The sequence below is a fragment of the Capra hircus genome, chromosome 19 (genome assembly GCF_001704415.2).
Source record: "Capra hircus breed San Clemente chromosome 19, ASM170441v1, whole genome shotgun sequence".
NCBI lineage: Eukaryota > Metazoa > Chordata > Mammalia > Artiodactyla > Bovidae > Capra > Capra hircus.
Window position 1 is genome coordinate 14,191,353 of NC_030826.1, and position 230,236 is coordinate 14,421,588.

The 230,236-nt window shown below is 44.1% G+C and overlaps 7 protein-coding genes and 1 long non-coding RNA gene across 11 annotated transcripts; 3 read left to right on the forward strand and 5 right to left on the reverse strand.

Moving 5' to 3' along the window:
- Positions 235-29,620, reverse strand: TAF15 (TATA-box binding protein associated factor 15). Its single transcript, XM_018064217.1, has 16 exons — positions 29,477-29,620; positions 22,531-22,570; positions 20,937-20,988; positions 20,770-20,854; positions 20,585-20,687; positions 18,645-18,838; positions 17,285-17,405; positions 8,717-8,751; positions 8,078-8,110; positions 6,665-6,774; positions 5,466-5,595; positions 3,476-3,568; positions 2,816-2,897; positions 2,611-2,699; positions 1,873-2,509; positions 235-565 (listed from the first exon to the last, which is right to left on the reverse strand). The coding sequence occupies exons 1-16, from the start codon at positions 29,481-29,483 to the stop codon at positions 526-528; spliced, it is 1,851 nt and encodes a 616-aa protein (XP_017919706.1). The 5' UTR covers positions 29,484-29,620; the 3' UTR covers positions 235-525.
- On the forward strand, positions 42,822-68,147 carry MMP28 (matrix metallopeptidase 28). Its single transcript, XM_018064218.1, has 8 exons — positions 42,822-43,166; positions 53,256-53,335; positions 53,558-53,745; positions 60,711-60,935; positions 63,591-63,836; positions 65,215-65,364; positions 65,694-65,861; positions 67,046-68,147. Exons 1-8 carry the CDS (start codon positions 43,065-43,067, stop codon positions 67,438-67,440), a joined length of 1,554 nt encoding a protein of 517 aa, XP_017919707.1. The 5' UTR covers positions 42,822-43,064; the 3' UTR covers positions 67,441-68,147.
- Positions 62,263-71,891, reverse strand: C19H17orf50 (chromosome 19 C17orf50 homolog). Its single transcript, XM_018064219.1, has 4 exons — positions 71,879-71,891; positions 69,623-69,953; positions 69,360-69,528; positions 62,263-63,571 (listed from the first exon to the last, which is right to left on the reverse strand). The coding sequence occupies exons 1-4, from the start codon at positions 71,889-71,891 to the stop codon at positions 63,494-63,496; spliced, it is 591 nt and encodes a 196-aa protein (XP_017919708.1). The 3' UTR covers positions 62,263-63,493.
- On the forward strand, positions 76,432-83,806 carry GAS2L2 (growth arrest specific 2 like 2). Its single transcript, XM_018064043.1, has 6 exons — positions 76,432-76,832; positions 78,179-78,420; positions 79,255-79,362; positions 80,377-80,473; positions 81,154-81,406; positions 81,962-83,806. The coding sequence occupies exons 1-6, from the start codon at positions 76,448-76,450 to the stop codon at positions 83,502-83,504; spliced, it is 2,628 nt and encodes an 875-aa protein (XP_017919532.1). The 5' UTR covers positions 76,432-76,447; the 3' UTR covers positions 83,505-83,806.
- RASL10B (RAS like family 10 member B) lies at positions 84,645-96,235 on the reverse strand. The gene is made up of 4 exons (XM_018064220.1): positions 96,188-96,235; positions 92,750-93,113; positions 87,678-87,802; positions 84,645-87,125 (listed from the first exon to the last, which is right to left on the reverse strand). Exons 2-4 carry the CDS (start codon positions 92,963-92,965, stop codon positions 86,855-86,857), a joined length of 612 nt encoding a protein of 203 aa, XP_017919709.1. The 5' UTR covers positions 92,966-93,113; positions 96,188-96,235; the 3' UTR covers positions 84,645-86,854.
- AP2B1 (adaptor related protein complex 2 beta 1 subunit) lies at positions 103,524-216,675 on the reverse strand. Of its 4 annotated transcripts, none has more exons than XM_018064221.1 (22): positions 216,657-216,675; positions 205,632-205,691; positions 201,120-201,225; positions 196,492-196,627; positions 194,555-194,800; positions 182,711-182,901; positions 180,475-180,696; positions 179,820-179,940; positions 179,599-179,694; positions 172,742-172,857; positions 171,426-171,591; positions 170,047-170,145; positions 163,225-163,484; positions 158,449-158,641; positions 145,884-145,925; positions 144,998-145,144; positions 144,199-144,344; positions 139,669-139,798; positions 118,544-118,628; positions 117,540-117,626; positions 109,459-109,613; positions 103,524-104,622 (listed from the first exon to the last, which is right to left on the reverse strand). In XM_018064221.1, exons 2-22 carry the CDS (start codon positions 205,666-205,668, stop codon positions 104,548-104,550), a joined length of 2,856 nt encoding a protein of 951 aa, XP_017919710.1. In that variant the 5' UTR covers positions 205,669-205,691; positions 216,657-216,675; the 3' UTR covers positions 103,524-104,547. The 4 variants fall into 4 exon arrangements, with proteins under 4 accessions (XP_017919710.1, XP_013827361.2, XP_017919711.1 ...); XM_013971907.2 differs by lacking the exon at positions 216,657-216,675 and adding an exon at positions 211,396-211,724; XM_018064222.1 differs by lacking the exon at positions 216,657-216,675 and adding an exon at positions 211,275-211,376.
- On the forward strand, positions 216,764-220,870 carry PEX12 (peroxisomal biogenesis factor 12). The gene is made up of 3 exons (XM_005693204.3): positions 216,764-217,514; positions 217,816-218,369; positions 219,416-220,870. Exons 1-3 carry the CDS (start codon positions 217,389-217,391, stop codon positions 219,813-219,815), a joined length of 1,080 nt encoding a protein of 359 aa, XP_005693261.2. The 5' UTR covers positions 216,764-217,388; the 3' UTR covers positions 219,816-220,870.
- LOC108638248 lies at positions 221,551-224,142 on the reverse strand. Its single transcript, XR_001919672.1, has 2 exons — positions 223,675-224,142; positions 221,551-221,695 (listed from the first exon to the last, which is right to left on the reverse strand). It is a non-coding gene; the product is annotated as an uncharacterized LOC108638248 (long non-coding RNA).

Consider the following 230,236-nt stretch of genomic DNA (forward strand, 5'->3'; position numbering starts at 1 on the left):
AGCAGACCTGGGATGAGGTCTAGGAATTTGGAATTTTCACAACCTCCTTGGGTGGTTCAGACACACAGTCATGCTTGGAAAACTACTATTTTTAACGGAGTAGGAGATCAATAAATATTGTTGGAAGTAACATTTTAATCTCATGAAGTAGAATTCATTTCCTAATTCTTTAGGGTTCAAGTCTGCTGCAACTGCACCCTAAGTGTGACAGAACAATGCACTAATGTACAAAAGTCCACAAAACAAGCATTCTTTATTGCAGTATTACAAAACACTTTCCATTTTGGCAATATTTTACAACGCACTTAGCTTCAAGAGTTGAGAAGGAGAAGGCTGGAAACTAAAGGGGGATATTTCAACTGACATTTCTAAAAGAAAAACTGTCCCCACCCTCCCACCCAAATAAAAATTCAAATGTCATTTAATTTCACTACCCAAGAAGAGGCCACGAGGAAAGCAGCAGGCAAAACTCTGGCAATTTCTCTATGGATCTTGTCAGAGACAAAGGAACATTCAAAATAGTCATCAGTATGGTCGGTTGCGCTGATCATTTCTGTAGTCGTTTCTAGGAATGAAAAAAAAGAGCCAGACTAAATTCTAATTTTCTACCAAGAGGGAGCATAAGACACTTCTTCAGGATGCTGTTGACTAGCATCTGCTTGACAAATTTCTATAAGGATGACAATATGCCTAGTGTATTTTTCTATTTCTAGAAGGTGCTTACTAAATGTCTAATTTATCAGCTTTAAGACATACAAAGTTCCTAGTAGCTTTGCTGTGACTAATTCTCTTAAAAATTTTTCATCTAGAATAAAGACTCTAAACCACTGTGGTATTTCAGGTTGGAGACCTTGCCATTCCAGCATTCTAAAGGGAATAGATTACTGGAATAAGCAAGGAAACACCTTCATGTAAGAATTCTGGATCTGCCACTTACTATGTGATCTTGGAAAAGTTACCTAACATTTCTTATTCCATAAAATGGAAAGTACATCTACCTCTCGGGTTGACAGAGGGACTGGAACTCCAGTATACAAAGACAGTTTCACACAATTTGCCACACACTAAGAAGTATTCAGTAGATGATCATTACTAGTAGGTAATAATTATTCAGTGATTACCATGGCGAGTGCTAATATAATCTAATACAACTCCACAAAATAGGGCTACATGCCATTAGCCCTATTTTACAGATGAGAATATGATGCTCCAAAGAGTTAAGTAACTTGCTTTAAGTCACACAGCTAATAATAAGTGGCGGGGCCAGGAATTCAAAGAAGATGGTCTGTCTCCAAACTCTGTGTTCCAAACTCTATGCTGTACTAATTCTGGCTGCCCTACACTGTTTATGACAGGGGAAGCTTAGTACAGCTTTGAAGTTATTTTGCATCACTCGTTACTCAACTCTTTCTGCCTCTACACCTTTCGCGTGCATCACACACTCCCATCAATACCACCAGTGATTTTTAATCTGGAAAAGGTGTAACCATCTCCGAAGAAACAGCTGCAAGGTAGCACATGTGACTGAAAAAGCATAAAAGGTATGCTTGCCCCTCACTTAGATTAAGAATCCCTGATTTACACAGTTTCAAATCATCTCTCAATCTCTATTATCTTTAGCTATAAGAATGCATACACCTATCATACATTATTCAAATATAAAGATCACAAGAATTTCCAAAACAAAATAAATTTTGGAAATTACTAACCAGGGAAATAAGTGGATCTTCTCCACCCTAGCTGAAAGAGTTGACAATGGGAAATTCAAGTCACAAAAAACTGGACAAGAAGAAAATGTGATGAAAGGGGCTTAGACTCTAAAATCTAGGAGCAGTGAGGTGGAAACATTAGCGAATACATTCTAATACTCACCTTCCTCCCATTTTGCCTCCATAGCCACCTCGGTCTCCTCCGTAGCCTCCACCTCGGTCTCCTCCGTAGCCACCACCACTCCTGTCTCCTCCGTAGCCGCCACCTCGGTCCCCACCGTAGCCTCCGCTACTGCCACGGTCTCCTCCATAACCCCCCCCACTTCGGTCTCCACCATAGCCTCCTCGATCTCCACCATAGCCTCCTCGGTCTCCGCCATAGCCTCCTCGGTCTCCGCCATAGCCTCCTCGGTCTCCGCCATAGCCACCACTTCGGTCTCCGCCATAGCCGCCACTTCGGTCTCCGCCATAGCCGCCGCCACGGTCTCCTCCATAGCCCCCGCCACGGTCCCCACCATAGCCGCCACTTCGGTCTCCTCCATAGTTGCCTCCTCGGTCTCCTCCATAGCCCCCACCACGGTCCCCACCATAGCCACCTCCCCGGTCCCCACCATAGCCACCCCCACTTCTGTCTCCACCATAGCCACCCCCACTTCTGTCTCCTCCGTAGCCACCACTGCCACTTCTGTCTCCACCATAGCCACCCCCACTTCTGTCTGCACCGTAGCCGCCTCGGTCTCCACCTCTGCCCCCACGGCCTCTGTAGCCCCTCTCTCCACCGTAGCCTCTTCCCCGGAAATCTGCAGGTAGAAATGAAAACCAATAAGGCCAGCAGAATCATGGAAAGCCTCCTTAATGCTAGCCAGAAGATCAGAAGCAGATGCCGTTAAGGCTGACCCACCTCCTCCTGAGGGACGAGAGTCCTCTGGTCTGGGCTCATTGCACTGATTACAAGAATTCCTTCGAGCAAAGTTCATATTTCCACATGACCTAAGAAAGGAAGAAAAGAAAATGCTCAACAGTTTCCAATGGATTCAGAACCCCCTCTTGCACCTTGCAAATCCAATCCCAACCCCTACATCCACCAAAGTAAATAGGATACTTACGGATTAGGGCAAACCCAGTCCCCACTTTTGGGGTCTCCACCTCTCCCCTGAAAGCCTCCACGACCTCTATATCCTCCACGGCCTGGGGTAAGTAAGGAGGAGGGAAGAATCAGTAGCAGATATTAACAAAGCAGAGGAAAAGCATCAGGTAAAAGAACTAAGTGTTCATCAATAACTGGGCAGCTCCCCCCAAATTAACCTCTTATGGAAGAACTCCATGATTCTTTGATTTGGGGCTTTACTTATTCAGTCAATGCAGTAAATATGGAAGAAGCTCCAAGGTGCACATTATAGTTCAAATAATGCACTAAGAAACTTCTTTCTATAGTACCCTCCTCAGTTTGAGAATCTCAGTGATAAAGATTAGGTGAGATGACATATTCCAAACAACAGAAATAAAGAAGTTGGCAGTAACTGTATCAGGGAACTCACATTGGGCCAGATTAACTACCAAATTAGGTATCAGTTAAACAACTGCCTCCTAATTTCCAACTGAAACAAACTGCATCGTATAGCTTTCCAAAGGGATTTCTAGAACCTTTTTCCATCCTTTCTTAGTTATGACACTTTATTTACCTAATCTTCTACTCTGTATCTCACTTTAAGACAGAAAATCTAAACCCTCTGTGTAATACCCAAGCCTGTGAACAAGAATCTTACCTCGTCGCCCACCTCCACTTCCACCTCCTCTCATGAATTCAGGTCTTCTGGTGGCAAAGGACACTTTAATGATATTGCCGTGGAATTCTTTTCCTAAAGGAAAAAAATGAAAATAGTTTTGAAGAAATGCTACTCCACATTTCCACCTCTTAACAAAATATAAAACTGCCTCGGAAATGTTTAATTTCAGAGAAATACCTCACATGTTCTCACAGAAATTCAAACACAGCAACGTTCAAGAGTCACGGTAACTATACTAGAATATGACACAATCTACTGAATAGAACAGATCTGTCCCTGGGAGATAGTCATTTCTTACTGAGCAAAAAAGCTCATGTCTAACCATTTTTACATGAAAGCCAATGAATGTAGTATGCTACCATTTCTTTTTTTAAGGAAATGAGTGTGTATGTGTGTGCGCGCGTGCGGGCGTGCATATGCACACATATGCCTATTTACACACTGCCTATTGTTGCTTAACTCTCAGTAGGTGAAAAGCTAGAAAGAAAGCTCATTTTTTACTATATACTGTTGGTACCGTCTGAAGTAGTATCTTAAAAAATAATGTGTGCATTTGTGATTATACACATGTACATATACACATATTCTGCTGTCCCAGGGCCTTGGAGACAAAAATTAGCCTTTTCACTCTATATATTAAACAAGAGAACAGACATATCAGAAAAAGGTGCCCAAAGAATTCATAAAATAGTTATAAATCTAGGAGTCTTAGCCCTCTCAGCAAACTATTAACTGCTATGACTGGCAACCTTCCACAGTTGTCAAATGGTATAGCAAGCTCTTTAACATAGGAAACAAACCATGGATAAATATTTTAAAAGCTCTACAAAGACCTGGTAATTAAGATCTGAACTATGGAGTTTCTGTTAAGAGGCTCATTTGCCCTATGAGGGAAAGACAGAGAAAGTGTTCTAACATATTATAAGCTAAATAGTTGTATGAGTCACAGAAACTACTAAACAAACACATAAGTGAGGGAGGATGGACCTGGCCTTTCAAGGGCGAGGGGATAAGATCTGCTTGGAGCAAAAAATCAAAATGCAACTATGCATTGGAAGACAGGTGCAATAATCTTGGAACTGCAAGAATCCACATGTGCCTCTCAATCAGGCGCAATTTACTTCTTCAGAGAGAATGCAGCCCGACTGCCTGAGTTTGAGCCCTAACTCTACACTTCTTCTGTGGTCTTGGAAATTACTTATCTTCTCTGTGCCCGAGTTTCATCATCTGTAAGATGGTAATAAAAGCAATAAAAAAAAAAAAGTAACAGGGTTACTGTGAAGATCTGAGTTAATGCACATAAAGTTCTTAGAACTATGCCTGGCTCATAAACTACAGTAAACACGCAGTGTTATTCTCCTGCACTGGCAGGTGGGTTCTTCACCACTAGTGCCACCTGGGAAGCCCCGTTACAAGGTACAACAAAAACAATAAATTTACAACATGGGGAAATGACTATAAGACACCAAGGAAATAAAAGCATGAGACAAAATTACTTTTGGAGTAAAATGATAAAACTATTTTAAAAATACATTTTAAAAAGCTGGAAGAAACACCAGTAGTTTTCTCTATATAGACTATGGAAGCTTTACTCCTTTCTTCTACTTTTTAATATTTTCTTATTTTCAGAGGAAAAAAAGTCCTATTGTACTAGTCTTCTACTACATATTAACATTGCATTTGAAGGGAAATTAACCTAAATTTTAAAAGAACATAGTCAACCAGGCCAACCCTTCACATTTCTATGAGGGTGGCCTCAAGCACAAAGGATGACATTAGGAAATATTTTAGACAAAGAAACAGTTCATCTCACTTCTAAAGGTATATAAGAATTCTGGCCTGTATTCTCAATAGGATATCTAAAAAAGTAAACAGCAAGATAATCATTGTCTACCAGAACATATTTTGACTTCAAGACCAGAAAACATCTATCAAAACCACACACTGAAAGTATATGAATGAGGTATACCATCAAACCAGTCAATGGCTGCCTTAGCTGAAGGAGGGTCATCAAACGACACTGTTGCCTCCCCTTTTGGCTTTCCTGTGTCCTTGTCTGTGTATAGATTTATCATCGGTTTTCCAGTCTTTTTATTTGTCTGAGGGACGAACAAGCTGGTGTTAGTATTTTAAGAAAAAGTGATGAACCACCCAGATAATTAAAATTCCTTATTTTTTAAAGGAATCCACATATCCATACTATAAATACTACCAACATAAAAATGAAGTCATCTGTAGGTTCTGAAAAGGAAAATTCTAAAATACATTAAGTGAAAAGCAAACTATAAAAATGATACACGTCATACTGTTTTATCCATATGTAATTTCCTCAAACCCACAAAGAAATAAAAATAATGCTTCATATAAACATTTACCTTGTAAAACTAAAAAAACAAAACAAAACAAAACAGGAAGAACGTTCACCAAGCAAATAAATTACCATTAAGGCATACACACTGGATTTGGCTGAGAAGGGAGTAGAAAACAAGAATTTTTACTTTTCGAAACTATGTGAATTGTTTTTAACATATTTTATGTGTTAATTTCTTAAGAAATGTCTGCTCTCCAAGAAGGGGGGGGGGAGTGATTCAAGTAATGTCATAGACACCAAAAAAACCCTGATTTCAGGCAAATGCTATAATCTACTAACACGGCTCTAAATGCCGCTTTCTAGTTGAAGATGAAAATATATGCATGAAAAAGACAGTGCACAAGACACTTAAGTACAATAAAGTTATGAAATAAAGCATTATTATATTGGGCAAATATACACCAGACATTAAATACCAACATAAAAAGTTGTTAGTATTAACTTGGGTTTCATAAGTTGGTATTTCAGAATATAAAAATGTTCACACAATTTCATTTGGTTCACACAATTTCATTTGGTTCTCACAATTTTAGGAGGTAGGCCGAGACTATGTTTAGAGTACTAAGACTGAAAACCAAAGTTGCGGAAGGCTGCAGAAAGGTAAACACAAGCAAGGAATAAAATCTTTATGTATTTAGCAATTCAGCAAAGGCCTACAGCCAGGGGTGAACACATGCATCAGGGAATTTTAAGAGACAAGTGATACTGGAGTGTGGACTTCTTACATAATCTATGCATCTTAACCAGAATATGTTAATAATTATGATATTCTCAACATAAGCCAACTTCTTACTCACCTTGATGATTCCTATTTGTTTAAAGAACTCCCCCACTTGATCTGTGGACACACCCTCCCCAAGTCCTTGTACAAAGATTGTGTTGTTATCCGAATTATCAGATTCTGAATCTAAAGGAAAAAAAATATATATGATTAATTTTATATACTGCTTAGGTTTAACTATATCCTGTTTAGTGACAAAGAACAGTAATTTGTTGTTCAATATTCAACTATTTCTATGACCAAAAGGAAGAGGGTCCAATACAGGAAACCTCTTATGATAAACATACAAAGTGGTCACAGTAGTTGTTTGGTAGGTCAATTCTTGCAACTAAACTTCATGAAAAGTGGCTCAAGTCCACACGCTGCCAAATACACAGACCAATTAAGGAAGATCTTATAAATCTTATTCTTCAAATTCAGATACAGGACTCAAGCTCAGGAAGAGACGAAGAAAGTATAAAGTAGCACTCCTTTCTTTGGAGGGCTTTAATCCTTTCTGGGTAATCAATACTTTTAAGGCTCTCTGGTAGAAATTCCCCAAATCTGACACTCTGGACTTCCAAGCAAGCCAGCAGAATTGCTCATTTCCCATTCATTGTAATAGCTTTATATATACCAGAGCGTATAAATAAGAGACAAATGATACTGGAGTGTGGACTTCTTACATAATCTATGTATCTTAACCAGAATATGTTAATACTTATGAGATTATCAGGAGCACCTTGACACACACCTTACCTTACTCACATACTTTTGGATTAGTACAACAAAGTAAGAAAGATGTATAAAAATTCAATCCATCAAGAGATAATTCAGAAATTGACATCCACATAGAGTACTTTAGCATCTTAATAAAAACAAAAGTTCTGATTTCAATATATATTAAAAATTTTTAGCTCAAATTTTTAATATCTAAATCATTACTTTCAAAAGGCTCCAGGTAGCCATGAACCTCATTTGAAAATAAAAAGGCACATGAAATTAGTGACCTCTGCACAGAGTAAGACAATTTTCTCATATATGATTTCAGGTTTCTTAGGCCCATTAAGCAGACTATTAATCCAACATATTTTCTTCAACACAGCTATTCTACTTCTAATTCCCCAATGATACAAATCTTCTTGTACCTGATTTAGTGTCATTAAATAAATAATGTTAATGAGCAATACAAAATCAAGTGTTTCTTCACAAAAGCAAGAGGGAGCAGAGGAAAGCTCCCAAACAGTGACTTTCCTTAGCAAACTTTCCAAATCCCTTAAATTTTTCTTGCTGGAACATCTTTAAAAGGGAAGCTTCCTGGTTCTGGCAATACTATCAAATCAAATCTTTCTCCTGTACTAACTCCTCCAAACACACATATTCTTCCTTTGAAAAAATGGAAAACTAACATTTCCTTAATGGCAAAGTCACAAACTATTATAAACCTTACCAGCATCTGGTCTGGGTCCATAATCCCTGTGACCTAAGGGAAAAGAAAAGAGAAAGAAAAAGAAAGCTATTTAAGGCAACTCATTAGAAATCATTTAAAACAGTAATAATAACCAAGGCATGAAAAGTCAATACTTTCAAAATCCTTGTAAGTAACCATCACAGATTTACAAAGTAAATATATAAATTAAGTTTTATTAAAAGTTTAAGAAATCAAGATGAATGTCAATATTCCCTTAAGCTTGTCCCAGACGGCACCAGCCACTTTGGCGTTATGCTAGCATCATTTTTGTTAAGCTCTGATTGTGAAGGCTGATTGGAAAACCCTAGTAATTTTAAAACACCATGTCAGCTACCTTTATTAAAAAACGTTATTGACAAAATCCAGTGACGGTCTCATTCATTGGTCACCACAGACTCTCATGCAAATTCACTGTGTAGAAACCCATTGGACTATTTGAGATCAACTTTGTCTTTTTTTAATATTTTGAGATAAATATGTATATAACTTTTTACAGCACACAACACACACCAGCCTCAACAGAATAAGAAAGGGCTTAGACTACGTCTGCGGGATATTGGTGGCTTTTAGATTTATATAGCATTTCCACTGAAACATTTTGGGATACTCAGCACTTACCACCAAAATTTTTGAAGCCACCGCGGTCACCACCACTGCAGAGGAAAAATTGAAGAAATGATTTCTTCCTTAAGTCTCTAATGTGCTGAGCCCTGGGCTCAATCTACACTTAACTGTCTCAAGTAGAGTGCCCAGGAAAACAGTAGCACCTCTAACTTTCCAGTAAATTTCATTTCATAGACTTCAAAATGTTGTTTTCACCTAAATGTTTTCCCAAGGATCTATTTCCACAAGGCTGCCTTTTCAAGAGCATTACAGAACATATCTAATATACTCTTACTTTAAAATCTTCCCAACCCCAAGCCAAAGGGATACTATTCAAATCAACTTAAACTGAAGACACAACAGGAAGAATGCTAAACTAGAGCAAACATTCTTTCCAAAGGGATACTTTTGTTAAATATGAGAAAAAGGAAAAGGACTAGAAGAATATAAAGCAAAGTTAAAATTTGACAGATGGGAGAGGAAAAAGCTCAAGCACTATGTTCTACTGTGATATCAAACAGTGGCTTTTATGAGATGAGGGAAAAAGCGAGGTACAAATACACACAAAAGTGAGACTGAATGAAAGCAGTCTTAAAAATATGAATCATTCAGATACCTAGCAAAATGAGCTAGCAGAAAGTATAAATTGCCATATGCTAGATCTCATCACAGAACTGCTGAAATTCAAGCTACCCAGTGCCCTCCACACCAATCAGGAGACTACGTCAGAGACAGAATGCTACATACTCCACAAGAAATCACTTTAAGTGGCAATTTCCACTGCCAGGAAGTCAATGCCCCTGCGTGCATAGCTTTATATAAGAAATTCTCTTATCAGGGAACTCTTTAAATACTCATACATTAAAAGTTTGTTTCTCTTAACTGAACCATGTAATCCTCTAAGATTCATGTGCTGATACGGACATAAAAATAATCAAAAAGTTTTCAGATAGTGATACCTAATTTTCTACTACTACTCATCTTCTACTATAACCCAAGAAACTATTCCAATGTACTAATGTCCCTTTAATAATAACTCTGCTGTCGAGACGGGTTTTCTGAGCCATCCTGAGAAAAATCCTCTGACTAAATGAGAAAAAAAATTTTAAGTCTATTCTAACTACCTTGATGTTAAAAAAAAAAATTCCCTTGCAACTGGTATATAGTCATAGACACAAGCATCTCAGTTTGCTATTAATTTTTATTTGATACCCAGGAAATCTAAAAAGGAGAATAAGCCTACTTCAAGGCTACGCAGACAAAGTGAAGCTCAGGCCTTTTCATGTGCACAGTTCCCTGTTGAGTATCTAAGACTTCTCTTTCAAAACACTATCCAAGGGGCCCTCCCGTCAACCCATTACTTCTAAATGGCCTTTTTATTGCTGCTTAACTCTTCAGGGAAAGGAAGCCAGAGTTCTGAGATTACACTGCTAAAATCTTATTAGAAACAAGATATCTTATTAGAAACAAGATATCTCAGATTTCTTCAAAGATGATCATTAGAAATGATGAGAAAAGAACTAGGGAAAATATTAAGCCCATATTCCTATGTCAGGACATCAAAACACCCAGGATAAAGCTGTTTTTTTTTAAACAGCTAAGTGCTAGAAGAGATACCACTGAATTATTTTGCTGTCACCTTAACCAAGAACCAAACTGTTCATATCTGGCTGCAGTGGGGGAAATATACAATTCCATACATCATCTAGTTCCCGTGATATCTATTCTGGCCAGCAATACAGCTCTGAACAAATAAGGAGGAAAAAAAAAGGACATACTCCCTGTAAAATATAAAGGATATAAAATAAATTTGAATAGGTTTATAATTTCCTATTCCTCCATTTAATAATATTTTAACTTAAATCATCATTACTGAGCACTTTGAAAATTCAACAGCTGAACACTTCAAATATGGTATATTAATACCAGTCTTCAAATTAGGAGACTCAGGATATATAGTCTTAACTATCACTAATCAGTCTTGAAAACAGACCAGTCAGTAATTCTCCCTTGGCTTCTGTTTCCTCTTTCACAAAATAAAGGTCTACATCAGGGATCCCCAACCTCCAGGCCACAAACCAGTACCTCCTGTCAGATCAGCAGCAGCATTAGATTAGAAATAAAGTACACAATAAATGTAATGCACTTCAATCATCCCCAATCCATCCCCCTAATCCCCAGTCCATGGAAAAATTGTCTTCCATGAAGTCAGTCCCTGGTACCAAAAAGGTTAGGATTGCTGGTCTACATCCTTACTATCTGAAAGGTGGTCTACGGAACAGCAACAAAGGCAGAGCCTAGAAGTGTCTCAGAAAAGCAAGCACACCCAGACCTACTGAATCAGAACCTACATTTTAATAAGATCCCCAAGGAGTTCGTATGTATATTACAGTTAGTGAAGCACTGGTCTAGATAATCTATAATTTTATGTGGGGCTTTCTTTCAATTTCCAGTATTTCAACACTTTTCTTTCCTTATTCAGTTCAGTTCAGTCGCTCAGTCATGTCCGACTCTTTCTGACCCCATGAATCGCAGCACGCCAGGCCTCCCTGTCCATCACCAACTCCCGGAGTTCACTCAAACTCACATCCATTGAGCCGGTGATGCCATCCAGCCATCTCATCCTCTGTCATCCCCTTCTCCTCCTGTCCCCAATCCCTCCCAGCATCAGAGTCTTTTCCAATGAGCCAACTCTTCGCATGAGGTGAGTTCAATTAATTATAGTTCCTTACTAGGAAACACTGTATCAAATACAGTAAACAAACCTCAAATAGTACCACTACCAAATCAGTTAACAGAAGACAGGCCTTTGGTTACGAATCTTTCTTTCAAATCTACAGTCAAGTTACAAGTTCCTTTTCTATAAACTAAATTAAGGCCTCGCTAGCAAATTAAGACATGAAGGCATATGAACGTCTGAGTCAAGGTGTTGCCACAACAAATTTTTTCTCTTCCCAGAAAAAGCAAAACTGTACACACAGAGAATTCCTGAAGAATGTTTTAAAGTAAAGAAGTAGAGGTATTTACTAGAGACATAATATAACCATACTCAAATTTACGACTGAGTGTCCCCTGCATAAGAACTCAACTGTATATTCTTGACTCAACTACAGAAACGGTTGTCCCAGGTTCAAAATGACGAGAAACCTACTCAAGGGTAGACTGAGGGTTCCTTCACTGTTACAGCATTACATATTTAGAGAAGACAATCAGATTTAATTTCAGGTGCTTGTCAAGAAAATGTTCTTCGACAGAATCTCTATTCCAAAATTTAATTTTTAAAACTCCAAATATATCTATATTCAAGGACTAAAACTTCCAAAAAGTAACAGGACAATACAGGAATCTTTATTCTCAGAAAACTCAATAACGAGAGAGAAAAAGCAACTTAGCTAAAAGGTGAAAAATATTAGTTCTTTAAAAAACTATGTTTGATTTTTCATCCCAGGAGTCCAGGATGTAATTTTTTGGATATGAAGACTAACATTCAGTTCAGTTCAGTTGCTCAGTTGTGCCCGACTCTGTGACCCCATGGACTGCAGCATGCCAGACTAATATTAATTCCAAACATAAATGACTCAAGTGGATTTAGATCCCATTTCTCAACAGTAGCTCTGTTTGCTTTTTTTTAATCGTTTTGATGTGGACCATTTTAAAAATCTTTACTGAATTTGTTACAATATTGTTTCTGTTTTGGTTTCTCAGCCACAAGGAATGCGGGATCTTTGCTCCCCAACCAGGGATGAACTTGTACCCCCTACACTGGAAGGTGAAGTCCTAGCCAGCGAACCACAGGGAAGTGTCAGTATTTATGTTCTATTTCCTTCCATTCCATATAGGTGTGGTAAAAAGGCTTTCTGGATTCAGTACTTATCAACATTTCAGAAGGCCAAGAATCTTATCTTTCTAGAGTTGCACTGTCCAATACAGCATTTACTAGCCATACGTAGCTGTTTGTTGACCTTCTGAAATATGGAGAACCTAAACTGACACGTACTCTAAATGTAAAATACAAAATGGATTTCCAAGTCTTAGTATGAAAAAAACAATGTGCAATATCTCAGTTTTTATAATAATATGATAAAATATTTGTGGTATATTAGAATAAATAAAATTTATTATTAAAATTAACTTCACTTGCTTATTTTTTTAATGTAGCTACTAGAAAATGTTAAATTACATATGTAGCTCACTGCTGATCCGCATATTTCTATTGGGCAGCACTGTCTGGACTATCACTAGCACACATGCACATTTCCAAGCAAGCTATTCAAAAACTCTTTTAAGAACATTCAAAATTCAAGATAACTTTTTGAGACTTGAGATGTTAAAGCCTAAAAAACTACTTAATGTTGATGACACACTAATAATGGAAAATGATTATCTAGTTTTAGTAATTTTGCAATGCATTCACTGCAATGATAAAGTTAAAAACACTGAGAAAAATTATGGCTTTAAGCTTCTAGTACACTAGAAGGTCAATGGCATCTTATTTGGTTGGTGCAAAAATAATTGTGGTTTTGCACTGTTGAACTCTGCCATCTGATACTGTAATATACTCTTAAATAAATAAATGTGATTATCTTATACATCATTTTAATGCACATTTCTCACTGTGTTTTTGCTAATGACTTACTATTTGCTGTCTATTTTACATTTATTTTAGACTAGGGAAATGGTATTAGGCAAAAGGCAAGTTTGGGCAATTTTCTTATTCAAAATGTGTTGTAAAGCAGCAGAGACAACTCATGACATCAACAACACAAGTGGCCCAAGAACTGCTAACGAACACATTACTACAGAGGTGGTCAGGATGTTTTGCAAAGGAAATGAGAGCCTTGAAGATGAGGAGTGCGTGGCTGGCTATCAGAAGTTGACAATGACCAACTGAGAGGATCATCAAAGCTCATCCTCTTAAAACTACATGAGAAGTCGCTGAAGAACTCAACGTTGACTATTCTATGATTACTAGGCAGTTGAAGCAAACTGGAAAGGTGAAAAAGCTTGGTAAGTGGATGCCTCATAAGCTGACCACAAATCAAAAAAATCATTTTGAAGTGTCATCATCTCTTATCCAACAACAAACCATTTCTCAATGGAATTGTGAACTGTGACGAACAGTGGATTTTATATGACAACTGGTGACAACCAGTTCAGTAGATGGACTGAGAAATAGCTTCAAGGCACTTCCCAAGTCAAACTTGGACCAAAAAAGGGCCATAGTCACTATTTGGTAGCCTGCTGCACATCTGATCCACTGCAGCTTTCTGAATCCCAGCAAAACCGTTACATCTGAGAAGTAGGCCCAGCAAACTGATAGGATGCACCAAAAACTGCAATGCCTGCAGCTGGCACTGGTCAACAGAAAGGGCCCAACTACACATCACACCACCAACTCTTCAAAAGTGGAATGAATTAGGCAACAAAGTTTTGCCTTATTTGCCACATTCTCCTGACCTCCTGCCAATCAACTACCACTTCTTCAGGCATCTCGACAACTTTTTGCAGGGAAAATGCTTCTGTAACCAGTAGAAGGCAGAAAATGCTTTCCAAGTCTTCATTGAATCTGGAAGCATGGATTTTTATGCTACAGGAATAAACAAACTTGTCAGTCATTGGCAAAAATGGTTGCCAGAAGCATGGATTTTTATGCTACAGAAATAAACAAACTTATCTGTCATTGGCAAAAATGGTTGATTATAACAGCTTCTACTTTGATTAATAAAGATGTGTTTGAACCTAGTTATAATGATTTAAAATTCAGTTCAAAACCGCAATTACATTTGCCCCAACCTAACAGATGACAATTAGAAATTCAATCTTTTTTGCTGCCAAGTGTTTTCCAAAGAAAAACATTGTTTCCTATAGCCTTCACATGTTTCTCTTTGGTAACTGGAAAGCTCACAGATCTCTTTGGTCTGAATCCTTCCTGCAGTCAAGCAGCAACCTGAATCTTAAAAATGTCCCACCCTTTACCACCCATCCCACCTTAACCAGCAAACTGTGCCCCTTCTTCTTTAATTAAAGCCAACTAATGTCAGATATTCTTCAAACAGCCCTGAAAGGATATTTTCAATCTTGCTATTTTTAAATAAGATGATTACAAACACAAATGGGAGTGTTAATGAAGACTAACAAAAGATGTTTGGGTATTTTGGTACTTAAAGGTAAAACCAAGTACAGGAAAGTAAGCCCTGAAACTGGGCCTCAATTTTTTTAAATACTTTACTCCTGTAAGTAAGCTAAAAAATCAAATCCTGAGCAAGATATTGTGACACATGAAAATTATATGAACTTCATATTTTAGTACCCATAAATTAAGTTTTATTGGAACAAAACCATGTTTATTCTTTATATAATGTCTATAGCTGCTCTGGTGCTACAAGAGCAGAGCTGAGCAACTGCAACAGAAAACACGTGGCCTGCAAAGCCTAAATTACTTATGTGGCCTTTCACATAAAGTCTGCCAATCCAATATAGAAAGTAAACATAATCAACTACATAAATTTCTTAAAAAGACCTTTTATGTACATTCCATTTACTAGTGGGGTGGGAAGGGGAGTAGAGGGGGAGGGAGGGAGTGTATGTATATATTTAGACAGCAACTGGGCAAAACCCCTCCCCACCCCCAAATTCTACCCTGACCTGAACCAGATATTTTGACCTAATATATACTGGGCTTGTATATAAGATTTTGTTTGAAGAGCTTCTAAGGTTAAATACAATTTTTGAAAATCAAAAATTTAGCTCATGATTCAATATCTGGGTCAAAAATTATACTGAAATATGTTGCCAAGGAGTTATCAAAGCACTTAAAATGCCTGGGTTGGTTAAGATATGGATCTTCCCTCCTTTATCAGGAAAGGTCCTTCAACTCTTTGATTCTAAGATAAGTCATCTACCAAAGTTGAAAACATATTTTTGAAGACTTCCCTACTCTCCTCCTTCTAAAAAGTGGGATTCTATTATTCTCAGACAGACATAATTTAACAGGTAATCTATACATATAATTATAACCTCCTTATGAAGAAAATTAAACTTATGATATACTATGCATTAGCATCCCAAGGCAGCTAATGATCTAAAACAGGGGTTTCCAACCTGCAGGATCTAACGCCTGATGATCTCAAGTGGAGCTGATGTAATAATAATAGAAATAAAGTGCACAATAAATGTAAAACACTTGAATCATCCCAAAAGCATCCCCCTCCAATCCCAGTCAGTGGAAAAATTGTCCTCCACGAAACCAGTCCCTGGTGCCGAAAAGGTTGGGGACCACTGATCTAAAACATATTACCTGGAAAAGCACGTAACCTGTTAGTTATCCTGTCTGAGATGCTGTTTGAGGGGGTGGAAGCTATGGATAGAGAGTAAGCACTGTATCACTGTACACGATTCATTTATATCCACATGATGATACACTATCCTCTTTGATAATGAAGAGGCATACAACATACGTGCTTTACCTTAATACATTGACTTTGGCTATTAATCAAAACTTTTAATGTTCAAGTCTTATAAACATTTTTCAAATATGTTTAGACTTTAGATGTGTTAGATCAAAGCACTGCACGCTAAACAGAAAAAGTCAGTGAGACAGAATTCCTGGCTCAGTTGAAAAATTAACAGTGCTATATGTAACTGATTTTCTCAGGTTACCTCAGGGAACAGATACTCACTCAGTCCCTAAGAAGCAAAAGAGTACTGAGGTATTATTGCCAGTTAACATGCTGCTGACAATTTCAATTCCCAAAGAACACAAATTATCCTTTAAGCCTGTATATTTTATACATGAAATTTGCAATGTACAAATTTCATCTGAGGACAATAAGTGCCGACTATTTTTTCATTCCTGTTTTTAGAGCAAAAGTGCTAAATTTACAAATATACTTGAAAGTAATTTTAAAACCAGCTTTCATAACATATGCCATAAGTAAATACCAAAACCTGGTAAAACTAACAATAAAAAAAAAAGGAAAGCTGAATTAAAAAGTCATTCCTTTTCCACAGCTTAGTCTAGACAAAATACACAATGGTATGTGACATTGTACTAATTATTTCAGTAATTATTTACTTAAAAATAGGAACAAAACAGTTCAGTTACATACAATCTTTCTCTCCTCTGCCAACCTCAACTTTATACTCTGCTATTGCTTCCTAATATTTTCCCATCCCAAGGGGATTCAAGATTAAAAAACAGCCTCTCTATCTTCCAATCTAGAATTCTGAACTTACCTTTTATCTTCTACAGACTGAAACACTTGGATTTCCCAGAGTCATCTTTTAAATGAGTTTAGAGTCTATAGCTCTGGCATGAAAAACATTGTTAAGTGGTTTAACCACATTATAATAGGGAACTTTTTTCCACTGGTTTTAATACCACAAAAACTAACTGCTAAGAAAACCTATTTTGAGGTAATTTATGTGACATCTTAACCCTGAATATAAAATTTGAATTTCTGTCCTCTTGTCTAGAACATAAATCTCTTTTTTAGGCATCTTAACAAAATCAGATGATAGAATCAAACCAGCTTAAAAAAAAAAAAAAAAAAGAAATGTAGGCATCTGTACCTAAAAACTTACCTTGATCCTGTCATAGGACCTCTTCCATCCTTGTCATATCCCCCACGCCCTCTACCTCCTCCCTGTGACCCGCCATATCCTCTATTATCTTCTCCATACCTACTCACATCACGACGGTCATCTACAGAAAAGAAAATTAATACAAACATACATGAGTAACTTGAAATTTCTGACAAAGGCTTTCCACAACACAATCCTAAATGGCTCTTTAAATCACCTGTAACCTTCAGAAAATGGCACCTGTGCACAAAACTCAAATGCAAGTCACCATAACACAATCTGGAATTAAATGTATGAGAATTATACCTGTGTCAAATTCCATTCTACCAAAGTTAGACAACAAAATGGTGACATAGTTAACACATTTTGATGTGATGGTAACATGAAACAGTTTAAGTACATTAGGTACAGAACCCTAGTTAATTAAAAGGACACCCTAATCTTAAAAGCTACTTTTTTTCATGTCAAAAATATCTGAATGTAAATAAACCACAGATAAGGAATAACCAGATTTTCAAACTGAGAAACAGTAGTGAATATATTCACTGAAGAAGGTATTTAGTGAGTGAACTTTCTCTTTTACTCAGTTGCTAAGTCATTCATTCAACTAGTCAACAAATATTTATTAAGCAGGTATAAAAATGAGTAAGGCAGGATCTTTGCCCTTGAAGCATTCATTTTTATGGCTGGTCAGATTCTTAAATACCAAAACAAAGCGGTATGATGTTAGAGAAGGTTAATATAGGATCATAATTTTCTCAAATCACATACAGCACCACCACCAAAAAATAAAACTGGTACTGTGAACTTCCCTCCTGTGGTACAGTGGTTAAGATTCCGTGCTTCCATTGCAGGGGGCAAGGGTTCAATCCCTGGCTAGAAGCTGAAGATTCCACATGCCTCATGGTGCAATCAAAAAATACAAAATTTTCAAATTTAAAAAAAAAAATGACAGTAGCAGCACTGTCAACTGATCACTTTATTGAGACAACAAAGGAAATTTTTTAATTAGCCAGCAAAAAAAAAAAATCACGTGACCATTTGGAGTCCCTAAGAAGTTCAGAAACACCAATCTAAGAAACTAACTTTGATGGATATGACAGAGAACATATGTTCAAGACCACTCCAAATTTTTACAGTTGAAATCTGTAATTTGTATTGGGGCTTTCAAAACAAAGTTCAATATACAAACAATTCTCTGAAGGTTAAAAAAAAATAAGAGTGGCGGATTCATGCTGATGTATGGCAAAATCAATACAATATTGTAAAGTAATTAGCCTCCAATTAAAATAAATAAATTTATATTTAAAAAAAAAAGAAAATACAACCAAAAAAAAAAAAAGAGATCAGCATATCTTACCTTGTGTGTGGTGGCTGTAATTCTCCCTTTGTGAATGGTAGGGCTGCTGGTTTTGATTATAGGAATCATGCTGCTGATCATAATTTGACTGCTCATCGTAAGAGCCTTGATGTTGATCATAGCCTGACTGCTGGTCATATGAATCTTGTTGACCATAGTCTGACTGCTCATATGAAGGTGCTCTTCCACCTTGTCTAAAACAGAGATCAACAACTTAAGTGACTTTACAGGACTGTTTACTGTAGTTAAGCTGACTGAGTGATTGCTATAAGACCTCAACCACATTTACTACTCCTTTCTGGTGAGAATCATCTAGTTTTTACATCTAGAGAATCTATCACCAATGAAATGACTTTCAAACAATAATTCTACTATCACTAAAGAGGTGTCGCATTATGAGAAAAAGCACACACCTTTGAAAACTATAGAGAAGAAAACCATATTTAATATTTTGGGACTACTTTCTTATCTTTAGAACCTTATCATTAGTATACTCTTCTAAGGATATCCAATAGTATAAAATATTGCTATTAGAAACTAGCAATTAAATCATTCAAATTTTTAGTCTGCTGAGTAGAAGGAACTTGCTTTGTAATGCCACTTTTTAACTGAAAAGAAGTCTAACTACCAAAGAAGACTGCTTTATTATCTCCGGCAATTACAAAAATTCTAAACAGGTTCTGAGCAACATGGTTATTAATTACCTGCTCTCAGGATGGGAGTGTTCATTGGATTTGAGTTCTAACGTTTTGAGTTACTTAAAAAAAAAAGGGGGGAGGGGGGTGGGGAACAAAAATGGCCTCCTATCTTAACAGTCACATCTTATTCTGCATCAAATGATCAAAACATCTAATAAAGATCAGTATGTTCCCCAACTCCCTATCCAAAACACATCACAATGGTCAGAATCCTAGAATTTCCTTGAGAATGATTTAAACCAAATCTAACATTTCTCTTTGGTCCACACTTAGATGTCTCATTTCCAAAAATGTATCCTTATAAAAAGATTCTCCTTAAATTTAAAACTAACCGATAGGACTTGAAGAACCTTCTAACGTAACATGCTTTCAGGATAGTATTCCCTATGTTTGTATTCCATTTCTACTTTTCAAAGCACTCTCCTATCTATTAAGACTGATAAATGTGATCTCATATATCTTTTCCTAATTTTTTTTTCCCAATGCTTTTATTTAACTGAATTTCACTTAGAATAATTCCTTTCCTGCAGAGATAAAAAAATACTAGTGACCTCAATTTCTGTCTCACTTTTTAGCTCTGTAACTTGCAAGGCTATATAATCTTAACAACTTCTCTTTACTTTTGATAATTACTGGTACTATCTCATAGTGCACTCCCAGTTACATTAGGGGATGCAAAAGCATTTCACGAACTGTAAAGCACAGTAAAAAAAAGTTGCTATTATTAAAATTAGTAACAAGGACAGGCCCCTCAAATCCAAAAATTATTTTAAAAAGACCTGTAAAATTGCTAATATTCACCTACCTATATTAACAATTAAAACATTTTTTAATGTATCTGAAATATGTGGATAGTTTTTGGCACTTTTTCTTTAATATTTTTGTCCCTGAAAAGGTAAGACATTAAAATGGTTAAAAAATAAAATGGAAATAAAAAGTAAGTAAACATAGGCAGTTTTTTAATTTCATCTCAGGTACAAAGCAGAGGTCCAAATTTTACTTTTTAACATTTAAATCACATGCATTCATTTAGAGCTGAACTAATTTTATAACTAACACATGAAAACAACAAAATAGCAACTGACAATTTCCACATTCTTGATAACACAAAACTATGAAATTCATACTTCATCAACACTTTTCTGAAGTGTTTAAAGCAAGGCCTTTTGGTGGAAACTGTTTAATACCCACAGTGTTCCTTTCACTTCCCAACACAGCCTCAGCACTCTACTGTTTCCTTACCCTCCTGATGATTCCATATTTTGCTGTCCCTGGTTATTATAAGATTGCTGGCTGTATGAGCTGGGCTTTTGATTCTCATAACCACTGTAGGACTGTGAATAACCTAAAGATTGAATGGATATACATTTAGGAAAGGTTCTGATTTCTTAACTTCTAAAATAGTAAATTTAACAAATCAGTCCAACCTGATTGGCTTTGTCCATAACTGGAGTAGCCGCTATAGTTCTGTCCATATGAAGAGTCAGTAGTTTGTCCATAGCCAGAATAGCTCTGAAATTTAGATAAACAGAAGTTTCATTGTATATTTAAAATTAAAACTATTTATAAAGAACTCAATTTATATTTAACCTACTTGTGGTGCTTGTCCATAACCTTGGCTGCCTTGATTTCCATAGGAAGAATAACTGTAAAAGAAAGACGTACTACTTGAAAGATATGTGCTAGAATTTAAAAGCTTACAAGAACGCTATCCTTATTTTCAACTTTCAACCCAAATACAAGCTTCTTTCTTGAAAAATGGTCAATCTGCCTACCTCTTAAGAGTCTAAATTGAAAGGTGATAACCAAAGACTGTCAAAACATAAATGAAGTTGTTCCGAGACCTCTTGAATGTCAATCACCAGAAGTTTTGCTTTGACAATCTCCCACAAAAAAAACTTCACCACACCTAAGACCCAATGCTACCCAAGATAAAAATAAGTAAAAATACGCTTATTGTGCAAAAAAAAGAACAAACAAAAACTTTACCACCAGAGCTAAAACGTCCCAAGAGAATTATGCTTGGACGGTGGGAGGCTGGGATAGAAAGGAATGACTACATGGTAGCCAGACTCATAAATATGTTAACGCGAAAAAAAAAAAGACTCTAAGTTAGAGCTTCAACCAATTTAACTGTGCTTTGACAGGTTAATTTCTTCCTACCATTTACCTTAACTTGCCTCTAAGATCCTAGAAGAGGCACAGTGTGGCACTGAATGTCCAATTTTTAGTGCCTCAGTAATAGAGGTATACATATCTTCAGAGCACTATCACAGAGTAAAAGTGTATTGTACCCTCAGTGTTACAACACAGCCTGGCATAGTTTTTGACTGAATGAATACATGTAGCTTCCTCAGATTTGAACTTCCTTTAATGTTATTGTATATAAGCTTTAACAGAAATAAACTTTCTGAATATATGCCAAAGAAAAATAAAACATCTGCCAAACAAAGTATTAGTTTAGAGCTGTCAAGTACTAAAAGAATTTAACTTTATAAAATATATTTCATTGAATAAACATTTGCCAGTTGCCTACTATGAGGGTCTATCCTATAAAAATAAAAAAGTCAAATCGGTCTTGTTTTCATTAAGCTTAAAACTTGATGACAGATGATATCTGAGATGCTCTCCTGAAAATCTCACACTGAGCTGCAAAACATTTATAGTGTAAGTTGAAGGCTGTATTTCTAGGAAGCAAGAGAATTCTACTACATGCGAATGTATTCACATAAAAACAGACTTTTTATTGTGAGCATGGCAAGGAGACTTTAAAAACACTAAACACTATCATAGCACTTCAAGAAAATCCACTCCAGAAACATGTTAGCATATTATATACAATCAAAAAAATGCTTTTTCAAAGAAGCTGCTATAGTTCAACTGCTTAAATCCTTTTAATAATGATTTCTGCTAAAAACTTTCTTAAAGAAAACAATCTTTACAATACCTGTGAGATTTGTTTTAATCTCTAGGGGGCATCTATATTTACTGATTCAAACAGCCTTTAAAAATATATATATATTTTATAGCATCTATGTACCTAGGCCAACTCTTTCCCCTCGACAAGCTAATATTTAACTCTTTAAGACATCAAGATACCACATCTCAAGAGGGACACCTGACTAAATGTATCTTTTTTCCTCAGTTCTACTCATTCATGGTGTTACTGAAATGTGCATATACTTTACCTTTGCTGCTCACCCCCAGACTGACCGTAACTTCCAGAATCTAAAACACATAAAAAGAATGTTTAATCTTATTTAAAAGTAGGCTTCCCTCAAAGGCTGACTTTAGCTCTTACAGATGAAATGTGATAAGAAAATATTATAAAAAGTAACTACAGAAAGGAAAACTACAAGTTAAAAATATAGTGCAAGGAAAAATCTGTGTCAACAGTATTGGCTATTTACAGTAATATCTCTGAAAACAACTACTCTACAAATATGTCCTGATGTCACAAAAACCAAGTAAATAAATAAGAAACAATCAGTGAAAAACCCATCCTTTTAACAAAAACTCAAAAGCTCAAGCTATACTATCTTTATACACAAAAAGACATCTGTTAAAACTAATCCGGATTTAAAAAAAAACGGAAAATACACTCTAAAAAAAGGAAAGGAACAGAATATACACCATTCCCTTGGATTGGATTGGATTGCTCTGGCTGTCAGTAGAAACAATAAGATCTCTGAAGACTTGGTAAAAAGCTAAGTCAGCTGTTTAACCCCAACTTTATCAATGCTTTCAGGGACTTGGCCAATTAGTATATATCCTTTGGGATTCTCCTCAGATTCAAATGAATGACCTAACTTTATTAGTGATGAGTAAAAGAACTGGGGCTTCCCATGTGGCACAGTGGTCAAGAATCCACCTGCCAATGCCAGAGTTGCGGGTTTGACCCATGGGTCGGGAAGATCCCCTGGAGAATGCAACGGCAACCCACCCCAGTACTCTTCCCTGGGAAATCCCATGGACAGAGGAGTCTGGCGGGCTACAGTCCACAGCATCATCATAGGAGTCGGACATGACTTAGCTACTAGAAAAGAGAACTTGGCTTCCCTGGTGGCTAACCGAGGTGGAAAAAAATTGTGCATCACTGCCCATAATACTCAGGTGGCGCTAATGGTAAAGAACCTGCCTGCCAATGCAAGAGATGTTAAGAGACATGGGTTCGATCCCTGGCTTGGGAAGATCCCCTGGAGGAGGCATGGCAACCCACTCCAGTATTCTTGCCTGGAGAATTCAATGGACAGAGGAGCCTGGTGGGCTGCAGTCTATAGGGCTGTAAAGAGTAAAACATGACTGAAGTGACTTAGCACGCACAAGCCTGTAATAATAAAATGACTAGATTTGTAGCTAACAATCAAGTAAGAAATATATGAAAAGAATATAGAATCTACCTGGATCATAAAAAGGTTAGATGCATCTCAAAGACTAGGTGTATCTAAAATATTAGATGCTTCTATCAAATGGCAAAGGAAATTAGTTTCAACCAATTCAGAAACTAAAAAGGATTACAGTGGAAGGAGGGAGTGTAAGAGTGAAACAAATATACAAACACTGGGGATATAAAGCTTTAGGTTAAATTATATCCCAAGGCACTGATGTGGGTTCTCCCAGCAACAAAGTAGAGTCCAAGATCTTATTATACTTTGGCTCAGGCAAGAATTATAGAAGTACACAGCACACATGTTATACGACCCTAATCTATGAAGTAAGTATTAGAGCTCTTAACCCAGTCACTTCTCTCTGAAAGTGTAAATATGTCTTCTTTAGCTGGCTGACTTTAAAACTCTAGAACATAGAAAGAAGCATATTGACCAACAAGTCTAGCCCTCAGTATACTTGACTGAAAAAGTAGAGATGATTTACATTCAGAGAAAATCAGTTTATAAACTGTATGACAAAAAATAAATTCTAAGGCATTTCAAACAACTGCTCATTATTAAGTACTTGGCACTTGAGCCTTATTATCTGGGCCCATGAATTATTCAGAAGTGCTTTTACTTCTAAGTGTACAGGGTTTTGATACTCTTTGTGGTTCTAATTATATTCCATTGCAGCCAGAAAAAGGTATTTTCTCTATTCTGGGTATTTGTCAGGATTTTGCTTTTCCCCTTGGTAAATACTTTCACTTCCATAAATGCCCCCTATGTGCTTGAAAAGAACTGCATTTTCTAAAAGTTCAAAGAATTTTGTAAGATGCTTGTTAATTCTATCATTCCTATTCCTACTGTTTCATCTACCTGATCTATTAATTACACAGAGAAGTATGTTTAAACTTAAAATTCCCTGTCTGATTCTGTATTTGTCCATTTCTTCTGTGTTTTTTTGCTTCTACATTTTGAGGCTATACTGTCAGGCACATAAAAGTACATATTTACACCTTCCTGGTGAATTTCCTTTTAACATTCCTTTTAACATGAAGACTATCACTAAAAATGTCCAAACTTTCTTTTGACTGGTAACTAAGCAATCTTCCTTTTGGTTGATGTTTGCCCGTTTAGTCTTTCCTATCTCTATATTTCGTAACATTTCTTATTCTGATGCTTTAGAGATCTTCCCTGGTGGCTCAGATGGTAAAGAATCTGCCTGCAATGCAGAAGCTCGTGGTTCGATCCCTGGGTAGGAAAGATCCCCTGGAGAAGGGAATGCTTACCCACTCCAGTATTCTTGCCCGCATAACCCCATGGACAGAGGAGCCTGGCTGGCTACAGTCCACAGGGTCGAGTCGGGCATCACTGACTGTCTAACATTTTCACTTTTTGTATCATTTTTGAAAGCATAAATCTAGATCAATTTTTCCCAATGTGGAAAATCTGTCTCTCAATGGATGTTTTCATATTTTCACTCCTGTTACTTTTTATTTATTACTACTAGCCTATACTGGACTCACCAGGGTCTTTTTTCCCCCAACTCCTTCACTTCCTTCTACTGGATTTTCTTTTCCCCCTTTACTGCTTTAGATGCTCAAATTCTGTTTTTATAATAAGTTACAGCAGCAATAAGTTACCATTCATTAATTTAAAGATTATGTTCAATTTTTAACATACATTTTTGACCAAGTTCAAAATGATCTTCAACCTCCACTAGAATATAAGAATTTTAATGCTGTAACGCCAATTACAGCCTTCATCTATTATTTTGCTTCCATTTTTCCCCGTATCATTTGCTTCCACTGTAAAAACTCTAAATGTAATCATTTTAATCTTCAAGATTCCATACAGTCAATACTTTTTATCTACTGCATTTATTTCCTCTACATTTTTTTGCATCCTACCCCTCCCTTCTGGATTTCTTTTTCTGTGTTCCTTCAGTAAAGGCCTGAAAGTGGTATTGTCTTTTATTTGGATAAAAATTCAAGGTCATACATTATTTTTCCTCTAAACTTCAAAGATCACTTCATTATTTAGCGGCTTCTTAAAACTTTAAGAAATTACCAATCTTACCATTTCCCTATTTCTTCCGATAGGTTTGTTACTGGTGTTTCATAAATCCGTAGTCTCACATTTATGTACCTGGGTATGAACTGACTTTTATGTCTCATGTTTGAGACTACTGCTTCTTGATCCATCAATTTTGGAAAATTCTCAAGTATCAATTACCATTTTCTCCTTCTCAAACTCAGATGTATGTCAGAGCTTCCCCATCTACTTTCCATGTTTTTTTTTTTTTTTGAAATTTCTGACTGCACTCCAGACCATGTGCGATCTTAGTGACCCAACAAGGAATCAAACCCACATCCTCTGCATTGGAAGCATCAAATCTTAACCACTGGACAACCAAGGACAGTCCCTCCCATGTTTCTTAATCTCTCACTCTTCATTTTAACCTTCTGAATTGAATCCTGGGTAATTATTAAACCCCATCTATTTTCTATCTCCCTAGTTATTTCTTCTGGCTACGTCTATCTGCAATTCAACTTAGCCACTATCTCTACCTCTATAAGTTACACTTGGTTCTTTTTCAAATATATGTAACCTTTTTTCAAGTCTTGGTCTTAGGGCTGATTCCTTTTTAGGTTTTTAATAATTTTAAACCTACAATATGCTTGTCCAAACCATCTAATTAGGGGTTCAAATACCATTTGTCACTCTCATTTTGGTGAGTTGTTTCCCAGAATTCTGCAATAAAATTCCTAGTGACCCACGCTCTGAAATTTCCTCAGAAAAGGTTTTCATTTGTTTCTAAGAACCCCAAGGTTCTTACTGCCAGTCTAGAACCAACTTTTACATTAAATTTCTTGGCTTGAGATTTCCTGGACCTCATAACTAGTCTAAATGTACACTGAACTATGAAGCCCAGGTCCCAGGTTACAAATTCTCGGAAAAAGACTTTTTCCCCCCTTACTCAAGGCCCAGGTTTGTTATCTCCTATGCTGATACAAAGGTTTTTTTCTAGTTCATTCTTTCACTAAAGATACAGTCCTTTAAACATCCAGGGTTTAAGTAAGAGTCTCAGGTCCCACTACAAGGCTCTAAAGGTTTCAATATTTCATCTCCTGTGCTTAGTTAATTGAGCAATAAACTCCAACTCTCTGAATACTGTGACCTACATCATCCTCTTCAGGGAAACCACCAAGTTAGCTCTATGCCTACCATGCTGGCTTCTATTTCACTTCTGGCAGCAGAAGCCCGCCCTTTGCTTTATGTTAAGCTCCCGCATTTTTAGTTATTTGTAGACAGAATATTTGCAAGTTATCTTAGTCTGCCATACTGCCAAAAGAAGTATCTTGACTTTGTAACTTTTATATGTATAAGTGATAACAGATTTGACTTTAACTTCAAAGGTGTCAGCTAATATTTATCTGAGAGTCTGACTCACAATATTTACAATTCTGACAATTGTTGATTATGTACACACTTTATCTTACTAGATTTATAAATCTGTCTTGTCAGGCACCTAGAGTGGTTGAGTCAATTTGATAAATTTTTAAGTACAGTTTGGAATGTTTAACGGATTTACATAAGCTGAATGTTATTAGTTGTTTAGGAGGGAGTCAGCTGTTAAATTTATTAACTTAAACATTCATCAAGAATAAGTCAAAAACATCATTCCTATTTTTATAGCAAGTCGTATTATTTTTATACACAAATTACAAAATGTACAATTATCTAACACTAAGTAGAACTTAATTGACTTAATGTAGAAATAAGCAAATTATTAAATAGTTCTTTTTGACATGAAAGTCAATTTCAGTATTAAAAACACTCAAATTACAAAACAAGGATACGTACTGTCGGTGATTTTGAAGATCTGTAATAACGCATTAACCAGCTCATACACTATTATGACACACTGAAAATCATGGATTTTGCAAACAGTATACCTCTAAAATTTAATTTTCCATAAAAGCTACCCAGTCCTACAAAAATAAGCCACTGCTTTAAACCAATAATCACATTAAAAATCAAGACAGGTCAACAGTTGCTAATGAGAACTATATCCACTGAAATGGTAAATTTCTCCATGAAGGTATGAAAATGTTTTTTAAATCATAGAGAGGTTTCACACCCTCCTTAGAGTGTGTTTACATGTACTTCTGTGGAACTTTACCAGACTTCATTCCAAATTATGCACCTAATTAAATGTATCCCAACATCTACTTTGGGGTAAGAAATTACTTCTCACTTGAGCAAGAATTAAAGAAATTAATTCTGTGCAATTACTGCCCTCTTACATCAGGTAAATGCCCCTTTCCCCGAGAGAGCAACATTCTGACTTAACATCCATGTTAATTTAAGGAATGTTCATCATTCCCCAGTCCAACCATTCTTGCTAACATGGTCTCCTCTTAGCCTGTTGCTTTCTGTCACACATTTCCACCCTTCTGCAAAACTGGATTACTTGGAGAAAAGGAATTGGTTTTTTTTTTACTATCAACAGGTTCTCCCTTGGGGAAAAAAATGTAAAATACTCTGCCAGCAGTCATTTTCATCCCAATCACATGGCTTTCAGGTACGTGTTCTGCTTTTCCACCTCAACAGTAGTATCTAACTCCTGTGACGGTTTCTGGTAAGTGGAAAGCTGAGTCTGTCTTTGCAGCCGGTGATGTACCGAACGGCAGAGGACCTTGTGTGGCATCTAAGAGTGCTAAATCAAGGGCAGATCTGGGTTTGAGGGAGAATAGATATATGTGTATCTATGGCTGAGTCCCTCTGCTGTTCACCTGAAACTACCACAACATTGCTAATCGGCTACACTCCAAAAAGAGTAGATCCACCTTCCAGACTGTATATTCTGCTTTAGCAGGATCTAAACGGGCTGTCCTGATGAGACCAAGGCCTCTCTGTCTCCTCCACACAACGAGGTGGGGTGGGAGGCGGGGGGGTTCCTGTATCATTTTAAGTGTTATCATTTATCATTTGGTGGAAGACTGCGTTTTCCTTTCGTTTGTATGTTTCAACGTAAATGCAGCAAGCATCTACACGACCCCATTAATAATAGACAAGGCTCACTTTCAAGCTCGTGAGGAGACAACTTTAGAGAGTCTGAGAAGATGACAGAGGAGGGTGAACAGGATGCTGAATAAGATGCAAACACCCCCAACTCGAATCAGGGAGGCTACTACATGAATGACGACATGTAGGATTTCGTGTCAGGCAACATCCTTTTAAAAAGGGCTCCTAGAGCATCAAGGCCCGCACCTGATGAATGGGTGAGTCAGGAAGGCCCAGCTCCACTTCACGGATGGGGAAACTGAGGGACGAGACGGCGAGACGACTGGCCTGAGGCCTCGCTGAAAGATCTGAGGCGAAGCGGAGAACCAGAAGCACCGATTCTCTCCGGCTGATGCTCTAATCACGGGCTCCCCCCGCCCCTACGATGGCGTAGCGGCCTCCGCCCCCACCCCGATTCACACACCCTCCCCCGGGAGCGGCACGTCGCCTCAGGTTCCAAGGGCTGGGTCAAGAGACTGGGGGCTCGAGGCGCTCCCGCCGAGTTTTGCAGACGGAGAGCGTTGGGAGCGTGCGTCCCTTCAGTCCAACATGGCGGCGGCCGCGGCCGCCCCCCCACCCCAGCCTCCCTCAGGGCCGGAGGCTTCCCTCGGGGCCCTCCGGTGGGCGGGAAGACGGCCCAACCCCGCCGGGCCCGTTCTCGCCGCTGCCGCTGCTCGCTGAAGAAGTCACCTACCCGACATGACTAACGGCCGCGGCGCGAAGCCCCCACAGCCCGCAGAGAACAAGGTATACGAGAGCCAGGCGGCACGGCGGCCGGAGCTGTACTGAGGGCGGCGCGGCGCGCTGGGCTCGACTGCGGGGCCTCGGCAGCCAATCAGAGGGCAGTGGGCGGTACGACAGCGCCGCGACTCGAGGGGTGCCTCTGTGCTAGGACCGCCCTCCGAACTCGGAGGACTTCAGAATCCCTTCTCGTTCCCCCCTCCGTGGACGGTACCATTATTGAGAGGGAATTGAGGAAAGGAAGTACCAACGCCGCGGTCGGGACGGGGCGGAAGCTGAGCCTACCCGGTCCGTCTTGATTACAGTCCTGTTTCTCACTTGACTTGATCTGATAGAATTCGAGGTTGGAAGTGAAAGAGAAGAGGCCTTATAAACATAGGTTATATGGTTAGAAAAGGCCTTTCTTTCTATCAGATTTCTAATGGTATGCCCTAGTTCAGTAGGTTTGGGCTGTGCACTGCTTGAACCACCTGGGGGCGTTGGAAGTTGTTCCCAGACGGAAACTCCTGACGGACCGAGTCGCTTCCCTGTTAACTACCTTGTTGGCTAACAGACTACGAGGTGACACTGGAGCAAACGTATGCCTTAAAATAACACACAGGGGACTTTTCTGGCGGTCCAGTGGTTAGGACTCCGCGCTTCCAATGCAGGGGGCGCGAGTTTGATGCGAGTTTGTAGGAGCTAAGATCCCATGTGACATGCTGCGGGGCCAAAAGATTGGGGGGGGGGGGGGGCGGGTAATTCACACACAAACTGAACCCTGAAGATGTGTCAGGGTGAGGAATCGAGCTTTAGTTTTCAGTTCTAGGATAATAGCTAATTCTGTCAGGTACCTTGCATCATCTCATATAATTCTCACAATTGACTAATGAAATACTGTGCCCACCTTACAGACAAGAAGGCAAAATTCACTTGCCCTGAGTCGCAGAACTGATAAATGGCCAATGTGGAATTGGAATCCCGGTTACCAGACACCGCTGCCTGTGGGTCTGACCATTCTGTTGTACAGGCTAGAGGGGGCTCGAGCTCTCCAGAGTGAAATGAGGCTGTGAAAGCTCAGAGAGCACACAAGGACACTTTCTCCAAAGGCGACGCGACATCTGAGCCAAACTATAGATGATGACTGGAAGCCGATCACTTCTCTAGAAGGGAAAAGTGCTTGTCCCTAGCTATGAAGCAAATGATTCAATATGTTTGAAGTTTACTGGCAAGGGGAGTGTGGTAGGAGATGAAGCCAGAAGAGTAGAGGGCTAAAGAGCTGAGATCTTGTAAAGTTCATTAGAGTTCATGCTTTATCTTGAAGGCAGTGGGTACCTCCTGCCAGAAGATTTTAAAGGAAGATCAGATTTGCATTTTCAGGCTGCAATAGGAAGAATGTATGGAGATGAGAGGTGCCTAAAAGCAAAGAAACCAATTAGGTGATCAATGGAATAGTTCTGGTGAGGGATAATAGTGGCCTGGACTTAGGTTTTAACTGTGGGGATGGAGGTGAGTGAAAAGATCCCTTACATACATAGGTAGTAGAATAGGCAAGATTTGGTGACCAGTTTGAGTGGGGAAAAAAGCAAGAAGTCCTGGGTAAATTCCACACTTGACAGGTGGATAGGTTAGTCATTCACTGTGATAGGAAACGGAAGGAGGAGCACGTTGGGCTGGAGGTGGAGTGGTATGTTCAGAATTACTCCCTTCAGGGCTCTCTCGCCTTCTGAGATGGCCCACAGTCTGTCTGTGGAATGTGTTTCTTTCTAAATAAATAAATCTACTTCTTAATACAAATATCACTTTGTATGCAAATTCTTTCCCAACGAAGCAAGAACCTCAGATTCACTAGGAAACATATGGACAAAACCAGCCGGGAGAATTCAGGGCTGATTTTCAAGTTCAAGTTCCTCATGCTTATCACCTTGGCCTGTGCTGCCATGACATCATCTTCTTCATCATTAGGTGACTGAAGGTCATTGGAAGTGGGGTAATGTCACAGTCCAAGTGAACAGTGCCTTTTTCACTGGCATCTATGGCATATGGAACTTGTATGTCTTTGCTCTGATGTTCTTGTATGTGCCATTCCATAAAAACTATGGGAAGACCAGTCCAATGATTCAAGCAATCTCAGGCACTAAAGGGTCATCTGGATTGGGATCATACAACAGAGAACAGATGGACAAAAGTACTTTTGAAATAGTTAGTGCTAGAGACCACTGTGACCATAGAACCTCAAGAAAAATGCTTCCATTACTGTTGATATTTGGATGATACATTCTTGTTGTAAAAGGGGGAAAAGGGTTATTGCCTTCAGGTAAGAAAAGGAGGCAAGAGGTCATCTTTATTCATTATACTAGCAGTAAATGTGAGCTCAGCTCTGGATGTAGAGGGTCACAGAGCTCTATGCTGCTGCTGCTGCTGCTTCTGCGTCACTTCAGTCATGTCCAACTCTGTGCGACTGCATAGACGGCAGCCCACCAGGCTCCCCCGTCCCTGGGATTCTCCAGGCAAGAACACTGGAGTGGGTTGCCATTTCCTTCTCCAATGCATGAAAGTGAAAAGTGAAAGTGAAGTCGCTCAGTCGTGTCCGACTCTTAGCGACCCCATGGACTGCAGCCCACCAAGCTCCTCTGTCCATGGGGATTTTCCAGGCAAGAGTACTGGAGTGGGGTGCCATTGCCTTCTCCGAACAGAGCTCTATAGACAGGTCCAAATAAGCAAAGTTAAAGGAAAAAAAAATTCTTTTCTTTGAAAGACTTTTTTTTAATGTGGACCATTTTCCAAGTATTGAATCATTACAACATTGTCTCTATTTTATGTTTTGGTTTTTTAGCCACTAGGTATGTGGGATCTTAGCTCCCCAACCAGGGATCGAACCCACACCCCTTATAACAGAAGGTGAAGTCTTAACCACTGGACCACCAGGGAAGTCCCAGGAGTAAAAATTTTTTCATGACTAAAAACGATGTAGCCATTCAGTTTATAGATCGAGGAAGATAACCCAGAGGAGAAGTCAGGGAGGAGAGAACTGGGTTATTGCTGGTGGGGAAAGCAGAGGACAGGACTTCTAGGTTTTTCTTCCTCTTTTCAAATTTTTTTAGAATTGAAGTATTTTAAGATATGGATAGGGCTTCCCTGGTGGCTCAGTGATAAAGAATCCAGCTGACAATGCAGGAGCCATGGGTTGAATCCCTGGTCCAGGAAGATCCCACTTGTCGAGGAGCAACTAAGCCTGTGAGCCACAACTACTGAGCCTGTGCTCTAGAGCTGGGGAGCCACTTCTACTGAGCCCACGTGCCACAGCTACTGAAGCCCGAGTGCCCTAGAGCCTGTGCTCCGAAACAAGAGAAGCCACCGCAACGTGAAACCCACGCACCGCAACCAAAGAGTAGCCCCTGCAGGCCTCAACTAGGGAGAAGCTCGCACAACAGCAAAGACCCAGCACAGCCAAAAATTAATGAATTAATTAATTAAAATTATTTTTTAAGTCTAAGAAAAGGGAGATGGATATACAAAAACTGTTGCTCATCATGGACCCCTTCATTTGTACCACGATTCATGCATGCTTGCATTCATGCATTCTTCTCTCAGCTGCCATGTCCTGAGGTCTACTAGGTGTCAGGTCCTAGAAGGCCTAGAGATAGAGAAACAGGAAGCAGGGCAACTCCTGTCCTCCAGGAAGTGCTTTCTCAGAAGAGGGACAGCAGAACCTGTGATTCCAATCAACTACTGAACATCCTAGAATCGGAGGATGCAGAGGGTGCTCTGAACACAGAGGAAGGGCACCTAGCCCACGTGAAGGGTGGAGGGGTGATGAAAGAAGGCTTCCTGCAAGAGATGCTTCCTAAACTGAGCTTTGAAGAAAAAACAGGAATTAACTGGGGGCTGTATATCAGGAACCGGCAGAAAGGGCTGTTATTTGCAAACACCAGGGAAGAGCAAAGTTCTGGGAATTCTAAGTGATTCAGTCTGGCTCGTCTGCAGAATTGCAGGGGTGGGGAATGGTGATAAGCGAAAGAAGTAGGCAGAAGTCACATCTTGAAGATCCTGTGTGCCTTGTGGAGGAGGTTAGATGTTAAATTTAAAACAATGGGGAATTTCTGAGACATCTAATCAAAGGAGTGACATTTAATTTCTTATGTATATCCATTATCTCATTTAATCTGGACAGCCCTGTGAAATAGACATGCTGTTAACGCACATTTTGTAGACTGAACACTGAAGCTTGGGAAAGTGAAATTTGTTACCATGTTCACACAGTCAATGAAGAACAGAAGCAGAGCTCACCATAAGGCCTTTGGGCCAAACTCATTGTTCTTCTTACAGTGTCTGTGGTCAGAGAACTCTGTGAAACAGAGAACTCCTCCCAGCTCCACATTGTTCTGGGGCTTCTTTCCAAGGGTTCTTCTCTAATGCCTCAAGATTGACTCCTGTACCTTCCTGCCTTCCAGGCTTTTGCCTGAGGATGATTATCTGCAACAAACTTTAATCCTCACTCTGTGTATCTGCCGGCAGATTCTTTGTGTATTTAGGGGGCTTCTCAGGTGGCACTAGTGTTAAAGAACCTGCCTGTCAATGCAGAAGATATAAGAGATGTTGGTGCGATCCCTGGTCTGGAAGATCCCCTGGAGGAAGGCACGGCACCCACTTCAGATACATGACTGAAGTGACTGAGCATGCATACTTAGGGAAGACAGCAGGTGCTTTTCACGCGTCAGCATTTAGCAGAATGTGTCTGGGAAGGTCTTAGTACTGGGTCTGTTTCTGCCTGATCCATTCCTCGGGTCCTCATTTGGGGAGTTGAATACTGCAGGCTGGTTTCAATTTCAGAGTTTCCTTTAGGTGGTAGCTTCCAGTTAGAATGGTTAGTGAGCATCTAGGTGGGAAATTAGGTAGTAGAAAAAAGGGAGGATCAGAACTTCCCTGGTAGTCCAGTGGCTAAGACTCCTTTCTGAGGGCTCTTTCTCCTTCCCCATCCCCTCCTTTCTCTGTCTGCCACAATGAGAGTCTCTCCAGGGACCCAGTTTCCCTCGATGACCCTGGCTCCTGGGCTCCTTCCCTTCATCCCTCCAGCCTATGGCTGGTAGAGTGTTCTTGCTATTTGGTCGTTTCTAAGTTGCCTCCACCCAGTCTGGCTTCCTAACCCTTCCAGCACTGGAATAGAGCCTTGTAGTACTCTTGCCTGGAGAATCCCATGGATGGAGGAGCCTCGTGGGCTGCAGTCCATGGGGTTGCTAAGAGTTGGACACGACTGAGCGACTTCACTTTCACTTTTCACTTTCATGCATTGGAGAAGGAAATGGCAACCCACTCCAGTGTTCTTGCCTGGAGAATCCCAGGGACGGGGGGAGCCTGGTGGGCTGCCGTCTATGGGGTCGCACAGAGTTGGACACGACTGAAGCGACTTAGCAGCAGCAGCAGCAGCAGCAGGACCCTGAAAGGACTGTGATTTTACTCAGGATGAGAAGGGAAGCCAGTAGAGGGAGCCATTTAGCAGTGCGTCAACAGGATCTGACCTGTTTTACCAGGATTACTCTGGCTGCTCTCTGGAGAACAGACTAGCGGGCAAGAGAGGAAGCAGAGAGAGGTTATTACTCCCACCAGAGTGAAAACCAGACCACAGGGATCCTTTGCTGCTTGCGAAATCCTGTGGAACTCACAATTGTACCACGTAATTCAAGGCTTGCCTACCTGCTTAGAGGCCAACTTGTTCTGTCATTGGATTGCATTGTTCATCTCTGAACACCCCTGGCGCCTTGTACAACACCTGAAACAGTAAACACCCAAAAAAAGTGTGTGTGTGTGAGAGAGAGAGAGAGTGAGAGAGGGAGAACTTGTATTGAATGAATAAATAAAAGGCAAAAACAACAACAAAAAAAGTGGCATGGTTTGTCTACAAACTCCCGAATCTCAAAAACCATGTCTGCTGCTGCTGCTAAGTCGCTTCAGTCGTGTCTGACTCTGTGCAACCCCAGAGATGGCAGCCCACCTACGATTAAAATAAATAAATTTATATATATATATAAAAACCACACATAGCATAAAATGAACCATGTTAAAAAAAAAAAAAAAACAAAACAAAACCATGTCTAGGACTTTCCTACTTCCCCACAGAGCAGAGAGTAAGTGCTCAGTGAGTATTCGTTGAACACTCGAGGCCTGCTCTGTGCTAGGTGTTGTCATCACCCACCGCCCAGCCCTCGGAGGGGCCCCCGGAGCCCCACACCTCCAACCTTCCTAGAGAGCAAAACTCCCTCCCACAAAGATTAGGCTGACACTCCAGAGCAGAGCCTGCAGGTGGGTGTGTTTCTTATGAGTGACTGGCTGCCCTGTCCTCTGGACAGAGGCAGGCCCTTCCTGTTTGGGGTGGAAAGGAACCAGACACTTTCCTGTTAGCAGGTCTTTTAAGCAAAGCCACAGATGCCAAACAGGTCCTGACCCGGTCTTTCAGGCCAGATGCCTGGAGGTTAGACAGCCTTTATGTGGAAGGGAAGTGGGGCACATGGCCAGATTGGCCAGGCTTTTATTGTGTTCCTGGCAAGTCCCCTGGGCCCTGCTGTGAGTAAAAAACAAACCAGAAGAGTAAACCATGATGAAGGTTAGAGTTGATGGTATGACTCTGAGCCAGAAAGCATTTGGGAGGGAATGTTTACGGGATTGTCCTGCGGCAGGACGGGCTTGTGTATACCTAGTGGCTGTGAGAGCATCTGAGTGTGAAACCTGCGTGAAAAACACATGCATGTCCACTTATGTCCGTACAGCCAACCCCCACCACTTGATAAAATTGAACAGCTATTAATTGTCTAGTTGGGCTTCCCTGGTGGCTCAGACGGTAAAGAATCCTCCTGCAGCGCAGGAGACCTGGGTTTGATCCCTGGGTTGGGAAGATCCTCTGGAGGAGGGCATGGCAACTCACTCCAGTATTCTTGCCTGAAGACTCCCCATGGACAGAGGAGCCTGGCAGGCTACAGTCCATGGGGTTGCAAAGAGTCGGACACGACTGAGCAACTAAGCACAGCACAGAAAAGGCAGGAATTATTATTGCCTCCCTCCTTTTTTTTTTAAATTTTGGCTTTACTGTGTCTTCTTTGCAACACACTACCTCTCTAGTTGTGATTGTAGCACACAGGCTTAGTAGCCCAGCAACATGTGGGATCGTAGTTCCCCGCCCGACCAGAAATCAACTTGTGTGCCCTGCACTGGAAGGTGGATTCTTAACCACTGGACCACCAGGGAAGTCCCCTATTGTGCCATTTTTAAATGGCAGACACTCAGGGATCGGTTAATTTGCAAAGGTCAACAGAGTGTGAAAAAAGGCAAGATTCAAACCCAGGTCTGTGTTGCACAAAATTTCTTGCTTCTTCCAGTCCGTTAGGAGCATGACATGTGTGCGTATGTACAGGGAATTAGAAAGGTAGGTATACTCTGGAATGTGACCCAGGCTGATGAGACCACATCCATCTGTGTTATAAAGAGGAAATTTCTCTTCCAGAGAAAGAGGGGGTTGCTAGAAAGTCAGGGCTTCTAAAATTGACTCACAGCTTAAAATACGCAGAGGTCAATAAAGAATCTAAATTATCACAGTTAAAGTCCTCACAACTCTGGGGGATGCGTCCTCTTCAGTTCTCCTGAGCTAACTCACATCCTCATTATTCCTCTGATTATCCCTATTACTGTGGGTTTCAGAGGTTGATCACTCCATCAGCACTTTTCTCCGGAGCCCAGAATTCCTTCTGATAATATCTGCTTTGTGTTCTGCACACTTCCTGGGGAGGAGGAAGGGGCAGAGACGGAGCTGACTGTTTCTCATATTATGAAAAGAGAAACTGAGGCCCAGCGGGGTCTCTTCCGGGTCCACACATCCTGACTGATTCAAGGGGTCCCGATCCGGAAGAGGATTTGATGGCCAGCTGCTGCCTCCTGACAGGGAGGAAGGAATGGCCGGACAGCCCCAGCATGGGTTCCTCAGAAGTCCTGTCCACTCTGGGAGGGCTAGGAGGCACTGTGGACCTGAAATGAGCCCCAGTCCAGGGAGAGGGGAAGTAGCTCTCTTTGAAGAGGAGCTATGGAAAGGACTTGTTGGGTCAGGAACCTGCTCAACCAAGATGGGCAGGGAGGGAATGAGAGAGCCAGAATCTGGGAAAGCCTAGAGCTGTTTTCCTCCTTTTTTTTTTTTTTTAAATATTTGGTTGTGTGGGGCTTAGTTGTGACACATGGGATCTTCCTGAAGTCATGGGGGATCTTTCATTGTGGCGCCTGGATTCTCTAGTTATGGTGCGCGGGCTTAGCGGCCATGAGGCATGTGGGATCTCAGTTCCTCCCCTGCTTCGCAAGGCAGATTCTTAACTACTGGACCACCAGGGAAGTTTCTCTGTTTTCCTCGTAAACATTGGATTCTAGCATTTATTTAGTGATCCAGTAGGTCTGGAGTAGGGCTCAGGAATCTGAGTTTTTAACAAGTGTCTCCAGATGATTTAATGCAGGTGTTCAAGAACTCTATTTTAAAAAACCAACATCTACAATCGACTTTAATGTATATACCTAAGTAAGGTGTTTTTTTTTTTTTGGCCATTTGGCATGCAGGATCTTCCCTGACCCGAGACCAAAGTGTGCCCTTTGAAATGGAACTAACCACTGGACTGCCAGGGAATTCCCAAGAATTCCATTTTATAAATTTGAACTTGAGGCAGGATAATATAGAGTTTAGGGCCCAAGATCTGGAGCTATACTATCCAGATTTGAACTCTGGCTCCATTGTTAGATTTGTGATCGTGGACAAGTGATATAATCTCTCTGTGTCTCACCTTCCTCATCTGTAAAATAAAGATACTTGTGTGAGTAGCTATCTCATAAGGAAGCTGAAAAGATACAATAAGATGATTTATGTAAGGCACAGAGCACATGCATGGTACATGTTAGTTTCTCAGCAAGCACGAGCCATTATTATTTGTTCCAAATACTCCTTCCCACCTCCACACCCACTCCCACCAGAGGAAGAAATAACAGTATCGGATAAATAAATGGACTTGTCCCCAGAGTATCATTTTGGATGTAGGTGATTTTGGCTCATGCTTCAGGGATCCCCCCTCCAAAGTCACTCTCCTGCCCTCACTCTTCTGACACCCCTGCTGTGGATACTCTCTTTCCGATAAAGTGCCCTGCCTTTCTCATTTTCCTCTCCCCCTCAGTCTCCCTCTCACATGGCAAACCACCCGCCTTCACAGCATCCAAAGTGTCCTCAAGATGTGTCCTGGAAAGTAAAAACATACAGCAAGTTCACTGTGGAGGTGCACAGCCCCCTGGATTCCTGAAGATCATAGAATTTGGTGCTCTGAGGTCTATGAGTAGGCTTCAGAGGCAAATGGGGAACTGAACTTCCTGCACTCAGGTACTAACCATGGAAACACACTGTCTTTCTGGGAAACAGACATATCCCGCCCAAAGGCATGGTTGAAGCCCAGGGTGGATGTAGGGGTAGGGGTGAGAGGAAGCTTCTGCACAAACTCTTGTAGACATTGCCAAGTCTGATGGCATCTCCAAGTGACCAGAAGCAGAAGTGGAGTGGGGAGAGGTAAGGATGAGATGAAATAATCCAACAAAGGACACCAAGGGAGAGATTTCCCTGGTGATCCAGTGGCTAAGACTCCATGCTCCCAATGCAGGGGGCCCATGTTCAATCCCTGGTCGGGGGAACTAGATCCACATGCCACAACTGGAGTTCAAATCCCACATCTAAAGATCCTACATGCCACAATGAAGACAGATGCCACATGTGGCAACTAAGACCTGACACAGCCAGGTAAGTAAAAATATTTAAAAAAATTTTTTTAAAGGACACAAAGGGAAAGCAGAGGAAGTCAACTTCCAAATGCAGAAATGCTTAGTGTTCAGGTCTCTGGACCAAGGCTAACCTGGGATGCAGAGAAACCAGGGTCAGCTCTCCCTGTGGCTGAGCCTGTCTCCTTCCAGACCTTCAGACTCCAGAGAACTGCTGCTTCTGCCTTCCGCTCTCCTGCCAGTGCAGCTGAATGGAGAACCCCAGGGATGTGCTGGAGGAAGGGATGGCAAATATTCTGCCTGGAGAAAGAATTAGCAAACCTGGTGTTGATTCCAGCTTGGCCCTTGGTGTCCTTACCAACTGACGCCCCTTAGAGCTTCCTGTCCCAAAGCAAAGCTACATCTGGTCTATCAAAGTCCATCTGTTGGTCAAGGACACCATATGCCATGTCATAACTGCAATCTTCTGACACTGCCTCCCCCAACACACTCTAGGATTGCCAGATAAAATAGAGGATGCCCAGTGAAACCTGAATTTCAGATAAATGACGACTAATACTTTTTTAGTATAAATATGTCCCAAATATTGCACTGACACATCATTGTGGTTTTTGTTTAGTCACTTAGTCCTGTCCAACACTTTTGTGACCCCATGGACTCTAGCCCACCAAGCTCCTCTGTCCATAGCATTTCCCAGGCAAGAATACTGAAGCAGATTGCCATTTCCTTCTCCAGGGGATCTTCCTGACCCATGGATTGAAACCCCATCTCTTACATTGTAGGTGGTTTCTTTACCAATGAGCCACTGGGGAAGCGCTCAAATATCGTATATTAACATATGTGTGTGTGTGTGTGGAATCTAGAACAATGGTACTGATGAATCCATTTTCAGGGCAGCAATGAAGATGCAGACATAGAAAAAAGACTTCTGGACACAGTGGAGGAAGGTGAGGATGAGATGAATGGAGAGAGTAGCATGGAAACATATACATTACCATATGTAAAATAGGTAGCCAGTGGGAATTTGCTATACGACTGAGGGAGCTCAAATCGGTGCTCTGTGACAACGCAGAGGAATAGGATGGGATAGGAAGTGGGAGGGAGGTTCAAGAGGGAAAGGACACATAGATACCAATGGCCAATTCATATTAATGTATGGCAGAAACCAACACAATATTGTAAACCAATTATCCTTCTATTAAAAATAAATATTTAAAAAAAGAAACAAAAATGACTTGTTAATCTGATACTCAAGCTACCCTTCTAGATTTAACAACGCTTCTAAATTGTGAACCCTTCAGAATCTTCCTCCCCCAGGTTCACCCCAGGACTTTGCTTGAATCCATTCTCTGTTCTCTCCTTAGCAGAGGACATTGGCTTCAGGCTGCCTGCTCTCTGAGGGTTAGACCCAGGCCTTTGTCCACCATCTCCGTTCCAGGTAGATATGCTCCCTACAGATGTGCACAAGGGCACCGGCCAAGAGTGAGCAAAGAAATCCACCCTCAACTCTTTGCCCTGCAGGGCCCTCTCACCGAACTGTGAGTCATTGAGGGGCACTTTTTTCTTACTGATCTACCCAGAGGAACTCTTGCTTCTAATTGGTTCGCCCAGAATCAGTGCCCCTTCTTCATTGGCTGGTTGGGAGGTGGGCGGGGCCAATTACTAAATAGTCTGCCCCTAAGAACTCCTGTTTCTAAGTCTACCGAAGGAAATTCAAGAATCCTTCCATCCAAGTGGCCTCTTTTTCTAAATTCAAAGTGTTAATTGCTCAGTCGGGTCTGACTCTTTGTAATTGCCTGGACCGTAGCTTACCAGACTCCTCTGCCCATGGAATTCTCCAAGCAAGAATTTTTACTGGAGTGGGTAGCCATTCCCTTCACGGGACCTTCTCAACCCAGGGATCAAACCTGGGTCTCCTGCATTGCAAGCAGATTCTTTACCGGCTGAGCCACCAGGGAATTGCCACCCCCTCCTACCCCCCCCCCCACCTCCCCACCTCTTTCTAAACGATACAAAAATATCTTGTGTGCTGAGTCCCTAAACCTTAGGATAAGAACACTTGCGTTGCATTGCCTTAGATCTTAAGAGATTCCAAATTACCTTTACACACATTAACTCATCTAAACCCCACATCGACCCCCCAGTGGTATCATCGTGCCATTTGCTTTTTCAGTTCAGTTCAGTCGCTCAGTCATGTCCGACTCTTTGCAACCCCATGGACTGCAACAGGCCAGGCTTCCTTGTCCTTCACCAACTCCCGGGGCTTGCTCAAAACCATGTCCATCCAGTCAGTGATGCCATCCAACCATCTCACCCTCTGTCGTCTCCTTCTCCTCCTGCCTTCAATCTTTCCCAGCATCAGGGTCTTTTCCAGTGAGTCAGTTCTTCGCATCAGGTGGCCAAAGTATTGGAGCTTCAGTCCTTCCAATGAGTATTCAGGACTGATTTCCTTTAGGATTGACTGATTTGATCTCCTTGCAGTCCAAGGGACTCCCAAGAGTCTTCTTCGACACCGCAGTTCAAACACATTAATTCTTCCGCCCTCAGCCTTCTTTATGGTTCAGCTTTCACATCCATACAAGACTGCTGGAAAAACCATAGCTTTGACTAGGCTTTTTTCTTTTATAAGTTAGCAAACTGAACCTGGAAGAGAGACAGTAACCTGTCCGCAGTCACTAAGGCAGATAATAAAACCAGTTTACTCTGGCTTACTACGAGTTTGACTAAGCTTTTCACGTAAATCATCTCTCAACCCTTACTGCGATTGTGTGGGATATATTCAGCTAGGCACTTTACACATTTTCCAGATCTTCAGGCGACTTTGCAAACTAAATATCATTTCCTCTCATCTTACTAAGGAGAAAACGGACCTCTGCAGTCACAAAGTGGTAAGCTGCAGCCTCCCATTTATAAAACGTGGACTTCATGATGCCAGGTACGCTGCTCCGTCATCTACAGGCATTGTTCTCTCTTTAAATGCTCCTTATTATCACATGACGTCGCTATTCTTATTATCTTCATTTACTGCTGAGAAAAAAATAGGTTCAGAGAGGGTGAGTGACTTGCCCAAGACCACACAGCGAGCTGGTGGTGACTGAGGCAAGATTCTCATCTGGAGCTCAAATTCAAGTCTTAAACTCCGGGAGTTAGTGATGGACAGGGAGGCCTGGCGGGCTGCAGTCCACGGGGTCACAAAGAGTCGGACACGACTGAGCGACTGAACTGAACTGATCCCAGCCCCGGGCTCCTTCTCTCATACCCCAGGGCCTCCGTCCCCGTCGGCCCAGTTGAAACAATCGATGACCCTCGAGTAGGCCAGAACCCCTCTTCCTCGAAGTCTTAGGTAGCCACAACCGCCAGGAGAAGACGTTTCCTCCCCTGCCCTGCGTAGAGAGATCCGGATCCGCGCGGGGAGAGGCCAAGCAGCCTGCGGAAGAGGCGCCTGTTAACACAACAACGCGTTCCAGGAGGCGAGCCTGGTGGGTGGAGCCTGAGTGCCGGGGTCCCGCCCCCTCTTCCCCCTCCCTCGCCTCCAGGTCCGGAGCCCTCGGATCCTTGGGCAGGCGCTGCAGGGCTGGAAGACCTCGAAGCCGGCTCGCGACGAAGCGCCGCGGAGGAACCTCCCGGCGCTCGGAGCCGGGACACAGGCGAGCCCCTGCGACCTTCCCCTCGGCGCTGGGCCGGCGCAGCGCTGGAGCGTCCGCGGGGGCCCGGGCGCGGCGGACCGACGGCCGGCTGCCCCGCGCCGCGTGCCCGGTGCCCCGCGCAGGGGCGGCGGCTACATGGCCGCGCGGGTCGGCCTGCTGCTCCGCGTCCTGCCGCTGCTGCTGTGGGGCGGCCTGGACGCCCAGCGCGTAGGCCGGGAGCTGCGCCGGGAGGCGGAGGTACGCGCTGAGAGCCGGGCGGAGAGGGTCCGCGCGCTGGGGGCCGGCCCGAACTTTGCAGTCAGGCCACCCAGCCGCCCCATCTGCGCTGACCGTCGGCGTGACCCTCCCTCGTCCTCCTCACCCTTCACACCTGCACGCGAAGGGCGGCGTTCTCTTCCCTCCCATCCCGAGCCCCCAAGCCGGGGCTGAAACCGCACGGACACGCGGATCCGCACCGGGTTCGCAGGAGACGGGAACGGGTCAGCGATAAAATGGGATAGACAGGCAAGAACTGAGGGAGAGGGGACTCCCACACTCTAGTTTGGGGCGCAGCCACTGTCTCTCTCACTGCCTAGGCTGGGGAGATTTAGCAGTTCATTCATCCGACGCCCAGAGCCCTCCCCGAGTCAGACGCTCCTGAGACTCCCAGACTGGTGGGGAGAGGGTACCGCTGGGGGGCCCCGACACTGGGAAAAGCTCTGGCTCCCTGAGCTGGTGCTGCCGCTGACCAGCTGAGACGGACGAGTGAGCGCCCAAGCTCAGAACTAGTTTCCCATCTCTAAAATGGGTAAGAGGAGCACTCTCTCTTTTTTTTCTTTGCCCGGCATGTGGGATCTAAGTTCCTCAACTAAGGGTTGAACCTCGGCCCTTGACAGTGAAAGCATGGAGTTCTAACCACTGGACCATGGCTGAATTCCCCAAAGCAGCATATTCTTTTTTAAAATAATAACACTAATTTTTTATTTGTTTGTTTTTGGCTGGGTCTTCTTTCCCTGGGTTTTCCTTGCCGAGCCGGGCTTTTCTCTAGTTTGGGGAGCGGGGGCTACTCTCTAGTTGTCGCTTGCGGCTTCTCGTTGCCTTGGCTCCTCCTGTCGCTGAGCACAGGATCTAGAGAGCGAGGGGTGCGGAGGGCTCCCTCCAGTAGTTGCGCGGTTCCCAGGCGCTAGTAGTTGCGGCGCAGGGGCTTCAGTTGCTCCCATGCATGAGGGCTCTTCCGGGGTCAGTGATGGAATCGATGTCTCCTGCCTTGGCAGGCAGATTCTTTACCCCTGAGCCACCAGGGACGCCCCAAGAGTAGCATACTCTTGAGTTGTTTCTAAGGAGCTTTAAACAATGCTTCAGGACTGAACTTGAGAAAGGTGGGTGGGGAGGTGGAAGTGACCCTTAAAGATTTCCCATCTCATTTTTCCTCCCTTGGACTCAACTGCTTGGTGTAGGTGGCACAAGGGGAACCTTTTGTGAAGTGGAGGTAGAGATGAATTTGGGGCGTCTATCGTCTAGATTAAGATGATTGTAATAATATATACCAGTTTCATTTCTTTCTTCCCATAGAAGCATCTCTGTCTGTGTTTTTATCTCTTCCCTGGATTGAAGCTGAAGTCTCTGCTATTTTTAAGGAGTAGGGATCCAAGTTAGTTTTAAATGACTGAGCCCAGCACTCTGCCCTGAGACTCTTACTCCTCTAATAGCATCATTCCTGCCCAGAAACTGCCAGATGCAAGCTTCTCAGTATCCTTACTCCCCTCCCCTAGAAGAGGGAGAATCTCCAAACATAAGAACGCTGCAGAATGAGGAGGGCCACCTCCGAACTGCTCTGCCTTCCACCAGCCGCCTCCCATCACTGCTCTGAAATATTTGGAAATGGCCCCACATCCATGAGGGTCCTCCAACTCCTTCACTCCCTCCCCTTCTAAGCACTGGTCTCTTGCTCTGTGCTCTGCTTTTGCACATTGAAGAATCACTTTGTTTCTCTGATGTGTCTTACAACATCAAGTGCCGAGTCCTTCTGGCCCCAGGAGAAGGCTTCCGTGGACCAAGCCAAGTCTTGTTAAGAGTCCCACCCCATCTCCTCCCAAGTCCAGGTCCCAGGCAATCCTTGGCAGGAGAATAGAGACTGTATCACTGCCGCCCATGCCTGTGGTGGCCCCAGATGGAGAGAATTTCATCTTGGGGTGTGCTTGGGAAACATAATATCTAGCAGACTGAGTCTCTTTCCATCTATTTAACATAATTGAACGAAGGAGACTTTTTTTGTTACCTCTGAGAACAAGAGATATTTCTAAAAGCATGAAGAACTCTGGAAATGTGCAATAGGTGTGGTCCCTATATGCATAAATACATATGCAAAGTGCGTCGTGTTCGTATGTCTATATATGTTTCTGTATATGATCAATTGCATGGGCTTCAGTGTCAGACAGACCTGTGTACAAAAAACCACAGGTAAATTATTTAACCTCTAATAAGCCTTGGTTTTCTTTTCTGTATAGTGGGGTTAGTAATGCCTATTCCACAAGATTTTGGTGTGGTTTCATGAGATAATGTATGTGAAATGCGTTCTAGGCTTAGCACGGTGCCTAGTGTGTAGAAAACAGTTTATCAAAGAAAATTGCTCTTAATGTTGTTCTTGTTGGTGTTATTTTAGAAAGTTGTGACCCCCTGGACCATAGCCTGCCAGGCTTCTCTATTCTAGGCTCCTCTGTCCAGACAAGAATACTGAAGTGGGTTGCCACTCCCTTCTCCAGGGGTATTCCTGACCCAGGGATCAAACTCAGATCTCCTGCCCTGCAAGCAGATTCTTTACCATCTGAGCCACCAGGGAAACAGAGCTTCAGAGTAAAGTCCTGGTTTGATGACTAGTTTTCCTAGAGCAGTAACACAGGACATAATATGTAAGGCAACTATTTTCAGCATTTGACAGCAAGGCTGTGATTCCTAAGAGATGGTATTGCAGTTACTATAGCTACGTTACAGATTACTTCAAATTTCAGTGAAGTAAAAGAACCATTTATTGTGTTCATAGCTACTGTGGGTTAGAATTTCAAACAAGGCCCATGAGGGCAGCTTGTGTGTGCTTTGCAGTATCTGGAGATGGAACCATCTGAAGGCTGCTTACTCACCTGTCTGGCAGTTGCTGCTTGCTGTCAGCTGGGGGCCTCCGGTCCTCTCCATGCGGGCCTATCCCCGTGGTCTGTGTCTGTGGGCTAGTTTGGGCTACCTCCAAACACGGTAGTGGGGTCTCCAGGCTGAGTGTTGAGAGAGAGAAGTGTAAGAGAAGCAGAAGGTGTATGTCTTTATGACCTAGACTAAGAAGTTGCATAGCATCACTTCTTTTTTTTAAAAGACATTATATTTATTTTGGCTGCGCTGGGTCTCCCTTGCTGCATGTGGGCTTTCTCTAGTTTCGGTGACTGGGGACTGCTCTCTGTGTGCAGTGCTAGAGCCTCTCATTGTAGTGGCTTCTCTTGTTCTAGAACACAGGCTCTAGGGCATCCAGGCTTCAGTATTCGTGGGCACAGTCTTAGTTGCCCCGCAGCAGGGGGGTTCATCCTTGGCCAGGGATGGAATCCGCTGCACTGGCGGGCCGATTCTTAACCACTGGCCCACCGGGGAAGTCCTGTGTCTATTCTTGTGCCCTGCACGCATGGCTCTGTGTGTCCCCTGTGTGCACACAAAGAAATAAAATCAAGGGTTTTCCGGAGTGGGCTTTGCCTGGGAGGGGTCTGACCGCTTACAAAGCTGCATTGTGAACGAGGTCATTGTTGCCCACTTAGGAAAACCAGGACTGCTCACAGCATTAATGAATAGGAAGTGCCTCCATTGCTGAGTTGCCAGACAGAGAGTTAATGAATGACATCACCACCCCGGCCCCCCTCCCATTCCCAGCCAGGCCCTGTCCTGTTCTCGGGCAGCACAGACTGTCCCAAGGGATCTGTCTGTCTACCATGCATTTGCTTGGACTTTCTTTAGAACAACCAGGCAGTGTGTCCAGGACCTGCCTTCCATATCTGTGTAGCTACTCCCAGTGCGCGGGTGCAACAGGGAGCTGGGTAATTTGTCTCTCCGGGGAGACTTTGGAGCTTCTGTGGAATATCCTCCCCCAGATGCAGTGTCTGTTTCTCATACCCTAGAGTCATTCGCCTGACTTCATGTGAGTCAGAAACCCAGAAGCCTGGGTGTGGAAGCCGTTCCCAAGAGCTCCGCTCTGTGACTCACAGGGTGCACAGGAGGCTCTGAAGGGTCTCAGAGGACCAAGAGTTGATGGAAAAGCAGTTGTCGAGCCAGTCTGAAAAAAACAAGACATCTAGTGAAAGCTGGATGTTGGAAGCAGGGACACAGAAGAGAGAGACTATTGGATAACTCTCCCTAAACACAACCTTCCTTGGTGCATTCTTTGTTTCGATATTTTTATATTTATTTGGCTGTGCCACGTCTTAGTTGCAGCATTCAGGATCTTAATTCCTTGTCCAGGGATCGAACCCAGGCCCTGTGCACTGGGAGAGTGGAGTCTTAGCCACTGGACACCAGGGAAGTCCCCAAATTGGGACATTATTTTATGCCTTAAGCTTAACCCCACATCCAGTGAGGACTGTGGCTCCATACAGTCTGGTTATTTGACATTAGAAAAAAATACAAGATGGGATGTGGCTGGAGAGTGGGCAGTTAATGTTTTCCAACTTCCTTAAGGATGGAAAGTGAAAGAAAGCATGGGGATTACGGTAAGAGGTATCTAGGTTATACCCACACAGAACTCTGTGAATATTGAACCAGGGACAAGGGAAAGGAGGAGTAGAGGAAGGGAGTCAGAAGAGAAGGGGAGGTCTTCCCCCAAAATAAAGGAAAAGGGCCAAGCTGGTCCCGCTGCCCTGAGGCCTTCAGTAGGCTCCAGAAGTCAGAGCAAAAGCAGTGAATTCCGGAAGCAGATGTTTGCCTTTGTGAAGAACGTACTCGAGTGCTGTAGAATGCTTGTGGCTTGTCAGATGGCCCCTTTGGATGTCACGGGAGATGTGATCCCAGCCTCTTTCTTGAAAGCCAGAGTTCCCTGCCTAAGCAGCCTCTTCCCTCTGCTCCTGCTTGCAGAGGAGACAGAAGGAATCTAGCTAGAAACGCCCCCAGTTTTGCCTTTTTAAATCTGAGGGCCGTCTCCCAGGGGCCAGAGCAGGCTGGACTCTGATCCTTCAGTTTTAAAGCATCTGAGTCACTTGTTTAAATGTGAAATAAGCCTTCCTGGGATAGGTTTTCGAGAATTTGGATTCAGGTATGAGACCCTGTGGACTTCCCTGGTGGCTCAGCTGGTAAAGAATCCGCCTGCAATGCGGGAGACCCGGGTTCAGTCCCTGAGTTGGAAAGATCCCCTGGAGGAGGGCATGGCAAGCCACTCCAGTATTCTTGCCTGGAGAATCCCCGTGGACAGAGGAGCCTGGAGGGCCTATAGTCCAGGGGTTTCAAAGAGTCAGACACGACTGAATGACTAAGCACAACACAGCATATGAGACACTGTACTCCCTTGAAACTTACTTTTCTCATTTTTAGAATGGGAATAACAACACCTGTCCTGCCTATGTTCTTGCGCGGTAATTGTGATGCTCAAGGAAAATCAGATGCCCTGAAAACTTTGCAATAGGCAAGAGCTCCCTGTGCTCCTGATGACCAGAAAATATGTTTATTCATGGAATGTGCCAAGAGAGGGCTTGGGCTTCCCAGATGGCTCTAGTGGTAAAGAACCCGCCTGCAGGTGCAGGAGACATAAGAGACACAGGCTTGATCCTTGGGTTGGGAAGATCCACGGGAGAGGGGCATGGCAACCCCCTGCAGTATTCTTGCCTGGAGAATCCCATGGACAGAGGAGCCTGGCAGGCTATAGTCTGTAAGGTCACAAACAGACACGACTGAAGCGCCTTAGCATGCAGGCCAAGACAGAAAGTCAGCTATCACCCCCTGCATCTTGACTTAGCTAATAGGGCTACAGATGTATTGGATGATAAGCAAGAATCACACGCAGGCACTATAGAAAGATTAAAATCAAGAGGAAACACAATATGAGAAGGAAAAGATCATAGGTAAAGCAATGTGGTTTCTGCATGAGCTTGCCATTTTGCGATTTTCCTAGTTCTTTGTTTCATATTTGCTGCTGCAGTTCTTTTTTAAATTATTTCTTTCTTTGGCAGTGTCGGGTCTCCGTTGCAGCGTGCAGGGTCTTTTGCTGCGGTGCACAGACTTTTCTTTAGTTATGGCATTCAGGCTCAGTAGTTGTGGCTCACAGGCTTAGTTGCTCCGCGGCATGTGGGATCTTAGTTCCCTGACCAGGGATCAAACAAGTGTCCCCTGCATTGTCAGCCAGTGGGCCACCAGAGAAGTCCTTGCAATTCTTTGATATGGAAGATGTCCCAGCCACTGTGTGGACATGAGACTGTGAGCTGGTCCCTCCTTAACTCATCTACCAAAGGTCCCTTCCAGCAATAAAGTTCTGTGTCTGTAAAGGGGAAAATAACATTTTTAATGACGCAACTATTATAAAACCTTCCCAAAGCTTCCTCTTACTGGATTTTCACAATGCTCCTGTGAAAAACAGAAGGCAGTATTCCTAACCCCATTTCATATTTTGGGGGCACAGAAAGGTTGAGTAACTCTGTCAGATAGTTCACACAGCTAATCAGTTGCAGAAGCAAGACTACAATAATAGAAGGAACTGGCGTAGATCTTAGCTCTAATCCAATACCCTCACTTTATTTCTTTTAATATTTATTTATTTGGCTGCACTGGGTCTTCGTTGCATCGTGTGGGATCTAGTTTCCTGACCAGGGATCCAACCCAGGCCCCCTGCTTTGGGAGCATGGAATCTTAGTCACTGGACCACCAGGGAGGTCTTGCAACCCCCTCGTTTTATAGAAGAGGAAACTGAAACCAGAGAGGCACAGGACTTGCTTAAGGACACACAGTTCCCCGCAGCACCAAGAATAAAGTTCAAGTGCTCAGTCCACGGCCCTTGCCCTGCCCGGCTCATGACTCAGAGCTCTGGGATTCATTTGCTACACCTTACCGCTAGTCTTGCCCTGCTCAGAAGTGGCCAGAACTTTCCCTTCCTTCAGGCACTGGGTGGACTGGGCTCGACACACCCTCCTAGGACAAGTCAGGACAGATGAAGGAGTCGAACCCCTGGAATTCTGATCCATCTCAGCTTTCTGGGTCTGGGGAGAACCATTTTCCTTTTTCTCAGACACCACAGTCACTCCCAGGGCTTTATGGAGGCAACTCCCCAGGCAAGCGGCCCCAGCCCTGAGTGAGTGGGTGAGGCAGGCTGGCACAAACTTTGAGACCTGAGAGGGTGAATCATGGAGGCACACAGCCCTCCAGCTTCCTCTTCTTGCAGCTCCAGCCCTGGGCTCCGTGGGGGACATGATAGGGTGAGGACAGGGCAGAGAGAAAACCTGATGTTTGAACTGCGAGGCAGAGAGGAGCTCTGGGGCATGGCCTCTGTGAAGGGGGACAGGGGTGATCCCAGGGGCAGCTCAGGGAGCCCCTGAGAGCGCACAGCACAGCCCCCTAAGCCTACATTTTTTCCTGGCGTCTCTTGGCCACACTGTCACCTGCGTGCATGCATGCTAAGTCACTTCAGTTGTGTCTGACTCTTTGTGACCCCATGGACTGTAGCCTGCCAGGCTCCTCTGTCCGTGGAATTCTCCAGGCAGGGATACTGGAACAGGTTGCCATGCCTTCCTCCAGGACATCTTTCAAGCCAGGGATGGAAGCTGCTTCTCTTATGTCTCCTGCATCGGCAGGCGGGTACTTTAGTGCCACCTGGGAAGCCCCTCCGGCCCTGCACCCCTACTCTTTCTCCCAGTCAGAGAGGGGAGTTTCTCTCAGCTTTGCAGGAGGAAAACTGAGGCATGGCAATAGGGGCACACAGAAGCGGGTGAGGGAGACCTGCAGGAGCAGAGGGCATCTCAGCCCTGCCTCCTCCTCACCCTGAGATGTGGGGCTCCCTCCACTCGATAGAACTTGAGGACACTCAGTATAAAGGGGCCCCTGCCTGTAACTGAAATATTTTAAAATATGTGCATATTAAACGCCCCTGGAGGAGGAAATGGCAACCCACTCCTGCAGTCTTGCCTGGAGAATCCCATAGACAGAGGAGCCTGGCGGGCTACCATCCATGGGGTTGCAAAGAGTGGGACACGACTGAGCACGCATTTATACTAAACATAGAATAACTATAAGGGAGTTCTGAAATCCTGATAATCCCCATTATAACATTTCGGTGCTTTTATGGAAATATAAAGTGTCAGATTCTTAACATTTCTTTTACTCATTCTTTTGGTGTCTCTTGGCTGGTGTCCTGGATCCTTGCATGCTCTGCCTGCTGGAAATTCAGCTCTGCCTTGAAACCCACAGATTCCCAAAGAGCAGGCAGCCCAGGGCTTCCCCTCTGATAGACCCTTGAAAAAGCCTCCAGCCCCATCCTGCCCTCCACCCACCTTGCCTGCCAGAAGTACCAGGCGCTGGCAGCCCAGCCAGGAAACAGGAGACGCCGCTAGTCCACTTCCTCTCTCTCCCCCCGCTCTGTCCAAGGCTTCATAGTTCCAGAACCAGAGCCAACTCCCTGATAAGGGCTGGGTAGGTTTAGGGGGAAGAACACAAGGAGTGCCACCCTGTTGGCCTGTGACTCAGTCTCTCCCAGGTCACTCACCCAGCAAAACCACTTCTAAGGAAACATTAATTCCTCCCTGGCTTCCCGTAGAAAGCCACTCTTTCCACCCTCCCCGAGGGAGGGGGAAGAGGCATGGAAGAGAACCAGGCACCTGGCTGGAGTGAGGCAAGTCTGAGACGGAGGGCCTGATTAACAGAGGCACAACTGCCTTGTTCAAAGCACTTCCTGTCTCGTAGAGGGGTTGCCTTCCAAAAGTCTCTTGTTGGTTTCCCCACTAAGGTCGATCAGCCAGATCAACTGTGTATTGCGTGTTCACTATATACCAGACAACTATGCTAGATGGACAGTACTGTGTTTAATCCTTCTGAGAATCTGGTGGGGTTATTTCTGTTCTCACACTGTGGGTGAAGAAATGGAAGCTCAGAGAGGTCCCTGGCCACCCAGCAGAGTCATGGTGGGGAACAGATTCTTGATTCTAAGCCTAGCAGCTGTTCTATAATGCCACACTAGTTTAAGCCATAGTCTTCCAGATTAAGCCCCTAGAGCTCCTTTAATCCAAGGTGCAACCCCAAACAGTGTACTTATGCAAAGAGACTGGAGAAGGGAATGGCAACCCACTCCAGTATTCCTGCCTGGGAAATCCCATGGACAGATGAGCCTGGCGGGCTACAGTCCATGAGGTCACTCAGACACAAATTAGCGACTAAACCACCACCAGCATGCAAAGAGAAAGAGGGAAACGGTAGTGCTGAAATACCGATAAATTAGCACAGAAAAACAATAAAATGGACTTGGAAAGAGTTTGTCTAGAATGAGGGCTCCTTATGGAACAGGGCTGTATTGAGAAGAGGATGTAGAGGTTGCTGGAGATGGAGGTAATGAAATCCTCAGAAAGGAGGTGGGATACCTGCAAAGGTTTAGGGGCTGCTTACTTAGTGTGATTTTGTTCCCAACTTGTACCTTTTCCTTGAAGCAACGGCTATGACTGGAGTTGATCTGAGTTAAGAAATACAGCAAAGAGAACAAGAGAGACACAAAATTGTTTCTGGATAGGTAACATAGCAAAGAGGGATAAAATGAAGGGTCGATGTGTCTATATAAGAATTCAGGAGCTGAGGTGGCATTTTTTTTTTTTTTAATCCATTGATGGGACTTTATCCATGAGAAGGGCAAACAGGAAGCCCAGTGCCTCATTTGCCTGAGGGGCTGGACTGGTGATAGGTATGGGCAGTGAGTCACACACTTCTCTCTACTGGCCTCCAAGAATTATATCCATGGACATCCCTGGTGGTCCAGTGGGTAAGACTCTGTGCTCCAGTGCAGGGGGCCTGGGTTTGAACCCTGGTCAGGGAACTAGATCCCACATGCTGAAAATAAGAGTTCATAGGTGGCTACTAAAGATCCTGTGTGTTGCGACTGACACCCAGTGCTGCCAAATGAATAGACAATAAATTGTTTTAAGAAATTAATTAGAAAAAGAACTATATCCAGCTCATCAGTGGTGGCCAGGAACTGAGTCCAGGTTCTGACTCTGATGCCAGGATTCTTTCTCCTATTGCTGATAGACCCGGTTGGGAATAGGATGAGCCTGGACGTGAAGTCTGTGCCATGGACCCTGGGAGACTCAGGAAGGGGAAAGGATGCTACATTGTGGGGAAAGCTGATGTTCGTCTCTCCCCCAGGCATTCCTGGAGAAGTACGGATATCTCAGCGACCAAGGCCCCAGTAGACCTTCCTCCAAGCGGTTCAGTAATGCCATCAGGTAAGGCAGAGGGGTGTGGAGGACTCAGTGATGCTGGCATGCAAAGTTTGGGTCACCTCTGCTTTCCTCCTGGAAGGCTGGTCTCCCACCTGTGCCCAGGAGGTCATGCTCATGGCTCCCTCCCCCATCCCCCACCACGTGCTATCTCCAGGGAAGCTCCTTGCCTTCCCCTGCACCAGCCAGCCTCCCGCTGTGGTCCTTTATCTCAGTTCCTCCTAACAGGGAGTTCCAGTGGGTGTCCCAGCTGCCCGTCAGCGGGGTGCTGGACCCCGCCACCCTGCGTCAGATGATGCAGCCCCGTTGCGGGGTGGCAGATACTGACAGCCAGATGCCTTGGACCGAGAGAGTCAGCGCCCTCTTTGCTGGACGCCGGGCCAAAATGAGGCGTAAGAAACGCTTTGCAAGGCAAGGTGAGTACTGTTAAAATCTAGGTGGCTTGGAATTCCCTGGTAGCCAGCAAAATACTTTTCAACCTTGGACCAGGCTCTGTCAATAACCTCTCTTCCTTAAGGAGGTCAACTGGGACCTCTCAACCCAAAGCTCATGTTTGTGAACACAGACATTTAAACCAGAATAATGCCTACATTGATGAACTTTCATTGTGCGGGTATTTTCCAGAGCAAACCACTGCCGGGGTCCAGCCCCGGTGGATCCAGGGTAATTCGAAGGTGGGGACCGAGTTGGCGTCCTGGAAAAAACTTATTTAATTACAGATATAGAGGGAGATTAGAAACAGATAGTGTAGTAGGAGAATTAGTGGAGAAAAGAGGCTGAATAACTGGTTTACATGGAATACCAATCACCACCTACGTAGGCCACAGGCGTCTTTCCATTCTCCCAAAGGAGAGGAGGCACTGAGGCCTCCCCGGTCTGATCTCAGAAGCCCAGGCAGAATTAGCAGGCTTGGTGAGTACCCACATCTCAGATGGGAATTCAGCCAGGAAAGCGGGAGCAAGAAAGAAACGACACGGGGGAATCAGTCTTTCCAGAAACGGATCCGATTTCTTTATTTTTCAGGTCTGTTTATATACCTTTTTGTTATACATAGGGATGAATACAGAGTCACGCGGGGGTCAGCAGACCTGACCCTCGTCACAATCAGGTGCTTCATATAAAATTATACAAAGTTCTTATGAGTTTCACCATCTTTTAGCCATGAGGTCTCCTGACATTTTATGGCCCTTTCTGATGTCGGTCAGTTAACCAGAAAACTTATTTTTCCAGGGGTGATATTTTCTTAAATCAGGCGCCACCCTCCAAATAAAGTTGCATTCCTATTAGGGTGAGGGTGTAGTGAGTTACAATCAAGAAAGGAATTTATTTAACCTAAGGTTTAACGTGATTAATCTTAAAAGGTTAATACTTATTTCTCCTATATGCTAGTTATATTCATTATAAGGGCAGGAATATGGAGATTTAGCAGCAAACATTGGCTCAACAAATGTAAACCCTTCACCAATGTTTCCCTTAAGATCTATTTAGTCTTAAGATAGTGATAAAGTTACATTTTTGCATAGCAAGGACACAGTGATTTATATTGATTTATAACAAAGTACAGTGATCTATAACAAAAGAGAAGATTCATTAACTCAAAAGTCTAGTATTGCTAACATCAAAAACTACTATATTTCCTTTTCTATATTCCAGATACATTGATTAATATATTCCCAGGTGCCTAAGGATATGGAGGCCTGATGGCAATCATTGACTCATCAATGAAAAAAGCCCTATGCTAATACTCCAAACTCTTTGTGCTGTTTATGATTGAGAGGTTGTCACGCAAGCTAGTCTGTCAGCAGAGAGGTTTGACCTGAGACATCCTTGTCGCACCCAGGGCAGGGAGTTAGCAGTAATTATTGGCACGACAAATGAAGAAAAAACCCTTCACCAATATAGTTCCTAATCGACCCACTAATACTATACTAATGATCTTCTAACTTCTCAAGAGTCTGTATTTAGAAAGTTTTAAAACATCCCATGCCTCTCACAGTTGGGAGGCTGTAAACAATCACATGCGGCCAGACAAGCCTGATCAGGCAGGCCAGAGAACCTTCAGAGTTTGTAAGTTGAAACACTCTTGTTACGCCCAGGAATTTTTATTAACTGAAGCTGCAAGTTAACTCCTTCTCTGAGAGAAATGGTTATGGGGGAGAGCTCCCCATAAAGTACTCTGATTTGGGGGTAGATGCTCGGGAACAGGGGGTTTCCTGAGGCTTGATCATGCCTTTGCGTATGCCAAGCTTCCTTCCTCATGACCTTTGCCATGGGCGGAGTTCCTCACACTGGCTCCCAACAAACCACATCAAGCCCACTTAATTCCTTCATCAATATGCTATGTATGGCAGTTAAACCATCACCATATTTATATTTGACTAAAGTCGTTTTCATCCAAATTGATTCTTTTTTCATAAGAATTATTCAACAAAGGTGTGATTCATCGATCGGTTTTATGTTGGCCACGGTACTTTTTTTTTTTACAGCATTATGGAAATACAATTCACATACCATACAATTTACCCACTTAAAGTGAACAATTCAGTGATTTTTATTAAATTCACAGCATTGTGCAACCGTCGCCACAATCTCATTTCAGAATATTTCCATCCCTTCAAGAAGAAACCCCATCCCAACAAGGAAACAGTCTGTAACATTCCCCTGCCCCCTAGCTGTTGGCAACACTGATGAACCTCCTTCCCGACTCTTTGAATTTGTCTATTTTACACATTTTCACGTCAAAGTTTTTGCCACTGTGCTTCTCTTTGTGTAGTTTTGGGGATTGTTCTTCCCTTCTTTTTCCTCCTCCACTTTCTCCTTCTTTGTCCGAATCCAGTCTTCCGGGATCAGATGTTACAGACCTAAGATTTATGAAGAAGATTTGGTTCTTGTCAATTCTTCATCAATAACAAGTTTGACAGTGTGTAATTTTAACGTCTTGTCTGTACTAAGTCTAATTTTCTCTGATCAGTTTTTTGCAGTTTTCAAGATTTCTAACAAGACGAGGTTGCTCAGTCAGGTTCTCATCTATTATTAATTTTACTATGAGCAGTTAGGGCCATTGCCTCTTTTAATTTGCGTGAACAACTTTGGCTGACAATACCCATTAGGAACAGAACAGAAGGCATGCTATTTTTTTTTTATTTCTTAGCTGATTTGTAAGGAAATTGTGGGCCGTTCCCCTCAGCTGTCAGAGGATGGGTGTTTCCAGGTGTTTGCCAATCCGCTTCCACTGTGTCCACACGTGCGGCCCCTCTGGGTGCCCAGTACTGCCCAGACACATTCCTGGTAGAACAGAGAGGAGCAGTGAGGGGTCAGGACTCTGCAGTCAAGACGTCCTCGGAGTCAGCATGTTCTGCAGCCCCCCGTGCTTCTGGACAGCGGAGGGGAAGGGTGAGGCAGAATGGAGGAGCAGTGTGGGCTGGAGCAGCATCCCTGGATGGATCTGGGGCTCCGAGTTTACTTGTGTGACCTGGGCTGTGTCACTTGGCTCTGCTTCCTCACCTGAAACATCTGTAAAGGAGAGGCCCTGATTACCAAAGGGAAGGGACTTGTCGTGAGAATACAGTGGAAAATGGGGCCCCAGACAGTCTCAATAGTGACACACCCAGGCTAGAGCTGGTGTCCCAGAGAATTGAAGTGATGCCTCCTGGGCACTCAGGACAGACCTGAGCACAGGGATGCTGGCTCCAGGCAAGCATCTCATCTTCTCATGCCCCAAGGGAGGAACTGATGGGGTTCATTTATCACTATCCAATTTGAAGCATTCTTTTTTTTTTAAAACTTTTTATCTTGTATTGGAGTATAGCCGAGTAACAACGTTGTGATAGTTTCGGGTGAACAGAGAAGGGACTCTGCCAGAGAAGGGACTCCGCCATACATGCAAAGGGAGTCAGACGTACATATACATGTATCCATTCTCCCCCAAACTCCCTTCCCACCCAGGGTGCCACATAACACCAAGCAGAGTTGCCTTTGCTATACAGTACATCCTTGTTGGGAAGTTACCCTGGAGAAGGAGATGGCAACCCACTCCAGTATGCTTGCCTGGAGAATTCCATGGAAAGAGGAGCCTGGTGGGCTACTGAGCCTTGATGATGTGCCAAGGATGGTTCTACATGGATTAACTCATTTTATTCAATAACAACTGTATGAGATGGGGAAAATGAGGGACCAAGAGCTTGGGCAACTCTCCCAGGGCCACACAGTAGCCAAGGCTTCTTATCATTGGGAGGATTAAATGATCACCAGATGTGAAAAACCCCAGAACATGGGTAGGTGCATAAAAAATGATGTGGGTTTCTAGGCCCATGACTTTCCATGGTATGGATGAGTGCTGTACTGATAAAGTTGGGCTCCAGGGTTGCCAGATAAAACACAGGATGCCCATTTAAATTTGAATTTCAGATGAACAAGTAATTGTTTTGTTTTCACATACTTATACTAAAAAAAAAAAGTATTTGCTGTTTATTCAAAGTTCACATGGATCTAGATATTCCACATTTTCATTTTGCTGAATCCAGCAACCTCATTCCAAGCACCCAGTCCCCTCTGTGCCTACAGGCCTGATTTTCAATGCTCCCGAAACTGCCCAGAGCTGATGCAGGTGAGGGCCCCGGGGGATGTATCTGGGATATAAAAGGAAGGAGCGGGGATACTGACTGAGCGCCCATCACATACCAGGCAGCTTCGTGTTGCTTTTCCATCTGCTATTTCACTTTTATCAGGAGGTGAATCTTACCAACCCCACTTTGCAAGTAAAGAAACTTAGGCTTGGAAAGATTCAAATAATTTGATATTCGAGGTTGTAAGTAGAGGCTCTGGGATGTTAACCCATGTTCTCTCCATAATATCAGTTCCCTGTTGGGAATCAGAACTTCAAGGTCCTCCCAAGCAAGGAGTCTAGCTCTCTGCCCTTCCCCATCTCTTTTTCCCTCCCTCCTCCTTTTTGGGTTTTGGGGCAAAGGTGTAGGGGCTGCGATGCCAGGTGCGACTGGTGGCCTGAGGGTTGCCACGGAAACCAGCCCTGCCTGGCCAGGAGTTTGGGATGGGGATCCCAAGTGGCCAACCTGCTCCAAGGACACACACCTAGAAGAAGACAGTGGGTAAAGGCTCAGGCTGCTGGCCCGGTGGCTCCTTGCTCCCCTGCCCCTCACCCAGCTCTGTTCCTCAGGACAATTGGTCATTTTCTCTCAATTCCCATTTCTGTTTGTCCTCCCTAGCCTCCCCACTTCTTGCCCACGGAGTGAGGGGCTCCCCTCGCTGCAAAAAGGCAGGAGGATTTGCCTCATACTTTTCTAGAAGGTTGAAGGTGGCAGGGGAGAGTCTGAGAGCGGCTCACGCATAGCAGGGTAGGGAGGAGCCCAACGCCAGCCTATCCGGTGCCCAGTGAAAGTGTCAAAGAGAAGCGTTCCTGGCATAGAGTGAAGCCTCAGGCGGCGCCTCTGGACTCCAGGCCTTCCTCTGCCCTCCTGGGTCCCCTCCCTTCCTTAGATCCTTCCCTCTTCCCTCCCTGAGGGTTGCTCACTGGCTGGGAGAGGTTGGGTGGCCGCCAGGCCCTACAGGCCCAGGAGGTAGCCTTGCATGGAGCTTGGCTCCGGGTTGGGAGAAGGGACAGTGGGGTGTGGAGGGGTGGAAAGGCGGGAAAGGGCGTTGAGCTCTTCTGCTCTCCCAAGAATTCAGGAGAATTTCAGCTCTTGCAGGGCCCCTGCTGTGATGCAAAGAAGTGATGTTTAGGCAAATTTATAAGCCTTGAGTCTTAGCCAATGTGCCTGCTTATCAGTGTCCAGGCCTGGGCTCAGGGCCAAGCTCCACTACTCACTCTTTTTTTTTTTTTCTTAAGAGGTTTTATCTTTATTTTTTTGTTTTTGTTTTTTTGGCCATGCCATGCCACATTCAGGATCTTAGTTCCCCAACCAGGGATCGAACCCATGCCCCCTGTGTGGGGAGGGCAGAGTCTTGATTCCTGGATGAATAGGGAAGTCCCTACTCACTCATTCTGAGTCCCTTCCTCCTGGTCTCAGGCTCTGCAAAACAGAGCAGAGAGATGGATAAGGAGATGGCCAAACACCCATGACTTCCCGCCTTCTGCCTGATTCAGGCAAGGACAGCCCCAGGACAAGAGGACAGGAGGTCTGAACCCTCACCTGGTCCCCCCTCCAAGGAGAGAGGGGGCTGTCCTCCACCACAGTCAGGCATGCCCTGCCCACTCATCACCCATGCTCTGGTCCATTTGGGACAGGTGTGAGTGCTAAGTCGCTTCAGTCGTGTCCGACTCTTTGCGACTATAGCCCGCCAGGCTCCTCTGTCCATGGGATTCTCCAGGCGAGAGTACTGGAGTGGGTTGCTGTGCCCTCCTCCAGGGGATCTTCGCGACCCAGGGATCAAATCTGCATCTCTTGTGTCTCCTGCATTGGCAGGCGGGTTCTTTACCACTAATGCAGGACACTGAGACCCAAAAGACAACGTGATTCTCGTGCACTCCCAGGAGTCCTGCCTCTGAGCCACGAGTCCTCCACTTGGGAGTCACAATCTCAGTCTCCGAGCTTGCAGGGCTTAGAAATAGCCCATGACAAACTCTGGGAGCTGGACCTTCTGAGCACCCTGGTCCTGGATGCCCGATGAGCTGCAGAGGGACTTGGTTGACTGGGGACTCAGGCGAGAGGTCAGGGTCTCCGGCCTCAGGGAGGAACTGCAGTTTGGGGCAAAAGAATAGGAACTCTTCGCTGAGTGGAAATGGAAAAATTTGTCTCGGTCAGTGACAGAACACACTCTTTGTTCTTATTTGTTTTCACCTCAGAGCTCTGCAGAGTCCCTGAGGAAGTGAGGGGAGAGGGCCGGGGGTCAGAGAAGGACCTCAAATAAATGGGCCTTGTGGTGCCTTGTCAGCGGCAGGCACGGGAAAGGGGAGACAGCAGGAGAGTGAGAGGGGTGGGGAAGAGGAGGGGCAGAGGGGAGTCGTGGTTGTGGCCCCTATGGCCCCCCTTCCTCCGCCCCCTACGGTAGGCAGGGGCTGGGATCTGCTACCAGCAAGAGGTACGGCTCAGTTTTCAAGCTTAGTCTAGACGCTGGGGAAGGTGACCCCAGACTCGAGAGTCCTTGGGGTTGGGGACCCTTCCTGAGTCGAGGCTCCACATCCCCCATCACATGGGAACCTCCCCATGCCAAGCCACTGCACTAGGGACTGTGCAGGATAAGGGTTGCTTTGTCAGTCTGAGCGCAGTGTCTCCACCAGTGGGGGGCTTCCCGGGGCCAAGGCTGTGTCTCCTTCATCACTTCAGGGACTTCCTGGAGGAGGGCCCATCTCCCCATCCAAAGGGCCCATGGGGCCAGCCCCAGACTCTGCAGCAGCTGTGGCTGACGCAGCCTCTCTGGGTGGCAGGCAACAAGTGGTACAAACGGCATCTCGCCTACCGCCTGGTGAACTGGCCCCAGCACCTGCCCGAGCCCGCAGTCCGGGGGGCCGTGCGAGCCGCCTTTCAGCTGTGGAGCAACGTCTCGGCGCTGGAGTTCTGGGAGGCCCCGGCCGCAGGCCCCGCTGACATCCGCCTCGCCTTCTTCCAAGGGGACCACAATGACGGGCTGAGCAACGCCTTTGATGGCCCAGGTGCTGACACTGAGCCTCTCTCCTACAGGGCAGGAGGGAAACCCCCAACTAGGAGAGGCAGTCTGGAGAGAAGGCAGTGGAGGGTTCGCTCCTCCTTTAGGCTTGGTCAGGCTGCAGCCCCCTCCAGAGAACCCTCAGTCTTCCCACCTGTAGAATGGGAACAGTGGTCCCTACTCTCTTAGGTACCACATGGCTGAAGGGTTGGCCACATGAGGTTCTGCATGGAAAGTGTTTTGCAAGCTCTAAGGAGTATTATCTCTACTGGGAGGACCTCCTGGGGTCCTGTCCTCCATACCCTGCGTCTTGTCAGGTCGGTGCCTCTCTCGTTCTCCAGGAGTGGATGTTCCCTCAGACCAAGGCTCTAAAAACACCTGGAGGCCACCACAGCTCCACCCCTACTTTCCCACCATGCATTGTACAGTCACTGATGCAGGGCAAGGGACATTCTGTCCCCTCCATGCTGCCTGCTTCACACAGTCACAGCCCAGACTCTTCTGTTTGGCCCCCAAACTAAAGGCTTACTACCCTTTAGTTATAACGTAAACTGCCCTCATCCGGGTCTGCCCAGCACTGGCCTTCATGACCTGAATACAGGTTGTCTGTGTATCTCCTCTCTGCTAGGGAAGCAAGGAGACCTCATTAGACCCCTTCAGGACTTAAACCCTGTGTGGCCTGGGAACTTGGGCCCCCACCTCCCCCGTACCCTCCTACTTTCCATTAAGCCCACTCAGCAAAACCCACTTCCAAGCCCTGCTCCTGGGACTCAGGGAGGACTGGGAGAAATCCCGGCTTTACAAGAATCCACATGTACCACTCACATGTGCTTCCGTGTAACTCCCTTCACCCACAATATCGCCATGAGACGCTGATAGCCGTACCCAGGTGGAGTCTGGTTGCTAAGACAGCACTGGACTGGGAGTCAGCTCTCTGATTTGAAACTGGTGTTCGTTCGAGATTATGTCTTCTCCCTTTGAAGCCCGCCCATCTGTCTTCCAGGATCACGGTGAGGGTTACACAGTAAGGGCTTACATGGCTCAGAACAACTTGAGGCATGTTCAAAATTAGAAGCAAGTATGCCTCCTACGCTGGCTTACCAGTTGGCAAAGAGGTAAAGAATCCACCTGCCAGTCCAGGAGACATAAGAGACATAGGTTTGATCCCTGGCCAGGAAGATTCCCTGGAGGAGGGCATGGCAACCCACTCCAGTGTTCTTGCCTAGAGAATCCCATGGACACAGGAGCCCCGAGGGCTACAGTCCATAGGGTCACAAAGAATCAGACATGACTTAGCGGGCGTGCATGCGCGCGCGCGCGCGCACACACACACACACACACACACACACATTCCTCTTCAAGGCCAGCTCACACACACACACACACATTGCTCCTCAAGGCCAGCTATCCATGCCCCTGGAGGCTCCCTGTAATGGCAACCTCCCAACTTTTGTTGGGAGGCCTGCTGGGAGGCCTCCCTTAACTCATTGTTGGGAGTCCCTGCTGGCCTGGGTTCTAAGAAGGCCATGTCAGAAGGACTTTCAATGGGCTTCTAAGCCAGCATCATTGCAGTGCTGATTGCCGACCCTTGGGGAAAGTGAATTCTGAGGGGATAGGGCTCTAGAAACTACAAAACTGCATAAGGGCCCTGCTATAAGCTTGAGAATGACTGATCCAGCCCATCTCCCTCTGCTCACGCCTATTAGAAGCTGGAAAGCAGAGACCCACAGAGGGAAGGCAAAAATAAATGAATGCAATTTTTTTTTTTTTCTTTTTTGGCTGCACTCAGAGGCATGCAGGCTCTTAGTTACCTTAGTTCTCTGACAGGAATCAAATCCTAACCACTGGACTTCTGGGGAATTCCCCTATATATACTTCTTAATAAAGAAGGCTATACCTCCCCATAAACAAACCCAGCACCCAGATGAAGAAACAACATTACCAATACCCCAGAAGTCTCATTATGCCCCCTTCTGGGGTAACCACTGATCCCTAATCCTACATCTCTTAGAAAGTAAGTAGTAGTTATTACCCACAGCAGGCTCTAAGTATTACATGTGACATACATGTGCACTGTGTGGTGGGCTCAGTCGTGTCTGACTCTTTGTAGCCCTCCAGGCTCCTCTGTCCACGGGGATTCTCCAGGCAAGAATACTGGAGTGGGTTGCCATGCCCTTCTCCAGGGGATCTTCCCCGCCCAGGAATCAACCCGTCTTTTATGTCTCCCGCACTGGCAGGCGGGTACTTTAGCACCACCTGGGAAGCCCTATGGGCTGTGCACACATCCCTTTTTAATCTTCAGAACAGCCCCGCGAGGATCGACTCTCTTAGTCAACATTCTCATTTCTCGGATCTAAAAGCTAAGACACAAAGGCCTTAAGCTATCTGCCCAGGTCACGGCAGGTAGGATAAGTGGTTAAAACCAGGACTGCAAGCCAGGCAGTTTGGCCCCATGCTCTTTGCACACCACGCTGCCTCCGAGGCGTCCAGACCCACAGCCTAGTCATCTGTTCGTTGCTCCACACTTCCGCCTCTGCCAGACTCAATTAGAAGGGAAATCACCCATCAGAAAAGCCCCCACACCCACGCCAACAGCGTTTGCTCACGGTAGAGGGGGGTGTCAGAGGAGCCGGCTGCCCCTGACTCTCCGCGCCGCCTGCAGGAGGCGCCCTGGCGCACGCCTTCCTGCCCCGCCGCGGGGAAGCGCACTTCGACCGAGACGAGCGCTGGTCCCTGAGCCGCCGGCGCGGCCGCAACCTGTTTGTGGTGCTGGCGCACGAGATCGGCCACACGCTCGGCCTGACCCACTCGGCCGCGCCGCGCGCGCTCATGGCGCCCTACTACAAGAGGCTGGGCCGCGACGCGCTGCTCAGTTGGGACGACGTGCTGGCCGTGCAGAGCCTGTATGGTGAGACCCTCCGGCGTGCACGCCCCTGCTCCCTTACCCGCCCCCTGAGCCCCTCCCCCCCACCCGCCCGGGACCCCCAAGGCTCTGACGCCGGCTCTTCAAATAGGATTACCCCCTCCTAAGCGCAGGAAACTGGTTTCCCCATCACTGGTCCTTTCCGATCTGCAGCTTCAGGCTCTCCTCAAAGAAAAGCCTCATCTCCCGCTCTGCTGCTTCCCTACGCCTGGTCTCTAGCATGTCGACCCATTCCTGGGCACAGCCCTCCTCTGCGTTCCGATTGTCTGTTCCTGCCCAACCCCCGGCCACGCAGTTCCTCTCATACGCCTCCACCAACACTCCCACCCTCACCCCGTTATTCCTGCTCCCAGCTCCAGTGGCTCTCTTGAAACTCTCCTCCATGACATTGATGCCCACTCTTCCCACCCAACCCCCGGCCCCTCGCCCCTGAGCCTGGGTCTGCCTGGCGGTGGACTTAGACAAGGTCTTCCCCAGAATGAACTGACCGGTGCTGCTGCCCGGAGACTATCTGGACCCAAGGCCTGCTTCGGCCTGGGGGGCTGCGTCCCTGAGTATGTGGGGGCCGTGGACAGGGCCAGGATCCCTGGGATCAAGTCTCCATTTCATGTCAGACTAGCAGTTGCTCATGGCAAAGCATTTCCTCTGTTAGAATCCTCAATTTTACCTTAAAAAAAGGAAGGGGGGAATAATTTCGGCCCTACTTACCCCCACAGGGCTGTCGTTCTAGTGCCTATGAACATGCTTTGTAGCCCAAGAAATCTACACAAACATAATAATAGCAGCTGATATTTCATGAGTGTCTACCATGGGCCAGGCACTTAACACACCCAAGAAGTAAGTATCTTTTTATCCACAAATGAAGAGAATAGGGCTCAGAAAGGTTAGATAACTTGTCCAAGGTCACATAGCTAGGAAGGTGCAGACCAGGATTCAGGAACTAAGGCCAAATTCTAAGCTTGTTGGACTCTGCCTCCTTCTCACAAGTGCAGTGATGTAATTATCACTGCCGTCATCATCACAGCCTGGGCCCCTGAACTCTGCACTCCTGTTATCTGCATTGTTCAGGACTCAGGAAAGAGGACCCTCTGCCCTTCTTAGTTCCAAACCCTTATTTGTTTCCCCACTCCAATTTTACCCTTTCACAGACTGTGGGGTAGGAAAGAGGACTTAAGTGTTTGATGCTATAGTTAACAACAACAACCAAGGATAACTCTTAACCTGCAGCACCCACCCCTGCTCTCCTTCCCTGCACCTGTCAGATAAAGAAATAAACCACGGGGGAGGCCTTGAGCTCTCAACACCTCCCCCCCAACCAGTATGTGTTCTTTCCTGCTTCCCTCCTCCTCCTTCCCCTACCAAGGGAAGCCCCAGGGGGGCTCAGTGGCCACCCAGCTGCCGGGAAAGCTGTTCACTGACTTTGAGGCCTGGGACCCCCTCAGACTCCAGGGAAGGCGCCCGGAAACCCGAGGTCCTAAATATTGCCATTCTTCCTTCGATGCCATCACTGTAGGTAAGATGGTCCCACCGGTGCCTCGCTTTCTTCTTTCCTCCCCCCAGCATCTCCAGGGGTCTCCGGAACTGAAGTACAAGGTTGGGAGGGTGGCAATTATAAAATACAGAAATCCCGAGTCACAAGCATTCCACAGGGTAGCAAGCCCACGCCAAGCAAAACCCTGCTCCCTCCTGCACTTTCCCTTCCGTCCCAGCTGTGCACACGGCATCCTCTCTGCTGGGTCCTGTCTCATCAGTTTGGGAAGCTGGGCCCTAGGGAAGCACCTCCCCTGGAAGGAAGGCAGGAGGCTGACGGTCACTCCTCAACTCTCTCTTGGCTCCGGGCAGACGGACAACAGCGCCTGTACGTTTTTCAAGGGAACCAGTTCTGGGAGGTGACAGCTGACGGCAACGTCTCAGAGCCCCGCCCACTGCGGGAAAGGTGGGCGGGGCTGCCCCCCCACATCGAGGCTGCCGCCGTGTCATTGGAGGATGGAGACTTCTACTTCTTCAAAGGTACCAGCCCTGAGGCAGAGGAGAAAATTAAGCCCTAGCGGGGGAGGAATCTACCCAAGGTCAAAAGAGGGAAGGAATCTCGATTGCAATTTGAACCAGCGGCCCCAGGAACTCTCTCAGGAGAGTCCTCTAGTGATGGATTGGGAGGCACAGGTGCCAAGGTTGTCCCAGGAGAGAGGGTGGAAGCGTTTCAGAGACGAGGGAGGCAGAGGACAGCTCTGAGCTCTGCAATACAGCAGAAGAATGAACTTTTTTTAGAACCCTAGCTGTGTGAGGCTGGGCATGTCACTTAACTCGTTGTTGTTGTTCAGTTGCCAAGTCATGTCCAGCTGTTTGTGACCCCACGGACTGCAGCCCGCCAGGCCTCCCTGTCCTTCAGTATCCCCCAGAGTTTGCTCAAACTCATGTCCATTGAGTTGGTGATGCCATCCAACCATCTCCTCTTCTGTCGTCCCCTTCTCCTCCTGCTCTCAATATTTCCCAGCATCAGGGTCTTTTCCTATGAGTCAGCTCCTCGCATCAGGTGGCCAAACTATTGGAGCTTCAGTTTCAGCATCAGTCCTTCCAATGAATATTCAGGACTGATTTCCTTTCGGATGGACTGGATGGATCTCCTTGCAGTCCAAAGGACTCTCAAGAGTCTTCTCCAGCACCACTCTTGGAGCTTGAATTTGTTGAATGGGGAAGAGAATCCCTCAGCCTTGTTGGGAAAGGAGGAGTAAAAGGACATAATGTCTGAGGACTGTGTAGCATATGACGTGAGAAAATACAGTTTATTGATTCGACCAATCCTGAGTGCCTTCTGCACCCTGGGTTGGAGGTGTGGGGATACAGTAGTGATCGAAACAAAAATCCCCACCCTCACAGAACTGTTGGTAGTAATGGCCTTGGAGAAAGACCTTGGCCTTGCAGGAGGTCCATACTCACCTGGGAGGGGGCGTGCTTCCTGCCAGGGATGGGGAGGGTCCTTCAGCGCTCCCCGCCCTCTGCTGACACCTGCTGGAAGTTGAGGCCACAGCAGTTCCTCCTCTGCGGTTTATCACTGATCCGTTTTGGTTATCATGAATACTAACCAGCTGGGGCTTCAGCTTGATGGGGAGTACGGGTGTGGGGGGATAGGGATGGGGTACAGAGACAGAGGGCGAGAGCAACAAACTCACCCTGGCTCTTCCAACATCCCACAGGGAGTCGATGCTGGAGGTTCCAGGGCCCCAAGCTGGTGTGGGGCTCCCCACAGCTGTGCCGGGAGGGGGGCCTGCCCCGCCACCCCGATGCTGCCTTCTTCTTCCCTCCTCTGCACCGCCTCGTCCTCTTCAAAGGCACTCGCTACTACGTGCTGGCCCGAGGAGGGCTGCAGGTGGAGCCCTACTACCCCCGAGGCCTGCAGGACTGGGGTGGTGTCCCCGAGGAGGTCAGTGGCGTCCTGCCCAGGCCCGACGGCTCCATCATCTTCTTCAGAGACGACCGCTACTGGCGCCTCGACCAGGCCAAACTCCAGACAATCACCTCGGGCCGCTGGGCCACAGAGCTGCCCTGGATGGGCTGCTGGCACGCCAACTCAGGGGGCACCCTGTTCTGAAGATGCCTCCCACCTCTTAGTGAGTGCCTTCATAGCCACTGTGTGTCCCCTGCCCCAAGGGCAGACAAGCCTCTGAGCCTCCCCGCAGAAGCCCAGGCAAGAAAGGTGGTCTGCGTTTGTTCCCTGGAGGATGTGTTTGCACTGTCAAGATGTTGCATTCAGGATCTCATTTCCCAACCAGGGCTCAAACCCCTTTCCCCCTGCAGGGGAAGCGCGGAGTCTTAACCACTGGACCACCAGGGAAGTCCCGAGACATTGACCGTTGTGGGATCAACTCAACGAGAAGCTAAAAAGGGTCCTAGACCCTATGGCCCTTTCCCCAGGGACTCATTCCTCCCCAGGCCTTGGGGATTTTGTCTCTGCCCCAAAGGTGCAGTTCCTGTCCCCAAGGCCACAGCACTGGACAACCAGGAAGGCTGCCAAACTCAGCAGAGAAGTTGGGACACTTTCCCAGACTGTCCCTTCCCCTCAGGACCTCCTGACTTGGTCCCTAGAGAACTGTGTCTTATTTAATCAGAGGCCCTGCCTGCAGGAAGCTTGTATGGTTTGGGTACCAGAGTCTCAAACCTCAGGAGAGTCAGGACCCAGAACAAGGAGACCAGTGCAGACCTGCTGGGCCCTGTTTTTTTTTTTTTTTTTTTTGAGGGGGGTGGTGTTGGAATAAAGAGGTGCTCCCAGCGAGTGAGCAGGGGAGCAGCTTCCTTGGACCAGTGTCCAGTGAGAGCAGGTGGGTATGGATGCTAGGGAGGGGGCAACCATGTTCTTCTTTGTCCTAGCCGGGCCCAGTGAGCTGTGGGTGTGTATAGTTGAGATGGGGAGAGGGGGCCCGCTGCTCTCTTCAAAAAGCAAAATGTTCTTCGCCCACTCACCCTCCAGGCCAGATGGAGAACCCTGTGCGGCCGCAGGATGACAGGGGCCTCTCTGGAGGTCTGGCTGCTGCAGGCGCTGGGGACCTCTGCAGACTGGGAGAGCCCCGGTGTTCACAATGGCCCCTTTGTCCTGGCCACACACGAAGCATTCCAGGAGCTCCCTCTGGCTGGCCAAGAATAGCTGGGATTCCTGGAGAAGGACCCAGCTCCCCAGCCTCCCTGTCTTCAGTCTCAGCAGGCTTCTGGACTAACTCTCTAGTTCAGCGCACTCCACACCTGCCAGGGGCTTGTCGGCACACACACTGACCGCGGTCAGAGCGGCCTTCCCGTTGGAGGGGAGGAAGGTCCGGCCAGCTTCAGCCCTCAGCTCCCAGTGGGCATTCCTGGCGCGGAGCCTGCCTTTTTTCTTCTCGGCGCGCGGTGGGGAGAATGGCCTTTAACTGCCCTTGGCTGCAAGGGCTTGGTTCAGCCCGGAGCTGCTGGGAGGCGGCTCTCCGCCTGCCCTTTTCCCTCCGGCTTGAACCCGGGGAAAGGGCAAGGAGGGTTGATCTTTATCACGCTCACTGGGGTGCTCGCCCCTCCTTTAGGCACTGACACTTGGAACCGAGGCTTTATTGGAGGGTTTGAGGGGAGGGGCAAGTTTCCCAGAGGGGTTATTTATTTTAGGCGATGCCTCTGCCCACCGGGCCAGAAGGAACCTGAAATACCCAAGAGACAAGTGATAGGGTTGTGGGCAGGGGACGGGAGTCAGGTGGGCGATGGGCACCGCGTGCTGACCGGCGAGGCGCTGTTGCAGTAACAGACCTCCAGGTGATGATGTTGGGCTCCGCACTGATAACAGGTGCGGCCGCCCCATCGGGGATGCGCCTGCTGGTCTGCTCCGAGAGGGGGGCGCCCCGGAAGGGCGGCTCTGCGGCACGTGATCGAAGTCGGGGAAGAGAGAGGAGGGTTGCGGGCAGTTGGGGTGGAGGCGAGGATGAAGGGCTACAGAGGCAGGGAGTGGTGGATTGGGGGTGGTGGCGCTCAGGGGCCGTCGTGGGCAGGCCGCGCCTTCCCGAGATCCGGGTGCTCCAGAACGCAATGCGCCACGTAGCTCGGCGAGCTGTGCAAGTTCCTGCACTTCTTGCAGAAAAGGATCTCGCAGCGCGCGCAGCCCCCGCCGCGCGGCCGCCGCCGCCGCGTCTCCAGCACGCACGGCTCCTCGGGAGGGCTCCGCTTCCTGCGGGCGAGGACCGGGGCGCTCAGGGCACCGCGCCGCTCGGTCGCACCGGGCGCCCCAGGCATCCCGCCCCGGCCGCGGGGCGCGCCCTCACCTGTCGGCCGGCGCGGCTAGGCCTCCGAGCAGCGCCAAGGGGCTGAACCAACCCCAGAAGCCGCTGTCCGCGCGCCGCAGCAGCGCCACCTGCTGGGTGCTGGACTCCTGGCGCAGCGGGTAGTAAGACACCGAGCCCCGCTCACGGCCCTCGCCGCCCTCCGCCTCCCCGCCGGCCTTGGCCTCGCCCTCGGCCGCGCTCTCCTCTGGCGGCCTCTCCTCGTCCGACTCCGACTCCGACTCCGACTCCTCCTCCGCGGCTTTGGCCTCCGCCTCCGCCTCCCTGGCCCGGGGCTCCTCCAGCTCCTTCTTCCACAAGGGGGCCTTCACGCCTGCACGAGTGTTGGGGGGTGGCGGGAAGTCAGTGAAGGGCCCCTCCCTGGTATCCTGACTGGGGCACCTAACTCGATCCCCACCAAAAAGGCAGGCGCCCGAAGGACGTGCATGAGATGCGCGGGGCCAGCAAAATTTCAAGAGAGGGTTTCCAGAGTGTGCAGGATTTACTGGGCAAAGAGGGGCCTGATTTCCTAGGTGAAGAAGGTTCAGGGCAAGTCTGGTCGCTTCTGTCAAGCTCCGTTTCCCCATCTGTAAAATGGAGAGGAAACTGCCATCTCAATGGTTACTGAAAAGCAGGTATCAGATGGAGTCTGTGTGAAGTGCCTGGCCCAGGGCTGGGACCCGCTGGGGAAGCCAGCAACAAGCAGGTGCCCCGGGAATAGTGGCTCATCATCCGCTTCCTTCTAATTGGCCCCGGGGTGGGGACTGATGTCTGTGCAGCTGTTAATAATCAGGAAGTGCCCCGATTGGAATTTTAATAGGTGGTTGTCTATATTTTGTTTTCTGTACGAAACGGGATTTCCTTCTTCAAAATGGGCCTTGCCTTAAGAAAGCCCAGAGTCACTTGCGACGGGGTAGGCAGGCAGGAGAGCACACAGCACCTCTGCACGATTAGGAAAGGGCACCTCCGATGCGCAGAACAATCCAGAAAAGTGCCCGTTATGGGCGGACTAAGTGGAAATCCACCCTTACCCCCACACACACATGCCGGGAAGGCCAATTAGGAAAAGGCATCTATCTGTCCTTCCAGGCTTGACCTCAACCTTACCAGTTGGATTTCAGCCTCCCATGATCCCCCCTTGCTGATGTTCAGGGCACAAATTCCACAATCCCAAGCAGCAGTCCTGGCCAGCGGGAAGTTCCTGGGCTGACCTGGAAGTAACCTACCAGGAGGTGTCCACCACTCATTCAGCAGACACAGGCCCAGCCCCACCGTGTGCCCTGTGGTCTTCTGGATCTGGGGAGCTAGACTTGCAAGGAAAAAAAGGAGGAGGGCAGGGAAGACACAGCTCCTGGCGTTTTCCCTAGAAAGGTCTAGAAAATTTTCCATTGATCCCTGCCCATCTTGTTTAAAGAGGTTGGAAACAAAGGGGAATGATAATAAAGTTAGTGTTCCAGCCCACATGTACTGAATACCAACTACAAGACCTGGCCAACTATATCATATGTCCTGCTGCTTCCCGACACTGTCTGGTAGGTGGCTTTGAATTTCAACCAAGACTTTTGAAAGCTTTCCAAAAAGAAAGTTTTTTCAGAGATTCTATCAGTTCTTGGTATTGCTATAGGTAGAGAAACAAGATCCACTGTATTTTTTTTTTTTCTGTCCAAGCCACATGGCTTGTGGGATCTTAGTTCCCAGATCAGAGATCAAACCTGTGCCCCCTGCAGTGGAAATACAGAGTCCTAACCACTGGCCTGCCAGGCAGTCCCCAAGTTCCACTGTACCTTTATTTAGGAAAACACATTTAGACTTCTGGCTGTGAAAGGCCAGACCTAGGGCACAGCCAGGAAGGGGTGCTGGGGACATGTGGGAAGGATGAGGAATTGGAGAGGGAGTTTGGGGCTTTGGGGGCCGGGCTGTGGAGTTTGAACTCTGTCCTTCAGCAGTTGGGGAGCCTCTGACATTTTGACACAGGGAAGTGCTCAGAGCATCCTTCAGGATGTTTCCTCTGACAGAAGGAGGCAGAGACCTACGTGGGAGTCATTACAGTGGTCCAGGCCAGAGAAGACAAAGATCCGAACAGCAGCAGCTGAAGATGAGAGAGCAGATGTCAGGAATATTCAGAAGAGAGAGAGAGGCGAGGCCTTCTATATGGATGGGTAACTGAGAAAAGGCTGGACTTCTACTCTGGAGTTGCCATGGTGATGAGCTTGTTGGTCCGCCCTGGGGTCGAGAGACCTGTCCTCCAGCCCCACTCACCGTGTTTATCCATTCTCCCCAAAGTCGTGCTGCCCTCTTCCCCTGATCAGGCAGAGGGATGGGACAGAGTTTCCACAGAGCTTGTCTCGTCTCCAGGGCCTCTGCTGGATTACAAGGGGGCGGGGCTAGAATCTCACCTGTCCTTAGGATTCCACCCGAAGAATAACTGCCTTCTCTAGAACTTCCATCCCAAACCCTACCTTCTCTCTTGGGAAGGTATTAAAGGGGACAGAGAGTAACCTTGGGGCTTCCCAAATGCCACTAGTGGTAGAGGACCCACCTGCCAACGCAGGAGACATAATGGGTTCGATCCCTGGGTCGGGAAGATCCCCTGGAAGAGGGAACAGCAACCCACTCCAGTATTCTTGCCTGGAGAATCCCATGGACAGGGGAGCCTGGTGGGCTACATATAGTCCATAGGGTTGCAAAGAGTCGGACACAACTGAAGTGACTTAGCACACACAGGCACAGAGTGACTTTGGCCCCCCCATAGACTGGGGTCAATTCCCAACTCTACCACATAAATGAAACTCTATCTGAGTGTTAGTAAGTTATCTTTCTGACCCTCTGTCTCTCTTTCTGTGTGTCAGAGCCGTGCAGTACCAAACTTTACCTGGCCCACTGAAGACACGCACAGCATTATGTCTGTTGGCATCACTATTTTCTCCCCTTCCCTTTCAGTTCAGTCCCCATCCTTCCTCATCCCTGCTTCCCACCCCACCCACCTCCAGCTCACGGCCTTAGCTCCAAGGAGAAGAGGACATGGTGTCAAGTTATAGGAAGCAGGGCTCAGGTAAAAGCCAAGGGTAGCTTCTGGATATTCGGTATGTGTGTGACAGCTGGGGCTCAGGAAAGGAATAAAATCGTAGAAACTTGGGGAAACTCCTTCATTGCTTGGCCTGACAGTGGGGTGTTTGGGCAGAGTCAGTGGTATTCAGAGGGGCAGAGGATGCAAACCCAGGTCTGGAGAGCCTCCATCTGATGTGATACAGTTGCTGGAGTCAAGGAGATCCCAGTCTGTTAGGGGAACATGACATGGTGCTCCATCCAGGTCGGAAGTGGGGGCCTGGGTCTCTTCCTTCAGGCGTCTCCCAGTTTGGTGAGATGTAGAACAGAGAGGGCAGACCAGCCTCCAAGAATCTCATGGGGGTGACACTGTGAAGAACTGTAAAGAATCTAAAATTTTACCCTACGTGCAAGCGAGCAAGTTAGCCCACTGTATTTCCCTGCTGCTGCTGCTGCTAAGTCGCTTCAGTCGTGTCCAACTCTGTGCGACCCCATAGACGGCAGCCCACCAGGCTCCCCCATCCCTGGGATTCTCAAGGCAAGAACACTGGAGTGGGTTGCCATGTCCTTCTCCAATGCAGGAAAGTGAAAAGTGAAAGTGAAGTCACTCAGTCGTGTCCGACTCTTAGCGACCCCATGGACTGCAGCCCACCAGGCTACTCCATCCATGGGATTTTCCAGGCAAGAGCACTGGAGTGGGTTGCCATTGCCTTCTCCGACTGTATTTTCCTAGGTGCTGCCAAAACACATGAGACTCTTGGGTTAGAGAGAAAAGACCTCATTACTGACGACACAGCAGCATCGGCATACAGTGTCATCTTCTCTTGGCCCACTGTCCCATGGGTGCTAGCTAGGACCTGCATATGCAGTGGTTTGCATTGTAAGAGGAACCCTGAGCGTAGGGAACCCTAATTTTTTTGTACTGGGTAGTAACCAAATCTGTTTTTTGCTCCAGAAAAAGACACTGTATCTTCCAAGGTTTTTCACTATATAAACACCTTTGAAACACCTCTGCTTGTAAGACATGCAAAAAATAGGGAAGACCCATGGAGAACAGTCTCCTCCCCAAACCTGAATATCCTTACATTTACTAAAGGAGCTTATAGCCGCCTGGGTTCTCTTTTTAAAATTTATTATTTATGGCTGCGCTGGGTCTTCGTTGCTACACCCAGGCTTTCTTTAGTTGCAGCAAGTGGGGGCCTACTCTTCCTTGCAGAGCAGGAGCTTCTCATTGCAGTGACTTCTCTCGTTGCAGAGCACAGACTCAAGGGAGCACGGGCTTTGGTAGTTTGGCATGCCGGCTTAGTTGCCCCGCAGCATGGAGGATCTTAGTTCACAGACCAGGGATTGAACTTATGTCCCCTGCATTGGCATTGGCAGAAAGATTCCTAACCACTGGACCTCCAGGGAAGCCCCTAGCCACTTTGGATCTTGACTGGAAATTTCAAAAGCTTACTCTGTCTAATTTAAAGAGCAGTGAGAGCTCACAGAATGACTGGAAGACTTGACAGTTTCTCTCTTTGGGGCTGGGCCCATCTTCCCTTCAAGAAAACTCTATCCATGAATAATACCTAAACAAGATAGGATCCTATTAACAAGAAAGGAAAAGAAACAGCTCCTCTGTCTTGGGGGTAACCAGCCTCTAGAATGACCCTTGTTGCCTGGTATTCACTCTGATGTAGCCCCTTCCCATATGAAATAAGGCTGACCTCGGTCATTGATAGGATGTTGTGGGAATTGACAGAGTGTGACTTTCAAGGCTATGTAATGAAACACCCTGTGGCTCCTGTCTTGCTCTGTCTCTCTAGAGAAAGCCCACTGCCATGTCATGAGGACACTCAGTCAACCCCACGGAAAGGTCCATCCCTCCTGCCAGCTTCAGTTTTCTTGTTTCCTCATCCGTAAAATGGGTACAACAATCATTATCTTGATGCCTTTAGAAAGTAACTGAAAGAAAATTACTTTCCAAGAGGTAAAGCAAAGCCCTACGTAGAGACCCTATTTCCCCTCTTTCTCATATTCTACCTGTCATTGCTATTCCTGGGGTATACCAAATATCCACCTGCCTGGAGTGTTTTTGGTTGTTTGTCACAGCACAAGGCTTCAGGATCTTAGTTCCCCAAGCAGGGCTTGAACCCTGGGCCCCCGCAGAGAAAGTGCTGAGTTCTAACCACTGCACCACCAGGGAATTCCCCCACCTGGAGCCTTTGCCCTGGCTGATCCTTCTGCCAGGGTACCCTTCCAGCAGACATCTGCAGGGCTTGCTTCCTCACTTCTCTCAGGTCCCTGCTCAAATATCACCATATCATGAAGTCTTTCCTAGCCACCTTATAGAAAATCCCCCAGCCCCAACCCATCTCCTGTAGTCCTTCAGTTTTCTCCCTGGTATTTATCACCATCTGACTCACTACCGATTCATATGTTTATCTATCATCCATCACCCACCATCATGTAAGCAGCCTCCGTGAGGACAGGGGCTTCATTTACAGCTACATGAAAAGTGAAAGTGTAAAAAAAAAAGGAAAAGTGAAAGTGTGAGTGGCTCAGTCTGACTCTTTGAGACCCCATGGACTATAGCCCGCCAGGCTCCTCAGTCTCCAGACAAGAATACTGGAATGGGTAGCCGTTCCCTTCTCAAGGGGATCTTCCCGACCCAGGGACCGAACCCGGGTCTCCCGCATTGCAGGCAGATTCTTTACTGTTTGAGCCACAAGGGAAGCCCCTACAGCTACATCCTCACGCACTATAATAGCGCATGGCACACAGTAGGTCTGCAGGAAGCATTTGTTGAATGCATGCATCCCTGCAGCCAGGGAGGAGGAACTATGATTGACAGCCGCTCTGGAGGAATCGTGTGGGTAGAGTGGGGGGATGGAGCCGGTTCTCCAGAGAAGGCGGGGATCATGGCACACAGCCAGAGCTGCTGGGAGAATCGATGAAGCTGGGACCCATCCGTCCTGACAGTCGGAGACTTCTCACATCCACGAATCCTCTCTTCCTCACAATGCCCCAGAGAGGGAGATTTTGTTATTCCCATTTTACAGTTGAGGCAAACAAAGGCACAGAGAAGACAGTATGTGAAGGTCACAGGGGGATTCAGGAAAGAGTCCAAGCCCAGACTCATGGCTCTGGACTCTGGCTGCGTCTATTTCACCCCTAATCGACAGTGCTCACTGAACTCCCAAGGGCACAGCACCCTCTGGCCCTGCTCCCCTCCTCCCATTTCCCAAAAGTCTCTCCTGGGGTTGACCAAGTGAGCGATAAGCCAGCCCCAGCCTCTTGGCTCCTTGGGCCCCAGGGCAGCCGATGCTGGGAAGGGTTAACAAGGAGTGTTTGTAGCAGCCGCTGGTCTCCAAGGAGAGGAAAGCAAAGTGGAGAGGCCAGGCCGACAGACAGCCAGACTCCCGGCCGGCTGGTGGGGGGTGGGAGGCAGCTAGCGTGGCCAGTCTGGCCCTGTGGGGGAGAGAGGAGTGTCTTCCCCTCCATCTGTCCTGGGAACCCGCGACCTCTGAGCAGACTGGGCAGCTGGGGCATGAGGCCTCTGCAGGGCTAGCAAGTAGGAAAGTTCTAGCAGGGACTGAAGAATGGGGGGGAGTGGGGGCCTGGCCTGGCCCAGCCCACTGGCGATGGTGTCGGTGGCCAAAGGCAGAGGCGAGTAGCAGAGCCGTCCCAGACTCTCAGAGGGTGGAACGAGACCCCTGAGTCAGGGGGAACCTGCCAAGACCCCACAGGTGGCAGGAGTGAAGACGCAGCTGCGGCAGAGTGGAGGTGCCCGGCCCGGCCATGCCCCAGCCCCGGGCAGGCAGGAGGAGACCTGGGACCCCGGAGCCTCGGGTGTGCAGCATCCAGCCCTTTAAGTCCAGTGAGCAGTACCTAGAAGCCATGAAGGAGGACCTGGCCGAGTGGCTTCGGGATCTCTACGGACTGGAAATCAGTGCAGCCAACTTCCTGCAGGTGCTGGAGACAGGCCTGGTGCTGTGCCAGCATGCCAACGCCATCACTGAGGCTGCCCTGGCCTTCCTGGCTGAGACACCTGCCCAAGCCCAGAGGCTTCCTCTGCCCCGTGCCGGAGTTTCCTGTAATGAGGCTGCCCAGCCTCGCACTTTCCAGGCCCGGGACAACATCTCCAACTTCATCCAGTGGTGTCGCAAGGAGATGGGCATCCAAGGTAATCTCCCTTGGTTCCCCCACCCCCCTAAGACCCTTCTCCTGCCAGGCATCCATCTCCTCTCTGAGGCTCAAGCTGTCAGGGGTCAGGGGTCCTCCTTCCACATTTGCCTTAGGCCAGCTTCTCATTCCTTTTCATGCTTCAGTTTCCCCCATCCCATAGTAAATCCCAAATAAATTAATGTGTTGAATGAATGATTCGAGCACCTGTCTCTTTGGGGTCACACACAGGGTTGGGCAGTGAGTGCTGAGAGGACTGAGAACCTATCAGAGCTAAAAGAAGTTGTGGCCCGAGAGAGACAGCTGAGAAGATGCATAAATTACAGCCCAACTGATAGAAATTCAAGTAGAGCTTCTGTGCTGGGGAGATGGGAGGAAACAGTCACCCAATGAGGCCTAGAAAGACCCAGTTGAAGATAGAGATTTGAGCTCAGTCTTTGGGAATAAATAGAAGTTTGGGGGGCAGGGAGTTCTAGGCAGAGGGGGCATGGAGAAGGCGGGAGTTTGGGCTGCGGTGGAGTGGGGAGGAGGGAAGTGGACCCCAGCCAGTCTTGCTGGGGCTTGTGGGACTCAGGGAATGACATATCAGCCTTCCTCATCACCTTGGCCCTGAACCCAGTGGCAGGGATGAACCTGAATGCTCACCACCCTCCAGCCTTTGGTGGTAGGGATGGGGCAGAGGCAGGAGGGGCAGGGGGTGTCAGGCCCCGCCACCAGTTGCTGGCCGCAACAGTATGGAGCAGGCTTGCAGCCTTGATAAAGGCTGGTGTTTTATCGGGCACTTACCACATGCCAGACATTGCCTGTGGACATATAGCTATCCCCACCACAACCCCATGAAACAGACAGCATTCCTATTTTACAGAAAAGGAGACTGAGGCTGGGACTAGCCCAAGGTTATACAGCCGGTGTGTGGGAGCCAGACTCGGGAGCCTGTACTCCACCCTGCCAGGTTATGCACGGGCTGGAGGTTGAGTCTGGGGTGCCTGGTGGTTACCGGAAGTGAGAGACCTGAGTGCTTCTTCCTGCTGAATCCATCCTGGCATACAGAGCAGAGAGAAGGGCAGGTGGAACTGGGTTCCTTGTCTTGGCTGCCTTCCCTCTTCCTGCCCCCACCTCTCCTATTAGGCGGCCACCTGCTGTGCACTCAGTACCCGAGCAATTCTGCCCCGACCCCTCCGAGGGGCTGGCCTGACGCCAAGATCCTGAGACGCTAACCCCCATCCCAAGCTTGCTTCCCCCTCCCCCGGATCCAGGGTGGCCCCAGGGCTCTCCCACGCGCTGCGCTCTCTCCAGGGGCGCCAGCAGGGGGCTCAGGCTGCCTGCTCTCCTGTCGCCCCGGGCCAGAGGTGCTGATGTTCGAGACGGAGGATCTGGTGTTGCGCAAGAACGTGAAGAACGTGGTGCTGTGCCTGCTGGAGCTGGGCCGCCGGGCCTGGCGCTTCGGCGTCGCGGCGCCCACCCTGGTGCGGCTGGAGGAGGAGATCGAGGAGGAGCTGCGGCTGGAGCGGGCCCTGCCCCCGCCCGATCCCCCGCCGCCAGCGCCCCCTGCGCGCCGGCCCTGCCACTCCCGCGACCTGGACCAGCTGGTGAGGACTTGGGCACGCCCCAGGCCCCGCCCCCGCGCCCCGCCCCGCCCCCAAGCCAGCCAGCCACCCACCCACCCACTTCTTGCGCTCCAGGCCCCACCCCGACACTCCCTGATCCCGTGGTTTTTAGTTAGGTCGTGTCCACTCTGAGCCGGCACCCTCATCGTTTTCATTAGGAATCCAGCACCCTACCCCTCTCTCATTTAAACCCCGTGAGCCGGTGGTCACAAAGGCAGACGCCAGCACCCTCTCTGACGGCTGGGTTCAAGTCTTAGTTCAATGCTTTGCGGCTCTATGACTTTGGGGCAGACTATTTGCCCTCTCTGTGCCTCGGTTCCCTTTTCTGTACCTTGGGGATGTACCTTTCCCATGCCTACCTTCCATGACCGCTGTGGGTCTTAGGTGAGCCAGCGCGCGTGAAGCGCTCAGCCTGCGTCCCGCACAGCGGGTCCTGGGGTGGAAGCGACCTGGGAGCGACTACCCACTTCCACCACCAAGGAATCGAGCTCAGGGAGGGTTCTTCACCTGCCCAAGGTCTATAGTGCAGGGGAGGCAGTCAGATCCCAAGGTCCGCCTTAACCATCACACTCCTTGGCCCCTGTCGGCTGACCCAGGAGAGCGCTGAGCCCTAGGTCACCACTCAAGGTCTTGTTCTCCTTGAGCCATTAAGTGCCTTCTCTGCTTGCTTGTCAGCCCCCAGTCCTGGCTCTGCAGAAGCCTTGGGGCTGGGGTCGGGGGGCAGGCAGGCGGCCCATTGAGCTTGACCCGGAGTGCAAGGGGCGCTTGGGTCCCTGGGCAGAGGGGAGGGCTGAACCCAGTGCCCGCCGCCCGCAGGTTCAGAGCCTGGTGAGCCGCTGCACCTGCCCGGTTCAGTTTTCCATGGTCAAGGTGTCGGAGGGGAAGTACCGCGTGGGAGATTCCAACACCCTTATCTTCATCCGGGTAAATTTTGGGAGACGGGGGTGGAGGGAGCCCAGGGGTCAGCAGGGTCCGGCGTCCTGTTGTGGAACTTCACCTAGGCCTGAAGGTGAGGAAAGGAGATCACCATCCACCTCTAGCTATCCATCAGAAGGCTTTCCCTCTCTCCCTCTGGGAATTCCAGAAGATTCCTGGCAAAGGTGGCAAGCATGTCCCCCGCTCCCATTAGGGCAGTTAGAAACAGCCCCCACCCCCATCTACCTCTGCCTCAGCCTAGTTCGGGGGGGGGTCTTCAGGCAGAAGAGGGGGTGAAAGGTACGCCCACTTTTCCACCCACAGGCTTGGTCACAGCAAGGGGCCTGAGACTCGCCGCCCCACCCAAGTCTGTGTTCCCTGCATGGCTCAGCTGCGGGCCTCCGCTCACACGCAGCTTCTGAGCACGGGGTTCTGACGCTAGTACGGGTCTGACCTGTGCCCCCCGCGAGCCCCCCGCCCATACCTGGCCCCCTCACCAGTAAGAGCCTGTGCCCAGGGGCACGGCTAAGTCCTCTCGCTGGGCCAGGCCGCCCCTGGGGGCAGAGCCAGCTCCCGGGCCCTTGCCCCGCAGCCTGAGCCGAAAGCCCTGCGAAGTAGGTGGGGAAGGAGTGTGGCGCCCTGTCTCCTCTGAGGAAGTGGAGGCTTGGACTCCCGCGAACTCTTTAAACACGCACACCACAGAGCCAAGGCAGGGCCCGTTTCTGATACAAACGGGTGCAGGTCTGAACCCCTTCACCGTGAAGAGAGAGACGGGAGTCCGGGGCCAGACGACCCATTGCTCGTGAAGTCCTGTGTCTCTCTGTGGGGCAACCTGCCGTTCGTCAGCTTGGCCTCCACCCTTGACAACATGTGTGATTTGATGCCAGTCACAGGAGGGTCTTGGGCTGCAACCACACACATGTGTGTGTACACGGATGCGAGCTAGGGCTGAAGGCCCGCAGGCTGGTCCAGGGAGAGGGGACAAACTCACCCTGCCCTCCACCTCACCCTTGCCCCCTGCAGATCCTCCGGAACCACGTGATGGTGCGTGTGGGGGGCGGCTGGGACACACTCGGTCACTATCTGGACAAACATGACCCCTGCCGGTGCACGTCCCTCTGTGAGTCCCCGGGGAGCCCCTTCCCTGTGACTCTGGGTTGGGAGGCCAGGAGCAGAGGCGGGAGGTAGGTCTGATCTCCAGGGGCAAGAGGTGTGCGAGGCAATGGAGAAAGACACCGTGGAAGGTACTGGTGTGGGCAGCCATAGTGTAGTACCAGTTTACACCACAAGATGACGCCAAAGCCAAACACTCAGAATCAGCATTTGTTTGCCTGGAGAATCCCAGGGACGGGGGAGCCTGTGGGGCTGCCTGCCATCTATGGGGTCACACAGAGTCAGACACGACCGAAATGACTTAGCAGCAGCAGCAGCAGCATGTCAGCTGGGTTTAGGTTTGGCTCTGATGGAGGCACCAAGCATGACTTGGAAGGGTCTTTAGTCTTCCCTTAATCTCCATCAGCACCTCAAGACATCCCAAATAAGCATGCAATCTCAGTAAAGGACGTGAACTTGCAATACAAATGCAGCTTTAAGCAAGTCCCACACCTGGGCCCTCCAACCAGATTCCATGCCCTAAACTTCTCCTGTGAGGAAATTCTGATGTTATCACTGTCCCAGTGGGTCCCAGTGTCTCTAATGTGGGATTCAGGGTGGGGAGCAGCTGGGGGAGGGAACTGTGGACCCCATCAGCAGGAGTTTAACCCTTTCCTCCTCTCCTCTCTCTGGGGGCTATGTTGGTAGCACACAAGACAGGCAGCTTCTTGCAGCCCCCTGCCCACCTTGTGCAGCATGAAGTGAGGGTGCAGGACGGGCCCTGGCAGCCCCAGCCTACGATGACCATCAGCCGCTCCCAGAGCCCACTGCCCCCCGTGGACTGGAAGACATATACTTCTTCAGGTCGAAAGCTGAGGCCCCCTGCCGTCTCCTCCCCCAGACCCCAGCGTGAACAGAGAGCTGGGCCAGGGGTCCACAGAGAGACAGCACCATTGCTGAGGTACTGGGGAGGGACAGGGCAGAGCCCTTTCCTGATTTGGAGTCAACATCCCCAGAGGCCACCCCAACCCAAGATAAGGGGAGCAGGACTCCCAGCAGTGTGCCATCCCAGCAGGAGCTCAGGTGTTCAGAACCAAAAAAAAGCACCCAGTACCTTTAGGATCATCTAGTTACGACATACGTCATCCCATTTCACAGATGAGGAGGCTGAGGGCCATAAAGGGAAGAGACTTACCCAAGGCCTGTCTGTCCATTTCATGTACAGCAGAAACGAAGACCCTCTCCACCCAAAACTGCTCACCTATACTCATGGGATCTGAAGCAACCTGGGCCCAGACCAGGCTTTCTACCTGTTCCTCAAGGAACGGGGTTGGGGGAACAGACTTAAACAGTATCTGCTCTAAGGAAGCATCTCTGGCAGTCATGGGGGAGAGGGAGTGTCTACATTCAACATGAAGTCTGACCCCCAGGGAGTTCTGGCTGGGAGAAGGCCATCCCTTCCCAGAGCCAGGGGACTGGATTACATGACCCTGCAGTTTATGATTCATTTTTTCAGGTGCCAGGAGAAGTTGCTCGCCCCATCTCAGAGGCAGCTGCCAGCTGGGGACAACCTGCCCAGCCCCCAGTCCTCACCCACTCCCAGGGGCCTAGACCCACCGTGTACCTCCTCGGGGAAGAGGGAGGAGAGACACCCCCCTGAACCCCCCCGGGGGAGGACTCCCACATCTTCAGTTCATGAGAGGACAGACAGCGGGGGAACTCATGCCAGGACCCCCACCCCCCAGAGACTCCGAGCCCCCGAGGCCACCGCCAAAGGAATGCCAGCAAGAGGACTGTCCCCCTTGCCTCGTTCTTCCAGCCCATCCATGTCCGTGGGCCCCAGGCGACCACCTTGGGGTGAGGTTGAGGGCACTTCCTCGCAGCTCAAGGAGCCAGAGCCTGTCTGCTCTCCATCCCCTGTCAAAGGATCCACCAAGATCCCCATCCAGTTGCCCCCAGCACGTCCCCCCACTCCGGGAAGAAGCTTTGCAGGAACTGCAAGTGGAGGTCCCAGCAAAGAACTGGAGAGAGGCTCCCTTCCATTAAGGGCCATCACTGGAGACCTGTCTGGGTCCAGACATGAGCACTGTTCTGTGGGAGAGGGGCAGGAGGACCTGAAGCTGGACGTCAAGGTGACAGCGGAGGCTGGAGGGCCTTGGGGCCTGGGCCCACAGCACCGGGAGGAGAGGTGCACCCCCTTGCCATCGGGCAGAACCAAGGAACAAGGCATCCATCACAGCCTTGAGGAGGAGCTTTCAACCAACATGAAGCTGTTAGGAATGGCAGGTGCCCACCCCCAGGGTGCTGGGTCTGTAGTCATTCCTCGCAGTGGTGTCTACGTGCCCAGTCTGGGTGGGTGGTGGCCTGATCCTGGGGGTCTTTATGACAAAGTCATCCAAGAGCTGATTCAGGGCCCCCCACCCCTCCTTAAAGTGGACCTGGGAGCCTGGAAGGCAGCTCCTCCAGGCTCCCCTGCGCCAGCTGTAACTGCAGGCCCAGGAAGCCTCAAAGTGAAACTGAGAGCCCGTGAGAGTGGGCTGACAATGGCAAACCCAAGTGCCAAGGGCATCAGGACGAAGGTCCAAGGGGGACAGGACTGCTCAGCCCCTACGCTGTCTGCCAGCCCAGAGTCCCTCACACCTTCACCCTCTGACCCCAGTTCCGAGAGAGCCAAGGCATGTCCAAGCAAGGGCAAGAGAACACTCCGGAAGCCCCAGAGAATCCCATCCATCTACAAGCTGAAGCTGAGGCCCAGGATTCGGCCCCGGAGAGATCACAGGCCTGAGAAGCGGCCATCACGGATCCCCAAGCCGTTGACCTACCTGCGCCAGGGTCCAGTCAGGACACCCCCCAAAGGCAGGCTGGTGAGGGCAGCACTGGGCAGTAAGGGAGGGGAGGCAACCCTGGTGGATGGAGCCTCGGCAGGGGAGGAGGAGGACGGAGAAGAGAGGAGAGAGCCAGCCACCCCACTGGAGAGCGGCTCTCCGCCTTTGGAGGGCCAGGGGCCCTGGCAGCTCAATCCAGTCCCCCTCTCACCTGAGGAGGAGTCCTGGGTCTGAGAAGATGCTTCTCCCTGACCCCGAGGAGGGAAGTGAAAAGATGCCCATGCACTCCCAACTGCAGGAACAAAAGGGAAGGTCCCTCCCCTCAATACAGGGCCTTGGCCAGGAGAGGTTAGAATGCAAATAGAGACTTAATCTGCTCAGTTGAGCAGAAAGGCAATCCATGAGTCTCAGTCCAACTCCAGAATGGTGGGGCTACCCTCTCCCAAAACAGCTCCCCCAGTTCCTGCGCCCTCTTCTCTGGCCAGACTCACTTCCACAACTCTTATGTTATTAAACATGAGAGGGTCTGCCCCTGAACCCCCAGCTCTTGAGTCTACTCTATGACTGTGGTGATGCAGAAAGGTGTGGCATCATTTTTCCCACTGTGGGGGCGGGGGTGGGACGAGGAACAGGGAGCTAGAGGGTGAGAAATGCTTCGCCTTTGGAGGTTCAGCCAACCTTGCCAGACAGCCCTTCTTCCCCAGAGCAGCTGTTGCATCAGCACCATGGACAGGGACAAGGTTGCCCCATACAGGCTCCTATGGGGCTTGGCGCTAGTGGTAAAGAATCCATCTGACAGCGCAGGAGACTAAGGGACATAGGTTCAACCCCTGGGTCTGGAAGATCCCTTGGAATAGGGAATGGCAACCCAGTCCAGTATCCTTGCCTGGAGAATCCTACGGACAGAAGAACCTGGCGGGCTACGGTCCATAGGGTCGCAGTCTGACATGACAGAAGCAACTTAGCACTTAGCATGTGTGACTTCAAAACTCTACCCTGGTGGTTGGGAGCTGAGATCACCGAGTCAAGAGGGATGGTTGAGAGCATTCTTTAACACAACTACACCCATGGAGTTAGCACCTCACCCCTGAGTTGGGAGGAACACACAAAACCAGAAGCTGGGCCTGAGTCCACTTACGAAAGTTTTCCCAAGAAGGTGGCAGAAAGAATGTTACCCTCTGAATGGTTTCAATCAGTTGGAGGGTTCCAAGGCAGGGTAGATGGAGAGAGATGCATCCCAACTCCCCCTTTCCCTTTGTTCTCCTGGTTGACCTGGGCTTTAGGATTGAGGCCACCTCATCACCTAGAGCTCAGAAGGCAGACCCCATAGGTAGCCCCTTCGTCCCCACGGCAGGAACTGAGCCGACACTTTGGTACAGAAACGAGGGAAAACACTCCCTGATTTTTAATCTGACTTCCGATCACAGCGCAATGGGCGTCACACACACTTCCAGACCCTGTGGTGGGAAACCCTGGGGAGGGAGGGGTTCAGGGAGGAGGACAGAGACTCAGAATGGGAGCAGAAGGAATCAAAATCAAAGATCTGGGGGTGTAGTGAGGGGTGGGAGGGTGGGTAAGGGGGGGCCGGCCAGGCGATACATTCCAACTGCTCCAGTGGGGGCCAGCCAGAGGCCTGGGTCCCTCACCCTTACTTTAGGTGCCCCAGAGCTGGGGGTAATGGCAGCAGGGCAGGTGAGATGCTGCCCTCCCTCACCCATGCCCCTGGTGAGTCAGAGGGCAAGGATGTAGGGGAGAAAGGGGGCAGTCCCTCTTCTTTACCCTCCCGGCCACTCCAAGGTGTGGGGGAGGGGAGCCACCTCCTCTGCTTCAGAGGGAGGCTCAGAGAGGGAGAGTCACTTGCCCAAAGTCACGCAGCACAGCAGGGACCGGAACCCTGATACTGGACCGCCCAAAGTCAGGGCAGTCACGGTGGAGCTGCGTTAGCCCCAGAGCGCGGAGGGGGCATCACCTGGGGAAGTGGAAGAAAGAATCAAAGCTTCCCTCTCACACTGGATCTGGATGCTAAGTTCGCCACCCATGACCCCATCCCCAGACTCCTCTTCATCATCACCCTGGGCTGCCTGGTGTCCCGGTCCGCATGCCACAGCTCGGCTACCTCGGAGCTAGCTTGTTCTGTCTCTCTCCTAACAAGGGGCCTTGCTATCTTCCCACCAGAGCAGGGCTGAGGGCTCAGCCTCAAGACCTTGGCCCGGAGGCAGGGGGCCTCACACCATTTCTCCCGCCCTCCAAGTCCCCCAGTAATCTCCTCAGGCCACTCAGGTCTTCATTTCTTTTGTTATTTCTAAGTCGGTACAAAACTGACAGTGATCAGCTCTGGTGACGAGAGGTAGAAACTGGCCAGGCAGCTGGAGAAAACAGGGTGGAGCGGGTCAGGGCATAGTATCATCAGGTGTTGGGACAAGGGGGCATCAGATCCCAAGGGCCTCCGTCTGGGGGTAGGGATGCCGGCATTATCGCCCCCAAGCACGGGAGCAGGGGGGGTGCATAATTCGTTTGGTGGCTCTGCCTCTTCCCAGATTAATCAGGGTAGTCTGAGATTCAAGGCAGGCAGGGTCTGGGGCAGTCAGCTTGGGGTCAGATGGGGAAATAAACAAGAGTCTTCGCTGAAATAACCTGACTGACTGCTCCCTCAATCCGCCCACCACCAGCCCCTCCCCCCACACCCCCCATCTGGCAGGCCACCCAACCCAGAAGGGAATAGAGGGCTGGAAGCTGGCATCATGTAAATAAATCTATCATTTGGGGCATTCCCTCTCCACATTCTGTCAAGAAGAAAAAAAAATTTTTTTGTTTTTTTTAACCCAGGGGGTGAGCTGGCTTTAGGGTCAGGAAGAGGGTGAGGGGCACCCGGCAGGGACGGACCATCAAGTTAAGGCTGGAAGGTAGGTTGTTGTGTCTCTGGGGGGGCTGTTGGGCGGGGAGGTCTCCCTGGAAGGGGGAGAGCTCAGCCTTCTCCCCCTGACGGACCTTAGGACCTCAACCCTCGGACCCCAGTTGTGGTCCGTGGGCCACCCGCATCTCTCTGCCCTGTGCCGGTGATGCTGACGGTCAGAAGGCTGGCCTCACCAAGAAGCTGCCAGGATCCGCGACAAGGGGGTGGATGGCATGAGAGCCCTGTGAACGAAGCTGGAAGGTGGAGAGGGTGGGGAAACCAATAGACGCGCGGGCGGACAGACAGACATACAGACACGGGGAAAGACGACGCGGAGTGATGACAAGACACCACACATACTCTCTGGAGAAGACGGGTGTGTGTGGGGGTGGGGGGTCCAGCCAAGGCAGCACCACCCCACCCCCACCCTGCGTGTCCCGCGCGCACACCCCGATCCCGATCCCGGAGGACGGGGTGCCCCTGGGGCCGGGTCGGGAACCGCAGAAACTACAGCACTAGAGGCGGCCGTCCCGGGGCGGAGAGGAGCGGGACCGGGTGGTGACGGGGACACTCCCTCTTGCCGCCCTCGGCCTCTTCCCCCTCCCCGGGGGAGGTGCGTGGCTGTGGGGTGTCGCAGGCCCCAAGCTCCGCCGGCCGTCGGAGTTCTCTTTCCGCCCCACGCCCAGCCGTGTCACATGACGGCGCAGCGGTTGCGGCGCAGCGCGCCCTGGAAGCGCAGGGCGGCATGCACGTGCTTGCAGCGCGCGCAGCCCACGCTCTTGAGCAGCTCGCTGAAGAGCAGGAGGATGTGCCAGTTGTACTTGGCCGAGCACTCCACGTAGCCGCACTTCCAGGTCTTGCGCACCAGGTGGGACACGTTCCAGCGCGGGATCACGCGTCCACGCTGCAGGTCCCGCTTGTTGCCCACGATGATGATGGGTGTCTCTGAGGTGCCGATCACCCTGCAGGGTGAAGTGGGAAGCCCGCTCAGCACCCCACCGTCTCTCGTCTCACAACCCCCGGACCTAAGGTAGGGTGGGCTGTGCCTGATCCCTGTTAACTGCTACCATCCCTCTGTTCCAGGCGCCGCGCTATGACTGGCATAGAAAAGATAGGTTATTTATGTTCTCCCCGGGACTTCCCTGGTGGCCCAGTGGTTAAGACTCCCACTCCCAATGCAGGGGCATGGGTTCGATCCCTGGTGGGGAAACTTACATCCAGCATGCTGCGGAGCATTCGTAATAATAATGTTCTCCCCATTGTACAGATGAGGAAACTGAGGTTGGCTTAGTTATGCAGCCCTGGAAGTCTCCTTCCTGGAACCTCTGATCTTAACTAGCCAGCCCATGGTATGGGTCCCAAAAGGGGTTAAGAGAAACAGGGACAGCAAAATGGAGTGAGTGCGTGTTTAACTATGTGTGTGGGAGCCAGACATTCCTGCACCCTTTTCACAGGAAGTGGCTGGCACGGGGGCATCCACTTAAGTGGCAGTGGAGTGTATCTCAGCCCCTCACCTCGTCTCTAGGATCTGCTGGCGGATGGTCTTGACGTACTCAAAGCTGTCAAAGCAGCAGATGTCGTAGACCAGGATGTAGGCGTGGACACTCCGGAGTCCCCTGCAGCAGGTGTCTGCCCATTCCTGCAACACCCCCAACCACAGCAAGGTCAGAGCAGTCATGAGGGTCCCCTGTGACCCCTGCCACCTCCAGCGATATGCAGCACTCTCAGCTGCCACTGCACCCTAAACATTCCACACTCTCCTGTCTCCAGGGCCAGGCCCAGGGCAGAATCCAAGTGCTCAGTGCTACACCTTCCCCACCTCAAAGCCAGGATAGGTCAGCTCACACTGTCTGACTTCCAGGGCCACTGTCTGTCCCATGCATGCCTGGAGCTGAGTTCTCTCTGGTCCCATTTCGTACCCCAATCTGTCCATCCAGCCCTTTATTCAATTACATTTATTAAATGCCTCTAAGAGCGCAGCCTTGAGCTAGTTGTTGGACCTGTTGAAATCCTGTCTCCCCAGGCCTCAGAACAGATGCCTCCTCCTCCTCCAAGAACCCTTCCTGCAAGTAAGGGACTATTCTTTTCATCTTCTATGTTCTTAGAACAGCTGCATGACACCTTGGTCAGAGCAACAGCTCTATACCTTCTCCATCCCTAAGTCCCCCATTCTGTTGTGAGCTCCTGAGAGGACCAGAACCCAGCCTTCCTCATTTTTACATACCTCCTCCCCCTTCCCATCAGGGCCTCACACCTGTAGGCTCTTAGCAGGCTCTTGGATGGCACAGCCTAGGCTGGAGAACTCTCCATGGTCCTGAACCCCACCTGGACCCAATTCCTGCCTGTAATGCTGCCCGTAGGTTGCTGCCTGAGGTGCCCCTTCTGTTTGCTTCACTCTGGCTTCAAGGTTGAGAAGAAGCAGCCCTGAGGTGAAAAAGGTTGAGACCGGATGCCTACTGGGGGCTGATTTAGACCAGGGCCACAGGGCAGCTCCAGGGAGATGGAACTTCCTGAACACCAGTGGCAAATTCTCCTGGAAAGGGCTGCAGCTCAAGTTGCACAGGCCCCTGGCAAGGCTGAGTGCACTAAAGGGAAGATTCCTTAAGAGATTAATTAGCCAATTAACCTGCCAGCACATGAGAACTGCAAGGGCAGCAGAAGGCAGCCAATGTGTGGAAAGGAGGGGCTCCTGGAAGCTTGGCAAGGCAGAGACCTCCCAGGATAAGGAGGATGAGGGTTTTCTCTAGGAACCAGAGCCCAGGAAAAGACGAGAGGGAGGTGCAGGCCTGTCTCCAGCACCAGCTTATGAGCTGAACTGGGGTAGGGACCGGGCTTGGAGGACTGCAGTAGGCTCTACACTGCAGAGAAGGATGAAAAGGGGAGAGGCTTGGGCGACAGTGGGGGAGAGTTAAGTCTGACTCCAGACAAGCGCTTCCCAACTCAAAGGCTTAGAAGCTGCTGCAGTGGATTTCTCCAGGGGGATGATGTGGCATCTTTTGTTTGTGCTGAGTTTTAACTTTGGTGCGGGGGGGTGGGGGAGTGGGGGGAAGATGCTGAGGACAAATCTGAAACCACAGGAAACCAGGAACTCGCTTCTCAGGCCAGGACAGACTGTAGTCCACTGGACATGGGGACCTCTGGGAGGTTGGGACCCTGCGTGTTTGCCATTCCTCCCCCATCCCATTGCAAGGAGTAGTAATCAGTGGGAAGTGGGAGGGGTGGGGAAACAGGCAGAGAGGGAACAGCTCTCTGCTGGGGAGAGGGAACAGCTGCCAGCCTTCGAGGGTGATAGTCCCACTGCTCCCCCCAACCTGCTACCTCCTCAAGGGGGCCTTCCAGGCTGCCTCCCACCCACTCCTCTCTGGGGGTCCGAAGAGGCAGGGGAAGAAGCCTCCTGATTGGCTGGGTAGTCCCTTCACCCTTGATTGAAGGGAGCAAGCAAGAAAGCTCAGCCTGCCTTCCAGCTAGCTCCATGAATCATTCCAGATGGTAAAGGGCCATCTTGGGGCTGTGTCAAGACAGAGAAGGAGCTATGGAAACTGAGTCCAGTGCCAAGGACATGGGAGCTGAGGGAGCCACCTGGGTGCCAGCCATGCATTTGCTGCTCACTCCTTTGGTGCGTTGCACATACCCTCTAACCTCCACTCCCTTCTCTGATAGGAGGAGAGGGACCACAGAAGCAACAGCTGAGGCTCAGGCCCTAGAAACGCCACCCTCCTAGGCTGGTTCTCATCTGGCATTGCGGAAGAACGTGTTCTTACTTTCAGACAGTAGCCCCTGGGATTTCTACTATTTGTTCCTTGGGGCATGCCGGATCCTGTCTCAGCATTTCTTGGTACCATGTCCCTTTCTTGTGCTCCAGGGGTGACGTCTTAGACATCCTTGGAGAGTCCAAAACTCAGGGTCCACCAAGAAGAAAAAGGCCAGTGATCCAACAGAAAGATGGGTGAAGGCATTGATAATTTTCAGATAAAGGAAAGCAAAGGCCCTCAAACATATGGAGAGATGATGCTCAACTTCGCTCATAATCAGAGATGTAAATAAAAAGTACACCGAGACTATCCTAGCTCATTTTTCAGACTATCAGAAATACAAAAGTTTGACAATACACTCTCTGGTGGCGTTAGGGAAACAAGTGCTCATGTAACGTCTCTCAAAGGAGCACAAAATATGCACCTTTGTATTAGGTTGGCCAAAAAGTTTGTTTGGGTTTTTCCGTAATACCTTAGAGTTATCTGTCTATTTTAAGGGAAAACATGGACAAACTTTGGCTAACCCAGCAGAAGGGGAGGGGAATATGGCACCTTTCAAACTCCAATTGCATTTATTATTTGACCTAGCAATGCCATTTCTAGAAATCGATTCCACGCGTATACCTTCCTATGTACAACATGGGGGCTTCCCTGGTGGCTCAGACAGTAAAGAATCTGCCTGCAATGCAGGAGACCTGGGTTTGATCCTTGGGTCGGGAAGATGCCCTGGAGAAGGAAATGGCAACCCACTCCAGTATTCTTGCCTGCAGAATTTCATGGACCAAGGGGCCCGGTGGGCTACAGTCCACAGCACTGCAAAGAGTCGGACACGACTGAGTGACACACACACACATGTACAACATGACTATTACAAGCCTATTCACTGTGGCATTGTTTTGAAGCAAAAATTTGGAAACAGCCCACTTGTTCAGCAAGAGGGGATTCCACTAATATGTCTCCAATGGAATACAGTGTAGCCGTGAAAAAAGAATGAAGAAGAAAAAACCACTACAATATTGTAAAGTAATTAGCCTCCAGTTAAAATAAATTAATAAAAAATAACAACACACAACATGAAAAAGTACAGCTAAAAACACTAAGACAAGTGAAAACAAATACTTAAAAAATTTTTTTTAAAAATGAAGAAAAGATCTCTAAGTACAGATGTGGAAAGACCTCCAGGTTATAATGTCAAGCCAAAAAAAACCCAACAACAACAAGGTGCGGGATAGTTTTTTTTTTTAATGCAAGAAGGGGAGTGGAATAAGAATGCGTTTTCTTATTTGCATAAAGAAATACTGGAAGTATCAATTAAAAAACCAATGAGAATGGCTCTACAGAGTGGAGCCAGAGTCAGGGTGGAGGGCAGCAATGGGGCTGAGATTTCTGAGTGTGCTTTTTGTTTTTTAAACATAAGGTTTGGGCTTTTAAATTGGATCTTACCAATTCTGAAATTGAAATTAAATGAAAACACACAACAAAATGTGAAAAAAATAAACTCAGCTCAATGCACAGGACTAGGGTGGAAGCTAAGCTTTCACTCGGGCTACTGTTGGCCTCGTTTGGAGGAGAACGTGAACATCTGGCCTTGAACCCACTGCCCTGACCACAGTGTCCCCTAGGGCTGAGGCGTGGACCAGGCTTTTGTCTTTGATGCAGACACCCCTGGACCTGGGAAAGATAGGTGTCCCAGAGGTTGGGCCAAGGCCCTCCTGCCTGGAGTTGCTGAGACAATGCCAAGTATGATTCCCCCTCCCCCTGCCCCCACCAGCCCCATCTGAGAAATTACTGTATTTGCATAGTGACAAGTGGCCAAGCTACAGCCCCTGCCTTCGGGGCCTCCTCTGTTTGTCTTTCCTGGAGAAACTCTGCATTCCGGTCAGGGGCTTTTTCAGTGAGCCAACCCAACCCCCTCTCAAGCCAGACCTAGAGAGAGGGAAGGAGGACCTAGGCCTGCAGGCGGGACCCTGTGAGCCGGAGCCCTGGGGTCATCTGAATCCAACCCCAGCAGGAAAGGCTGCCCCGGGGGCCAGTTCTGAGTTCAGGGGACAGAGCATCACCTAAGAGAACAGGCCCTTGAGCAAGAGACCTGGTGGGGGTCTCCGGCCTCTGAGTACACACCTTTCCCAGGCCCCAGCCTTTTCTTCTATAGATGATGTGGGTCTGAGGCCATGGGAGGCAGAGCCCAGAATATTAATAGGCGTCTGGTGCTTTCTGTCTTTCTCTCCACTGGCCCTCACCTGCCAAGATCCCACCCAGCTGAGACATCACCTCCCAGGACCCCCAGCCTGACACACCTGGTGGGATGGATGCCCCCATAAGGGTTGTCTTAGTTCCCTGTGTCCCTCCAGTCATGACAGTCATCAACATAATTGCCTGTTTGCCTTCTCACCAGACTACGAGTTCCTTGAAAGCAAAGTGCTCTCTGTTTTGAGCCCTATTCGACCCTAGTGCCCACCACAGGGCCAGGCACACATTGAAAGTGTTAGTCGCTCAGTCCTGTCCAACTCTTTGCGACTCCACTGTAGCCCGTCAGGCTCCTCCGTCCATGGAACTCTCCAGGCAAAAATAACTGGAGTGGGTTGCCATTCCCTTCTCCAGGGGATCTTCCCGACCCAGGGATCGAACCCGGGTCTCCTGTGTTGCAGGCAGATTCTTTGCCACCTGAGCCACATTCCTCAAATATCTGTTGGATGAACCGGTGCACAAATGAATGGGATCCTGGCAAAGCTCTTAGCAGAGTGGCAGGTGGTGAAGTGCGGAGCTCTCAAAGCTGGCAGCAGGGTCAGCGCCCAGCCCCTCCTCCGCCCGGGCCCCGCGCCATGCCCCCCTACCTGCAGTGTGTTGACCGGGAAGGCGCTGATGGGCGGGAAGTCGAGGATCTGGAGGTCGTGCACGTGGCCGTTCATGACGACAGCAGGCAGGTAGAGGCGGCGGGCGGTGGTGGGCACGCAGACCTCGCTGAACTCGTTGTACAGGAACTGGCGCACGATGGCACTCTTGCCCACGCCTCGCGCCCCCAGCACGGCCACCCGGTAGGTGGAGACCATGCCTCCCGCCCGGCTCCGCCACCGCGTCCTCGCCGCTGCCTGGGGCTCCCCCGGGCTGCATATTCCAGGGGCTGGGGGCTCAGCCACCGTCAGGACCCATCACTGCTGCCCCCTGCTTGCCCAGGGCCCTCTGCGGACTCCACCTGGCCTGTGGGGATGAAAGGCTGGCTTTGGTGGGCTGGCTTCTCCTGGGACAGATTTCCTGCATTTTTCCACCTTGGGGACCATGCTGGAGCTGTTCCTGCCACTTGGGATGTCCCACCCTCCTTTTTCCAGAACTCCTATCCCATTTATCCAGAACCTCCCCTCCTCCCTTCTCCATTCTCCCTGCTGTCCATCCCATCAGTGGGAATCAGCTTTCTTGACCTGTGTTATGACCTGACTTTTGGCCGGTCTGACTCCCAAACCCCAGGCAAGGCTGCAGAGGGGAGTGGAAAGAGCACTAGCCTTGTTTCAAGCCCCAGCTTTCCCACGGAGCCCAGGATAAGACGACACCTTGCAGTCTCCTCGTCCTCAGGGGTGAGACTGGGCCAGTGTGTCTCAGTGGAGGTGCTCCTGCCATTTTTGGGGAGAGAGAATTCTTTACTGAGCAGGACATTTTATGTGCCTGGCTGCCAGGAGGTACTTGCCAGCAGCAGGCTCTCGGGACTATGATGACCCAAAGTGTGTTCCCCACCATCTGCCACCTTCAACCCCTGCTGAGAACCCCTGGACTAAAGGATGGCTTTGGCTCTGGAGCGTGACACTTGTTGAGCGGTTACTCTAGGTCAGCACGCCCATGTGGTTATCTTTGCTGTGTTGTTCAGTGGCTAAGTCATGTCCGACTCTGCAACCCCATGGACTGCAGCACGCCAGGCTTCCCTGTCCTCTACTATCTCCTGGAGTTTACTCAAATTCATGTCCATTGAGTCAGTGATGCTGTCTAACCATCTCATCCTCTGCCACCCCCTTCTCCTTCTGCCTTCAATCCTTCCCAGCATCCAGGTCTTTTCTAGTGTTATCCATAGTCAATACAATATTCTCAGGTGGTAGTTATTCCCACTTCAGAGAGAAGGCTTAGAGGGAACAAGACATGAGCCCAAGGCACACAGCTGAGAAAGGCTTTCTACAATGTACTCCTTTCTACAATGTCGGAGTACTCCCAGCTTCCAAATTTAATGATTCTAGTTGGCGAAGGCCACAGGCCAAGGGCTGGGTCTAATTCTCTGGCAACCTTTGAGATCAGCGGGCCTGGCACACAGCAGGTGGCCAGGAAAGGGCTGCTTTGGGGTTGAACCTTGCCATGGCTTCAAGCAAGCTCCTTGCTGCTCAGTTTCCAGTGAGTTTAGTGTGGGAATAAATCCCAGCTCTGATGTTTCCCAGCTGCAGGGCAGAGGGCAGATGGCCTGTCCAATCTGAGCCATGTTCTGCACACATACAAAGTAGGGTCCTGAGCCCCTACTTCTGAAATAATTCAAGTAAACCTCTTAGCCAGGTGCCCTCTCTTTCTGTGGAGGATGCTGACCAGGGAAGCAGGTATATATGCCTGGGACTTCCTGTCTGCTAAATGGGTCTGGGGGAGATGGGCGTGCTGGGCTCTGATAGGGCCACAGCCTCCAGAACACACGCATGCTTTCTCTGTCGGTGTGTACCCTTTCCCCACGTGCGCAGCTCACAGCTGAACGTCCCTCAGTCTGGCCTGGCTCAGAGGACCCCATCCATTGGGCATGGATGTGCGCACACAGCAGAGTAAACCAAGGGCCGGATTTGGGGTGAGACCCACCAGCTTTGGATCCCCTGCTCTGCCCGTCACCTACAGTGTGATCGTGGGCAAGAAACTTTACAGGGTGTTGTGAGGTTGAGCATGCACAGTGCCTGCACAGAGGAGGTGCTCACTAAACAGGGATGAGGGGCCCTTCGTTCATCAAAGACTTTCCACGATCCCAGGGGGGCCTCCTAGCCATCCCCAATGGGTCACTGTGCACTGCTGCTCACATATATGTAGTGTGTGTGCAATCCTCCCCCATTTTATTGAAGGTGAAAACAAAGTCAGGGATGTGAAGACCAGGTAGCCCGTTGAGCTATCAGTTAAGCCTAGGACCCTCATCTCTTTCCTGCCCCATGCAGTGTCCTTTTCCCAACAAGGGCTTCTCTACTTCTGTGAGCTCCCAACGTGGGGAAGTCCCAGCCCCTCCTCCCCCTAAACTCCTCCAGGGCCCTGGGCCCCTCAGGCATCCCTGGACCCTGTCAGCTTGGCAGAGAGCCTCAGCTGGGTTAATTACATAACCAGCACACGCTGGGGAGGGGGGCATCTTAGGGGAAGAAGAGAGGGCAAAGGATTTGAGAAGACTTCCGGCCTCCCCCTGGGTGTGGCAACTTATGAGGTCTCTAGGCTGTACCCTACCTGCAGATTCTCCTGGACAACATACTCCCTTGCCCTGAAATCAACCCTTTCTCGGGGAAGAGCTAGGGAATAAAAGCGGAACAACAGTGCTGGAGCCAAGGAGCAGGGTGCAGAGAGAGGGCCCTGGGTTGGGGACAGCTTCCTGGAGCCCAGCAGGCCCAAGTGTAGTCCCATCCCTGACTCAGACGTGACCCAGGCCCCCCTCCCGCTTCCCAGGCAGGGGTCCTGGGTCTGAGTGTTTATTAATCCAACATCCCCAGCAGCGGGGGGGTGAAGGGGGTGGTGGAAGAGGACTGTCCAGAGAAGCAGGGCCCAGGCACCCCTCAGCCTCCCTCCCCAAGGCCTGAGCTCTGCAGTGAGTCTGCAGATGGCGCCCAGGGACAGACACTGGGGCCAAAGCCTGCTTCTGGTTCCCCTGCCGGGGGCCCGGACACCTGAGTCCCAGCCCCAAGCTGAGGGCGTGTTGGGGGGTGGGGGTTTGCAAGTCCTGTGGACCGAGGCACCACGTCGGCCCGCTGTTGGTGCTCATCACATTCCTGTGGGAGTGGGTGGGTGGGTGCGTGGGTGCGTCGGAGGATGCTGGGTTCCCTACGACCTGATTGGTAGGAGCGGAGGGGCGGGGGGAGGCCGGAGCCCTGCCGGCTCTCCGCCTCCAGCACCTCGCAGGCACCCCCCACCCCCCGCACCAGCGCTCACGTGGCCGCCCCGCGCCGCTTCCCCGCCAGCCTGCCGGCCCCCTCCTCCCTCCGCGTCCCTGGCCCCCCGTCGGCCAGGCCGGCCCCCCTCCACACCCCCACCGACCCAGCCGGGCCGCGGCCCGCCAGCCTCCCGCCGCTTACCCGGGGCCGTCCTAGCTGCCCCCAGCCCGGGCGGGCCGGCCGGCCGGCCGGCGGGGCCGCGCTCCCCCCGGGCTCCGGCGCTGCCCCCTGGCTGGCTCCCCGGCCCGGGGGGAGAGAGGTGCGGGCGCCCCCGGATGCCCAGTCAGGGCGGGCGCGGGGCGGCGCGGGGCAGGTGCTGGTCGCCGAGGGGGTAGCAAACCTCCTCCGGCCCCGCTCTCCCTCCGGAGCGCGCCGCCCGCTCGCGCCGGGAGGAGGAGGCGGCGGCGGGCGCGGAGCGGGGGGCGGGGGGGCGTGCCCGGCCGGCCTTCCGCTGGGTCCCTGAGCCCGCCGTCTGCACCGGGGCGGCCCGGGACCAATTCTTCATCCCGAGCCTCGACCTTCACCCCTTCTGACTCTCCTTGCGATGTGTTTAACTCCAACCTGGAGGGGCGGAAAAAAGGGACTGGAGAAGCCCTAAAGACTCTTGCTTCCTCTTGCTTCTCTCCATATCCCGCCCCACCCCACCGTCCCACCCCCACCACACACCCCAGGTGTAGCTCTCCTCTAACCCTTCCCGGTTCAGTTCTGGATGGGCGCCCACTGCGTGCTAGAGGGCATCGAGCCTCCTCTCGTCCACCCCGCAGATAGTCACCGCCAAGGGTGGTCACTTTCACCCTTCACTGCCTCAGTGAGAGAAGAGCAGAGAGGCCAGCAAAACAAAGCTCATCCTCAGCCGTTGCGTGACCTCCATGCCCTGAAACGACTGCTCCCCTCTCATCTGCAGACGGGGAGATGCCGGCTTTTGCCCACGTCCAGGGCAGAATCGCCTGTATATTTATTCTAAAGAAATCGTGGTCAGGGTCATTGATCATAGGCAGCTAACAATTAAGATCAGGTACTATGTGCCAAACCGTGGGCTCCCATCTTTGCCTGTATCTTCCAAGTTGACCCTCTCAATACTACGAGGTAGATTCTGTTTCCTCGGTTTTATAGGTGAGATAGTTGAGGCTGAGAGAGGCTGAGTGGACTGGTCTTACTGAAGTGTAAAATGCGGAATCAAAGATTGGGAGTCTGTAGTGGGGCAGCCACTGAGGACCTTGGCCGATGCTCACAGTTTAACCCCGAGACCAGAGGCAGACACAAGGCGCTCACGTGTGCCCTGTGTGCAAAGTCAACGTCCCGAGGGCAACGTCCCGGCCAAGCAGTGAGAAGAGTCCACGGAGGCTTCAGGGGAGGCGACATTCAAGGAAGGAGCCTTGAAAGAAGTAGAACTGGGCAAACTGGGCTGCCAGGGCAGGGAGGGCATGGATGAGGAAGGCTTCAGATCAGAGAATCTAGGGGTGATTCCAGGGCTTTGAGAAGGGAGTACAGGAACCAGACAGAGGGGGCTGGAAATACAAAAGGAGGCTGAGAGGCTGGTTGATGTGAAGTCACAAAGGCCTTGGTTGCCTGGTAGGGAGTTTGGATCTAGACCTGTCTCACTGGGGTACATGGAACAGTTTTGAAGCAGGCCAGCAACCTGGTCAGCGATGCAGGTGCAGGGAGGAGGAGGAAGCTGGGAGAAATCTCTCAAGAGTTTTTACCCTTGGACCCAGCATCTCCCACTGTGTGACTTTCTATACTTTCTGGTCTGCACGTGGGCCCCAGCTTCTGCCCTGAGGGCTGAGCACCCTCCCTGTTGCTGCCCTTCCCCCTCCTGTCCAGACAAAGAGCACAATGGTTACAAGCCTGGGCTTCAGATCAAGCAGGTCTAGATTTAGATCTTGGCCCTACCACTTACTCTGCCACTGAAGGCAAATTACTTGACCTCTCTGAATTCTCTGCCTTATTTATAAAGTGGAGTTGTCCCCAAGGCACAAATGAGCCTGTGGTGTGGTGAGTCCTCAACGCAGTGCCTGGCATGGGGTCTCACTGTGTGACCTTTTGTTTGTCTTTTGTTTTACAGATACAGCCACTAAAAGGGAGGCTGAACCACCCCCTGGGAAAGCATTTCTATTTATGCTAGGATGGCTCCCAGGTGCTGGGGTAGGGTTTTGAGAGGGGTCAGGGCAGCAGCTAGAAGCAAATTCAGAGGCAAGAAGAGCACGGATCCCCTCTTCTAGTGCCACTTTTGTTCTGGTGACATCAGGTTCCCTGGCCCTATGGGATTGCAATGGGGTCAACCAACAGACTCTTAATTTGATTAAATTGTCCAGGGCACCACCAGTCCCCCCACCATTTCTGAAAATATTTCATCCTTACTCTGCCCAAGGATCTCAGAATTTGTCTACTCCCCCGAGTCCATTCTAGTTCTGTTTCAGCCCAAGGAAACCTAGAAACAAAAAATCATTCAATGCTCACACACACTTTGCAGCCAGGCTTCTCAGAATTCTCAGCTTAGCTCCCCTAGGGGAACACAGAGCCACAAGTTCATTACGGGGCCTCACACTGGCTTGCAGTGATAAGTCATTTAAAACAATGTATGGATTGCTTTATATGAAAGCTGGAATCAAGATTGCTGGGAGAAATATCAAGAACCTCAGATATGCAGATGATACCACCTTTATGGCAGAAAGTGAAGAACTAAAGAGCCTCTTGATGAAAGTGAAAGAGGAGAGTGAAAAGTTAAAGCTCAACATTCAGAAAAAAAAGATCATGGCATCTGGTCCCATCACTTCATGGCAAATGGAGAAACAGTGGAAATAGTGGCAGACTTTATTTTTGGGGGCTCCAAAATCACTGCATATGGTGACTACAGCCATTAAATTAAAAGATGTTTACTCCTTGGAAGAAAAGTTATGACCAATCTAGACAGCAATATTAAAAAGCAGAGACGTTACTTTGCCTACAAAGGTCCGTCTAGTTAAGGCTATGGTTTTTCCAGTAGTCACATATGGATGTGTGAGTTGGACTATAAAGAAAGCTGAATGCAGAAGAATTGATGCTTTTGAACTGTGGTGTTGGAGAAGACTCTTGAGAGTCCCTTGAAATGCAAGGAGATCCAACTAGTCCATCCTAAAGGAGATCAGTCCTGAATATTCATTGGAAAGACTGATGCTGAAGCTGAAGCTCCAGCACTTTGGCCACCTGATGCGAAAAGACGACTCATTGGAAAAGACCCTGATGCTGGGAAAGACTGAGGGCAGGAGGAGAAGGGGACAACAGAGGAGATGGTTGGATGGTATCACCGACTCAATGGACATGAGTTTGAGCAAGCTCGGGGAGTTGGTGATGGACAGGGAAGCCTGGCGTGCTACAGTCCGTGGGGTTGCAGAGAGACAGGACTGAGTGACTAAACAACATATATATATATATATATATATATATATATATAGAGAGAGAGAGAGAGAGAGAGAGAGAGAGAGAGAGATTTTTTTTTACCACGCAGATGCAAGATCTTAGTTCCCTGTCTAGGAATTGAACCTGTGCCCCATGCAGTGGGAGCATGGAGTCTTCATCATTGGATGGCCAGAGAAGTTCCTAAAACATTGTCTTAAATCCCAACCCATTCAATTAATATAAAATGTAAAATTTGCCTGAATTTAAGATTTGGTTGGTAAAGCCATTTTGGTTCGCTGAGTCACTTTGGGCTAAGGATTGTACGCTCCTAGGAGCCTGTTCACTCTTCTCTATGGTTAGGATTACCTTGGTGAAAAAAACCCGAGAGGCTCTGTCCATAGTCTGTGGCTCCGGTTCAGCTGAAGACGCCTGAGGTGAAGACTCCAAGGGATGGGACGTGTGAACCCACCTACAGCATCTGAAGCCCAGAGGACAAAGGGCTCCGCCCTTGCCCCCTCAGAGCCGAGGATCCCCCTGGCTTTCAGAGGCTGTCTGGCCAGATCCTGGGGCCTTTAACAGTAAGTGGAGAGTGAATGAATCAAGAGAGGGGAACCCACAGGCTAGACTTGCTCATTCTCCTCTAACACCTACCCAGTGGGAGAAGGTGGGGAGTGGAGTTCTCTCAGCCCCAGAGTGTTGGGGCAGTGCTGTCTCAAAGGATACTTCCGGAAATTAAGTCCATCTGGGTCTAAACAATCCCTGAATTAGCCTTCCCCTTGTTGGCGGCATCAAGAACGGCAGGGCAAAAGCTAAATGAGAAACTAAGATACCAAGTTTGGAGCCAACTCGGAAACTTTTCAAGAAACATCCTTGTTGCTAATAACATGTCTGGGGGCTGGTGGGGATTCTAGGATTAGTGTTCAGGAGATAGAAATGGGTAACAACGGGGGAGGTGTGATCTTTCCCAAGTGCCACACCAGGTATTAAAATAAACAGGCTCTCTTGCCTCCTGGAGCTGGGGGTGGCAGGGAAAAGAAATCTGGGTCCAAGCAAAACCAGAAAAAGCATCAATGCCTGGGGTGGGAGTAGGAAGGCTCCAACCTGGAGTCCTCAGCTCTTCTGTGGCCTCAGAAACAATGCACCTGAGAGCTCAGTGTTTCCTAACTTAGCATTTGGCGGGAGGAGGAGGATCTCAGGCGATCTCAAGTGGAGGTCTCTCGCCAGTGTGCCCTGCTTCTGGAGACTGAACCGCACTGGGATGTAGGGGCTTAGCAAGGCTGGCCCTTGGCCTGGTGGCTCAGAGGAGTGGGATGAAGGGAAGCTGTGGCTTTTCCTCCTCTCAGCTGAAAAATGGGGATGATACTCTCAAACTCACGGGACAGGCAGGCAACTTGTGCATCAGAGTGCTGTGCCGTTTTTCAGCTGCCACAAGAATCCCGTTACTCCAGAAGAGGCAGTAGGCAAACAGGTGTCTTTCTCTGGCAGGGAGTGTCAACTCTGCACTTTTAGAAACACTTGGGGAATGTTTTGAAATGCAGGTTGTCCCAGGCCCTACCCAATTGGTAAGAATTGTCAGCCTTTCATGAAATCTCTGGGGTGTGATCAATGTGGACCCAAGAGTTAAGAGCTTCTGCCCTAAGGATTTTCTTGGCCGAAACTGACATTCTTAGCTGGTGAATCCAATCAGATCTCAGCAAGGCCTATCCCTCTTCTCATCTCTGACTCGGAACCTCCACAAAGTCCACCCTGACCCCACTTCCCTGCCAGAGTATTTCCAGTTGGAACTCAGGCCAACTGTAGCCAGCATGTGGTGACACCCCAAGTTCCTAGCTGCTGAAGGATAGTTTTCATGGTGTCTGAACATCCATGTAGCCGAAGCAGTTACTGTGCGGAGCCCTCTGCACCTTCCCTACGCTGTCTGAGGCTCAGGGCATCTGGGCACGGGACCCCTCAGCCTCGCTCCCCCACGCCAGGCTGTGGGGGACTTCAGAGGCTGTCCACTCATCAGAAGCAGGGCCAGGGCCTCCAGCCTGACCACACCTGGCTCAAGAGTCCCCAGCCACACAAATGCAGGGAATTTGATCCGAACTCCTTGGGAAGCTTGATTGAAAGCGCATTAATTCTATCCACTTGGGAACATGAAGGCCCCCAGTGCAGATCCGAGACGCTTTTTATAAATGGATTAGTGAAACGTCCTGGGTAAGAGGACACCGACGAGAAGCTCTGCTGGGCTCCTTCTGCCCATGCCTGGCTGGCTGGCTGGCTGCCCCTGGCCCATCCGCATGAGTCCTGGAGGGGACCTGCCAGGGAAGATGAACTGGTTCCTCGGAGCACTGCCTGCAGTGAGATGCCTGAGTGGTGATGGTGGTGGGGACAGCAGCGGGCGCCGAGGAGACAGGAGCCTCTGAGGCATGTGGTGCTTCCTCAGGCCCATCTCCACATTTCATCTGGCTAAACCCCCGGGAGGGCCGGGCAGCCAAAAGGCAAGTTCTAATAGCATGGTTATTAATACCCCAACCTTCCCCTGGCCCGCTGTGTTCTGTCCTCCAATGTCAGTTCTGGGAACAAAGTACACAGCACAAACTCCATTTTGTGTAAATGAGAGTTTATTGACGAAGACAAAGTCAAGCTTCCCCCGCCCTCCACCCTCCCCCAGAACAGATCCCAACAACAAAAGAATGATAAGTTTTCTTAGGGCAACACTTACCCCCCTTCCCCCTCCTCTCCAGTCCCAAGGTTCGCAACGCAGACACACAAAACAGGCTCGGGCGAGGGCAGACACTCAGGGAATCTCTGACCAGCAAGAGTCCTGGGTGTGTGTGCGCTTGCCGTGCCCTTCGTGAGACGCCGGGACGTTACAGAAGACAGGCTGCAGCGGCAGACAGGGGACTGCAGGGCAACCTCCGTTCGTCCCCCATTCGACCAAGCTCCAAATGGGCCCCGAGGGTCACTGCGGTGGAGGCGACACGCTCTGCCTCTTCAGGAGAGGGGTCCTTCTTCTGGAGCAGAATCCCTCTCCAGCTGCTCAGGGACAAACCGGGAGGGAGCCTCTCCAAGGAGCGGAGGGCTGGCAGACAGGCCGGGTCAGCTAAGTCCAGCTGTTGCCCATGGCTGCCGGGAAGGCTGAGGAGCTGGGTTTTAGGGGCGGAGGGACACGTCTTGGTGCCACACTGTCTCGTCTGCTTACCCTGCCACAAGCTCTGCCGCCTGGAATGGCAGTCTGCTTTGAGGCGAGAACACTGCGTGTGGAGTGGGGCCCTTCTTCACAGCTTGCATCGCACTGACTCCACGAGCAATCTCCCAACCACAGAGCTTCACCCACCTGCTTCTCTACCTCACCTGGCACCCACCCCCACCCACCATCCTGTGCCACTTCCTGTTCTTCACGTGCCTGAGGGGTTCCTGTCCCTCACCCTAGGAATTCTTCTCATGGAGAGTGTCAAGGCTTAAGAAACTGCTTTGGGGGACCTGCTCCCTGTAGCTTTCCAAGTAGTATGAGTCAGGGTCATTTCACTTGCAACACAGTTGCAGGGTAGTTTCTGCTGTTTTCTAGGGTTCCTCCTCTTGGACTCACTTTCAGGTCCAAGTCCCACGTGAGGTCTTGGACCCACGCGGGGGCATCTGAGAGGCAGTCTCAGTCATGGACGCTGAATCCCCGGTGCCGGGCAGCAGCAGTGCCCACAGGTGAAACAGACAACCCTGCTGGACAGACTGGTGTTCTGGGCACAGAGCATTCTTTGACAGCCACACCCCATGTGTCCAGGGGGGCAGGGGTTCTCACGTTTCCCGATCTTTTGAGAGAAGAAAAGGACAACTTGGCCCTCTGAGGTGATCTCACCTGCCTGGGAGCCTAAGCAACCCAAGTGCCAAGCATCAGAGAGCCGAGGGATGACTGTGGGGCACCAGAAGCTCACTTCCTCCCCACACCCGCCCTGCTGGCCTCCAGCACTGAGGGTCCTCCATTCTGGCATCAGGGTTTACCTTCAAGACCCTGGACAGAGACTCTGCCGCCACCGGATGCCAATGAATGGAGCGCCAGAATCTGTGTGGAGTGTGAGGAGAGCCATAAGGAAGCAGGCACCGGAAAGGTAAGAGAAAGGCATCGAGGAAAGAAAGTCAACGAGAGGGTCCTGCAGTGAGAACTCTGCCGGGGATTCGGAGACCCAGCCCCCCACCTCTGCTACCGAACAGTCAACAGTCCTCAGGCGGTAACATCCTGTTTGTCTTCTATCTTTTTCCTTTTTAGAAAAACAAGGTTGGATGAGTTATTATTTCAAGTAAGTCTGCTGCAACTCTGAAACCAACATTTTAGATGTGAGTTGGACCTGAGATTAAATTAAACCCAGAGTGGGAGACTGGGGTGGGGTGGGGTTTGATTCCTGAAATTTTTTCATCAGTGTCATTCTCGGATTCGACCTCGGGAAAGGACTGTATAAGTTCTTCTCAGCCTGGGTGCCTCAAGGCCCCATTTCCTACGCCCTCTAGCACCATTCAAGGAAGACCACCATTCCTAGCTGCAGCGCATCAAAGGAGATGAAAATACAGGGCAGGAGGAATCATAGGAAAAGGAGTTTGGAGAGAAAAGAAAGTGATCAGGAACAAGGCTGCCACGGGGTGGCAACAAACTGTGTCTCTTCCCTCCAGGACTGTGCGGTTGTCTTAACACTTCTCTCAGTTACACACTATTCCCTCAATTTCTCCTATGTACAAAAATATAAAACAATAAAGTGCAGTTTACGTTTCAGTGACACTTTTCCTTGCTTTAATATTTTTTTGTTGTCTTTTTCTGCTTTTGAAACGAGGTCTCGATTACAAAATATCAAACTACACTCGAAACTGCAGCCACTGTAAGGACAGCACGGAGAAGCCCACAAGTAAGGACAGAGCAGCGGGTGGCACTAGGTGGGAAGCGACTGAAGCAGCAGTTACAGATGGTGACAGGAAGCTAAGCTATCCAACAGGCGGTGCCCTAACATTAGCACAGGTTAGACTAGTCACTACCCTGGCGGGTAGCCTCAGTGTGTTCAGGTTCAGATTCTACATGGCGATAACAATTTCTTCCAGTTAAAGAGTTCTTGGCCTGCACCGATCACAGGGTGGCGGGAGGGCACCGGACCAGTCTATTAGTTTTTCAAAATGCTGTCGTAGACCTGATAGATGTACTGGGAGACCTCGGGAGCTCTACACTTCAGCGACAGCTGTGCGGAGGAAAAGGAGAAGGAAGATTATTAGCACGGAGGCTGGCATTCGCTCAAAAGGTATCCAAGTACTCAGTTCAAGGAAAGATCTTTCTGATACAAGGGGAGTAGAGTTTCTATCGTTGAGCAGCCAAAGAAAGAGACCCTGCTGATAGGAGGTTCTGTGGGCTTTAGAATTTCAATTTAATCAATGTCAAGCTGTCTGTTTCCACCCACATTCTACGTGGGTCTGCAAAGTTAGGAAATAATTCACAGGAAACACTGCAGGGGACAGATGCTTTCCTGCTTTGCTAGGAGTCACTATAACCAAGTGAAAAGGAAGGGCTAAAACCCTTAACTTGGTGGTCATTTCATCTCTCTGTTCCAGTTTCTGTCTTCACAAAGATGGTTATCTCAGTCCCAACTCAGGAGGATGGATAACTAAGTAAAATAAAAGCAGGAGCTAGGCAGCTCCAAAGAACTAGTCTTCCCTGTATTATATAGAAGAGAGCATACACTGCTAGGGAATGAAGTTAAGAACCAACATGGGCTTCCCTCGTAGCTCAGATGGTAAAGAATCTGCCTGCAGTGCAGGAGACCTGGGTTCGATCCCTGGGTTGGGAAGCTCCCCTGGAGAAGGAAATGGACAACCCACTCCAGTATCCTTTGCCTGGAAAATCCCATGGACAGAGGAGTCTGGTGGGCTGCAGTCCATGGGGTCGCAAAGAGTCAAGCACGACTGAGCGACTAACACTAACTAATTAACACTACAGAGACATTTACCGAGTGTGTACCATTTATGCCAACAGGGTTCTCTTTCAGCTTCTGCCTCTTATACAGGCTGGTTAGATACTTCTCATACCACTCTATTACCACCTTTGTCTAGTCTAACAATTACCAAATTAAAATACTAAAAAGATTTCAATGCTGAACACTGAGATTTTCACTTTGTGGGTCAACAAGCGCAAGATTTAAACCTAGATTCGGACTCCTGAATTGTACCAGATTAGGCAAATTCACCAGATTCACAATAATGTTAACAAAAGAAGCATATAAATTGCATTAAGAACCAAAAAATTTAATCCCTGTTTTTTGTATTACTGACATTATCGCTCGTTTATTAAAGCAGATGAACAAAAGTTGTCTTTAATGATATATCACCATAAGATTTTACGTTATCTTACCTTTTTACTGTCTTATTAGAGACTAAACAATTTAACCAAGTTCAAAGAGGTCAGAATATTTTTGGCAAAAACGTCAGGAAGATGATTGGTCAACCCCAAACTTCTTAAGAAAACTCACATCCTCCGAACTGAGTGAGATTTTAAAAATGCAAAACCAAGCCAAACAAAAAGAACATCACAAGAGGCTCTATTCAAAATTTACAGCTTTAATATGCATTCTCTAAGGCATTTCCAGAGCTGCTGCTCGACATACATCAGGAAGACAGTTCTGATACACGTAAAACAAAATGTACGACTAATTTTAGAATACAAATATAAATAGAAAACATCCCCCTACTTTGGTCAGAGTTGCAGCTCTAGGCCCTTCCCTGCCTTTCTGCCCCTCCTCCGGCCTCTCCACTGTCAGTGTTGTAGACAGCTCTCATGGGAAAGTATGTGGGTTCAGAAGAGGAGGAGGAGAGGAAGCTAAAAAGAGTAAGAACAGCTAAGGGAGTTAACTCCCAGACCAAAGAGGGGGTAGTTCCTCCTCCCTCAAATACAGATCTGTATTTTTCATATCTTTGTAGCAGTACTGGAACTTCCAACCAGTTGGAGACCCACTTCTGGTTCACTAGTGATAAGGGAATGTTGTCTTCCTCAATAAAAGCCCAAGGCGGGCACTGGCGGGAGTCTAGACACAGAAAGTCTGAGCTGCTCTTTGGAGGGGGGAGGAGAGGGAGGGGAGGGAGGCTAAGAAGAGAAGGAAGAATCTCTTTCTCTGGATTGTTCTATCACCTCCCTCCCCCAGATACCTCAGCCTTTAACAATAGGTTAAGTTTAGGGTTAAATCCGTTCCTTGCTTTCCAACAAATACAGTTAAGACAAGCTGGAATATATTAAAAAAAAAAAAAAAAGCTGGAACACATTAAAAAAAAATTTTTTTTTTTGGCTAATTCCTAAAGAAAGCAAGAAGAAAATGTACATAAAAAAAGAAGCTAAAAAAATCTGATTTAGGGGAAAAAAAGATCTGATTTAGGACTCTGGTCTCATTTCACATGGGAAGAGAGGTCTTGCCAGGATTTAGCTTTCGAAGCACTGACCTGCTTATGCGCCACATCTTCACCGCCAGCCTCTGAGGAGTGCCACCCACCTAGATTCACCTCCCCTGCCTAGGCAATAAGCCAAGGGCTTAAACGTCTACTCCAGGTTTATGGCCGGAACACATACTTCTTCACCTGGGACAAGTTCTCTTTCCAGGTGAGACAGAGCTACTTGGAGATTATGAGGGCTCTTCCCCCTGGGACAAACAAACCTTCTTAATGACATATAGTAAGGGGATGAAGGAAGTGATTTATCATGTAGTGTACTACTACTCTGGAGAAGGCGATGGCACCCCACTCCAGTACTCTTGCGTGGAAACTCCCATGGATGGGGGAGCCTGGGAGGCTTCAGTCCATGGGGTCGCTAAGAGTCGGACATGACTTCACTTTCACTTTTCACTTTCATGCATTGGAGAAGGAAATGGCAACCCACTCCAGCGTTCTTGCCCGGAGAATCCCAGGGACGGGGGGGCCTGGTGGGCTGCCATCTATGGGGTCGCAGAGTTGGACACGACTGAAGTGACTTAGCAGTAGCAGCAGCAGAGGTACTACTACTTGGTCATCAAAAAAAAAAAAAAAACCAAACACCAAATTATTAATATATGCAGTGACTTAAGACAGATGTCAAGGGTATTATACTAAGTGGGAAAAAAAAGTCTGAAAGGATAGGAACTGAATTTAACAGCCCTCTCAAAATGACAAAATTATAGTAACGGGAAACAAACGTATCAGTGACTCCCATGGGTTAGGCATGGGGTGAGTCTGTAACTATAAAGAGACAGCAAGGAGGAGTTTTTTCACGGGGACAGAACAGTTCTGTTCCTGATCATGGTGGTGATTATCACAAATGTGATAAGATTTCATAGTACTGTACACTCCTTAACCAAATAAACTAAAAATAATCATGTAAAAACTGGTGAACTGTACTATGGGTGTAAGATGTTCTCAATGAGGAAAATTCAGTGCAAGATATATGGGAACTCTATGTACCATTTTTAAAACTTTATGTGAGTCTTAAATTAGTTCCAAATAAAAAGGTTTTAAACATTTTAAATCAACTATGCAACTACTAAAAGGTCTTTGTCAAAATTCTCACTATCCTTAATGAACACAAAGAAGACAGTTGGCAAGTGTTCAGATATCTGAATTCTTAGCACAACTTACCTACCAACAACTTCTGTGATCCTGAATAAGTTATTAATTATTCTGAACCTTGGTTTCCTTATCTGCATGCAATCTAGGGGTAACCATGCTACTCTAATCTACCTGAGATGGAATACTGCAATTAAGTAATGAATGATAAAAAACAAGAAAACATACACACAAATACACATACTTTGAGAAAATTTCTAGGTAAGTAAATGGAGTTATTTTACAAGACCTGATTTTACAGTAAAAACCTGTCCCTCCAGAAGACCAGACAGGGCTTTCCCTTTCTTGGGGAACTCGAGGAAAATGACAGGACAGTTTCCTACCAAAAAAGACAAAGGACTGGCGGCGGAGGAGGTAGGTGGGAGGAGTGTACAGTTTATGGGAGAAGCCTGAAGTTTCTCAGCTCACAAATGCTTGGGCAAAACAATCTAGTTAGATGGGACGTAGTATCACTCACACACACACACTCGTCCAGCTTACTTCAAGGGGAAACCAAGAATTTTCAGTATAGGGTGGTACTACTTCCTTGATGTATGCTAATGAACACACGCTTGCCTTAAAACTAAGGAATGGAGTCACAGACTTCTCGGCTAAATGGCCAAAAAGCTCACTTAATCTACTGAATATAAAGCTTTATCAGTTATTCAATTATTGAACCTTACTTTTCTCATCACTTTCCTTTCCCCTCTTTCAAAACAGTGTACAAAAGCCTTGAACATAACAGAAGAGTATGATATTTCCCCTGTCCCAAGGGTTTTCTTGTACTTTACAAAATGCAGATGATAAGCAGCATCTTACTGGGAGACAGTATTTTACAATAGTAAACAAATGGCCAGTGCCTAGGGTATTAGGGCTGTGCAGATTAACAAAGCAACTGGCTCCTCCCCTAAAAATAAGGCCAGGATTTCAATTTTAGTCCAGCGTGGCACTGAAGAAGTTTTCTAAAGTTCCCTTTCAGGCTATAAAAGGTGTGTCCCATTTTGCCTTTATTTTTCAACAAGCATTTAGGACATACAGTATCACTAAAGAGGCTCATATGTACAGGGATTTTGACATCCTTACATCCAAAAGCAGGAAGGAGCTTGAAATGAGCTATGGAAACAATCCTCTTAGCGGCCTACCACAGTACCACATGCACAGATATGCTAGATGAGCATTAACCAACACTGATGAAGCTGTAGGCTCTGTGAGCAGCTCTGTATATACCTGGAGGAGTCTAAGGTACTCCAGTCACCAGAGGCCCCTTCCTGGTGAGTGGCGGCAGAACAAGGTCTTCTAAGAATGCAACTGGGGACTTTTCTGACTGCTTGTTTTGGATATCTGGGGAGTGCAGCAACTCCACCAGGTCTTTCCTGGCCAATTAAAAAATGCTAAGAAAAAAAAAGAAAGGGCTCTTACCTCGCTCCATGAACCCATCTCACCCATTCTGAAAAAGGCCTTACCGTGTAATTGGGGTTTCCTGGTTGGATACGTAGCTCGGCCAAAATCCAAATGCCGTTAGTGAGCTTCAGGGACTGGTACAGCATGTCCTGCCCTTCCACATTCCTCTTGGCAATAGTATAAACATTGTTGTTTTGCAGCTTGCTGGAAACAGTGTCTAGAAACACAGATTCAAAATGCAACACCTTCAGTTAAAATACCCAACGAGGACGCCATGAGCCACGTGCGCTCAATTAGCCCCTGATAAGCACCGTCACATGCATATGTGCACATTTCAGAAAGCCCTTCCCCCACCAGAGCCAAGTGTGAGGAAGCTCTCCACGTGCCTGTGCACCACGTTCCAGGCCAGAAAACAGAATAAGGCGCGACTAGGCACCAGTGTGTGAGAACTACCTGTGGAGCTTATGGGGGGTCTAAGCCATTGGTACCCTTAAACTATTACTAGGAGCTAGACAGGTAAAAACGCACTGAAGTGGACAGAGACAGAAATGGGTGAATGTCCGACTGCCATGTTGGGGTTCACTTCTGGAACACTGGTCCCAGATCCACAGGGATACAAAGACTGACAACTGAATCTACAACAACACTTCCCAAGTCACTACCACTCCACCACGAGCCACTCTGGCCTCACGTGCCAGGATCAGAAAAGTGCCAGTTGCAGAAATCCTGCAAATCAAATTTGTTAACCTTGACGTTTAGGTGTTTTTGTTTTTGTTTTTTAAAGCAGGCAAATGATTTCTTAAGCTTCTGGAGACTATCATACCCCAAATTAGTAACGAAACAAAGTCCCTGAACAAAAGTTTTTGAGAAAGACTGAAGTTGTGCAAAGATGATTATTCCAAGGCCTGTAACCTCGACTGCCATTTCTGGTTATAATGGAGGCCTTTGTAGTCATCAACACAGGAGAAGAACAGGTTGGTGTTTGGGGTCTTCCGTGTGACTACATACAGCACCAGAGACATGACATTCTAGAATTAAAGGTCATTTCTCTCTCCTTGTTCTCTGACTGCTAACATGAGATGCTGCAGCACCAGAGAAAGAGAAACTTTAAGAACAGAGATGATAAACACCATTTCTTTGTTGATAGTTTATTACATTTGTTTCTAGTAAGAATTAAATTACTCAGGAACTAAATTCTCTCCAAATAAAAACCAGTCATACTCTGTGGGATAAGGCTGCTGTGATGGACGGTCTTTCTATTCTCCTAGACGGTAAACCCTCTGAGCACAGGGATCCTAGAGTTTTTCGTCACTGTGCTTCTCACAGTATCTGGGACACAATAAGTGCCTGCCATCAATACTTGTGAATAAGCCTCTGACTCAGGTGTTGGAGATGCCGATATGTGCATAATACCATGGGCGTTAAAACATTATTTTAGACATTTCCCCAAAGAAATACAAACAGCCAACAGACACATGAAAAGATGCTCAACCTCACTGACAGACAGTGATAACAGATCAATGCACATCAAAACTAGAATGAGGCACCACCTCACACTAGTCAGAACAGCCATTATTTAAAAGTCTACAAATAACAAATGCTGGAGAGGATGTGGAGAAAAGAAAACTCTCCTACGCTGTTGGGAATGTAAATTGGTGTAGCTACTATGGAAAACAATATGGAGGTTCCTCAAAAAACTAAAAATACAATTACCATATGATCCAGCAATCCTACTTCTGGACAAATATCCAGACACAATTATAATTAAAAAAGACACATGCATTCCTATGTCCACAGCAGTGCTATCCACAATAGCCAAGATCAGCAAACAACCTAAATGTCCATCTATAGATGAATGGACAAAGATGTGGTACATATATACAATGGAATGACTACTCAGCCGCAAACAAGAGCAGAACAATGCTACCTGCTACAACACAGGGGGACTAAAGGTGACCATGCGAAGTGACGGCAGTCAGGAAGATAAATGCCGTAAGTGACATATGTGTGGAATCTAACCTATGACACAAATGAACTTACCTATGAAACAGAAACAGACTCACAGACACACAGAACAGACCTGTGGTTGCCATGGGCGAGGTAGGTAGGGGGAGGAATGGAGTGGGAGGTTTGGGTTAGCGGATGTATACAGAATGGGTAGACAACAAGGACCTACTGTGGAGTACAGCGAGCTATACTCAGTATCCTGTGATAAACCATGGTGGAAAAAATGCAAAACCGTGTGTGTGCACGCATATATACACACACAACTGAATCACTTTGTTGTGTAGCAGAAACTAATACAGTATTTAAATCAACTACACTTCAATTAAAACAAACAAACAAAGCCAACTTTCTCTGGGGAGTTCTTTGGCGGTCTAGTGGTTAGGATTTGGAGCTTTCACTGCTGTGGCCCAGGGTCAATCCCTGGTCAGGAAACTGAAATCCCATAAGCTGTTAGGCTGCCAAAAAAAAAAAAAAGTCTGCCAGGAAAACCTCACATCTGTTTCTTATTTGAAGTGCAGTTGATTTACAAAACTGTGTTTCAGATGTTCAGCAGAATGATTCAGATACTTATAAACATATATATGTGTGTGTGTGTGTGTGTGTACTTTTTATTCTTTTCCATGATAGGTTATTGTAAGATATTGAATATAGTTCCCTGTGCTATACATTAAATCCTTTTTATCTGTTTTATATATAGTAGTATGTATCACATGTATGGATGTGAGAGTTGGACTATAAAGAAAGCTGAGCACCAAAGAATTGATGCTTTTGAACTGTGGTGTTAGAGAAGACTCTTGAGAGTCCCTTGGACTGCAAGGAGATCCAAACAGTCCATCCTAAAGGAGATCAGTCCTGAATATTCACTGGAAGAGCTGAAGCTGAAACTCTAATACTGTGGCCACCTGAGCTGACTCATTTGTAAAGACCCTGATGCTGGGAAAGATTGAAGGTGGGAGGAAAAGGGGACGACAGAGGATGAGACAGTTGGATGGCATCACTGACTCGATGGACATGAGTTTGAGCAAGCTCTGGCAGTTGGTGGTGGACAGGGAAGCCTGGAGTGCCGCAGTCCATGGGGTCGCAAAGAGTCGGACACGACTGAGTGACTGAACTGAACTGAACTGATGTACCTGTTAATCCCATATTCCTAATTTATCTCTCCTCCTTCCCTTTTCCCCTTTGATTACCATAATTTTGCTTTCTGTTTGTGAGTGTAAAAAACATCTATTTAGATGTGGTTAATTTTGGAGGTAATTCTTGCCCTGATGTCTCTCTTCCACATTCAACCCAGCAAGCACTCAGGGCAGGAGGTACTAAAGCCCATCCATTAAACAACTGCATCACGCTTAGTTATGGCTTAATTTCCCTCCTTTTATTTCCAGTTTCCACTAACACCAAGCAGAGTAGTTATAACTCAAGAATGGGTTCTCTTTGAGAAGCCAAAACGTTTATCTCAACGTTGTTACGCACAAGACTGAAGGAGGAGGGAGCCTCAATATACTTTTTCATCACCTTCTGGGGGTCAGGCAGTTCTGGCTGTCACCTTGGTTCCCACAATGAAAGGCTCTTGCAGCTCAGACTGAGTTGCTAGGCAACATCACCAGCTGGAGTTTGGCTTACATCTTTTGACAGGACTGTCTTTAACACGAGGAGGATTGCTTTAAGTTGTAAAAGCCATTCCCAAGTTTCAAGGCTCTTGCCCATTTCCAAGGAAACAGAAAATACACACGACAGGATCTTTTGTTGAAGTTCTACAGTGCTGCACAGGCACATGTTCTAGACAATATATAGAGCAAGGCCCAGATGCCTACAGATATGTCATGGTTTTAAGTAAGAGGTGACAGGCTAAGTAAGTAGTGATAGGCTAAAAAAGAGATGACAGGCTAAGAAATGGAAGCACCCAAACACACATACACACTCACCCACTCCAGAATTAAAAAACATGGCCAACAGCCAGACGGAGTAAGCAAGTTGAATGGATGTAACTTTAATGTGTTTGGAAGCATTCTGGTTAGGAACCTGGCTCTACTCCTACTGAATGGCTGTTAGCGTGATTTCTATCAGAATACTGCATGGAGGGAAGAGGGTTCTATAACTCAACTATGTGTGAGTCAATTTTTCTGGCTGCATCACATAGTCTGTGAGATCTTAGTTCCCTGACCAGGGATTGAATCCACACCCCTGCACTGGAAGTGTGGAGTCTTAACCACTGGATGGCCAGGGAAGTCTCTGTGAGTCAATTTTTATAAACCTTCTATTGTAGGTTTGAGCTGGAGAGCTTGAAGGTGGTAGGATAACCAGACTCTGTTAAGTGAACTCATTAAGAATGGCAATGGGACTTCCCTGGTGGCAGAGCGGATAAGAATCTGCTTCCCAATGCAGGGAACATGGGTTCGATCCCTGCTCTGGAAGGATTCCACATGCTGCAAAGTAACTGAACCTGTGCGCCACAACTACCAAGACCACGCTCTCGAACCTGTGAGCCACAACTACGGAGCCCATGTGCAGCAACTACTGAAGCCCATGCATGCCCCAGAGTCTGTGCTCCACAAGAGAAGCCATCGCAAGAACGGGCCATGCAATGCCATGAGGAGTATTTCCTGCTTGCCACAACCAGAGAAGCCTACACACAGCAATGAAGATGCTGCGCAGTCAAATCAGAAAAAAACAAAACAGAAACAATGGCAATGGGAGCCAATGTAAAGAAGCTTCCCAGCCAGACTGGGACAGACTTCTTGACAAAATGTCACAGTTCTTTGTGTATGTTTGTTTTTTAAACATATCTGAACTCCTGGGGAAATACGATGGAATCTTATAGCTGTGAGACTTGGAGAATGAGAATGTAATGTTAAGACACTGAGATCTGCCCTACAGGACAAGAGTTTTTATTAAAAGACAGTCAAATACGGTTACACATGCATTAAGATATTTCTCTGGGTTCATTTGTCTCCTACCTCAAATCTGGCTTTGGGTCTGAGGCCTAAAATCTTAGAAGATGGGAATGTGGTCTTCCCGCCTTCATCTTCCTACTTTAGCTAAGAGCGCACCTCTTCCAGCAGGCGTAAGAGTGAAGAAGGTACTTGGAGAGCGGGAAGGGGGAACCTGCACATGGGACCCAGCTGCGGGACACAGTCATTAGCAAGCTGCAAACCACTGTGCCTGCTAAAAAGAACACCTTTTAAAAAAAACCATTTGAACAACCAAACTGTATTTAAGTGCTGACTAGCAATGCACTCGTATTTAGGAAATGGGGAGAACCATGACCAAACAAAGAAACAGCACTCACCCTCACCTAGTCCCTGTGCCTGAAGAAATATCTGTCCCTTATTAGAGAGCCTAACTAGAAAATACAGATGTAACATGTCTCTGAGTTTTTCAAAGCAAAACAAGCACTTAATTTGAAAAATAGGTTTGTAAACCACTTGCCCGAAAGATTCTTTTCTGGATATGGCTGGAGATGCAGCTATTTCTTATGTACTTAATATAGTGGTCCCAGATATGACCAGTGAGTGCCAGGAAGCAAGGAGACCCATACAATTCGGTGCCTTTTCTGAACCAGTATTTTCCAGTATTCACACCACTAGTGACACAGCATAAGCACACTATCATATACACCTTTCTATTAAGAACTGATAAATTATTGAGGCTTAGTAAGAGGGTTTCTTTTCTTCTTTCTTCTCTAGAAGAAATGCAAGAGCAGAAGTAAAAGCTCAATGCTAGGCTGGTCAGTACTTTAAGCCTGAGACTTCCTGTAGCCTTCAGAGTGTTAGCGCCATCTGTCAAATGTCTACTCTGGCACAGAAAAGCTATTTAAAGGGTTGGTGCTATTGTGATTAGGACAGATCAGCTGGAAAGAAGGTATTTTTAGCTCTCAACCCAGGGTGTTGAATCAGAAGGCACTAAACCTGAAAACGTTCCTGTTAATTGAGCCCTCAGACTGGAAGGAAAAGAAAAGGTCGGGGTAGGTACTCCAGACCTCGGGGTGGAGGCAGAGGAAAAGCTAGAGAGGATTAGCTGCAGAAATGGTCTTGTAAGAGATCAGCAGTGATTCAGTGGCAAATGATGGACGGCCTCAGGCTCCCAGAGAAGAGGACGTGGCTGGGAATTTTCCCTGGGCTCCGTGTGCTGCACCACCACAGAGCAGGGTGCCACTGGAGAACTGATTCACTGGTATTTGGAGCACCCAAGGCAGGAAGGAACTGGCGTGAGGCCACGGCTGAATTGTTCAAAACTGAACTTGTTCTGGGAAACTGTTTCTGTTTACATCAGAAGACATAGCTCCACTGGGAGAAAGGCCAGATACCTTTTCTTTGGCAAGATCACAAATGTACACCAAGGTTCGGAGCCCCCATCTGGAAGCAGGGGGATTTTCTTTATTAACCTGACAGGCCAGACTAAAACCCTCAATCATCCTAACTTCCATTTTCTTTTTTGAAAAATCATGTCCCCTTCACACCAGATCTCTGAGACCAAATCTGCTTTCCCAGGACTCTGGCCTTTCTCTGCCATCTGTAGGCGAGAGTTCTCCTGATCATGTGTGTTCAAGGAACACTGGTTCTCCGTAAGACGTTAGTAATAAGCATTTCGTGATTTTAAATTTCATAGGGAAAACATTCAGTTGATACTGAGTTACAGTGGTTTCCTCAGTGCAGGAGGCCTCAGCTTCTAGTGTGCTTATGTGCAATGGCAACTTCTAAGACTGTACTTCCCAATCTTATGACCACAGAACCCTTTTCTGAGGGACAAGTGTTCTCAGGAGTGTAATATATGAAATGACTTGGGACTGACCACACAAGGGTGACTATAACCCTAGCTATCAGCCACTGTGGGTTCTGCAGCGGAAGTTTCCTGAAAAAGAGGTTAAAAAATGTAAAACTGTCCAACTTCCCAACTCATCAAATGAGGCTTGTGGTAACTAACCAGTGAGCCTAGGAGAGAGAGCAAACACCGTCACTTACCTAGAACATGGCATAAAAAGCAGCTCAAATTAAATATGAATTTTTTTTTTAAACTCAGCAAAAATCTGGTTTTGTTTAATAGCTACATAACCAGTCAGGCTGAGAAACCTAGAAGGCATATGGTATTCGTGAAGAGAATCAACAAACTGTCATGACAGTGGGCATTACAGAAGACTGTCTTCCTCAAACACCTCTCCAAGGGCTAAGGAGAAGCCCTGTAAGAAAAACATCTGCCTGGAACACAGAGGATGGACGTGTCACAGAGCACACCCACTCTCTGCAAAAAAATTTTTAGCAAAAAATTTTTAAAGAACAAGTTGAAATGTGAAGCCAGTGAGTTGTTTTTCCTTCGGTCTGCCTCCTTCTCCCAGGGCAACACTCTAGCCACAGTGGGAGGGCAGCATGCCGGAAGGAGGAAGTGACGGGGAATGAAGGGAGGTGGCACTGACCAGCATCAGGGCTCACTCTCATTCAAACTCATAAAGTTATATTAACCTCAAGGAGAGACTGGGACAAAGGCAAGACCCTGAACAGCTTAGGGCTCCCCTCCATGCCTGAGGATGTTTCAGTGAAACAAAGCCTGAGGCACTGCCAGCGGGTACTGTTTCTCCTCTCCGGTTCCCAGACTGAAGTTCGAGTGTAATAATAAAACGAACTACTAAGGGGGCTATAACGTTTTAATGGTGATTAAGGCGGTCATATCGTCATATGACAGCTGACACAAGGAAAGAAAGAAAAAGGCCACCAATTAGGCTTTAAACAACTATGACATAGTCTTATTTAATAATAAACACAGGATTCCAAACAAGGATCTCAGAGTCACTACTGAAGGCTGATGTAAGAGGACAAACAGTCCTTTCAGTTCTTGGGAGAGCACATATCTTCAAGTGCCACTCAATTACCTGATGCTTAGAATGTTCAAGTAACATGACTGACCCATGTTCAACTACTAGACAATTGGGCATGTGGATCCATTCTAGTTCTTAAATCTGTCAGCTTGTAGCTAATCTAGAGCCTACCATCAAAACATCCCAAGCTTTTAATGAGAAGCCTGCAAATATACTCTTTACTCACTAGAAATAGGTAGCTGTGAAAAAGAGAGGTAAAGAGAAGACAGAATTTTCAACTATTTAACTGAATATACTAAGATGAAAATGAAATTTAGAGTTATCACTCACCAGCATTTAAATGACATTCCTTAATCTGAAACTGAAGTTCATTTTCATTGGGAATATCCTTCCATGTTGCAAGGAAGACCTGGCGCTCTGTTTGGGGGAAGCAGAGGTAAAGGCTGGATGGGCACAGTCTGGCAACAGTCTGACATCTAAGCCCTTGTACCATTTCTCCTTTGGAGTGCTGGCTCCAGCAGTACGGCCAGTGGCAGTCTGAGACGAGCCAAGGCTTAGCTATGCGGAAGTGCTACACTCCAGGTCAATTAATCCCTCATGAGTCGCACTAAGACACACTGGGAGAGACTTTACATCTAGGGTTGTTCTGGCTCCACAGTTTTCCTATTTAGGTGACTTTAGGTAAGTCTTGTGACCTTTCCAATCCTTAATCTCATCATATATTATACCTGCTACACTACCCAAAGAGTTATTGTAAGAATCAAACCAATAAAATGCCAATACAACTTTATATGTATCAACATAAGCTAGTTTTATTAGCTGGTGGTTTCCTAAGTAAGGGAAGAGATAAATATCAACCACCACATGGGGAGTACTAACAATTTATTATAAATTACTGAATTCGTTATCTTGAGACAGTAAGAACTCAGGACAGGGATAAGTGCTAAAACCTGCACGTATTATTTCAAGTCATTACAAAAAATTATTTCTGCTTTGTAAACGTGAAAACTGAAACTCAAAAAAATTAAGCATCTTGCTATAGTCACAAAGCTAACAAACAGCCAAGCTGAGATTTCAATCCACATCTACCTGTCACCAAGCCATTTACTGTCTGCTGTGCTGACTGGCTTATGCAGACAGTGGGCATTGTGATTTAAAGACCAACAGCACAGCAAGACTCAGGCGAATACAGAATTAGCAGTTATCGGAGCTTTAGAATAGCCATCCCCCGTTTTTTTACATCTCAAGATACACTGAACTTCTGGGGATATGCTCTACCTGACGTTCAGAGGAAGGGCAAAGGTATATTTGGCAGGACAGGAGGACATACTTACCCATTTTGCCATCTTCTACAAAAAGCACGTTGAGTGGGATGAGGCAGCTGAAGTAGAAGACATCAATATTGTTTTTCACAGCCACCTGCCCGGAAAGTAGGAAGGGAAAATTAGGACATCATAAGAAGGCAGGTAGGAGGGAAAGAACAGTTACTGCCTAGAAATATATCATCCAATTTCCCTCCTCTTTTAGGCAGTGCAGAACACCCCAAATCAAGACACACCAGCCCGTATACTGGAAAGCATGTCCCTACCTACTCCACTGTCAGAGCACCATCGACAACCTGCAACTCTGCCGCACTCCAGGAGGGATGAATTCAAGGCATAAATTCCATGCCTGTAATAATCTACTCAGTTATTTTAGTAGTTGCTGCCGCTATCACTAAGTACCTGTATTAACAGGTATTTCTAATCCTCATTATAACTCATTATATCCTCATTATAACTATCTCAAACAAAGTAACTGGTACTCCCCTCTCATATTCCTGATGAAGAACTGAAAGATTAAGTAACATTCAGGGCCACACTGTAAGCACACAGAAAAACCAGGATTCAAATGCAAATGTGACTCTACACTTTTGATTTTTCTCTCTCCACAATAACTGGTGTCATAATGCCCTTACCTTTTTTTCTGACATGAGTTTTAAAGTGCTTTCTTACTTCCTAAGTCATATGACTAGAAAAGTTTGGGTCAAACACTCGTAAATTTGATGACTCTAAGGAAAAGCCTTTGAGTGAATGAAGAAATGAGTTTTCTTCTCCCAACACAAACTTCTGGATGTGCACAGGCTGTGACTCTACTGTGGCCTGCTCAATCCAGAGGAAGCTGTTTATATATATTTTTAAAAGCTACAATATGTATAATACTTGTGTTAGGGGCAATATTGTTGGTGTCTCCATTCAGAAACGGACTATGCTGGGGCAGATTGTAAGAAGCAAATATGTATGAGGGGAGACACAGGAGAAAAACTGCTTGAAACCATGCTTCCCACTGCTTTCTGTCACTTGTGACTTTCCTATCTATGCTCTTGGTGCCACAGAAAAATATTTCTCTGGGTGAGTTTTACAGTCAGTTCAGTTCAGTTCAGTTCAGTCACTCAGTTGTGTCTGACTCTTTGCGACCCCGTGAATTGCAGCACGCCAGGCCTCCCTGTCCATCACCAACTCCTGGAGTTCACTCAAACTCACGTCCATCGAGTTGGTGATGCCATCCAGCCATCTCATCCTCTGTCGTCCTCGTCTCCTCCTGCCCCCAATCCCTCCCAGCATCAGAGTCTTTTCCAATGAGTCAACTCTTTGCCTGAGGTGGCCAAAGTATTGGAGTTTCAGCTTTAGCATCAGTCCTTCCAAAGAAATCCCAGGGCTGATCTCCTTCAGAATGGACTGGATGGATCTCCTTGCAGTCCAAGGGACTCTCAAGAGTCTTCTCCAACACCACAGTTCAAAAGCATCAATTCTTTGGCACTCAGCCTTCTTCATAGTCCAACTCTCACATCCATACATGACCACTGGAAAAACCATAGCCTTGACTAGACGGACCTTTGTTGGCAAAGTAATGTCTTTGCTTTTCAATATGCTATCTATGTTGGTCATAACTTTCCTTCCAAGGAGTAAGCGTCTTTTAATTTCATGGCTGCAATCACCATCTGCAGTGATTTTGGAACCCCAAAAAATAAAGTCTGACACTGTTTCCACTGTTTCCCCATCTATTTCCCATGAAGTGATGGGACCAGATGCCATGATCTTAGTTTCCTGAATGTTGAGCTTTAAGCCAACTTTTTCACTCTCCTCTTTCACTTTCATCAAGAGGCTTTTTAGTTCCTCTTCACTTTCTGCCATAGGGGTGGTGTCATCTGCATATCTGACGTTATTGATATTTCTCCTGGCAATCTTGATTCCAGCTTGTGCTTCTTCCAGCCCACCATTTCTCATGATGTACTCTGCATACAAGTTAAATAAGCAGGGTGACAATATATACGGCAATATAGCCTTGCCGTACTCCTTTTCCTATTTGGAACCAGTCTGCAGAAACCATGACTATTTCTCTTAAAAAAAAAAAAGAAGGTAAAAAGTGCTTATCTAGCACCACCATTCTCCTCCCACCTTCTTGGGGACAAATGTCTACACTTTCCAGCTCATCTTCTCCACCTTAAACAGTAACTTTATTTCATCCTTCATAATTTGGTTCAGGGTTCTACTCCTTCCCAGAAGAATTCATCAAGTTACTTCCTTGAAACTTGGGTATTGAAACTTTCAGTTACCAACCCCTAGGAGTTTCTAATCTCTATCACATCATCTGATGCCCAAAATACTGAGACAGCAGGAGTCCCCAAAAACTTGAGTCTGGTGAATGCAAGCAGAGTAACTAACCGCAGGAAAGAGGGACCTTAGACATTCTTTAAGATGTACTAGAGCATCACTTCAAAAGATTATACCAGCTGCAGGTCTCCGGGAAACAGGTATTTTCTAATTCATCTGGTACTCAGCAGTTAAGAGGAGGGGAACTCTTTATTGCAAATAAGGGAACCAAGAACACCTTGAGGGAGTGCCAGGCTCTGAAAAGGGCATTCAGAAGTGAAAACTGGAGGAGGTACAAGTGGGCTCATGTGGGTTATATGTCCTCCAGGAGATAATATCAATGATTCTTAACCAAAGACTTATATTAGAATCATCTGGAGAGATTTTTCAAAACAGAATCTTCGACTCCATCCTGTATTTAAAAAACAAACTAATTCCTAAATCTGGGATCTGGCACACCTATTTTTGAAAAAGTTTCTAAGAAGATCAACCAGACAAGTAATTACTTTAGAACAATGTTAACTAGAAGTCCGCTTGGGCTTATAAACGCCTGTGATTCTCAGGGAATCCTTAAACCAACTGGAGCCCTTTAACCATGGAAAAGATGTCAAAAGCTCTTCTAGGTCAGCAGTGCTAAACCATTCTGCCCTGAGGACCCTTTTGACAAACACATGAAAGTCAGGGACCTCCTTTTTATAAGTTGTACATGCAGTGTTTCCACCCAAACTTTAGGGGTTTCAGGAGACCCTAAAGCCTATCCCTGGGTTTCTGCTCTAGATAAATTCTCTGAGAAGCTGGCACACCCAAATTGTGGCAGCAGACACAGTGGTTCTGAACATGGACGCAGGGACCAGACCAGACCACCTGACCTTGCTGACTGCTCCTTATTAGCTGTGTGACCTGACGCAGGAGCACTCAGCTCAGTCTCTTGCCTGAAGAACAGAGGTAACCACAGCACTAAACGCATGGGGTCGTTATGAGGCAAGTTAATATTTGCAGAGCACTTAGAACGGTGCCTGACTTAGAGTTAAGTACTGTGAACAAATGTTTCCTAAAGAAAAGTTCCGTTTTCTTTCACCATTTTCTGCTGTACACTTTACTCAGAGTTTTTCATAATTAAGGATAACCACATTAGACTTATCTGAAATCTTACAAATGCTCAAATGTAGTATTACAACTATGCTAATGAGAGATATCAGGGGAGATTTTTAAAGAAAGGCTTACTGGGAAACTGTTAGTTTCATGATTCTTCTTGTGACTGTGCTCCTGGTCAAACGTCATCTCCTTATAGGATCAACTGCACAGAGCACTCCTTGGAAGAAGTGGTTCATCTCTATTACATTAGCTCTTCAAAATCTGCATTTTGCTGCTCAAACTTTTACTCTTTTGTAGAGTAAAACGTAGCCTGTAAAATGCAGGCTAGAACTGCATTTATTTCAAATGTATATGGTTCTCCTGGATGTGGCCCCTGCCTATCTCTCTAGTCCATTTCCTTAATGTCAAGCATATCAAAATAACTTCCTGCTCTCCAAACACTAATGTTGTTCTTTCTGCTTAATATGTTCTTTTCCTAAAGCTTCATCTGTCTGGAAAATATCTATTTAACCTGAAGATTTAGTTCAAGCTTGACAAGGATTTCTCAGGAAGGTTCTAACTCCTCTCCATCGCACCCACACCATGCACTTCCACTGTAGCATAAGCAAGCATTTATCTATGCCTCACCCAAAACACAACGGTCTCTCACTCATGCAGGGGCTCTCATCCTCACTCACATCCCAGTGACTCAATAAACATTTGTTCCCTTTCATTAAAGGGAAGAAGTTGAGCAAATGGAATGAAACACTGGTTTCTCAACCTTTTTTTTTTAAACCTCCCTATCACTCATAGGCAAACATACTTTCATCACTCACACGGCTCATTAGGCATAGGGATATATGACAGGGCAAGGGTGAGGCAACAGGACGACACATGGGCTCACCTGGTGTCAAGTCACTGAACTGAAACAGCATCTAGATGTAGGGGAAAAGTAACACAGGTGGTAGATCACAACCCAAAGAATACGAGAGTCTCTAAGCATATGCCAGTAATTCTTAGGGAGTCCAGGCCAAAAAAAGAATCAAGGAAAACACAGTATGAAGCCAGTTCAATTTTAACCCAGATGGCAGCTACTCTGAAATAGAACTGAGTAAACCTTATAGTATGATATTGATTGCTTCAGAGGGAGAAAAGGGAGTTCTTTGTTTTCTTATTTTGAAATTCACTATCCCAACAGGTACAGAGCAGAAAGACATAATCCAGACAAGCTGAAGAAGTACCTTCTTAGAGCTTTCACAGTGATGTCTAGCCTGCCTATGGCAAATCAATTATCACATACATATCCAACTGCCTACTTAATATCTTCACCTGGATAACTAACAGATACCTCAAAATGAACATGTCCAAAACCAAATTCTTGATCTCCTCTCCTCATCCCTAAATGGAACCTCCTGCTGACTTTTCAAACCCAGTAAACGAAAAATACTGCCAAGCTTTCTATGGTGTCTCTGCTTCTGCACTCGTCTTCTCCACCTTCAACATCTAACTTCCCAGCCTCGTCTCAACATAGCATCAGAGTGATCTTAAAATGCAGGTCAGTTCATAGATATCTCCGGGTCTGAGCCTCCAATGATTTCCCAAAGTTATAACTGCCTATGGTCAGATGCCTGTTACCTCTCTGCTGTCACATGCTGGGACTCTCGCATCAGCCATGGGAGCCAGCTGCTGTGCCTTGCACACACCAGGCACGCTCCTACCTCATAACCTTTTGTTGTTTCTTCTGTCTGAAATTCTCTCCCACCAGAAATCTGCAAGGTTTATTCTGGCCTCCTTTAGGTCTTTGCTTTAATCACGCATTATCTTCTTATGCAGGTCTTCCATGACCAACGTATTTGTGAAATCATACCACCCAGTCTCCATCTCCAGGACTCCCCAGCTCAGGCTCTGCTTTTTCTCCCGTTGCTCTTACCTGACACACATTTTTGCTGATTTGTTGGTGCACTGCCTGTCCCTGTGCCACATAACGCACCTCCAGGAAAATGCAAGTTCCACAAGGTAGGGGATTTTTGTCTCTTGTTTACTACTCTATTCTCATTTCTGAAACAGTCACTGGCATAGAGTAAACACTCAGTAAGAATAATGACTGTAAAATACATGGCTCTAAGTTCTTGACAGCCACTAGGCTTCGACAAAACATGAACTTGGACTAAAGTTTCTAAAAGGACAATACTTCTCAAGTTTTTCCCAGTGTACTTCCTTTAATAGAGGAAGAAAGAATGAACATATATACTGGGGTAGAGGTAGGGGTAAGGATCAGGATTAGGGGCACAGTATGAAGTAGCCCATAAGAACAAAATTTCTTTGAACTTCTGTGCTATCCCATAATGAATCCAACTGTTTTAATATAAAATGTGCTTCTTCACTTATCTTTAAACAAAACTGATGCTCCAGGAGAATACACCATGTGTATTCTTCAGCCTCAAGTACTTCTTAACAAGGTGGTTTTAAACATTGTGGGTCACAACCAATTGGTGGTTCTTAAAATTTGTTAGTGGGATGTAACTGGCATAAAAAAATATAATAGAAGGGACTTCCCTAGAGGGCCAGTGGTTAAGACTCATGTTTCCACTTCAGGGGACAAGAGTTCGATTCCTGGTCGAAGAAATTCTGCACAGTGTGGCCAAATAAGTAATAGAATAGAAAATGTCATAGTGTATCTCACTAAGAGTAAGTAATGGCTCCTGAAACTGTTTCAGTTTTATGTACTATATGTGTAAATACACTATGCAAAATGTACCTCTTATGTAATAAGCTGCAGCAAAAAACTATAAAAGCCCTAAACACTTACTCACCAAATTATAAAGCAAGCAGTGAGGAACTGGGCTCAGTGAGCTTAGGAACAGGGTGCACACCTCAGTTTCTGCTCTGAGGATGCCTAAAGCAGATCCCAGATGGTACCAAGAACCAAATCACTTAAATCCTGTGTTCCTCCGGTCTGCCACGAACAACATGGGGACACAACAATATTTACTTGCTTCTCGGGGACATCAATAGGAGGAGCAAAAAGAAATGATTATGAGGCACTTGGAAAACACAAAAGCGGGCTAGAAATGCTTAATAATAATAATGAGTTTTACAAGTTACTTTCAGTGGCTGCTGGGGAAAGAGCAGCCTGTCAGCTTCAGCCCGTAACCAACAATTAGTTTCTCTTAGTATAAAAAGCCTGCTGCAGGGGCTGCGGCCCCTTTCTGGGGGCACAGCTGGAGATGAGCAGGCTGAATCCATATTCTAACCTTGTTCCAGTGTGCTCAAAAGTACTATAAAAAGGTACGAGATGAACTCGGTCTGAACTCTGGCAAATGGGGCCTCTATCTACACCTCTCCCCACAGATCACCACAGGAGGCACTGCCACAAGAAAATTCAAGGCAAGCGGTACACAGCTCACCTTTGAGAGTATATCATCTACTCTTCCGTGACGTCACTTGTGACCTTTCCCAGTCTCTGAGGGATTTTTCCCCCCTTTTCTCTTCCTCTCTACTTAGCTTTGAGAAAGACTATCTGCAGGCTGGTCCAACCGAGGACCAGGCAGTGACGCCAAGCTTCACCAGTTGTCTGAGGAATGATGATTCCGATGTGTTTTAAGCACCACACTATACAGTCAACAGAGCCTAGAGGAACGGCTCTGAGGGACAGGTTTTTAATGACACTGCCTCCAACTGTGTGACATGTCATCTGAGACTCAAGCAGAAGAGGCTCTCTGCTGGCTGCTGGAGTTAAATCCACCTGCACTGCTGCATTCCCAGTCAATGTGAAAAAATACCTACCACTTTTAGTTTAAATATGGTCTTCCACTTCAAACCCTATTGACGAATAAACTACCTGAGACCTCTCAGAGACATCCTGACAAAACAGGTCTATCTATAATATTTGACAGTTGTCTGAACAGGGTTAAAAATAGAGCAGGAATAGGCATGCAACTCACCACGCGTGTGTACAAGTCACTTCACTTGTGATCAACTCTTTGCGGCCCTATGGACTGTGGCCCTCCTGGCTCCTCTGCCCATGGGGATGCTCCAGGCAATAATACTGGAGTGCATTGCCATGCCCTTCTCCAGGGGATCTTCCCGATTCAGGGATCGGACCTGCCATCTCCTACGTCTCCTGAACTGCAGGTGGCTTCTTTACCACTACTGCCACCATCCACCACAGAAAATATCAATTTACTTTCCTCGAATGCTAATTACATTTTAACTTGAAGAAGCATCTTTAGTTTACTTCCAAGGCTAAGATTCAACCAAGAACCCTCTATGTTTTTTCCCTAGTGCACCCAATAGATCAGATGGATTATTTGGCAGTTGAACAGCCCTCAAAGAGTGCCTGTCTGCTGTTTATGATAGATGAAAGCCATACTTGTTTACTTTCACTGTTAAGAGTATGTGGCCAGTAGAGTCCTTTATAGGGAAAATTTGACAGGTTCACTCGTCCCAATAAAAGCAGTAGCTTCAAAACCCTGATTTCTTGGGCAACAATTTGCACTTCAGCATTTGATATTTCCGAGGCTAACTAATGTCTATCTGTACCTCTTTACAGAATAGAGGCTTTCAGAATTGAAAGGAAAGCTCTGAAGAGATCCCTGGATGATCTCTTAAACTATAAATCTTCTAGGGGTACTCATAAGTACCGGGTTTTAGAATGGCATTGAAATCTAAGAAACAACCTCTTTTAGCGAGTTTTGTTTTTGAAAGGTGCTACTGCTGCTGCTGCTAAGTTGCTTCGGTCGTGTCCAATTCTGTGTGACCCCACAGACGGCAGCCCACCAGGCTCCCCTGTCCCTGGGATTCTCCAGGCAAGAATACTGGAGTGGGTTGCCATTTCCTTCTCCAATGCATGCATGCTAAGTTGCTTCAGTCGTGCCCAACTCTGTGTGAGCCCACAGACGGCAGCCCACCAGGCTCCTCTGTCCACGGGACTCTCAGGCAAGAATACTGGAGTGCGTTGCCATTTCCTTCTCCTTTTGAAAGGTGAGGAGAAACCAAAAGCTACTAAAGCTGATGCAGCTCTGCCTCCTCCCGGAGTCCCCATTCTGTCACGCGATCTGCTTCATCTCAGTCTCAGAAGCCTCCCACATAGTTTACACCATGAACTGGGGTGTAGGCAGATTAAATCGCCCTAACACCAAAGAGAAGATTAAGATGTAAAGAGGTAGTCTAGAAGACTCTCAGATTAAACTGGTAAAAACCGGGCTTCTGTGGTGGCTCAGTGGTAAAGAATCCACCTGCCAATGCAGGAGACGGGTTCTCCTGCATTCCTGGTTCAGAAGGATCCTACATGCCATGGAGCAACTAAGCCACATCTATTGAGTCCGAGCTCTAGAGCCTGGGAACTGCAACTCCTAAGACCACATGCTGCAGCCACTGAAGCCTGTGTGCCCTAGAGTCCGTGCTCCAAAACAAGACACCGCAATGAGAAGTCCGTGCATGGCAACAAAGAGTAGCCCCTGCTTGCCACAGGCCCGTGCAAAGCAATGAAGACCCAGTACAGCCGAAAATAAGGAAATAATATATATTAAAACAAGCCAACAAAAAGCTGTTAAAAACCACTGATTTAGGCAGGAGTAAATCAGAATGATGGTCTCCAAAAGCTGTACACACTAGAGGAACTCCAAAGCACAGTAGGGTTAGAACTACTGGAGTCAAATTCGGTAATTCTCTGCAACTTAAGTTAGACTCTCAGGTACTGCTTTAAAAAAAAAAAAAAAGGCATTCCTGTCTCCTTCAAAGCCATTTGGAAAAAAGTAGAAAGGTCACAATTTTCATGAAAGACTGCCTCTTTGGAGGGACTCTTTCAAGAAGCTTCTTTTCGAAGTCCACCTCAAGCCACCACTAAAGCCAGCTGAACTACAGAGTCAGGCTGAACTCAAACCCTTCAACTCTCAAGACAGCCTCCAGTGCCAGCATGTGACACCTCATCCACCCCAAGTGAATTTCAGTTTAGGATTTCCAATCTTTTTATTGCTTACCTCTGAACTGACAAACAACCACACCCATTCCCAAAAGAACAAATTCTTCTGATAGTACATGCAGAAAACTCTGGAATTGGGAAGTGCTAGACCATTTAAAATTTTTAAATTTAAAAACTTTTTTCCCTTTTAAAGGCAAAAGTTAGACTGTTTTGAGTATTATTTGAAAAGAACTATTTTCTGAAAGCAAAGAATGAACGATGAGATTCATCCATGGGCCAAAGACATCCCTCTCTGCCCTTCCTTTCAAAGTGTGCCTCCTATCACTTTACTTCCATCAGAATTAGGAAACAGATAGGCGTTTTTCTGGTTTCTGGTTTCCCAGGAAGAGGTTTGCTCAGCTCCATTTTCTGTCAGAATGATTTTCTTATCTGAATGATTCTGCTTTTCCCTGGGGCTCTGAGACACTTACAGAGCATCCTCGAGTTTCCAAAGTTATTCTGAGAATATTACACAAATAATTTGATGGTATTAGGATAATGGTTTAATAGTTGTAGGGTGACAATTTGTTTTTATTTTGAAGTGGCACAAAAACATAGGTTAGTAATAGAAAAAGTTCCCTAAACATTAGAAGAGTCATACGTTCTATTATCCTAGTTATTGCCAGTCTTGGAAATAAGGTCCATTAATGTGCTGTGATCTTGCCTTTCGAAATATCAGTGAACAGAGGAAAGAAAGCAGTAGCTTCTAATATTTGTCTGCCCACTTGAGAGAAAAATGAACTTGTGATTATAGCCCTTAGATTAAACCACGGCATGACCCATCCAGGTAAAAAGGTATTAAAGGGGCAGTGGGAAGACTGCAAGGCCACTAAGAAACAAGAGGCAGAGAGTGTGTTTAGGGACACCACTTGCTATGATGAGGAGATGGCCTTGCTAAGTCTGGTTCAAGAACTGGAGGCACCAAATACTTGTAAACACTTTCTTAGATGAAAGCAAAAAGATTCATTCAACAACAAATATTTATTAAACACCCACTGTATGCCAGGCATTGTTCCAGGCACTGGGGGATAAGTCAATGAAGGGGGAAAAAAAAAAAACCTAAGACAAAAACTGTTGCCCTTTTGAAGTCTGTAATCCTGTCGGGAAGCGGTGAGTTGGGGGGGTGGGGGTGGGAGGGGGAGAGGAGAAAATGAATTAAGTACAATAAACAGTATTTAAAATGGATAAGTGCTCTGGGGGTGGGGGGAGAATAGGATAAAGGGGATCAAGAACACTGGGAGCAGAGTGAGGTGGCCTCATCACAAAGGTCCTGTTTTACCAAAGGCCTGCAGGAGGCAACGAGTCAAGCAGATAACGGCAACTGGGAGAAGGAGCATCCCACACGTGGGAAACAGCCACTTCCAAGGCCCTGAGGTGGCAGCATCCGGTCAGTCTGAGGGCCCACGGGAAGCCAGCGTGGCCAAGTGGAGTGAGGGAGCAGTAGCGGGTGAAGCCAGGGAGGTGGGGGCAGGTGGAAGACATGGCTGGGTCATACAGGGACTTGGGGGCCACTGTCAGGACTTGGCCTTTTCTGCTTGGAAAGAACACCAATGCAAGTTCTTCTACGCTAGTGATGCAAACACATGTCTAACAGGACACTGGTACAGCAAGAATTAAGCAACCTTACAACTCTGCTAGGACCTGTGGAGAGGGTCACTGGCAGCTGTGTGCCTCACAGGGACCACTGGGTCAAGGGAAAAGGATGCTAAGATATACTGCATCTGTTCCTGCTCTAGATAGCTTCCTCATTATTACTTTTACATGTTGGGCAAAATAAATCAGAAAATTCACAGCAAAGGTAATATGATCTCTTTTCTGTCAATACAGAACCAACCTGCCATGCTATACTGATCAATGTGGTTACCACCCAGAAACCTTTATCACAAGCCCCAGATGCCCTCCTCCTCTAGCAGTCTTCAACAGAAAACTCTCCACAGTTTCAGCTGCCAGAAACAGCCAACAGTATTTTCAGAGGCCTTTCAGTCTTTCCAACAGGTAAGTTCCCCAAACCCAAGGTCTTACCTTAAACAGGTTCTGCCCAACCTACATAGACTCTAACCCTAAAAGCATGATCTCTTTTAGCCTTTATTAACAGCTCTGTGTACCTTGCTATCATGGGCTGACGTGCCCATGACTGCAGCTGTTGCACTACTGAATACTATTTACCATTAAAAGGCATCATGGTCTGTCTGCTATGTAGGGCTTACTGTTAAAACTTTAAAATTCATTTTGTACATACTGTACTGAACCACAGAATGGTGAAGAAAGGACTAATAAACTCTCAGTTCCAGTTATTACATAGTCCACATCCCCGTCTGGTATGTCATGGGACTGAAGACACAAAGAAAACGCAACAGAAGAATAAACGTCAGTAATGAGAGTGACGAAGATCATTTTAAAATCCTGAGATGAAACTGATCTAGAATCTAATCTAGGTTCTAGCAAGTTAAAAATCAAGAGGGTTCACAGGTGTGCCTATGTGCTGTCTGCTGTATTATTTAATCTCAGTGTAGACAAAAAAGCAGACACAGGTGGCTGTCAGATGACTGGGCACACGGGTAGGCCACTGTGCAGACACGCTCTCTCCGGGTAGTTTTACCAGGGAATCAGGTCATATAAAGAAGGGGCAGAAACTACTGTCAGAAATACAACATGAGCTATGAATGAGCTATGGATTTGAGAAGTTTTGTGCTTTCATATTTGGAGTATCTGCCTTCCCACTCCTTCAGTGGAATGTTGCCACTAAGCCCAAGACCAAATTCACATACTTTCCAAAAATGATTAAATGATGTTTTCCTTTGTCTCCAATGTAACTGAGTCTAACCACATTTACTAGTATCTCCACAGTTGTTTTCCATTAAAATTAGAATAAAACTGACATTTATTTGCGGAACACAAACATAAGTCCTTCCACAAACTTAGGCTCTCCTGAAGTAGAATAAAAGGGAAAATGAATTCAGACTGGGTATATTTTCATTATAGGTCCACCTGACTGATTTTCAGGCCTTGTGAGCCTTGATTCAGAAAGAAACTTATTGTATAAAACCTGATCTCAATACCATGAAACCTATGTATAACCTCACCCTACAAAATTGTGAATAAAGGAAACTTTTCCAATCTCACTGAACGTGATGCCACAAAGTATTAAGAGAGCTAAACATGAATGAGGGCAAGATATGGCTCTCAAGTGGGCTTCAATCCAGTTTAGGAAAATCCCAGGGTGTTTCCTTTAATTCCAACCTATAATGTACCCCAAGGCTTTGTGTAAAAATTACGTGCCACAATGAGAACATAAGGACTAGAAAGAGGTACCTACTTTTGATTCAGAATTTGAAGTCCTCTAATGCATAAAGAACTATTTTCCAATCATCTATCTTAACTAGAAATTCAAAACTAATTCAATTTTTATCAACTCTTGACTTACTAACATGATATAAAGATGGTTGAAATTTTAACAGATGAAACCCACAAATCACTTCTATTACCCTGCAGAACTATGTGAAATTTAGTATCATGTGGCTAAGCATGGGCTTCTATTACTTGGGTAATCATCTCACAGGCTCTTTTTAATGATGACTAGTTCTCAAGCTTTAAGAACTGAATTTAAGAACTGAATTCTGGGTTTTAGGAACAACTGTTTCCTACCACTGAAGCCAGATTTATTATTTGCTAGACCATGTCAGCCTATCAGGATACAGGATTTTTATCTATTGCTTATGTATGGTTATTCAAGCAGGGCAGCTGCTACTGACAAACATATTCGTAGAAGAGGGTACCAGAAGCCAGTAGTTGAGTTCTGGTTATAGAAAGACAAAAGATGTTGTTTAGCAGAATCTTGATTATCTTGACATAAAGGATAAGAAGGTTCTCTATAGGGCCAACTGAGTGAAAAAGGAACATTTAGTATATAAGATACAATACTTCTCAGATGAGATTAAAGGACACATTTATAGTACTGATGTGACATGAAAAATACATCAAAATTGAAATAGCAATCATGAAAAGCAATTTACTCCTTTCTCTTCTTTGGTGGTAAAATATTTTCATCTTTCATAACCAAGATCTTTCATAACCATTTCCTACAGGTTGTTAATGGAATATTTCAGATTCTGTCCTGTCTATAGGGGTTATTTTCAGCACTGGATCTATCTGTGACCTGGGAATCTCTTATAGTTTTCCTAAGATCCACCACTTCAAGGACTCAATGTCTGTTCAAGCAGCATGTGGTCCCATAAAAGCAACCAGAGTGTGCAGTCCTCAGCTGTGGATCCTGGAAGACCAAAAGAGGCTTTAATACTGAACTTGTTTGGCTTGCACAACAGTCAAGAAAAGTCAGTAAATGCCAAGCTGGTTTGCTTCCTTTGATGGAAGCTGCTTAAAAGGTCTTCCGTTCGGAAGCATTTACCGGTTTTTCTGGTACAATAGCTACAGCTGTGGGCCTTCTGAGTGTGAACGGGCATATGTAAGACATGAAATATCAGGGACAGGCACCATCTGCAACTGATGGTCTCATAGGCTGGGACTGCAATGTGGGAGTAGCAAGGGACAGAATTTTCTCAGGGCCATACACTGCCAAAGAAACAAAACAACCCCCCTACCCCTCCAAAAAAAAAAACCTTTTTGGTTAACAAAGATCTTAAAGACATGAATAAATGGGGTTATAAGATTCTGTCCTTTGCAGCTACCATCCTTCGCATTTCCTGCCCTAATCATTCAAAGGTTAAATGAATAGGGTTGATGAATACTGCCTTGTTTTAGAAGGGACATTCAAATAAAAAACTGAGACATTATTTCTTTTCTGTAATTAATATCCATCCTCTTATTAAACAACACTTAAGTAGAGTTTAAAGAGTATACACAGATAAATAATAAAAAACCATATACACTAAAGGATCAATTATTTATCTACAGGCTAACTTCTAACCACAAAGAAATACAGAAGGAAGGAAAGAAGGATTTTTATGAAGGTGTCATGAGACTTTCAGGTAAAGATAGCAGACTTCAAATCACATTTAAATTTTCTTTCTCCTGGAAGAATTCAGCCATAATCAAAAGGAAAAAAGAATTAAGGGTATAAGTTCACAAAGATGGGAAAGAAAAAAACACAGTAGCAACAAAATCTTGGTAACTGTAAAACAAATGCTGTTAGCATTAACACTGCACAATTCTCAAAGTCTTAGGACTGGCAGCACCTCTGGAATTGTATGGAGGGGAAATGACGGAGGGGACGTTAAAAGAAAGAGGATGAAAAAGCTGAGTCCGAGATCCTCACACCACCCTGAGCTACCTCAGCCCCTCAATAAAACTAAAAGACTGATTCTTTCAGAGGAGATAAGATAGATAGTACTTTGAAGGGAATGCTAGACATGGCTGAGGGGTGGTGGAATAAGCGAATTCATGCATACTGAGTGCTGAGACTCTCCAGTCCTCTTTCCCAGTTTAGCTCCCAGGAGGCTGGTAGAAAGCCTTTAAATTCTAATCAGGAGAGTCAAGAATAATTTTTGGAAGAATTAAGCCAGCTCCCAAAAGAAAGACATGAAAGTACTGACACAGAGGATTCCAGATGCATTCAGTGATGGGTGGGTGGAGGTCCTACCTTGGGTCTTACGGTTTAGAGGGCCATACTCTTGATCTTCCTCTGGCCTCCGCAGAACCCTTCTACACGAGAATCCATATGGCCAAAGAGACATGCCCAGGTAGAAAACACAGAATTTCCTAGCTAAAAAGCCTTAACACTGTTTCCAGGTCCTGTCTGAGATACTTCTACTGGTTACTTTTTCTGAGGGTCAGTAAACATATCCTCAGGCCCAAGGGATGGCCAAAGGGTGGAAGTGGAATAGAAGAAGAGAAGGCTGTGAAACACAGTTCTCCAGTTGTACTCCTGAGTGAACAGAGGTGGAATTTTAGCAAAGAACCAAGTGGAAATCCTAGAATTGAAAAGTACAGTATCTGAAATGAAAGTTATACCGGACAGATATACCAGAATGTTGCAGCCTATAAAAGAAGAGTCTGTATACTTGAAGACAGATCAATAGGAATTACCCATTCTGAAGAACAAAGAAAGAAAACAAAAACAACTAAAACCAGCCTTAGGGGTTGAGGGGACAATCTCAAGGGACAATCAGATAGTCACACGTGACAGTGGCGTGTGTATACTCAGTCGTGTCTGACTCTTTGCAAACCCATGGACTGCAGCCTGTCAAACTCCTTGGTCCATGGAATTTTTCAGGCAAGAAATACTGGAGTGGGCTGCCATCTTCCTTCTCCAGGGGATCCTCCGACCCAGGGATCAAACCCACATCTCTACTGCTCCTGCACAGACAGGTAGATTCTTTACCACTTGTGCCACCTTAGAAGTGGAATTCTGAAGGAAGGGAAGTGAGATACTGGGACTGAAAAAAAAACTGAAGAAATAATTTAAAAAAAAAAAAAAAAAAAAAACTTTCCTAAATTTGGGAGAAGCTATCAATTTACAGATCCAAGTTCAGTGAACCTGTAGCCAGATAAATGTAATGAAAACACCAAGGTACATAACAGTCAAGCCACTGAAAACCAAACATAAAAATGAAGGAGCCCATAGATTGGCACTGCCCAGCAGAACTTCCCATAATGACAGAGAGGTTCCACTTCTGCACTGACCAATTCAGTAACCACCAGCCATGCGAACATCTGAATGTGGCTAATGCAGCTGAGGAAATAAAACTTTTTATTTTACTTGATTTTAATTAATTTCCATTTTGATAGCTGCATGTGGCTAAGGGTTTATTTTATTGAACAGGGTAGTTAAGGAGCCTTATGAGATATCAACACATCATTAATATGTGCACTTTAGTGATTCAAATAAACAATCATAAATAAATAAAAACAAAAGTTTAAGACACGGAGATAATCAGAAACTTGAGCACTGACTGGATATCTGATGTTAAGGAATTCTTGTTAATTTTTAATGCACACAATAGTTGTTGTGGTTATGTTTTAAAAAAGAAACCGTTTTAAATAGATACACTGAAATATTTACAGAGGAAATGATATGTCTAAGATTTGCTTCAAAATAATATGGGGCAGGAATATGCACAGGGAGCAAAGATGAAATGCTACTAACACTGGAGTGATTAATTATTGAAGCTGAGGGATGAGCACACAGGGATTCATCACACGATTGCTTACTTTCGTAGAGTTAAAATTTTTTCATAAAAAGTTTTTTAGAAAATAGAGCAAAAAGAAGGACTTCCCTGGTGGTCCAGTGGTTAACACTCTGCACATCCACTGCAGGGGGTGCAGGTTCAATCCCTGCTCAGGGAACTAAGAGCCTGCATGTCACATGGTTATGGCAAAAAAAAAAAAAAAAGAGCAGAAGGAGACGGAAAATAGGACAAAAAGCAGAAGATTGGTCCAGGAAGGTCAACATTCAAAGAGCAAGACTTCCAATAAGAGAGACAAAGAAAATGAAAGGAGATCTATAAAAAAGAAAAGTTCCCAGAATTGAAGGATACAAGTTTCCACACTGAAAAAGCACAATAAGGACCTAGAGCAGTGGGTGAAAAAAGACACAAACCAAGGCATTATCACTGTGAAATTTCAGAAGAGGGAAAACCAAAGGATTCTACAAGCTTTCATTCAGAGACAACACGGCACAGAAAAGGATCAAGAATCAGAACGATTTCAGACTAGGAGGAAAACTATTTCTCATCTAGAAAGATATACAGAAACCATCATATAAGTGTGAAGAAAAAACGTTCTAAAACATGTAAAGTCACTACCTGTTTAAAACTTTACACACCTATCCAATACTTTCGCCACCTGATGTGAAGAACTGACTCACTGAAAAGACCCCGATGCTGGGAAAGACTGAAGGCGGGAGGACAAGGGGACCACAGAGGATCAGAGGATGAGATGGCTGGATGGCATCAACGGCGCATTGGTGATGGACAGGGAGGCCTGGCGTGCTGCAGTCCATGGGGTCGCAAAGAGTCAGACACGACTGCACAGCTGAACTGAACTGAACACCTGTTTTTAGGCAGCTACTGGAGTATGTTCTTCATCAAAACAAAGGAGTAAATCAAGGAAAGGAAAATACAAGAGGAGACCCAACATGTAAGACAGATGAAGAGAATGAATCCTCAGGGCTATGATGAAGGGAGTTCACAGGATGACAGCTTCAGGTGTGGAAGAAAATCACTCTAGATTAAAGCAGTCAAACGGCTCCCAAAGGAGACTTTAAGAGTGAAGTCGGTAGGACTATTCTGAAGAGTTTGATCTCACTGGAATTTGGGAATGAATGACAGTTAACACAAAAAATTAAGCAAACAAATAGAGACAAGTCTTACTGGGTAAATATCTAATTACTTATAAAAAGTTTTATAGAGAAAAATAATCACACTATATAGTTCAGCTCTGAGGAGTATATATAATCATATTAACAGGAACAATGAATACTAATTAAAGCAAATCCTAAGACAGTTCTATCAGGAAAATATGAGGATTGGGAATATGTAAACAGATGATGGCAGTAAGTGGGAAGAGAAGGCTGGGAACTTGGTTTTTCTTAGCTAACTCTAGAACTAGTTAACTCTAACCTATATATTCACAGACCTGATAAAATTTAAACTTGAAAGAAAGGGGTACACTTTGCTTTGTGTAATATTTATAAGTTGGATTCTCAAAGGCTTTTGATAACCAACATTATTAGTACAGTAGATTTTCTAGGTTCAAATTTCTTCTAGGTATTTAATGCTTTTTCTAAGGTATAATCTATTTTACATTTTAAGAGGGAATAGTGTCTTTTTTTCAATAATGGTTCAAAAAGACCATAGGTCAGTAAGCAGTTTGATGATATTTTTAATGAAAAGTTTTTGTACTAAATGCTACATTACAGAGGCTAGTTTGATTTGTCTGTCCTATATATAGATATCAAATAAGCCAAAACAGCTAAAACTCACATTGCTTCCCAAATTTCATTTCCTAAAACTCTTTTTTTCTTTTCTAATTTTATGGTCTGCAGTACTAGAAAAGCACTAATTTTTCCTGCATGAGCTCTTGAATTTAAACATATATGTTTATAATGTTAATGTCAATCAATCTTTACCTGGCTTTATCTGGATCTTTATGGTCAAAGCCTACTGAAGTTAAGCTCTGACTCTTTATTCATACTGGGACAAAAGCAGAATAGAAGCTGAAAACTAAGGTAAGCCACCATCTTCAGTTAATCATTACTTTCAACTTCCACTTGCAGACATTATATAAAGCTGCTCTCGGGGGGGGAAACTTCATCTGTTTTCAAGTTTTTGCTTATCTTCTCTATCGGGCAATGCCAATTAAATCAGAAAATAGCCATAATTATGACATCCTTGAAAGGAAAGAATCCATGGGAAAGCATGGAGAATCAGTAGTTGACTACAGATGGAAAATTAGTGTTTTCTTTAGAGAAGTTGAACTGCTTTAGTACATTCTGCTTAGATAGAAAAATTATAAGTTTTTTGTTAATGTCAGGTTTGTGAAAATGAAAACTTGCTAGTTCTAATGCGAGAGAAGGATTTGGACTAAGATTCAACCTCTTTTATGAGGGTTCCTGGGACTTCCCCAGTGGTCTAGTAGTTAAGACTCTGGGCTTCCAATGCAAGAGACACCAGTTCAATCCTCGGTTGGGGAACTAAGATCCCACGTGACATGCAGCCAAACAAACAAACAAAAAGAACAGCTCATGTGAGGGTTCCCATCTGGGATGTTCATTCTACTGAATGTCAAGTGGAAATGCAAGCAGGGAAGTAAACTGACATTTATTCACAGTTCCCTTTTGGTTTTAAGAGGAGGAAATTTGCCCTGATTTCTGTGACCCAAATTCCTTTTCCTACTTCTAAAGTAAAGCATTCTTGTGCCCATGCTGACTGACCTCAAATATCTGGCTTGAGGCTCTGTGAGCCAACAGGAGGTTAGATTTCCATGAAAAGAGAGCAGATGTAAATTTGGGTTAGTTACTTTAGGATTCTATGTTGGAAAAGCCCCTCAACACATTAGTCTCATCATAGCAGCACAGCCAATTCCTTCTACACCGTAATCCTTGTTCTGCTCTCCTAGACTGAGCCAAGTTATATTGTGACTCATTCATTGTCCCTCTATATCATCAAACTCTTTGCTGAAAAAGAAGCAGTCAACTACTGAGGCAGCAAGGTAATTAGTCAACTGGCAAGCAGGCCTGGTGTGCTGGTATTTTAACTATTTTGGAGAACATTAGTTTCAACTCTTAGTAATTTTACGGTTGATGTCTCACCATGAGTACTAGGATCCCACACTGGTATTTCCAAGACACCGAGCAATGATGGGATCCTACCTGTCTTGACCACAAAGTGGAAGGCTGCTATTTTTTGTTCGTCATTTACAGCATATTTTACAGTCTCATTCAGACTATTCTCTCAAGTTCTTGGTAGAAGGGGATGCCCAATCCTCTTAGTGGAGTCTTGTGTCAGTCACAGTACATCACTCCCTTTTTCTTTTTTTGTTAAAATGTGAGCTTACTTTCAGTAGAGATTTTCTTTTCAGATGGGAGTCCTGATGGCCTTTAAGTTCAAAATTGTTGTAAAAGGGCCAATTCTCTATTTGCTTCTGCCAGGTATCCTTGGCTCTATCAGTTCTGATTCAACTTTACACTGGTTTGGAGAATTCTGTACCTACCCAGTATAAATTCAGGCTCTGGATTTTTCACAAGAGGCCATCAGAACCCTGGTCAGAGAGAACTTTCTCCCATCACTTGCCTCTGTGGAAATGTGTTTCTAGTTCCCTTTTCACTGAAGGACTTGCCCTTTCAGGGGGTCAGCTTTATGCAAAGCTCAGTTACAGTTCCCCATCTCAGGTCGACCCAAGGTGGTCTCTTCCGTCCCTGTGAACATTAAAACCCTCAACTTCCAGGCTTCTATCTATATGTTATCCCTTCAGGTTGCTGGGGCTTCAATTTACATGCTTACTACTCTACCTTCATGTTGCTTAAACCCCAGAAGGCTTATTTCAAAGAGAAATTCAAACTGATGCAAATGAAATGAAACTCTAAGCTAGAACTTGAGCATTCTAAGAATTCAGTATTTTCAAGATGGAGAGGCTCTTTTAGACATGATAAAGTTCTGACCTCCTCTAAGTTGATGTTACACTTACCACATGCATATCATACAGATAACCCAATTATTTATGGCAGTGTATTCAAAGATGACCTCCACATAGCTTTCCTGAAATCTACTCTTGCTGCTGGAGCTGTTAAGTTGCTTTAGTCATGTCCAACTCTGTGCGACACCATAGATGGCAGCCCACCAGGCTCCCCTGTCCCTGGGATTCTCCAGGCAAGAACACTGGAGTGGGTTGCCATTCCTTCTCCAATGCATGAAAGTGAAAAGTGAAAGCGAAGTCGCTCAGTCACGTCCGACTCTTCATGACCCCATGGACTGCAGCCTACCAGGCTCTGCCGTCCATAGGATTTTCCAGGCAAGAGTACTGGAGTGGGGTGCCATTGCCTTCTCTGGGAAATCTATTCTTACAACTTTCAAATTCCCTTTTATGAAAGTCTTAAGAAAAAAGTTTATAAAGAACACCTTGAAAAGTTTTTGTTTGTAGGGTTAAAAAAAATTAGTAACTTTCTGTGTCAATGTTATGATTTTTGTGTGCGTGTGTTTTAATGAAAAATAAGTCTTCTCCATAGAGTTATTTCAAACCCTATTCCATGACTAAATCTAATATGAGAGGAGTTGCTTTACATATAAATAAAATAAAATTGGCAAGATATCAACCCAGATTGAAGTAAGAGTCTAACCTGCAGGTTGTTCAGAGGCTCCATCTTCATGACAGGGCCCAAGGTGTTGAGGGGCAGGGAGACATCGATGCTCTGGTTTGGCATCAGTGGTGTATGGATGGCCAGAGGAGTGCTGGGGATGACACCAAAGCTAGAAGAGAGGGTGAAGAAGTCCTAGAGGTTATCAGGAGGCAGGATTTAGACACATCTTAAGGTTTCCATGGCTTTTTATACAAGGAAACCACATAACCTCTGTTTTCCATGAAATAGATTAGAGGAAGGAGAAAACATTCAGCAGCAGAGAACTGGTTAGCTAATGCCCTGATTCTAAAGTTTTGTTTATCATGCCACTAGAGGGGCAGATTTGATAAACATCTTTTTTTATACATCTGTCTTTAGATAATCCTTGGGAGAATACCCACCCTGCAAAGTACACTACTACTATTTCACTAGCTTGATAGCCTGCCCAGTCAGCCCAGAGGATGATTTACGGTAACTCACTTTCTTTTTTCTTTGTTTACTTACATAGGATACAATCATTGGGAAAAAGCCACTCTAAGTAAAGCAGAATTGACTGGTTTAAACATTCAAAACAGTACTCCAAAGGACGAAGGACACGCTGCAGACTCACACCTGGCCACTTTCTTAGCCTAAGGCAGGAAGTGAATATCCACTACAGTTAGACTTCTCACAGAAGCCTGCATGATAATAATATACAATAGTAAAGAGCCAGGAAAAGCCTGAGTTAGAAGTCACATAAAAACAAAAATGTATGAAGGAAGACCGAAAGGGAAAAGTTGGGCCACAGGTATAACAAATGAACAACTTAATGATACAAATTTACATTGAACTTATGCTCTAATTAGCCTCAGGAAGAAAGATGAGATTATAATGTAAAGCAACTAGAGTTTTTTAAGCAGTATCAATTTCAGAACAGCAGGAGAAACATTTTCCTTTTCCTAGATAAACTATACTTTAGAGTCCCAAATGTAATAAATGATTTTGAGTAGACACATCAAATCATTTTGGTATTAACATTTATAGGTCAAAAACTATTCTGCCCTTTTGATCTTGATCTCATGATTGATCTATGTGGAACACCATAGTGAATCTTTAAAAAAAGCTACCAGAACTAGTAAGTAAGTTTATTGAAGTTGCAAGATACAAGTTCAATATACAAAAAATCAACTGTATTTCTATAAACTAGCAACCAAAAGTTAAAACATGCTACTTACTGTAAACATCAAAACTACGAAACACTTAAATACAACATAAGATGTGTAAGATCTATACATGAAAAATTATAAAATACTGTAGAAGGAAGTTAAAGATGTCTTACATAAATGGAGAGATACGCTATGCTGATAGATTGGAAGACTCAGTATTGTTTGTTGTCAGTTCTTCCCCAAACTGATCTACATATTCTCTATACCTTCCATCAAAATCCAAGCAGAAAAAAGACCTAGAATTGCCCAAAACAATTTTTGAAAAAGAACATAGTTGGAGGGTTTATACTATATGACTTCAAGATTTACTACAGCAAGACTTTGCTTTGACTCTTACTTTACACCATACTGGGCTTCCCAGGTGGCGCTAATGGTAAAGAATCCACCTGCCAATTCAAGAGATGAGGATTTCCGGATCCCCTGAAGGAGAGCATGGCAACCTACTCCAGTACTCTTGCCTAGAAAATTCCACAGACAGAGAAGCCTGGTGGGCTACAATCCATGGGGCCATGAAGAGTCGGACACAACTGGACACTGCACATTACACCATATTATCACACCAAAATTATCTCAAAATGAATTATAAAGGTAAACATAAGAGCTTTATTGACTGCCATTTCCATTAAAATTTTTTAATTGTATTAATAACTGTAGGTCAGGTAAAGATTTGATAAACAGAACACAAAAAGCAAAAGACTAAAAAAGGAAAAAATTGTAAAATAAACTGTTTAAACAAAAAACCTGTTCCTTGAAAAACACTAAGAGAGTAAAAGTAAGCTACAGACTGGGGGAAGATATTTCCAAGGCATATCTGAAAAGTACTTATAGCTAGAAAATATAAAAAACTTTACTACTTGATAATAGGACAAATAATTTTTTTTAAAAAAGAAAAAGGAATGATCTGAGAAGATACTTCACCAAAGAAGATATAAGATTAGTCAACAAGATTATGAAAAAAATGCTCAGTATTGTTAGTAGAGAGATATTACTAGCCATCTACAAGGATGGCTAGCACTGGTGAGAACATGGGAGTCGGAACATCCACACTTACCACATGACCCAGCAATACCACTGCTAGGTATTTACCCAGAAAAAATGAAAATACAGTTCCACACAAAGACTTGTACATGAATATTCATAGGTGCTTTAGCCATTAAAGATAAAACTGGAAACAATCCCTACTTCTACCAACTGGTGAAAGGGTAAACAAATCGTGCTACAAGCATCACTGGATACTACTCAACAATAAACAGACTAGTGAAACACCTCAAGTATTATGCTAAGTGAAAGAAATCTAATGCAAAAGACTCCACACTATGTCATTTCATTTACAAAACATAGAAAAGGTATGATTATACTGGCAAAGACAGAGCTACAAAGAACACGAGAAGAGATATCATAGTAAAAACAGTAACAGACACAGAGAATAAAATTTAAAAAAGCAAATAAAACAGAAATGAAGAAAAAGATCACCACTACTCATGAAACACTCCAGTCAGAAGATCAAGTCTAAATCTAATTAGGCCTGTAGACCAATTTACATATAATCAGCAAAATCTAGACTGTGGGAAACTCTACAGATAAAACATCTAATTTCTTCTACAAATAAATTTCAAGGGAGAGAGAGGAGGAGGTTAAAAGGAAGAGAGAGGAGGTTAAAAGAGATTTAAGACACATATCAATTAATTAGTATATATGGAGACCAATGGGATCCTGTTCAGATAAAACAAGCTGTACAACACTAGAGAACTGCAATAATCTGCTAATGATGTTAAAGAGCTTAACAATATTAATGATATTAAAGAACTAGATAATATTGAAGAATTTTTGAGTTTAATAATGGTGCTGTGGTTATGGGTTAAAAAAAGGTCATGAGATACATATTCCAATATTTACAGATAAGAAAATATTAGGGAGAAAAATAGTACATATAACAGACAAAGTCAATAAATACATAATTCTCCAAAGAAGAAAATATAAACAATGGAACACTACAAAAGGTTAAACACATAAACCCTGAAAACCTCCCACAGATACAGGACTTCAAGGTACACACTGAAAGGGCACACCTTATTCCAGGAAAAACTGACTAACATTGATCAACACAGGGAGTATCCTAGAAAAATTACTGGACTTCAAAACTTTGGACAGTCAAACAAAATGATCAAATTACTTATACATACAGGGAAAAACCATGCTGGCAATGAACTTTTCCTCAGGAATATTAAATGACAAACAACTCTGAAGTAAAACAAAGATCTTGAGTCAAGAATTTTCAAGCATGTAAGTCATGATTTTGACTATGTAAGAATCCAAGGATTGCTGAGGCCTTGTTGAGGAACCTACTAGAAGACATACAAGAAATGATCATGGAAATGTCAATAAAAGGACTGGCAGCAAGCACAAACTGAAGGAGAAACAAAGATGAGGATAAAAGTGAAAGAATAAAATGTAGAAATGACAAAATGACAACTGACCAAAATGAAAGGAAAAGGAGACAAGCAGGTGGAAAGGAGAATAAGCTCTCAGCTATCGTAACTCTCTTCCCTATTACGGCAGAGAGTTCACTGCTAAAAGCCAACTGCCTGCCTGCATGTGATTATTCAGTTAACAGGTAGACTATCTTCCATATTCTTTAGAGCAGCCAAAGTCCATTCATTTTTCTCACCAAAATGTGGGCTCTAGACACACACTGAAAGGGCACACCTTATTCCAAGAAAAACTGACTAACATTGGTCAACACTGGGAATACCCTAGAAAAATCACTGGACTTGGACAGTCAAACAAAAGTTTATATAGTCCATGGAATTCTTGAGGCCAGAATACTGGAGTGGGTAGCCTTTCCCTTCTCCAGGGATCAAACCCAGGTTTCCCGCATTGCAGGAGGATTATTTACCAGCTGAGCCACCAGGGAAGCCCAAGTTACAAACATTGGGCACATATTTAAGACATGCTTTAGTACCTAGAAATGTCTGGCACTCAGATGCAAAACAATTATTATTAACTGCATAAATGGATTTCAACTAAAAGCATTTTTTTTTTGGTAAACTGTGTTAATAAAGACATACTAGTTCTAGAATCCTTTACGGCAGTTAAGTCAGTCCTGGTTTCCTTACTCCACAGGGACCACCTTCCCGGCAGAGCTCCCTAGGGCCTCCAGAGTTACAGCTGGCCACTGAAGAGATACACAAGAGCCTTTGCTCAGTCTACACTGAGCATCTGCCAACACAAGAGTTGTTACCCACTGCTAAATGGAACACTCACTTGCTAGACACAAAGTACACTGCTGGTCTCAGGATTAAGCTGGGGAACTCAGATTTCTTACCTATTCTTGTTAAACTGAATTGCAAAGTCTGTCATGTGCTGCAGAGCTTTGTTGGTGAAGTTCATTTCCATATAGATGTGCCCTTGGCGGTGAGTAAATGTTCCTGAAATCTCCAGGCCTTTAGCCTTTACTGCAGGCAGCCAGACCTAAAATACAGCATAAAGCCCAATGAAATCAGGCAGGACTCATCTCACTGCTGTTTTTGAATAAATAAGGATGAAATTAAGATTTCACTTCGTTAGGCAGTTAAGGTGCTGAAATAAGCTTCATTTACAGGAGTTTCCCCTTCGTCTTCTGAATTTCCTTTTGAGCATGACATCAAGAGCGGCTGAGACTAGAAAGATATCAACGACACTAACCTAAATCAAAACTCTAAAAAGGTGCCCTAAGATGCATGAAAACCAAGTCTGAGCAATGGCACTCTAGAATCCACATGCAATTCCAGTGGAAAGGAGAGCAGAAGGAATACGAAGCAAAATGTTATGTCTTCCCCTCTCTGAACTGATATACAGTTCAAAGCACTAGATTGATTTCAGTGCTGATAAGCAAGGCAATATATCTAAACTGGAGAACAAAATGTGAACACTTAACATTTCCAATTTTAAGTCTAATTATAAAAATGGTTAATAAGGGTGCTATGGTGCTTTTTATTGCTAGGTTTGAGGCCACCATTCATCTTCCTCGTAAATTCTCTAGAACAAGGGCCCCAACCTTGAACTTATTATCAGTGGGAGTAATGCAAATGTTAAACATGAAATAATTCAGGTCCTGTCCACTAAGAAAGTGTTGTGTTACTTACAGCCTTAGGAGCCACATATCCACCAGGTGCCATGCCTATCCCCGTGGAGAGTTCAAACAGGTCATTCAGACCACTGCTGACCACAGCAGGAGTAGGGGAGGGAGCAAAGGTTGCAGGCACTGATGATGGGATGAAGGACTGTCCCACCTGCAGGGAATGAAAGGGAAGGGGAGCAGGGAGATCAGGAAGAACAGATTAATCGTCCTTAAAATGTTGCTATCTATTTTAATACTTACTGGTAAATAAATAAGAACACACCATAATTACAATATTCTTAGGAGTTTAATTCATATATTCTTTGTCCTTTAAATCATCATGGTTATTTTTTCATCATTGAAAAGATACACACACTCTTTAGACGTTCTATTAAGAGAGTAATCAGCAGGATCAGGAACACAGTAACCCAAGGCTTTTTCTATTTGTTTCCAATTTTAGCTTCCATGATTCTGTGCAAAAGGCCTATAGTATCCCCAGGAAACTCTCCTGGGGGAGACGGATACTCATACTCCCCAATTCTTTTACGAGGAGAGTCTCAACTTGGAGTCCAGCTGTCTCTCAAGCTCTTTCTAGATGACAGAAAAGAATAAGGGTATTCTCTCATCAAGACGGGAGGTTCCATTTCCTCTGGCTCTTTACCATCAGGAAGACAAAGAACTCTGTAGACACCAGAGCGCCAATCCCTAAAGACACCCCTACAGCACATGTGGTGTATGGTTCCAAAGATTCCAAGTAACCCTATACTACTATCTACTCTTCTTAACACTGCTATAGAGGTTCTGGTGTACAGGGCTAGACAGCAGCGGTGGCTGGTCTGAGAAGGTGCGCATAGGAAAGGCATCAAACGGGGGCAGCGCATCCCATGGTGAAAAAAACCGATGGCACTTACTGCCGGACTTCCTCCAATGCCCCCGCCAAGGTCACTGCCAAGCTGAAAGAGAGAAGGAGAGAGAGGAGAGAAAGGTAGAGTTCATTTAGCTAAGTACTAGATGCCCATACAGAATGTGCAAATTGCTCTACCAAGTTTGCGGGGAACACATGCTATTCAAGTTGACTCCCAAAGTCTAAAGAAATTCTAGATTACAAAGAAATACATCCTAGGGGAACTAAGTAGGGGACATGACGATGTGCGGAAGTTGTGAGAAAACTTGGAAAGAAGATGGAGCTGGGACACCTCAGGGATGTTTCAGATCCAATCTTTCCACTGGGGTACACAGACACAAACCCAAACAGCATTTAAAGAATTCACATATTCCAAGAAGCTCTATCTCCAGGTAGTAATGTTTTGGATATGTCTTATTTTTTAAAAGGAAATTTGAGGGGGAAAAAAGAAAATAATGAAAATGTGCTTTGAACTACAAAACTTGCTGCCTCACTGAGAAAGTGGGAGCCAAACCAGTAGTGAACTGCAATTTCAAGCTCCAAAAATTACAGCTGGAACCAGAGGGATCTTCAGTTTAGAAACTCTGCTAAGAAAGCAAACAGCTGGGTTAGGAGGATAGCCTACGTGGGGAGGAAGTGGGAAGGCTTGCCATTTTTCAACTCTCTCTCACAGCCAGTACAATTAAGGAGAAATGCTGTGATTTCTCTGAAGTAGATTATTTAAAAGGATTAGCTACTAAAGAATTAGATTAACGTAATTAGCTTGGTGACAGGAAAATAATTCCACATGGTCTTAGCTCTGCCCCACCGCCCCCCCAACGCCACCAGGGCTCTGATATAATTCACCCTGAATTTCAGGACAAAAGTATTTAAAAGAACTGAAGCTGAAAACAGCTAGCGTGAAGAAACATAAAACACACATATACGAAACTAATGGTGCTGTTGAAAAGGCCAACGCCACTTTTTTTGTGTTACAATTTCACACTGCTGCTTCCCTAGTTCTCACTGTGTATCTAAAATTCATCTCTGAATCACCAAATGCCTTGTCTGCTTTACAAAACAGTTTCCTTTATTATCATTTAGTGATAGAAACTTGGAGAGCTCGATGCTATGGATGTGTTAAAAAAAAAAAACTGTACTATCTTCAGGATTTGAGACAGAGGATTCATTATCTTCTCAGTGAACAGATACATAAAACTGAGTTGTCAAATCTCAAAAATAATAGATATATTGAAAAATAATGGGACTTATGACATTCTGTTTCCATCACAGCAGGGAAAAAAGTAAAAAAAAACCCACCCAGGCAGGTGCTGCCTAACTGGCACAAGTAAGCTTGCTCTGCACTAAGCTACAGAGCACTCCAAACCTCAGAGTCAACACTCCCAAAATTTGGTTTCTGAAGACTATGTAATGGTTGGACCTGGGAGGAGAAATCACAGGCACAGACAGATGAAAAGGTCATCACAACCAAGACTCTGAGTAACTGGAAACATGGTGGCAAACCGAAAGGGCATTACACATCTGCCTTCTCCCTGTTCCTGGAAGAGCCCACATCCAGAGGACAAGCGCCCTTTTATTCAAACACACACTTACATAACGTTTGTTAGGGCAAAGGTACAATGGGGAATGTAAAGATGCCAGGTGATGGGGGGAATACACAGACGAACCAGATCTAGGCTTTGCAAACTAGCAGAAAAATAAAACACGAATGCAAAACCATACAGAACATGCTAACACAAAAAAAGCAAAGTTCTAGAGAGAAGAGCCTCCTTTTGGCTGAAGGATAATGAAAAGATGTTTGTGAAACTACAGAAAGCAAAAATGGGAGAGGTTATTTCTCAGAATGTACAAAGGTTAAAAAAGTAGGAATAAAAGCATGATCAAGAAGGAAGAGCAGTCTAAGCAGACTGGAGCACAGGGCAGATGGGTGTAAAAAGAAAAGACAGAAGCCACGGAAAACAAATTCTGCAAAAGCAAGCTGCTTATGGGAGGTCTTTAGTTTTCAATTTCTCCTTATGAAACTTGGAGGTTTCTTAGAGTAAGATTCAAACTTTCTAAGAGTATTAATAACTATCTCAATTTTGTTCTAATAACTATGGCTTTCAACCTTAAAAACAAAGTGGAATCAACCACCTTTGTGTGTATAGTGTGGGGAGTTGTTGTTCAGCTGCTAAGTCATGTCTGATTCTTTGTGATCCCATGGGCTGCAGTACATCGGGGTAAGCGGACTTTTAAAACCACTGATGCCCGAGTCTCAGTTCTGGTCATAGTGATTTAATTGTTCTGAGGTAAAGCCTGGGCATCAGAATTTTAAAAAGTTGCCCTAGTGATTCCAATGTACAGACAAGGTTGAAAACCACTGCCTTAGAGAATTAACTATTATCTGGAGTCAGACAAGAGTTATCAGTTTAGAAATTACTTTGGGGCTATCTCCTAAATTGAAAAGGAAGCTAGAACTTGAGCAGAAAGAAAAGCCCTTTCTAAGGAAGGCAATGATGCAGAATGTCTCCTTTGTCCCAGTGCTGGTTTTGATCTGGTTTTATGACTTTCTGATGGGCTTACACATTCTCCCCACAGCCATTATCCTCCCTTCTGGGCTATCTCACAACTCAGGTTTGAAAGAGATGGAATTCTTTATGGACCTAGTTGGGACTTGATGGCAAGAAAAAAACACACTGGAAGAGAAACAGCAATAGTATCAAAGATGCTAAATTCAATAAAAGGTATTGAGAAAAGGCACTCACTAGCGGTGTTCTTTCCAAAGGGAAAAAAGCCCATTTATAGCCCTTACTTTCTTAGATTTCATTATTATATTTGAGCATTATATGAGTATTATCTTAGCTGGACAGGATCTAAATGTACTCTCCCCCACCCCCCATGCTGCTTGTCAATTTTATTCAAAACCATGTAAGAAAAACTGAAAAGCAATTCTGACACTCTCCATGTATGTTCAGCTGATCAGATACACCTGAGCTGCAACCCAGACTCAAGATCTCTGATCTTACAGAGAGAGAATGCAAGGGGTATTAGAGACACATAGCCAGAAATAAAAAGGTTCACCTAACTGGGCTATGTCCAGAGAGCACAAGTAAAGGACAATTTCAGAATGCTTTCTAACTAGCACAACTATGGCTTATTCAGACTTCCTTTGGCAGCCTTGCTTTTCAGTGAAAACTTTCTGAGAGGCTGTCATCTTCCTCTGAAAATATGACACAGGGGACAGCACAGGGACAGACAAGAGTAACAGGAGCTGTCAGCAAGGACAGGAGCGAGGGCCTCTCCCATCCACAGTGACAGGCAGGTTGAGGCAGGTATTAGTTGGGGGGTGGGCAGGGAGGCTAGAAGTCCGAACTAAACAAAGCAATGTTGTTGTCATGTTAGCCTGAACCAGCCACTAATGTTTCAGTTCAGTTGCTGGTATTACCCCGAGTCAGATGAGATTCATCTGTTTGGTAATACTTTCTAATCAGGTCAGGTACAAAATCAATCAAACTGCACTTGTAAAAATTTAGTGATATCTGTTATCCACTGAGCTAGGCGAGGTGAGTGAAAAGTAAGCTATGACTTTAATCTCAAATGCTGTATATGTTTTAAGTGGTCTTTAGGAGCTCTTTCTTTCCCATTATTCCCAGGATTGCCTTAATGAGGCTGCTATTTTCTCCATGAAGGAAGTAATGTCAACTTGCTTCCTTGGTGAATCAGGCAGTTAAGAATTTGCCTGCAGTGAAGGAGGCCCAGGTTTGATCCCTGGTTCGGGAAGATCCCCCGGAGAAGGGAATGGCTACCCACTCGTGTTCTTGCCTGGAGGATTCCATGGACAGAGGATTCCATGGACAGAGGAGCCTGGCGAGCTACAGTCTACAGGGTTGCAAAGAATCGAACATGACTGAGCAACTAACATTTTTTTATAGACCAACTAAATCAGTATACAGGAAGATGAAGAAAGGAGGGGTGATAATTTCAAGAAAAGAATATTTTAAATGGTGCAAATTAAACAGAATTTTCCTAAAGGTCTGTAGTTGATACCCACGTCTAAAATTCCTGCTAGTGGTAAAGCTTCCCCAGCCTCTAATCTAAATCACATTAAATGGCACATTAACAGTAACACTGACATTGGCTACTGCCAAAGAGTGGGGTGCTTCAGCATGTCTGAATTAGTGCTGAAACAGCTCAGTTCATGTTGAACTACATAATAATGTATTGCTTCACTGTTCATTCAGCAATTGGAGGCAAAGCAGTGATTTCATGGTGACTTATTTTAATTTATGGGCTAAAGAGATTTCAGCATGGATACATGAGTTCTGTTGCAGAACCTGGTTGAGTCAAAAGTTTGAGAGCTGAGTTTGCATACCAAAAGGAAATTCCTTCATCCAATGGCAACATGCTTTAATAGCAGAAGTACAAGAAAAGAATTCAAGACTGAGGTTCTGTAGGGCAACAAGTCTGTCAGACTCTAAGAAAAGGATAAGTCTTGACATGGCCACCAAGTAGACTGAAAATAAAACAAAACACAAAACCCCATAAATGTTCACAAAGACTGACCTGGGTTAGCCCCCTTGACAAGGTGCATCTGACCAGTCTAAAGTATACCTGTCTGCTTCTGAAACTATGGAGCTGTCTGAGAATCTGAAGACATTCTCTTAATTAGAGGTAGAGATCTTAAGCTCACACATTTCTTTGCTCCTTTCTGGAATTATTACCTCTTATGTGACACTATCCAGAACTAATTTAATTGAAGAGAGTCTAAGAAATGTTTCAGGGCAGATAGTTTGCCAATAGCTCTGTTAGGCAGGAATCAAAATAGAATGATGTAAAAATAGTACACAATGATTCCCATCACAAACAAAACTTATACCAAAATCTTACTGGCATCAAAAATATCAATCTGTGTTTTTCCTATCAGTTTTAGATTTTAGTAGGCACACACTATCTCCGAGGTAAAGTGTGGTTTTCAGCTGCTAGGCTGCAAATTTTAATTTGATTTTTCACAAAGCTATTTAGAAAAGCACCGTAAAATATAACTAATTGAACCAGTGAAAATAATCTGTAACTGTGCCAAAGCTATTAGACAAACTCATGATGAGAACAGAACAGACTTGATGTGGAACAGCATAAAGGAGCTGAGATTATACAAAATCATCAGAAGACTCCTTAACTTGAAGGAAAAAAAAAAAAGTCTTATATCAACAGAAAAAGAGGGTGATGTAATAGATTATCTTCTGAGATGGGACAGGGGACAGAATGTGAGAAGTTCCTAGAATGGCCATTACTGGTCTCTTAGGTCAGATGTAACTCAACGTTCAATGCAGTAAAAGTCCACAGGAGCAGCTCTGTGTCTGGTTTCATCTTTCTTTGCAGTAATTACCTGATTATATACTTGTTCACAACTATATTCCCGATACACAGAATAGAGCCTGACATAGAATAAGCACTCAAATATTTATTGAGTGACTGAATGTTTCACTAACCATATAAGCAGCACTATTATTTGTTGGGGAGATAATTTTGAAATCAATCACTTCACTGGTGAAAATTATCACAAAATGGATAGAAGGCTGACAAAATTGTTTCACTAACTGCCAAGAGCACCGTTATCTCCATCAACACTGCCAAAACATATGAATAGAACCAATTAAGGGGGAAAAAATGACCCCATCCCCTCTATTCCCAACCAAAGCCAAAGCTTTTTCTAGAATCTGAATGTATTGTCTGAGTGCTTTTGACTATCAGTTTTCATCACAAGAATGCCCCACACATCATTTTATTGCCTTGGAAGTACTTGCTTTATATCACAGCTCACCACCAAATAGCTGGGAACACAGGATTTTGTGGCTCTACTTGAAAGAGGGTAAGATTAAGCAATCTTAGTCCTTTTGCTGGAAGACAGATGCATAAATTTATCCAATCCCTCTTCTCATTAATGAATATTTTTATTGTCTTTCTCAAACTTTCAAGTGCCTCCTAGTGGTAAGCTAGCTCATTTTCACATTCAGTTCAGTTCAGTTCAGTTCAGTCGCTCAGTCATGTCCGACTCTGCGACCCCATGAATCGCAGCACGCCAGGCCTCCCTCTCCATCACCGACTCCCAGAGTTCACTCAGACTCACGTCCATTGAGTCACTGATACCATCCAGCCATCTCATCATCTGTCGTCCCCTTCTCCTCTTGCCCCCAATCCCTCCCAGCATCAGAGTCTTTTCCAATGAGTCAACTCTTCACATGAGGTGGCCAAAGTACTGGAGCTTCAGCTTTAGCATCATTCCTTCCAAAGAAATCCCAGGGCTGATCTCCTTCAGAATGGACTGGTTGGATCTCCTTGCAGTCCAAGGGACTCTCAAGAGTCTTCTCCAACACCACAGTTCAAACGCATCAGTTCTTCGGCGCTCAGCCTTCTTCACAGTCCAACTCTCACATCCATACATGACTACTGGAAAAACCATAGCCTTGACCAGATGCACCTTAGTCGGCAAAGTAATATCTTTGCTTTTGAATATTCACATAGAGGGCACCAAATCCCATGGATGGAGGAGCCTGGTGGGCTGCAGTCCATGGGGTTGCTAGGAGTCGGCCATGACTGAGCGACTTCACTTTCACAGACTGGAGAAGGAAATAGCAACCCACTCCAGTATTCTTGCCCGGAGAATCCCAGGGACGGGGCAGCCTGGTGGGCTCCCGTCTATGGGGTCGCACAGAGTTGGACACGACCGAAGTGACATAGCAGCAGCAGCAGCAGCAGGAAGCATATCATGGAAAGGCCTAGGGCAAGCAAGTCTTGTGTTTTATCTTAAAACATTCATACAATTTTACATTCTAGGCCTTAATATGGTGTGTTTATGTTGCTTGCCATAGAGTAAAACTTAACACTACAAGATGACGAACCAGGTTTATCCTGCAGCTTCAGATGCACCCTATGCTCGGCTGTTTACTCCAGAGATTGTGTACTCCAGTATGAGAAGATCAAAGTTAAGTGAGACTGGACTCTATTATGGAAGATGACAATAACAAACTGCAGAAACCATAGGACACTGAAGGTGTGTATAAACTTTAAAGTTTTCAAAAAGTCCTGGGTTCAAAATCCTGACTGAGACTTGCTAGCTATGCTTCCTTCAGTTATCTGTCAAATGAGACCCAATACCAATTACCCTGCAGACTTATTTTGAGGATTAGAAATTATAAAAGTTCTAGCACAGAGATCCGCACTCGGTATTTGGTAATTATTCCCCGAACTGCCTGAGGCCAGCCTTCACGAAACTTATGCACTGATAAAAGAGACAGTGGTTACAAAAAGCCACTTAAGAATTTACCAGGCAAAACTGGGCTACAATTTATAAAGCTCTCTCCACAACACTTCCAACTCTAAAACTTAAGTTCTTAAATCACAGTAAATCTTTTCCAGAGGAAGAGAGATGAAGATGTAGCATGGATTTCCCATGGGCTAAAGAAACCTCAAAATCATTACTATAATCGTGTATCAGTTAAAATATCTGAAAGGTAAACATCTGTAAGAAACAGGTAGGATGTTCTGAAAAACACACTGGAGTCTGGAAAAGGCAGTTTCTCCTCTCTCCTATTCTGTTCTAGCGGGGCACACTGCTAGCACATTTCTCTGGCAGGAAACCCTCTGTCAGCATAGAGAAAGGGGATTCTGGATGATGTTTCTTTTCCATTCTCGATATACAATAGCACCATTTTTCTAAACAGAGTAACACACAGCACCTTGGATGAAAAAAAGGCCATAGTTAAGCAAGGTCTTTGCTGACAGTCTGAAAATAATGGAAACAAATAATCAAGATTCAATTATCACTTCAGTGCTCCTTAGAGATATCACATTCACCAGCACATGTTGTATCTCTATAGAGTGTATGCAAGGCTTACACACATGGGTGCCAGGTCATCTCCCACACTACACCAAACCAGAAGGGTCTGCACTGTCAGAAAAGCCACACTACCCAGGATGAGCAGTTTCTTAGACTTGGTAGCTGGGACATCAAAAGACACCCATACAGCTTCTAAAACAAAGAAGCAAAAACCCCAACAACACTGAAATAGTATACTACACTGCTCTACACACAGAACAGATCACTCTCGTAAGTTTCGTTAACTGAAATTCACTGCACATCAAGCAGACAGTTAAGTTTATATTAACAGGAGGAAACTATGTTTTAAGCAAAAGAGAATATGCTAAAGGACAAGAAAAAACTAAGGAGGAAAGTGAAGAGTATATCAGAAATCCATTTTCATTTAAGTCCAGTGATACAGAAACATTTTTAAAAATCTGAAGCTCTGTATACATCAATGGTTTTCAAAGGTAAAGTGAAGTGAAAGTCGCTCATTGTGTCCGACTCTATGCAACCCCATTGACTATACAGTCCATGGAATTCTCCAGACCAGAATACTGGAGTGGGTAGCCTTTCCCTTCTCCAGAGGATCTTCCCAACCCAGGTACTGAACCCAGGTCTCCTGCACTGCAGGTGGATTCTTTTCCAGCTGAGCTACCAGGGAAACTCAACGGTTTTCAAAGACCTACCTCCAAAACAAACAAACAAACAAAACCCAAACAAAAACAGACCAAAGAACACCCAAGAAAACAAACCAAATAACAACAAAAAAAACACCATGTTAAGAATCACTTGGGAGGAATGGTGTGCACGTGTGTTTTTTTTTTTAATGTCACAGCTACATACCTACCTCACTCTGGTTTAAGAACAGTAGCTATTGTATGAGTCATTATTATTGATGGACGAAGGCTAGAGCCTTCAGGTAAGTTGTAATGAATAACAATAATGAATGAATGGATTGACAAGTATTTCCTGAATGACAGCTCTGGAAAAGCCACAATTCACTAAATCTCAAAATTCTGTAAGTGTGATAATGAAAGAGGGCAAATAAAATCTAATGGGAGGTTCACCAAGATATGAAAATGGAAGACCACTACTATCCTCTAGTGAATTTCAAGTTTTAAGACAGAGGAACAGAAAATGGATAGATAATCTAAAATACAAGACAACTTTCAGTCTCCAATTATGGACCATGAGCAAGGGTTAAAGAACCCTAAATCTAAACAGGTCAAATTCAACCTCTGGCCAATTTCTGATAGGCTGGATCACCTAACAGCAAATCACAGTAAGAAAATGTCCTAGAGTTGGGGGTAAGGGGTGAGGTGGGGAGGGACAGAACAAAGGTAAATTCAGAGAGGACTGTTCTGTAGGAGGTGCCAAGATTCACCAGAATATAATTCTGTGGAAATCACTGTCTTGGCTTAAAGACCAATTTTTTAACTCTCTACCTAACTTCATCTGGAACTTCACTTGGCCCAATACTCTCAGTCTTGGCTGCAAAATTAAAATAACCTGGATATTACAAAAAAAAAAAATCATTGAAGAGAAGTGGACAACAGAGGATGAGATGGTTGGATGGTATCACTGACTCAAGGGACATGAGTTTGAGCAAGTTCTGGGAGATGCTCAAGGACAGGGAAGCCTGGTGTGCTACAGTCCATGGGGTCGCAAAAGAGACAAGACTGAGCGACTAAACAACAATAGGGTCCTATCTCTCAGAAATTCTGTTTAATTGTTCTAGAGCTAGGTACAAACACTCCCAGTATATGTATTTTTTAAATACCAATTATGCAGCTAGAGTTGAGACCACAAAGCTTGGAATAAAAGGTAAGTAGCTGCCACGCTTCATTAGCAGCACAGCACTGACCTCTATGGGTAAGGTTCTGTTAGAAACCAATGATAAAAGCAAGCAGAAACTTTTCGGAGAGGCTTTCTGAGATGAAAACTGATGACGTAACCTGAGTGCTGCTTGCCAGACAACCACGTATTAATAATTCTGATCCAGGCTACATTTTAAATGGGGACCTGGGTCAAATTCTACCATACCCAGCAACATTCTTCTTCTTAGAGAATAAAAGACAGACTTTTAACAAAATAAAGAGTTTCATGCCCTCCCTCAATGTGAGGCAGAGTAGGAGCCATCTTTCCAGGAATGTGTTTACTACTGAAGTCAGGAGAAAAAGGCACAGAGGTTTATCAATAGCTATTCCAACACCAAAGTGAAGTGGTTCACAGTGATTACAGATATTCCATGTCTTTACGATGCAAAATGTCGTCGGCAGACATGGGTGTTTGTTAGAAAAGAAGACTCCTAGGTCATACCCCAGACCAACAACAATTGTCTTGTTCAAGATCTCCATTTGATGTATGTACACATTAATTTGAGGAGCACTGTTAAAAGGTAAGGATTCATTCAAGAAACAGCACTATCTATATAGATTAAATAAAAACCCTGAGAACTATTTTCATCTTTCAATTAGATAATTTACGCAAGAACAATAAAAGCTTTTTAAAAATGGCACAGACTACTGCTGCCACAGAAACTCGTCTTTCACACAACCAGATTTAGGTCTCTTCCTTGTGATGTTCTCTTAAAAGGAATCTTGGTTCTTTGAATGAATATATATTTAACTGCAGACAGATCCAAAGCAAAAAGGCGGCCTTTCCTCCTCATTCTGATTTCTGGGATATATTTGTATCACAGAAGAAGCTGAAGAAACCTGCATGTAAACACTTTCTGGGGCTGTAACACCAAGCATGCCATTTTAAATCTCAAAATCAGAATAAGCTAAAATTAAGAGTTACAGGAACATTACTGGGCTTACACAGCAACCCCTATATAATATTTAGACATCCAATTATAAAACAGTTTATTCTCTGCCCCAAAGGGAATATCTTTTGCAAAACAAACAAGAAAAAGCCCACATGTGACTTAGTCTACTACAATCTAAGAAAATTCTAATCAATTTTCTTCCTGATGTAAACTTTCCAGAATTCTAACAGATGACTGGACTGGCTGCATAAAATATAAAGAAAAAACTCACTGGTGTTAAAGACCAGCAAGAGCTAAGATAAAAAGAGTTAAGATACTAAGCCAAATGGAAGTAATATTCTCTTTCCTTCCATGCTAAAGTGGGTCAAGAAACAAGAGGACAGAATCCTGGGCCAGGCATCATCTAAATACAGAGCCTCTTTCTCCCCTCTATCCTTCAAATTTAATTTGTCTTCTTAGGTTCAATGAGTCCACCATGTTGTAAACTTCTAGAGAAATAAGCAGGGTTGTTCAGGCATAAACGTGAGGAGGATTTAACATTTAACTTGTCGTTCATACGTCAACAGAATACGAAGAGCTGTTTCAATGTTTAGAAAGGATTTCTGGGAGTCTGCATGAATATTTCAGTATTCATTTGTCAGTCTCCTGAGTCTAGAAAGGAGGCTATAGAGCAATGCAGAATTATCACATGAGGAAGCCATTCAGTCAACTCTGTTCATTAAAGAGATCTGAATATGAAAAGCAATGCTTATATTCCCAAGAAAGACAAAAGGAATGCTCATCTGTGTCACCATTAGCTACAGTCCAGAGCTTGGTCAGTATATAGACCCTGGAAGCAGTGATTTCCATTAGTAAAATGTATCATCCATAGAGATATGATAGTAACCCTATCTCCTTAGGCTCTCTGTCGGTCGAAAGTTAATGCATCTGTACTGGCTGGTATAAATCCCAGACATAATAACACTGTTCATAAAGTAGAAGAGAAAATGCCAGTGTATGAAGCAGAAAGGAAGGTTGTTTTGTTTATATAATCTCTGAGGACATAATATTTTTGTATCTAAGGCACTGACTTTCAATTTCTAATGCTGGGAAATAAATCAGTTGGGCATATATATAGTCACCAGGTTGACAAACATCTTATTTGGAAGTGTCCTGCTAAAAGAGCTTCTCTTAATTCCACCACACTTAAGTATCTAATTTGTAGGGAGCCATGTGATAAGACCTCTTATTTCTCTGGCCTGCCTCTCTACCCAGATGGAAGGTCATCCTTAATATCATGTATCCTGCACGGCAACAGTAACTAATTGGCACATACTCACAGACACTTTGGACTTTGAGCCTTTTAGTATTAGAATCCTGGAAGCTAATTAAATTGGAAGTATGGCAGTGTGGAGTGGGAGATGTGGATGGAGAAGAGGAAAGAACAACCAATCAAGAAGCACTTTCCAACTGTAAGAAAGATACATTAGAAAAAAAAAACAACCACAAATGGCTCAAATGTCTGCCTCAGAATCTTTCAGAATCAGATAACGTATAAGCCAATAAACTACTGAAATAAAAAAAGGCAAAAGCTTGAAAGCCTCAAAGCAGGATGATCACTATGAGATCATTTAAATGATGTTCAGGTCAAAAGGGGAATTACAGCGGCTATCCAGAGTTAAGCAGCAGGAGCAATAATAAGCTCTGGAAAGGCAACTAGGTTGGTTAAACACCAAAAGTTCTATTTAAAGGCAGGACAACAAAATAATCCTGTATACATGCAAACACACCCCATACAGTATCATTTAATTCTCTGGAGACATAATCCTGTCCTTTATCAAAGGACATTGCTCTGCTTGTCATCTAGTTCTAAAAAGGGGAAAGATTTAACGTTCTTCAGCATATCAAGAATTAAAAATAACTCCCAAAATTTAAAAACAAAAAGAATTTAAAAGAACTACAAGAAAGAAGAAAGATGCTTACCAGACTATCTAGTCCTCCTCCCAAGAGATCCACTGCTCCCATCTGCATGGAAGACACCTGCGGCACATTGACTGGGGGACCAAGGTCAAGGTTTAAAAGATCCCCCAGAAGGTCACCTTGGGAGGGAATAACCTGAGGCTGCTCCAGGTTGGTGGCTGTGGTGGTGCCAACAGGGCTGTCACCTGCATCAGTGCTGCAAGGTACAAACAGAAAGAGGGGAACAGAGAAAAGCCAGTTTTAGCAGAGACCTGGAAACAAGGCAACGAGCCAATGTCATATGCTCTTATACAATATAACCTCTTCAATCAATTTTATATTATGCTATATGTACAATGACCTCATCAATCAATTTTAACTGAGCACCTACTCTATAAGAGAACACTGTAATGAGAACTCTGGAGAAATATCTAAAAAAAATAAATAGAGAAATATATTTCCTGTCTTCAAATAACTTACACTCGAACAAACCAATCCCAACACCAGTATTGACAAAACAAGAGAAAAGCACATTCACTGTGGAACAGCAGAAATGAGTATTGCACATTCACTGTGGAACAGCAGAAATGAGTATTGTGTGTCTGTCTGCACAATGACAGACTACAGATGACATGCAGGTGGGGCTAACTCCCAAAAGCTTCTGAGGATAGTTTTAGGGCTAGATTTTTAAGAATAGCATAGTTATATGGAACCACCAGGGAGAGACCTTCCAAAACCAAAGGGATAGTTTGTGCAAAGGCATAGAAATAAACAATTTAACTTTTAGGGCCAGTGAAAAAATTATATTGGCAGGAGCAGACACTGTAAGATTAAGGGGAAATAAGGTTGAGAAAAATACAACTCTGAAAACAGGTCTGGAGAGTTAATTTTTATATGTTAGGCAATGCTGAATCACTTTTATTTGTTGAACAAAACTAAAAATAACATTTAGAGGAATGCTATTCTAGCAGGTGTGTGTATAGTGGACTGAAGTTGGGAGAATGGACATGAAGATGAGCTAAGAGTAACTGTTTAAAAAGGGAATAGTGAGCTTTAAGAAAGGACTAGTCCTTTTAACATTTCTTAGAACTCACTACTCCCTTTTTCACAGTGTGGTGGCAGTAGCAGCTAAACTGATTACTCTTAGCTCATCTTCATGTCCTCTCTCCCAGCTTCAGTCCACTATACACACACCTGCTAGAGTAATGTTCTAGACCTGTTTTCAGAGTTGTGTATTCCTCATCTTCATGTCCCCTAAATCTTACCAAGTGAAAAAAAAAAACTCAAAAGAAAATTTCCAGCTCAGTTGGCTTCACTGTGACGTATTCTAAAAATTTATGCGAAAAGTAAAACCAATTTTAGATAAACTTTAATAAAACAGAATAGACAATGGCAATTGAAAAAATCTGAAAGAAGTTCAGTTTTGAATATTAAGGAATTATTCCTAACTTTGGCTGGATAATATATTGTGATTTTTTAAAAAACTGCTTATTTTTTAGAGATACCAATTAAAGTACTTATGAATGAAGTGATACGAGGCCTGAAATTTAAAATACTCCAGTTGCCTAAAAAAAACAAAAATTTGGGGGGTGATAAATGAAATAAAATTGGCAAAATACTGATGACTGTTGAAGCTGAGTGTTGATTATGTTTTAACATTCTATCTTGTGTGTTTTCTAAGACATAAAATAATTTTTTAAAAACAAACAAAAAATATTCTATAAAAATCCCATTAATAAACGAATGCTTTCTCTAAAAACCTTAGGTAGGTTTTTTTTTTTTTAATTATTTTTTATTGGCGTAAAGTTGCTTTACAATGTTATTTTAGTTTCTGCTGTAGGGGCAAAATGAATCAGCTGTATATTTACATATAGCCCCTCTTCCTAGTTAGTTTTGATAATGCTTGAACAAAGAAGAACGAAGACTCAAACTCAGAGAAAAAACAAACACAAACAAAGAAGCAAAAGAGCAGTGATGCTCCTTATAAGAGGGATCTGGAGGGATAACAGGGCAATTATATGTTGCTCTCAATTCTGTTAAGTTTCAAGGAAGAAAAACAAATAGGGACGTTCAATAGACAGCTAAAGCCAAGGAATTGGCAGTCAGAGTCACAGAAGTAAACCTGGGAAGAAATTCATGCACACACTTCTGGTGAAATAAGCAGAGTAACACTGGGGGTGTTGTTACTCTGCTGGGGCGATCAGAGTAAGATGACCAGGAATGGGGCGATTCCTGGTCACCCTAAGAATGGGGCAATTAGAGTAAGATGACCAGGAATGGGGTGATTCCTGGTCACCCTAAGAATGGGGCGATTAGAGTAAGATGACCAGGAATAGGGCGATTCCTGGTCACCCTAAGAATGAGGCGATTAGAGTAAGATGACCAGGAATGGGGCAATTAGAGTAAGATGACCAGGACCAAGCTTTGGCTCCACTAGTTGCATGCATTGTCTTGGGCAAGTGACCACCTCTCTGAGACAAAGCTTCCTCACCAATAAAATGGTAACAAAACAAAGCACTCTATTTTAGGAAGGATCAAATGAAGTGAGTGAAAGTCGCTTAGTCCTGTCCAACTCTTTGCCACTCATGGACTATATATAGTCCATGTATTTCTCCAGGCCAGAATATCGGAGTGGGTAGCCTTTCCCTTCTTCAGGGGATCTTCCCAACTCAAGGATCGAACCCAGGTCTCCTACATTGCAGGCGGATTCTTTACTAGCTGAGCCACCAGGGAAACCCAAGAATACTAGAGTGGGTAGCCTATCCCTTCTCCAGGGGATCTTCCTGACTCAGGAATTGAACCAGGGTTTCTTGCATTGCTGGTGGTTTAACAGCTGAGCTACCAGGGAAGCTCCAAAGGAAAACATGGTATAAACTGCAAGTTTTGTAATATATCAGTGGTAACCCAGTTGAGCTATTTAAAATCCAAAAAGATGATGCTATTAAAGAACTGCACTCAATATGTCAGCAAATTTGGAAAAATCAGCTGTGGCCACAGGACTGGAAAAGGTTAGTTTTCATTCCAATCTCAAGGAAGGGCAGTGCCAAAGAATATTCAAACTATGGCACAATTGTGCTCATTTTGCATGCTAGTAAGGTTATGCTCAAAATCCTTCAAGCTAGCTTTAGGCTCAGTGAAGCAAGAACTTCCAGATGTACAAGCTGGATTTAGAAAAGGCAGAGGAACCAGAGATCAAATTGACAACATCACTAGATCATAGAGAAAGCAAGGGAATTCTAGAAAAATATCTACTTCTGCTTCACTGACTACACGTAAGTCTTTGACTATGTGGAACACATTAAACTGTGGAAGAGTCTTAAGAGAGATGAGAATACCAGACCACCTTACCGGCCTCCTGAAAAACCTGTATGTTGGTCAAGAAGCAACAGTTAGAACTGGACATGGAACAACAAACTGATTCCAGATTAGGAAAGGAGTATGTCAAGGCTGTTTATTGTCAACCTGCTTATTTCACTTATATGCAGAGTATATCATGTGAAATGCCGGGCTGGATGAAGCACAAGCTGGAATCAAGATTTCCAGGAGAAATATCAACAACCTCAGATATGCAGATGACACCACACTAATGGCAGAAAGGAACTAAAGAGCCTCTTGCTTGATGAAGGTGAAAGAGCTGGCTTAAAATTCAACATTCAAAAAACTAGGATCATGGCATCTGGTTCCATCACTTCATGGCAAATAGATGGGGATTAAATGGAAACAGTGGCAGATTTTATCTTCTTGGGCTCCAAAATCACTGTGGACTGTGATCCACATGACTGCAGCCATGAAATTAAAAGATGCTTGTTCCTTGGAAGGAAAGCTATGACAAACCTAGACAGTGTATTAAAAAGTAGAGACATCACTTTGACAACAAAGGTCCATATAATCAAAACTATGGCTTTTCCAGTAGTCATGTGTGGATGAGCGAGTTGGACCACAAAGCAGGCTGATTGCTGAAGAATTGATGCTTTTGAACTATGGTGCTGGTGAAGACTCTTGAGAGTCCCTTGGACTGCAAGAAGATCAAACCAGTCAATCCTAAAGGAAGTCAATCCTGAATATTCACTGGAAGGACTGTTGCTGAAGCTGAAGCTCTAGTACTTTGGCCACCTGATGCAAAAAGTCAACTCACTGGAAAAGAACCTGATGGTGGGGAAGACTGAGGGCAGGAAGAGAAGGGGTGACAGAGGACGAGATGGCTGGATGGCACCACTAACTCAATGGACATGAATTTGAGTAAACTCCAGGAGACAGTGAAGGACAGGGAAACCCAGCGTGCTGCAGTCCACAGGGTCACAGAGAGTTGGACATGACTTAGCGACTGAACAACACGACTTTTTTTAGACATAATACCACTTGACATTTAATAGACTACACTATAGAGCAGATGGAACTTTTGTATGCACTCAGAAATAACAACAAAAAAATTCGTGACTCACTTTATTGCAGTGTTCTGGATCCAAAGCCCACAATCTCTATGGTATGCCTATATATGTTTTTTACCAAGTTTTCAGCTATGGGAACATTTCTAGCCTCATCTTTTAGAGTCTTAAGCAACTTTCGAACTTTATCCATTCAGAAAGTTTTTACCACAGTTTTCTAAAGGCATAATCTTACCAACCCTGAGATTAGAACTCAAAAAGGTCTTTTATCCATTACATGTGTGTAGCCACTAGAATTCAGATGAAGCCCCTAAGGCGGCAGAACAGGTTTGCCAAATGCATAGCGAACCTTAAGGAAGACCAGCTTCATCTATACAGAGAGTCACTTTTCATCTAACCAAGCCTACCCGCTCACCTCCCATGGTGTATGGGCAAGTGCTTGCGATGGACGCCGTGGCTCCCTTCCACAAACGCGCTGGGCGGCTTATGGTACACGGAGGCCAGGGAACCAATGTGGCAGATGAGCTCGTCCAGCAGGGTCGGCTCGATGAGGTCTGTCTCCTCGGAGATCAGCGGCTTTTCAGACAGCACTACCTCTTTAGCTGTGACAGGGTCAGTCGAGAGAAGGCGCCAGTAAATATAGCCCCGGTCTCGGAGGTCAGGATTATCAGAATCCTAATGGAAAGGCAGACACAGGAAGGTTTAAATGTAATTAATTATTCTCCATATAGAAACTCAAACTGCTGATTTATTATCAAGGCAATGCTGCACCAATTTATGCAGGGTTGGCTGTTAGAAGATACTTAGACTCAATATGTTGTTAATATACTCATAATTCTGAAATCTCTAATGTCTCAAAGAATTTAAATATAAATTGAGGTTAGTTCTAAGATTCAAATTCAGAAAGGAAGTTGGGAAGAAGAAAATAAAGTTTAACCCAAGAAAAATCAATTGCTTCAAATGGCCTTGGGACATAAAAATGTTTTTAACTGCTATAAATATTAGCAGAATTTTTCATGAAACACATCTGACATATATTTCACCCATACCTTCTTTCTTTATTCAAATATTAAGTATCTCCTGTGGAGACACTGGCTAGGCCCTGGCAATACAGACAACACATGGTGCCTGGCTTCAAAGAGCTCAAAGAACATTAATTATTTATTAAAATATGAGAGGTGCTATTACCTAAATGATTAAAAAAAAAACTGTTTAAGAGAGCATATAAAACTAAGTGCTTCTAAAAAGGGTGACAAATTTAGTGTCGTTTCTCTGTGTGGTGGTTAAAATAATTTTATACACGATTGTGGCTAAGGAAAATTTATTATCAATGCCACATCATTATTTAGAAATGAATAATATAAAAGTAAGTCTCCCCAATCACCCAGCCCTCCCCTACCTTAACTCCCCCATCCCCCAAGTACCCATCCATATGAATAGTGCACTATGAGCTTACACACACACATATATTCATTTTACACAAAACCAGTTTCATCCTATACTCACGCTGCTTTCCGCAGCAGCACACACAGCTGTCATTTTTCCACCATATACACAGCACTGCACCATTATTTACTAGTGTCCTACTGATGAAGACTTAGATTGCTGCCTCCTTCTCCCTCCTTTATCCTATTCAGTTTTGTGGTCATTACAAAGTGGCAGTAAATACCCTGGTATCTACCTCCAAGAGTCTGTCTACATGGTGGCATTCATCTACCCATGAATTGTTTCAGTGGTATTATGTTATTAAAGGCAACAATCAGCCCCATTTCAATTTCTGTGCCTAAAACACACATATGAAAGTATTTCTTTAAAGTAGGCCAGGGTTTTCCCATGAGTCTGTATATAAGCAGATGAACTGGTTCATAACTTAGCCACTTAAGGCACTTGCCATACAGCTCAATACCAGAAGTGACCCAGATTGCTTTACATAGATTTTCTTCATCATATGTTTATGGGTGTTTATTTGAGTGTTGAGTGTTTATTTGCACTCAAAATGGATTGCTGGTTAAAAACAAAAAAGTATAAAGAAAACTGAGATACAAGCTAATACAGCATAAAAATGGTAAATTTTAATCTCAAGATAATCTTTATCATATTCATAGGTTGCATTATTCTAAAAGAAACGCACATTTTTACTTATATCAAACTATTTGTCGTATTTGAAAAGCCATAAAAAAAAAAGAAACCGACAATATCCAAATTAGATGCATTTGTTTTGCTGCATGTTGGAGCAGGAAGTTTGCTCCTGAGGAAGTGTTTATAAACAGCTGACTGAAATCTCCTTAGATTTTCATTTGGAAACAAAACTTAAATATTATAAAACATAAGTTGATTTTTCTTTAAGAATACAAGTTTCTCTGAGTATCACATCAGGAAAGCAATCCCCATCCCAGCTTTTATTGATATTTACATTGAAAGTTTTAATCTGCACACTCAGTCCGTCCCCAAAGCACGGCATTTAATATCTGTAGACTATGTTTTTTATTACACAATGAAAATGAATACTATGCATCACTTAATTGGGAAAATTTTTAATTTGTCTAGTAAGCTGTTAAATGTATTAAACGATACAACGCAGCTTAATAATAATCAAAGTAAAAATTTTTTACTTCAAATTATTTTTCTCATATATCAGCTACATATTTAACCAAAAAAAAAAAAAACAAACAAATTCCTGTCGAGATTCACAAAATACATACTTCTTTGAAAGAAGCTTGAGTCCTCCCACAAATTCAAAACACTACAATAAGATGATTTCTAGAGATAGAGTCAATGGATTACAGGGGATACATGCTATAAATCTTAACATTGACTTAAAAATTTAGTCCTACGAGAAATGAGAAAATGAGTGCAAGTTTTTCATGACCGGAAGTCAAGAGTGGACAAGTATCTCCACTGTCCAAACTCGATTATCCTGAGGGCTGATCTGATAGGCCTACTATCAGCTGTCCTTCACTGCCTCACTATTCACATGGAAGCCACGATAAATCAGGGCCAGTCAAGGCTAATGACAAAAAAACAGAACCTTTTATGATTTTACAGTGTCATTATGTGTTTGGCGACTCAGAAAATTTTGTTTGGGATCTACTGTACTGCTATTCCGACAGGCCCTCATGAGGATCTCAAGAAAATAATGTATTGCCCCAAATTTGAGAGCTTCCAAAACAATTCTTACCAGGCAAGCCCTAAAACAGTAATTCCTAAAACTATAACATGCATCAACATTTTAACACACCAAGAAAGCCATTTAAAGTGCAGATTCCAGGGCTAAACCAGAGTTTCTCATTCATTATGTCAGAAGGGGGGCCCAGGATTTGACTCATTATGTCAGAAGCGGGGTCCAGGAATTTTTATGTTCAACAAGAAGCACAGGTGATTTTGATGATGGTGGTTTCTAGCTCACATATGGAAATGCCAAGGTGAAGACTTCTTTCCATGTACTAAAAAGGGTAATTACTAAAGTTTGGACACTTCTCTGTGTATTCTTTATATTTCCTTTAAAACCATCAAAGTGAAAAAGAGATCTTATTAAAGGCATGGATTCAAGGGTTGTTCTTTTTTCATAACCAATAGTATTTCTAATTATACCACCATTTTACTTAAAATTAGAAACACAAAGATTTCATACATACTTTCATGAATCCTCAGCATAGATAAAAAACAGGATTAAGTCTACTATGAAGATAGAGGCACAGTGGTAAAGAATCCACCCGCCAATGCAGGAGACACAAGAGACAGGGGTTTGATCCCTAGGTCAGGAAGATCCCCTGGAGAAGGAAATGACAACCCGCTCCAGTATTCCTACCTAGAGAATCCCATGGACAGACGTTTAAACATCTGATATGGGAAAGAAATCTAATCAGATAAGCCATTCAGAGGGGCAGTTAACTACATACTTACGCATAAGAGAACCCAAGACTGGTTAGGAATTTTTTACAGGGTCTCCAAGAGAAGAAAATATATGATTAAATAAATAATTACTTTGATAACAAACCCAAACAGGATAGTTTCTCATATACAACCCTTACTACAGGATGATGATACCAGTGTAATTTAGTAAAAACAATTCTAATAAGGGTCAAAACCTTGTTAGATCACCAGTTCTCCACTAATTTGGCCTGATTCAGTGGTACATTCCAACAACTGTAAGAACACAGGAAATTCTCCCTAACACTTTATCTCAGGTAAATAGTAAGAGTGAGTCTGAACTCTGACATGAACCTAAAATACAGCTCTCCCATGCTGCCTGTTAAAATACAAATACAGAGGACTTAAGAGAAAATGGAGATGAAGACAGGGTTCAGAACTTGTGAACACAATGGAATCTACCAAGGACACTCACTTGATAATGAGACTAGCCTTATCTATTCAGAGGTGACTGAAAAGGACCAAGGCAAAAAGTCTTTTTAGAAAACTGTTCTGATTCCATCTTAACAGAGATACAAATGGGTGGTCATGGGTCTAGGCTAGGAAAGCTAGAATGCTCAATCTAGATAATATTCACTGCCTCGATGATTATGTAAATTATCCCTGCTTCAGGCAAAGGAAAATGCATAAAAGTTGAAACCTCTCTGAAGAGCTCTTACAAATAAACTGCAAAAGATGTCTCTATTTCCAATGGGCATGAATGTCAAGTGGAGTCTCAGCAGTTAAGATGACTCTGACTACTCCACACATAGCTAAACACAGTCATCTTTAATTTGGCTGAGGAATGATGTCACACAATATGAGCTGAGACAGTCCCTTACCTTCTGAGTAATTCCAGGTGCTGAGTGACCCAGCACTCATCTCTACCTATTCTCTTTCTTTTCTACTCACTGTGGTTAAGTTTCACAAGGGGCCAAATACTGCTGATGCTTTGAAATGTAGCCCTCAAGGGAGAGTTAAAACTTCAATACAAAGTAAACATTGTAATAAACAGAAATCCTATGATTCTTGGTAAATGATATTTCTGAGAAAGCTAAAAGACTGCATAAATGTGAATTTATCTGTATTTAGGGGGTTTTCTCAAGTATTACACAGGCATTGTTAATGTCAAGTTTACTATTTTACCATCTCGAATAAACACCAGACATCTTTGGATTTGGTTAATTTATATAAAGCTCTTTCTTTTGTACAAAGCAGAGAGGCTCCAAAGCCTGTAACAAAAGGCAGAAATGAGCTTCAATGCCCTAAGATGAAGTCAAACACATCACTAATTTAATGGCATTCACCCTGCAGTGTCTGTAATTAGCCCTACACGATTAAGAAGTGGCAATTTCTACTCAAAATGGCCCCCTGTAGATGACCTATTATACATTAATGTGAAAATGACTTCCTGTGTCCACCCTAAATGCTTTGATTCAAAAAGATGACCAATTTCTGCCCTTAGTACCAAGACATGCCTGATCAGTGATGGACAACCTCCCATCCACTTTTCATGGACAGATGGTGAGCCATGGCCTGCCCTTAGCTCCACATGATCATATGAATGCTTCTTCAGACTAACTGTAACGGGGTCAAGTGAAAGCTTAGAGACTTGGGAAAACAGCATGCTCCTTATTGGAGAAATGAAGAAAACTGGGGTACAAGGGGTGGGATAAGACACCTCTGTTTTCTGCTAAATGAATTTTACAATATCCTTTAACTAAACTACTGTTGGTCAACTGCTCCATTAAAAGATAATCAAGCAGATAATTCTCAATAATGTTTACATGAATCAATAATCAGATAAGAAAATTATCTTAATTTTTAGCTTCAGGCCTTCTTCATGTTTGAGTTCACCGACTGTAAAACATCTGTATTTGAATCAAGTGTCAGAAAGTAGCCTCTGACTCTAGCTGTTTTCTTGGCTGTATTTTTTTCAGAGTTGTGTAGTATAGTCTAAAAACAACTTATTTGGTAATGCTGTCTGCTTTTTCCATTAAGTTATTCCAATGCCTTATCTATCCATCAAACTTCTTGTCCTTAAAATGGATTCCTGACATTTCTAAAATTAAATACTGTCAGAGGAAGGAAGAACTTTGCATTTAACATGTAGTAAATTATGTGCTCTGATCACTTAACAGGTAATGTACTGGCAACTACTCTAGGTTCACATTTGTGGTCTCAATTTAGAACTGGGATTCAAGGAGTGTACCAGGTACATACCTCAACTGTACTAATTACAATATTTACCATATCTAATCCTCCAATTGTAAAAAATAAAAAAAATAAATAAAGATGACAACTCAGAACTAGGCAAAATAAAAGAGTTTCAAATTTTGAAATATACAACTGTAAAGAGATGAAAGAGGAAATGATAAATTGAATATATGAATAGTCTCCTAAAATCAGCCTGTTTTCAAATTCAATTAAGACCATCACTGGATCATGATGGATTGATTATCATTATACTAGTCACATCAGAAAAAGTACTTCGATTTTTGTACTTCGATTTCTGTGTATCCAGCTTGGGGCCACATTCCTGAAATGAGAACCCTCCCTACGAAGACCAAAAATATATAATTAAGGAAGTAGCTTTAGCACTTTAAAATTACTTTAAGAGAAAGCAACCAATCTAGAAGGCAGAACAGCACACATAAGATCTTTGTCAAAGCATCTACCATCTCTACAGGGTACTTCCATTTGAAAGCTGAAATTAAGTCCCTCAGAAGGAAGTACTGTGAGACTCAATGTCACTTTCAGAGAGGCATGTCCTTCATTCACACTGAAGAGTCTAATCTAAGTTCAATTTTCATGAATTACCATTAAAACAAAAGTCAGTCAACTCATTTAAAAGCCATACAACCAGTTCTAATTCAGCTGCTGCTGCTGCTAAATTGCTTCAGTTGTGTCCGACTCTATGCGACCCCATAGACGGCAGCCCACAAGCCTCCCCTATCCCTGGGATTCTCCAGGCAAGGACACTGGAGTGGGTTGCCATTTCCTTCTCCAACGCATGAAAGTGAAAAGTGAAAGTGAAGTTGCTCAGTTGTGTCTGACTCTTTAGCGACCCCATGGACTGCAGCCCACCAGGCTCCTCTGTCCGTGGGATTTTCCAGGCAAGAGTACTGGAGTGGGGTGCCACTGCCTTCTCCTCTAATTCAGCAGAATATGTAAAAGATGTACTGCTTCGAATTTTTTTAACAGAATCTAAAGACTGTACTCTTTACATTCAAAACCTCCCCAAACGAACCTTCTTGGGAGAAGTTTTACACTTTCCAAGAATTTAAAACAAGACAAATCAACTCCATGCTTTTTCCAGATTTCTTACCTGTGTTGCCAAACTCAAGACCTGCTGCACCAGCTCCTGTGTTTCCGATGGTTTCTTGAGAAACAGCTTCACTATGGCAGTGAGCAGAGTGAGCTGTACCTAAACAAATTTAATAGATGAAGTGAAAGGTATCCGTTATTATTCCACACCACCAATTCCAAAGTGGTGTTTCCCCAAACATGACTGACTGACTTACTACAAGGCCTTTCTGGTTTTGATTAACAGACAAAGGTTGAAAACTCTGCCAGTATCAACAATAGCAGTCAAAGGTTTTCATCAACTGAAAACTCACTAGACTCCTACCTCCAAATAGCATTTTTGGCATCAAAAACTGCCTGTTTGTTTATGCCTCAGATAATCATCTATATTTCTTAAAGTATATGCTAACTTGCTGATGGCAATAAAACTGTTTCCTGACCAAATTCTTTATTATTTACTTCCACCGAAAGCTACAACTTTTGGGGAACTGGAGAATCGTTTATCGTACTGAGGCAAGAGCCAAGACCATAGAATTATACTAGATCACAGTCAATTAAGAGTGGCTTGCTGAACCACGAAATTACTGGCTTGTATGTATTCCTTGTCAGGGCCTATTAAAATTACTATGATAGAATACATTTATGAACTTCAATTTGCAGTGAGTATGAACACCAAGGGGAAAAGATTTAATAATTTATCTGCTTCTCTGGGCCTCTGACTCAAAGGTCTCTCAAGGTCTCTCAATTTTGGTAGAGGACAGATAGAAGGTGGGAAGGAAGATTCTTTTCAAAATGCACATGCCAGCCTTCACCCCGACAAAAACTCCAGCTGTAACCGAGCCACAACCATTATTGACAGTAATGGGGAATCATCTTTAGGTGACAGAAAATTATAATTAACTATCGCTCTAAGACAGTAGTTGTCAAAGCATGGTTCTCACAGCAGTATTGTTCTAAGCCAGTAGTTGTCAAAGCATGGTTCTGGAACAGCAGCAGCAGCAGAAGCATCACCACTCTGAACCTTGTAAAAATGAACCATCTCAGGCCTACTGAGTCAGAAACTCTAGTGTGGGTTCCAGCAACCTGTAGCTTTAACAGAGATTAAATACCAGTGCTTAGGTGTTTCTACAGCTCATTAAAGTTTGAGAACCACTAGTGTAAGCTAAATAGGCTTGTTCCAACAGACGTCAGCACGACTGAAAAAGCTCACCCCTTTTGCTTTCGGGAGAAAAATGAACATATACACACATATATACATACCACACATATACACACTATATATACACTACAGACTATATACACATATATATATAAGTTCAGACATACAAAACTGCCTAACCTTTACCTTTCCTGAAATCCTCCCCCAAACATCTATTTCATTAGGTATAGAAGAGAACTTACTTGGGTGCTTTCATCATGAAAACCCTCCAGGAAGCTCTCTAGTAACTCATCAGCATTGTCAATTCTTTCAGCATATTCTCCCACAATCCAAATCATAGCTGCTCGAGCGTCTGGCTCATCCAGTGAATCTAAGTTCTCACACAGTGTGGCAATGATACTTTCGTATCTGATGTAACAAAATGGACTATAGTTACTGAGGGCAAAACTGAGAACTGTATTTAACAATGAAGACTAAAAGCAAAACCATGGACAAGGTATCCACACTTAATCAAGAAATTTAGAAACCCAACCCCTCTTTCCTGACAGAGTGGTAAAAGCATATCCTTTTCCCAAAAATACCATTTCTAGAATTTAAAAAAATATATATATATAAAACACTTAATAAACCACTACCTTGTTAAAATATTTCTTCTAATTTTGAGTCCACCATTAAACTAACTTAATTGTAAGTCACTTCATTTCATATGATCTTTAAAGATTAGTCAGAAGCCTCAGCACAACCTATCTCTATGATTATAAGGTAAAATGACATTTAGGGTGCTTATATGATCTGCTCTTTTTTTTTTTTCAATTGGAGGGTAACTGCATTACAGTGTTGTGATTTCTGCCACACAACAACGTGAATCAGTCTTAAATTATACATGTATCTCCTCCCCCTTGAATCTGCTTATTTCACTCTTGCAGATTCTTTAATTGCTTGCCTTCAAAAGCAAATCTGAAAAAGTGTATGTTTCACAAACTAAGACCTCAACATGAAAATTTTCTGTGGAGTGAAAATGTAGATTTTGCATATCTTAATGGAAGCAGCTACCATACTTGAGAAAAGGTCTAAAACTCTGATAATTTATCGTTACATGTTCTATAATTTTCTAAAAGTACTAGGAACATACAAAGTGAATAGTGAAGCTGTCACCTTCCTGGATTTTACAATAGGGTGGCCATATTATTCAAACTGAGACATTTCTGAGAGTGAAAAGGAGGCACATTTATTAATTACGCTTGGTAAGAAGCATAAAATGGATTATGCCCAGACATAAGTATCCTATTTAATAGTAACTTCATCACCAAAGAACCTGGTTAACTTTAAAAATATGTTAATCGACAATGCATATTCAAACAGAGCTTCAATTCTTCTAAAAGTGATAAAACAGTAAAAATGAGATTTTAATCCTCGTGCTCACAAACTTACACGTTTCTGATTTTTAATAAAGCATTTAATTATGACCAAATAATTCTTACCTAGCCAGTCTCAAAGGGCTTTACTTAAACATTTCCTAAATGAACTGAGGAAGAGGGGCAGAAGTATTTGGACATACTTGTTGGGGTATTTGCGGAAGATGTCCCTGATGACAACAATCGCCTCTTGGACCACATAATTTACTTTGGTTTGGATGAGATCAAGCAACGTGCTCACACAGCGCTCTGCAGATTGCTACAATGAAGAACATAATGAGAAGTCAGATATCTACCCAATAACACAACCTCAACAACAAAAAATGGGGGTGGGGGGAGAGAACATCCAGGTACATCAACTAAACTAGATTAAAAGATGAGGCACTTAATTTGATCATACTGTATTAGACACAGGGTTATCTGATGGAGATGTACAGAAGTTCAAGATACACCCCAAATTTTACTCATTACAAAAGAGTCAGTTCAAGTGAACAAAATCATCTTGGATAGCCAGGATGACAGAAAAGAGAAGACAGCATAAGTCAAGGTATGAGCAAAGAGTAAGAATGACAGAATACACCAGAGCAGGAGGTCTTTATCTGCAGTTCATGAATGAGCAAGACAGAGGGCATCTTTAAACCTCTTGAAATGAAACTGCCAAATTTCATTTGTGTAGACAAGCATATTTCCCAGGAAGAGAGTCCACAGTTTTCATTGTATTTTCAGTTATCTGTGACTCAAAAAACTCTTAAGGAAAATTTGCCATCTTTTGGGCTATATAACCGAAAGTTTATGGACTTAGATAAATTGCAATTTTCCACAGCCTATGGTTCAGTTATAAAACAGAATTTAATCTATATATTAGTCTTTTATTAATGTATTGAAACAATAAATGATAGTTTTTAAAAGAAGAAAGGTAGCAGAAGAGAGATCCTAAAATCCAAGAACTGATTTTTCATATATTATATACCATGATGAGTAATTCCGTTATATGCCTCCTGATAAGATACAACAGGAAGTACACAGCATGACCTAAGAGGAATCCTTACCAAAAACAATGAACATGAATATTACCAAACCTCTAGATTTAACTGTCTAAAGGGGATGAAGCAATGAGATAAACATCACTAAAATACAACGGGCCAAATCTAGACTCTGGAAAATTCTACAAGCCTATTGATCTAGTTCCTTCAATAAATGGCACCCAAATAAATAAGCAAAGACTTAAGAGACATATTAACCAAATTCAATGTGTAGTTCTTTTGAGATTTTGATTTGAACATGGCAACTGTATTTAGACATAATTATGGAAAATTGAAAGCGGATTGGATATTTAATGAGATTAAGAATTAGTGTTAGTTGTTAAGTACAGTAGGACTTTTTAGAGGACTTATTAAATATATACACTGGTCTACAGTAAGACCATATCTGAAATATCCATTAAAATACAACAGTAACCCACTTCCTTGAAGAAGGGAGAGGAAGTAGATTAATTGGAAACAGCAATGTATTGATATTTATTAAAGACAGACAGTGGGTACATGAGAGCTCATAAATCAAGTGCATGCCTAAAAATTTCAACATTCTGAGTAATATAAGGAAAGCAAAACTGCATCTTGAGGTTATGTATACAAGGTCATATATGATGATTCTGTATTCTTCTATGTAGTTTTTCCCTTTTTGAATTACATCTTAATTCATTTTCAGCTAGTAATTCCTGTGCTATTATTACTAGAGCAAAACAGTTGGGAAATTTGAAAGAAATAAAGAAAAGAAAAGAAATTAGAAGTGGTAAACACCAAGGAATGGAAGACTAGGAAGTAGGAAATTTTAAATATGTAAGTCATGATAAATTACAGAGCACATAAGGGCTGAATTATCAAGTTAGATAGTACAAATAAACTGCTCAGCATAGGACTTGATACAAAGCAAACATTTACTAAGCCTTTAGTTTTAATATAATAATAAAGATAAAGGCTATCTCCTAGGATGCATCAACATTCAAAAATATTTAAGTCTAGGATAGTAATTTTCAAGCAAATTATCATCTCACTTATGTTGCTTTTGATAAAATTTTTAGAACTACCATTAAAGCAGTATGGCAGGTATTTTCCTGGTGGTCCAGTAGTTGAAGAATCTACTTTCTGATACAGGTTCAATCCCTGGTAGGGGAACTAAGATCCCACATGCCGAAGGGCAACTAAGCCTGCGTGCCACAACTAGAGCTTTCATGCCACAACTAAGATCTAAAGCAGCCAAGAAAAAAAAAAAAAGTGGTATGTCATGGGAACAAAAGTAAATATCCAGTCGCTGTACATAAAAAACAAGTCCAGAAACAAAGGCATTCAGATACATACAATTTGTTATATGATTTTTAAAAAGGCAACATTCATAGCTGTAAGGAAAGGATCAAATGTTCTGGTGTTTGATCCCCACACTCTTTATCTTTAACCAAACCATTTCCATTAAAGTAGAAAATAATGGTGAATATTTTATAACTTTGAGGTGAACCATAAATTTCTGGGTGTGCCACTGAAGATATTATTGAGAGAAAATGGAAGAACTCACAAGGAAGTGCGAACTTCCATGCATCAAGCTGAGGAAAGAAGTGAAGCAAAAGGCAAGGGAAAGAGGGAAAGATATACGCAACTGAAAGCAGACTTCCAGGGCATAGGGAGGAGAGAGAAAAAGGCCTTAAATGAACAATGCAAACAGAGAAAAACAAAAGAATGGTTAAGACTAGCGATCTCTTCAAGAAAACTGGAGATTCAGGGGAACTCAAAATTATGTCCACGTCACCTCTGGGAGGGAATAGGCATAGGAGAAAGCAGTGTTCTACTTTTAACTTCTATTATTTGATGGAGTAAATACATGGTTTTTGTTTCTACAGGACATAAGTTAGTACCTTATCTTGACCTACACAAATCAGAAATGATTCGCACGCCCTAGAGCTTGTACTCCACAACAAAAGAAGCCGCTGCAAGGAGAAGCCCAAGTACTCTAAATACAGAGTGGCCACTACTCGCTGCAACTAGAGAAAGCCTACACACAGCAACAAAGACCCACTGCAGCCAAAAGTAAAGACAAGGAAGCGAGAAACACCTTAATCTTAGTGACTTCAGATCGGTTCAGTTGTCGCTCAGTCGTGTCTGACTCTTTGCGACCCCACGGACCGCAGCACGCCAGGCTTCCTTGTCCCATCACCAACTCCCGGAGCTGGCTCAAACTCATGTCCATCGAGTAGGTGATGTCATCCAACCATCTCATGCTCTGTCATCCCCTTCTCCTCTTGCCTTCAATCTTTCCCAACATCAGGGTCTTTTCCAAGGAGTCAGTTCTTCACTGATATCAGGTGGCCAAAGTATTGGAGCTTCAACTTCAGCATCAATCCTTCCAATGAATATTCAGGACTGATTTCCTTTAGGATGGACTGGTTGGATCTCCTTGCAGTCCAAGGGACTCTCAAGAGTCTTCTCCAACACCACAGTTCAAAAGCATCAATTCTTCGGCACTCAGTTTTCTTTACAGTCCAATGCTCATATCCATACATGACCATTGGAAAAACCATACTTTTGACTAGATGGACCTTTGTTGGCAAAGTAATCTCTCTGCTTTTTAATATGCTGTCTAGGTTGGTCATTGCTCTTCTTCCAAGGAGCAAGCGTCTTTTAATTTCATAGCTGCAGTTATCATCTGCAGTGATTTTGGTGCCCAAAAAATAAAGTCTGCCACTGTTTCCATTGCTTCCCCATCTATCTGCCATGAAGTAATGGGACCAGACCCAATGATCTTAGTTTTCTGAATGTTGAGTTTTAAGCCAACTTTTTCACTGTCCTCTTTCACTTTCAAGAGGCTCTTCAGTGCTTCGCTTTCTGCCATAAGGGTGGTGTCTTAATGACTTAGTGACTTAATCTCTCACAAACAAAATCAAATAAATAAATCTCTCTCAAACAAAATTATTTTATTTGTAAGAAAAGGAGGGCCAGTGTTTATTTCCTCCTTAAAGAAACAAGTGTATACTGTAAATATATACAGCTACGATTTGTCAATCATACTTCAGTAAAACTGGGAGAAGGGTGGGGTATGGAGTAAAATCTATTAAAAAGGCAATTAAAAAAGTATAGACAAAAAGCATTTAAAAAAAACAGTACTATGAGATTTCTTTTTCAGTGCTCTTTATTGACTCAACAACTTATGCTTAACCTTTAACCTAAACAACTTAATACGACAAAATTATAGTTTTTTCACCTCAGGCTACTTAAAGCAACAGAGAGATATCTGTACCTACAGTCATGATTGAAAAAAAAAAACCAAAAAAAAACCACTCCAACTCTTAACAACACCCAAAGTTTACAATGGGCCCTGTTCTCTTAGCTAAACACCAAACCAAAATTCTTTTTTTCTCATCTGTCATATCCTTGAAACCAGCTACACATTAAGAAAGGTCAGGTGCCCTGAGAGGAAGCAGCAGCTCAGTTTATAAGTTACAGAGAAAGTCTATTACAATTGTGTCGCTGGTTCTTGCCCTTGTCCCACAGATAAGCCAGTTAAAAACAAGCAGTCATGACCTCTCCTGCCCTAGTAACTTTGTCTGGACTAGGCAACTCTCCAACTAATAACTTTCATGATTAAAACAGTTTTAGGAAAAGTTCTCAAGCAAATCCAAGTAACTTGAGATAAGGGAACACTAGCAAAAAGGCAGGATTCTTGAAGGTTCATCTAAAGCTTCCAGAGGAAGTTCATTCCTCACACACTCTCATATTCCTGCCAGGGCATCCTGAGTCAAAGGGAGAACTAAGAGCCACCAGCAGCTCATCTCTTTCAGAAAATGATGGATAACTCTCCCGTTAGTTACAGTAAACAGTACTAACAGCCTCTAAGAACCTAGAGGCTTTAAGAACACGTTCCAGTAATTCCAGGGATTAAAAAAAAATCTCTTTTAACTCTGGAATGAGACTTTTTAGAGAGCACTGTCGGAGAGGTTAATAAGGCAATGACATTCAGGAAGTGAAAAGCACAAAATGACTCTTCTGCCATCAGAAAAGTTCTGAAAATTGTCTATATTACTACCATAAGTAGGCAGCTACTGCTCAGTAAGAAAAGAAAAAGACAAAAGTTAAGTATGTGAAGTGTGGTGGTAAAAAAAAAAAAGATGGAACACACCAAGATCCAATAAACAGACTTTTCCATTTCTCAGATGGAACAACAGAAGCATGTATATTAAATATCTGAAGCCTCTGAACTGGCAGAACCAGGAGCAGAAACCAGGATGAATTAACTTCTTGTTATAACAACTAGTCTACTATATGACTTAGCAGTGGTAACTATATGAAATAGCACTGACAAAAATAAAAACCAGCAAGGCCAATTAGGAACTTGGCTTTCAGAGACACTTTTCACTGACACAGCATCTGTTTCCTTCTGATCCCAGGAAGCACTGGTTGTACTGTACAAAATATTTTAGAACTATCCTTGTGAAATCATATGGTCCAATCTGACTCAAAGCATTACACACAGTCCAGTAGTAAGAACAAATATGGAACTCTGAATCTACAATATCGCCGTGAACAGAAGCCATCATTAACTTCAACAAATTTCTGAGTGAAGAAAAATAAATGGAAGGGTGATGAAGCAAGAGTAATATAAGTTGCAATCCTTAATATCTACTGGAAGATTTCAATCAAGCTAGAAAAAATCTGCCCTCTAAGACCACAGAGACACTCTTCCAGAGGACTTAACAAGTAACAATCAACTCCCTGTCCCAAAGCAGAAACTTGCTAGTCAACAGCCCTACCTACATGCACAGAAATCCTGACAACTTTCCTGTTATCTCATTCTTAATGTCAGTGGGCAGCCGTTTACTATATACATGGTATGTGTGTGCTAAGTCACTTCAGTCATGTCTGACTCTGTGCAACTCTGGACTGTAGCCCACCTGGCTCCTCTGTCCACGGGATTCTCAAGGCAAGAATACTGGAGTTGGCTGCCATACCCTCCTCCAGGGGATTTTCCCAACTCAGGGATCGAACCTGCGTCTCTTACATCTCCTGCACTGGTAAGCTGTTCTTTACTACTAGCACCACCTTATAAATCTTAATTAAAAAACCATATACAGACATGCAACCATCACTGTAAAATATTTGAGATAATTAAATTCAAACTGTAGACACAAAACCAAAACTATAATCCCCATCCCTACAGATTTAAGGAACTATTGCAACCACAAAAAAAGAATGCTATGAAAAAGTACTGACAACAAGAAAGAGCAATGAAGGGAGGCTGCATGGAAAAAGTTGTGCAGAAAATAAGAGAGCAGCCAGTCAGACTGGAACAAGCACTTGAAAGACAGAGGACTGGAAGACAGAAGGGCCTAGAACAAAGGAAAAGTTTTATAAATTTGGTATTATGCTTGAAAAACTGGAAAAAGATAGGAATGCAATGAAGACATAATGAAATAAAAAAAAAAAAAAGGCCATTATAAACTTCTGGAAAAAAACCAAGTCTCTATAAGAAGAAAATACAATCACTTGTATTGTGTAGTTTCTACTTATTTATAGGCATAATATGCATAGTAAGTTTTGTAAGACTCTAGTTGATAGAACTAGAAATAAAGGTATCTCAACTTATAAAGATAATATAGGAACAAAAACCTCATGATTTAAGTACACGGGAGAACAGCGGGGAGAAACAGGAGTGATGGAGCATAAGAACTAATTTATCTCATAGCAGAAAAAGTTAATAGACAATGTCTACAAATGGCAAATCAATAAATAAAAGTGTAAGAATAACAGAGATATGGAAGTAATTAAAATAACTGTAACTATGAATACAGTTAAAAACGATTCCCTTAGGAAAGAAAGAGATGAGGAATAGCTGTTTTTCATTAACAATTCCTTAATGTTTTAACAATGTGCTTTATTAGTCGGATAAACTTAAAAATGTATTTTAAGCAAAGAGTAAAGAGAATCCCCAGAATCCTATACTACCAAGGAACACTCACCTCCACCTTGATGGCACACCGCCCAATGGCTCGCACAGCTTTGCGCACAAAGTCAACATCCACCTCTGTGGCATACTCTTTCAGTTCAGCCAGAACCTGTTAAAAATCCATGAAGTGAACAACCATTAAGGATTCTCCAACAACAATTTTCAGGTCTCGGTTTTTCTGAAGATCAGGTTTTAAAATACTAGATCTTAACTTGAATCTACTTTAAGTCTGACCTGAGCAATGTTGGCTTGGGATGCCAAACGAATCATGATGTCCAATTTCTCTAGTTTCACATAGATGGGATCATTGTATTTCACAAAGAAAACTTTTATTTCCTGCTTCAAGATTTCAGGCCTGTGATGTATAGAAATACAGGTAAGGAACATGATGTATATATTGATGTATCTTTCTGAGTTTGCATTAATACCCAACCTGTGCTTCTATCCTCTCCATCCACACACCCCACTCAGGGGAAAAAAACTCAGAATCTTCCTCTACACCCCTCTAACCAGATCCGTTTAGCAGACTATTTTTATGCCTTTTAAGGGGCAAAGTATATACTGCCAAGAAGAATCAGTGGAAGAACAACCACCTGATCTAAACTGTGGCCTGAACCATATTAAACAGACACTAGCTAGCATACTAGCAGGTCCTTCAGAAAAGAAACTACATTTTTCAGCAATACTAGGCATTCACTGTATTCATTCACTGTAGGAACACTCTAAAATCAATTGTCAGCCTCCTGACCCTGGGCAAGTTGCTCTACCATACAATATTTTTTTTTCTACACATTAAACAAAGCTTAACACAGTCCTTTTAAATACTGATATCATTAAGCTTAATTCAAAATTACAAACACTTTAATCACCAATTCATTTTTTCCCCAACCTTTTCTGAACAATTAGGTTGATGTTCCTCAGGGCGACGTATTGCACCTCTGGCTCCCCAGACAGCAAAGTGACAAGTGGAGGGGCCAACTTCTTCAGCAGCATATTGTAGTAGTCAGAGTCCTTGGGTAGCAACTCTAAAAATTTCATTAGGACTTTTACTGCTGAAAGCACCACTGCTGAGTTGGCATGAGATAACCGGGGAGTTACCCGCTCACAGATGCTGAGGGCAGAAAATGAAAATTAGTATCTTAAATTACAATTTCTGTGCTCAATCCAATCTATAAGGTAGTGCTGTCAGAGGTCCCACGGCCCAAGTATCAAGAAATTAGAGAATCAGTTAGAAAAGTCAAAACTCCATGCGTAGGTAAATTTGGGATTCAACACTGCAGACGCCTCATTCCCAGCAAACTACAGGCAGAGCAGGGATACGAGAAGACTTTAGGAAACCAGCAATAGGGACGTTCAAACTGGAAGGAAAATAGCCAATACCCCAAACACTTGAAGCTCACACCATTTACCTTCCTGTTTTATAGTTCTTTCTGTCTCCCCATATTATGTAAGGGCTCCCTGACTCATAGCCCATTTCTCCTCAACCTATAGAAAGTCAAATTAAGCATTCTGAGAGTTATTTCACAATGAAAGATATCAACCAATTGTGGCTGAAGTTTCATTATAAGATGGAGGAGGAGATGGACTGACAGGGAAAACTAACCAAGCTGTTGTCTTCAGGATATAAGGGAATCCTGAAGAGGGTTTTTGGTTGTTAACAACAACCAAATCTTGGAGAGGGTTTTTGATTTTTTAACAACAATACCACTGCATTATTTACCCAACCTCATCCCCTTCTCCTCCTCCCAGTCACCTATACTTAAATGTTTCATAAAATATAGGATATTTATCTGTTGAGGGTTCTCCCGAAATTAACCTAATTTTGATAGCTCTTGGGCAACATGGTTGGCTAGCTGACTCAGTTAAGGATACAAAATTAAGTGAAGCTGTGTTTTTCTCCCTTCTTCCTATATCTACTCAGCAGACTTCCTGCCCTTCTTTAGGTCTTTATACAAATGCCACCTTCTCAAGGAGGCCTTCCCTAACCACCCAATATTTCTTAGATCTCTTCTCTACTTTATTTCTCTTGTTAGCATTTATCATTATCTGACCTATTATATGTTGGATTATATACACATATATTTCTGCTCTATGCCTCAGAATAGATTTTCTATAAGAGCTATGATTTTAGTCTGTCCAGTGCTGTATTCTCAGAGCCTAGAACAATGCCTGGCATACAGCATGGGCTCAAAAAAAACATTTGCTAAGTGAGGAAGTGTGAGATGTCAATGACCAAGAGAAAATAAAGTTGTATGTAAAATTCTTTCCAGGAGACATTTGTACTTTCAGTGATGGAAAGAAACTATCAGGGTGAGTTTTGGTTAAATCCAGAGGGAACAATTTCCCAGACAAGTGAAGAACATTTATATTGTAACAGCTTGAGCTTCAGCCAGGCAAGGAAGGGTACTTACTACCTACCACAGTTAAAATGAGCCAACACTTCTTCAGAATTACTTTGCCAGAATCACAGTGCCTATATGCACAAAATGCTCAATAAAAATTGATGTAACTCCAATTCTGTACACCAAACTGTATGTATGTGTACATGAAATTTAGTAGTCAGCATCTGCTAGCCAAAAAAAACTTGCAATACTGAAGTGGTAGAGAGCTAAGCAGAACAATTCAGGTGTGCCTGTCAAATCTTCTCCAAATACGTAATTTCCATACCTAATGGAAGACATCATACATACTACAGGCTCCAATCCACTTTCTCTAGTACTAAATTACAGGTACAAGGCAACTCACTAACTAGTATCAAGCCACATACTAAGTATCTTAAAGAATGAGAATGGTCACTATAATGAAAGACACACACAAACCTTTGCCAAGTGCTGTATGGGAGATGTGAGAAGGTGATAAAGGAGATTTTTGCAGACTGTTTTAAGTGTACTGCTCAGAAAAGAAATGGCATCTCCTCTTAGCAAGAACTATTTTTGCATGGCTTACTCTGCTACCTAAAATGTTCCTAATTACAAAGAGAAAATACCACAGGGATAGCAATATCTATCCCATAAGTCACTGTTTTCCTTATTCCTAACATAACAGATCCTTATTCTAATACAGACACACTAGAACTTACTGAACCAGGCAAGACTCCTAGATGCTACCCAGGAAAACAGACTGACCTCTGAGCCTCCCGGTCATCTTTAGGATTGTAATTAGATAAGCAGTCCAGGATGAAAATCTGGCCCCATTCGGTGCACTCATTCAGGGCTGTCAGTAGCTTATTAATGTTCTGTGGATTCAGATCGAGTAAGTTGCTGTTGGGGTGAGATTCACTGATTTCAGATAGTGCTGCTACAGCATTAGCCACCACCTGGGAAAAGAAGCAGATACGACCTTGATTTATCAAGAACAGTACAATAATTTCTCTGAATCACTTCATAGATCTTAATTCATAACTGTTCCTGAACATTTTACCTTGTCATATACAAACAGATAAACTGCTTTCAAAACATGTGTTATAAAAAAAAAAAGCAAACATGTATTATACCACTAATGATGGCTCATACAGCTTCCTTGTGGTCGGGCAACCCAGAATTAAAACAATTCACATATTAGCAGAGAGTCACTCGTGGTTTACTATTAAAACATTAATTTCGATAGTACTCAAACCATCAATAAAACTAAGACAAATGAACAGCTATAGAAGGAGTCAAGTTTAGGGACTTCCCTGGCAGTCCAATGGTTAGAATTCCACACTTCCAATGCAAGGGGCATGGGTTTTATCCCTGTTGGGGAACTAAGATTCTGCATGCCTCGTGGCCAAAACAAAAAAGCAGTGAATTTTAATTTTGAAACATACGTTAGGCAACAGAAAGAAGAATCTAGGCCAAATAATTTTATAGGTATATGGCAGATAGGGAGGTGATCAGTTCAGTTCAGACCCTCAGTTGTGTCCAACTCTTTGTGACCCCATGGACTGCAGCACTCCAGGCTTCCCTGTCCATCATTAACTCCCGGAACTTACTCAAACTCATGTTCATTGAGTCAGTGATGCCATCCAACCATCTCTTCCTCTGTCATCCCCTGCTCCTCCTGCCTTCAACCTTTCCCAGCATCAGGGTCTTTTCCAATGAGTCAGTTCTTTGCATCAGGTGGCCAAAGTATTGGAGTTTCAGCTTCAACATCAGTCCTTCCAATGAATATTCTGGACTGATTTCCTTTAGGATTGACTGGTTTGTTCTCCTTGCACCAACAGACTTTCAAGAGTCTTCTCCGACACCACAGTTCAAAAGCATCAATTCTTTGGCACTCAGCTTTCTTTATAGTCCAACTCCCCTTAAGTGTCAGAATAGGAAAGTGTGACCTTGAAATCCTAGTTCACTGTAACATGATGTTGGGAAATCACATAAACTCTGTGAAGTTCCATTTCCTCAACTAAAAACTAGAGATAATTTAATCCATCTCAGAGATGAGCTTTAGTTTGAGGTTAAAATCAGATGACATGTAAATGCTTTCTACAAAGCTTTAAGCAAAGTTAAGGTGGTAACGGCATGTGGGATCTTAAGTTTCCCGGCCAGGGACTGAACCCACGTCCCTTGCATTGGAAGCGAGGCGTTTAACCACTGGACCACCAGGGAAGTCCCAAGCTACTGATTTTAACATCCACATCGCTTGAGTGGTCAGCAGATTATCCCAGCATTTTACCTAGAAGATTAAATCCTAGAGAATATGATTTTTTAAATCAAATACTATACTTCTGACAGTACCCATTATTATGTAAAAGATAACGATGCCACAAATAGAAATCACCTTCAGCTATAATCTAGAGATCAGATCAAAAAATTCCAAGATGAAAAAACCAATGGTTCACTTGGTAAGTATAGTTATGGGTATAATATTTTCTTGTTATTAAGACAAACCATGAAGGATTATCTAGTTGATCTATCACATGACAGCATGCATGAGGTTCTTTTCTGATAATTTTTGTTTACCAACCACACCATTAAGCAAAGCTTTCATGAAAAATAAAAAGCATGAAGAGTGAAATAATAATCTCCATCATCTCAGTGCTTTACATGCAAGGAAAAGACATATTTTCCCCGTATAGTAAGCCTGATATATAGGATGACAGGATAAAGGATCAAAATGTCACACTGAAAGACCAAATACCTGTTTTCCTTTCTTGCTGTCAACACATGCCCACTCTTGACCAGTTGGTCCAAAACAAATGTCCTGTCACTGACTTTCTGCCAGTTTCTTTTTCTTGTTAAAAAAATTTAAATATAAGGTCTGTTAACAGGAAACGTAAAAGAAAAGGGGAGAATTGGAGGAATTACGAAAAGCAATGGAGAGGAAAGAGAACAGAAGGATACTGAATAGGATGAACAATTTAGAATTCCTCTGCTATCATCATACATAATTGGAAATTAAACCAAGTATAAATGCAGCTAATGAAGTGTATGGTCTGGTGGTAAAACAGGCAACTTTCACTTATCACATTAAAATAAGAAAAGAAACAGGGAAACCTAACCTGATTAAAAGATCCAGAGATCAGATTACAGGATTATGTTTAGAAAAGTCTGTACTGGGAAAAGAGGTCATTGCCAAATGGTCACGGAGCCAATGGCTGACCAGAGGAGATGCACCCCAATAACAAAACTCTGATGCTGGGAAAAGATTGAGGGCGGGAGGAGAAGGGGATGACAGAGGATGAGATGGTTGGATGGCATCACTGACTCAATGGACATGAGTCTGGGTAAACTCCAGAAGTTGGTGATGGATAGGGAGGCCTGGCGTGCTGTGGTTCATGGGGTCACAAAGAGTTGGACACAACTGAGCGACTGAACTGAACAAAACTGTACCGCTGTTCCTCTAAATCCCTTCTAGTCTATTAATACCTTTCCATTTTCATCTCCTAATCTTCACATTCAGACTGCTAAATTTTTAGAAACATACTGAGGTGGATCCATAAAGGGTTGCTTAGAATTCTCCTGGTCAGTAAGCCATGCTTCTCCTACACTAATAAAAACTTAAAATGAGCTACTCACACTGAATCTCAAGGAGGCAAGCATTAACTTCAAGACAGTATAGCTGGATTATATAGGACAACTCACTTGTCCTTGCATCTACACTATAAAGGAACACATCCCATAACATCAAAACAAACAAACAAACAAACCTGTTGTTAGTTCATCTTACCTCCCAATTACAGTTAATTCTGTTCTTTGGGAGACTGCAACTCAACATTTCACCTATCTCACCTCCATCCCTGGAGACCTAATGTAATATGTATCCTTTATAGACACTAAACACAAATATATACATACATGAAAAAGCATGCACACACATGTATGTGTATAAATAAAATCACATTCAATACTAAACAAATCTTTCTCTGCCCTAACTACACACTTCCCTTCAATTTGACAGCTCCATGTGAACCCTTGAAGTCTGCTGAATTCTTTTTAACATAAGCAACTTGTGTTTTGACTTACCTTATACTATACCTAATAGCACTGGACAAAGAAATAAAAGACAGCAATTGCTACAATTTATTGAACACTTACTATGCCATTTACCCTCATGCAACTCTAATGTAGCTGCTATCAAAATCTACCTATTACAGATAAGGAAACAGGTTTTAAAAATGAATTTATAAACAGAGTTAGAGAAACTCAGTGACTTGCTTAATCAACACAGCCCAAAGAGAGAAAATGCTTGAATATGAACACATGCCCCGTATGTGATTCTAGTGTCTGAGTACTCATCACTCTGCTGACTGTATTTATAGAAGTCCCAAGAGCTGTGAAAGAAAAACCAAAGTTGGGCAGGATGATATAATCAAAACATTATTTTCTGGCAGATTTATACAAGGAGAAAAAGGTACTCTCTTACTTATAAATTTCAGAGATAATCACATCCTAGCAGCACTTAACGGCAAGATTTACCATCTGGCTATAAAACCTGATTTATAAGCTACCCCTATCATATACACAGAAATTCTGAGGGCATAAATTTGACCTTATTTTTTCTTGTTTTAAAAAGTAGCAAGCTGGAGTGGTGGATATGAATAAAATAAAAATGATCCTGTAAAGAAAAAAAGAATGTTAGAAGGAAATCTAGATACTCACTGGGAGTGGAGTATCACAGATAGAGGTTTTTCAGGAGGAATCTCGCACACCTTTCCTTGTCCCTTTGAATGATTTCTCTAATTTCACTCACTTTCCTTGTTCCAGAACCCAAGAAAGACCGCACTTCTCGGTACAGTGACTTCCTCCTGTTAACTAAATTACTATTTAGAAGACTTTCATTCCTAGCAATGACCTTCAAGGTCACACAGTGAAAAAAATGCTTCAATTCTCATATTCAATTTACAATCCTTTTGGCTGCTGCCCCTTGAAGATTTGAATTGAGAGCAGTAGAATAACTAAGCAAATCTATTATAATAAAATATACAGGTGATTTGTGTATTTTTATCCTCCTGAAAATCAACAACAATTCAAAACCTCACTTTCTTCTTTATGGAGCTGCCTGAAATAACATGTTAAAGCACAGAGCATTTATTCTAAACAGGTTTCAGACATTATCATCTCCAAGGATATGACTATACCAGCTAATTTTAGAGCTCATGCTTTAATCCAAAGACACTGTCCAGACTGTCAACTAATAATATGCTGATTATATGACATTCTTATGTTCTGTTTTCCCATCTTCTCCAGAATGAGAAAGTTGAATGAATACATCTACCTAGTAGAGTCAACACATCCTATTACAGCAACAAAGTCTGAATACATAGTAACAAGAAAGGTTAAAAAATTAGACTCAAGGAAACTCATTACTTACTTGAGTGGCTTAAGATGTGTTCTGATGAAATGTAAATAAGCACAAAGCCAAACACTACAAATAAATGTCTACATACGTACAAGAGGCACTCCTAAGAGTTAAAAGGCAGAGAGTTACTTGGTCCACAGGCCCTAAAATCACACAAAAGAATGCTGCAACTGAATAAAACAAAAAGTTTATTATCATACCATTTATCTTCTCCTCTTTTTGAGAATAAGTAATCCTCTGCCAAATTAGAGCCTTGAGATCATTTTAAAAGGGACACTAAGAAACAAACAAGCTGGGATCTTTTAGTACAAACTGAATTACAATATACAACAGATCCAGAAGCTGCCAACAAAAACTGCTCTAGTTATATCTTTGAACAATTCTTTTAAGAGTAATTCTGCAATGGTGTGTTAACTAATATTGTAGATACACTTAAGCTTCCATTTGTAGATATGCTGCCCCCAGAACCCCCTAAAAAATAATGTCTGGCTTTAAATAATGTATACAAAAAAACACTTTTTTAAAATAAAATTTCCACTGAAACATTAACCTTTCTAAAATCATCATGATTGCTACACAGTAAGGAAAAGTTTGTTATATTAAGGGCTTACTCTATATCAGATTGACGGTGAAATGCTTTGCAAGCCCTCTGTCCTTTATCTTTCATAATGATCCTATGATAGAAACACTGTTTATAATCTCCATTTTGTAGATGAGGCTACTGAGATGTTCAGGAAGACCATCAAGCTAAGAAAGGCAGACCAGGATACAAACCCAAGTCTGAATGATTCCAGAGCCTGAGTTTTAATCCCCACGCCATAATACTGGGAAAGAAAAAAAAATCATTTCACAGTCACAAAGCACTTTTCTGTTTTGATACACCTTGGTAAACAGTGAGTCAACTCTTATCCAAAGTTAGCAGGGAGCGCTTCTGAAGGTACTAGGCTCTGAGAACTCTAAGGACTCAAAGGAGCCACTTCCAGAGAAGGCAAGAGCTTTGGGACATCTGTGAAGTGGCTGTCTCACTTTCATGTCATTTCAAATGTCATCTTTAGCAATACAAAACATTTTTCATCACTGTTCTAAGCACTTTACATGTTCTAATTCAATTAATTCTCACAAGTCTGTGAAGTAAATTCTACTATCATCCTCCTACAAGGGCTGAGTTGCATCTCTCCAAAATTCACATTTGAAGATTTGAAGTCCTAACCTCCAGAAACCTCATGTGACTGTGTTTGGGGATAGGTCTTTAGAGAAGAAATTAAGTTAAAATGAGGTCATTACAGTGGACCTTAATCCAATATAACCGGCATCATTATAAGAAGAATAAATTTGAACAGACACCTAAGGAGAAAGGATCATATGAAGAGAAGGGAGACGCCCATCTACAGGCCAGGAAGAGAGGCCTCAGAAGAAACTAAGCCTACTGACACCTTGGACTTGGACTTCTAGCCTTCAGAACTGGGAGAAAAAAAACTTACGCTGCTTAAGACAAAACAAAAAGAGTGAGTCAACTCTTCATAATAGGAAGTGACTGAATACAATTTGGTATGCTGAACTGAATGCTGCAATAGTAAAAGGCCATCTGTTTTGAAACAGGTGAAATAAAGTCTGTACTTCAGTTTATAATAATGCACCAAAGTTAATTTCTTAGTTTTGACAAAGGTACCATAATTATATTTTAATATTGAGTAAAGCTGTGTGAAGACAAGCATATGAGAAGTTTCTGTATGGTTTTTGAAACTTTCAGTCTAAAAATCTACCCCAAAAAATGAGATTAAAAAGAAAACACCCTAAGTTAGATATAATTTCTAAAATAAAAACTGATTATGATTAAAATCTCTAAGGTGAGAATACACATAAAAAGATCTTCACAAAGTTTATCATAAAGGAAAACAAACATCGTTTCCTTCCTCTGTAAAGAAAGACAGAAAAGCACTAAGATCAACCAGTGGGCAGGCATGCTTCTAACTAGGCAGCTGCCAATGATTCCACTTAACTCAACCACATACAACATTACTTACCAGGGGCATCCAGACAAAGACTGAACATGCAACCTGCTACATCACTCTTACCTACTGCCTACCACACACACTGATACTCTCCCACATGCCCAAAATTTGACCAGCTCTGAAACTCCTCCATGGACACTGGGCATGAAGAGCATTACGCATTTCAAATTTCACTTCTGTTTAATAGTCTAAGTTTACAACTCTATTTATTAATCTATGTCTAGGGATAAAAGAAATAATGTAATTAAAGTACTAAATTGAGGTTATTAATAAACAATTTTACACAGCCCACAAGGACAACAAATATATTGACAAAAATCCTTCTCAAATTTACAAAGTGATCTAGAGAGACTTGAGTTTTTCATTATTTACCATCTCAGACTGACAGCAAACCACCACAAACTAAAGGCCTAAATAAAAATTACAATAATTGGAAAGCATGTCATGTTAGGTTTATTCCTCAAGAATAGCTGCTATTCATAAGAAGGAATGAATCTGAGTCAGTTTTAGTGAGGTGGATCAACCTAGACCCTTATAGAGGGAAGTAAATCAAAAAGAGAAAAGACAAATATCATATATTAATGCATATATATGAAATCTAGAGAAATGGTACTGATGTGTACCCCTTTGCAGAGTGGGAATAGAGACTCAGACACAGAGATCAGACTCATGGACACAGCAGGGGAAAAAGAGGGTGGGACAGACTGAGAGAAGAGCACTGAAATATGTACATTACCATGTGCAAAACAGCGACCGGAAAGTTGCTGTGCAGCACAAGCGCTCAGCTCGGTGCTCTGTGACAACGTAAGAGGAGTGGGACGGGGTGGGAGGCGGGAAGGAGGTTCAAGAGGGAGGGGCCATGTGTATACCTATGGCTGACTGATGTTGATGTTCGCAGAAACCAACACAACACTGTAAAGCAATTATCCTCCAATTAAAAATAAATTTTTAAAAATTTCCCCAGAATAGCAGCTACTGTTTATTAAGCATTTACTCTGTTAGGCATTATTTAAATTTTTAAATAAATTATTCCTTCATGTTCAAAATAATCCAGTAAAACAGGCATTATTACCTGCTTTTATTTTTATTTTTCCAGATGAGGACACTGAAGTTCATTTTAAATAACAGGCTCAAGGCCACGCCTCTAGTAAGCAGCCATGCCAGGACGCCAAACAGCAACCACTCTAGGCCCTAAATGCTGTGTACTATTTCCATAACCCAAATTTTTACAACCTTAGCACCACTGACGTTTTGGGATGGATAATTCTTGGCTGCAGAAGACTCCCTGTGCACTGCAGGATGTTTAATGTATCCCTGAACCCTACTTAACAGATGTCAGTAGCAATCTTCCCATCAGGGGTGACAACCAAAAGTGTTTCCCGACATGGCCGCATACCCTCATGGGAGAATACCGTGACCAGTTGAGAACCACTGTCATAATCTCACGTGGCTTCTAACTGCTGGCTAGCACATGGTTAAAATACATACTTTTTCTAAGAAGAAAAGTGCTACTTTTCATAAGCGAGCTTTCCAAATAAGTTTAAATTAAAAGAAGCTGAGAAAAAAAAAAAAGGAGCTGGCAGTTTAACTAGAGCCTTTGCTAAAGGCCATACTGGGGCCAAGCTCTGATAGCATGCTGCTTGTACAGAAAAACCCTCAACAAATGAAAAACATGATTCTGGGGGTATTGTTGTTTTAACTAATCCAGTAGTTTGTACTTTGGCTGAGAGAACAGAGCAATGGAAGAGGGACATTCCTGGGGCAGTTCTCAGAATGATGACAGAACTGAGAAGGCTTCCAAGACAAGATCAAAGGGGCTAAGGCACGGAGCCAAAGGATTCAGAAAACTTAAATTCACAAACAAAAATCTCTCGGGGAGCAGATTCCAGTGTAAACATTAACAGAAATTGGAATATCTCAAAATGCCTCCGAGAGAGAAAAGAAAAATTGTAGTAAGAAGGGAAAATCCTAATCTGTGGACGAAAAGCTAGAGAAAAGTCTCTATCACCAAAAAGTGTATCTTTCTTGCAAATATCAATTTACAGAGACTGGAACTTTCAAAATTCTGATATGTGTGAAGAAATCATGGGAGTTACCCTCCTCTTGCAGCGAAGTGTTTCCTCATTCTAAATACATATTTACTTTCAACAAAATGGACTAATAAAATTGGCCTCTAAAGGTAAGTTTAGCTCTAATTCCTCAGAAAAGGTTTTACCATATGAATCTGGACAGATATCAAAGGGATCAGCACCTCTTAAATTAATACTGTAGTGGAAATTCCTGGAGGTCTAGTGCTTTGGACTCCATGCTCTCACTGCCAAGGGCTGGTGTTCAATCCCTGGTTAGGGAACTAAGTACATGGTGATGGTATAGTGATGCACATAGCTACCTTCCTGGTCAGGGAACTAAGATCCACAAGCAAGGCTCTGTCCACCAAAAAAGTAATCAGATTTTAATTGACATTTTACCCTCCGATTTCAAAGTCATGTCTCCAGATGCTCGGGTGCTTTCACATTTAGGATGCCCTTCTAAAGCGAGCTATGAGAAAACTACTTGGGTAGAACCAGGGAGCATCAACTCCTTCTGCAAGTGGTTCTGATAGCTGCTGGTGCAGTGCTGCCACCATGTGGGGCAACTTCTGAAAAAGTGGAACAAAATTCCCCCTCAAGAGCAGAAAATTGGACTCATACCTATCATGGGAATAAAAGGGTTCAGGGGATTTCCTTTTAAAACAGTCGTCAGATAATTAAGGCTTTATTTGTTCAAAATTTTAACCATTTTCAGAAAACCAAACAGTCCTAAATATGTATGTGCATATATGTATTTAAATTATATCATGTATATACACACCCACGGAGGCAGTAACCACTGATGGGTACTAGGGCTCAGAACCAGGTTAGAATTCTGGCCACAGTACCACTAGCTGAGTGACGCTGGGATTATCCTTTAGCTTTTCCAAGTGAGAGTCCCTTGGACTACAAGGAGATCCAACCAGTCCATCCTAAAGGAGATCAGTCCTGGGTATTCATTGGTAGGACTGATGCTGAAGCTGAAACTCCAATACTTTGGCCACCTAATGCGAAGAACTGACTCATCTGAAAAGACCCTGATGCTGGGAAAGACTGAGGGCAGGAGGAGAAGGGGACAACAGAGGAAGAGATGGCTGGATGGCATCACCAACTCGACAGACACGGGTTTGGGTGGACTCCGGGAGTTGGTGATGGACAGGGAGGCCTGGTGTGCTGCGGTTCATGGGGTCACAAAGAGTCGGACACAACCGAGCGACTGAACTGAACTGAAGTATACGCTACTTGATCTCTATCACAGAATAACTTCTAGTTCAGAAGATGGGAGAACTACTTAAAAAAAAACACCTTAAGTAAAAGCACCTATCACTATGCCTGACACGGAATGCACTCTCATCTTTTCAAAATTACTCATTTATTGGCTGCCCCAGGTCTTCTGTCGCTGCGCACGAGGGCTGCGAGTGAAGTGGGGGCTCCTCTCCAGCTGCGGTGCACATAGTTGTGGTGGCTTCTCTCACTGTGGAGCACAGGCTCTAGGCATGAGGGCTCAGTTGTGGCGCAAGGGCTTAGCTGCTCCGCAGCAAATGGGATTTTCTCAGACCAGATATCGAACCCCTGCATTGCTAGGCAGATTCCCAACCGCTGGACCATCCGAGAAGCCTCTCTTTTTTTCTTAATGGTATTAGGAAGGTCATCATTAGCCTTAGGACCTTCTCAGATGTTTGATTTACTATACCTTCCATTCCACCACTAGATACTGGAATTTACTTCACATTCTTACACTCATTCATTTCTTATCAGCAGCATTCGACCCAACTGATAAAAAGGAGAACCAGCAGTCTAAAAACAGCAATACTTCTGGCAAAAAAAAGCAGGACATACAGTTGAGATGAAAAGTATGGGTTCAAGAACAAAAGCAGGCATGTGAGTATGTATGTGTTTATCTCTTAGTCCAAGCTTTTCGGGTCTTCACTAAAATAACAAGAATGAAGAGCTCAAACAAATGATTTAAATATTTGTAAAATAAGGCCAAGGAGATCCAACCAGTCCACTGTAAAGGAAATCAGTCCAGAATATTCACTGGAAGGACTGATGCTGAAGGTGAAACTCCAGTACTTTGGCCAAAGTATTGGCCTGATGCGAAGAACTGACTTATCTGAGAAGACCCTGATGCTGGGAAAGATTGAGGGCAGAAGGGAACAGAGGATGAGATGGTTAGATGGCATCATCGAATCAATGGACGTGAGTCTGAGTAAACTCCGGGAGTTGGTGATGGACAGGGAGGCCTGGCGTGCTGCAGTACATGGGATCGCAAAGAGTTAGACACGACTGAGAGACTGAACTCAACTGAGAATAAGGTGGGGAAAGAGGTATTCCACTCTCAAGCTTGTGCAGGTAGAGTGGGCATCTGAGAATGAATGCCTTCTTAAATTCTGCCTCCTGGGCACCTTCTTAACAAGATGTCGAACGAAGGAAATAAGAAAAATTTCCCATTTAGAGGGCAGCAGGGTCCACCAATTTAATAATCCCTAATGCTAACACTTGTTCTAGGAAAATCTTCAAGATACAGTAAAACATAAGGCATTCCTGAAAGAGTTTCTCACAATTCTCCTAAGTAGCCTTAAATTTTCTCTAAAAGTTTTCTCAAAGATACTTGTGAAAATCTCCTCAAATCATCTCAATTTGTTGCATAAAAACACGTTAAGATTATTAAAGGTTACTGTTAATTATAATGACACATTAAATTCAAATAGAGACCCATTCATGTGTGACATCTTTAAGTTACCCATACATAAGCAGGGGGTAGGAGAAGAAAACAGGTAAAACAAACTAGCATGTATTAATAATTATTGAATCTGGTGATGGCGACTGAGTTCACTTTATTTACTCATATAGTAACTCTAATTATGAAGATGTTTGAGAATTCCTATAATGAAAAGTATAAATAAATGAATGGCATGTATATACTATTTGTATATTAGGACTTGGGTTTCAGCTCAGTAGGGCACGAGACAGACAATTTTTGGGTCTCCTGGAAGTTGTGCTTCACATACCTAATCTATGGCTCAATGTCCCAAAGATTTATTTTAAACATGCTTTTTAAAGAGTCCCATCTTAAATACTGCTGTCTCATACAAAAGTGGAAACACATTACCATTGGATTTGAATCTGCTATGAGATCCCGCAGAGAATCCAGAAATCCCTGATCTTCCACCATCTGGGCATTGATGTCATGGAGTTTTGCCACACAGACTGCTGCTGTCTTCCGGACATAGGGATCTTCATCCTTTAAGCACTTGCGGAGGGGCTCACAGAGATACTCTGTAATCTTGTCCACCCGGATGCACCCCATGGTTCTGACTGCCAAGGCTCGAATCAGAGGATTGGGATCTTCGCAGTCCTACAGACAACAATCATTGACAACTATTGGTGTACATGGTGTCTAAAACCTAACAGACTGATTTCCATAAGCCACAAAAGAATATTTAATTAATGTACATTTCCAGTTATATTCTACATCAGAACCCACATTTTCCAAGTATAAAATTTAGTTGCCTATTCAAAGAGATTAGGCTAGGAATTCATTTAACTGTTTTAACACGCCCTGTAGGATCCGTTCCAGAGCTGGGCCGAAACTCAGACAGCTGGTATTACTATCCTCATGGCCGTTAGTGACCTGCCCTAAAAAGAGAAAAGGGCTTTGTGCTTGTATTCTGCCACAGGTAAAGATTAGAAACTGGAAAGATGTGTCCCACTCCACAAGTATCAAGCAAGGAGAAAAGAGGGCTGGATATATCTGGGGCCTATAGCCAAGAAAACAAAGGAGATTCCAGAAGCTGGTCTGAGCTGCCCAGAAGTTCCTTAAATGAAGCAGCAGAGAGATCCGCTGAAATCCTGATTAACATATATTCTCCTTTCCTAGCAAGTGCCTCCAAATATAGTACAAATATTAAGAGAACACTTACCGTGAAGGAATACCCCTTAAATTGCCCTGTATTAAAAAATTTCTTTAAACCTTGTAAACCTATGCACAAGCTAACTTTCAAAAAATGTAACCTAAATTCTTTCCAATGATATCATACATCTATGAATCACCAGACAGAATGTTATTTTGATTCTGTACATTTTTTAGCTAAACATACAAAAAAAAATTCCATGAGAAGAAAGCATAATGTGTATTTTTTCAAAACAATTTAATAGCAGCTAATTTTAGAAATGCCGTCTGATTTTTGCTTCTAATGTACCCTGAATTCCAGACAGAGGAAGAAAACAAGAAGCAAACAAAACAAAAAATCCCAATTTCTAATACAAACAACCTTATTATGTTCATCATATCTAATCATATGAGAAATTTAACTGTATATACAACAGTATTAAGGACTTTCTTTGATGGTCAGTTGATTAAATGATTTTTCATCCTTAGAATGTTTGGAATTTGCTTTAAAATCATCCAGCAGGAGAGGAGGTGGGGGTCAGGAAAGCATGTATGGAGAGTATAAGTTAAGCAAGACTGGTCATAGGCTGGTAACTACTGAAACTACACGGTGGATATTTAGGAACTTACTATACTATTTCCTCTACTTGAGTATGTTTGAAAATTTCCATAATAACAATAAAAAAAGTTAATCAACTGCTGTAATACTTATTAAAACAAAATTAAAAGGCAGCTTCTATAGTTCCCACTACTTCTGAAACATAAGCATACTTTCTACAAAGAAACAGATAAGGCCCCAGGTCACTGACACTAAAATGATATGCCCAACCTTTGTCTGCCACGGAGGGTTAAGAGTGACATTTCACCTGGCTTTCTTCTCCCATCTGGCAAGGATATACCAAGCCCAGCTGACAGAAGGCTCACCATATGGTCTAAACTGGATGACAAATGCCAGCATACAGAATGCTTAGATCACGAACATTCCTACTTGTCACCAGTACTTCTCCAGAAGCCCTCTTTTGGAACAGAGGTTGCTTATGTGCAATGCAGACGCTAACCGTATCAAGAGACACTTTTTTTTTTTTTTTTAAGACACACTTCTTAAAAGGCTTTCTGAGATAGAAGAAACTGTTCTTGAGTCCCTAAGAAAAAGTTACCTTCACAAAGCTGTTGACAGCCATGATGGCCATGTCTGGCTGACTCTTGGCATAGTTCATCAAGTAGAGATACACCAGCTTCTTCAGTTCCAGATTGTCCGTCTGCATACAGTTCACTACATCTGGAAAGAGAGAACTGAGGAGAGAGAAAGGGAAGGTGAATTGATATTGGTGCCAAGATGTTGGATAAGAACACAAAGAAAAAGCCTTAATTTAAAAAGTAATCTGATGAGAGGACGAATGCAGTGATAATATCACAGAAATGAATTACTAAAGAAACTACAGTAATGGTCTCAAGAAGACACTGAAAACTAGATTTTTTAAAAACCTTTTACTTTGAAAATTTTCGAAGTGGAAACAGCAGTTTAATGAACCTGATGCATCCATCACCCAAACTGTAAATATTGATACATATCTGATCTTGATTCATATACAACCTCAACCCAATTTCCCTCCCCCAGTCCCTACCCCATCTAACTGCTCTAAGCCATTTCTAAACAAATCCTAGATATACATCTTAATGTATTTCTTTACAAATTTTTTAAAAAATCACTATGTCACACAAAAAAGTTAACAGTATTCTTCATACCAATTCTTTGCAGTTTCAAAGCACTACAGTTGCTATGCTTTTCAATGTGCATATTCTTCCATCTCTAACCAGCGGGAACTTATTTGGTTGGTGTCTTTATTAAAACAGTTGTCAGATAAGGCCTTTGTTCAAAATTTTAACCATTTTCAGAAAACAAAACAGTCCTGAACATGTGTGTGTATGCATGTTTAGTCTCCTAGTCATGTCCAACTCTTTGCGACCCTATGACTATAGCCCACCAGGCTCCTCTGTCCATGGGATTCTGCAGGCAAGAATACTGGAATGGCTAGCCATTTCCTTCTCCAGGGAATCTTCCCAACCCAGGGATTGAACCTGAATCTTTTGCATCTCCTGCATTGACAGGTGGATTCTGTACCAGATGAGCCACGAGGGAAGCCCATGTGTATGCATCTACAGATTTAAACTCTATTATATACATACACCATGAAGGCAGTGACCAGTAATGGGTACTGGAACCCAGAACTAGGTTAGAACCCTGGCTACATTACCACTAGCTGTATGAGTTTGGGATTATTCTTTAGCCCTCTGAGCATACCTTTCTTGACCTCTAACATGGAATAACTTATAATTCAGAATAACCTCCAGTTCAGAAGATATGAGAACTATTAAAAAAAACAAAAACACTGTTAAAACATCTATCACCGTGCCTGACACAATGCACTTAAATTTGATTCTCCCTTTTCTTAATGACATTAGAAGGTCATCATGAGCCTTAGAACTTTCTCAGATGTTTGTGTTAGAACAACAACATTCCAACACGAGATGCTGGAATTTACTTCTTGCACTCATCCATTTCTTATCAGCAGCGTTTGACTCAACTGATAAAAAGAAAATAAATGGGCTTCATATTAACATAAATATTTTATAAGGTAAAAAACTATTTTACTTTTCTAAAAAAATTAAGATGACATTGTTTTAGTTTCTGCAAATCTCTTTAATGTCTAGTTTAAGCAAAAATTGAGTCCCAGTCTCAGGGTCATGGGTTCAAGCCCCATGCTGGGTATGGCTTTGGGCTTCCCTGGTGACTCAGACAGTAAAGAATCTGCCTGTAATACAGGAGATCCCTGGGTCGGGAAGATCCCCTAGAGAAGGCAATGGCAACCCACTCCAGTCTTCTTGCCCAGGAAATCCTATGGACAGAGAGCTACAGTCCATGGGGTTGCAGAGAGTCAAACACAACTGAGTGACTAACACTTTCACTCACTTTTCACTTTCACTTACGCAAAAACAGCTGTATTCTCACATCTGCTCCTGCATTCAACCCGTTGCAGAATATTGTTTTAACTGAAGTATAAAGAAGAAAACACATCTTCACACACATATATAAATTGCAAAATGGAGTATTTTAATAGCTTTTTCATATAACTGGGTGTTCTTCTTTGACACATTCAGTCAGTTCAGTTCATTTATTCAGTTCAGTTGCTCAGTCATGTCTGACTCTTTGTGACCCCACGAACTGCAGCACACCAGGCCTCCCTGTCCATCACCAACTCCTGGAATCCACCCAAATCCATGTCCACTGAGTCGGTGATGCCATCCAATCATCTCATCCTCTGTTGTCCCCTTCTCCTCCTGCCCTCAGTCTTTTCCAGCATCAGGGTCTTTTCAAATGAGTCAGCTCTTTGCATCAGGTGGCCAAAGTTTTGGAGTTTCAGCTTCAACATCAGTCCTATCAATGAACACCCAGGACTGATCTCCTTTAGGATGGACTGGTTGGATCTCCTTGCAGTCCAAGGGACTCTCAAGAGTCTTCCCCAACACCACAGTTCAAAAGCATCAATTCTTTTGCACTCAGCTTTCTTTATAGTCCAACTCTCATATCCATACAGGACCACTGGAAAAACCATAGCCTTGACTAGACAGACCTTTGTTGGCAAAGTAATGTCTCTGCTTTGACACATTAAAGTCAGACAAATGATCATTTTTCTTTTTTTTTTTTAATCCACAAATCATAATTTCTTAAAAGTTAGGTACAATAATGGAATCTGAAACCATACTGATAAACTTTCTTTACTTGACTGAATTAAAATCCATTCATTTATTTTGAATGGATCTTTTACCCATGCATAATTTTATGATATATGTACTGGTTATTTGGAAAACATTGGTTCAATGAGTTATGCAGGTCATCTCTAGGTTGTCATATTTCATTCAGTTCAGTTCAGTTGCTCAGTCATGTCTGATTCTTTGCGAACCCATGCAGCATGCCAGGTCTCCCTGTCCATCACCAACTCCTGGAGTTTACTGAAACTCATGACCAGCAAGTTGGTGATGCCATCCAGCCATCTCATCCTCTGTCGTCCCCTTCTCCTTCTGCCCCCAATCCCTCCCAGCATCAGAGTCTTTTCCAATGAGTCAACTCTTTGCATGAGGTGGCCAAAGTATTGGAGTTTCAGCCTCAGCAACAGTCCTTCCAATGAACACCCAGGACTGGTCTCCTTTAGGATGGACTGGTTGGATCTCCTTGCAGTCCAAGGGACTCTCAAGAGTCTTCTCCAACACCACAGTTCAAAAGCATCAATTCTTCAGCGCTCAGCTTTCTTCACAGTTCAACTCTCACATCCATACATGACCACTGGATAAACCATAGCCTTGACTAGATGGACCTTTGTTGGCAAAGTAATGTCTCTGATTTTGAATATGCTATCTAGGTTGGTCATAACTTTCCTTCCAAGGAGTAAGCGTCTTTTAATTTCAGGGCTGCAATCACCATCTGCAGTGATTTTGGAGCCCATAAAAATAAAGTCTGACACTGTTTCCCCATCTATTTGCCATGAAGTGATGGGACCAGATGCCATGATCTTAGTTTTCTGAATGGTGAGCTTTAAGCCAACTTTTTCACTCTTCTCTTTCACTTTCATCAAGAGGCTTTTTAGTTCCTCCTCATTTTCTGCCCAGCACCAAATAATCACATTCATTAATTTCACCACCAATCTCATCAGAAAAATCTCTAAGTATTGGAAACTATCAAGCTCATGATGGGAGACACAAATTTTCCAACACTCTAATTTTTAAAGTCGAAATGTATCTACTGTCAGATTTTTTTCGTTTGAAGTGACAGGTTCACTTTGTTCATTTTTTATAAAATGTCTCCCAAATATTAAGTCTGATTAACCATAATTTTGTCTGTCAATCATTCTTTCGAATAGAATGGTATTCCAAAGTCAAACAATTATACAAGGGCTTTTTTTCAAATCAACTGTCACACTCTGCTATGCAGAAGTACTTTATGCAAATTCCTGTTTCATCACACGGAATATTAAAAAGACCTGAACTCAGATTCAAGGTTTACTGAAATAAATTTGTAGTGCTTCATGAAGGACAGTCCTAAGTGAAACTGCCCTTTTTCCTGGAAGCACATGGTGGTAAAGGATACAGTGACTACTGTTATGGTCTGGCACACTCCTTTAATTCAGAATATAGCACCAGCCGTGCAAATATCAACACACTGAAAAGGGCAAATAAGACCTAAGTATTATTACAATAATAGCTTTGACCTCATGGAATTCATGGAAAGGATATCAGGAATTCTCAGGGGCCTGCAGACTATCCTTACTTATTTCCAAATGGTCCTGCTAAATTACAGGGAAAAAAGAGGGAGAAAAAAAAAATAGACCATTTGGATTTTGTTACCATTGATTTTCATCTTGAATTCTGCAACTCAATGCAGAGTTGTATAGTTGAGGCACTGGCGTGAGCCAATTAAACTACACATGGGCTTCTGTTCCTCTGTATATTTTTATCACCTAAAACTACCTTAGCAACAGATTTGTGATTTTGCCAGCTCTCAGGAGGTTTTATGCTAGATCTGTATGCAAACGAAATCAAACTGGTTTCACTCTTTTAAAAACACCACACTTGGTCACAGCGTTAATATAAAATTAACTACACTTTCTAATGTTTTCAGTAGGACAAACTAATTCTTATACATTCTTATTGTAATGGCCTTAAATGAAAAGCAGTAAAAGCCACTGGAGTAAGAGTCTAAAGTGAGCAAGACAGGAGAGGTCACCCTTACCTAACATCTTTCCCCACAGTCATAGCAGCAATCACTTTCTTCACAGCCTCCTTCCTCTTTTCTTTCTTTTCATTGTTGAGTTCAGCCTTTAATTCAAAGATTTCTCCTAGAAGAGAACAAACAGATGAGGTCCCAGGGTCAGAAAATTAGAGCACAACACTGCACTATGTAAAGTAAACACCATAGCAGCTAACCAGAGGCAAGGCTGCAACGGAAACAAGATTTTAAAAACAGCAAAGACGTGGTATCTTTCTGCAATGGGGAGAGAATGGCATCTGAGGGATGATCTCCCATCAGAATTTCCAAGTCCTGAGGAAAAAATAAATGTAGACAGGAAACAAGTTCACAAATCAATGTTTTCAAACCGGAAGAGTCTTTTCATTCACTACTCTCAACTCCACAAAGTGAGGATCCAAGGTCACAGAGCTAGCGAGTAACAGAACTGGCCTTAGAATGGTTTCTCCCAACTTTTTTAACTTAAGAATTTTCCAACATTGTCTACAAATTCTTACCTGGGAGGGATCTAAAAATACCAATGCTCAGGCTCCATTCTGAACCAAGTAAATCAGACTTTCAGACAGTGAAACTCCTATGTTCATATTTCTTAAAGTTTCCCCAAGTGATTCTCATTGTACACAGTTGACAATCACTGCTCTAATCAGTACTTTAAGATGTCAATGGGATTTAAAGCCCTATCCTGTTCAATCAAGCTAACAACAGAAATAACCATCCTGAAGCTTCAAGAATGGTACAAACCAGTCATTTCTAAATGTACTCTCTTCAGTGGCTGCTCAAGCTCTGCACTGTGAAATGCCAGGACTGTCACTACTATTTTAAGGCCGAGGTTCACCTACCTTAAGAAAGCTGGAGCCGAAATAAGAAGATAACAACTCTGGTTTTAAAAGAAAGAAAATATACTGTAACACTATGAAAAAGAAGGTGACTCCTGCCACTTCCACTTCCCATCTAGAGTACTGCCTCATTTTCTTTCACTGTTCCTGACGTTCATTTCAGCCTCGCTCACCAGTATAGAAATAGTGGGGGCAGCCAACAATGTGATCTGCTGAAGCCTCTAAATGAGAAGGATGAAACCAGTAAGAAGCACAGAAGATAAGCACTAAAAAAGCTTGTTATATCAAGATCTACTGCCAACAAAGCAAACAAATTTTGAAAACTATCACCCCTTTATTTGACAGCTGCTATAAAAATAGCACAGACAGAAAAGCTGGGCCCTTGAAAGAGTCATCCTCTTCTCCAAGTCCTCTGCTGCCAAATCCAGCTCTCAGGGTTCCCATCATTTACTTCTGGGAAAAGTAAAGAACAAGCAGCAGGGTTTCAGAAAATCTGAATTATGAATAGCAGCAGGAGTAGAAGAATCAAAACAGGATGTAACTGAAATTATTCCAACTCCAATAGCATAAATTTAAAGAGTATGTTCCATGGCAGTTCTGGTGGGTGTTACAGGAAGTAAAAGGAACACAATCTATCCATTTTTTAAAATGTGGTATTTACTCAGTCGTGATTCATCTGTAAGTCTCAAACTTGTACAAAAATCCCTGAATTTTAAAAAAGGTTACCAGGACCCATTATAAGAGAAGGTCTGAAGAATTAGGTGAGTTTTAAAATTACATCTTTTTGTATCATTATACACAACATCTGGGCTCCCCTTGTGGCTCAGCTGGTAAAGAATCTGCCTGCAATGTGGGAGACCGGGGTTTGATCCCTGGGTTGGGAAGAGCCCCTGGAGAAGGGAAAGGCTATCCTCTCCAGTATTCTGGTCTGGAGAATTCCATGCACTGAGGGGTTGCAAAGAGTCAACATGACTAAGCGACTTTCACTTTGACTTTCATACAACATCTAGGTCATCAAAGCACACAAAATGTTTACAGAAGAAATAAATACATTTCAGAATGATAAGAGAATCAGAAATAAAGCTGAAAATGAATGACCGGGGCTAAAGGATTTTCTAAGGTGCAAGCAATATAAACAGGAAGAAGCTGGGTGGAGCCGAGAGGTACTAAGTGAGGCAAGGTATCTCATACATACTGCCGCTTCATTAAACTCTTACCTTTCCCCCTTCTTTTCTTCCCTTCATCAACTCTACCAAGCAGCTAGCAATAACTCGCAATCTCAGCTAAACACTGGAAAAATCTGGGGAGCTTTTAAAAATCCCATCAAAGTCATATCCCAGACCAAAGAAATAAGGACATGTGCAGGGGAAGACTGGACATCACCTCCTCTCTTTGACTGGGCCATTTCAATGTGTCAGCAAGGTTGAAAACCATGGACTAGCAGCTGACGTAGTAAGCGGTGCTCTATGGTGTTTTCTGTATTACAGTGGAAGAGCCTGTTTAAAAGAAGTGAAGTCGCTCAGTCGTGTCTGACTCTTTGTGACCCCATGGACTGTAACCTACCAGGCTCCTCCCTCCATGGGATTCTCCGGGCAAGAGTACTGGAGTGGGTTGCCATTTCCTTCTCCAGGGGATCTTCCTGACCCAGGGATCGAACCCAGGTCTCCCGCATTCCAGGCAGACGCCTTAACCTCAACCACCAGGCTGTATCCTTGTTTACCCTTAATTAACTCCAAATGACAGAACAAATGACAAATATGCTTGGGTTTTCTAGATAACTTTCTGGTGCTCACTGTACCTGCCCTCCCATTTTCTTTTTCTTTTGAAAGCATTTTAATCTTACAGAAAATCTGTAAAACTCCCCAGTTTCTAATGTTATACCACATTTGCTTTATCATACTTTATATATATATATAACATTTTTCTGATTCATTCAACAAACTGTAGACATCACGTCTCTTTAGCCCTAAGTTATATCAGTGTGTAATTTCTAAGAACAAGGAATTACATTACATAACCATAATACAATGATGAAAATCAGGAAATTTAACACTAATACATTATCTAATCTATATAGACTTAGTGATCTTGATAATGTCCTCTATAGTAATTGTACCCCTATCCCCTTGGGGCAGAATCCTATTCAGGATCACGCGTTACATTTACTGTCATGTCTCAGTATCCTTTAATCTGAAACAGCTGGTCAGCCTTTGTCTTTCATTATAATGACATTTTTAAAAAGCACAGGACAGTCGTTTTAAAGAACACCCTCAGTTGTCATGGGTATTTTCTCATAATCACACTGAGGTTATGCATTTTGGCAGCTGTAATTCATAAATAATGATACGTGCTTCTCAGTGCATCACATCATTTTTATCTTTAACAAAAAAGACATCATGCAAAACAATGCATGAGTGCAAGGATAAGAAAATATCAAGTTTCCATGCACTGTTTTGTATCATCTCTTTTTTGTAGTTAAAATTTTTTTCAATCATATGTATTAATATATGCACAGAAAAGATTAAGGATACACATCAAGTTCCCATCAGGAACAGGAATAGAGAGGAAGAGAACTTTATTTTTACTTTTTATTGCTATATTGCTTTAATAATACCCCTTGTTATAAAATGTTTATTTCCAAGGAAAAAATAAAAGAATTTGGTGCAGCCACTATGAAAAACACTGTATGAGTTCCTTAAAAAACTAGAGTCGCCATATGATGCAACAATTCCACTCCTGGGTATATATCCAGAGAAAATTCTAATTTGAAAAGATACACGCACCCCAATGGTCACAGTAGCACTATTTACAACAGCCAAGACAAGGCAGCAACCTAAGTGTCCATCGACGGATGAAAGGATAGAGAAGATGTGATTTATATACACTATGGAATGTTATTCAGCCATAAAAAGGAATGAAATACTGCCATTTGCAGCAACATGGACAGACCTAGAGATTACCATACGAAGTGAAGTTAAATCAAACAGAGAAAGACAAATATATGATATCACTTATACATGGAATCTTAAAAAAAAAAAAGATACAAATGGACTTATTTACAAAACAGAAAACAAACTTATGGTTAACAAAGCAGGGGGAAGAGTGGGAGGAGATAAATTAGGACCTTGGGATTATGAGATACACACTACTATATATTAAACAGACAAACAACAAGGTTCCTCTGAGCAGCATAGGGAACTATATTCAATATCTTCAATATCTTCTAATAACCTATAATAGGAAAGAATCTGAAAAAGAATACACACACACACACACATGACTGAATTACTCTTGCGGTACACCAGAAACAAACACAACATTGTAAACCAACTACACTTCAATTTTTTTTAAAAAAGAGAATAAATGTGCTTCTTCCTCTTTCACCCTCCTCAGACCTATCAATCTTCAGTGGATCAATCTTGGATCTCTTCCTTTCACTAAAACCTTCAAGTCAAAATGATCTGCATTACAGTTATATCTTTCAAAACCTATACTCTAAAAATCTGTTCAATACACCTTTCTGTAGAAGCAGCAGATTCCCAATGAGATGGTCCAAGACCTGCATCTCCGAAGAGATCAGGAGCTTTCCACCTGAAGCAATCCTACACCATCACTTTTGAAGAATCTTCAAAAAAGGCTTTTATCAAGTTCTCATACTTACCCTTTTTATTGGTTGTGAAGTACTTGGAGTCAGTCATGGTTTTGGATCTTTAATGTGCACCTAGAGCATGAGAAAAGAATACCCTTATCTGAGTTATTGGGGTCTAACAAGGGATTCAACAAATTTTAAGAACATTTATATATGAGAATATCTAAATTCCACAATGAGTCTCTTCATCCTTACCATCATGGGTGATCCAAAGGGATGCAAGGATAGTTAAGAATGAAACTTCTGTGTCAAAAAGTTAATTGGAGCAAACTCCAAAGGCTTAATGGAAGAAAGTGAAAATCTGAACCTATCATGGCTTTATGATTTTATCCACAATTATCTCCTCAGAGCCTCTAAGACCTAATGCTAGATCTTTCTGTAAATGCATCTCAATTAGCCACTCCAATATTTAAGACAAAGTTTGTGTTAAAAGATCTCCCTATTACTTTCTATTAAGGCAAATCTGACTTACTCCCAGAGTCTCTTAGAAGCATAGAAAAACTGAAAGAGAAAATAACTGTATCAATCTATTCACCATCACATGTATCAATAAAAGGAATCTCTTTCAGAAAAAAAGAAAAAGGGAAGTCTAAATTAGTAGGACAATATTCTTTCATGACAAACATCTAGAGAGGCCTTAAAAATTGTTTTTCATATTTCCAACAACCTACAATTACCCCCAAAAGAAATGATCAGTTTACACTTAAAAACAATGCAAAGAACTGAGATATCTGTTTAGTCACATTGAATACAAAAAAGAATCAGAACTGATACTAAAAAGAACATGGGTGCCAGCTTGAACTTTACCTTTTCCCTTCCAATTTCCAGAACAACTTCAGCTGACATAAGACTCCACTGGTAAAACAAAACCAGCATGGACTAATCACATTTCTCCCCAAATTATGAAACAGTGTTCTCTGATTTGAGAAATTCTAAAGACTTTGTCCAATGTACTTGACTTCTTCAAATACATTAAATTTTTCTTTTAATAATATTCCTTCTGCACTTAAAAAAGGTATCTTCTTTTTTACCACCATTATTACTACTACTTATCACCAAATTTACGATAGATGCCCCAGTACCTGCTCATTACTTTCAGGTCAAAACAACATCAGTGATAATACATTTGGCAAATTTGAGTGACCACACCTTTACAAACAATGGTACTTATGAATATGAGAAAAAAGACCTAAGCACTAAACAAATCAATGTAATTAAGGAAAAAAGAGCCACAAAACCATGAAGTAGTGACAAGAGCTTGGCTCAACTTTGTTCTCTAAAATGTACTACTTGGGTAATTTAAGAGAAATTAGACTCATTTGCTATCTTTCCAAGCAGCTACTTAATATTTATAATCCTGATCCTTATATACAATAGTGCTTTAGGTTGTACCAGAATTTCACTGAATTTACTGGGTTAAAAGTGAGCTAAAACTCACATAAATCATTATAGAAAACAAAAATTTCTGTTTTCAGCATACTTGTTACAATTTACAATGACTCTGTAACAAAGACTTGCCTTATGTAATATTTTCATAATGCCTTTCTAGCAAAAATTCAAAGAATGTTATAATCATTTAATCCGTTCACAATGCAAACTAAATGTGAAGTGGGCAAACTGAAGAAAGGAGTCTCTCACACAGAAGACTTGGAATCGATGTGAAGTTATCATCTAAGGACCTACACGTGGCATTGCACTGTGTGCTCGGTTTGACTCTGAAATCCCATGGACTGTAGCCCTTCAGGCTCCTCTGTTCACGGGATTTTCCCTGCAATATTGGAGCGGGCTGCTATTTCCTCCTCAGGGGATCTTGCTCACACAGGGACCGAACCTGTATCTCTTGCACTGGCAGGTAGGTTCTTTACCACACTCAGCCACCTGGAAAGCCCAAGAACTTACAGACACAAAGAGGAAAACCAGTATACAGAAATGATTGCTAAAGCCTGACAGGAGGGCCATAGCTCAAGGCCATTATGGTCTCTCCAGGATGTCATTACGCCACTCTGAATCCTATGGGGTTACCAAAGCTTAAAACTTCCTCAAGATTTAAAAACAAAAGCTGCTTGGAATTTTTCACTGTTTCTTTGAAAAAGGGCCCCCAAATTGTTTTGTTTCCTAAAGCTCTGACACATTCACGCCTATTAAATTTCTAACAGAAATTTTCAGCACAACCTATTACACACTAAATTAACCTAGTCTTAAGTCCTACCTTTAATAGTGACTCACACAATTTCATTACCTCCCCTAACAATCTTTATCACTGAGGAAGAGATTTCTGTCCTATCCATTGTGAGCAGCAAGTGTTCTTAACTAGGGAATAATGTACTCAACCACAAAACTTCAGCGAAGAGGAGAAAGTCAAGTACATAATCTTAGATACTAAATTAAAATTCCTGCTTTTAAAGAGAAGGGAGAAACTTACCACTCTCTTCCTTCACTCTGTCCTACACAAGAGTAATGTAATATCCCTTACAGCTACCAGCAGAGAAACATTTTATCATGTTAGCTCCTGCTAACAAAGAAACTCCAAAAAAATAAAATTAAAACTAAAAAAAAAAACAGAAAGAGGCGGACTTGTACAATACTGTAAATGTACTAAATGCCACCAAACTGTTGACACAAAAATGGTTAATTTCCTGTGAACTGCACCTCAAAAGATGCATATGCATCTATTTTTAAATGAGACAATCACATGCCAGAGAGGAACACAGATTCTCTAAAACACAGGACGGTGAAAACTGCTGTCTGTTTTAGAAGCACCACCACCCCCCGCCAAAAACGCAGCCAAGATAAAGACAGAGCTCAAAGAATAAATAAAGTATTTGCTGAAAAGCCTCAAAAATCTAGCCTGGATGGGAGTGGAGTTTGGGGGAAAATGGATACATGGATGTGTATGGCTGAGTGGCTCTGCTGACTGAAACTAATATTGTTAATTGACTATACTCTAATTAAAAAAAAAAAAATCAAGTTCTTCTGGGGAGTGGGAGAGAACTCATTCCTCAGGAGAGATCCAGAGCAAAGCGAAGCCAACATGGAACTGGAACTCACACTACCTTTTTACCAGGTCAAACTAGACAAGTCATCCATCGGCTGCTCTACCGGCTTGAGGTATGGCCTCAGGAAATTGTTTTAAAACATAAATGAGCCTGACAGAGTCAAAAGCACGATTTCTCTAACTTTCCTAGCCCAGAGTGTGATGTCACTGCATTTCAGAAAAGGCCTCTCTGTACAGGATTACACATCTAGATTTAACATAACCTAGTTTCTACTAAATATAGGCTGTGACAGTTTTCCCTTCTCAGCTATTCCTCCTTCCTTCTGGTGCCCCTAAGGAGAATAAGGCCAGAAAAAAATTAATAGGGGTCTTCACTCCAAACGGCTCTCTGGGAAATAGCAGCTAATTTAGAGTTGGTGAGGCCACTAAATCCACTCTCTTCACGTGAAGTTGGATTTTACACAGCTGGTGCCCGTAGGGAAAAAGTGAACAGAATTAAACCAAATTATAAAGTGGACAGGTCATTTTAGTAATCTTTCATTACAAGCATAAGGATGAGAAGTGCTAATTACGCATTTCAATAACACATCTTCATGTATCATTTATTGCATACAAAATTACAACAGATAACTCATTACAACAGACATACCTATCATTTCCATTTAAAAATGACTACAAAGTACTCTGCTAATATCATACAGTAAGAAAAAAGGTCTTAAGTTTTACATCCAATTCTTAATTGAAATAAACTCTGGAAAACTTACGCCTGGAGAGAGAGAAAGAAGAAGAAAATAAAATGTGTCCTTCCTAATTCGCTACTTGTTCAGCTTGATTCAGAACTGTGCCTAAAATGTAATATTTTAAAACACAGGCAGAAAGCTGAGCGCCGAAGAATTGATGCTTTTGGATTGTGGTGTTGGAGAAGACTCTTGAGAGTCGCTTGAACTACAAGGAGATCCAACCAGTCCATTCTAAAGGAGATTAGTCCCGAATATTCACTACAACGACTGATGGTGAAGCTGAAACTCCAATACTTTGGCCACCTGATGCAAAGAGCTGACTCACTGGAAAAGACCCTGATGCTGGGAAAGACTGAAGGCAGGAGGAGAAGGGGACAACAGAGGATGAGATAGCTGGATGGCATCACTGACTCAACGGACATGAGTTTGAGTAAACTTCGGGAGTTGGTGATGGACAGGGAGGCCTGGAGTGCTGCGGTCCATGCGGTGGCAAAGAGTCAGACACGACTGAGTAACTGAACTGACTGACTAAAAATACAGGTGTGTTTAAAGAAGGAAAAAAAAAGATGGAAGAACCAGGTTTTCTTGAGTCTCTAAGTCACAGAACGTTGTTTAGTGGTTAAGTCACATCCTACTGTTTTGCAACTCCATGGACTGAAGCCTGCTAGGTTTCTCTGTCCATAGGATTTCCCAGGAAGGGACACTGCGGTGGACTGCCATTTCCTTCTGCAGGGGATCTTCCCAAGCCAGGGACCAAACCCACGCCTACTGCAGCCGAGCCACCAGGGGAAGCCCTCACAGAATGTTAGCTTTATACTAATGTTACCACCCAGCTTTCAGTGAAGCTATCTGCAGAACACCCTCTACTTTCTGCTGCTTTGGGAGTTTAAACTGTCAAATACCTGTAAACAGTCATCACGTTCCCACCAGGCTTAGTCACCACTGGCAAAGTGTTACACGTTTTCTTGTACAGCTGCATCTCCTTCATCTGCTGCTTTCTACTATTACTTTGTAAGTGTACCCTGAAGCTAAGCAACTTAAGTATACCAGGAAGGTGATTAATAATTTAAATTGTTCCTCACTGAGACCACTTTCTTGGTCATTCTCTTTTCTAAACTTACTGTGTTTTTTTTTTTACTTTCTCTTTAAACCACAAGGATTGTTAACCGTGTTTGGCAATTTTAAAACCTTTAAAAGTAAAAAGTTTAATGAAGCAGCCACACTTTATTCACACCAATTCATAATGGAGTTTAAAAAAAAGTCTGCCCCCAAATAGAAGAGTGCTGTTAAAAACTAACAGCATGAATAAACTCTTTGGATTAAAAAAAATGGAATTAACAGGAAGTTCCAGTTTCTTTACCTCTGTCTTAATCCACAGCCTTTCTCAAACCAGACCGTTCCTTCTAAGACCCAGAAGAAAAAACTCCGGGCTAACATTTACTCTCAAGAGCTTCCCCCTCTCTCATATCGGGTCAATTCTCTGGGTTTTTTTTCCCTAAAAAACCCTTTCTTCGGAGTCAGGAATTCCTCTTCTTTCCCGAGGTGGTAAAAATTCTACGGCTATGTTCCTCCATTATGAAGCAGAGAGGCGTCTCTTAACCTCAAATGACGGACGACGGCGAGGTTTACCCATCTAGGAGCAAAGCTCTGGGGAACCCCTTTTCCCTTTCCTGAGCTGAGCATGTCCTACCTAGCCTCTCAGAGAACGACGCCAAACCGGGAAGAAGCAAGGTTCTCTCCTCGGCCTCCGGTCTCCGCCAGCCACACCCCTGGCCTCTGACCCTCTTAACCCCCCGACTTCGAACATATCTTTCCCCCAGTGCCCCCAATTCCCACCCCGAGGATTCCCTCGCCCCGCCCCAGCGGTGGAGTCCTTTTCTCCAACCCTCTTCCTCACAACGGTCACACCCGACGGCTCACTCGATCTTCAACGGTCACGGTCCTCGGATTTCCTCTCCTCCGCCTGTCTCCAACCAAGTCTGGGGATCCCCCATCCCCATCAAAAACGGACACACCCCAGAGGCAGCCGCCTACAACTCACCGTAGGCAAGGGCGGGGGTGGCAGCAGCGGCCAGAGAGCACGGCCCGAGCGATGTTGTAATGGTTTCCTGCACGTCACGACTCCTTCTCCAGGTCTAAGCCACTGCGCAAAACCCACTTTGCCCGGTACAAAGATGGTGGACAGGAAACTCTTACGTCAGAGAGCCTCGCCGTGTGATGTCATCCAGACGCGCGAGAGAACAAGAAAGGAGGGACTACTCTCTGTCGCCTTGGAGACGGAAAAATTTTGCGCGGTGGGGAAGAGACCTGAGATCTAGGCTTCGGAGGAAATTCATCAGAAAGAATCTAGTAAACAAGCTGACATTCTCTGGATTTGTTTCCTCACACAAGACCTCTCTAAAAACTTACACAGAGTCAGTGAAATGCCTGTTGCTTTCTTTAAAAACAAACAACAAAACCCAGCTAATTCCTTGGGCAGTTAAAATACACGGACAGTGGTGATCCAGCCCAGGATTATACAAGGGCAGTGGAACTGGAGGAGACTGGTGCAAGGAAAAAAGGTTGAGACTGTCTCAAATCTATGTGTGAATCCATTTGAATCCGAATCCCTGCCCTGAATGTGACTAGGAAAGTTACTTGTCTCTTCAACTTCAGTCTTCTTACTTGTGAAATAAAGACGATGATAATAACTCTTACCAGTTTATGAAGCTTAAACCGGATTAGGTTGGTAAGAAGCCTAGCATGTAATAGGTATGCTTTGTTAATTGTTTTAGTTGTTAAGTCACAGCTGACTCTTGTGACCTCATGGACTGTAGCCCACCAGGCTCCTCTGTTCATGTGATTTCCTAGGCAAGGATACTGGGGTGGTTTGTCATTTCCTTCTCCAAGGGATCTTCCCCACCCATGGATTGAACCCGTGTCTACTGCATTGGCAGGCGAGTTCTTTACCAATGAGCCACCACGAAAACCTAGGAGTTTGCTTACACAAAAGAAGTCCCTTTCAGAAACCAAGACCTAGAAATCTCTGTATCTTCCCCTCAAAACTAAAACTTCCCAAATAAAACTGCTCTAAGTAAAAATAATAAAAAGTCTTTAATCAAGAAAGAAGAAGAATGTGAAGAGCCTAAGGCAGAAGCTGGGAAACCAAAATGCAAAGGGGACTGAGAAGCAGTCAGAGAGGTAGAAGGAAAAGAAGGCAGTCATAATGATTTAGAATGTTTTTAGAGTTCTATGAAAGTATAGAACTGAATATCAAAACTGTATCTCTGAGGCCTACCCCCGCCTCCCCCAAATTTGTTGAATGACTAAATGTATGAGTGAGTGGTCAAGAAGAACAGTTGCTATAGAGAAAAGGAGAGGCCAAAAAGTGTCCAAGAATTTAGCAACACAAAGGTCTTTATGTCATTGCCGAGACCATCCATAGAGACATTGAAGGCAAAAGTCATGCTGCAGAGGCTGGAAGATAAATGGGAGGAAAGGAATGAAAACATAACTCCATAAAAAAGAATGACTGAAAAGAAAAGAGATATAAAACGGTGTTTGAGGGAGTAGCAAGGATTTATGTTCTATACTTATACATTTTCTTTACACTGTCCCTTTAGCAATACCATGGGTTCAACTATTTTTCCTACTCATATGACTCCTAAAAAGCCTATCTCTAGCCTTGACCTATTACCCAAACTTCACCACCAAATTGCTAACAACACTTTTGAGTAATTCTATATATATGCCAAGTCATAAAAGTACAGGGTAGGGTGGGGATTTAAAAAACAAAAAAAACACAAACCTGATTCCAGGTACAATTCACAGAAGACAGAGTTGTATTTTGTAAAGAAGATGCCACCAGAAAAATCTTTGATTCATACCTCTTCCCCCGTTCAAAAACTTCCAAGTTTCTTATTTTCCTAATTTGTATAGACCCTGTCCTCCAGCAGTCATGTATGGATGTGACACTTAAAACTATAAAGAAAGCTGAGCACTGAAGAATAGTTGCTTTTGAATTGTGGTATTGGAGAAGACGCTTGAGAGTCCCTGGACTGTAAGGGATTGACTGCAGTCAATCCTATGGGAAATCAGTCCTGAACATTCATTGGAAGGACTGATGCTGAAGCCGAAGCTCCAGTACTTTGGCCACCTGATGCAAAGAACTGACTCCTTGGAAAATACCCTGATGCTGGGAAAGGTTGAAGGCAGAAGGGGACAGCGGATGAGATGGTTGGATAACATCACCGACTCGATGGACTTGAGTTTGAGCAAGCTCCGGGAGTTGGTGATGGACAGGGAAGCCTGGAGTGCTGCAGTCCATGGAGTCACAGTCGAACATGACCGAGAGACTGAACTGAACAGAACTGTCCTTCTCCCAGTTTTCCCCATTTTTTTGTTCTTTAGTTTTCTTATCTACAAAATGGAAAGTGAAAGTGAAGTCGCTCAGTCGTGTCCGACTCTTTGCGACCCCATGGACTGTAGCCTACCAGGCTCCTCTGTCCATGGGATTTTCCAGGCAAGAGTACTGGAGTGGATTGCCATTTCCTTCTCCAGGGTATCTTCCTGACCCAGGGATCGAACCCGGGTCTCCCTCATTGTAGACAGACGCTTAACCGTCTGAGCAAAAGAAACAGTAATATCCAATCATGATATTATTATAAGGATGACATGAATTAGGCTACATAAGTTACTTAACTATGCCTGCACATAGTATATATATGAGGAATATGAGGCAATATATATATGGCCCTGTTGTTGACCAGGACTTGTTCTGAGTAGTCCACGCTGTGCTTGAGCTCAGTTGTTTTAGTCCTATCTGACTCTTTTCAACCCTATGGACTGTAGCCCCCCAGGCTCATCTGTCCTTGGACTTCTCCAGGTAAGAATACTGGAGTGGGTTGTCATGCCCTTCTCCAGATCTTCCCGACGGAGGGATCAACTGGGGTCTCCTGCATTGCAGGCAGATTCTTTACCCACTGAGCTACCTGGGAAGCCTTTGGAGTGTATAAATATTTGCTAAGATTGCAATTATCTCAATGAATTACACTGACAAACATTACTAGCCAGAAACCTGGGCGTCATTCTTGATTTCTCTTTCCCTTAACTGCTACATTCATTCCAAGTTGTCAGTTCTACCTTCAAAAAGTATCTCAACTTTGTTCAGTTCCCTCTGTTCACCTCATTAGTCCAATCCACCATGACCTCTTATATGAACTACTGGAAAACTCAACTCTCCTCCAACCATTTTCCATATAGCCAGATATTTAACTTTTTTTGAAATATAACAAACATTTCAAAAAGAGTATACATCATAAATGTAAGGCTTAACATACACAAAGTAAAAGCTAACTACATAACCATTACAGGGTCACCTCAAAAATATAAACCTGGTCATGACTCTGGTGTATAAATCCTTCAAAAGCTTCCCATTACACTTTGACTAAAAGCCAGTCTCCTTCCCATGACTTAGGAGTGCTCTGGTTCCTGTCCACCTCTCTAACATTATATTTTATCGTCTGTCAGTTCCTCTTCATTTCACTCCTTGCTAGGTTTTGCAGCCCTCAAATACTCGAAGTTGTTTCCCATCCTAGGGGCTTTATAACCACTCCTCCTACCTATTCGTCTTCCCTAACTCTATATAGGGTTGAGTTATGACTGGCTCATAATTTAGGTCTTGTTTTAACTGTAATCTCGTAAAAGCACTCCCTGATTACCCTATCTAAAAGGTTCTTCCCTCCCAGCCCCCACTGCCACCCTCTTCCTAGCCCTCTTATTCCATTTGGTAGTGAGTGAGCCAGTGAAGTCGCTCAGTCGTGCCCGACTCTTTGCGATCTCATGGCCATAGCCTGCCAGGCTCCTCTGTCCATGGAATTTCCCAGGCAAGAATACCTGAGTGGGTTGCCATTTCCTTCTCCAGTAGCTTCCTTTCTGACCCAGGTCTCCCGCATTTCAGGCAGATTCACCATGACTATGACTTTTCCCAAAGGTACTCAACCGTTTGAGGTCCACCTAATTTCTCAGTGGAGAAGGCAATGGCACCCCACTCCAGTACTTTTGCCTGGAAAATCCCATGGACGGGGGAGCCTGGTGGGCTACAGTGCATGGGGTTGCTAAGAGTCGGAGACGACTGAGCGACTTCACTTTGACTTTTTCCTTTCATGCGTTGGAGAAAGAAATGGCAATCCACTCCAGTAGTCTTGACTGGAGAATCCCAGGGACGGCGGAGCCTGGTGGGCTGCCATCTATGGGGCTGCACAAAGTCAGACACGACTGAAGTGACTTAGTAGTAGTAGTAATTTCTCAGTGGACTTCTGGTCCTGATATAAGATACAAGGAGATACCAGGTTACATCACTCTAGTAGAAAGCAACTGGCAGAGAGAAGCTGAGATAAACGTGAGGTTAGAAACAACCTTCCCTTTGGTTACAAAGGCCAATACAGGGCTTCTGTCGAAGCTGGTTTGAACAGCCTCATTTCTCCCAGCTGTTATTACCATATGAATCTCACCATATTAACCTATCTGATGGCTCTTAATACCTTTTCACATAAGCACAATCAATTTTTGTGTGCCCTATCTCATTATACCATAAACCTGAGTGGGGTTTGTGATGAGGTGTTTATTATTTATTGGCTGTAATAACTGACATTGTTATTTGACTGCCTTTTTTTCTCATTGTAATAATGTCAGTTTACTTTTAAAATATTCTCAAAGAACTATTAATTGACTAACAGTGAAACCAGGGAGTGGCTGCTGCTGCTAAATCGCTTCGGTCGTGTCCGACTCTGTGCGACCCCACAGAAGGCAGCCCATCAGGCTCCCACGTCCCTGGGATTCTCCAGGCAAGAATACTGGAGTGGGTTGCCATTTCCTTCTCCAATGCATGAAAGTGAAAAGTCAAAGTGAAGTCGCTCAGTCGTGTCCGACTCCCTGCGACCCCATGGACTGCAGCCCACCAGGCCCCTCCATTCATGGGATTTTCCAGGCGAGTACTGGAGTGGGTCGCCATTGCCTTCTCCGCTATCTCTGCCTAAGTCGCTTTAAATCCTTCCCTAAGGCTGCAGATAATAGTGAACCACGACCCCCGCCGCAAGCAAAGTGAGGCTTCCATCTCCACATTCCCTTGGGTCCCTCGCCCCTATCTGGTTCGCCCCAGGGAACAAACGCCTCAGCTACGGGCCGAGCTCAGGCTCCAGACGTCGACGCAGTGCCCCCAACACCTTGCCAAAAAGTCTCCGCAGAAAGAGATCAGAGCTGTGGCTTTCCAACAAGACAGCGACGCAAACCCTGTTAAGAAAAGTAAAACCAATCAGCAGAGACCTCTCCTCCAGCCGATCGCCTCTAGTGCCTCCTTTACTTTCAGCGGAGGCGGAAGCGGAAGTCCCGATGAGGTCATAGAGTTCCCTAGTTCCGGTTTACAGGGCCGCATTCCGGGCTAGAGCGCCTCTCCTCCGCCGGCCCTCTCCAAGCTCCCGCGGCTTCTATTTCCGGCTGCGGATTCTGTCATAAAGCGGAGACCTCCTTTCAATCGCGGTGTCGCGGGTCCCTTGCGCCTCGCCCAGGGTCAGCGCGCTAGGACGGTCACGGTGGGGTTACTGCTCAGGCCACAGCTGAGCCAGGCCGCGGAGGGCTGGCCGTACTGGTGCACATCCGATCCCTCAGATCCGCCTGGCTTTTGAACCCTCCTGAGTTAGAGTCCCTGACTGGCAGCCTCCAGGACTGCCGCTCGACAGGCCAGCGCCCAGCGCCATGCTGTCTTCCCCGTAGTCACGCTTTGTCCCGTGAGGCGCAGCGTTAGTCAAGTCACCCCTCTTACACACTATTTCTACCCACGTCCGTGTTAACTTCGTCCTTCACCTCCCTTCACTCGAACCCTCCCCCTCACCTTGCCTCCGGAAGAGGTCTTTTTTTGCCCAGTTCCAGTAAAATTGAGGGGCTGTCCTTTGAGATAAAAGTTACCGTTGAGACTGAGCACCCATCTGGCGCCCCCCAAAAGTTCATGCTTACTAAAGAGCTTGTGGACAAAGAAAAATCCAGTGCACACACCAAACTATGGCTGAGCATGGGGCTCACATCACGACTGCCTCTGTCGTGGATGACCAGCCATCCATCTTTGAGGTGGTAGCACAGGACAGTTTAATGTCAGCAGTGAGACCTGCTCTTCAGCATGTGGTCAAGGTAAGGATTTAATTCTCTGGAAAGTTTTAGGGATGTCTGGGGTGAAAAAAAAACAAACCAATAATTTGAATTTGTTGGCCTCGGTTTCGAAATAATCAATTAGTATATAATTCATATCCTATGATTTAACAGTTATGGAGTCTCTCTTCTGTATAGAGTGTTGTGAGCACTACATACCCAGCCCTTCAGGGAGGTTAAGGTGTAGAAAGAAAAGTGTAGAATTTAGAGGGGAAAAAAGGAATATAAATAACAAGGCACAGTAGCTGTTGTAATGGAATGAATTTCATTTATTTCGCTGTAGGTTCTTGCAGAATCAAATCCTGCCCACTTTGGCTTCTTTTGGAGGTGGTTTGATGAAATCTTCACCCTGCTAGATCTTCTGCTCCAGCAGCATTATCTGTCGAAAACCAGCGCCTCCTTTTCTGAAAACTTTTATGGCTTAAAGAGGATTGTAATGGGAGACCAACACAAGCTCCAGAGATTGGCCAGTGCTGGTCTCCCAAAGAAGCAGTTTATGAAATCAGTTATGTTCCTGGTTCTTCTTCCCTATCTGAAAGTGAAACTGGAGAAGCTGGTTTCTAGCCTGAGAGAAGAGGACGAATATTCCATCCATCCCCCTTCTTCCCGCTGGAAACGATTTTACAGAGCCTTCCTGGCAGCCTACCCATTTGTTAACATGGCCTGGGAAGGCTGGTTTCTGGTACAGCAGCTTCGATACATTCTAGGAAAGGTTCAACATCACTCACCACTGCTGAGGCTGGCTGGAGTTCGGCTAGGTCGGCTTACAGTTCAGGATATACAAGCTCTGGAGCACAAACCAGCTGAGGCCAGCATGATGCAACTACCAGCTGGGAGGTAAGGCCTTAACATTTCCCCAAAGTCTTTGATTAGTAAATCCTAAAATCTGATCCCAATTTCATAATTCACCTCCCTCAGTCCACTCTGAGGTCACTTCATAAAATCATTGAAAAATTCATGTGTCCGTAAAATAAGGCTTGCCATCCTGTTAACTTTCCTCCTCATACTTCCTACATTTTTGTGCACACTTGCTATGTACCAGGCCCTGTGCTGGTACATAGATGTTTATGTATATCACCTCAGTGTATATCACCTCAGTCCTTATCACAACTAAATGAAATAATGCATAAGCACCATTTAACAGTTGAAGAAACTAAGTTCTAATAGTTAAGTACCTTGCCAAGGCCACATAGCTCGAAGGTGGCAGAGCTGAGATTCCAGCCTGATCAATACAGTTCTAAAGACTGCTCTTACCGTGGTGCTCTCCCCCTTCCATTTGGTGCTAGTGGTAAAGAATCTGCCTGCTGCAAGAGATACCAGAGACTAGGGTTCAGTTCCTAGGTTGGGAAGATCCTCTGGAGTAGGAAATAGCAACCCACTCCAGTATTCTTGCCTGGAAGGGCCAATGGACAGAGACTGGTGGGCCACAGTCCATGGGATCGCCAAGAGTTGGACAGGACTGAGTGTGGACACACATCCCACTTCTAGTTAGTGTTTGTGTTCTCCTATAAGAAGTTCAAATGTATTCCTCAATACCGCTGAGTTGTTTTTTCCCCTGGATATTACTGTCCTTCACCCCCTGCCCCAAAAGATCTATATAATCAATATATAAGTTGATTATATAGTCTATATAATCTCACTAATTTCTTTCTCAAAACACAAGCTCTAGTCATTAAAAACAAATCTTAGCTCCTATACTCCTAAAATATTGTAAATCAGAAAGAGGGAATTGTTTAGAAGGGACCATTAATGATACAATTTTCAATCCCCAAGCTAAATCAGATTCCAATGAAAAATACAAGAACTACGTTTCTATTAGTCATTCTGTGATTATACCTAAATAAACACTTTCTTTTTGCCTCCTTGTTATATTCTCCAAACAGCATTGGTGAGAAGATAAAGTCAGCTCTGAAGAAGGCCATCGGGGGTGTTGCCTTGTCCCTCTCTACTGGCCTTTCGGTGGGTGTATTCTTCCTGCAGTTCCTTGAGTGGTGGTATTCATCGGAAAACCAAGAAACCGTCAAGACCCTGACTGCTCTGCCTACTCCACCACCACCTGTACACCTAGACTACAATTCTGATTCTCCCCTGTTACCCAAAATGAAGACTGTGTGCCCACTGTGTCGGAAAAACCGGGTGAATGACACGGTTCTCGCCACCTCCGGCTATGTGTTTTGTTATCGCTGTGTGTTTAATTACGTGAGGAGTCACCAGGCTTGTCCTATCACAGGTTATCCAACAGAGGTACAGCATCTCATTAAACTGTACTCCCCTGAGAACTGAAAGGGATTAGCACCTTACCTCAAATGATTGCACTGTAAGGCCACAGGGCTGGTTTTCCGCAGGGTAAATAGCATTTTTGATACTTCTCATTCTCAATTAATAATTGTGTGAACTTCAGACAACCACATGGATTTCTTTAAAAGGATTTACTCATTGATCTTAACGTTTTAGCTTGCTCCCTAGACACCCCTACTTAGAGTGGACTGAACTGGTTAGAGAGAGAGAATCAGGACTGGCAAGGGATGTGAGGGTCAGCAAAGAGGAAGGGATAAAAGAGAATACTTGACACAGAAGATCTTCTCTCCCCTTTGTTAAAGGACAAGAAGTATAGAAGCTCTCAGGGAAAACCCAGGTTGGACCTCATTAAATGGGTGGATGCTTCTGTGCATCCTTGTGTGCTCACTGGCTCAGTCACGTCTGAGTCTTTGAAATCCCATAGACTGTAGCCCAAAAGGCTCTTCTGTCCATGGGACTATCCCGGCAAAAATACTGGAATGGGTTGCCATTTCCTCCTCTAGGAGAGCTTCCCAACCCAGGGATCGAACCTGCCTCTCTTGTAGCTCCTGCCTTGGCAGGCAGATAGATTCTTTACCACTGAGCCACCTAGGAAACCTGCCTCTGAAGAATAGGTTTTATTGGCTTGCAAACAGTATGAAATATGGACTTGCTCTTTATAGACATACTTAGAAACACTTTAGGAAAACAACAGCTCCTCCCATCTACTGTGGCCCTCTGGTTAAATAACACCTGCTACGGTTTATCAACTTTTAAAGTTCCCTTTGTGAACCACACATGTCTTCCTTGGGAAACTGGTTAAAGGAAAACAGAGGTTGAATGTATATACAGAATAGTCTGAAGATTTCAATGTGAAAGCAAAGTGACTAATGAAGAGATGGAGTAAAATACTGACCTAACTATCACTGTGTACATAAAGCACCTTTCAATAAGCTCTTTCTGCTTGTTAAGTTTGCTAAACTGACATGAATTATTCTGGCTATTACTGAAGTTTCTATGAAACGCTTAAATAAATTTTAAGAATAAATGTTTTTGGCAAAGAGCTGTTCCATGTCATGATTATGTGAAAACTGAAAGATTAGATGAGGTATTTATGTATTTTTGGCCACACCTCAAGGCTTGTGGGATCTTAGTTCCCTGACCAGGGATCGAACCAAAACCTTCGGCAGTGAAAGCCTAAGCACTGGACCGCCAGGGAATTTACTAGTTGAGGTACTTACAGTAAATTTTCATTTAGACCACTTTGGACTTTTTGAGGCATTTTGTATTATTTTGCTTTTTTCGCTAATCCAATACTTGGAGAGAAATCCTCTACTCCAACAGCAAGAAATTAGTCTTGCGTGAAATGCCTCATTCTACAGAAACACTTAAGTTACCTATGTAGAAAAATGCAAGCCACTGGATTGGCAAGTTGGTGAAAATATACAGGTTTATTATTTTTTTTAATTATTATTAGGAGAGGAAGAATGAAAATGATTTGTAAGTGCCTCTGCTGAGACAGGTGTTTTCTAATACAACTCATTTTAGCAATTCAAAGCACATTTTATGACACCACAAAGGTAACAAATATTGAAACTATCCTACAGATTTTAAGATATTTAAATTTTTTAATTTGTTTCAAAGTTAAACCCAAGACATACTGACTTAATAGGAAATCCAATGAGCAACATTTTTCCAGGCTGAACACCTGTTTTCCCTTAGTCTGCCCCAAGAGAGCATGTGCATGTTAATTACTTTAATTTTACAATCACTGCTAAACAAGCATTTTAACACAGTAATAAGTCAATAAGAGAACTGAACCAGATTCAGGGATGAAATAATGCAGTCTTCCATGAAGATATCAAAGCTGTCTTTTTCACCTCAACCTACAAAGAAAACATGAAAGTATCAGTAATACAAAAGCATACTAAAGAAACGCTCTAACACATAATAAAGCCAGTATCCAGATAGACTAGAACATACCAGTGTAGAAAAACCATTACCAGAATCAGCTCAGAGAGAAGATTAAGGGGTCATACCCTGGTCAAAGCCAACACTGAAGCAATGGCAATACCAGGTCAGACTATGCTTCACTCATCATCGCATCATTGCTTTCACCTCCTTGTATTTCATAAGAGCAACCCCAAACCCTATTTTCACATCAGAGAAAACTTGGGTTTACCCATGGAAAAAAAAAAATTAAGGCTTCTTTTCAGACAAATTTCAAGCATGGGCTTTCAATATTGCATCTTTCACTATGCACCTTAAGCAACTCTGCTGTACAAAATGTTAACATGAACAAGTTTTGTTTTGCGGTATGTGGTTTTTTTTGTTGTTTGCTTTTAAAATACAGAATAGAGAAGCATTTGCAGTTCAAAATAATTTCTGGTTTTAGTGAGCCCAAACACCATGCCTGATAAAATCTTAGGGATTGTCTGTGAAGGGATTTATAGTCTAGTTCTAAAGGAAAACCTTCAGGAAAGATTTTCTACTAAAAAGCCTTTATAAACTCTAATTCATTTAACGTATAATTTGATTTACAATTCTACTGCCAATAAAGATGAAAAGCATTAGCCATAAAAATTTTATAGAAGTCTTCTAAAGAGTCCAAAACCCGAGGGGAATATGATTTGACAAAGGTCCATAGCAAATTAACAACAGGGTTGGAAGAGAAACAGGTCTGGTCACCAGATTTATATTTTTCCATTACCAGCTAAATATAGGGTTTAATTTCATTTTTCTCCAGAGGATGGGCAAGGTAAAGGAAACAAGGCAAAGCCTGAGTAATTCACAACCTGGATAATCAATTTCTGAATGAGAAAGTTGACTACATTTTATTTCTTCTAAGTGACACTTTCTCGTGGTTTGCAAACAATGTCAACCTCTCCAGCTTTTCAGCAGAGTACTGTCAATATATAAGTAGCAATTTTGGACACACAACATGCTTCAGTCAGCCACTTATAAAGACTGATTGATACTCCCTAGTTAAAACTGGACAGCTACATATGGCCTGTGTTCTCCATTCAGCAACTAAACTACACAAAGAGAGCGAAACTACTAAAAACAAAGTGCCTTTTTAGAGGCTTGAGCCTTGATCCCACCAGCCTTTGCAGGAGTACGTGTTACAAAAAAACAAAGAGCTAACAGAACTTAATTTAAATAACTGTCTCAAAGCAGGAAACTTGAGCAGAGCTCCAAGTGTGCTCCAGTCACTCACAGTGGGCACACTTTCCTAGTTCTCTTCCTCAGTAAACTTCTCTGTCTGGCGTGCCTTCCCTGCCCCTTTCAATCTGGAGAAAGTCTAATTATAGTTCTAAAGCCTTGTTCAAATGTCACCTCTGTTAAGCGAAAGTCGCTCAGTCCTGCCGACTATTTGCGACCTCATTCATGGACTATACAGTCCATGAAATTCTCCAGGAGGGGTAGTCCTTCCTTTCTCCAGTGGATCTTCCTGACCCAGGAATCGAATCGGGGTCTCCTAAATTGCAGGCGGATTCTTTACCAGCTGAGCTATCAGGGAAGACCCCTTCTCGGTTAACTGTTCCCTAACTCCCTCAGTTACACCCTCCTCTGACTCTCACAGCACTTTTTCCGACCATAGTAGGCGTCACATGCCAAATATTCACTCATTTCCATCCTCCACCTTCTTGTCTCATCCACCAGTCCTATCACACAGACAGAGCTCCTGAAGAACCAGGACTGGGTCTCACTGGCCTTTGCAACCATTACACTCAGCAGAGAACCTGGGGCAACAGAAGGCGGCTCAATAAACGAGCGTTTAATTTAATCAATGAATGACCCTCGCTACTAAACCCTAAGCTCCTAGATTATAAAAGCATCAGCACAATTTATAAAACTGACTTACCTCCAACATTTCATGCTGGTTTAAGGACGTTCCGCAAGCATCTAGAAGCCCTCCTTCCTCCAGCTTCTAACTCAAGGCTTTCTGCATGGCCCCCTGCGCAGGACCACCAATGCTTACACGCAGTGGACTCTCAAAATGATGATAAGAAAAATAACAATACTACTAATACGTCCAAACCTCACCAACTTCAGGAAAGACTGAGGGAAGCCATTCTTGTGGGGGAAACACGAGTAAGGCCGGAGCCAGGGCGCAAACCAAAGCTGCAGGCAAGGGGCTCTGCAGTCCGCTTTCCGAACCTCCCAAAACGCTTACGTCCTACATTCTCACGAGGCCTGCCCGAGCCTGCTGAGGCTGACGGGAGCCCACCCTGTGCTGTACCCCGCGGGAGGCACCCACTTGCCGCTTTCCAGACTCCTGCTCCTCGCGGCAGGGCCGGCAGCCCCAGCTAGACGAACAACCAATCACGCGGTGGCCAGTGGATCACGTGGCGCCCAGCTTTGAGGCGGGGCTGGTGCGGAGAGCAGCCAATCGGAGCGCGAGGCGAACTTTGGGGACGGAGCCGGCCAGAGGGCGCAAGCGCATTTGCAGTCGCTCTGCGGCTGGGCGGGTTCTGAAGCCGGAGTTAGAAGTTAGACTTTGGGTAGTTTCTGCCCGTCCTTTAATTCCTTAATTTCCGACGTAGGAGAGGCTGTTACCTAGAGTGCCTTGTTTCACTAGGGAAAGGCATCTGAGGCAGGGTTGTAGAGTGTTTGTGCTCTGGACTTTTGGGAATGTCGGCTAAAAAAGATGTACAACATGAGAGTTGTGGGTTAAGTTCTATTTGGGGCAAAATGAGGACTGCAGCCCGGGAGGCAGCATCTCAGATAGCTCTGAGAGACTTCCAACGCAGCAGTGGGTGAAAGACAAGATATAAGGTTTTCTCCTTTGCACGGGAGACAGGGATCAAGACCATCCCCATGGAAAAGAAATGCAAAAAGCAAAATGGCTATCTGGGGAAGCCTTACAAATAGCTGTGAAAAGAAGAGAAGCGAAAAGCCAAGGAGAAAAGGAAAGATATAAGCGTCTGAATGCTGAGTTCCAAAGAATACCAAGAAGAGATAAGAAAGCCTTCTTCAGCGATCAGTGCAAAGAAAGAGAGGAAAACAACCAAATGGGAAAGACTAGAGATCTCTTCAAGAAAATTAGAGACACCAAGGGAACATTTCATGCAAAGATGGGCTCGATAAAGGACAGAAATGGTATGGACCTAACAGAAGCAGAAGATATTAAAAAGAGGTGGCAAGAATACACGGAAGAACTGTACAAAAAAGATCTTCACGGCCCAGATAATGATGATGTGATCACTAATCTAGAGCCAGACATCTTGGAATTTGAAATCAAGTGGGCCTTAGAAAGTATCACTATGAGCAAAGCTAGTGGAGGTGGTGGAATTCCAGTTGAGCTGTTTCAAATCCTGAAAGGTGATGCTGTGAAAGTGCTGCACTCAATATGCCAGCAAATTTGGAAAACTCAGCAGTGGCCACAGGACTGGAAAAGTTGTTTTCATTCCAATCCCAAAGAAAGACAATGCCAAAGAATGCTCAAACTACTGCACAATTGCACTCATCTCACATGCTAGTAAAGTAATGCTGAAAATTCTCCAAGCCAGGCTTCAGCAATACGTGAACCGTGACTTCCTGATGTTCAAGCTGGTTTTAAAAAAGGCAGAGGAACCAGAGATCAAATTGCCAACATCTGCTGGATCATCGAAAAAGCAAGAGAGTTCCAAAAAACATCTACTTCTGCTTTATTGACGATGCCAAAGACTTTGACTGTGTAGATCACAATAAACTGTGGAAAATTCTGAAAGAGATGGGAATACCAGACCACCTAACCTGCCTCTTGAGAAATCTGTATGCAGGTCAGGAAGCAACAGTTAGAACTGGACATGGAACAACAGACTGATTCCCAGTAGGAAAAGGAGTATGTCAAGGCTGTATATTGTCACCCTGCTTATTTAACTTCTATGCAGAGTACATCATGAGAAACGCTGGGCTGGAAGAAGCACAAGTTGGAATCAAGATTGCTGGGAGAAATATCAATAACCTCAGATATGCAGATGACACTACCCTTATGGCAGAAAGTGAAGAGGAACTAAAAAGCCTCTGGATGAAAGTGAAAGAGGAGAGCGGAAAAGTTGGCTTAAAGCTCAACATTCAGAAAATGAAGATCATGGCATCCGGTCCCATCACTTCATGGGAAATAGATGGGGAAACAGTGGAAACAGTGTCAGACTTTATTTTTGGGGGCTCCAAAATCACTGCAGATGGTGACTGCAGCCATGAAACTAAAAGACGCTTACTCCTTGGAAGGAAAGTTATGACCAACCTAGAAAGCATATTCAAAAGCAGAGACAGTACTTTGCCGACTAAGGTCCATCTAGTCAAGGCTGTGGTTTTTCCAGTGGTCATGTATGGATGTGAGAGTTGGACTGTGAAGAAGGCTGAGCGCCATAGAATTGATGTTTTTGAACTGTGGTGTTGGAGAAGACTCTTGAGGGTCCCTTGGACTGCAAGGAGATCCAGCCAGTCCATTCTGAAGGAGATCAGCCCTGGGATTTCTTTGGAAGGAATGATGCTAAAGCTGAAACTCCAGTACTTAGGCCACCTCATGCGAAGAGTTGATTCATTGGAAAAGACTCTGATGCTGGGAAGGATTGGGGGCAAGAGGAGAAGGGGACGACAGAGGATGAGATGGCTGGATGATATCATGGACTCGATGAACATGAGTCTGAGTGAACTCCGGGAGATGATGATGGACAGGGAGGCCTGGCATGCTGCGATTCGTGGGGTCGCAAGGAGTCGGACTGAGCAACTGAACTCAACTGAAAGGCGGAGTTCAATACCCTGAAGCACTCATTTTACAAAAGGCTTTTTGTTAGTCCTGAGGATCTGATATCACCATGAAGGGATTTAGTGCTTCTCTAGGTATGAGGAAGGTTTGAGATCATAGAATCTGTTCCTAAAAATATCCAACTATCTAAAGACCTGTCCCACCAGATTCCCTGGAGTACAGAGTGCCTCACTCCACCCTGAACTCCCTCAGGGGCTGTTGAAGGTCAACAGCTATTCATCTCTAGGCAGATGGCAAACTCTGTTGTTCAGTTGTTGGCAATGCTCTTGAAAGTGAAAGTGAAGTCGTTCAGTCGTGTCCAACTCTTTGGGACCTGTGGACTGTAGCCCACCAAGCTCCTCAGTCCATGGGATTCTCCAGACAAGAATACTGGAGTGGGTTGCCATTTCCTTCTCCAGGGGATCTTCCTGACCCAGGGATTGAACCCAGGTCTCCCACATTGCAGGCAGACGCTTTAACCCGTAAGTGCCAATTTGCAGTTGACAGGAAGAGCTATCGGTCCAGACAGTGATCTAGCAATACTGTGCTTGTGCCAAACTTCCACCTGAGCGCTAGAGAGGTTGGGGTGAACTTTGATGAATGTGCCCCTTCTTCCCCACCCAGGGGAAACTTATTGGCTGGTCAGAGGTTTGGGCTCTTCCTAAATAACAAAGGGAATGGCAACCCACTCCAGTATTCTTGCCTGGAGAATCCCATGGATGGAGGAGCTTGGTGGGCTACAGTCCATGGGTCGCAAAGAGTCAGACATGACTGAGCGACTTCACTTTTCACTCAACAACATAGAGAGGGCATTAAATATCAAAGAACTGCAAAGGAGTGCGGGAAAAACGTCATGGAAGAGATGGCCTTTGATCTGAGTCTTGAAAGATGCATGGGATTTGAGAATTAGGAGATTCTGGGAGCAGATAATTTAACTCTTGAATTAAATATGAAAGTATAGGTGAGTGAGTGAGAGTCGTTCAGTCGTGTCCGATTCTTTGCGACCCCATGGACTGGAGTCCACCAGGCTCCTCTGTCCATGAAATTCTCCAGGTACGAATATTGGAGTGGGTTGCCATTCCCCTCCAAATTTAGGTAAGGTTGAAACGGTGTAGTGTTTCTCAAAAGTCAGTGAGTTAGAAACACCAGAAGGAAAGTTAACATAGACGTCCTAAACCATCAAAAGCAAAGGACAAAACTGCACAATTCAGTTCTCCGGAATCAGTAAGGTTGAATCTGGAGGTGCAGCCCCCAGGTGTGTATATTTTTAATAAGTATGTTAAGGGAGTGGGCTTCCCAGGTGGCTCAGTGGGTAAAGAATCCACCTGCAACGCAGGAGACACAGGCAGATGCGAGTTCGATCCCCAGGATCCCCAGGTCGGGAAGATCCTCTGGAGGAGGGCATGGCAACCCACTCCAGTATTCTTGCCTGGGGAATCCCATGGACAGAGGAGCCTGGTGGGCTACAGTCTATAGGGCCACAAAGAGTTGGACATGACTGAAGCTACTGAGCGCGCGCACACGCGCGCGCGCACACACACACACACACACACACACACACACACACGCATGCCAGGGGAGATTCTGATTCACACCAAAGTTGAGGACCAGTGTTAGCCGTGATGAAAGGGGGTGGTACGAATTGAAAGACAGGCCGAGATGGCAGCTTACAGCCTGTGCAGTTTAGATTATTCTGGACAAAGTGGGCAATGTGAAGATTTCAGAGTCTGAGGAGATAGGTGATTAGATATGAAAACCCACTAGGCGACTATGTTTTTAAATAGATGGAAGGAACGCAGAGTGAAAGAAGGGGAAGCTATTTCAAGTGATGGCAAGTGTCCAGGTGACAGCTAGTAAGAAATGGACAGGTGGCGTGTGAAGGGTGGCAGGAGGATAGGGATGGGGAGAAAGACATGAAGAAATAAAAGGAAAGTGTGGAGAAAAATGGAATGCCTTCTTTAGAGACCTATTAAGGATCTTCATTGTACTTTAGGGGCTTCCCTGATACCTCAGTTGGTAAAGAATCCACCTGCAATGCAGGAGCCCTAGGTTGGATTCCTGACTCAGGAAGATCCGCTGGAGGAAGGACAGGCTTTCCAATCCAGTATTCTTGGGCTTCCCTGGTGGCTCAGCTGGTAAAGAATCCTCCTGCAATGTGGGAGACCTGGGTTCAATCCCTGAGTTGGGAAGATCCCCTGGAGAAGAGAAAGGCTACCCACTCCAGTATTCTGGCCTAAAGAATTCCATGGAGTGCATAGTCCATGGGGTCACAAGAAGTTGGACATGACTGAGTGACTTTCACTTTCATCACTTTCATTGTACTTTAAAAATAAGAGAGTTTAGACAGTGAAGAGAATGGGCCTTTGCAAGTGCTGTTTCCTTTTCCTGGTATTCCCCTTCCTTCCCCATCACCCTTTCTCAACCTGGTGCACACTTACTTGCAGGATTAAGCTCATATACCATCTCATTTATGAGATCTTGTCTTGTTCTCACAAGCTTAGTCATTTTCACTTGTTAGAACACCCAAAGCACACTGTTCATATGAGTCTAGCTTGCTGGAATGGCACTAGAGTGTTATGGTCATTCATACGGGTTATAGTATTTGCAAGCATCACAAACTCTCTGTTCCTCAGTTTCTCTATCTGTAAAAGTGGGAATAATGACAGTACCTACCTCATGGAGCTATTATGAGAATTGAGAACAATGCATAGTACATAAAGTTCTCACCTGGTGTTACCACATATGTTGTATTGCCATGAGTTCTTTAATACATGTTTCCCCCTCTAGATTATGAACAGGACACGTGTCTTATTCTTGCTAACAGGAAAGGCTGCACGGCAGAATGATAGTGAGTTTTGAAATCAGCTGGACTCCAAGGGTTCAGATCTCAGCTCTGCTAACTACTATGTGTGTAATTTTCTTAACTCAGTTTCTTCATTTATAAGATGGTGAAAATAATGCATGTCTTACAAGTTACTATGAGGACAATTTGAGATCATCAAAGTTACAGATCTGGCCCAAAGAAGGCAGTCACTAAATGGTGAAAATGACCAGTAGCCCCAGAGCACAGTACTATGTTTGGAACACAGTAAGTGCTTGATAATTGATTATTAAATGAAAAGCTGACATTCTATCCCAGGCACCATGCTAAATTCTTTATATACATCATTTCACTTCATTCTCACAAGAACTATATGAAGAAGGCACTATTATTACCTCCAATTTATACAGAAGGAACCCTTGGCTTGGATTATCTTAACCATAGCTTCAGAGCTAAAAAGTGATGGAATTGCAATGCTCTTGGGGCTCAAAAAAAAAAAAAAGTGGTTGACTGAATGAGAGAATGAATAAAAGACTTACTCAGAGTCAGATGGTGGTGTGGTAAAAACAGCACTGTTGCTGTCCGTTACTATGTTATCAAGTCTGCTATGCTAGTCAAGTCATACTGACAAATGAATTTAGAGTGAGATGAAGGCTGGTATTCAACTGTTTGCGCTTTTGAGCTTGAAGGCTGTGCTGTAATTATCTCTGAGGATAAACTGAAATGCAGAGTGAATAAACACATCTTAAATAAGTGGGGGGCTCTAGTTCTTAGCTAACTGTCAACAGCATGGCCAGATTACTGTCCCAAGACCTAGAGAGAATCACTGTCCAAGCTACTGATTTCAAGTTGCTTCATATCACGGACATT

Excerpts from the sequence above, each read along its gene's own strand:
- TAF15 (XM_018064217.1), bottom strand. Across the intron at positions 20,989-22,530 it reads TCTGGGGGTGAGCAGCAAAG|TTATTCTTCCTATGGAAATC; the intron begins GTAAAGTATATG and ends TTTCTTTTACAG. Across the intron at positions 2,700-2,815 it reads GACTGGGTTTGCCCTAATCC|GTCATGTGGAAATATGAACT; the intron begins GTAAGTATCCTA and ends TTCCTTTCTTAG.
- MMP28 (XM_018064218.1), top strand. The coding sequence starts at position 43,065 with ATGGCCGCGCGGGTCGGCCTGCTGCTCCGCGTCCTGCCGCTGCTGCTG. Across the intron at positions 53,336-53,557 it reads CGGTTCAGTAATGCCATCAG|GGAGTTCCAGTGGGTGTCCC; the intron begins GTAAGGCAGAGG and ends TCCTCCTAACAG. Across the intron at positions 53,746-60,710 it reads GAAACGCTTTGCAAGGCAAG|GCAACAAGTGGTACAAACGG; the intron begins GTGAGTACTGTT and ends TCTGGGTGGCAG.
- C19H17orf50 (XM_018064219.1), bottom strand. Across the intron at positions 69,529-69,622 it reads CTAGCCGCGCCGGCCGACAG|GAAGCGGAGCCCTCCCGAGG; the intron begins GTGAGGGCGCGC and ends CCTCGCCCGCAG. Across the intron at positions 63,572-69,359 it reads AGCACCCGGATCTCGGGAAG|TCAGGGGCAGCCGGCTCCTC; the intron begins GCGCGGCCTGCC and ends CGGCGCGGAGAG.
- GAS2L2 (XM_018064043.1), top strand. The coding sequence starts at position 76,448 with ATGCCCCAGCCCCGGGCAGGCAGGAGGAGACCTGGGACCCCGGAGCCT. Across the intron at positions 76,833-78,178 it reads CAAGGAGATGGGCATCCAAG|AGGTGCTGATGTTCGAGACG; the intron begins GTAATCTCCCTT and ends GCCCCGGGCCAG. Across the intron at positions 78,421-79,254 it reads CCCGCGACCTGGACCAGCTG|GTTCAGAGCCTGGTGAGCCG; the intron begins GTGAGGACTTGG and ends CGCCGCCCGCAG.
- RASL10B (XM_018064220.1), bottom strand. The coding sequence starts at position 92,965 with ATGGTCTCCACCTACCGGGTGGCCGTGCTGGGGGCGCGAGGCGTGGGC. Across the intron at positions 87,803-92,749 it reads TCCCGGTCAACACACTGCAG|GAATGGGCAGACACCTGCTG; the intron begins GTAGGGGGGCAT and ends GGGGTGTTGCAG. Across the intron at positions 87,126-87,677 it reads CAGCAGATCCTAGAGACGAG|GGTGATCGGCACCTCAGAGA; the intron begins GTGAGGGGCTGA and ends TTCACCCTGCAG.
- AP2B1 (XM_018064221.1), bottom strand. The coding sequence starts at position 205,668 with ATGACTGACTCCAAGTACTTCACAACCAATAAAAAGG. Across the intron at positions 196,628-201,119 it reads ACTGTGGGGAAAGATGTTAG|TTCTCTCTTTCCAGATGTAG; the intron begins GTAAGGGTGACC and ends CTCTCTCCTCAG. Across the intron at positions 144,345-144,997 it reads GATATGTGGCTCCTAAGGCT|GTCTGGCTGCCTGCAGTAAA; the intron begins GTAAGTAACACA and ends GCTGTATTTTAG.
- PEX12 (XM_005693204.3), top strand. The coding sequence starts at position 217,389 with ATGGCTGAGCATGGGGCTCACATCACGACTGCCTCTGTCGTGGATGAC. Across the intron at positions 217,515-217,815 it reads CTCTTCAGCATGTGGTCAAG|GTTCTTGCAGAATCAAATCC; the intron begins GTAAGGATTTAA and ends ATTTCGCTGTAG. Across the intron at positions 218,370-219,415 it reads ATGCAACTACCAGCTGGGAG|CATTGGTGAGAAGATAAAGT; the intron begins GTAAGGCCTTAA and ends TTCTCCAAACAG.